The sequence below is a fragment of the Callithrix jacchus genome, chromosome 3 (genome assembly GCF_049354715.1).
Source record: "Callithrix jacchus isolate 240 chromosome 3, calJac240_pri, whole genome shotgun sequence".
Lineage (NCBI taxonomy): Eukaryota > Metazoa > Chordata > Mammalia > Primates > Cebidae > Callithrix > Callithrix jacchus.
In genome coordinates, this window is record NC_133504.1 from 97,403,840 (window position 1) to 97,667,169 (window position 263,330).

General features: G+C 38.4%; 4 protein-coding genes across 6 annotated transcripts; 3 read left to right on the top strand and 1 right to left on the bottom strand.

Moving 5' to 3' along the window:
- The first annotated feature begins 20,323 nt into the window (after positions 1–20,323).
- Positions 20,324–22,502, top strand: H2AZ1 (H2A.Z variant histone 1). The gene is made up of 5 exons (XM_008992927.3): positions 20,324–20,431; positions 20,872–20,949; positions 21,226–21,339; positions 21,673–21,802; positions 22,064–22,502. Exons 1-5 carry the CDS (start codon positions 20,429–20,431, stop codon positions 22,123–22,125), a joined length of 387 nt encoding a protein of 128 aa, XP_008991175.1. The 5' UTR covers positions 20,324–20,428; the 3' UTR covers positions 22,126–22,502.
- Positions 22,503–23,857: 1,355 nt separating this feature from the next.
- On the top strand, positions 23,858–74,824 carry DNAJB14 (DnaJ heat shock protein family (Hsp40) member B14). Of its 3 annotated transcripts, XM_078366772.1 has the most exons (9): positions 23,858–24,143; positions 31,689–31,830; positions 41,311–41,482; positions 48,883–49,028; positions 62,021–62,206; positions 64,298–64,392; positions 65,209–65,318; positions 67,202–67,374; positions 69,954–74,824. In XM_078366772.1, exons 2-9 carry the CDS (start codon positions 31,689–31,691, stop codon positions 70,076–70,078), a joined length of 1,149 nt encoding a protein of 382 aa, XP_078222898.1. In that variant the 5' UTR covers positions 23,858–24,143; the 3' UTR covers positions 70,079–74,824. The 3 variants fall into 3 exon arrangements, with proteins under 3 accessions (XP_078222898.1, XP_035149146.1, XP_035149149.1); XM_035293255.3 differs by lacking the exon at positions 31,689–31,830; XM_035293258.3 differs by lacking the exons at positions 31,689–31,830; positions 41,311–41,482.
- A 1,510-nt stretch (positions 74,825–76,334) lies between these two features.
- On the top strand, positions 76,335–90,412 carry LAMTOR3 (late endosomal/lysosomal adaptor, MAPK and MTOR activator 3). The gene is made up of 7 exons (XM_002745555.7): positions 76,335–76,419; positions 76,742–76,787; positions 79,557–79,591; positions 84,212–84,270; positions 85,988–86,121; positions 87,532–87,595; positions 89,548–90,412. Exons 2-7 carry the CDS (start codon positions 76,779–76,781, stop codon positions 89,619–89,621), a joined length of 375 nt encoding a protein of 124 aa, XP_002745601.1. The 5' UTR covers positions 76,335–76,419; positions 76,742–76,778; the 3' UTR covers positions 89,622–90,412.
- Positions 90,413–95,251: 4,839 nt separating this feature from the next.
- Positions 95,252–150,928, bottom strand: DAPP1 (dual adaptor of phosphotyrosine and 3-phosphoinositides 1). The gene is made up of 9 exons (XM_002745556.6): positions 150,740–150,928; positions 131,697–131,819; positions 126,915–127,048; positions 113,261–113,391; positions 104,064–104,111; positions 102,296–102,358; positions 101,505–101,590; positions 99,299–99,386; positions 95,252–97,589 (listed from the first exon to the last, which is right to left on the bottom strand). Exons 1-9 carry the CDS (start codon positions 150,838–150,840, stop codon positions 97,521–97,523), a joined length of 843 nt encoding a protein of 280 aa, XP_002745602.1. The 5' UTR covers positions 150,841–150,928; the 3' UTR covers positions 95,252–97,520.
- Between the last annotated feature and the right edge of the window lie 112,402 nt (positions 150,929–263,330).

Sequence of the window (263,330 nt, forward strand, 5' to 3'; positions counted from 1 at the left end):
GTGAGACCCTAATCTTTAAAAAACAAAACAAAATTTAAAAATAAAATTAAAAGATTCTAATAGAATTATTAGAAAATAGTAGTTTTATATTAGGATCATTAGTTCAGAATCATAGAGATGCAAATCTAATAATTAGAGAGACTATAAACTGACAATACTAAAGTGAGTTAAATTGGTGATCAAGATGCCAGCTTTGATCTTGATTCAGATCCTTTTGAGGTTCCTGGACTCCTGAGATATACTGTCTTAAATGTGAATTATTCTAGATTCTTAACAACTCTAAAACAGACTTTATTATTAAAAATGCTTGTGTATTTTTTATTACCAAACCTCTTTCTTCCCCAGAGTATCTCTTCCATATTCAGCAAATTTTCAGTGGCTTCCTTGCAAGTTATTTGTTCCCTATTTTGAAGATCTCCCAGTTAAGTGAAACCTAACTTCTCAGTAATATGTGCAGTTTCAATACAGGGTATCTGGAAGCTCATCAGCAAGATGTGTTTCTGCCAGAGATGAATGAAGAGGGAGAAGAATGAAGACTGGAGAGTAAAATTGGGGGAAAACCTTAAAAAAGCAAGTGAGGAAAATATAGCAGTTGGCCATAGATAAAGGCTTTTAGAAACAGTGAAGGTAGCTGTGAACTTGGGAAGAAATTTGGGGAAAGAACAGAGAGGTGTAAAAAGCATGATGTCTGAAGTTTGCCATATGATTTGCTATTTGAACTCATTCTCCTTCACTTTCTAATCTTGATGTGACTTTGATTTTCAGGTTGTAGTTTTTTCTAATACTTACCTGTCAAGGTGAAATAAATAGTGGGCCCTCTGTACCCATGGATTCCATATCCATGGATTCAACTAACAGTGGATCAAAAATATTTGGAAAACAAATTGTACTGAATGTCTTTCCTGTCATTATTTCCTAAACAAAACAGTGCAACAATTATTTACATTGTAGCAGGTATTATAAGTACTCTAGAGATTATTTGAAGTACACAGGAGTATGTGCATAGGTTATATGCAAATACTAAAACATTTAATATCAGCAACTTGAGCATCTGATGATTTTGGTATCCACCGGGGTTGCTGGGAACCAATCTCTAGAGATAACTGGAGATGACTGTACGTAACTATTAAGGTAAATTTTTTTGACCATCTACTATCTGAAATGATCTCTACTTAAAAGTTGTACATGGAAATATGTGGAGAAAAAAGAGGGTTTAAGACCAAGCCCTGGGAAAGTGCCATCTTGAAGTCAGGTAGTGAAAAGACAATAAAGAAAAGAAAGCAATAAAAAGAGAAGAGGACCAACTATATGGTATCTGGAAAGTCAAGCAACGGCATTGTTTGGAGGGTGTGGTCATGCTACTGTAAGAAGAAGGCAGAAAACTGACCCTTGGGTTGGTCAACATGGCAAGTAACACTGACAAGAACCATTTAGGAAGCCTGATGGGAATGAAAGCCAAATATAAGTGAGTTGAAGAGAGACTTGGAGGCGAAAAAAATGACAGCCACCTGCAAAGAAAAAAATCCCATGGAAAGGTGTCTGTGAAAGGGAGCAAAGAAAATGTGGCAGCTGGAAGGAGGCCTAGAGGAAGCAGAGAAACTCTTTCTTAGCTGCAGTGGGAGCAAAGCAGGAGAAGGGTACAGATGCAGGGAGGGTGAACGTGTGTCACTGGTAGGTAGAGCAGATTCTGATGGAATGAGGTAATCACTGAGATTGAAGACAGGGAGTGGGTTAGATCACTGATTCTCTCTTTTTTTTTTTTTTTTTTTTTTTTTTTTTGAGACGCAGTTTCACTCTTGTTACCCAGGCTGGAGTGCAATGGCGCGATCTCAGCTCACCGGCAACCTCCGCCTCCTGGGTTTAGGCAATTCTTCTGCCTCAGCCTCCTGAGTAGCTGGGATTACAGGCACTCGCCACCATGCACAGCTAATCTTTGTATTTTTAGTACAGACAGGGTTTCACCATATTGACCAGGATGGTCTCGATCTCTTGACCTCGTGATCCACCCTCCTCGGCCTCCCGAAGTGCTGGGATTATAGGTGTGAGCCACCGTGTCCGGCCGATCACTGATTCTTAAACATATCTGCACATTGGAGTCATCCAGCAGATTTTAAATAGTATTTATGCTCAAACCTCACCCCCAAGAGATTCAGATTTGATCCGTATGGGGGGAAAACTAGCATTCATGAGTTTCAGAAGCTCCCCACTTCCCACCTCCCCACACCATTCTCAGATCCAGGATTCTGATATGCACCAAATTTCGAGAAATGCCAGTTAAGACTCTTTGAGGATACCGAAGATATTAGGTACCAATTATTTGCATAGATTCAGACTACTACATAGGAAAAATAAAATAAAAGTCATTTCTTGCTTTCAAGGGACCCGTAAATCTGTAGGCTATTCAAAAATCTAAAATCAGTCCAGAAAATAAGAAAATAATTTAGGAGCATTAGCAATTTAAAGTATATTAAAGAAAGCAGGGTACAAACTATATTCAATGATGCAGAATAAGGAAAATAAGAGATCAATTTTGGAGATGGTGGCTAAGGGAATGTTCACTAAAGGAGAGTATTGAGCCATATTTTGAAGAAGTAAAGGGCAAAAATTGACAACTGAAGCACATTTCAGAAAAAAGAAGTAACAAAAGCTGTTTAAACAAAAGCAGATGATCAGGGAAACTATGGAGAAAACACATTGCTGAGCAACTGAAGGGTAGGAGTGGGAGTGAGAATTTTCACTCTGTACCACTTTTTTTTAGTCTTTTAAATGTTGAAACATTGACAAGTTTAGCCTTTCCAAGAATCAATCAATTAATAAATAATGGCTTTTTACATGGGAAAAGAATCATCTAGATTGTGACCATTAAAAATAGTGAAAATGAGAGTAAAGAGATATAGATGAGCCCCTTACAAAGGTATTGGAAGTACTAGCAGTATCCACAGGAATATAATCTATTTTCTCTACCATTTCACCTGAAAAGACAGAATAATAGTTTATCTAAGTAAGACCTAACATCACTGTAGTGAAATGACACTTAGCAGGCACAAAGTAAAGAACCAATATGGGCCAGCGCAATGACTCACACCTGTAATCCCGGCACTTTGGGAGGCTGAGGCAGGTGGATTACTTGAGGTCAGGAGTTCGAGATCAGCCCAACCAACATGGTGAGAACCCTGTCTCTACTAAAAATACAAAATTAGCTGGCTGTGGTACATGCCTGTAATCCTAGTTCCTTGGGAGGCTGAGGCAGGAGAATCGCTTGAACCTGAGAGGCAGAGGTTGCAGGGAGCCAAGATTGCACCACTGCACTCCAGCCTGGACAACAAAATAAAAACTCCATCTCAAAAAAAAAACCAAAAAAGAACCGAACAACAACAAGAAAAAAAACCAATGTGAAATTCTACCCTTCTAATCCTCCTACTGATAAAAAGTAGGGCCAGATCAAATGTGTTTCTTTTTGCTGTTTATTAGGGGAAATTTTTACTTTTGTTTTCAAAGTACTTCGTAGCCCTTAAGCCATTAATTGCTTTAAAGAGATATTCATGTTCTTTCATGTGGCCTCTTTTTCTAAAGAGAGGATAAAGAAAAAAGGTTATGTTTTCTTCAGTTCTCTCTTCATGACTCACAATTATGTTGTAAGAACAACTTTTCATTATTGCAGGATGTTTACGTGCCTTAAACAATTTCCAGAAAAGCTGAGTTCAAGTGCATAACAACACTGAATATTGGCTGCAAATTGAATTATAAATTACTCAGAACCCTCTATGTCACAGCTAATGGTGCCTATGGCTTCTGAGTATGGTACTTAACTTATCTATAAGTTTTTGAAGAGGTAAAATTGTATTAGGTGCTGAAATTAAAACCAACGAACTTGATATATTAAAGATATGGTATAAAACAGTAAAACTGCGGTGATTTTCTGCATCACAACATTATTCCATTGGTATCTTTCCTAATGGAAATTTTAAGTGTAGTTAACTACACCTGAAAAGACAGAATAATTGTTTTTCTAAGACCTAATATTACCGTAGTAAAATGATCCTTAGCAGGAACAAAGTCAAAAACCAAAGCGGAAGTCTGTCGTTGTTGCATAGATATGATTTTCCTACTGATAAATATGTAGAGGCATACCAAATGTACTTTTTTGCTGCTTATTAGGGGAAATTTTGTAAATTATTTTTAAGTATTTTTAAAAATCAGTGTAGATAATTTTTCACTTTTGTAAAATGAAAATAGTCATGAAATATGGTCAGCATTCATTCTTCATGCTAATAATATTTTATCTTGCTATGATGCATTCATTACAGTTGTAAAAGCACATTATTCAGCTCATGCAATCTTCACGATAGTCCTGTTATCATTACTGTTTTGTCCAAGAGAAATGGGATGCTCACATAGGTTGACTAAACCAATGTCTCTTAGCTAGGAAGTATAAATGTCAAATCCAATTTGTTCTGAATTCAGTTTTCCTCTTTTTTTCCTGCTACAGCATCTTTGTTTCTCACCTTTTGTGGTTCATGCTCAAATTCTCTGCATGTTATTTTAGTATAGCCCAAGCAAAACAAAATTTACAGTCAAAATATTTATATAGGCAGATAAACTTAGCTACTAAAGACAGCTCAGCACAACTTCAATAATAAAGTATCGTGTATGTGATGACGCCAGGGTGACTAAGAAGCCAAGCTTGGTTTGTTTTGGGGTTGGTTTTCTTTTTTAATTTAAGGGAAAAAGCTATGATATGAAAAGGTCCAAAACTGCATGACCACAAAGCAAAGTTTACCATTTTTTTACTTCCTACACAGAGACGACATTTGCAGCAATTTCATTACCAATTTTTTTCTTTTTGAACTCTCCTGAAAATTTCAAATAAGTACTTAATTTCAATAATTATCAATATTTTGCCATATTGTTGATGCCTCCTGCATTAAAAAAAATTTTTTGTTGGAGCATTTTAAAGCAAGTTTCAGAAATCACTTCATCTTACCCTTAAATATTTTAATATGCCTTCTTTAAAAGTAATAAAATAAGGGACATTTTCTTACATAAACAAATGCCATTGTTTTCTCTAACAGCATTAACAATTATTCCTTCATGTTACCTAGTTTTAAATCTGTATTCAAATTTCTCCAATTATGTAAAACTTCAAAAAATCAACCACTACCACCAACTGGAGGTTTAATGACATCAGATTCCAAACAAGTTTCACACATTTTACTGGGTTGTTCTATCTCGAAATTCTTTTTAAATATCTCTTAACTTAGAACAGTTTTCTCCTTTTCTTCTTCTCCCCTGAATTCTTTTGCCTTATTGAAAAAAAACCAGGTCAATTTTCCACATTGTGGATATGGCTAATGCTTCTTTGCACTGTCTGCTGGTGTCTTTATTTCCAGTGCCAAGAAGCTATCCCTAAAGACTTGAACAGATATGGGTTCAGTTGTTTTTGTAAGAATACTTCATAGGTGGGGTTGTGTAGTTCATTTTCATGTTGATTACATCAAGAGGCACGTGGTGTATCTGGTTGTTTTAGTTTTAACAATGCTAAGGTTGATGGGGGGCAACAGCCATATTCCTTCATTGTAAATTTCCTAGCCTTTTATCTAATGATTTTACAATAGATTGATGATCTTTAAGTGATTCATGTGAAGGTTTAAAAATTGGAATTAAAAAAAATTATTTCTTCTGCATTTATTAGCTGAGATTATTTTGTTCAGAGAAATTTTTCTCATCAGTTCAGTATAAACTGAAATGTAAGTCATAGCATACAGACAGGATAAATGATTATTTTTTTCACCTTTATCTATATCTATTTGAGACAAGGTCTCACTCTGTCACATGGTTCACTGCAGCCTCAACGCCCCTGGCTCAAGCAATCCTCCTCCCACCCCAACCTCCAGAACAGCTGGGATTACAGGTATGTGCCACTATGCCCAGCTAATTATTTTGCTTTAAGTTTTTCTTTAGAGAAGAGGTATCCCTATGTTTCCCAGGCTGATCTCTAACTGCTGGGATCAAGCAATCTTCCTGCCTTGGCCTCCCTAAGTGTTGGAATTACAGGCGTGAGCCACCTTGCCTGGCTACTCCTTCACCTTTAATTATCAGTCTTGAGATATGAGTAATGATTTGGTGCTGTGAACACTTCCAACAGCACCCAGTGAATTTTTTTTCGCTCTCCTCCTTCTCTTCTTCTACCTTTTTCTTTCTCTTCCCTTCTCTTCTCTGAATTCTCTTTTTTCTCTTCAATTTGAACTTACTGCTTTTTAAAAAAGTCAATATGTTTGACTCAAACTTGTGTTTGGCTTGTCATTGCTTTTAAGCCTTTTCCTTTAACAGCGCTAAGATACAGTATACAAGTTTTTTAAAGGAAGGAAAAGATCATATGTTCTCACTGATACTACTATTCAAATATAAGATTACAAGATCCTAACTTTTTTATTTTATATTGATATTGCTTTCTTTTTTATGTTAAACTATTGATATTTAAAATTAACATACTTAATAATTTGCTTTCTTCTATAGTATACACACATTGATTTTTAAAAGAACAATACAGATATTATTCCCTGTATTCACTATTGAATAAAGTATAAGAGTTTTTGGTAATTCTTTCTGTCCTTGTAATACATCCCATTGAAGATTGAGTAATACTATTTCCAAATTTACTTAGAATAATGCTTTTCTCTGTTAGAATATGGCATCAATTTAATATCATTAGGTTTATTTGTTTGCATTAAATACTTACAGATTGACCTTTGGTTTTTAAAATTATGAGAAAATCTAACATACCAAAGTAAAAACAGTAGGCCAGGTGTGGTAGCTCATGCCTCTAATCCCACTGATTTGGGAGGCCAAGATGGGTGGATGACCTGAGGTCAGGAGTTCAAGACCAGGCTGGCCAACACGGTGAAACTCCATCTCCTAAAAATCTAAAAATTAGCCCGGTGTGGTGGCAGCTGCTTGTAATCCCAGCTACTCTGGAGACTGAGTCAGGAGAATCACTTGAACATGGGAGGCGGAGGTTGCAGTAAGCCAAGATTACTCCGTTGCACTCCAGCCTGGGCGACAAGAGCAAGACTCCATCTCAAAAAAAAGAAAAAGAAGAAAGATGAGTTCAGATGTACTGTGAAGAAAACATGGCCAGGCATGGTGGCTCATGCCTGTAATCACAGCAATTTGGGAGGCCGAGTTGGGAGGATCACCTGAGGTCAGGAGTTCAAAACCAGCCTGGCCAACATGGTGAAACCCTGCCTTTACTAAAAATATAAAAATTAACTGGCAGGGCGTGGTAGCTCACTCTTGTAATCCTAGCACTTTGGGAGGCTAAGGTGGTGAGGTGGGTGAATCACGAGGTCGGGAATTTGACACCAGCCTGGCTAACATGGTGAAACGCTGATTCTACTAAAAATACAAAAATTAGCAGGAAGTGGTGGCTCATGCCTGCAATCCCAGCTACTCAGGAGGCTGGGAGAATCACTTGAACCTAGGAGGCGGAAGTAGGACTGAGCCGAGACCATGCCATTGTACTCCAGCCTGGGTGACAGAGTGAGACTCCGGTTCAATCAATCATTCAATCAATAAAAATTAGCCAGTCATGGCAGCAGGTGCCTGTAATCCTAGCTACTTGGGAGGCTGAGGCATGAGAACCACTTGAACACGGAAGGCAGAGGTTGCAGTGTGTTGAGATGGTGCTAACTGTACGAGAGCCTGGGTGACAGTGAGACTCTGTCTCAAGAAAAAAAAGTAAAAATGGCAAAATAAGAAAACTACTTCCATTGTCTTCTCTGCCCTTCCATTCACGGTAATAATTTTTATTAATTTTTCATTTAACCATCCACTATTGTTATTTTGTAAATATGACCAAGTATGCAACTTTTTACCATGCACATAACTTACTATATACCCTTTACTGTACCTTTATTTCTTTTACTTAATAATACATTCTGGAGATCACTCTATATTTGTGTGTAAAGATTTTCCTCACTACTTTTTAGTGCTCCATGCTACATCATTGTGTCAAGGTACCACATTTTATTCACTAAGTTCTCTATTAATAATCATATGATAGTTCTTTTCAATCACTTGCTGTTGCAAATGCCACAATAAGTAACCTTGTGAATTTTTTTTTTTTTTTTGCAAAGCACAGTCTTTTTTTTTCTTTTTGAGATGGAGTTTTTCTCTTGTTGCCCAGGCTGGAGCGTAATGGCGCAGTCTCAGCTCATTCGCCTCCCGAGTTCAAGAGATTCTCCCGTCTCAGCCTCCTGAGTAGCTGGAATTACAGGCGCCCACCACCACACCTGGCTAATTTTGTATTTTTAGTAGAAATGAGGTTTCACCATGTTGGCCAGGCTGGTCTCAAACTCCTGACGTCTGGTGATCTGCCCACCTTGGCCTCCCAAAGTTCTAGGATTACAGGCGTGAGCCACTGTGCCTGGTCATAAAGCATAGTCTTTTTAAGAGTAAAGAATGATTGAAATAAGGGTTATTTAGGAGGAATCATTTGCCAAAACTTCTTCTATTATATAGTATTAGCAAATGAGACTAGTGTCCTAATAATGAATTATTACATAGACATAAATCTCTTCAAAATGTCTTTACATTGACTGTTTTGTGACTGTAGACAAGGCATACTAGTTAGGAAAGGCTAACTGTTGTAACACAATTTAAATGTCAGTGTTCCTGATTGTCAGGTATCCTTTCATGTGGCCATTTTGTGAGTTTAACCTCTTCTATGCCATGGAGTCGCAGGTGTACAACTCTCAAATACAGAAAAAGAAGGCAGAAGAGGCACACCTACTTTTTAAAAGCCTCTATGTTGAAATGACACGTCATTTCACACTGACTTCTAGACACACTGACAAGAACCCATCACGTGGTCACCCCTCACAGGAAAAAGAAACAGGTCTGGTGAACAGCGAGCCAGTCTCAGTCATTCAAGGCTTTGATCACCTACTTCATATTCTTCAGTGTATTTTCCCCAATGTTTATATACATATTTATAATCTATATGAAAATCATGTAAGTGCAATGGTGCTTTGTCCATTCAAAGTAGCTTTTGAAAATGTTGAAGCAAATGGAGTGAGGAAGCTAATGAATGACAAGTACAATCTTAAAAATGACTGGGTCAGGTGCAGTGTCTCATGCCTGTAATCCCAGCACTTTGGGAGGCCGAGGCAGGCAGATTACCTGAGGTCAGAAGTTTGAGACCAGCCTGGCCAACATGGCGAAACCTCATCTGTACTGAAAATACAAAAATTAGCTAGGCGTGATGGTGGACACCTGTAATCCCAGCTATTCGAGAGGCTGAGGCAGGAGAATCACTTGAACCCAGGAGGCAGAGGTTGCAGTGAGCTGAGATCATGCCATTGCACTCCAGCCTGGGCAGCAAGAGCAAAATTCCATCTTAAAAAAAGAAAAGAAAAGAATACTCTATTTTCACATTAGCTATCATTCAAAACAAATTCCAGCATGTAAGAGTGACCTGGGGAGATTTGGCCACCTCTAAAATATGCAGTCTAAATTAAAATGTTGTTTGTTTCATAACTGCAGCTTCAAGCTATGCTTATAGGACAAGCAGATTGCCATAGCCAACCAAGAACAGAGCTTCAATATTTCAGATACTAGTCATCTGGAATTTTCAACATGTCATTGGAAGTTCAACTGTAGTTTGGGCCAGGCACAGTGGCTCACACCTATAAAACCAACACTTTAGGAGGCCGAGGCAGGCGGATCACTTGAGGTAAGGAGTTCGAGACCAGCCTGACCAACATGGTAAAACCCCATCTCCACAAACATAGAAAAATTAGCTGGGCGTGGTGACAAGTGCCTGTAGTCCCAGCTACTTGGGAGGCTGAGGCAAAAGAATCATTTGGACCCAGGAGGCGGAGGTTACAGTGAATTGAGATCGTGCCGCTGCACTCCAGCCTGGGCGACAAAGCAAGACTTCATCTCAAAAACAGCAACAACAACAAAAAAACTATAGTTGAACTATCCATAAAGAATGTTTATAAGCCTACTTAGAGAACACAAACTGTAGAAATGTTCAAATGTATATTTTAAAAATTCTTGAGCTTTGATACATTTTCAAATAATGCCATTATAAATCTTTTTTTTTTTTTTTTTTTTTTAAAGCAAATGTACTAGTATTTGTTCTTGACAACACTGGTTAGCAGCCATTTGGAATTTTTTGTTTTTTTCTTTTGAGATGGAGTCTTAAGCTGTCACCCAGGCTGGAGTACAATGGCACAATCTCAGCTCAGTGCAACCTCCGCCTCCTGGTTTCTAGAAATTCCCCGGCCTCAGCCCCCTGAGTAGCTGGGATTACAGGGGCGTGCCACCATGTCCAGCTAATTTTTCCATTTTTAGTAGAGATGGGGTTTTACCATGTTAATCAGTCTGGTCTTGATCTCCTGACCTTGTGATCTGCTGGCCTCGGCCTCCAAAGTGATGCTATTACAGGCATGAGCCATTGCGCCAGGCCTGGAGTTTTATATATATTCGTATGTAAAAGTATTATAAATTTTTTACATGTTTATATTTATATATCTCATATGTGTACACTATTTTTAGGCACTGTATAATTCATATTATATGAATTATAATTTCCTCGTTAATATGAGGAAGGCTTTTCTGCAAATGAGTAGTTTTACTGCATTGCAAAATCAGTGATGTGAAATGAGTACTTCTCCATTATAATACACAACAACACTTATTTACCAGACTTTCCCCTCTCTCTACACATTTTGTACAGTTCCTGAATTGTCAGCTTAGTGGGAGGAAAAAAGTGACTTGTCTTATTTTTGAGAATTAAGTTGAGTATACTGTTTTAATTTTAAAACAGGAAAAAAAACTAAACAAAGAGCCAGCATGTAAATGTTTATATCTTGTGGTAAAATATGAGAAGTGACCTGGAAACCTCTTGCCTAGAGATGTTGGACTAATCTATTAATGTAGGAAGAGATTGTCTCTATTTCCTGCTGAGAATCTGAGCAATAGAGAAGGGTTATGGAAGAAATGACTATTTCACAAACCATCAGGACACTAGGAGACAATGAACACAATATTCATCTAGGAAGAATGTTATTGATGTCTTAAAAGTTGTTCAATAATGGAGTTTACATATTTCATTAAAGACAAAGAAAATCATAGGTATGTAGGGACATGGGCACTAATTAAATCCTCCTTCCCCTTGAGAAGTGTTTCATTTAGAAGTACAGTTATAGAAACAGGTTGGAGGACCTGCATCTGCTCATTGTATGCCTGAATGTGCCCTAAATCTATATTTTCATCTTTTAAAATAAAAATAAGCTCTGCTCATGTCTAGCTTGGATGTTTTCAGGTTGAAATGAATCCTTAGAAAGTGTTCTAGAGCAGTTGATCTTCAATATCTTGTCTTAGTCATGAGTTCTTTACCTCCTGGGTGACAGCTCCAGACTCCATCTCAGAAAAAAAAAACAGTGTCTAGAAGAGTATTCAAAGGTTATCTTCTAGAAGTTTTATGGTTTCAGGTCTTAGATTTAAGTCTTTGATCCACTGAAAGTTAATTTTTTTATAAGGTGAGAGATGAGGACCCAGTTTCATTTTTCTATATGTGGCCTGCCAGTTATTCCAGCATCAATTATTGAAAGAAAAGCCTTTCGACTCTTCTCTGAGCCATTTCCATCCTATTGAGAAAACTGAGAAGTTGCATACACCTGTTTTTGGGTTTTAACAAAAGGTGTGCTGGTCACACCTAGTATATGGTTTCTGCTCTGAGGCTAAATCTGTAGAGTGGTGTGAAGTATATGTTGTATAATTTTACACTTTATTTTGTGGTGCCTTCCTTGTCTTCTTAGCAGAAAGATGGCATTTATATTCCCTTTAACACTAAGAAAACTGCATGGAATTTCGAACTTAAAGAATTTAGCCAGTGAGTTTTTCTCAGTTACCATTCTTTTGTAATATTGGGCATAAGAAACTTACATAACAACTAAGAGTTTTGGTAATATTCAATTTAGTGACAGAATCCATGGCAACATAATCATCTTTGGTAAACAGTCAAGTATTACAGATCAAAAACAGATTGATTTTCATTATGAAAAGCTAGCAATACACATGCAGAAATGTTGTGAATACCATCTTGTTAGATTTTATAACTACAGAGAGTTTTTTAGTTTAGTGTGAAATCATTATGCCCACTGTAACATCACACTTTACTTATCCAGGTCTTTTTCTTTGGCTGTCTTTTAACTTTCAATTCTATTCACTCTTTTACTTGGTATTCACATCCACGGTACCATTATCACTTTTCTTTTTTAATACTCCTTGGAACATATTTCTGAAACTGATTCCTTTCACAATTGCATTATCTTACTGCTAACATACTTAGTAGGAGATTCCACCTGGATTCCCCTCATGTCAACTTACGATCAATATTTCATAATTTGCCTGATTTACCTCTTTCTCTACCCTCTTAATTTGCATCTACCATTTTACCTTCCCTCTTCCTATGGATGATTTTTTACTTTATATCCCAGACCACCAGCCTAAAAAATCTGGCTCTTTTCTCTTATGTCCTTAGTATCAACTACCCCCCTACATCTTTCTAAATATCATACTTAGTCACAAAGTCTTAGTGCTTTTTCTTTTAAGATGTTTAACAACCTTCACTTGGTTTCAGTGTTATATAAGTTTTAGGCTGTATTAGTCTGTTTTCATGCCTCTGAAAAAGACATATTTGAGATGGGGCAATTTACAAAAGAAAGAGGTTTAATTGGACTTATAGTTTCACGTGGCTGGGGAAGCCTCACAATCATGGCAGAAGGCAAGGAGGAGCAAGTCCCATCTTACATGGATGGCAGCAGGTAAAGAGAGAATGAGCTTGTGCAGGAAAACTCCTCTTTTTAAAACCATCAGATCTCAGGCAGGTGCAGTGGCTCACGCCTGTAATCTGAGCACTTTGGGAGGCTGAGGCAGGTGGATCACCTGAGATCAGGAGTTCGAGACCAGCCTGGTCAACATTGCAAAACCCCGTCTCGAGTAAAAATACACACACATACACACAAAAGATGGGTATGGTGGTACATGCCTGTAGTTCCAGCTACTCTGGGAGGCTGAGGCAGGAGAATCCTTTGAACATAACAAAACAATAAAACCATCAGATCTCGTGCATTTTATTTATTATCATGAGAACAGCACAGGAAAGGCTTGCACCCCATGATTCAGTTACTTTCCATCTGGCCCCTCCCATAACACATGGGAATTCAAGATGAGATTTGGGTGGGGACACAGCCAAACCATATCATAGGCTTTATACCTAAGTGACATCAACTTTATCAGCCTTCCAACAAAAATTTTCTCTTTTCTGATTTGCCCTGTAACCTATATTAGATTAGTATCCTAAAAATGAGGAGCCCTGTATTCTTTCTTTCTCAGAAATATTAACTGGTTTCTCAGTCTTTCAGAGTAAAGCCTGCTGTCTTTCTCCAAGTATTTAGGAGATGGACTTACTGTAATAGGATTGGGTTTGGCCGCAAGTGACACGACCCAAAATAAAAGGGGCTCAAACAAAACAGCTGTCCATGTTCAGAGAGATCCAGGGTAGGTTTGATACTCCATAGTATCAAATACCCTTGCTCCATTTATCTTGTTATTCCCTTATATGTGGCCTATATTCCTAAATTCATTTCATGGTTCAAGATGGCTCTCCAATTCTGTCTTCAATCCAGTCAGCAAAAATGAGAAATTGGTTTGCCTTATTTAAGGAAACTTCCTGGGTGTTGCACTTACGACTGCAGTTTACACCTTTTGGTCAAAACTTATTTTCAAGAACAAATTTAGCTTTATTCTGATGAACATTAGCTGTGGTTAGAATGTTTTTGTCCCCTTCAAAAATATGTTATAATTCAGTTCACAATGCAAAAATGTTGGCAGGTATGGACATTGGGAGGAGATTGAGTCATGGGACCACCCTCATAAAAGGGCTTCATGGATACAGTTCATCCCTTTTCCACTTTCTGTGCCTTCCACAACGTAAGGATACAGTGTTCTCCATTCTAGAAGATACAGCATCAGGCATCCATCTTTGAAGGAGACAGTAGCCCTCACCAGACAGCCAAACCTGCCGGTGCTTTGATCTTAGACTTCCCAGACCTCAGAACTCTGAGAAATAAATTTCTGTTCTTTATAAACTATGCAGTCTTGGGTATTTCATCAAAGTAGCACAAACCAGACTAAAACACTACGTGTCCAGCTAAAAATTGGAAGTTTTGTGACTGAGGTTGATAGGAAAATGGATATATGATTATAAAAAGAAATCTCTTCCATACCTACCTTCTAACTGCTACTTCTTACACCAATTCACCATTCCAGTCAAATGCCCTTTTTAGTCCATTTAAAAATAAACTCTTCAAAACACTCCAGCCTGCAGTTGTCTCTGTCCTTTAAACTAGAGACACTATTGATTTGACAGTCAATCAGGTACTTGTTCTGTAACAGCCTTCTTTTTTTTTTTTTTTTGAGACAATCTCTGTCACCCAGGCTGGCATACAGTGGCACGATCTCCATTCACTGGAACCTTCACCTCCTGGCTTCAAGCAGTTCTCATGCCTCCGTCTCCCAAGTAGTTAGACTACAGGCGTGCACCACCTCAGTTAATTTTTGTATTTTTAGTAGAGACAGAGTTTTGCCATGTTGGCCAGGCTGGTCTCAAACTCCTGGCCTCAAGTTATCCACCCAAATTGGCCTCCCAAATTGATTGAATTACAGATGTAAACTGTTACGCCCAGCCCGTAACAGCCTTCTTAATGTGGTCCTAATGATTAAGGTATTGCTCGAATTTTCCTCCCTGTTTAATCTTCTTAGCTAGATTGAGGGAAGCTCCTAAGCACTATATATCCCATCTCCCAACTGCTATTGCTTGGCATATTGCCTGGAAAGTCGAATGACTTGATGGCTATGCTCCATTTTACCTAACAGGCTGACAGCACCAATCTAGAACTATCATATATTCTATTATTAGGGAATGGTTATGTATCGTGCTGTATGATGTATGGTATTGCCTTCCATCTCAGTTGCATATATACAGACAAAAGAGGACATTTCAGTAATAAAACTGTGTTAAATCTCTAAAACATTTTCCTTGGTCACTATATTAGAAACATGCAATGGGGCATTACTGTGTGTATTCACAATTTAGCTGTGGAGACATGTGTCACAAAATACTAATACAATCATCCCTCTGTATCTGTGGAGGATTGGTTCTAGGATCTGTCCCTACCCCCTACCGCCTGGATACCCAAATCCACGAATGCTCAACCCCTTCCATAAAATGGCATAGTAGTATTTGCATATAACCTATGCACATTGTATGCTTTAAATCATCTCTAGATTGCTTATAATACCTAATACAATGCCAATGCTATGTAAATAGTTGGTACACTATATGGTTTAGGGAATAACAAGAAAAATAATCTGTATATGTATAGTACAGATGTAACCATAATTTTTAAAATTTTAAAAGAGAGAGAGATAGAGAAAGTCAGGATCTTGCTTTGTCACCCAGGCTGGAATGCAGTAGCATGATCATGGCTTACTGCAGCCTTGAACTTCTAGGCTCAAGGGATCCTCCTGCCTCAGGCTCCCTAGTAGCTGGGAGTACAGGTGTGTACCACCATACCCAGTTAATTGAAAAAAAAAAAATTAGAGACAGGGCCTTGCTATGTTGCCCAGGTTGATCTTGAATTCATGGCTTCATGTGATCCTTTCACCTCAGCCTCCCAAATTGTTGAGATTACAGACATGAACTACCGCACCCTAAAAGTAGCTCATTATTATAATTTTTTTCTTTTCTTGAGACCGAGTCTCATTCTTCACCCAGACTGGAGTGCAGTGGCACGATCTCTGTTCACTGCAGCCTCTGCCTTCGAGTTCAAGTAACTCTCATGCCTCAGCCTCCCGAATAGCTGGGATTACAGGTGCACGCCACCACACCATGCTGATTTTTATATTTTTAGTAGAGACAGGGTTTCGCCATGTTGGCCAGGCTGATCTTAAACTCCTGGCCTCAAGTAATCCACCTGCCTCGGCTTCCCAAAGTGATGAGATTACATGCGTGAGCCACCTGCCTGAGAACACCCAGTTTAGGTTGTGAATATTTTTGATCTTCGGTTAGTTGAATCCACAGTTGCAGAACACAGGGATGCAGAGAAGACGATCAACTACATAGGCAAATACACTATTGTTTAGGAAAACAATTTCAATACGTGGACCCCTCTCCCTGCCCTGAAAACCATAAAGATCAATATCGATGTCAACAATAGATAATAAAATGATATGGTAAGAATCTTGATTTTTAAAATTTAAAACAGTAAATATCCAAAAATTCTGAGGACTAACACATGAAAAAAGCAAATTATTGCTATATTAAAAGGGGTATCGGGTCTCATGAACTTTGTTTTTCCTGAAATGGCAGTTGATCTGGGTTGAGTAGATTCTGCTGATCTTTGTAATCTATTCCCTGCATTTGCGAATTGTTACCTGTGTGCAATCTGTGATCATGAGAAGTGCGAAGCTGGGAAATTCGGAATTTAAATTGATGGCTTTGGTTTCATCAGCACTGAATTAAACACACTGGCTTCTCAACCTAAACAATTCAGAAAGGACTATGGCCTTAGTGTCAAAAATATTGTTACATCACTTTACATTTTCTTTCACACTTCATGAAACGCTTTCAGAAGTTTATCAAGTTGGTTTATATGGTGTTATGAATCCCTATTTAATAAATTAGGAAACTGTTTAACATACTTTAGGCCATATAGCAAGTAAGTGGCTACCCAGACTCAATCCTAATTCTTTTTTTTTTTTTTTGAGACGGAGTTTTGCTCTTGTTACCCAGGCTGGAGTGCAATAGCGTGATCTCGGCTCACCGCAACCTCCACCTCCTGGGTTCAGGCAATTCTCCTGCTTCAGCCTCCTGAGTAGCTGGGATTACAGGCACGCGCCACCATGCCCAGCTAATTTTTTTTTGTATTTTGAGTAGAGACGGGGTTTCACCATGTTGACCAGGATGGTCGCGATCTCTTGACCTCATGATCCACCCGCCTCGGCCTCCCGAAGTCAATCCTAATTTTTACTCTAGGTCAATATTTTGTATAATACCGCACTGGAACTCAGTTATTGACAGCTGTGTAAGTCCTTGAAGGGTTATATTTTGCCTAGATGCCCTAGGTTAAGGGAACCAAGATTCTAACGTGGATATCCTGATGAGAAGAATTTCGCCATTATTTATCTAGGCTAATATCCTTGGAAATAACTGCGGAATTTATTCATATTTTCTTAAAAAGTAGGTTTTTAAAGCAAGATGTAGTTGAGAAGTTTGTAATTCCCAATTGTAAGACTCTCTAATTCTCCACTTAAAAAGACAAGAACAACACTTAACATACATGCTAGTGTTTCAAAGGAGATAGTAACTAGTCATGGAAAATCTGGCTTAGGAAAGGCTATTAAGCAAAGAGTCAATAATAATGGGTTAATCTACCTCATATTAGGAATTTTTTGTTGTTTTTTTTGAGACAGGGTCTCAGTTTACCACACAGGCTGAAATTTAGTGGTGTGATCATGGTTCACTGCAACCTCAGCCTCCTGGGCTCAAGTGGTCCTCTCACCTCAGCCACCTAGTAGATGGGACCACAAGCAGGGGCCGTCATGCCTGGCTAATTTTTGTATTTTTTAGCAGAGATGGGGTTTCACTATGTTGCCCAGGCTGGTCTTGAACACCTGGGCTGAAGCAATCCTCTTGCCTTGGCATCCCCTATTTTTTATGACAAGAGAACTAATTGGGTATGCCATTAAATAAAAATAATAAGATAGCTCTTGCTAGGTAGATTATATACATGTATTACTATTAACCCAAGTACTGGAAAGATAAACCAAGAATATTAATATATTTGCATCTTATCTTTTCCAGGGGGCAGGAAAGGGAGCGGGAAATCATCACACCACTCTTCGAAAAGTGCAGTAACTAATACTGTCCTGTTCTCTGAAGGAAAACTATTGAGTTATTAAACCAATTTTGGATTTTAGTTTGGATGTTGGATGACTTGGTTGTGTAAACTTTGGGCAGATTTCAGGCTTGCTCCTTCCGCATCAAAGAAAGTATACCAGACAGCAAAAAAGATTCAGGAATAAAAGATAGTTTATTTCATCCCTCTCCAGCATCCAATGTAGAAAATACTAGCAGTTATTTACTGAGGGCTTATACATGCCAAACACATGCTACCATCTACACTGCATATCTTTTCCCTTAATCTTTCAACCATGATATATCTTCTCACAGAAAAGGAACTCGAAGTTCCTAAAGATTAGTAACTAACATGACACAGTGAGGAGGAGGCAGAACAGAATCCATCTCTACTTGCTTCTGAGTTCATCCTCCTAATCGCTATAGAGAGAGGCAACAATAAATTCCTTTCGTTGAGCTTCATAGCAGAGTTGGCAGAGTATTATCCAAACTAGAGGGTATTAATGTTGGTTTGTTATATATCACAAAGCTTTCCTGGAGTCATCGTTAAACATTATAATAGGCTTTATAGTTTAATATATCATCATTATATCACCAGTAGGAAAACTGATTGCTGGGTGCGCTGGCTCATGCCAGTAATCCCAGCACTTTGGGAGGCCGAAGTAGGTGGATCACGAGGTCCGAAGTTCGAGATCAGCCTGGCCAACATAGTGTAACTCCGTCTCTATTAAAAATACAAAAAAATCAGCCGGCCGTTGTGGCAGTGCCTGTAATCCCAGCTACTCAGGAGGCTGAGGCAGAAGATTCGCTTGAACCCAGGAGGTAGAGGTTGCAGTGAGCTGAGATCTCTTCAAAGCCCTCCAGTCCGGGCGACAGTACGAGATTCCAACTCAAAAAACAAACAAACAAAAACAAACCGATGAACTCTTGATATCGATGACATCATAAGAGTTCCTTGGTTTTAAGGGGAAGAAATAATAATCCTCAATGTCAAAATTGTCGGGAAACTCTTCTCTAGAATTTATCTCACCGAAATTGAAAGGTCCTCTAACTCGATAAAATCTTTCAAATTGAAACCCAATCTAAGGTACCTTAGATTATATGTTTCGAAATGTTCTTCACATTGAAACTATTCAATTATGTTAAAAATGTTTTACACTAAAATACTATGAGATTGAGACACTACTGTCCCCAAGCAGCTGGAGATGTACACAGGTGTTAATCTACTAGTTGGAAGGAGAGCACTGTGTGCACAGTACCATTATTTTAACCTCATCATTTGCAACTGATTGAACGGACCCTCTGTAACCGCCTGTGAATCATGTCAGTGTTACTCCATCGATATTTGCCGAATATTTGTCATGTGGCAAAATATTTGTTGTAGAAAAGTTGACACATAATAGCTTTGAGGTTTCACTAAATGAGCTTTACACACCAGGCTACAGGTACAACCCATTGATGTGTAGTCTCCAAAAATATACTTTATGCTTTAAGAATACTGCGTTGCCAGAAACTCCCTATGTGGAGATAAAAAGGGTTTTGTGAACAGCGAGGTGACTTGGCTTCACCGTTTGTTGCCACAGAACCATTCCATGGGAGATTTCGTAAGTAGTGAGGAACGGAGAGGCGGAAGACTCGGCTGAAAATAAAGTGGGAGCAGCGGGGTCGTGATCTGTCGGTGGCTGGGGACTCGTCTGGAGGGAAGAAACACGGAATCTCTACTAAGGCTGTGGAACGGTCCGGGCAAACCTCGCGCTACTCTCACTGGACGCGTTCGCGCCACCTGTCAGACGGGAGGAACTGCCAGGGATTGAGAGGGTTAGGAGGGGGTGCCTGGGGTCCCGGAAGGCGGCTGCGGGCCGCAGGTCTCCGCCCAAGAGGCGCTGGGGGTGGGGCTGGGAGTGGTGGGGGCGGCCTGCTAAATCCCGAAGAGGTTTCACTTACTCCCAGGAGCCCCACTAGGGGACTCGAGGCGCTACCGCGCGCCCCTCCCCTGAGGTCTCAGCTCTTCCTCCCATGCACGTGACCGCGGCCGGTTGGTAACTGCGCTCCCGCAGCGTAGCTCGCTCTGTTTCTTCCCTCCCGCCGCGGTGCCCTTCTTCTCCTCCGTTCCCATCCCTCCGCCCTCCCCCGCCTTGCTCTCCACGCCCCAATCGCGGCTTCAGCTTAGAAGCGCCCGCCCCTCCGCCCTTTTCTTCGCTTGCTCATTGGCTGAGGTCTCAAGGACGCGTCCCGAGGGCGGGTGGCAGCCATTGGTGGGATGAGCAATCCGAGTTCCCGGATGAGGGAACATTCTGCAGTATAAAGAGAGCGGGGAAGGCGGGAGACAGCGCAGTTTGAATCGCGGTGCGACGGAGGAGTAGGTGGTGGGATCTCGCCGTGGGTCTGATTAGCTCTTTCTCTGCCTTGCTTGCTTGAGCTTCAGCAGAATTCGAAATGGTAAACTTCGCAGAGACGCTCGATGACTCCGCGGGTTTTTGCCGGCAGGAGAAAAACCCGTTACACAGGGGGATGGGGGTGAAGTGGCGACGGTTGGGAATGCGCGGAGACAGGATTTAGAAAGAGCGGGGGGAGGTGTTTTTTCAGCTGCTAGGGGAGCAGCCTCGGATCTCGCGGCGGGCGGCGACGGTTCGTTGGGTGGCGCGCGCAGCGCCGCTGGGGGCCGGCGGGCAGGCGGAGGCGCGCGGCCGCGGCGAGCGCGCGGCGGGGGACGGGCAGGCGGGCGGGGTCGCCCCTGCGGCGCGCGGCGGGACGGAGACCCCGGCGGGGTGCGGGGACGCGCTCTCGCCGGGACGCGCCGCGGTGGGGGATGGGCGCGCCGTCTTGGTAATTCTATATTCTCCGTTCCTCCTCCGCTCGCGGGCGTGTGCGCGCCGCAGGCTGGCGGTAAGGCTGGGAAGGACTCCGGAAAGGCCAAGACAAAGGCGGTTTCCCGCTCGCAGAGAGCCGGCTTGCAGGTCAGTAGTTGTTCGTGCAGTCTGGGAGTCGTGATGTTTTCTTTGCATTTCCTTTCTTGTTTATCATCGCTCTCGCTGGGCGTTTTGTGTATGCGTGGGTGATGCGGTGTCGCGACTTGGGTTGCCCATACGATAAATATGGGGGGGAGAAATCACGTGTTTCGATGTCGGGACGCGTTGCTGCGCCAGTGCCGCTACCTTTGCGCGCGTATAATTTCCCCATCTCTAGTTCTCATATTTTTGCGTATTTATGTTGGTGTGTGCTTAAAATTTAAGTTCCCAGTGGGCCGTATTCATCGACACCTGAAATCTAGGACGACCAGTCATGGACGTGTGGGCGCGACTGCCGCTGTGTACAGCGCAGCCATCCTGGAGTACCTCACCGCAGAGGTAAATGGGTGAACGCCTATAATCCGGAGAAGGTTTTGGGGGCGGGGAGGCGGCGAGAGGGAAGGAGGAAAGTGATGCAAGAAAACTCCCAGGCCCTGAACGCAGGGGGCCTAAGAGAACACTAGAGGGAGCTGGTGTTCAACAAGGATCCTACTGAGCTTGAGTTCTCTGTTCTTGGAAATAAAATTGCGTGCCCCCTGTATATCTTTGCCAGTCAGATAGTGGGGAACGACTCCAGTTAGTAGGTCTACGTTCATGAGGGTTTTATTCTGTTCTCTGAATCTTGGCCAAAGGAAAGTTGGAAGGGAGCTGATAATAGATTCTGCCTTCTAGGTACTGGAACTGGCAGGAAATGCATCAAAAGACTTAAAGGTAAAGCGTATTACCCCTCGTCACTTGCAACTTGCTATTCGTGGAGATGAAGAGTTGGATTCTCTCATCAAGGCTACAATTGCTGGTGGTGGTATGTAACTACTAAAATTTTAAACAATTCAGAGGAAGGGATTCTTTGCTGCTTTAATTTTTTTATTTTTTGTGGAAGAGGACATTAATTTTCATTTATGCAAGTATGGTATGAAATTTGATTTATATGTATAACTCAATTTTTACTTCATACTTGAGCTTCACGTTTTTAAAGATAGCGTTCAAGTTGAACAGTTACTGGTTTCAAATACTGTGATTTAAAAAAAATCTGAAGTAGAATTAATTCCTGTCACTCTCCTAGGTGTCATTCCACATATCCACAAATCTCTGATTGGGAAGAAAGGACAACAGAAGACTGTCTAAAGGATGCCTGGATTCCTTGTTATCTCAGGACTCTAAATACTCTAACAGCTGTCCAGTGTTGTTGATTCCAGTGGACTGTATCTCTGTGAAAAACACAATTTTGCCTTTTTGTAATTCTATTTGAGCAAGTTGGAAGTTTAATTAGCTTTCCAACCAACCAAATTTCTGCATTCGAGTCTTAACCATATTTAAGTGTTACTGTGGCTTCAAAGAAGCTATTGATTCTGAAGTAGTGGGTTTTGATTGAGTTGACTGTTTTTAAAAAACTGTTTGGATTTTAATTGTGATGCAGAAGTTATAGTAACAAACATTTGGTTTTGTACAGACATTATTTCCACTCTGGTGGATAAGCTCAATAAAGGTCATATCCCAAACTAGTTGTGTTTTAAATTTGCTTGGTTTGATTGTTCATAGGAACGTGTTTTGAAAATCTCATCTAGCAGCAATAACTAAGCACATTTCGTGATGACTGAACTGTCAAATCTGTAGAGCAACAAAGTGAGATAATAACCCAAGTATGTATTTTTAAATGTTGTATTTATAAGCTACTAAAGTTTTTTAATTTAAAAGTTGGCAGGAGCTTGAATGGGATTGTTAGTTTCTTAGGCTAAGTGTGACCATTTCAGTTTGTACATTGGCTTTGCTTGCTATGTGACAGCAGCACACCAGTATGCTGTCAGCGTGGTGGACTTGGGGAGGGAGAGGATAAGTAGGCATGTCCTGTATATCCACAGAAGGAACTACGAAGTTAAACTTTGAAGATAATAGTGCTGTGTGCCAGGCCCTGCTTTGAAGTTTGAAATTGTTAAGTGCTCAGTACAGCACTGGGGATATACTATCTCTATTTTATCGAAGAGAAGCAGGGTTTCTATTTGAAAGTATCGAGTTACGGTAGTAGTTAGCAGGATTAACAATAGCTCGGCTCACAGCATTATGCAAAAATCGATAGCTTATGGTTGGGTTGAGCAAATCCTTTCGACAGTTTATCGATTTTTTTTTAGTTGAAAATTTGCATATAGCAAACATTTCCCCCCATTGTGGAGACTTAACATGACACGGTACTTCAAAGAGGTAATATTACCCAAATGGAAAAGAAAAGATGAAATCAAAAGTTTAGTTAGGGCAACACTTAAGGGGCTGATACCTACCTTGTTTTGGCTACACAGGATTAGGGCCGCTCAGCACACTCATTGCAGGCTAAAAATTAAACTTATTTAGATAGCCTGACATCTGGGTCAGAAAAAACGTGCAGCTGAAATAAGGCTGTAATACAAGCCAGATTGGGTTCAAACGACACTTGAACGTGTCCCGGAAGTGCTGACACTACTGACAGTGGTCCTCACCTTGCCGCATCCTCCCTCGCCTCGGGCCCAGAGGCGGGCCTCCAAGACCTAGGAATTTTCCTGAAAACGGGTGTCCCCCTTCCCCCATCCCGTCCTGGCTCCATCTGCTAGGGCTGCGCCCGGAGGTCAGGGCACGGCGTTTTCAACGCCCGCAGCCGGGTCCCGGGCCTGGCGGAACCCCTCCTCGCGACTGGCAGCTCGGCTGCTAGCGCCCACCTCCCAGGCAGGTCAGCTTCCAGCCTGCCCGCGCCGGGCGCGGACCACCAAGTCGGCTGGATCGCCGGGGCCCAGGAGCTCAGTCCGGGGCCAGGACGGATGAGGCTCGCGCCCTAGCGGCCCGCGGGGGGCGGGGAGGCCTCCGTGAGGAGGCGGAGCTGCTAGGCCCGCCCGTCCGCCCGGGCCGTCGCCGCCGCTACCGCGGTCCCAGGCGCTCCTCCCCGTTCTCCGCTGCACGCCCCTAGCCGGACCCGCCTCGCCTCCTCCGCGGCGGCGGCGGCTTCCGCCTCTCATTGCGCGGCCGGAGGAAACGGAAGGAGCAAGCTATGGAGGGGAACCGGGATGAGGCTGAGAAATGTGTCGAGATTGCCCGGGAGGCCCTGAACGCCGGCAACCGCGAGAAGGCCCAGCGCTTCCTGCAGAAGGCCGAGAAGCTCTACCCACTGCCCTCGGCTCGCGGTGAGACCTCAGCGTCCTTACCCTCCCTGACCAATTCCAAGACTACGGCTTAGTCCGCCTCTGCCCCCACTTCAGCCCCTCCTGGGAGCCTGCGGGGCTCCCGGCCTGCCTGGGCCAGCCTCAGCCCTAGGCCCTGGGGGAGCATCCCGACACACCCCCGCCCCGGCCCGGGGCTGGGGCTCTGGGAGAGCTGCCCAAGGCTCTTCTGCACCCACCTGCCCGCTGACTCCGCGTTCCTCGGTCTTAAATGTCCAGGTTTCATTCTCCCTGGAGGAGACTTGTCTGGTCCGTTCTTACCACAGCGAGGCTTTATTTGTATCTGTGTTGCTTGATTATGTGGCCCCATTATGTGCCTCCCCATTCTCCGTCCCGCATAAGGCCTAGGCCCCTAACGGAGTGAAAGAAACAGGGTACTCTAGTGGCTTATCTCAGGTTCCATCCTTTCTGGGATCTGTAGAAAACTGTTCCCAAAGCAAACATCGAATACCTGAGATGACATTGCTTTTCCCTGGGAGAGAGTTCCTTTAGAAGAGAAGAGCACAAGTTGGGCAAGAATGGTCAGGAGTCAGTAATGATTGCTGAATAATAGTGTCTGATTTGATAACACCATAATTATCGACAAACCTAATATCTGAGGAATATGGTACTGGACTTTCTACAGTTGAATTCAGTTTATTTATTGTCCTACTCAATAGCTGTCAAAGCAATAATAGCCAACATTTATTTAGTGCTTACAGAGTGCCAAGAGTTGTGCCTAACATTTTGCATGAATTATTTCATTTATTCCTCAGAACAATTCTGTGTAGAAGGTGTAGGATTCATTTGACCAGGTTTACCCATGTGGAAACAGACTTTTTGATGAATGAATGAATGAATGAATTCGCAAATGAATGAAAATATCTTACCCAAGGTCATACAACAATTAATGGCAAAGTCAGAATAGTGGCTGAGCTTTCAGACTCCAAAATACCTTTAACCACTACACTGTTGACTTGCCATTAGTATTTCCAGGTTAAGAAAAATGTTATCGATGGAATTAAATAATTCTAGAAAATTGTTAATGAAAATAAGGGGCCATTTGTTTTATTGACTCTTAAATTTTGTTTTCTATGTCATTGAAGCCCTGTGCTCTTTGCTTTTCTCTCTATCCTTTCCATTATATTGCTTTCGAACACTATACTCAAGAGGACAGGAAAATAAAGTGAAAGAAACGAATTTATAATTTTTTAAGTTGTGGTTTAAAAATCTGCCAAATTTACGGCCTAAACTGTTCTCCCCACCGCTCTCCACCACCCCCACCGCTCTCCACCACCCCCACCACACACACACACACACAGTTGGAGTCTTGCACTGTCTCCTGGGCTGGACTCCGCCTCCTGGGTTCAAGCGCTTTTGCCTCAGTTTCCCAGTAGTTGGGATTACAGGCGCCCATCACCACGACCAGCTGATTTTTTTTTATTTTTAGTAGAGATGGGGTTTCACTATGTTGACCAGGCTGATCTTGAACTCCTGACTTCGTGATCCGCCCGCCTTGGCCTCCCAAAGTGCTAGGTTTACAGGCGTGAGCCACCGTGCTTGGCCGGTCTTAACTATAAGTGTACAGTCCAGTAGTGAAGTATATTGACATTGTTGTGCAAGGACTCTTCAGAAATTTTTCATCTTACAGCACAACTGTGTATTAATTAAACAGCTCCCTATTGCCCCGTCTCCCAAGTCCCTGGCATCTACCATTCTACTTTGTGTTTCTGTGGATTTAACTACTTTAGATACCTCAGATAGGTAGACTCATACAGTATCTTTTTGTGACTGTCTTACTTCACTTCACTTAGCATAATGTTCTCGTTTCATTTATTATTGTAACATGTGAAGGATTCCTTTTTTAAAAAGTACTGAATAGGCTGGGTGCGGTGGCTCACACCTGGTAATCCCAGCACTTTGAGAGGCCGAGGCGGGCAGATCATTCGAGGTCAGGAGTTCGAGACCAACCTGGCCGATATAGTGAAACCCCATTTCTACTAAAAATACAAAAAAATTAGCCAGGCCTGGTGGTGCATGCCTGTAATCCCAGCTACTAGTGGACGCTGAGGCGGGAGAATAGCTTGAACCCTGGAGACTGAGGTTACAGTGAGCCAAGTTCTCGCCACTGCATTCCAGCCTGTAGCAAGATTCCGTCTCAAAAAAAATAATAATAACAATAATTTTCTATTGTGTATATACACACCAAATTTTGTTAATCTATTCATCTGTCTATGGACTGTGGACGTCTGTGTTCCTTTCACCTCTTGGCTATTCTGAATAATGCTGCTATGAACAAGGATGTGCAAAGATCCTGCTTTCAATTATTTTGGATACCCAGAAGTGGGATTGCTGGATCATATGGTGATTCTATTTTTAATTTTTGAGGAACCACAATACAATTTCTGTAGCGGCCGCACCATTTTATATTCCCATGAACCAGTACATAGTGTTTCAGTTTCTCACCATATTTGCCAACACCTATTTTCTGTTTTTTCTTTGTTTTGATAGTACCCATCCTATTGGGTGGGAGGTGATATCTTATTGTGGTTTTGATTTGCATTGTCTCTAGTGATTAGTAATGTTGAGCATCTTTTTATATGCTTATTGGCTATTTTTTTTTTTTTTTTGAGAGGGAGTTTCGCTCTTGTTACCTAGGCTGGAGTGCAATGGCGCCATCTCGGCTCACCGCAACCTCCGCCTCCTGGGTTCAGGCAATTCTCCTGCCTTAGCCTCCTGAGTAGCTGGGATTACAGGCACATGCCACCATGCCCAGCTAATTTTTTTGTATTTTTAGTAGAGACGTGGTTTCACCATGCTGACCAGGATGCTCTCAATCCCTCGATCTCGTGATCCACCCGCCTCGGCCTCCCAAAGTGCTGGGATTACAGGCTTGAGACACCGCGCCCAGCCCTTATTGGCTATTTTTATAATATCTCATTTTTGGAGAAATGTCTATTCAAGTCCTTTGCCCATTTTTAAATTAGGTTACTTGTTTTTTGGTGTTGAGTTGTAGGAGATATTAACCCCTTATCAGATATGTGATTGGCAGATATTTTCTCCTGTTTATATGTTGCCTTTTCACTTTATTGATTGTGTCATTTGATGCACTGAAGTTTTTGAGTTTGTTGTAGTGCCATTTGTCTATTTTTGCTTTTTTTTCGTACTTTTGCTGTCATATTCAAGAAATCGTTGCCAGGAGTTAATTATTTTTTAATCTTCCCCTATTGCTGAATATGATTTCATTTAGTCATTATCTAGTCCTAGAGGGACAGTTTTAACATTAAGTGAGTAGGCATTCTAGAGAAAATAACTTGGCTTTTGAAGCCTGACTCTCCACCTACTAGCTTTTAATCTTATTCTTGAGCAGGGTAGAGAACCTCTCTAGCCTTTAGCTTTTTCATCTGTAAAATGGAGACAATATACTTGATCTCATAGTCCTGTTGTGAGGATTAAATGGGTTAATACAGGTAAAGCATTTAACAGTAAGCACTCAATTAATTTTGGTATCATCTCCATTTTACAAGTGTGAAGCTCTGAGAATTCTTAAAACCCACCTATATTTACACAATCTGTAATGCTTCTGTCATGCAAAGAATTTGAATGAATTTCTTAAAAGACTCTCTATGGTACCAAAGCACAACACAGTTTCTCTTGAAGACGTGAATGGAGGAAGAATTAAGATATATAAGGGTGAAAGTTGGTAGTACAAATGTAAGGTAGTATGTGATTACCAAATAAAGTGATGGGGGGGGGTAACTGTGTAGTCCAAAAACTAAGTTCAGATGCAGACGTTGTCTCTGACTCCTTTTTAACCGGTGACAAATTACTTAACTTCTTCAGTTATATGTCAAGTGAATATGTCATCACAGGATTTATGTGAGCTGAAATAAAGTTATGTGCCAGGACTCAGAAAAGTGGATTTTATATAGAACATTCTAGAAGATGTTTATTAGTACAATTAAGAATTCAAGAGAGAGAAAGATCTAGGACATTTGTGTGAAATCCTGATAAAATATGTCATATAGAAGCTATTGGTTACAATGAGAAATTTTAGCCCTGAATTTCACTTATTCTCGACGACTACCAAATTCTTATAACTTAGAAAGTTGACTGAATGTTCCTCTGGATGTGCTTAAACTAAGAGAGGCAAAAGAAAAGATCACATTTTGATTTCCATTGTTCTTACATGGTAAGTGGAAAAACATGAGACTGAATTCCTGCTAATTTCCAGGATTTTTGACCTCTTAAAATTTTATTTTTGCCAGGTAAGAAGTCTGATATATAAGACAGTTTCAGAAATTGGCAAGAGTTTTTCTTGACAAAAAATTAGATTCCCAAAAGGATCTAGGATACTGGTTCTTTCCATGTTTATAGTTGAGGATATTATTTTACAGTTTACTTATTGCAGTGGACTTCTAAGTGAATTTAATTGTATAACTTTCAAATATTTTATGAGTTTAGGTTTGAAAGTATAGATATATATGAATAGTTACCACATAGGAAATATAAATATTTTAGAAAAATGTCTGTAAGCAGAGCTCAGGAACTCTATAGTTTCTGATAAACTGTACATTTGTTGAGTATTGATATATTCTGGATTTTCAGAGAGGGATACAGTCTCACTGTTTTAATGCTTTACACTGCAATTTTAATACTTTAGTGTTTCCTAGTAATTCGGAGATAGTTTGAAGTGTAGATTTTTTTTTTTTAGAGAAATGCATTTTATCGTTTTCAAACACTATAGTAATTTGAATCAATTGATGGCCTACAGCCATGAAAAGGCCATTCTTCATCTACGGTAATGAATGGATAAGTATGATAATCCAAATTCTATATTGAATAGTATATAATTTGCAGCATCTATCTGCCCAATAGCAATTTAAATAGTCCTTTTTCTTCCTAATTTTTGCTACATTATTTAAAAATTTATATCTAAAAGTTTTGTCTCTTTTTGTCTCACTTAAAATGGTTTAAAAAGTAGCTTTTTTAGCTGGGCATGGTGGCGCGTGCCTGTAATCCCAGCTACTCAGGAGGCTGAGGCGGGAGAATTGCTTGAACCCAGGAGGCAAAGGTTGCGGTGAGCCGAGATCGCGCCATTGCACTCCAGCCTGGGTAACAAGAGCGAAACTCCGTCTCAAAAAAATAAAAATAAAAAATAAATAAATAAAGTAGCTTTTAAAATTGTCCTTATACATCTGGAGTGTTAGCCAACATATGCTTTTTAAGATCATTTCATTTTTTTGTGTGTTTCTGACTTAATTAAAATTTAGTGACAAGTACAAATTATACATTCAGAACAATTATTTCTATAGCACCAACTGAAGTGTTACAAAATGATTTCCAAATTTCAGCCAGTAGCCAAACTATTTCAGATATTACAGTTGAAGAAATGATACTGATTTGGGGTTTCAATCTTAATTTAATGGTGATGTGACTTTGGATATATAGCTTAATCTTTCTGAGCCTCAATTTCCTCATCTATAAAATGGAGCTTGATTTATTCAACAGATTTTTACTGAATATACATATTTCTGTGCCAGACAATATTCTAGGAACTAGGGATTCAGTGGATAGTAAAACAAAGTTCTTGTTCTCATGGAGCTTACATTCTAGAGGAAATATGAAATATCTGTCTGGTATATGACATAATAATTCCATTTTTGTCATTGCCTCTTACTTTCCTGAGCCTCAGCTTTCTCATTTGTAATCTTCACAGGCTTATTTTGAGAATATTTTATTATCTTAAGTGCTATAAGCATGTCATGTATTATTTCTGTAACCAAAAAAAAACAAAACAGAACCTTGTATAGTGCCTTGGAGTTGATAATGTAATATTTGTCTCTTCTGTCATTTGTTAAAGTAATTATTTGAGTATAAGATAATTGCTTTAAATTTGGAGTAATCTTAATTTGGATTCAACTACTCATTCCATGCTTTGTTAACATTTAGTTCTTCTGCCTTGCTGACTTCATCCCTTGTATTTTCTATGTATATAGCTGTCTCTCTCTTACATTTGAAATACCTTAGGGGTCAGGAGCCATTTTAATCTTAATTATCTTTTTTATTCCCATGATGCCTAACAGTATTTTGCATATATTTGTGACATCTATGGGCCTGGATTTTCTAGAATTATAGTTGTTTATTTAATTTTACTTTCTTCAAATAAAGAGAATTTGTTAAATAAATAAATGAAAATTTTATAGCTGTAAGGGTTTCTATATTAATACATTCATAAATGAAGCTTTTCTATAGTCAGCCTAAGTTCATAGAAATATTATAGGCATTGTCTCTATAGCAAAAATTTGGAAAGTATATAAATGTCCATTAGTGGAAATTGGTTAAATTAATCGCATTCATAAACTATGCACCTAGTAAAAATGATAACATGGACCTGTGTTTATTGCTATAAAGTGATATCTATAATGTGTCAACAATGGAATGAAATTAAGCCAAAAACTTATGTAGATTATACTATTTTTTATTTAATAGTGTCTAAAAAGGTAGACAGCTAGCTAACTAGAGTAACCGAAATAGTATAGTGATTTCGGGGAGGGGGATTTAGAAGTGATTTTTACTTTGTTATGTTTTTTAATGAGCTGAACATACATGTTTGTATAATCACACAAATAAAAGGTATTTATATTTTGTGAGAAAGATAAAAAATCTATTTGTGTTTCAAATTATGTGTTCTGATATTCAATTCAGCTAATGATAGACATTATATAGAAGTAAAACAGAAACTTAAGAATGAAACTAGATCTCAGTTCCTCCTTTTTGGATTATTGACATAAATATTTTTAGTTCTATATTAACTTTTTCATTGGTTTTTAATATGGAATATACTTAATTACATGCAGATTATGTTAATACTCCCAGTAGAGCAGTATGTCTGAAAGGTAAAATGCGTAAAATAAGATTGGATAAAATCTTTCCTAAAAGTGAATTTTTCAGTTTTTAAGTACTATCCCAATTAATGTTTGTAATACTGTACATTATTGTAAAAGAGATCCCTTGTGATAGCTAAGACATTTAATAAATCAGAAAAATCCAATGTGTTCTGAATTCTCACGATAGTTAAACTGAATCATCTTCTTAGGCTTTGGTTCCAGTGATTGTTAGTCCTGACAACCTTGCTGATTCCATTTTTAAGATGATTAAACTGGATTTTGAGGCCCAGAAGTAATATAACTTGTCCACATTTTCACTTGATGCAGCCAAGGTTGTGTAGCATGAGCTCATATATGCACCCAGCTACTCTTAGGCAGAAAGCTCTAAGCATGAAATTCCAGAAAAATTTTCATTATCATAGTAACTGCCAAAAATCTGTGACAACTATATGATTCTGCTTTAGCAATATCCAAAATCTAGGTGTTAACATGGAAATGTCCAGAAGAACAATGGGCTAACATGTTTGTGCTAAGAATGAAAGGGGAAACTTACAGATAACTTCTAATTCGCATGCATCAGGTCATCGTGACCACCTTTATTTTGTTTTATTTTATTTTTTATTTCATTTTATTTTTTGAGATGGAGTCTTGTTCTGTCATCCAGACTGGAGTGCAATGGTGTGATCTCAGCTCACTGCAACCTTCGCCTCCCGGGTTCAAGCGATTCTCCTGCCTCAGCCTCCCAGGTAGCTGGGACTACAGGCGTGCATCACCACGTCCAGGTAATTTTTGTATTTTTAGTAGAGATGGGGGTCCGCCATGTTGGCCAGGCTGGTCTTGAACTCCTGACCTCAGGTGATCTACCCGCCTCAACCTCCCAAAGTGCTGGGATTAAAGGCATGAGCCACTGTGCCCAGCTGGTGGCCATTTTTGAATATTGAACATATTTAACCACTTTCATATCTGGCTCCACAATTTTTAAAAAGTAATTTTTTTCATTTATTAGCTGAAATATTTTTATATAGTGACACTTCCTCCTCTACCTGTCTTATGATTATGCAGTGGTATAGTTCATATAGGAAAATCATGATAAATACTTGATTGCTTTTATCAGTTTTAAAGAAAAGGAGCCTGTTCCTTTTCATTCTCCAAAAAGTAGCCAGTTATTCTTTTTTAGGTTTTTGGTCAGTAGGAGCCCCTTTATATTAGTACTTGAGTTCTGTGGACACATGTCCAGTATTTTTTAATAGTTCCTTTGCTCTTTGGTATAGCAGAATATTTCAGGTACATCTTGTACCTATCTTATGCTAGACCTAGAATCAATGATATTTCTCTAATAAGCCTGGTTTCTTTTAGTGGAAAATGCTGTTTCAACATCACAGTTCGGGCACTAGGGATGCTGTGGCCACTAGACTATACATTGTTTCTGGGCCTTTTCAGGGCAGACAACTTTGTGGGGTGTGTTGTGTGTTGTGCTTTTGTTTTTGTTTTGTTTTGTTTTAAGATAAAACTGCTTATAAGTTTATACTGTTACTTCCAATTCAAGGTAAACACCGTTCAGAGTTTTAACTTAAACTTTTCTAGCTTCTATTTCTATATAGCTTTTTTTCCTCAGTGGTAAGCATGGTTCTCCAAAACATAGGTAATTATAGAATATGTCATGACTTCATGCCATATCATGTACACAGTAGTTTCAAAGTAGTATTATCAGTACTACCCCACCAATATAATTATTTAAAACAGTTAAATTTACTTTGCATATACAATCAGTTCTCTGTATTTGAGGTTCCACATTTTCAGAGTCAACTAACCAAAGATTAAAAATATTTAGGAAAAAAAGCATTAAAAAAAAAACCACAATGAAAACTAATAAAAATAAAAAACAATACAGGATGATAACTATTTATATAACATTTACATTGTACTAGTTATTATAAGTAATTTAGAGATGATTTAAAGCGTATGAGAGGATATACATATATTTTATGAAAGTGACTTAAGCATACACAGATTTGGGTATCCTTGGGGTCCTGAAACCAGTCTTCTACAGATACTGAAGTATAACTGTATTTTTCTAATTCTCTCTTTCACATTTAGTTTTGTAAAATTTTGAAATAATTTCAAACTTACAGAAAAGCTGCAAGAATAATACAAACTTACACAAACGCAAAATAATACAAACTTAATACAAAGAATACTAATTTTTTTTTTTTTTTTGAGATGGAGTTTCGCTCTTGTTACCCAGGCTGGAGTAGAATGGGTTGATCTTGGCTCACTGCAACCTCTGCCTCCTGGGTTCAGGCAATTCTCCTGCCTCAGCCTCCTGAGTAGCTGGGATTACAGGCACGCGCCACCATGCCTAGCTAATTTTTTGTATTTTTAGTAGAGACGGGGTTTCACCATGTTGACCAGGATGGTCTCGATCTCTTGACCTCGTGATCCACCCACCTCGGCCTCCCAAAGTGCTGGGATTACAGGCTTGAGCTACCTCACCCGGCCCCAAGAATACTAATTTTTATATACATTTTATTTGCTTTGTTAAAATTTTTACATTTTATCATGCGCTTGCTCTCTCCCTCCCTGCTACCGTTCTTTCTCTTTCTACACACGCTCACATACACACACCCCCAACAGTTTTAAGTATTTTTCTGAAACCAATTAACAGTAGTTGTAGACATGATATGCTCTTTCTTACCCCTAAATAATTCAGCATACATTTTCTAATACAAGAGCACTCTCTTATACAACCACAGTATAACCATGAAGTTCATGAAATTAGTGCTTACACCTCATTCAAATTCTGCCAGTTTTCTCAATTATGCCTCTTGCAGCAAAACAAACAGAAAAACAAAAACACATGTCACATTTATGTGACCATCATGTTTTTTTGTCCAGATACCATCTTTTTTTTTTTTTTGACTTTGGTATTTTTGATGAGTATAGGCCAGTTTTGTTTTGTTTTGTTTTGATCTAGGCTCACTGCAACCTTCACTTCCCATGTTCAAGTGATTCTCCTGCCTCAGCCTCCCAATTAGCTGGGTAAATTACGTTGAGCGTGCGCCACAATGCCCAGCTAATTTTTTTTTTATTATTATTTTTAAGTAGAGATGGGGTTTTACCATGTTGACCAGACTGGTCTTGAACTTCTGACCTCAAGTGATCCACCTGTCTCAGCCTCCCAAAGTGCTGGGATTACAAGCATGAGCCCCTGTGTCCAGCCTAGGCCAATGATTTTACAGAATTTCCCTCAATTTGTTGTTGTTGTTTGTTTGTTTTAAATAGGTAGAGACAGGGTTTCACTATGTTCCCCAGGCTGGTTTCGAACCTCATGGCTCAAATGATCCTCCCATTTTGGCCTCCCAAAGTGCTGGGATGACAGGCATGAGCCACTGTCTAGCCCTTAATTTGGGTTTGACTGATATTTCATTATATTAGTTTTTTGGGGTAATACCATGGAAGTAATGTGCGTTCCTTTTTTTTTTTTTCTTTTTGAAATGAGTTTCACTTTGTCACCCAGGCTGGAGTGTAGTGGCATGATCTTGGCTCACTGCAACTTCCACCTCCTGGCCTCAAGTGATTCTCCTACCTCAGCCTCCTGAGTAGCTGGTACTACAGGCATATGCCACTATGCCTGGCCTGGCTAATTTTTGTATTGTTTTGTAGAGAAAAGGTTTTGCCATGTTGCCCAGGCAGGTCTGGAACTCCTGGGCTCAAGTGATCAGCCCACTTTGGCATCCCAAAGTGCTGGGATTATAGGTGTGAGCAACCACGTCCCCCTGATTTGTGTTCTTAGTGTAACATATCAGGAGGCACGTGATGTTGATTTGATCCTTACTGGTGAGGTTACTTTGATCAGTCAGTTAAGTAAGTTATTGCTGTTTTTCCCCACTGTGATGTTATTCTTTTCTTCCTTGTAATTAATGCATATTTTGTGGGGAAATACTTTGAAACTGTGTAGGTGTCCTGTTACTCAGCAAACTTTCACATCTTTGTAGTGTCCATTGATTATTCTTCCCTGAATAAAGTTCTGATAGTTGCCAAATGTGGTTTTCTAATTCCATAATTCCTTCTACATTTATTAGTTGGCATTCAGCTTCAATTATCTGTTATGGATTAATGGTTTCCTGTTTAATCTGTCATTATCATCATTTATTTCAGTGTTCAGATTTAGTTAGTGGGAGCCCCTTCAGGCTGGCTCCTGTGTCTTTTGGACATGTCCTCATTGTTCTTTGATTTTTAAAAAATTCCTAACACACAAAAAAATTCGGGCTCACATTTTACTTTCTCTGCCCTAGAAATTAGTTATTTTTCAAGAAGTCCTGATTCCTTTTACTGGACAATTGTATTTAGAAACTAGATTTAGATACTAAATAAACTCATAGCTTACGGAGGTATTGTCATTGCTTCTAGCCCTATCAGTGGACAGAGCCAGGAAATAAATGTATATATGAGTGCACGTATGTATATTTATGTATATATGTGTTTGTGGTATACACATATCTATAGTAACTTGATCGACATTAATTTTAGTATTTGTGATGCAGACACATATAGTATATTTGCACACTTCCATTTTTAGTAAAATGCCACAGAGTTTATTCTAGCCATCTCCATTTCCATATGAGATGAGAATGAGAAATGTGGCTCCCACTTATTTGCTCATTTTCCCTTTTATGTAATGAATATATTGCTTCATTACATAAAATTGAGCTTTTATGTAAAATTTTGTATATATTTTAGTACATAAAAGCTCACTGGTGCAGGCCTTCTTGAGTTCAGCCATGTTTTTAGTTGTGACTGTCTCTATTTTTTATTTTATTATTTTTTTGATACAGTCTCTGTCACCCAGGTTGGAGTGCAGTGGCATGGTCTTGGCTTATTGCAACCTCTGCCTCCTGAGTTCAAGCAGTTCTCCTGTCTCAGCCTTCAGAGTAGCTGGGACTACAGGCATGTACCACCATACCTGGCCATCTTTTGTATTTTTAGTAGAGACGGGGTTTCAACACGTTAGCCAGGCTGGTCTCGAACTCCTGACCTCAAGTGATCTGTCTACCTTAGCCTCCCAAAGTGCTACAGGCCTGAGCCGTCACACCTGGACATGACTGTCTTTTGAGTCCCAACAAGTTTCCTTGGTTCAGGATTCACAGATATTGCCAGCTCCAAATGCGAAAAGGAAGAGAAGGGAAGGGAAGACTAATAATTTTTCTATTAGAGGAGGGAAAGACAGGGGAAGCCCACCATTTAAAAAATATTCAAACCATATCTACAGTGTTAGAAAATATTGTCATTACATGCTATATGTTCTCTCTCTTATCATTTAGTCTTAGTTGTATAAATAACTATATATTTAATGCTTACTGCTACCAATCCTTATGTCAGTGTATATGTAATTATTTTGGATTCCTAAAGCCTGTTTTATAATGGATTCCCAGAAGGGCTTGTGGGAACTAAGCTCCATTAATTCTAGAATGTAGAAAACAGTTCATCTGTGTAGCCTTACTGCTTGAAGTTAGTTTGGTGGCTACAAAGTCTTTGGCATATGTTTTATTTCCTTGTGTATCTGTGTTACTCCATTGTTTTATGCAAGTACTACTGATGAACAAAGTCCAATGATAGTCTAATTTCCTCTCCCTTATAAGACATTTGCTCTTTTTGCCTAGATGTTTAGTTAATTTTACTAGAATATGTTTTGGTGTTGGTTTTTCTTGGTCAGTACTAGATCTGTGATTTGCCTTTTCATTATATAGTTTCAGATTTTTTTGTTTTCATATCACAGAAGTTTATTTGTTCTATTCTTTATTTTTCTTCAGGACTCCTATTATACATATTTGGATCTTTATTATTAATATTTTCTGTTTTCTCTTGATTTTTTTTTTTTTGTCTTTTTCACTTAAAAAAATTTTTTTTAATTCCCCTCTGGTATATTTTCTTTCTCTTAAAGCATTATTCATTCTATTTATGAGTCTTTGTTTCTTCTAGTATAGTCTTTATTAAATAGATTTTTTAATGTCTTATTTTTTGTTGAGTTTTATCAGCTAAGTTTTTAATAGATAATTTCCTTTTCTGTTTTTTTTCTTTTTTTTTTGAAACAGAGTCTCGCTCTGATGCCCAGGCTGGAGTGAAGTGGCATGATCTTGGCTCATTGCAGCCTCCACCTCCCAGGTTCAAGCAATTCTCCCACCTCAGGCTCCCAAGTAGCTGAGTAGCTGGGATTACAAGTATCTGTCATCATGCCTGGCTAAATGTTTGTATTTTTGTAGAGACGGGGTTTCACCATCTTGGTTAGGCTGGTCTTGAACTCCACCTCAGTTTCTTAAAATGGTGGATTACAGGTGTGATCCATTGCCTCTAGCCAGTAATTTCTGATGTTGTTGTAATTTTGATAGATATTTTTCTTTTATATCATGCATTAATTTTTAGTCTTTCAGCTTGAAGTAGTAAAGTGTTCATCTGTTTTGTCAGCAAGTGTTTGTGGTATGTATTCTTTGTCTTCAGAGGTTTAATTTATACTCATTCTTTTTTTCTTATAATTTTGTATTAGGTTTGACTTCTGTCATTTTCTTGTACTCATTTTTATGTGCTGTTAGACTTTCTAAATACATAGAGATCCTTCTGTTTTTATGTGATGTTTAAAAATGTCATCTTGCTAAATGAGATCTTCTCATTCCTTTAGCTTTCCCTACTTTTATCTGAAGTTTGTCTTTTCATATTTTTTTTTTTCTGTTTTCCCTATCCTCTCTTTTCTTTTTTTGTTTTTCATTTTTTCTCTTTTCATTTTTTTTTTTCTGTTTTCCCTATCGTCTTTTTTCTGTTTTCCCTATCTCTTGGGTTCTGTTTCCAGCAGCTTCTTGGTGTGGCTTTGCTCTGGAAGAGAGCTTTGATTGATTTTTTTTGAGGGCATGTAGTGACTAGAGCCTTCCATGCTCTTAAAGCTTTATTGTGGACCCTTGTATTTGGGTACTATTGTAGTAAGCAAAACTCATTCTTTTTTGTACACTTTTCCCAGTTTTGCCTGCTGTGCTACATAAAGTCCCTGTTGGTTATGTTTATTTTTATTTTTTATGTTCTTCGGTCTGGCAAATGCCCATTTATTATACTCCAATACCCCAATGGATCTTGTAGCAGTTGGTGGTTTGTCCCCACCTTCTTCTGTTTTGGGCTTTTGTGCATGAGGTTTTTCTCTGATGAGGGAATTTGGAGAGATTTAAAATTTAAGCTGCTGTCCTAACCTTTTGTCCAGAATCCCCACAAAGTTATTATATTTGAATGTTGTGAACCACTACCTACCTCCCTTAGACTATGCTGGTTTCCATTGTGATTGCAGACTAAATATAGACTATAGTTAAAAAATTGGCAGGGTGTGGGCTCATGCCTTTAATCCCAGCACTTTGGGAGGCCAAGCCAGTCAGATCACTTGAAGTCAGGAGTTCAAGACCAGCCTGGCCAATATGATGAAACCCCATCTTTACTAAAAAAAAAAAAAAAAACTACAAAAATTAGCCAGGCCTGTTAGCAGGTGCCTGTAGTGTCAGCTACTAAGGAAGGTGAGACAGGAGAATTGTTAGAACCTGGGAGATGGAGGTTGCAGTGAGCCGAGATCAAACCACTAAACTCCAGCCTGACTCAGTCTCCAAAATAAAAAAATTTCTCATTAATAACTGATAGATTGGTGCCTAATTGAATATAGATATCTTTATTATATATAAATATATTTATACATATATTTATGTTTTATACATATTTATTTTTATATAACTTATATGTATATAAACAAAACAGCTTTATTGAGACCTAATTTACCATACAGTTCACTCATTTCAATTAGTCATTCAGTGGTTTTTTAGTATTTTAACAAAATTCCACAACCATTATGGAAATCAATTTTAGAACATTCCTTACTTCAGAAGACACCCCATACTCATTAGCAGTCACTCTTCATTTCTTCCCAGTTCCACCCACCCCTGTACCCCCAGCTTTAGCAACGATTCATTTACTTTCTGTCTCTGGAGATTTGCCTATTCTGTACATTTCATGTAAATGGAACCTTATAGTATATGATCTTCTGTGACTGGATTCTTTCACTAAGCATAATGTTTTCAAGGTCCATCCATGTTGTAGCACATGTCAGTACTCTGTTTCATTTTAATTTTGAAAATACTTCATTGTCTGAATATATCATTATCCATTCATCAGTTAATAGACATTTGGTTGTCTCTACCCTTTTGCCATTATGAATAATGTTGCAATGAACATTTGTGAATCAGTCTTTGTATAGTATGTTTTCATTTCTCTTGGATGTATACTTAGAAATGGGATTGTTGAAGTCAAATGGTAACTATGTTTAATTTTTTAAAGAACTACTAGTTGATTTTTCAAAGTAGCAGCACCATTTTACAGTCTCACCAGAAACTTATTAGGGTTCCAATTTCTCCCCATCCTTCTCAACATTTACTATTGTTCACTTTTTGGATTATACCCATCCTTCTGAGTGTGATGTGATATAATAGCTAATGATGTTGAGCAACTTTTTGGTGTGTGCTTATTAACCATTTGTTTGTTTTGAAGAAATGTCTATTCAGATCCTTCACTTGTTTTTTTAACCGTGTTTATCTTTTTGTTACTGAACTGTAAGAAATCCTTATATATTCAGGATACATTTTTTTTTGAAAATTGAGTATGTTATTTGTAAATATTTTTTCCATTCTGTTATTGATAGCCTTTGAAGTACAAAAGTTTTAAATTCTGATAAAGCCCATTTTCTCTGTTTTCATTTTATCACTTTTACTTTTTTTGCTATAGTTAAGAATGTTTTTTCTAAATCAACATCACTAAGATTTACTTCTGTATTTTCTTCTAAGAGTTTTGAAGTTTAGCTCTTATGTTTAGGTTTATGGTCCATTTTGAGTTAATTTTTGTGTCCCATGTGATGTAGTCCAAATTTATTCTTTTGCATATGGATAACTAGTTGTTGACCCATAAGTTCTGATATGTAGTATTTTCATTTCTATTAAATTCTAAATATTTTGTGATTTCTATTATTTCTTTGATACATAAGCTGTCTAGATATTTTTAGTTTTGTTTTTTTTCCCCACCCATTTGTGATTTTTTAGTTACTTTTCTTTGTAATTGATTTCTCATATAACTGTATTGTGCTTATAGATTGTGGTATATATGGTACTAATGTTTTAAGATTTGAAGAGGACCACTCTATGGTCTAGCTATAATGTGGGCCTATGACCAGTTGGGTATAATGTTATACCTCTTAGATAAAGCTTATAAATTTGATGTTTAAGTAGTCTGTATCCTTAATGATTTTTAAAAAATTTACCTTACGTCAGTTACTGATTGAAATGTGTTAAAATCCACAATGATGGTGGATTTCTTTATGTCTTTGTAGTTTTGTTAAAATTTTTTTATGTTTAAACTTTTATTATGGGAAGTTTCAAGCACACATAAAAGGAGAAAAAATAGTGTAATCACTTACCTGACCCTCACCCTATCACTCACCTGTCTTGAACCATTATGAATATATGTGGTCTATCTTATTTCATACATTCTTACTACCCCTACTTTTCTGCTTTTCCTCCCCAGATTATTAAAAAACAAATCATAAGTAAAACTATTATTTTTTACACTCATTCCTCATATTTACTCTTGTATTTACCACACTATTTGCTTACCATTCCTTTTTGCATCTTAGCCTGTCTGTAAATGTTTTCCTTTTGCCTGAAATATATATATTACAGTATCCTCTAGTGAAAATCTTTTAGTGATAAATTTTCCATTTGTTTGAAAATGTGTTTATCTTGTGCACTTTCTGGAAAATCAGTGCAGAACTCAAGTTAGCAGTAGTATTTCAGTGTCTTTTGGCTCCCACTGTTGCTGTTGAGAATTAAACAGGAAGTCTAAATTTCTGTTACTTTGTGGAGGATCTCATTGGCTCCTTTAAAGACCTACCTCTGTTACTTTGGTAATCTGCAGTTTCACGTGATATGACAAATAAAATTCTGTCATAAATAATTCGGTGATTATAATCTCAAGTTATTAGCTTTAACTTTCTTAAGTTCATATCTACTTCTAGATGGTGATTAGTATTCTGTAAACAGTTAAGTACATAGGGAATGCATGCTGATTAAAAAGATCCTCTGGTGAATCCTTCTGGAGAACATAGTTCATAATTTGTCTGCTTTAAAACTTTCTTCTCAGGATCTTGTGTATGTACCTTGATGTAAACAGGCACAGTATACTTTATCTATTTACAGCACTTTTGGAAATAATTATGAAAAATGGAAGCACGGCTGGAAATATCCCTCATTGCCGAAAACCATCAGGTAGTGGTGATCAAAGCAAGCCTAATTGTACAAAGGACAGCACATCTGGTAGTGGTGAAGGTGGAAAAGGCTATACCAAAGACCAAGTAGATGGAGTTCTCAGGTAGGAATAAATATGATTTCCATCTCAATCATAATTGGTACTAATGTACTTTTTGCTGTTGTAACACCTGTAAAATGTGAAATATAATATTAGAAGAACAAACATCAAGGAATTGAACTCTGGGTGTGTCTTATGCTTCATATTCTTTATAAAACTGATCTGTAAAGTACCAACCCTATGGAATAGTCTATTTTTTAAAAGTAGCCTGAAGTTACAAAGCTTTTTCCAAATAATTTTTTTAAGAAAAATTATTGCAACTTTTTGACACAATATGTTTATATAGGGATATTGAAAGAGGACGAAGAATTGTTTCATTTTACGTACATGAAAATGGGAGAATTTCATGAAAGGAATATTGAGTATAATAGCAACATTTTCAGTTTCCTACTTATATTAGGGAAGGATTTCTTTTCTATTTATATTCTTTTTTAAGGCTATCTTTATATATATATATATATATGAAGACAGTAGCATCCTTTCTTTTTATATATTTTTTTTAACTCTGATTATTCTGTCTCTGTTTTTAGTTTTGCCTCATGATACACTTTTACTTCAAGCAGAAATGTTAGAGTAGAAAAATTATAAACTGGGTTTTGGGTATCTGGTTTTATTAACTTTATAATTAAAAGGTTTTCTGGAAATAAAATGAAACTTAGAATTTCAAACACTGGAGAAAAGTCTGTTTTGTTTCCTGTTAAAGCTTAAGGAAGCTGTATTGGTATTGTACTGATACTACTTTGCTAGGGGAACTAAGGATTAAGGATTTTGAACAGTGATTAATTCAAGAATTCTCATACAGAGTGAATTGTAACTGTGAACTAACTCAAGTGAAGAGTTGTTGAAACTAGTTAGGTTAAGTCTCTTTTCTCATTTGTCCTTTCTTGTCTGTTTCTTTTTTAATTTTATTTCTTTTTTCGCCTTTTTACTCCATTCTCAACTTTTTACTTACCATAATTTGTAATTGAAGTGTATTTTGAGATACACGTTTTATTTATGAAGGAAAGTGATCTGTTACCATATCTTAATTTTAAAATCAAATACCCATATGTTTATATTTTGCACTTGTTTCTATATATTTAAATGCTAAGGCTTGATTGTAACATTTTATTTGAGAGTGATTACAATGAGATAAAAGGATTCTCTGACTGGGTGTGGTGTCTTATGCCTATAATCTCAGCACTTTGGGAGACTGAGGTGGGCAGATCACCTGAAGTCAGGAGTTCGAGACCAGCCTGGCCAACATGGCAAAACCTTGTCTCTACTAAAAATAGAAAAAGTAGCTGGGCGTGGTGATAGGCACCAACTGTAATCCCAGCTGCTGGAGAGGCTGAGGCTGAAGAATCGCTTGAACCCAAGAGGCAGAGGTTGCAGTGAGCTGAGATCACGCCACTGCACTCTAGCCTAGACGACAGAGCAAGACACCTTCTCAAACAAACAAACAAACAGAAAAGGATTCCCTAATCATGGGAAAGCCATGGTAGAGTAGTTGATTAATATGAATGGTAGTGAAGCACTTTGAGAATATAAATAATGCTGCCAACCACTTTTATGTCAGAGGTAGCTGAATAAGTGAATAAGTGAGAGACTTACTTTTGAATTTATTTCATAAAAAACTTTTATTAATAAGCAGTGTGCTTGAAACATGTTCCTGGAAACCACATCCTAAAAAAAGTTATATTTGCTTATAGGACTTACTTTATGTTGGGAGAACATACTCTCAATGAAGGATTCAAAGAAAGTTAAATGTATTATATATGATTTTTTTAAGAATATGTGGAATTGCCTATATATTTGAAAGTTTACCAAAAAACTATGGTTGAAAGTTTTGGAAAATAAGAATCTCCTAAATCTGGTGTTATTTAAAAAAGCCTATTTCTCATTTCCTTTACCCTAGCCTTGAAAGAAACGGAAGAATAGTCCAAGGTGTGGTAGAAATAAGGAAGGAAGAGCATTGATGCCTCTTTGTTCTGGTATTGATTATATATTTGTGTGGAGTTGGGTTGGTTTTGTGTGTATGTGGGTGGTTGTGTGTGTGGTTCTCCAAAGCTCAAGGGAACTGGCTTTAGGCAAGGACACACCTTGAGAATGGAAGAATGAAAGATGTCGGTGAGTGTAGATACACTCCGTATCTGACCACATTTGGACAGGTAGAGACATAAAAGGTGGAGGGAATTTTTTTGTTTTCTCTGTCAAATTGGAGATGAGGTTGTTTTCTGAGAGTCAGAAGAAAAGAGATGAGGTTGAAAGCTTAAGAGAGTGGTAAAAGTGTGGAATATTTGCAGAGGAGAAAAGCAAAGGGAATGGAAGTATTGCTGATTTAGCTTTGAGGTCAGTCACATTTCAGACCATGAATTCTTTATGGGTTGAAGAAATAGCTTAGTAGTATACCTGTATTAGAGATTCGTCCTCTCGTCAATAATCTTATTATATCTTTTTAATTAAATAAATTGATTTTTTTTTCTTTTGGGGGCTAAATATGGTTGGAACATTCTCTAAGAGAATCCCTAAGTTTTCAAAATTATATGAGTTGCTTAGCTGAATATACCTTTTCTCTTCTATTATTCTTCATAAGAGTTGCTTTAGTGAGGGTGCAGATCACCAGCAAAGCCTTACAAGATGTATGTTTTTGTTTTTTCTTTTATCTATACACAGGGGATTTTTCTGAAGAAAGCCATGTTATCTTGTTGGTTAGCACAATTATGCAAACAAGTTGCTCAGTGACAATTTGGCTCAGTGGGGAGAAGTCTTGCAATAATACTGCATCCATTGCATAAGTAAGAGCTAGCTTACAGTAAGACTGAAGAAAAAGTATTTAACTTTGCAAACTAATATTCTGTTAAATTTGGCAATTTTTTTTTAGTTGAAGTATATTGAAAAATAATTGAGACAAAGTTGTCGTAGATCTTTTTTGAAGTTTTTAATATATTATTGAAAAACTTTAATATATCATTTAAAAACTTTATAAGACCAGTGTGAAATCATTAACTGGAGTATCATTATATTTATCAATCAGAAGCACTCTGTACAAAGGTTAAGTCAATTTAATCATGGGGATTTGAATTTAAGATTTGATTTAAACTTCAATTCTTTAAATTAGAAGAAAATCGTTTGGCTAAACTTATAAAATAAGTAATTCTTTGTCTCAGGAGTAAATGAATGTTTCATTAAACGCCAGTTAAATTTGGAGTATATTTAAATAATTAGCTATATAACACATGAAAAAAAAGAATCAAAAAATGACCATCCTCTCCCACCAACTATGCTTTTATGCACATAAGAGAAGACATAAAGTCTGGACCAGGCAGAGTTTTCCCATTGTTGAGCTCCACACAGATCCTTTTGGCCTTTATTTCCTTCCAAGATAGGTAATGGGTTACTCCTTTTAAAATTCTTTTAATTCTTCTGTGAGGCAGGAGAAGGTTTTACTCTTTTAGAAAGCAGCAAACTATGAAAAGTGTGACAAACGTGTAGCTGGTGAAAAGGAGCATGATGAACAACAATATGAATGAAAATAGATATACGAATGGTCATTTCTCATTCAGTTGTGAAAAATTAGGTGAATGGGTATATTTGAAGCCTCACTTGACATACAGTCTTAAGGCTGTACATTGGTGATGATGAGTTTATAACTGCTGGCTTCTCAAGAATTTCTCTTCTAATAGTTAAAGAAAACTTTAGTGCGGGGAAGATATTGAGGAGCTGGATACAGCTAAGAATTAGTGAAATAACTGTTTTTCCTGTCTAGCCTTTTTTTTTGGTCTGTGGCAGTTGTTAGCTTTATAACCTTATATCGAGCACTGCAAATTTTCACCTACTTTGTCTACACTATCCAGCAACCTGTGCTGCCTTTTTAAGTTGACCAGGCTTTTGTGCTCAGTAATTATAAACAAACAAAACTATATTACTTTCCCTTTTTACTCTCAAGTTCATATAACAAATGATAGATACCTTCATTATATAAGGAAAGCGAATTTTAGAGGCTTAATCTAGAACATAATTAAACATCTTACACAGTCAAACCAAGTAACCAAGTAGTAATGGCTTTAGGATTGTTCAGTGTTTAATTTACCTTTTTTTTTTGCACTCAGGTGGTGTCTGCCATATTTGTAGTTCTATACCTCGTCTCACAGTCTGTTTCACTTCTGTTAACTGGTTGTCTTCTATTCCAAATGATTTTTAGTAACAACTACATTTTCATGACAGCATTCATCACATTTGATCTGAACGTGACTTTTTAGATCCCCATCATTTCTGCTGTTAAGTTGAAAGTCATCTGTACATTCATCCAACATTTATGGTGAAAAAGACATGATCACTGCCTTCAAAGAACCTGTAATCTAGAAGAGTTGTCAGACAAGTAAAGAGGCAACTGTAGTACACTGTGGTAATTGTTGAGATAATGCTAAGTTCAGAGGATTTGGGGAGGACATCAGAGGAGCAGCAAACCTAGTCCTGAGGAATTTGGATTCTTAGGAAAAGGAAGAGCTAAGCTAGAGTCTAAAGAAGTTGTAGAAACTAGCTAAGCAAGAAGAGAGGCAGAGAAGATGTGCTGAGCACCAAAAACAATTGCAAAAATCTAAGAGGTAAAAGAGTGCTTCAGTACTGATTGTAAGAAAGGAATAGCAAGATAAAGGTCAGTTTGAAGTCTGAAGGGTATCCTTTTCTTCTGTATTCTGGTCTGAGCAAGATTTTCAAGTCAGATTAACAGGTTTGAATTCTTACTTGTGAGGCCTTCCTTTATTACCTTATTTGAAATAGGCCTACCCATCCTTTCTTTGTTTCAATTAGCTACTTTATTTTTCTTCAGATATTTATCACCATATGATGTACTTTATACTTTACTTGTATATTGCTTCTTCTTCTCCTAATTATAAATTTAATGGGATTTTTACTATTTTATTCACCACTATAGTATCTGAAATTGTGCCTAACAGAAAGTACATGGTTAGTAAATTTTTATTGAAGAAGTAAATCCTCATTCTCATCTGATACTTGGTTATGTGAATTTAGACGATTTACTTAACCACTCAAAGACTGGTTTCCTCATTGGTTAAATAGGAATAATATCTACCAAATGAGGAGTAGATGAGATATTTGTGTAAAATAATCAGCATAATAAAATTCTATAGTTCTTTATGTGGAATCTTTGTGACCAAATGCAATTTGGAATTTAGAATTCTCCATGTTTTAGAAACGTACTAATATAGTTGGCTCTCCACATCTATGGTTCTGCATCTGTGGATTCAGCCAACTGTGAATTGAAAATATTTGGTGAAAAATAACAACACAACAATAAAAAAATAATAAAAGTTAAACAACCAATATAGTGTAACGACTGTTTACATAACATTTACATTTTCTTAGGTATTATCTATAACCTAGAGATGATTTAAAGTAATAGGAAGATGTGTAAAGGTGATATGTAAATACTATACCATTTTATATCAGGGATTTGAGCATCTGCAGATTTTGGTATTCAAGGAGGGGGCATCCTGTAACTAATCTCCTGTGGATACCAAGGGATAACAGTATATTATATGTTATACATCTTAGGGTCTAGGGCAGCAGTCCGTAACAAATAGTCACATTTCTATAGCAAAACATATAGGCATTCACACTTAAATGGGATAAATGAAGACTCTATAGTAGCTTCACATCTTTTCAGGTCAGATTTTCCTAGACAAAAATCTAGAGTCCAATTCAGTTTTTTATGCAGTGAAATTAGTTATAGAATAACTTTGATTTTTCAGAGATTTGTGGATATTGGAACACTGATATGGGATGGTGGACCTGTACCTAACACAGTAGGTGTTTTATAAATATTCCCTATTTCCTTTTTTTCTATCACATAGTTTCTAAACATTTCTAGGAGAATGAGTCTCTACACAGGTGGGGATCATTCTCTTTTTTGTTTACAGATATATGTTAATGTTAAATGCCTAGAACACTGGACATAGTTGGTATTCAATAAATAGTTATTGACTAAATAAAGGAAATATCAAATAAAATTGATGTATGTTAATGGTTTTTAAGTATCTAAAGTAGAAAACTCCAATTTTAATTTCTGTAAATTTGTACAATCTTATATTACTTTCCCTTTTTACTCTCAAGTTCATATAACAAATGATAGATACCTTCATTATATAAGGAAAGCTAAGGCTCATTTTCTCTAAAAATATTTACTGAGGCCCTATTGTGTGCCAAACACTGTGGTAACTAATAGGTTTAATAGTAAAAAAATAAAAGATCTCATCTCTTTTGTTTGAAAACTTTGAGTCAGTCTTTATAGTTCTTTTGCTGTTAATGTCCACTTATACTTAGATCATTTTACCTGTCACTACCCCTGTCATTGAGCCACCCACACGTGGAACACATCTAAAATTGCAAAGTACTCTCCAAGAATTTTGAAAATGTACTGTGGCTTTTGTGAAAGTACATTACTAGGTTTTGGAAGAAAGTTGGCATCCACGTGTACTTAATGTTCTCTCTTCCATTCAGAGTATTTCTTTTCTAATCCTAATATACTTTAAAGACTCCAGGCTTAAATCTGTTAAATTTTTAAGATACAAACTATATATATATAATCTTTAGAAATGTGCTTATCACAGTGAAAAGCAGGGGTAACATTTTTTGAGTCCCATGTTATATCTTATCATGAGACGTTATCGTTTTTAGAGAGTAACACAGAAAAAGTATCTTTGGCATAACGGGGCTGGCTGGGTGCATGGTTTATGCCTGTAATCCCAGCACTTTGGGAGGCTGACATGGGGAGGATCGTTTGAGGCCAGAGGTTCGAGACTAGCCTCAGCCCCAACATAGCAAGACCCCATCTGTACCAACAAATAAATAAATAACTTAATATGACATTTAAACCACAGAATACTGCAGTTGTTTTGCAGGTACTAAACTGTTGCTTTGATAGTTGGTTAGATCTACATTATGAAAGAACAAAATTTTTTGGAATGTAATGCATGTTCATTCTTAGCTGTGACATGCTTTCGAGGAGTTTCGAAATTTCTTTATCCACTTATGAATACTAAAAAATTGTTTTATTGTCTCATTTTAGTTACAATGTATGCTCTTTTATCCACAATTATTATGGGCTTCGCTTTACTTGTAGTATATTACACTAAGGACATTTTCATGGTTTACTCTTCTCAGACTCAGGAAGAGATTGGAGGAATGGTCTATGGTCGAAAAAGAGTGAAGCAACAGTCTTGGTGGTTAGAAAAAAAGAAAAAGAGTGAAACAAACTAATCCTTAAAGGGATAAGCCATCATTAGATTTTGAGAAACAGCCCATAGATAGTTCTTTATACTATTCTAATCAATTAAAAATTAGAGATATTACATAACCATCTTCCTTGAAATTTACATTATAACACACTCTCTTGTTCACAGCATAAACAAATGTAAAAATTACTATGAAGTACTTGGAGTTACGAAAGATGCTGGTGATGAAGATTTGAAAAAAGCTTATAGAAAGCTTGCTTTGAAGTTTCATCCAGACAAAAACCATGCACCTGGAGCAACAGATGCTTTTAAAAGTAAAGTAAACCTTTTAAAGCAATTTTACTAAGCTCTCTTTAGAATTCACTTTACAGTATTTCAGAATATTAAATTCTGCTTTTGGACTGGTGCAAAAGACCAGCACAAGCAAGGATCTGCAAAATTCCTAGAGACCAGCACAAACAAGAGTCTGCAAAATCCTTTAAAACTTCAATATTAACTGGTTATACCTGGAGTCAAACAAATGCAGTTTGGCTTCACAAAAGCAACATGCCAGTTTTGATACAGTCTTCAGAAACTTTTCTAGGCACCTATGCATGTTTTCTTGTTTACCAGGAACAAGTAGGGTGATGATTACGCATGAGCATCTAGTGTACTGCCATCTGGTTCTAAATGAACTAAAAGCAAAATATTGTTTTTGTGCGTTTTTAAGGTACAAGAGACTGTCCAGAATTTGGGTATTAGTTAAAAGAAATATCTCCCTAGTGTTCTCCCCAATTTTTGCATTTTTTTATATGTAGTTTTAGCTAATGTGTTTTTTCATTTTTTGAATTAATATTTTTCCCCTTGCCTTTTATTTATTTATTTTTTCCTTCCCAATAGTCTTTTAATTTTTTTGCCAAATTAATAAATGTCAGATAAGTGATTTTGTGATTTTATATTTTGTTAAGTACAATTTATTTGTAATACTTTCTCATTCATAAATTTCTAAATTGTGATTGTTCATTCTTGTGAATTTGGCATTCATAGAGCCAGTGTATAATGTTGATGGTACTATGGTACAATTCTTAGAATAACTGGAAGTAGATACTCATTTTAAAAATCTTTAAAAAAGATAGAAGAATCAATTGGTCCTTCATGAAAATACTGTTAAGATTGTTTCCAAAACGGTTTTGTTTCTTGAAGGAAGTTACCAAGGAAAATACATTTGGGAATTAATAATATATTCCAATAAAAGCCACTACCAAAGTAGTGCTGATGAAAGTAAAATGCCAGTGTGACAGTGAGAGCCATCTCACTTTGTTTCCTTAAAGTAAAAGTGGCATGCTGAAAGTACAGGAAAAGCTTTACTTGAAAACAAAAACTTGAAATTACACTTCTGTCAGTTCATTACCTGAAGAATTTATCCAGAAAATAGTGCCATTATTTTCTTTCCCCCAAATACACACCTTTATTAAACAAAAATAAAGCTTTTATTTAAAAAAATAACACAGATAACAACACTTAGTTTAATTTCTAATTCAATGGTACAGAAAGCGGGGAAATTTCTGATGAAATTGTTAAATAGAATAAATATTTGTTTTATTTGTTTTATAGCTTGAGCCTAATATGTGTAGTCACAGAGTTACTGGAAAAAGTAACTGAAATTTTTAAATAGCTAATTTATTAGCATATATTCCTCCAAAAGCTAAAAGTAAGTTTAGCTTTATGAGTGCCACAGATTTAATTTAAAATATTTTGAGTTTTAAAAATGTTTAAAATATTTTGGCAGTGGTTTATTTGTATGTTTGTGATCTGCTAAGTGATTTCAGTGTTAATTCTTTATTAATGCTAAGAACATTAAACCATTTCTTCCACTTCTGTGTTGAAGTCATGTTAGCATCTTGTAATAACACAAAATGTACGTAACATATTTCTACAGCCTGTGTTGCATTTTGAATAGGTTAGCAGAATAGATATCATCTAAGGAAGCAAACTAGACACTCAGTGGGGTTTTACAAAGCTGGTTATACTTCCGTGTGGTACATTTCAGAGTTTAGTGGTCTGCTTTGCAAAACTAGAAACTTAATACTTACCAACATGCTGGGAGGTGATTTATATCTAGAGGAGAGGTTCACGGTATTCAATACATAAAGAGATTACCTATAAATCAGGTTTATTAGTTCCAAAGAGGATTAGAATAGGGAACTGATTGATGAGCCCATTTTTTTATTGAGTGTAAACTACATAGAAAACTCAAATTGTAATCCACATATGCTTGATGAGTAACAGTAGTTAATTAGAAAATATTAAGGTAGTATGATCCCACAGAAATGGCAGGTTTTATTCATTTAGCACACAGGATCTTCTCATTATCTTCTATATCATCTTATTATATTTTTAACCAGTCTGTTTTTGGAATACTAAGCCATTTATCTCTGAGCAAAGATAATACTGTTGTCTTTTTTATAAAAGCTAAACTATGGATTGATTGCTCTGTAATTACTAAAACACTTTTTACAGAAAGTGGAAACCACTTGCTTTTATTTTCTTCAAGAACAGAAGAAGGGGTAATTAGTGATGAAATAGAAGAGTTGTTTCAATTGTGTGTTTTGTAAAGCTTTAAAAATAAAAAAGATTGCTCTCAAGGAGAATGGACTAAATGAACTCAAAAATCCATGTAGCTATTTTGTCTTTTCAGTTAGGATTGTAAGTTTTCCAAGCAGGGAATATTTTATTTACATATAAAGTGACTTGTAAAATATATGAAAACATATTTTTGAAAAATATTTTAATGAAATGAGTCTCTTTCCTTTTTTCTGATATAGATGTCTTCAAAACGTACCCCAGCTACATTATCTTCAAAGATTCCTTGAGTATTTCAGAGACTATTTGAATAATACCTGTGTCTACTGACATACATGAATGTAGTAATGGGGCATGGATTAGTTGCTTATGTGTTTTCTTGACAAGTAATAGTGGAATGGGAACTATTGTTTGTATTATGTCTGGTAGTTCAATATAAACCTCTAGAGTATATCTCTAAGAACAAATCTGCCATTTGGACTAGTTCTTGTAGAGAAACACAGTGAGAGAATCTGAGATATCCCTCAAAGAATTTATAATTCATAAAGGGGAGATAAACCTTACACAGAACTTTTGTGATATAGTAATGCCTGACATTTAACAAACATTTTATAGTTTTTCATTCCCATTTTTTAAAATTTAATGCTTATTTTAAAAATCTCATCAAATAGTCAAGAGATCAGTGTAATCCTCATTTCACAAATAAGAAAGTTGAGACTCAGATTTACTCAGGATCTGACAAAAGACCAACTATATTTAAATACCAGAACAGACTACAGATGTCCAAAGAAATGTTAGAAAGATGAAGTCTCATTGTGAGCAGAGTAATTGGAGAAGCCTTCATAATAGTTACAATTAAGGTTAAAATTAAGAGTTTTCTCAAGAGTTTGAATGAATTCTATAGTTAGAAAGAAAGGGGATGGCAAAAGCTTGGCAGTGAGAATGGGGTGAGTGATCTAAAATTCCATGAAGACTTCCACTTTCAGGAAGATAGCACAGATATACTTTTCCCTGTTTCCCCCAATGAGTACAACTGAAAACCCCAAACATTAATATACAAAATAAAGAAAAGAAACATAGGAAGACTCTGAAAGGTGTAAAGAAGAAAGGTAGACCAACTAGGTAGCGACCTTAGGATTCAAAGAACAACATAGCAGTTAGTCACTTAGGTATTCTTTTTAACCCTGCATATATCCCAGATTAGGTGCTAGAGGAGTAGACAATCCAAAAACACCAACAGGCATAGACAGAAAAGCCCCAAGAAAACCCTGATTTATCTAGTGAAATGATCAGGAAAGGGATAGCCTAGGAAGACAGAAAAACAGTAGCCACTCTACTGCAAACTCCTACAGGAAAAATTGTGGCCCTACCCTGACCCACAGTAGCAGAGACTGAGTAGAGAGCCTAGGCTATCACCTACTCTATGCTGTAAGGAGATGCTCTAAGCTCCCTGCTGGGGTGGTAACAGAGAAGGTGAACTAGATTGCTTAGACTTTCATTTATGCTGGGTAGTAAGAAAGGCTTCCTTTACAATGTCAGTGGAGATCATGTGGACTTTTACTTCCACCTGGCAGTAAAAAGGTGTTCATTCTCCCTGCTGGGGTAGTATCAGAGGTAGCTAATGTAGAGGCAGGACTTTAATCACCAGAGGTTAACAAAGTCATTTCCTTCTAGTATCAGTGAAGTTAAATGGAGAACAGTAATGAAGCATCTCTTCTCCTCCTAGCCAGGGAGATATAAGTAGAGACCTGATATTCCCATAAGGGAACTTCCATATCTATCCAATGGGACCCCACCCCTTGAGTGTCTTCAAAGGCCAAGGGAAAAACCTGGACTTCCACTTAGAAACAATGAGATGGTATTCCTCCTTCTCTGTATTTATTGTATTCCTCTGATGAAGTGGTGTCAGAAGAATACAATAAAAACAAAATATGTAAATAAGATCCAGACTCTTATAAGATAATACCCCAAAATACGAAGTTTCAGTTGAAAATTACTTGTCAGTCTAAGAACCAGGAATATCTCAAATTGAATTTTAAAAATCAATCAATAGATGCCCACATGAAGATGACAGAGAAGTTAGAATTGCCTAGCAAAATTTTAGAACAGTCATATAAATGATCATTTAAATGTTTCAATGAGCAATTACAAATAAGCTTAAAACAAAAGAATCTCTGCAAAGCAATAGAAAGTCTGAGCAAAGATATTAAAAGTATAAAGACTAAAATACAAATTTTACAACTCAAAAATAAACATAAACTATCAATGAGTGGAATAAACAGCAGACTAGACAAATGGAGGAAATACTTGGTGAGCTAGAAAAATAGATGTTATCTAATTTGAACATAGAAAATAAGCTAAAAAGAAAAAGGACATAGCCTCAGAGACAGGTGGGACGATAATGAAAGATCTCATATTCAGGTGATGGGTATCCTAGGACAAAGGGAGAAAGAAGGCAGAGCCAAAAAAGTACTCAGAAAATTAAAGGTTGAAAACTTCCCAAATTTGGTAAAGGATAGAAGCCTATAGATTCTTGTTGAATGAACCCCAAACTGATAAGCCCAAAAAAAGCCACACCAAGACACATCATTGTCAAACATTTGAAAACTGAAGACAAAGTCTTGAAAGCAGCAAAAGAGAAATGACGCCTTATCTATAGGGAGGGAAGCAATTTAAGTGACAGCAAATTTCACATCGGAAATCATAGAGGCCAGAAAGAAGTGGCACATTTTTCAAGTGCTGAAAGAAAGAAACTGTCAACCTAGAATCCTATACTCAGCAAAAAAAAAAAAAAAATCTTTCAGGAATGAAAAGGAAATCAAGACATTTTTCAGAAAAGGAAAAATGGGAAAATTTGTCATGAGCAAATATAACCTGAAAGAATAGCTAATCGAAGTTCTTTAAACAAAAAGAAACAATAAAAGAATCTTGAAATACCAAGTACCAAGAAAAAGCACAGTACTCTGGTATTATTTGTGGTGCCCCAAAGTTCGTATATTAAAACCTAGTTGTGATGGGAGTAGGGGTGAGGCTTTTGGGAGGTGGGATTCCATCTTGTGAACACACAGTTAGAAGGAACGATTCATGAACCAAAAAGCAGGCCCTCACCAGACACAGAGTCCGCCAGTGTCTTGATCCAAGCCACAGCCTCTGCAGCTGTGAGAAATAGATTTGGTTATAAGCTATCCAGTTTATGATATTTTGTAATAGCAGTCTGAATGGACTAAGACACATAGTAAGCAAAAATATTTAATACAATATACTTTTGCTTCTCTTGAGTTTCTAAATTATGTTTGGTATTTGAAGCAAAAGTTAAAACATTGTCTGATAAGGCTTTAGATGTATATAAAGAAAATATGTAAGGTAATTATATATATATATATTTTTTTTTTTTCTGGGTCAACTTAATACCATTTCCTTTTTATTTTATTTTATTTTTTATTGCATGTTAGGTTTTGGGGTACATGTGAAGAACATGCAAGATTGTTGCGTAGGTACACACATGGCAGTGTGATTTGCTGCCTTCCTCCCCTTCACCTATATCTGGCATTTCTCCCCATGCTATATCTTCCCAACTCCCCACCCTCCGCTGTCCCTCCCCTGTTTCCCCCCTACAGACCCCAGTGTGTGATGCTCCCCTCCCTGTGTCCATGTGTTCTCACTGTTCAACACCCGCCTATGAATGAGAACATGCAGTGTTTGATTTTCTATTCTTGTGTCAGTTTGCTGAGAATGATGGTTTCCAGGTTCATCCATGTCCAGACAAAGGACATGAACTCATCGTTTTTGATGGCGGCATAATATTCCATGGTGTATATGTGCCACATTTTCCTTGTCCAGTCTATCATTGATGGGCATTTGGGTTGGTTCCAGGTCTTTGCTATTGTGAACAGTGCTGCAATGAACATTCATGTGCATGTGTCCTTATGGTAGAACGATTTATAATCCTTTGGATATCTACCCAGTAATGGGATTGCTGGGTCAAATGGAATTTCTATTTCTAGGTCCTTGAGGAATTGCCACACTGGCTTCCACAATGGTTGAACTAATTTACACTCCCACCAACAGTGTAAAAGTGTTCCTATTTCTCCACATCCTCTCCAGCATCTGTTGTGTCCAGATTTTTTAATGATTGCCATTCTAACTGGCGTGAGACAGTATCTCAATGTAGTTTTGATTTGCATTTCTCTAACGACCAGTGATGATGAGCATTTTTTCATATGTTTGTTGGCCTCATGCATGTCTTCTTTTGTAAAGTGTCTGTTCATATCCTTCGCCCACTTTTGAGTGGGCTTGTTTGTTTTTCTTCTTGTAAATCTGTTTTAGTTCTTTGTAAATTCTGGATATCAGCCCTTTGTCAGATGGGTAGACTGCAAAAATTTTTTCCCATTCTCTTGGTTGCCAGTTCACTCTAATGACTGTTTCTTTTGCCGTGCAGAAGCTGTGGAGTTTGACTAGGTCCCATTTGTCTATTTTGGCTTTTGTTGCCAATGCTTTTGGTGTTTTGGTCATGAAGTCCTTGCCTACGCCTATGTCCTGAATGGTTCTGCCTAGATTTTCATCCAGGGTGTTTACAGTGTTAGGTCTTATGTTTAAGTCTTTAATTCATCTGGAGTTAATTTTAGTGTAAGGTGTGAGGAAGGGGTCCAGTTTCTGCTTTCTGCACATAGCTAGCCAGTTTTCCCAATACCATTTATTAAACAGGAAATCCTTTCCCCATTTCTTGTTTTTGTCAGGTTTGTCAAAGATCAGATGGTTGTAGATATGTTGCGTTGCCTCTGGGGCCTCTGTTCTGTTCCATTGATCCATATCTCTGTTTTGGTACCAGTACCATGCTCTTTTGATTACTGTAGCCTTGTAGTATAGTTTGAAGTCTGGTAGCATGATGCCTCCCACTTTGTTCTTTTAGGCAATTATATTTTATATGGGGGAAGATAAAGGGAAGTTAAGGGAGGTAAGGATTCTGTACTTCGTTCAAACTAACAAACTGATGACACCAGAAGGTTATGAATTATGTATATGTTATATATATATAATACATATAAATAATGTATATACGATCCCTAGAGCAACCACTAAAAAGCTATATGAAGAGATATACTCAGAATACACTGTAGGTAAGTAAAAATGGAATTCTAAAATATGTTCAAATAATTCACAAGATGTCAGGAAAAGGAAAACAGAAATGAAAAAATAAAAAATAAAATGGCAAGCTTAAAGCCTAACTTATCAGTAATTACATTATATGTAAATGACCTGTCTATGCCAGTTAAAAGTCTTTTGGCAGAACGAATTTTAAAAACATGATTTCACTAGGTGCAGTGGTTCCTGCCTATATATTCCTAGCAGTTTGGGAGGTGAAGGTGAGAGGATCACTTGAGCCCGTGAGTTCAAGACCAACGTAGGCAACAGTGAGACCCCCATATCTACAAAAATTTAAAAATTAGCTGGACGTGGTAGCATGTGTCTGTTGGTCCAGCTACTTGGGAGGCTGAGTTGGGAGAATCACTTGAGCCTGAGAAGTTGAGGCTGCAGTGAACTGTGACTGTGTCACTGCACTCCAGCTGGGGTAACACAGTGAGATCTTGTCTCAAAAACAAAACATACTTTTGCTATATGTTATCTACAAGAAAATTATTTGATTTATAACACTACATACAGGATGAAAATAAGATTGAAAAAATATATATGCAAATATTAAAAGAAAACAGGAGTTGCTATATTAATATTAGACAAAGTAGGCTTTAGAGTAAAAAAATTACCAGAGAAGTACATTATGAACATGTACTTGATAAAAGGGTCAGTCCTTTAAGACATAAATGTATATGCACTGAAAGCTGTGCAGTATGTAAAGCAAAAACTAATAGAACTGGAAGAAGAAATAGACAAATTTACAATTATAGTTGGAGACTCTGGTACCTCTCCCTCAATAATTTATAGAACAATTAGACAGAAAATCAACAAGAATATAGAAGAACTGAACACCACCATCACCTAACAAGATCTAATCAACATTTATACAACATGCCACTCAACAACAGTGGATTGCAAATTCTTTTCAAGTGCCCACAGAACACACAGGAAGATAGACCATATCCGAAGTCATAAGATAAACCTCCACTAATTTAAAGTATTGAATCATACAAGTATGTTCACTAATCACAGTGGAATCAAAGTGGAAATCAATAACACAGAGGTAACAGGAAAATGTCCAATCACTTGGAACCTGAACACCATACTTCTAAAGTATCCATGGGTTAAAGGGGAAATATCAAAACAAATTTTAAAAAATATATTGAACTAACAAAAAATGAAAATACAACAATCAAAAATGAGAAAACCAGTTAAAGGAATGCTGAGAGGAAATTTTTTTTTAAATTTATTTATTATACTTTAAGTTTTGGGGTAGATGTGCAGATCATGCAGGTTTGTGACATAAGTATATACATGCCTTGGTGGTGGTTTGCTGCATCCCTTGCCCTGTCATCTACATTAGGTATTTCTCCTAATGCTATTCCCCCTCAATCCGCCCACCCCCTACTATTCCTCCCATAGCCCCCACCCCCCAGGCCCCAGTGTGTGATGTTCCCCTTCCTGTGTCCATGTGTTCTCATTGTTCAACACCCACTTATGAGTGAGAACATGCAGTATTTGGTTTTCTGTTCTTGTGTCAGTTTGCCAAGAATGATGATTTCTACTTTCATCCATGTCCATGCAAAGGATGTGAACTCATTCTTTTTTATGGCTGCATAGTACTCCATGGTGTATATGTGCCACATTTTCTTTATCCAGTCTATCAGTGATGGGTATTTGGGTTGGTTCCAGGTCTTTGCTATTGTGAACAGTGCCACAGTAAACATACGTGTGCATGTTTCTTTATAATACAATGATTTATAATCCTTTGGGTATATACCGAGAAATAGGATTGCTAGTTCAAATGGTATTGATATTTCTAGATCTTTGAGGAATCACCACACTGTCTTCCACAATGGTTGAACTAATTTACACTCCCACCAACAGTGTAAAAGCGTTCCTGTTTCTCCACATCCCTGAAAGGAAACTTGTAACATGACATGCGTATGTTAGAAAAGAGGAACAGTGTCAAATCAGTTATCTATGCTTCTATCTTACAAATCTAGAAAAAGAGTAGCAAAATAAACTCAAAGCAAAAAAGAAAGGAAATTGTAAGAGTAGAAATCAGTACAATTGAAAACAGTAACAATAGTGAGTATCAATGAAACAGAGCTGATTCTTTAAAAAAAATGAATAAAATTGAAAGACTGACCAAAAAAGAAGACAGAATGACCATTGTCAGAAATGGTATCAGAAACAAGGATATCACTGCAGACATCAAAAGGATAATAAGAGAATAATACTATGAACAATTCCATACACGTAAGTTTACAACTTAGATGAGATGGGCCAATTTGTTGAAAAATACAAATGATCACAACTTAGTCTGAAATAGATAATGTGAGTAGCCCTATAGAACTTGCTGTGGTTTGGGTATATTGAAATTTGATCCCCAATGTGGCAGTGTTGTGGGGGTGTAGCTTAGTGGGAAGTGTTTGTGTTATGGAGGCAGATCCCTCATGAATGTCTTGGTGCTGTTTTAACCATAGTGAGTTCTTGCTGTCTTGAGGCTAGATTAGTTCTTGCAGGAATTGATTACTTCCTAAGTGAGCAGGTTGTTACATAGCTAGGACACCCCTCAGGCTTGCCCCTCTGTGCACCTGTTTGCTTCCCCTTTGGTTTTTTTCTACCATGTGATGCAGCACAGAAGCCCTCACCAGAACTCAAGGCCATGCCCAAAAATTTCTCAGCCTACAGAACCATAAGCTAGTCTCAGGTATTCTTCTATAACAACACAAAAGGGACTAAGACAGAACTGTTCAGTAAATTAACGTTATAATTATGAAACTCCCAAGAAAGAAATCTCCATGCTCAGATACTCTTATTGAAGAAGTCTACCAAACTTTTAAAGGAAGAATTAAAACGAATTCTGTAAAATCTCTTCCATAAAATAGAAGAGGAAGAGACATTTTTCAGTTAACTTTAATAAATGTTTTACCTTATATCAAAACCAAAGACATTTACAAAAAACAAAACAAACAAAACAAAACTACAGATCAGTATTCTTTGTGGAATAAACCCAAATGTCCTTAACAAAATATCAGAACTTTGCAGTATATAAAAAGAATTATACACCCCAAACAATAGAAGTTTATTTTAAGGTAGCAAAGTCAATTCACTATTTGAATATCAACGAGTGTAATCCACCATATTAATGGACCAAATAAAAAAAATTGCATGATTATATTAATCAGTGGAATAAAAGCATTTGATACATTTCAGCACCCATTCATGATAAAAGTTGTCAGAAAAACTGCAATAGAAAGAACCTGCCTCAACTTGATAAAGGGCAACTACAGAACACCTGTAAGCCAACATTAAATGGTGAAAGACTGAATGCTTTTCCCCTATGATCAAGAATAAAGCAAGAATGTCTCTTTACCACTCATATTCAACAAAGTGCAGGAAGTAGTAACCATTGCATTAAAGAGAAAAAAAGGAAATAAAAGGCATACAGATTGGAAAAGAAGAGATAAAACTGTCCTAATATGCAAATTACATGGTTACATAGAAATCCAAGGAATCCACAGAAAAAACTTCTATAACTACTAAGTGAATCCCGTAAGATTGCAGGATACAATATAAATATACAAATGAGTAATTGCATTTATGTTTAACTAGCATGAATATTTAGACACTAAATACTACATTATCATTTATAATCATACATACAAAAAAATACTTAGGTGTAAATGTAGTAAAACTTGTGTCGGATTTATATACGGAAAGCTGTATGTAAATATATATATATTATATATAAAAAAACTATTATATATATTTCTTTAGTCAATACTGATTAAAGAAATCAGAAAATAGCTAAATAAATGGACTGAAATATATTCATGGGTTGGAAGACTCAACAGAGTAAAGATGTGAAGTTGCCTGGGCACAGTGGTTTATGCCTGTAATCTCAGCATTTTGGGAGGCCGAGGTGGGCGGATCACCTGAGGTCAGGAGTTTGAGACCAGCCTGACCAACATGGAGAAACCCCCATCTCTACTGAAAATACAGAATTAGCCAGGCATGGTGGTGCATACCTGTAATCCCAGCTACTAGGGAGGCTGAGGCAGGAGAATTGCTTGAACCTGGAAGGCTGTGAGCCAAGTGCTCCATTGCACTCCAGCCTGGGCAACAAGAGTGAAACTCCGTCTCAAAAAACACACAAGAAAAGGTCATCACAATACCAAATGCTAGTATGGATGCAGATAATAGATCACTCATACATCGTTGATGGGATATATAATGACACAGTTGGGCAGTTTCTCAAAAATCTATGCACTCCTGGGAATTTATTCCAGAGAAATGAAGATTTATGTTTACACATAATCCTGTACATGAATGTATATAGCAACTTTATTTGTAATAGCCAAAAACTAGAAACAACCTAGGTGTTATTCAGTGGTGAATGGTTAAGCAAACAGTGGTACATCCTTAACCATGGAATACTACCCACTAATAAAAAGACATGAACCGTTGGCATATATGACAACCTGGATCTCCAGAGTATTATGATTTACCAAGCCAATCCCCAAAGGTTTCATTCCATTTATATATCATATAATATGATACCATTTACATACTGTATTATTTCATTAATATAATAGTCTTGAAATGACAAAACTATTGAAATGGAGACTAGATTAATTGTCAGGGGTTGAGGAGGGAAGGAGGAGGAGTTGGATGTGGTTATGAAAGATCAACATGAGGGTGGTATTAGAAATGTTCTACATCCTGACTATGTCAATGTCAATAAGTAATTAACTATTAGAAGTGTCAGAATAAGAATCAGATAGTTCCTACTTTTAGATTCAAAGCATCACAACTTGTAAATTGCTTCAAAAAGACATTCTGGTAACCAGTGTACCATTACCTCTTGGATTTAGGACTGTGAGATGGGAAATAGAATTCTTTTTTATAAATAAATGTCATGCAAAGTAAAACCGAAAAACTGAGGATTGTCTGTATTTATTTAAAAACTAATTCAGACCTTATGTTGGATCTTGTGAATATTGCCATGAAAACATAAACACAGTCCCCTTTTTTACTGTTTTAGGGGAGGATAAACTGTTTGGAGTAATAGGATGAAAGAATAGCTCATTCAGACTCCAGGGTGCAAAAACAGATTTTTGGCATAGCCTGCATGAAGAGAGTGTACTTATTGTGCTAATTATTTAAACTTCTTGAATTTTAGGGCCCTCATTTGTAAAGTGGGGACAATAACAGACAATGTAATAAAGTATTGGGTGCAGAGCCTGGCAGTTCTTAGGTACTCAATAAATGGTAGCTACTGCTCTTATTGGTTTAAACTATTTCATGAATGGCTTAAGAGGCAGGATTTTAGGAGCTGGAACACAATGTTAAAACAGGAAAGGTGGATATTCCTTTGTTTTCAAAGCAGTAGAGACTTGTCTGGTGTCAAAAGTTGTATTGAGAAATAATATGTGTAATTGCAAACAATGTGTATCTTTAAAAGAACTTCCTACTTTTTAACAATTTTCTGGATTAGTTTCAGGTGGTCTTTTTTTTTTCAGCATGACATTAGTTTTTATGTGGGGCAGCTTTTTATAATATAATAACTTTGCTTACCAACTTTTACTCATGACTTTTTCAGAGATTGGAAATGCTTATGCTGTGTTAAGTAATCCAGAAAAGCGAAAACAGTATGACCTCACAGGCAATGAAGAACAAGCTTGTAACCACCAAAACAATGGCAGATTTAATTTCCATAGAGGTTGTGAAGCTGATATAACTCCAGAAGACTTGTTTAATATATTTTTTGGGGGTGGATTTCCTTCAGGTACTTTAATGTAATTATAGATATTATATTTTATGAAGCTACAGAGCCTTACTCCAGTTATATTATTTAGAGATATATCTACCTTTTCCCCTACATTTCTTGTAATGTTTTGATCCTGTGATGGTTTTTCATGAAAGCAGGAGAAAAATGTTAGGGTTACTACTTTTACAAAGTAAAACATTTAAATTTAAAAAAACCCATATTTTCCTAGAACATATTTTAGTTAAAAAAAATGAAGAGTACAGATATTCTGCATTTTATATAAAGCTGAAAGGGAATTAAGCAGGAAATGTAATGGCAATGTCTCAGGTAAGTATTATTATAATTATGAAGGGTTTTCTTTACTTAAACCTGGATGACTCTTTGACATTGCTTCTTTAGAGATCTTAGTAAATATTTTATCAATAACATTATAGTTTGCTAATTTGGATGTAAATAGAGGTACTCATTTCTTTTTCCATTTAAACAGTAGAAAGTCTGATTCATAGGTTATATACAAAGTGGATTTTAAAAATTACATTAAAGTAGAAATAGCTAACTTTAGACTATCAAAGTGAAATATTGTAGTGATACCACTAAATGGATAGATTTTATAGTGCCAACATAAATAGTATTAAACTCCACTTAGATTTCCAGTAAGCGGTCACTTAACATAAGGTTTTTGGAAACTGTGACTGTAAGTGAAAAAATGTTCTGAATAACAACCAATTTTACCACAGGCTAATTGATATAAACAAGAGTTAAATTGCTAAGGCATATAGTACATCACGTTTACTTGAAGTTGCAGTTTCCAAGGACCTATTAATGACATTAAGTGAGGACTTACTGTACTATGAGTTGTTAGTGCGGAAATTAATTTTTCTTGAATGTAGCTCCTCTAAGGTACTTAAAATTATAGCTTTAGTCCTGTTTACAAAATTTACTTCAGGTGCTAAGTTAAATGTCCCATTCAAAATTAGGAGAATCTTCATGAATGTAGCAATGTGATTTGACCTGGTGGCCCTTTTTGAATATTATTGAGAAAGGTTGTGGTCATTTCTTTTTCTTTTTTAATAGAGACAGGGTCTTGTTCTGTTGCCCAGACTGGAGTACACTGGGATGATCATAGCTCAGTGCAGCCTCAAAATCCTAGGCTCAACCGATCCTCCTGCCTCAGCTTCCCAAGTTGCTAGTACTACAGGCATGTACCACCATGTCCAGCTAATTTTTTAAAAACTTTTTTGGAGAGACAGGGTCTTACTATGTTGTCCAGGCTGGTCTTGAACTCCTGGCCTCAAGTGATCCTCCCACCTCAGCCTCCCAAATCCTGCGCTGGGATTACAGATGTGAGCCACCATGCCCAGCAAGGTTGTGGTCATTGATAAGATGTTTTGCAAAACATCCTTGAAGGAAAGAGGATATATGAATGCAAATTATGACTGAAAATATAATCTGTGTTTTGACATGTTAGAATACATAATTATAGAAACATTAAATCTAGTAATTTTTTGGCTGGAAATATGCTAGGAACAATCAGAAATCTTTCAGACAACAGTAAGTTTTCTACTGATAGTTCATTTGCAGTTATTTTGCTAGTTATAACATAGTCTGTCAGTGGTAGCCATTTCTGATTGGCCATTTTATAGGAAAACAACTTGTTTATCAGCAAGAGAATGTTTGAATAAATTGTGGTCCACCTATACCAAGATACATTATAGAGCTATTTTTTAAAAATGAATTTGAATACTATCTTTTGATTTTTAGAGATGTTTATGATTCATTAATAAATGCAAAAATTAAAGTTTCAAAGTAATAATCCAATATATACAAAAACAACTAATCACAACAAAAGTCCTCTATGAGTGTAGAGAAACTCTTAGTCAAGTTTTCATAAAGGAATTTCTACCTGTAAAGGAAGCAAATTGGGAAGAATCGTTACTATTTCTGTCCACCCTTCACTCCCAAGAAAAGAGGGCAATAAGTATTTACTACTGAAAATAAACATGTACTGATTTAGTAATTTTTAAAAATTAAAGAAAAATGTGAAAGAAAATATATTTTTTTCTGACCATAATTGCTATCCCTAATTTAACCTTGCTTTTATTTTTTTAGGTAGTGTACATTCTTTTTCAAATGGACGAGCTAGTTATAGCCAACAACATCAGCATCGACATAGTGGACATGAAAGAGAAGAGGAAAGAGGAGATGTACGTTTATGACTAGGAATCACAAAATGGCAAATTTCAGCTCAGGAAAAGCAACTAGAGTTGTCTAAAAAGAGGGCAGGTTATTGTAGGAAATAATGAATTTTCTCTTACCAGAGGTGTTCAGTAAAGTCTAGAAAATCCTTAGGGATATTGTAGGACTAGGAGGTGAGGTCAGCAGCGGGTGGTTGGATAGTATGACTCATTTAAATTTGTTATTCGATGATTCTAATGAAGGTAAACCTGCACTGTGCATGTTATGAAGGTAACTTGTTATATTTGGCCCTGAAGAATTTAGAATACTGAAAAACTTGAATTGGAGGTAACTTTCCCTGTTCTAATGCAATTATACCTAATTACCTATAGCAGTTTAATTACATGAAGTGGAAAGGTAAATGGAAAGAGCACTAGACTAGAAATTAAAAGGCCTGGCCCCCAGCTTTGCCACTCATCAGCTCCCATCTTCTATCCTCAAATCCAAGGTAAAAATGGTTTTACAGCCTGCAGCATATTGATAGAGTCTCTGTGTATGTCGGGGGACGGAGTTGGGAAGGAGAGAGAGAAAAGAATGAGGACTTCCTCATCTATAAAATGAAATCAAATTCTATCAGCGTTTTTCAAATCAGAATCTCCTAGTGATGTGCCTAGACAGTTATATTTTTAAGAATCACCGAAGGAGGTTGGTATGGTTAAGTGATTTGAAAGCACTGAACTAGATATCTCAAATGCCCTTTCTGCCTCAAAATGTATGACAACTGTTGGATTATTAACAATTACAGTTATATTACAATTTGTTATTCTTTGTTGATTTTTTTATAGGGAGGTTTTTCTGTGTTTATCCAGCTGATGCCCATAATTGTATTGATCCTCGTGTCATTATTAAGCCAATTGATGGTCTCTAATCCTCCTTATTCCTTATATCCCAGATCGTAAGTAGCTAAGTGAAGTTTTACAAAAATGAATTGTTATTTCTGACCTAGCTTCCTTTAAAGAGCTTGTGTTCTTATAAACTTTTAAGTGCCAGATCTATTACTGCAAGTGTACCAGATTTTAAAATTTATATCTAATATTTAAAATAGTTACTTTAAGTAATAAATGTCTTTAGTTATTAATTTATATTTCTGTTCTTCCACTGTGATAAGGACAGAAATGCTATATTTGAACTTAATAACAATTTAATGTGGTAGGTAATGTGTTGACATTAAAGATAAAAGTACCTAAAGGACAAAAATACTTTAAAGACAAAAAGAGCAACGATTGATCTTACATAGATTTATATCATTAAGGGTAAAGTGACTTTACTCTTCAGTTTGCAAAATATCGATTAAATAAAAGCAAATATTACTTTTTTGTGACGTACTTTTTTAACCATATACTTTATATATAAGAGGTCAGACCATAAGAAGAATGAACACAGCATCCATTCTAGACAACTTTAATACAGTGAACATAAAGGAAATGATCACATCATATTGGCTGTTACAGCAGCATGAACTTTATAAAAGCAGATAAAGAAAAAATAATAAAAATCCTATTGTTGACAGTGATTTTACAGTATTAAAATCACATTGGTCTAAAATAAGAATTACCTTATTTTTTCTAAATAAGTTTTTTTTTTTTTTGAGATGGAGTTACACTCTTGTTGCCCAGGCTAGGGTGCAGTGGCACGATTGTGTCTCACCGCAATCTCCGCCTCCCAGGTTTAAGCAATTCTCCTGTCTTAGCCTCTCAAGTAGCTGAAATTACAGGCATGCACCACCACACCCAGCTAGTTTTGTAGTTTTTGTAGAGATGGGTTTTCTCCGTGTTGGTCAGGCTGTTCTGGAACTCCTGACCTGAGGTGATCTGCCGGCCTCAGCCTCCCAAAGTACTCACATCTGTAGATGTGGGCCACTGCGCCCGGCCCAAATAAGATTTTTATTAACTAAATATTGGGATACCTTTATAAGAACATAGTATATTTAAAAGTGTGATTACTTTTTTGTGACATGAAATCATGGTTTTAGGCAATTTGAGAAAATGTAAATAAGTTACAGTTTGTGTATTTCTTATCCAGAATGCTTCAGACCAGAAGTGCTTTGAATTTTAGATTTTTTTCAGATTTTGTAATATTTGTATATATTTTATGAGATGTTTTGAGAATGGTACCCAAGTCTTATGAAATTTATGTTTTAGACATACCCTATACACATAACCTGAAGGTAATTTTATACAACGTTTTCAGTAACTTTGAAATAAAGTTTCATGAAACAAAGTTTGTATATGTTGAACTATCAGAAAGCAAAGGTATCACTATCTCAGCCACTCATGTGGACAACCTGTGGTTGTTTGGTATCATTCTTGACTGAATTTATATGCTACTGATAAGCAATCATTTTCTTACTCTAATTCACATATAAGTATTTAACAGCGAAGAAATAGTATGTTCAGGGGTAACTAACCAGCATAGTAGCATCACCAGAATACCTGTATCAGTTGTTAAATAATAGCAACAACAAACAACTACAGGTTTTTAGTTTCCTCCTATGATGCTGTATTTTGATCAAAAGGTTACTGTGTACTATACTCTGTTTTCACTTTGATTCATCACATGTGGTCAGCTGTGGAATTTTACACTTGTGCCATCATGTCGATGCTCAGAAAGTGTTAGATTTTGGAACATTTCAGATTTCAGATTTTCGGATTAGGGATGCTCAACCTGTATTACCAATATTAACTTTTCCATGATTTTTAATTGTTTTGTTTGCTTGGTTTATAGTAACATATTGGAATGTCCAATTTTAATTAAAATGATACTGCATCTCTTTTACAGTGGAACAGGGCAAACTATTAAAATGCAGACAGAAAACCTGGGTGTTGTTTATTATGTCAACAAGGACTTTAAAAATGAATATAAAGGAATGTTATTACAAAAGGTAGAAAAGAGTGTAGAAGAAGATTATGTGACTAATATTCGAAATAATTGCTGGAAAGAAAGACAGCAAAGTAAGTTTATCACATGTTTAACATTTTAAAACTGATTCATAGTCTTTGGAACTGATTAATGTAGGTTTCCCTATTCAAGGAATGTTCTGGAATTCCCTGGCACATAATTGGAGTGCAGTACTTAAATGAGATCATGCATTTTATATACATGTGGCCTAACACAGGAACTGACGCATAGTAAGGACTTAATAAATGGTACTTGTATACTGTTGTTATCAATAAATATGTGGTTCAATAAGTAATACCAAGTTTTATTGTATTGAAAATATCCATTGTAAGATATGTCATTCTTTTATGTACCACCAAGAAAGAAAAAAAAAATCCGGGCAGATAAACTATGTCATCAATTTTAAGATGCATCCATCCTGTTTTCAGAGTTAAGTTTGAAACTCTTTATTAACTTAGCTTTAGTACTTAGAATTTAACCTGCAATGAGTTTTGCTGATATTTCATTTTTCTTTACTTTGTGCACAGAGAGGCTCTTTGGAATACTCAATTTGCTTAGCCGTTTCCAGCCTCAGTTTTCTTAATTTAAGGAACACTTCCACCTATAAAAATTGACCATAAGAATCTGCTGAGATGTTGCATGTGAACTGAGTGTTGTGGTTCTTGTTTCTGTAACACCATTGTTATGAATAATAATTTAGATCATATAGTGCAGTGTTAGCACAATTGATTTTAGAATTAAACAGAGTAAAGTTGAATCCTAGCTCTGAAATTTTTAGCTGACGAATTGTAACCTCTATGAGTTTATTTCATGTGTAAAATGGGTGATGATGATGAAAGGAGGAAATAATAGCTATGGTTTATATTATCCCTACTGTTTCAGTCACTGTCCCAAGCACATTATAAGGATTAACTCATTTAATTCCCACAACAACCCTGTGAGGTTATTATACTAATTTTACACATGAAGAAACAAAGCAAAGAGAGATTACTAACTTGCCCAAGGTCATAGAGGTCATTTGTGACTCAAAACCAGACAATTTGTCTCTGGAATCCAGGCCCTGTGTTCCAAAATCTTCTGAGAAATAACCAACTTTATGGGTTTGTTATGAAAAATAAATCACAGAATAAAGTACTTTACATATAGTAAATGTTCAGAAAATATCAGCAGTTATTAACATCTCCCCCTTGTTAGGGAAAAGTTGATAAAATATAACTTCTAAGAGAGTTGTTAACCTCTTTTGGTTTTCTCCTCTATACAGTGGTAGTTAGAGATTGTGACTTCCTTGACTTCTAACTCTGAGTTTGCAAAATCAGTCTGTTCTGTGTAGAGAAGATTACATTAGACTATTCGTGATTTTTAGGTTTTCAGCTGGGAATGAGTTGCCATCCTCCCTAGCACCCCCTCCTTAGAGACATTTGGTAATGTCTGGAGATACTTTTGTGTGTCATGATGGGATGGAATGGCAAGGATTGCTACTGGCATCTAGTGGATTAAGGTCAGGGATGCCGCTTAACATCGTACAATGCACAGGACAGGTCCCCCACAACAAAAAATTATCCAGCCCAAGCAGTACTTTGAAAAAAATGTAAAGAATATTAAGCGAGGCAATGGAGAGTTGGATTGAAACCTAGACTCTGCCATTCGTTAGTAAGTATCAGATTTTTCCTTTGAGAAGAGTTATCTGTAAATAGATATAAGTGCATTATTTGTAAGTAAAAGGCATAGAATAATATTGATTGAGTTGTTAATCCTAGTCCTTTGATTTAATAAAGATTATTTCTGGAGATCTTTACAAATGGAACACACTCTTAACTGTGAGTATATTTTGAATGTGATCTTGGCTAATCCATATAAAACTGATGTCTTCTACTTTGGCCATTTTGTTCCAGAAAGTAACTGATTTCTTTTTTCTTTTTTTGTTACATCTTCTTTAAGTCCTCCTAGTCTTTACAAGTATTAATAAACAGTGAAATGACTGAGAGTAACAGGAAAAAACAAGGAATACTCCTTGAAGAATTTTGATTTGTAGTCTGTGTATCATTAGTAACTGTGTTGTCCACACACTGAAGGAAGCCTCAGAAGTACTTGCTGAATAGCAGTATTATGATTGTATAACAAGAATTTTTTCTGTGTTCCTTCGGTAACATTATTTTATGTATTTTTCAATGTAAGTAAACTCAGAACAAGATTTTAAATTTTTGTATTAAATACTTAAGTCTTGGGATAATCTGAAATCCTAACAGAAGACCACAGCAAAAACAACCATAAGCATATTGAAAAGCATATAATATTTTTAGGAAAAGAGGCCAAGATGATGCTTCAGAGGAATAATGTTTAAACCACTAGGGAACGGGAGTAGAGAGAATTCCAACATAAATTGACGGGATTCTATCCTTATTTCTTTTCTGGTTTTTTTTTTTTTTTTTTTTTTTTGCCTGCTAGACATCAGATAAAGTTTTTATTAAAATTGTTTTTCCTACTAAAATGGCTTTTAGGAGTTGTACCTGGATTTTTTTTAAAGTCAGTTAATCAAAATATTTCAAAGCGTTCCTATAAAGCATCATTTGAGCTTAAGCAACTAGGTGACAAAATTTTATTCAATTAGCAAAATATTTTTCTTTGTTAACAGAAACAGATATGCAGTATGCAGCAAAAGTATACCGCGATGATCGGCTCCGAAGGAAGGCAGAGGCCTTGAGCATGGACAACTGTAAAGAATTAGAGCGGCTGACCAGTCTTTATAAAGGAGGATGAACTGGAATTTTTACTTATATACCTTTTAGCATACTCTTTATTTTTTCTGTAAGTAAGTTTAGTTTCATCTTGAGAGATGAAGGAAAAGATTTGATATTGAAAACTAAACTGAATAGTTGGTTCCTGAAATCTTGGACTGCTCATGACCTACTGGCTCCTTTAAATAGTAACTGAAAACTAAAATTGAATATTTTAGTTACGCTTCTATAATTATTTTCATTTTAAAAGCTTACATGATTCCTAACTAAAATGTCTTGAGAAAGGATTATCATACCTGTAGCAATTTCCAGTTTTAGTGATTCTCCATTTTTTCCCTTGTCATGTAAATATTTATTTATGGAATGATCAGTTTGTGTACATACAAGTTACTGCTTTTTTATTTAAATTCTTTTAGTGTTTAGCTCCATGAGACACTTCAGTTTAAATTGATGGAATAAATGTTACATGACACATATACATTTTCCTTATCAAGCTGTCAAATACGTGGAGTTTAAACAATGAAACTTTTTCAAAAAGAAAAAACAAAAACTTTAACTTTGTGTAAAATCTTATAGCATTATCAGGTTAGAGGGAATTGATATTTTTAATATTGCTGTTATATTCCAAAATATATATTGAGATAAATGAACTGGTGTAGAATATCAGTTTGCTATTTAGTTTTATGAATTACTATACATATACATGCATAGAAATGAAATGCTATGCTGATAGATTTTAAAGAAAATATGAGGAAATGATTATAAATATTAAACTAAAAGGGTCTTCAACAGTAAAGTGCAGTTATGTCATTTACAATTCCAATAATTAAAAGGCCACCAAATTTTGATGTGTATGTCCTTGAGGCTGCTAAAATTTATGAAGAGGACTCATATATTCCCCCATAGAAATTTGCAGTTTCTTGGTGATCAAAATAAGCAGGATCCAAAGAAGTTCTTCTACAAATAAATAATAAGTAAAATGAATATTAAAATATAGCTTTGTGCCTTTTAACCCTATTGTCAACTCCTAAACATATAAGTAGATTACAGTATACTTATCTGATCAGAGCATGATCTGTTTGGCCACATGCAACTGTGAGCAGAAATAGAGCAGCAGGTAGAATAGTAACTTAATGCAAGTCATCCTTAAAAAATTCTGAGCTAAAATCTATGCACTATTGAGTAATTGAATTAATCCTATAGGAATAAGCCCCTTGTAAGTAAATCCATAATATGAATTAGAAAAAACAAACAGCTGGAAATTGAAGTTTTTGGTGCCTGTATACTAGGTATGAAACTATTTAATTTCTAGTCTTCTGTCTTTAACAGTTGTAATATTTTAATGATTTTGATTTATACTCAGTTAATGGAACATAAATATATCTTTGGTACTTTTTTGTGAGTGAGAGAATGCTAGCTAGGGTGGCTTTGTTCTTTGTTTAAATTATTTTTCTGAATGTAGTTAATTTATGGCATCTGTTGAATAAAACTGCTAAAATGACCTCGTAAAAATGTTATGTTGTATCCCCTTTTCCAAGTGAATCAACAGAAATGCCTGATTGAATTAGTAGGTTAAACTAAACATACTGTCATAGGAAATCTGGACAGCTTAACCAACTTGCTCTTAGATATGTTATCTTTAAAAAAAAAGCAGGGCTAAAGTGAAAATACAATTTTAAATGTTTTGTTGAGCCTGTAGAATATGTTTTTTAAAAAATAAGTTCATAGCATTTTAACTTTGAAAGTTCATATGCATCAGAAAATTTATAAAAACTTGAATAAAAAATTTCATCTATTTATTTTTCTAATTTTAATGGCAGATTTTCACTATTATGGTTGATAATTCTGTGAACTTACCTTCTTGTTGACTAATTCTTTTTCCCTTAATCTGAACTTTAAGGAATAGGTGAAGTTATTATCAAGTTAAGTGATACCATAAAGTGTATATTATAAAGTCATACATGGCTTTTGGACAGTATTACATTTCAGTTGCATTGCTACATTCCATTAAATTCCATAAAATGTTAGGGAAAATGCGTTTGATAAAATTTTCTGCAGTGAAAAATGACAGACTGAGTGCCTGACAATTTAAGCAACATATGAAGTATGCAAGTAAAGATTCAGTCCTTAATGTCACCTGTATCATGGTGTAAAAGCTCAACAAGTGTCTTAGAATTTGGAGTTAACTGTATAAAGTAAGAAAGTTTAGATTTCTTGAGTTAAAAGATTTTCATGTTTGCTGCTTTTTTACAATAAAAGTCCCAACATTTTGCCATCTTATTTTTAGCTACATGAACTTCGTAATTTCATTGGCTCATTCTAATGACCATCTAAGTCCTCAGTCTTTGAATATTGCTTTTTTAGCTCCTTTAACTGGTGTTCTAACAATTTAGCAGCAGTTATGTTTATTAATGCTTTACATTTTTACCCCTTTTTACATAAACACACACAAATACACACATGCATATACACACAAACAATATTGTCCTTCTGAGGGTTTGGGGGAAATGAAGACCTTTCTCCTCTTATTTTATTCCTTAGTTCCTAAACAGACTGGTGCTAGTCATTTAGTCATTTGTAAGTTTCAGAATGTAGTTTGATTAAATAAGTGAACTGAATTCTCAACAATGAAAAATGTCAAGTTGGATTCATCTAATAAGTTAATATATTTTGTAAACATTACAGTTGAATGCCTAAATAAGTTATTTGTTTCATAATTATTACATGCTTATTTATGATTTACAAAGATTTGGTAGAGAAAAGTACAGCCCTTAAGGCATATGTTGCCAATGCATTAAACTACTCAACTTTTGTGTCAGCTCAGGTGTTCATAGGAACAGAAATGTGGAATACCAGCTTTTTACTTTAATTATACTTTTATGTTTAATTTTTCTTCCAGTTAAATCTTTAATTATACTGAAGTAGTTACTGAGAAAAATGATTAACTTTTTGATTTCCCTTCTGTTGATCTGTAATATTTTTAAATGAAGATATTTATCATATGTGACATGCTAATGTTAATGGATTCCTATGTATTTCATTAAAAAATAAATCTCCCACCTGTGTTAAGACAGTTAAATATTTATTGATGTTGGCTTGAGGACCAAGTGGGCTATCTTGCCAGTTAAGCAAGTTTTATGTCAAAGGACCAAATGGTTAAAAGAGGAGAATCTGTACATTTGTTGAGCTTCCCCATGTGAAGCTTGGATTCAGTACTATCCTATTACTACTATCCATCTTCATATTGAGTGAAACAAACTGAAAGGGAATTTGTAATCTTTTTCTCATCTGAACAGAAAAATTAATGAAAACAATAAATCTGAATTTTAATTTTCATTCAACAGCTGAAAAACCTTGTGTGTTGACCACATTGGACTATTGCCTAGTTAAAATCCATAAAATTCTCTATAAACCAACAAAAAGAAAGTAGTCTGGCAATAATTTCCAACTTTTTAAATTGTAATTTTAAGTTACAAAGAAAAAGGATAGAATGAGGCTTTTCAAGGAATTCTTGCTCATCCCTTCAGTTATTTGGCAGGCAACACATTCCTAGAATTCAGCTTCCTTTTTGGTTTTATTACTATTAAATAGATAGTTTCATATAAATGGAAACATTTTTCCTCAAAACAATTCAAAACATACTCCTTATATTAAGGATTGTGGCACCACATTTTTTGTAAATTCCCTATGTGTAACTTTTTCCTGTTGGTATGTGATTTTTTTCATTTAATATGACTCTGCTGGTGTTGGGGCCAATAGATTTGTGAATATTCTGTGGATATGTCCATGTATAGGTGTATATATATATTTTTTTTCCAGCTAATACCTCAAACGTGATTGTTTCATATATACCACACTATGTTTGCACAGAGCAGGGCTTCCATTAGCAGTGTATATTTTTATTTCTAACTTTGAAAATCTGTCCACACAATTTCATTGGTGTGAATTCTTTCTGTTGCTCTTTTTCATATTTTAATGCAGAGATTCCTATTATAAGGCCCATGCTTCAAACATAATTGTATCTTTCTATATCCAGCCATCTGGAAGCATATAGGGGTAAGAAGTATTTCTTGAAATGTCCTTGTTTAGTAAGTTAGTAAAATTTGGGATGACCAGTTGCCAAGATGTCTCATAACTGCATAGCAGATGACACCTGGCATAGATGTGAGCAAGTCTCATTCACTTCAGCACAAGATTCTGTACATTTCAATCTGATAGTCTACTTTGCCATTTAAGTACACCATTAAAATCATAGAGATTTTCAATGACATTGGAGTATTGTAATTATTAGTTTCAAAAATAATTATTTTGAATAGGACAGTTCAACCAATGAGAAGAAAACACACATAAATGATATTTTGCAGTTTATCTGTATTAAGAAATGCTTCTTGCCAATTTCTGCTTTTGGTTTTTGGATTGCTACATAACACTCCTTCCATTTACTTTATGCGTTTTTAAAAGCTGCAGGTAATTTTTAAGGTTTGATGGAATTTTAATGGAAGCCTTGTTTTAAGTTAAATGAAACTGGTAAAGGAGAGCTTACTTTGTCTATAATGTATTCAGGATCATAAATTAGATTTAAAAATGAAATGTCTGATTTGTAAAATATTTAATGTTATATCAGACTTACATAAAATTTTCTGTGAGAACTCAAATGCATTTGATTTTTAATGAATGTTCTGCTGAATGAAATACAAATTTTTGTCTTTCAGTCTCTGTAGTTTATCTCAATATATTAATAAAAAGAAGGTCTGTTCTCACTGTAAAATGTTTGGTTTTTTTTAAATCATGTTTTATACTCTTAATATGGCCACTCTTTCATTCATTTAGCTATTTAACAAGGGTGTCAATGCTTGCTATATCCCAGGCATTGAACTGAATGCTGGGAATTAATCATTGAATAAGACAAAAACCTGAAAGAGTTTACATCTAGCAATGAAAATAAATATCAAATAAATAATTATAATTATAATAAATGCTACAAAGAAAATTACAGGGTACAATGAGAGCATTTATCTAGAAGATCTAAACTATTCAGTGAGGGTCAGGGAAGACTTCTCTGAGAGTGAGTTTAAGCTGACACTCAAAAGTGAGATTAGTAGGAGTAAGGCAGAATGTGCTAAGCTGGTAAAGTGATAAAAATCTTTATGGAAGTGAAAACAAACTTGGGTGATCATAGCATAAGGGATCCACGGTAAATGAGAGAATTAAGATAGGGGCCAGATCCCCATAGAATGATATATAAACCATGATGCTGACATTGATCTTTATTCTAAGTCAACAAAATTGATTTTCAAGGAAGGAGTTCCATGATCTGATTTGGGATTTTAGAACATCATTTTAGTTGCTATATGGAGACTGGAGGGCAAAAGAAAATGTAAGAAAGATAGGAGGTTATTGTCAAAAGAGAGATGATCATGGCTTGGACTAAGGTAGGAATATAGTTAGGTGAATAGTTTTCAAAGATACTCAGGAGGTAGAATCAACAGAACTCTCTTTGGATTTGGGACATATGGAGGCAGCAATTAAAAACCAGGCTAAAATTTTCTGAAAAATTGGCTGTGAAACGGAGTAGCGGAAAAACGGTGGTAGCTGAAAGAGAATGTGATTTCTAAAGAAGCTTTTCTTTTGAGGGTCTCGCTCTGTCACTTAAGCTGGAGTTCAGTGGGGCGATCACCACTCAGTGCAGCTTCAAACCCTGGGCTCAAGTGATCTGTTTGCCTCAGCCTCCGGAGTACCTCCTGGCCGCACATCACCTAAGGCTAATTCTTTTTTGGGGTAGAAACGGGATCCTCCCTTCCAAGCTGGTTTAGAACTCCTGGGCTCAAAGAATCGTCCTGCCTTGGACTCCCAAAGTGCTACATGAGACCTTACTAATTTTTTTAAATTCTGATGTAGAAGGGGCTTGCTGCTCAGCTCATCACACCATCCCCTCAAATTTCATCTACAAGAAAAGGTTTTAAGATAATGGACCCTGAAAAACTAATGACATTTATAAACCCTCTCCGCAAGAATGCCTTGTAACACATAGCCTTGCTTGCATTTCCTGGGGTTCTTAGAGTCCAGCGATCTCGTACAAATTCCCTACCCCACAGCTGACGTCCTTCGGCCTGTGACACAAGGCGCAGGCTCAAGACGCGGTCCGCGGTGGGCGGGGGAGGGGCGAGGCCCGTCGGGCCCAGCACGCTCGCAGCTTCCGCCCGGCTCCTCCGGAAATCCCGTATTACGGGGCGACTGCGTAGCTAGTGCTTCCTGGGGCACAGAAGAGGTCACGAATCATGTGACAGTGGCTTGAGGAGGAACCGGTCTTTAAAGCGTCCCTGAAGTGACAGTGGAGAGAACCAGGCAGCGTAGAAACCCCAGGTAACTGGCGCTGCTTTGCCCGGTTTTGAGGTCTAGTCCCGGGAGTGGCGCGGGTGGTGATTCTAAACAGAAGGGGAGGACCCTCTCTTCTTTTCTTTGGGCCTAGCTCTTTCTGGTGAAGGGGCAGGGATGGGGTGGGGTGAGGTAAGGCGTGCCGGCTGAGTACCCGTGGCGGAGTTGGGGCACTCCGACTCCCACTGAACTCGATGGGCCAAGCCGGAGTTTTGCCTGGTTCTGTCCAGGCCTGATCTCTCTCATTAAGTTGGGGGTAGAGAGGACGAGGAAGCCAAGAGGGAAGAGTCACCGGGAGTTTCTCTTCCAGGCGTGGAGATTGATCCTGCGAGAGAAGGGGGTTCATCATGGCGGATGTGAGTGACACCCCCACATAAGAGGAAGGGGAGGGTGGGGAATTTGGAGGGGAATACTGAGCGGGGAGAGGTAGAGCTTCCCAAGTAGAAATTTGTTTTGATTCTCCCATCCCCACCCACCCCAGTTTTTCTCTGGTAACTGGAGTGGGAGACTAATATGAATGAATTTGCAGGATCCTGAGTTTCTGCCTCGAATGTGGGTGGAGGACATTAAGGTGCTTGAGACAGAAAATTCTATTCTCCCTACTCCCCAGTCCAGTTGGGGCATAAGAGAGGCTCTGTATATTTACCGTTTGAAATTCTGAATGGTGGTTTGCTGCCTGTCTCATCAGTATGTGGTCAGTGGGACATGTACCCAGAATCCTTTTTTTCCCGTAAGTGGTAACAATATCTCATTAGGTTTATTGCAGCAATTTAGGATGTGATTTCTAACCCATGCCTCTTTAGAAACATGGTGAGTTCTCTCTCTCTTTCTCTCTCTCTCTCTCTCTCTCTCTCTCTCTCTCTCTCTCTCTCTCTCTCTCTCTCTGTGTGTGTGTGTGTGTGTGTGTGTGTGTGTGTGTGTGTGATGAATGAAAGCTAAAGTAAGCTGATAGTCATAACATGAAATAGAATGATCATTTGGGTTTGGAGAATATTAAGTGTTGGAGGCACAAAACAACGGACTTCTAATTAATCCATGTGAGGTCAAAATTGATACCTAAATTGCCAATGAAATTCCTGGGATGAGAGTGTAACAAGACAATATAAAATAGTCTTATGGCCAGTGCTGTGGCTTAGTCTGTAATCGCAGCACTTTGGGAGGCCGAGGTGGAAGGATTGCTTGAGGCTGCGAGTTCAAGACCTGCCTGGGCAACATAGCAAGACCCCATTCTACAAAAATAAAATTTAAAATTAGCCAGGCGCATTGATGCCCCTATAGTCCCAGCTATGCCGGAAGTGAAGTGGGAGGATTGCTTGAGCCCAGAAGTTGGAAGTTGCAGTGAGCACCAGCTTAGAAAAATAAAGTAGTCTTCTATTTCTTTAGTCTTAACTGTGTTTCGTGTTAAACACTTGACACACATTGCCATTTATCTTATATTCTGTAAGACTGGGTCAGGCATGGTGACTTACGCCTGTAATACCAGCACTTTGGGCAGATCACCTGAGGTCAGGAGTTCGAGACCAGCCTGGCCAACATGGTAAAACCCCGTCTCTACTAAAAATACAAAAACTTAGCTGGGTGTGATGGTGGGCACCTGTAATCTCAGTTACTCGGGAGGCTGAGGCAGGAAAATCGCTTGAACCCAGGAGGTGGAGGTAGCAGTGAGCCGAGACTGTGCCATTGCACTCCAGGCTAGACAACAAAAGCAAAACTCCGGCCGGGTGCGGTGGCTCAAGCCTGTAATCCCAGCACTTTGGGAGGCCGAGGCGGGTGGGTCACGAGGTCAAGAGATCGAGACCATCCTGGTCAACATGGTGAAACCCCGTCTCTACTAAAAATACAAAAATTAGCTGGGCATGGTGGCGCGTGCCTGTAACCCCAGCTACTCAGGAGGCTGAGGCAGGAGAATTGCCTGAACCCAGGAGGCGGAGGTTGCGGTGAGCTGAGACTGCGCCATTGCGCTCCAGCCTGGGTAACGAGCGAAACTCCGTCTCAAAAAAAAAAGATAAAAAGGAAAACTCCGTTGCCTCCCCCTCAAAAAGACTGTTGCCTCACATAGTCATATAGAATTTATTTTAGGTCCTTAAACAGAATATTTTAAAAGTCACATTATAATAATATGCCTTACACTTTCATTATTTGTTGAGTAGGTGAGTTCAACAAATAATGCAACAATGGAAGGCTTTTTTTCCATAGATTTCATCATATTGGCGAGGCTGGTCAAATTTGGATAGGACAGGGTCTAGAAAACAGTGTAAGGCATATTATTACAATGTGCTTTTTAATATTCTCTTTCAGGATTTTTTTTCTTTTTCTTTTTCTTTTTTTTTTTTTTTTTGAGATGGAGTCTTGCTCTGTCCCCCAGGCTGGAGTGCAGTGGCACATTCTCGGCTCACTGCAACCTCTGCCTCCTGGGTTCAAGCCATTCTCCTGCCTCAGCTTCCCAAGTAGCTGGGATTACAGGTATGTGCCACCATATCTGGCTAATTTTTGTATTTTTAGTAGAGACCAGGTTTCATTATATTGGCCAGGCTGGTCTCAAACTCCTGACCTCAGGTGATCCACTCGCCTTGGCCTCTCAAAGTGCTGGGATTACAGGCGTGAGTCGCCAAGCCCTGCCAGAAGGCCTGTTTTTATAATGTAATAGTTATGTAAGGCAACAGTCTTACAGAAGTCATATCAACTTACCCAAAACCATTAAAATGATGATGGAAAGTCTGCTTTGAACATGAAAAGATGTTCATAATGTCTTCTCAAGCGAACATAATAGCAACAGGATGTAAAATACTAGTATGAAATCATGATGTAATTTTATGGCTAAAATGTATTTGTGTTTCCCATTTCTAGGTATGCTGATATATGCATCTTCTCAATGAACTTTTAACAACACTCTTATGTTGTAGATTCTATTAGTCCTATTCAACAAATAATGAAATAGGCTTAGAGAAAAAAGGTTCGTTAACTTACTCCAAGTTGCATGATTAGTAAACATCAAAATCAGACACAGTTAAATACAAGCAAAAAATATTATGACTGATAAATTCCCTCAAATTTGGATAGGACAGGATCTAGAAAACAGTGGAAGGCATATTATTACAATGTGATTTTTTAATATTCGCTTACAGGACCTAAAGCGATTCTTGTATAAAAAGTTACCAAGGTAAGAAATTTTTAATTTGTTACTGAATAAATTCTGTATGCCATATGTTCTTTTATGAAGTATTCTGTCTTTGTATTTTCAATGTTGTGAAGTATCTCTGAGATTTCCTTTAATGTGAATATTTTTTGCCAGCATCATGTCTTCTGGAAAATTTTCATCATAACCACTTTGCTCATTTATGTCAGTAAGTTTGCCTTCACTGAGTTCTCTGGCGGTGTATCTAGGGTCTAATAGCGATCGTGTCAGCATTCCATTGGTCTTGGTCATCTATTTCTTCTATAACTATTTACTTTCTATACTTTCTATTTGAAATTCACTTCCAGCATTATTACTTTTCACTTCTTTGCTGTATTTTATTTTTGTTGGCCAGTTCCCTCTTTTGATTATCTCTTTTTAAATGTCACATACTTTATCATCTGGAGACAAGGAGGTACAAAACTACATGCTTTGTTATCTCTGCATGAACTGCATAACAGATGCACAGTGACCAGCCATCAACACACTTTGAAAGAAATGATGTGACTGGTTACTGATCACACTGTGCATCTGTTAAGTACATAATTATGTATGCAGTGATTTGTGGACTAAAGAGTTAGAAAAAATTTATACTTTATGCAGTTATTCAGGTATTATGCCATGCTAACTAAAATTTGACGTGTGCTCTTCTGCAGAGAGTGGTGTTGTTTAACTCAGCCATAGTAACTAAAATGTGCATATTGGAACTGTGCAAAATGAGAGCATTCTGTATTTTTCTGTAGTTACCTTACCATAATGAAAAGGTGCTCAAATTGGAATGGAGAGATGCCTCACTACACTGGTGGTATGATGAAATAGTTAATAGTGCATAGTTAATTCACTTAGAAGTCTTAGTGGTTTACAGTCTTCTTTGGAGTGTTAGCATCTCTTACTGAAGAAACAAAGAAACAGCAAAATTGCATTGAATGTTCTTAAGTTGTAAAGCCACCAGAAAGATACTCACTATTCACCTGGAGATCTAATAAATAAAGCAGTAATTGACTCTGATTACATGGTCTGTGATTACAAGTAACAAAAATATTTCAGACAGTGGGGATCTCATTTTAAGTATTAGGTGTACTCTGAAAATCATAATAGTGTGTGACACTGGGTATGGTGAAGCTGTCTATATAAAACAATTAGAGAATAATACAAAAAGTATTTGTTATATTACTGAGTAGTTCTAATGTTGATCAAAAATCGTTGGAAAGTAAATGCTTGTTTTTCTCTGAATTCTGATGTCTTTTATCTTTTAACAAAAGGGAAAATATCAGGTTTTTGAGATATTATCCAAGAGATAAATTCAGTTAAAGGATATTTGTTAAAAGCTTTATGAAAATCTTTCATAATGGCAGGAAAGGTATTAATACTGTTTGTCTTTTTTTTTTACAATGAAGAAAGGCAAGTTCGACTCATAATAATCATTTCTTGAAAGTACACTTGCTACATCCAAGAACAATAATAATGAAGAAATAATGTTTTGAACATTCATAAAGAATAGTAGAATATACTCTTCGATTTGTTGCTAGATGTATGGGTTTGGATGCAGGCATCCTGGCTTCAGAGCCATGGATCCATGTAACTGTTGTACCTCAGTGCCTCTCAGTAACCAAGTCAGCCAGCTATAGATACTAATGGAATGTGTGTTTTTGTGCATTTTTTGAATTCTCTGCAAAATTTCCTTCTTGGATTTGCATTTTAAAATCTGGTTGTGACCCAGAGCAGCCTCAGGCTTTAATAATCCCACTTTGTATATTTTAAAATAACCAAATATTTCATAATAGCGTATAAAACTAAATACGATGTCTTTGATTAGTAATACAGCATTTGTTATTAGAAAAAATTGTGGTTTTAGTAAGCTTAAGGTTTAGATTTCTTCAGAATATTTCATAAATTTTATTCATTTCTTCTAAAAGTATAGTATCTCTTCATGAGCCACAGTTATTTTTAATTATTAGTAAAATCTATTCATATTACTCTTTGTGCACTGTATGTAGAATTGAAAACAGCTTTTATATTTGTGACCTGATTTCTCAAAGTATATATTTGAGTGTAATTTTTCTGCTTTCTTGAATTCTTTTTTCTGTGAAATCCATCAAAAAGAAAGTCCTTTTATTTCTGCCTTCTCTTTTGGTACATTAGTTGTATTTAAAGTAATTTCCATGGAAATTAAAAAAAAAGAAGCCACCTGTGGTGGCACTAATTTTTCTAAACATTTTTGTCGTACTCTTTTACCTGTTTTTTAGTTTGTTTATTTTGAGGGTAGGTAGTACATTCATAAAGTTCAGGTTCAAGAGTACTGAGGAACACAGATGAGAAGCTGCCCATCCCTCCTCTCCAGCCACATGCAGTTCCCCCCACAGAGGTACCCACCATTACCTGCAGAGAGATTTTATGTACCTATGAGCAGACATGTATATACACATATTTATACACACAACATACACATGTGCCTGCATATTTTGGAACATAATTTATTGCTTCTTGTTCTAAACTGTATTTTTTGACTTAAGAACGTAACTTTGAGATTAACCTCTCCTGGGACATAGAGACTTCCTCTTATGGCTGCAGAATATTCCTTTGTATGTATATATCATAACTTACCTTGTCCTTCTTATTGGATGGTTGGGTTTGTAATATTTTATTATTTCAAATGATGTTGCTTTGGTAACTGCACAAAATAATTTGCATATATACAAATATCTGTAGGATATGTTTTATATAATCTGGTTTTTAACTTAGAAGACTATTTGTTTTATGTATTAATCTTTTTTTTTTTTTTTTGAGGCAGAATCTTGCTCTGTCACCCAGGCTGAAGTGCCGTGGCACAATCTTGGTTCACTGCAATCTCCACTTCCTAGGTTCAAGCAATTCTCCTGCCTTAGGAGTAGCTGGGATTACAGATGAGCACCACATGCCTGGCTAATTTTTGTATTTTTAGTAAAGACAGGGTTTCACCATGTTGGCCAGGCTGTTCTCAAACTCCTGACCTCAGGTGATCTGCTTGTCTTTACCTCCCAAAGTGCTGGGATTACAGGCCTGAGCCACAGTACCTGGCCTATTTTATGTATTAATCTTATGGATATGTTTTAATCTGTAAATATGCTTAGAATTGAATGCATAGGAAATCATGCCAATAGGAGAATAAAAATAGTATAAAAGTCATTTATAAAGTTACTTCATTCTGATTTTTAATGTAAGGAAGACAAATGATTTTGTTTGTGACATTTGCCACTCATATTTTATAACACTTCTCTGACTTAAAAGTTTTTGACAATAGGATTTTAAAAAATTTAATGTCAGTATTTGAACGTTAGGTTAATATGAATATTTCTTACCCCTTAGTTAATACATTAAAGTTAACACAAAGAATAATTCCAGGTTGCTGTAGGGACATTGAACCTATCTCTAAGTTGCAGATTATAGATACCATAAGATAGTTACTGGACTATAAATTTTGTGTTATAACGAAAGCGTTTTGCATAAATGTTGAAAGTTGAGGAGTGTCACCTTATATTTTTTAACACTGTATTTTTGTGCTCTACTGTATGTATTTCTTAACTGCTAATTTCCCAGAGATTCTCACTGATAATTTAATACTTAAACTTTAGTGATAAATTATGTCATTGTCAGTGTGCACAACTGACACCATTGGTGTTAGTTAATAAGTCATATTTTTGAATTATGTGCCAGCCCACTCTTTACATGCCTTATGTTATTAAATTTCACAATATCCAGGTAAGTACAATTCCCATTTTCATATTGTTCATCTGAGAGACTTAGAAAGGTTTCATAACTAGTTCAAGGTAGCACAAACAATAAGGAGCAGAGCCTAGACTGGAACCCAGGTCTTTCTAACTTTAGAGCTATAGCTTGACCATTCTACTTACTGCTTCTTATATAAGCACGACTGAAAGGATTTCTGCATGGCCTTCATTCTTTTTGCCCTGTTTCTTCAGCCTGGAACAGTTTTTCCACTTCTTTTGACTTAGTGCCATAACATCTCAGCTGAGATATTACTGCCTCCAGGAAAGCCTTCCCTCCTCTTTTCTAGGTTCTCATTCCCCTATGAACTTTTTAACAACACTGGCCACCAGTTTTAGTTTTACATTGGCTGTTTTCAGATTATTTGATTGATTAACACACTCACTTTTTAGATCAGAAACCATGTGAAGGCAATGATTGTGCCTACTTCTGTTTTTCATAGTATCAACGTATTAAGTGCCACAAATACTGGCCACTTGATATTTACATGAATGGAAAAGGAAAAAGGCTCTTTTTCGTCACTATAACCACTGCCGATAATCTTTCATCCTTTTGTAAACCATGGAATGATCATTCATTGGCAGTTTTAATGGCGAGTTATCTATGTCTTAGATTCTTATTAATAAACTGAATGAATTTGTAAAGATTATAAACATTTCCATAATACACATTGATTCCATTTCTAGGAGAATTTTGGCAAACATATTTTAGGAACATAGGATATCAATAAATGAGGTCCTGTGGTTTTTCAGAAAATGCATGAGAATTATCATTATGTCTTTGAGGTTCATAGTTTGAGAAAATAAAATATTTTATATTTTAACTTCTTTCTTTTTCTAGTGTTGAAGGGCTCCATGCTATTGTTGTGTCAGATAGAGATGGAGTACCTGTTATTAAAGGTAAACTGAGCATTTAAATGCAAATGTCATCTTTGCTTTTGACTAAAAATGTGTATATTTGTATCTGAGTAGTGTAGAAGGCAAACATGTAAAAATGATTTTAGTAAACTTAGGAAATGGTCTTAGTTTTGGGGGAAGTGTTTGCTTTTGTATGTCGAAGGCTGAATTTGAATCTACAATGTATTATATCTCACATGTATCATGTTAACATCTAGAGTTTAAGCGTGGATTCATCACAGACCAGTTTCCCGTTAAAAACATTTACGTTGTAGGCCGGGCGTGGTGGCTCACTCCTGTAATCCCAGCACTTTGGGAGGCTGAGGCGGGCAGATCACAAGGTCGAGGTCGAGACCATCCTGGCCAACATGGTGAAACCCCGTCTCTACTAAAAATACAAAAAAAATTAGCCAGGCATGGTGGCACACACCTGTGGTCCTAGCTACTCGGGAGGCTGAGGCAGAAGAATCTCTTGAACCCTTGCAGTGAGTCAGGATTGCACCACTGCACTCCAGCCTGGTGACAGAGCAAGACTCCATGTCAAAAAAAAAAAAAAATTTACATTGTAACATAAACCATTAGTAAATCTAAGTGATGAGAGTGAGCATGTATGCAGCTAGATATTCACACACTCTTACGTATATATATGTATACACACATACACACATTTTATCAAATTGCTAGTTGTTTTAGGATAATACCCATGTATTTGGATAATAGGTAAAAATGATGTCACAGAGAGTCAGTATGGATTCAGACATTTTTTACTATTTCTATTTTATGGTATGATGAGAATGGATGTTCCTAGTTGTATTGGGACACTAATGGTTTTATCAAAAATTAAAGATTGGATAATGTTCTGTATATTTTGTTTACAATTTATTTTCCACCTGGAGTTGTCATATATATCAGATAATTTTAGACTTCAGAAATGAAAGGAGGTATAGAAGTCAACTAATTTAGTTCCTTCATTTTATAAGTGAAGGTGGTAGAGTGCAAAGAGTACATTGAAGTCCAAAGTTGGACATGAGTCAGTAACAAAGCAGTAATAGAACCCATCCTCTCCCGACGTGTGGTCCAGTGTGCTTTCGAACTTACTATAAAAGTTGAATGACTGTTGCCAGATTACTTGCCTTCTCTTAATTCTGTAATGAGGGATTTGAACAAAATAATCTCAGATTTTCCAGCTCTAATGTTCTTCATGAAGATCTCTGTATTAAAGCCTTGAGTCCTGCACTCATTAATACAACAAACTCCGTGCAGACCTTTTAATGAGTGAGAGAAACATGAAACAGGGAGCAGCTGCAGTTTGTTAATATCTATGAAAGACTGCTGCTGTGGGTTTTACAAGAGCAGAAGTTCTGTAATTTTTTTCGTTAGTTTATTCTAGCCTAGTCCTGAGATAACCAGTTAAATGTACTTGATTAATCTATGTTTTAAGGTAGATATCAAGAAAATATAAACATTTAGTTTTCTTTAAAAAAATTATTTTTAAATTGTGAGTCAGCATTTCTTCTTACTTGTGATAAGTGAACTTTTGATTGAGCAGTTTTTTCTGATTAGTGATGAGACCCAATTAGTGATAGATATGATTTTGAATATTGTGAAACATAATCTTTGTGCTGTTTTTAAGAGACTGTTTATGTAAAAAACAAAAGTGCTGTAAAACTCTCTACCATATTCTCTGTGTAATTTTTATTTAAATCACTTATTTTTCTAGTGGCCAATGATAATGCTCCAGAGCATGCTTTGCGACCTGGTTTCTTATCCACTTTTGCCCTTGCAACAGACCAAGGGAGCAAACTTGGACTTTCAAAAAATAAAAGTATCATCTGTTACTATAACACCTACCAGGTAAGTTCATAATTATCAAATGATTTGCTGATTTTGGTTGTCATTTTTGTGCCTTTTGTACGTAAAATAGCTTGTGTTATAGTTTGCAATTTTAGTTTTGAAGAGAATGAAATTGTAAAATTTTAGCCTTCAAATTGATTGTGTTAAACTGTAGTGATTTTCTTCACATTTTATACCAGGAAATAATTACTATGGAAAAGTAATTAAGTGATTTAATACGGTACATGTCATCCTAAAAAGAGTATATCAGATCACTGTTACCTCCAGTAGATGGTGCCCTTAGCTAGACAACTGTGTTTTCTCAGATGACACACTTTTTGTTGTAGTAACAGATTAAAAAAAACTTCCCTTGAAAATTTATTAAATTTGCTCTTGCTGCTAATTCTTTCATTTGTTTGAAATATTTATATGTGATAAATGAGGCTACTATTTGTGGGAAAGAAGTTAGTTTTTGCATACCTCTTGATCTCCAGCTGCATTTTCTTAAGACTAAATTAATTCCTTGTGCTTTAGAGCAATGTTTCCTAATCAGTTCATGTTAAGTTACTCTCCCTGCCCCCACCCCCACCCCCACCCCCAAGACGGAGTCTGGCTCTGTTGCCCATGCTGGAGTACAGTGATACCATCTCAGCTCACTGCAACCCCCATCTCCCAGGTTCAAGTGATTCTCATGCCTCAGCCTCTCAGGTAGCTGGGATTACAGGCATACAGGCATGTGCCACCAGGCCTGGCTAATTTTTGTAGTTTTAGTAGAGATAGAGTTTCACCATGTTTGCCAGGCTGGTCTGGAACTTCTGGTCTCAAATGATCCACCCACCTCACCCAAAGTGCTGGGGTTACAGACATGAGCCACTGCACCAGGCACATCTTTTACAAAGTTATGTGTTTGAATGTGTATTAGGAAAAATATACCCAAACCATCTGACCTTTAATTTCATCAATAAGGATTAGATTGAAACTAAGTCGTTGTTGTTTTTTTAAGTTAGTTGATTTAAAGTTACTTTAAGTTTAATTTAAATTACAGTAATAGGAGCCAGAAAATATCATGAAGATAAAACTTCTTGAGTGACTGAGAAATACTGCATTTATCCATTTAATTAACACCCCCTTAAGTACTTACGACGTAATTGACATTCTGCTGGGCTTTAGAGATAAAAAGATGAAGCCATGGTTTCACCTGAAAAACTTTCCAGGCTAAACCGTATTAATGTCTCTAAGAGATTATCGCTAATTCTGTTTTATGGAAAATTCATTGAAATATGAAGCTCCTTTATATTTCATAATGTAATACCATGATGTTGGTCTAAAACATTGACCATTTTAAAGTTTTTGAAAGATTAAGACATTTTAATTGAGTTATACTACCTTTTCACAATGCAGCATATTATTTAGCTTTTATTTTCTTTTTAGGTGGTTCAATTTAATCGTTTACCTTTGGTGGTGAGTTTCATAGCCAGCAGCAGTGCCAATACAGGTGTGTATCATTACCTTCAATATCACTTTTAATTCTTAATTTTAAAAATTAATTTAATTACCATACCTTAATTTAAGAGGAATCATAGATTTAGGTCAAAAATCTTGAACTTGTGGCCCAGTTTCACTATCTTTTTTCTGTGTCTTGAGAAAAGTCATTTCTCTGAATCCTGGTTTCCATATCTGTATAATGGAGATAATACATGCTTTCTCCATCTTACAGTGTTATTTTCTAGTTCAAATGAGACAGTGTGTGGGTAAGTGATTTTTTTGTGAGACAGAAAGGAAAATTAAATGTTATCTTGAGTGCTAGTCTTGCTCCCATTACAGCAGTTTAAGAAAACAAAGAAAGTGAAGATAACCAACAAAATACATTAAAATGATCAAAGATAAGTTATAGACCAATCTATTAAATTAGAATTTTTAAATTTTTACCTAATGGGCAAAATGAATGTGATTGAAAATTTAAAGAGCATGAATAGGATGAACATAGTCTCATTCTTCTTGAGAACTGAAGAATTTAAGAACAAATGTTAGGAAGCTGTACTGTTCATAGAGAATAGTAAAATTCCACCGTATTTGTGTGTAAAATAATGACTATTCACTTGGTTGTAATTTTTTTTACTTCATTTTGGATAAAGTAGGATTTTTTTAAAAAGGTCTGTCTCCTTTAGATTGGATTCCTGTTGAGAATTGTCATGTATTTTTTTTGTTTGGTTTTTTTCCTCCTAAGCTTAGCAAGTTCTTCTAGCTATGTCACTGAAGCCTGTTCTTAGATACCTCATTTTTAGACGGAGAGGTTTAGATTTGATGATTTATTATATCTCTTTCATTTCAAAACATTTTAGGAATTTGTAAATTACTATATGTAAAAACACTCTCTGAATTATATAGGATAGTAATGGTGGTAACACTTTAAGTATACTTAACCTCAATTTTGATAAATCACCAGTCATCACATTACAAAGTCACCAGTTGTTATATATTATGATAATGTTCAGAACAATATTTTTGTATTTAGACCCTTTCCTTGAGAGTCCAGATGCTTTTTATATTCTATAAGACAGAGAAAGATCTTTATTTGTTTGAACATATAAAGGTACATAGGCTTTGACTCTAGTAAACTAAAAAGAAGCTAGATATGCTGATTTCTAGATGTTTATCTCCCAGGTTCATCATTGAACTCAACAGTGTGTTTCATACTCTACCATTTATTTTTAAACTGTTTTTTATTTGAAATATTTGTTAATGTCTTAGCTTTATTGAATTTATAAAAATACATTTCTGATTTCCTTTTTTCAATATAGAAGCAGCCTATTTACCTATCTTTTGATGTAATCTGTTAAAATTTGCTCAGAGACAAAAGTATGCCTTATTGAATAAAAATTATATATATTCTTTCTGAGTAAATGCAGATTTTTGAAGCAGTAAGGTATGAATTAAGATTTTCCTTTCAAAACTCCAACAAATTATAGTGGACATAATTTATTCTGTATTTCCTAATATGTAAGCATTTTTCATTATTTACTTTAGTAAGAGATGCTGAAAATAAACTTGTTAATGAATGTGGAATTTTTGACTACATTATTTAGGGTTATAGTACAGGTTGAATGTCCCTAATCCAAAAATCTGGATTCCGAAACATTCTAAAATCTGAAACTTTCTGAGCACCAATATGGCATTCAAAGAAAATGCTCACTGGAGCATTTCAGATTTGAGATGTTTGGGTTGGGGATGCTGAACTAGTAGGTATTATGCAAAAATTCAAAACACTTCTGGTACCAGGCGTTTCGGATAAGGGATATTCAACCCGTATTTTGTTTTAGTCATGGGAAATAAACTATGTTCTGACTTACTTTTGGTAACTATATTTTTTGGGCAAGAGGAAATTAAAGTTTCAGACTTTAAGGAACATTTTTCTAATATGTAATTTTCTTAATCTCTTTATTTTAGGACTAATTGTCAGCCTAGAAAAAGAACTTGCTCCATTATTTGAAGAATTGAGACAAGTTGTGGAAGTGTCTTAATCTGACAGTGGTTTCACTGTGTACCTTATCTTCATTATAACAACACAATATCAATCCAGCAGTCTTTAGACTACAATAATACTTTTATCCATGTGCTCAAGAAAGGACCCCTTTTTCCAACTTATACTAAAGAGCTAGCATAAAGATATAATTTATAGACAGATCGATTGCTATATTTTCTGGTGTAGGGTCTTTTCTTATTTAGTGAGATCTGGGGATACCATAGAAATGATTCAGTCTATCACAGCTCCCATGGAGTTAGCCGGGTCACCAAATATGGATTAGATTCTCTTCAGTGGATCAGAATCAAACTGGTACATCGATCCACTTCAGCCGTTAAGTGCTCCCTATTGTATAATATGCCCAGGCTTGCAGAATGAAGCCAACTTTTTATTGTGAATAATAGTAAGGACTTATTTTTCTTCAAATTATGTTTTATTTCTTTGCATTGAGTGTAAGGAACATAAAATGGCTTAGTAAAAGTAATAAAATCAGTACAATCACTAACTTTCCTTTGTATATATTATTTTACAGTATAGATGAATATTACTAATTGGTCTGATTATTCTCAGAGGGTGCTGCTCTTTAATGAAAACGAAAATTTTAGCTAATGGTTTTTTTCTCAAACTCTGCTTTCTGTAACCAATCAGTGTTTTAATGTTTGTGTGTTCTTATAAAATTTAAGTACAATTTGTTATTGAATTCGGTTTCCAATGTTAGCATGTGTGTAAAGATGATAGTACAGCCATTTTTTTCATATGTGAGTATAAATAAAATAGTATTTTTAAAAATACAGTTTGAGCACTATATAGGTCCTTTTTTTGTTCAGACTTTTTCCAAAAGTCTAAACATAATTTACTCTTTCAGCCACGTGAAGAAATGAGTGTTTCTTATAGGTATTGGTTTGGAGATTGTTTTATGGTAGTATAAACTGTCAAGTAGAAAAGAAACCTCAGTTTGCAGTGAGCCGAGATTGCCCCAGTGCACTCCAGCCTTGGCAAAAGAATGAGATTCCATCTCAAAAAAGAAAACAAAAAAACCTCAGGCATGAGCCTAATTTAATTTCCGTGAAAGAGGTACTACAGTGCTAGAATATGCCATTTACGTTCAGGAATGCAGTCTGTCATTCAGAGGTGTTAATTTGTTCATAGGTTCTTTGGCAGTCAATTTTTCTCTGGAACAGTTCAGTACATATGCATTGAGCAGCTGCGTGCCAGTCAGCAGAGCTATCACACTGCACAATTCTAGTTAGGAAGCACTATTCACATCACATCATATTTCTATGCTCTGGGATTGCCTTTCACATAGAATATGTGTGATTGTTATCCCTAGAATTGTGCAGTGAGGCAGTTAGCCAGGCACTGTGCTGCTTTGTTTGTTCATTTGTTTGTTTGTTAGTTTGGAGACAGAGTCTTGCTGTGTTGCCCAGGCAGGAGTGCAGTGGTGGCATGATCTTGGCTCATTGCAACCTCTGCCTCCTGGATTCAGGCTATTTTCATGCCTCATTCTCCCATGTAGCTGGAAGTATCATGCATACACCATCGGGCTTGGCAAGTTTTTGTATTTTTAGTAGACAGGGTTTCACCATGTTGGCCAGGCTGGTCTTGAACTCTTGAACTCAAATGATCCACCCACCTGCTTTGGCCTCCCAGAATGCTGGGATTACAGGTGTGAGCCACCACACCTGGCCATGTGCTGCTTTTTCTTCCTTCCATCCTTCCTCCCTCCTTCCAGTGTAAATATAAGATTGATTTGTGATACCTTCCTTTAAAGAACTTACAGTTCAGTAAAGAAAGCAGGTATAGAAAGTGCTGTGATAAAGCTATACATAGGATGGTGTCGAACCACAGACTAGTGGCACCTAAAATGGGCAAGAAAATAGCCTTTACAGATAATACAGAGGCAAGAGATATAATGCTTTCCCTCAAAGAGCTATAAATACAGCCGTGTACTATATAATGATGTTTCAGTCAATGATGGACCACGTACAAGGGTGGACAGAACAGCAGGCTATACCATATAGCCTAGGTGTGTAGTAGTAGGCTGTACCATCTGGGTTCCTTCAATAGAGTATGATGTTCACATAATGAAATCACCTAAAAATGCATGTCTCCAAATGTATCCACATTGTTAAGCAACACATGACTAGTTAATTATGAAATATTAGATGTACCCATTAAAATCCAGAATTCCCATTATCTGGATTATTATTTAATAATGTTCAGGAAATTTTTGCCAGTACAGTGGTGCATGAAACAATGTCTTAGGAATGAGATGGCCAGATTTCTATTTGCCAGTAATAATTGTGTATCTAAAAATCTTAGAAAAAGAAATGATAATAAATGGAGCTACTTAACCTTTACATGTTGAATGCTGCCATTGTTAAAATTTAGGAGGGAGTATAATAGATAAACTATCCCATAGTTATGTAGAAAAATAGGTAAAAATCACTAAGAAAATTTTTGAAAGGGTAATATAAAACTAGATTGCTAGTTTTGAAAGGTAGTACATAACTCAATGCAGAACTAGATATCAGTAGTATGTACTCACCCAGAAAGAGACTTCAGTACATAACATGTAAGGGCTTAAAACACTGTTATAAAGATGGCATCATAAGTCAATGGGAAAAGGATTATCCTATAATTAGGACAGGCATTTTCTATGCCCTGCTAATGGAAGTGTAACTTGTTATACTCTTTATTATAGCAATCGGCAGTCTCTATAAAACTTTTAAATTCACATACATAACCTTTTGCCCTGCAGTTCCACTTCTAGAAATTTATCCGACCAAACAAAGCACATAGATGTGGAAAAGTATGTATTTACAAGTATATTATTTGCAACTTGGTACTATCAAAGAATTGGAAGCAACCTAAATATCATCCTGTGCTCTAGTAGCCCATGATAATCGTGTGCTCTGGCTTCTTGAACACTACTAGTTTATACCTGCTGTTCTTGGTATAATTATTAATAGTGCTCCTTTCACTCTCAAGGTCTCACTTTAGGTAATAAATTATAGAGGATTAGTGAAACATTTCATTTGCCCATTGCAAGAGGAATGAAGTGCTTTAGGTACTGAGATGAAAAGATCTCTAAGGCAAAATAATGTTTATTGAGAAAAGCATGGTGTGAAACTGTGTGGCATGCTATAATTTATGTATAAGAAGAAAAAATATGTGTGCATTCATATTTGTATATGATAGACTGTCTCTGAAGACATACGTGGAAAAACCCAATCACATTGGTAGTCTCCAAGGGGTGGAACTAGATACCTGAGAGATAAGGATCCCAGGAGTGAGTCTTTTCATTGTAAACTTCATTGTACTTTTGAGTTTTTAACTGTTCAAAAATAATAAAATTAGAAATAAAATATTTCAGCAAACAATAAAATGGGATATTTGGGGAAGAAAGTTGTCTCTATCAGGGCTCTCCAAAGAAACAGAACCGGTTGGATAGATGTGTATTTATTTCAAGGAAATGGCTTATATGATTGTGGGGACTGGCAAGTCTAAAGTCTGTGGGACAGGCCAGAAGATTGGAAAGTCTCAGGTAGGAGCTGAGGCTGCAGTTTGGGAGCAAAAGTTTTTCCTCTTGGAAATCCTAGTTTTTCTCTTAAAGCCCTTGGTTGATTGGATGAGTCTCACCCACATTGTGGAGGATTCTCTTTTACTTAAATTTAAGGGGTTACAAATGTTTTCTCCAGAATACATCGACAGCAGTACCTGGACTCATGTTTTAATAACTAGGCAATGTGTCCTAGGCAAGTTGACACATAAAACTAACCTTCACAGTCCACTCCTACTCAGTCTGGCACCCGTATGCATTTTTTTTTTTTTTTTTTTTTTTTTTTTTTTTTTTTTTTTTTTTTTGAGACAGAGTCTTGCTCTGTCACTAAGGCTGGAGTGCTGTGGAGTTTTTTGTTTTTTCCTTCAAGCCTGGCCATTGTTGCTACTGCAAGGCAGGTTGTGGCTGCTATTGTCTACAAGGTTACACAACCCTTGCTTAAGGCCAAGGGTGCCATCTTTGTTCACAGCTGTAAATGGGACACAACGTGCAACCTCATTGTCTGTGCACTAGAGACTCTGGTGAACGTTCCTTTAGATTTGCTGAGGAGGGGCTGAGTAACAGTTATGAATGTGCTTGAATCACCTTTCCCCTATAATGATGCCCATATTCCATCAACAAAACAGGTGCTCCTCAACCATTTCTCTGTTCAGGTGAATTCTTTCTCAAGAAGGCTCTTACTTCCTTTTACCTGCAGTCAGCTAGACCTGTGCTACTCACAATGTGGTCCACAGACTGGGCTGTTGTGCACACTGTTTGGTAGCAAGATAAGTAAAGAAATGCCACTTTTAAGTGCTTAAAAACTGATTGTGACATTTGTATATTTTTGCTTGATTTTTCTAAGAATTTATTGACGTTTACAAAATCCCAGTCTGTGATAGATTATAAATTTACAAAAACGAAAGGAAGAAAATCAGATCCTTTGCCACAGATGGTTTAAGAAACTCTTGCTTGACATCATGGCCAGACAGCCTGAATTCATAGCAGATCGTAGGCTCAGCCTGGCACTCTGCTGTGTAGTCTACTTGGCTAGGAAGAGTTTGGTAGAAACATGAATTTGCTGCAGTGTATCTAAAGTAGTGGGGGGGGAGGGAAATAGAAGTGATCTTCTGCATATAGTAGTTCTCTTGCTTTTTGCCTGAAACAGGGACACAGTGTAACGCCCTGACCTTCATGCCAAGCACTCGTGAGAGGTATGGAGAGAGGAACCCACTTTCTTATATACCATGTGGTTGGGAAAAGAAGGAACCTACCTCACCAGGTGCTCTGATGTCCAGGCATTCTGGCACAGGGGGAAGGTTTCCCCCAGAAACAGTACAGATGTTCCTTGACTTATGATGGGGTTCCATCCCAATAAACGCATTTTAAGTCAAAGATATCATAAGGAGAAAATGCATTTAATACTCAAACCCATTTCGAAGTTGAACAATCCTTAATCAAACCATCATAAGTCAGGGACCATCTGTATTAGCCTTCCCTAGAAATGCTTCTGTGGGCCAGGATTTTCCCAGAGGGAATTCTGAGAATAACTGCTAATACTTATGGTATTAATGATGAATTCATACCTGTTAGCAGACAGGGTCTACTGCAGATATCCCACTCTCTTTTCTCCCATATTCCCCCGCTCTGATCTGCCATTGGCACGAAACATCCTCCCTCTGTTTGGACTTCGAGAAATCGCTGAGGAATCCTCACAGGCTCCACTTAGCAGTTAGAATCATTCCTTTGCAGGACTGCTGAGGGCAGGCAAAGCACCTAGCCTAGTACTAATCACACAGCAGGTACATCTTAGCTCACTCTTTTCATATCAAAACCCTCCAACAAACTGTTTTATCCCCTGTTGAAGCACTTGCTCCATCATATAGCTTTGTGTACTTCTCTTAAAGTAATCATCTTATTTACTGCTACATATTGTCTCACATATATATATGTTTATTGTTTTCTCCATATTCAACTAAGAACTCCTTGAGGGCTTGGGCTATTTCTTTGACTTCCAATCCTTTGTGGCTGATAGTCTAACTGAAGTGAATTCTTCATTGCCATTTATGATATTAATCAGTTGTGTATTTCTTTTACAAATATTAAAAATTTATTTTAATAGCAAAATAGTACAAGCATAGCAAAATCATGCTTTTTAATAAACAGAACCAAAGAATATAAATAAACAGGTTATGTTTTATACAAGGTAAACATAATAAAACACCGTATTACCCGCACAAAGAAACATGCTTGTTTCTAAGAAAACAAACATAAAACCATACACATCCATGAGGATTCATTTGTAACTTCTGGTTTTTTTTTTTTTTGAGATGGAGTGTCTGTCACCCAGTCTGGAGTGCAGTGGCGCAAGCTTAGTTCACTGCAACCTCCGCCTCTGGGGTTCAAGCAATTCTCCTGCCTCAGCTTTCTGAGTATCTGAGATTACAGGCATCTGCCACCATGCCCGGCTAATTTTGGTATTTTTAGTAGAGGCGGGGTTTTACCATGTTGGCCAGGCTGGTCTTGAACTCCTGACCTCAAGTGATCTGCCTGCCTCGGCCTCCCAAAGTGCTGGAATTACAGGTGTGAGGTGCTGCACCTGGCCAGTAACTTCTTACTTTGCAAACAACACAATACTTTTTCTTTCTGTTTTTATAGATGGAGTCTAGCTCTGTCACCAGGCTGGAGTTTAGTGGCACGATCTCAACTCACTGCAATCTCTCCCTCCTAAATTGAAGCGATTCTGCTGCCTCCGCCTCCCGAGTAGCTAGGATTACAGGCAAATGCTGCCATGTCCAGCTAATTTTTGTATTTTTAGTACAGACGGTGTTTCACCTTGTTGGCCAGGATGATCTTGATCTCCTGACCTCGTGATCCACCCACCTTGGCCTCCCAAAGTGTTGGGATTACAGGCATCAGTCACCACACCCAGCTGACACAATGTATTTTAATTTGACATTTGCTTTATGCCGTATAACAAACATTTAAAAATACATTAAAAATGTTGCAATATTCAAAAATGTAATGTAATTTCTGAGTCTTGGATGTTTAAATAAGAAACTTCTTTAAAAAGGTATCCCTTTGGACTGCAATAGCAGTTTATATCACAGCTTTGCACCATAATCTTTTTCCTCTCAGGCTCTTCAAGCATTTTTATCCCCTTTGAAACTTCTTTCTAAACAATAATAGTATTAAAAAAGATAATAGAAGGGGTTAGATCTACCAATGAGCTGTGGACACCAGCATCTCATTCTATTTGTCTCCCTATTCTAGTTTGAAAAAGCTTTGTAACATATTATTACATATTATTACGTATTTCATGTAGCTTTAGTGTTATTCCCCCAACTGGAAATGAAAGTTGCGCTTTAATAAGGCCGGGGTGCTTAGGGAGCAATGCAAGATTTTTCTTACATCTCTTGGGCCAACTCTATACAACTAATTCTGGGAAAGGAATTGTTATAATACATTTTCCTTGTGAAGTTTTTTTCAGTCCATTTGGAGAAATGTTGGATAAAGATAACTTAGTGCTTACAAGCGCTCTATTATTATTGCTATAATAACAATAATTATTAAACTAAAAGTTATCTACTACTTTATCACCCTTCTTTATGTTCTTTCACTCTTTAAAACATTTACCCCAAAAAGGGTGAAAATAATGTTTTAAAAATTGTGACTTCATTTACCTTTATTATACTACCTAATCACCCATAGGACATTAAGCTCTCACAGTTTCATTACTAGAAGCGAAGGATCCACCAAATTTCTGAACATTTTTTAAAAAGAGAAAATAAATACCAAAAGCATTTTCCATTTTAGTTTTGGAAATGCTTTGTTTTTTGCATAACAGAGGGAAAAAAAAAAAAAAACCTCTTTCCTGAAAATATTTGATGTTTGCTATCACAATATAAATCCTGCAGATGTCCTCTAAGCCCCCAAGTACCTGTTTCCTTCCTGGTTAATAGCACAACCTGGGTCTCAGACAAGCTGACCGTGACTCAGAGTGGGACTCTAGGCAACCAGTGTCAATTGGCTTGGGACCACAATGAGTGAAAATCAAAAACTTTCCTCTCACATTGTGTGTTCTAAGAGTGAGCAGACCTAAGAGTGGTGGATTAAGCACTTTCTGTCAGAATGGTGATTGCTTCAGTATTCTCAGGGAGTTGGCAATCATCTTGGAAGGGCAGCAGTTCTCCATGAGTCAGCAACATGGTATATGGGTCCCAATCAGCCTCTGCTTCTGATTTGTTTTTAAAGGAAAATCCTTAGTCAGTTTTCATTTGAAGCCTGCGGCAGATCACAGCATTAGGGAACATTCCACCTTGCTCCTGGGCCACAGCATTCCTTGGCAAGAAAGATCTATTTAAAGATGAATGACCGAGATCGGATTGTGCCTTCCCCTTGGTTGAGCTGTTTTCTTATTTGTGACTGTAATAAAGTACACACACATATATCCATTATTAAGTGATTTTTAATGAACCCTGGCTTCTAACAGATATTAAATAAGGCACGTTTATTAGTAAGGATATTATACAACTGTAAGTTAATTATCATGTGCCTGCCCCCAACTATAAGTTAATTATCAGGTGTCCAGAAAAAAATTTCTGTATTTTTTTCAGGGCACATATTGTAAAGCGATTGCTAAAACATGTACAAATTGAGAATTGGTCTAATACTTACAGTAATCTATAAAATGGAATACTAGTCAATGAGTCAAAAGGAAGAAATAGATTGACGATTAGTAATATGCAAAAATGTTCATAATGTTAAGTGAAGTGAGCAGATATAGAACACTAGCAAGTGATTTTTTTGTTTGTATTTTGTATATTATCAATAAAGATCCTATGAACATTATTGAAACATTTTTTAGTGGATATATGCACTCATTTCTCTTAGGCATACACCTAAGTGTGAAAATGCTGAATTACAGTGTAGGCATATGTAGAGTTTTAGGAGAAACTGCCAAGCAATTGTCAAAGTAGCTGTACACATTGTCATTCCCTCCAGCAATGTCGGAGAGTTCTAGTTCCTTCACATTCATGCTAATACTTGATATTGGCAGTCTTCATTGTATCCGTTCTGAAGGGTGTGTAGTGGTACATCATTTTCATTTTTACTTCTAGCAAATGATTAAATTTTTCTTTTATCATGTGCCTGCCCCCAACTATAAGTTATTTGTACAGAGATAAGTCTAAAGGTGTGTGTACTTGATATATTTTTCTATAATTTTGTATCTTGATTTTGTGCTACTTTGATAATTAAAAATAGAATAAGAAATTAATTCATATCTGAGCAAAGGTTTCACAAGGCAAATTATCCCTCGCTGAAAATAAATACATTGGAACAATTAAAAAATGAGTGGTATATTTATTTGAATTTCAAACTGGAAAGATAACTTAAAGCAAAAGTCTCAGTATCTAGGAAAGGATTTTCATATCATCAAAGCTTTCAAGATGGTATTTATAGGAAATATTAGTCAGCTTTAAGGAAAAGTTTTTGGCTAACAACTCACTAACTTGCAAGCATATGAAAAATATGTAGAAGACTGGCAAAGTTTTGTAAGTATTCAGTCCCTGGGAGATTAAAGAGAGTAAATAAAATAAACCAGCTTTTGTCCTTGACCTGCACACAGTGATGCTTACACTCGAAACTAAGCTAAGTTCCTCTGGCAAACTTTCTTCTCTAACAATTTAAAAGGCTTTTCAACTAGAGAAATATGTCAACTTTCCTCTGTCAGACCTTCTGGTCCTAAATGTTCCCCTCCAGACAAAACTAAACTAACTGACACATCTTAATGGAAGTCTGATAGGTTGATATTAGGCTAAGGCTCTATGGCTAAGACCCAAATACAGCTTAATTCTTTCCTTTTTACAAAAGAAAGAATGTCTCTATCTGTTCTCATGTCACAGAAGAATTAACAGAGTGTTCCACAAGCCTGAAAGTAGACATCCAGTCATCTCTTTGATTCTTGGAGCTAGTCTGATTCTTTTGATAGAAATATGTTTGAAATCATCAATGTGTTATTTCTCAAGATTAGACATCTGAAGTGTTCCTACACAACTGTCTGACATGCTCTGCTTATGTACCCCAAAACCTAAAATCCAATAAAAAATTAAAAAAAAAAAAAAAAAACTCACCAATTTCCAGCGTAATATCTTGATCCACTCATCAGCTTCTACTCCGGTCTTTGCACAGAGATAAAATGTCCTGAATGGAAATACCAAGCTAATAGGACAAAATAAAGAACCTAAGACATTGCAGATGATGAGCTGTATATATATTAGTAGAACACTCATTAGAGCATTACAAGGGAAAAAAGAATTGATAAAGGATCCAGGTAAGTAACTTGAAGAGCTTGTATATATGGACCTATTCCTGCCAGCAAACTGCAGAAATGTTAAGGAAGTTGTAGATTCATATTATTACTCCAGGTCAGATTTACATATTTGAGTAAGACTTTGAAGAAGTAAGAAACATCTTCAGGACACCCCCAGATCCTTTTGTGGTTCATGTCTTAGGCTAACTCTAATACTTATGTGCTTATTCAGCTGATCTCTCAAAGGGTTTAGAACCTGTGCTATGATTCAAAGAATAAGCAAGATAGAGAAGTTTGCTAAAAAGAACTCATTTGTATTAACGTGCTTCAATAAGGAAAACTGCCTTCTGTAGTTGTAGGTAATTTCAACTACTGGGACAGTAAAAAGAGACAATAAGACTTAATTAGTTATTTCTTCTGTCTCTGGCCAGTATCTGCTGCAGAGAATATGAACTTTTCTACTGGCACAAAATGCTTTTCCTAGATATATAGTAATTTTTCATTTGACTGTCTCTGATTACCTAGTTAAAATTATGTAAGTGATAAGGTCAGCCCTAAATTCCATATTGAACATACCTTCTGTACTTACAGTTGAGATGCAAAATACTAAAAAAATTTTTTTGTGGAAAAAAAGGCTTCAGAAGGGTTTCTGTATCTTAAAGCCTAAGCAGTATATTTTGTTGATAACAGCACTTAATGTTGAATAGGTAAGAGGTAAGTCCCTGTGCAAAGAACATAATACCTTGATGTGAGGTCTAGTGCAGGGTTGAGTGGACAGTGGTGGGGAGGGAGTGATATAATGCATTTATTCGAAAACCGGTTTCTGTAATCCTCAGTGTTTGGCACTCCCTATGTGAGACATTATTAATTGCCCATTAATACAGATAATTTTTCCTTTCTCTTGCTAACAGAACCCCAAGCAATAAATCCTAATTGGTTTAAGCCAATTATGATCAGCTGCTGGGGATGGCCATGGCAGCTGGTCTTGGCCAATGACATATAAAGGACAATCTCATAGGGAAGTTTCTGGAGAAACACTGGTTTTCCTGATAAAAGGGACAGACATGGCTGATCCTATCCCTTCATCTTTCTTTGTACTTTGTTGAAAACATGAGACCTACAGGTGTAGTAGCCACTTGAATTCTGAAGTAGCCAGCATGAGAAGAGTTCAAGAGAACTTCAGAGACCCTGGGCCTGACCTTGTCACCACAGCTGCTTGCCTCCTGATTTTTGGATATATAAGAAAAATAAAGCTCTTCTAGCTCATAGGGCATGTCTATGCACATTTTAAAAAGACATCCATTCTCAGCTGATATTGCAGAATTAACATTAATTTCCTCAGGTGCAATAATGATATTGTGGTCCTATATGTGATATTTTATTCTTATGAGACACAGACTCAAGTCTTTAAGGGTAAAGTGCCATGATGTCTGCAATTTACTTTCAATTTGTTCAGAAAAAAAAGTGGATAGGCTGGGATAAAGCAAATATGGCAAGATATATTGATAACTGCTGATGGATGGTATATAGACATATGTCTTTCAACTTATGTATGCTTGAAAAACTTTAAAATAAAAGGTAGTGGGAAATAAGACATCTCTTTCTCAAGGCTCTTCTCCCAGTTAGAACATTTTTATAATGATTATGTTAGAACAAAACATTTTTGTGCCATCTGCCAGAAATTGTCATAAGAATATAAATCACCCATCATTAGAGTCAACAAATTTAAATTAAAATTATGGGGCAGGGGGAAGCCTCAAAGAAATTAAGTGGTCTAAGATGTGAATGGCATAATCTATGTGTGTCATATTTCTGTAGTACACAACATAAGCTGAGCTGACCTGTGTTTGTTTAACCAACTTTAAATGAGGTGTTATGTCACTCAGCTGAAAGTACTCCTAGCATGTAGGCACACCCCTCAGATCTGAACTTTATAGACATTAAGATATACAGCTTTCTATTCCTTAGTCAAAATAAGTGTCTGGCAAGAAGGCATTAAAAAACATTTTCTTTATAAAATAACTTACCAAAAACAGTTTACCCTTTCTTGTGAATAATCAAATTGTACAGCTGAACATTCTGTTAGGTCTAGGATCCGAATTGGTTCTGGTGACTAAAAAAAAAAAAAAAAAAGTAACATATGTCATCATTAAAAAATAAAAAACAGACAAATCTGTTCCTGACTTGTCCCCTCACAAGTCTCGTCCCCTCACAAGTCTTCCACTATGTGCAATTGTCAAATTTCCTTTCTCTCAGAGGACTGACAATGGAAAAGCCTTACCCAGGGAAGTCTGGTTTTGGAATTAGCCTTTCATAAAACTGGCATTAAGATACTGCTTTTATCAATTTACTGATGAAGATGGATTTTAACACATGGAAGAGAAGCAGATTTTTCTCCCATTTTTAAAAACTTCTACTTTCATAGAAATTTTATATAAGAAAAGAGAGAAAAAGTACTTTTAGATTAGCTTAATGAAATGGGCAATGGGAAATGGACAAACCGTATTTTCAATAAAGGGAGAAATTGCTGCAGAGAGACAGTTAATTGTGGCAAGAGAACAATTACATTGCCCTAAACAAAAGGAATTATGTGCCCTGGGGAACTGTAGTTTAGCCAATTGAAGAGAGAAATATCTGGGATATATATCTCATCTTTGCAAAATAACCCTACTCATTTCAGGAATCAGTAATTCATATCTCCAATCATTTATTAGGTGTATCAGGTGGATATCAAAATAATTTCAGAGATTTTAAAGACATGTTTCTTTCATCTAGAGAATTTATTTTTGAAGGAAAAATATATTATTATGTTTCTCACCATCTGATCTTTGAAGTATTTCAGTTCATTCCTGTGCAGAGTAAACCATCTTGTTTTCCAGGTCTGAGAAAAACACACACACATAAACAAGAACACACGCACAATGCTTTGAATGCAGGAATGCAATATTTGAACCAGATGATTTACTTTCATTTTTAAAAGTATCTAAAAAACTAAATACTATAACCCTGAAAAAATTGTGTGTCATTTCTGAGAAAAAAATTTCAAACTATCTATAAAACTTAATTTCATGAATTAAGCTCATAATGAAGACAGATATATCATTAGTATATTTTTAAATACAAAAAGGATTAGTCTATCATAAATATTCAAGCTGATTTATAACGACCACTATAATTTCCATTTTATTAACTCTATAATAAAGACAAATATTGTTCTTTGAGTACCTAATATGGACTACATACTATTGTTGGAGGCTTTATATATTATATCCAATCCTTAAATGACAATGCCAGTGTTATTATTCTTACAAATATGCAAACTGAGGTTTAGGAACTCTGAACCATGTGATATTCTAAACCTTGCTTAAGAACTCTAAGTTATCAGTAAAAACCATCATTGCCTTCTGTTACCTTTATCTTACATACAAACAGCATCCTACTATATCCTGGGTGGCAATGTGCCAGTTAAAAGAAGTAACAGAGGATTTAAACATAAGTATGCTATGAATATGAATATTCTCTGTCCTCAGGGAGCATTCAATCTAGTAGGCACAACAAATAACTCAATTATTTAGGTTAATTCCAAGCACGCCAGTACCTGTGAGAAAAGTTAAATATTGTGAGTCTTTTTTTTTTTTTTTTTTTTTTTGACAAGAGTCTTGCTCTGTCTCCAGGCTGGAGTGCAATTGCACCATCTCAGCTCACTGCATCCTCCATCTCCTAGGTTCAAGCGATTCCCGTGCCTCAGCCTACCGAGTAGCTGGGACTGCAGGTGCATGCCACCACACCCAGCTAATTTTTTTGCATTTTAGTAAAGACGGGGTTTCACCATGTTGGCCAGGCTGGTCTGGACCTCCTGACCTTGTGGTCCGCCTGCCTCGGCCTCCCAAAGCTCTGAGATTGCAGGTGTGAACCACCACTCCTAGCTAAATACAGTGGCTCTTAAAATAAGAAGGAGCAGACACATTCCATGAAAGTCTTCTTGGCACATTGAGATGAAACAAAGGAATTCTAAAGGTAGAATCTCATAAATAGGGGACATTTGGATACTCTGCACCTGTAAAAACCTACATTGAGTTTTCCTTTGGATTTTATAACATAGTTTCAGTAGCATCAGTGATGTTTGGCCTATCTTTAAGTAAACATTTTACATGATTTTGACTTTTTCCTTGTTCTGCACATGTACCCCAAAACCTAAAACGCAATAAAAATTAACAAAATAAATAAATAAATAAATAAATAAAGTCACGCTTTGGGGGAAAAAAAAAAGAAAGAAAAAGGAAAGACATTCTAGAGTTAACTTGCTATCTTCATCCTCGATCATTTCATTAACAGGACTATATGTTTTCCTGAGTTTTAATTGCAGGCTACACCTGTGCAGGGCTTTGTCAAAGAATAGTCAAGCCATTTTCCAGAATTTTGACTAATAAGCCATAAAAATGAACTGTTGAGTCAGGTAAATATTATAAGTGGGTTAAAATGAGCAGGCGATTTGCTTCCAAGAAAAACTATCAAGATGAGAATTGAGTCTGTATGACGTGTTCTTTTTTTCTGTGGGTGGCATGAGCAAAACCATACTTCCTTACCTTGACCAGGCCTCCCTGTTTGGTGAGGTAACCTTCTTTGGTGCCCAGCTGAAAAAGAAAAGCACTGAGTGAAGCCCAGAACTGTCACAATAGGATGTCTGTCCTTCCTTTCTTGTTCTATTTTTAAATGAAGAATTTTTGCCTTTGATCTTTAAATTACCATCTAGCATTTTTCACCTAGGCACCTGAAAACCTTCCTGTGCTGTGAGAGATTGTTTTCAGACTGGATCTACTGGCATCATTCTGTAGCTACTAACTCCAGTTAGCAATTGGAAAACAGTAAACCACATCATTTCGTTTACAAAAGTCTGTGTTTGTCAAAGTGTGTCATGTGAAATCCAGCTGTTTGGATTGTCACAGGGTTATCAGCACAGAAACATGCACACATCTATGATCAGTACATTCAGGAGATTGGATTAGGAAAACTAAAAGGATGTTTTTATTTCAGGGCCTCCCAGAGTCTGTATTATGCTAATATACTTTGTAAAGTTTAAAGAAGGAACGTTAGAAACAGCATTTCCACCATTTATTTTATCGCGCAATCCTCCTCCCCAGCCCCTACACTCTCTTGAGATCCATGTTCCAAGAAACAGACTGTCAGGAGTGTAGATTTCTTTACACCTGATTTATCCAAAATGAATTTGAAATAAGAATTAGTCAATTCAAAGGTAAAAACAGTAGCACACACTTAGCTTGCACCCATGAAATATAAGGAATGGTGGGGAACTGTTTGAACAGAAATTTGCATAAGACAAGTATCCTAACATTAAGAAATTTATCATTTCATAAATTCCAGAAGAAATTCAATTCTTGGTAGAATATTTTGTCCAAATATGATGTCATGATATGTCTTAGTAAGAAAGAAAATTTACAAAAATTGGGAAGTGATTTGGTTGACACCAAGGTTCTTTCTATGGTAGTTTCCAGAATATTTTTTTCTGAGGTGAATTTTCCTGACCAAATAAAAAGAGGAACAACCATCTCTACTACATTAAAAAGAGTTAAAGCATGAAATATGCAAATACTTCTTTTAAAATTTTATGATATAAAAGGATAAACTACCCAAATGTTCATTTAATAAACATTAATCAATATTAGTAAATTTGGTATCTCATAATGAGTGTGATTTATTTTGACATTAAAGAAATTGAATCAACTGAATTGAGTTTTGGTGTTATATTATGGAATGGCAAAAAGTAATTATTTTGGGTGTTGCAGGTTAAAATCTGTAGAGGTTAAAATAACTAGGAGTAAATTGTTATATAAAATATCCTGATATAATTATTATTTTTATTATTATTATTATTTTTTGAGATGGAGTTTCACTCTTGTTACCCAGGCTGGAGTGTAATGGTGCGATCTCGGCTCACCGCAACCTCCGCCTCCTGGGTTCAGGCAATTCTCCTGCCTCAGACCCCTGAGTAGCTGGGATTACAGGCATGCACCACCATGCCCAGCTAATTTTTTGTATTTTTAGTAGAGATGGGGTTTCACCATGTTGACCAGGATGGTCTCGATCTCTTGACCTCGTGATCCACCCGCCTTGGCCTCCCAAAGTGCTGGGATTACAGGCTTGAGCCACCGCGCCCGGCCTCCTGATAGAATTATTTACTGAAATCAAGCTAGGGAATAATGCCATCTTACCTCCACTCAAACAATATACTATAAATGCAGTATTTTTCTAAGGTTTTGATAGATAAGTGGAAGGCTGCATGGGAAAGCACTGAGACTATTAATTTTATTCGGGGTCTCAAGATGTAAGAAACTAAATGAAGCTGGGCATGGTGGCTCATGCCTGTAATCCTACAATTTGGGAGGCCGAGGCTGGCAGATTGCCTGAGCTCAGAGGTTTGAGACCAGCCTGGACAACACAGTGAAACCCATCCCTACTAAAATTAGCCAGGCACGGAGGCATGTGCCTGTAGTTTCAGCTACTTGGGAAGGAGGCTGAAGCAGGAGAATCTGTTGAACCTGGGAGGTGGAAGTTGCAGTGAGCCAAGATTGTGCCACTGCACTCCAGCCTGGGCAAGAGAGTGAGACTCTGTCACAAAAAAAAAAAAAAAGAAAGAAACAAAGAAATCTATGATCTGTAACAGAAAAGATGTTTATAAGAGCCCCCAATATGGTACCATCTAAATGTTCAAAACCAAAAGACTGTCCTTCCTGCCACCCTACCTACATACTTGCCTGTCAGTCTTAAATGTAGTCAGAAGCCAACAGGTCAGGTGAAGCAAGACAGGCATCAATGTGTGTGGAGGGCTTTCAAGCACCTTAGTACAGGGTGGTGGGGCCCAAGCAGGGCGCAGGGAGCATCTGTGCAGATGATGGCGGTGACGGTGGCAGCAGCAGCTGTGTGCGAGGCATTGAGCCCTGGCAGGGTGTGGAGGGCTTCTGCCCGAAGGGGTGGAGGTGGCAGCTACAGCACAGTTTCAGAGCCAAGTCGGGCTAGGTGGGCATCTGCAGTGAGGGTAGGAGCAGCAGTGGCCTGGAACTGGGTGTTGAAGCATGAGTTGGGTGATTGGCGTGTCGGGGGTTGGGATTGGGTAGTAGAAACAACAATTAGAGATTGCTTATATTCAAGTGATCATCACATAGGTAAGTGTACTGAGGATGATAAGATCCATATTTCCTCACTGTTGGATAAGGGAAAAAACCAGAATGAACTTTGTGGTATTGGAGTTTATTGTTGTGAACTCATGGATGGATGAATGAATCAACAGATAAATACAGACATAAAAGTATGTATGTGTAGATGTGTATATACATACATATTTTCCCAGCTCTGATCACTGAGTGGATGGAAGAGTGACATCCCAATAATAATAAGCACATAGTACCTGGATGTCAATTTCTAAAGTACTATTCTGCAGAAAAGGAGCAGGGTTTCCTAGAGAAATAGCTGGTTCTAGAGCTCGGTACAAAGAAAGAACAAGGTAAGTGTCTGGATTATCCTGCTATTCAGAAAGTAAGAAAGCTCTTAAAGAATTTTGAGGCCAGGCTAGGCATGGAGGCTCACAACTGTAATCCCAGCACATTGGGAGACCGAAGCAGGAGGACTGCTTGAGCCCAGGAGTTCGAGAAAAGCCTGGTTAACGTGGTGAAACCTAGACTCAACAACAACAACAACAACAACAAAATTAGCTGGGAGTAGTAGTGCACACCTGTAGTCCCTGCTACTTCAGAGGCTGAGGAGAAAGAATCGCCTGAACTCAGGAGGTTGAGGCTTCATGCGCCATGATCTCACCACCACACTCCAGCCTGGGAGACAGAGTGACAGAGTGAGACACTGTCTCCAAAAAAAAAAGAATTTTGAGGTCATATGAACACAGATGCTACTTGAAAGGGCTCTTTCCCCTACTGGCCAAATCAGGAAAAATTTGAAGGATCGAAAAATGATAGTCATAATTACAGCCATTTGATATAATAATGACTGAAAACTTTGAAGAACAAGAGGCTTTTCCTTACAGTAAAATGACAACCAATAAACGTAAAAAGGAATAAGAATCAGAGAGTCACCATTTGGCAAGAATCATAGTAATAAGATTAAAACAGCCAAGAAACATCAGTAAATGCTAAAATTGGTGGGTAAAAATGTAATAAGTAACAGGGTATTCTTATAGTCTCAAATAACCTCTCCCCAAATATTTTTTAATAACAAAAAGAATATGGTGACTTTAGAGTGAAGAAACCTGGCAGACACCACTTAAGTAATCAAACACACTATAATGGGACAAATTGCAATTGGTTCCATCTGAGAGGATGCGGTGAGAAGCGCAAAGCATCACTTTTGTGATATTTGTACCCAACATGAAAAATCTGTATCTAATCATGATTCAGCATCATATAAACCAAAGTTGGGGAACAATTTACAAAATAACTGGTCTTTTAAGTTTCAGATGTGTCAAAGTCATGAAATTAAGAAAAAGCTGAGGAAGTGTTCCAAAGTGAAGAATATTCCAGAGACAGGATAGATAAGTGCAACTTGTGCTTGAGGACTGGATCCTTTTACTCTGAAGGACCTTATTGAGAAAACTGGTGGAGCTTGACTGAGATCAGTGGATGGAACAGTGGCACAGCCTCAATGCTAATTTTCTAGTTTGAAAGGCTCTATTTGGTCATGTAGGCAAATGCCCTTATCTTCGGGAAACACACACTGAAGTATTCAGGGCTATGGGGCATCGTGTAGGCAATTTACTCTCAAATGGCTTGGGGAAAACCAAGTGCTGTGTACTATTCTTGCAATTATTCTGTAACTTTGACATTACTTCAAATTTAAAAAAAACATGTAAAAACATAATAGTGGATTAACTGAATAAATTGATAAACCCAAATAATGGAATATTATGGAATTTGTTTAATGGTGTCTTAGAAAACTAAGTAATGGCATGAAAAAAATTTTAAATATGTTGTTAATTAAACAAGACTATTACTACTTTACAATGAAGAGCTCATTATTTTGTGTGTGTGTGTGTGTGTGTGTGTGTGTGTTTTCAAGTAAAAGACCAGAAGGATAAACAACAAAACATTAAACCTGAGAACAAAATACTGGAAAAGGGCAACATGCAAGAAAAGTTTGTAAGAAGAGGAACTATAAACGTGTCAAAGATTACAGAAGAAAGAGAGAAAGATGTTGCCGAAGCTAAGGAAACAGACTTTTTAGGAGGGAGTTGTTAAAAATGTTAAATGCCACAAAAAGGAAGTTAAGGAAACTAACATTTTAGATAGGACCTATTATGTCAGGAACTTGAACTATATTAATCTCAATCTCTACCCAGCCAACTAATTGGTATTTCACATATCACATGTCCAAAATAGAACTCCTCTTTCTCATCCCCTCAACCCACTCCTCCTGCAGTTAGCCTTCTCTGTAAATGACAGGGCTACTCTGCTGTGACTCTGTTACTCTTTCTTTCACGTATCACATTCAATCCATCAGTAAGTCTTGGCTCTTCTGCCTTCAAAACACATGCTAAAGTTGACCAGTTCTTACCCTTTCTCCACATTTTAGAGGTTAACAACCACCGTTTCTTACTGGAACTGCTGTAGTAGCCTCCTAACTGGTCTCCTTGTCTCTAACTTCCTTCCCACTCTATTTGCCACTTAGCAGTTAGAAGGATCCTTAAATATTTTTTAAAACTCAACCAAAGTGTGTTACTCAAAACACTCATAATTTCTCATCAACACTTAGAACAGAAATGTTTTACCTTTTGCTGCAAGAATGTTTTTTAAATAAGCTCAAAAGGTAAAGAATTTTCATGCTAGGTACAAAAGGTACAATTGAGATTTTGGGCAAGGTAATTCTTTACCACTCTTGAGGAATAGTTAGCCTCCATGACCCTGATCACCATTGGGAAACAATTCTCCACAGGTCGCTTGTGTACCCATATGTCTTATGAGCAAGACATTAACGGCTCTTTGTTGCAGACTGATTTTTAAAGGATGCTTGTATAACAGCAACTTTGGAATATAGAAATACTATTTCCCTTCAGAGCAAAAGGCAGACATGCCTACTGATCATTAGAAAAGATTTGGGTTCCCTCGGCACAGGGTTCCACTCCTGTAATGCAACCCATTGTGGATATCACCTGGCCCTTTCAATGTTACCCTGTGGGAATTTCAGCTCAGCACAGGGAAATAGCACAAATACCAATATCCTGGCTATTGCTCTTCCTGTGAATTACAGACTATTCTTCTTCTCTTACTCAGAAGTCTTGTGTCATCCATTAGTATCCATGAAACTGTTGCAGGCTAACTTGTCAGCTTGCAAGCATGGTAAAGTCAGACTCTTCATGGCTCTTGACATTCACTCATGATAGTAGTGCCCCAGAGCTTTGCACCAACTGAAACACTCATATTTCTAAATGCTCAGCTGGAAGTTGCTGCTTTTTGAGAACTCCATTGCTTTATGGGATCTGACCCCTCATTACCACAATAATCTCACCTTCTACAACTTTTCCTCTAGCTCACTTCATCCTGTAATTCCAATGTTCTTTCAAGCCTTTGAAGCACCTCAATTTACTTCCCACTCCAGGGCTTTTGTACTGTTTTCTCTGCCTGCAGCACTCTTTCTACATCTTGACACGAGTCTCTCCCTCCCTTCAGTGAAGTCTCTTATCTAATGGTACTTCCTCACAGAGGCCTCCCCTGCTTCTCTCTTCTCCCTTTATCCCACCTTTTCTTTTCATGATGTTAATCCTGAAATACCAGATGTCTGGTATTAGATTACTGCATTGATTATTGTCTATGATCTTCACTAGAATGTGCGCTTAGTGAGGGGAAGAGGACCTTTGTCTAAATTACTACCAAACTCCCAGTGCTTAAAACAGTTCTGAGTGTATTGGAAGCACTTTTTAAAAAAAAGTTTGTTTAATAAATGAATGAATTAAATTTAATCCTATCATGGGAACTCAATGCTATGTTGTTTATGAGACATAAGCAGCGATTTCAAAATGCAGTGACCAAAGGATGTTAAACAGTTTTACACAATCCCCTGCATTTCTGGGCAGTAGGGCATCTTTCACTTTCACTTCAAACAAGAAGTTGTTTTAATTCTCTTCCTCCACTCCTAGATCTTGAGCAAGAACTACATCCCAAAAAGAAAATGCAGAAGTCTGAAAACCCTTAGGGCTTTCAGGTTGGAGATGGAGGTACAGCATCATGTAGCCATTTGGGGTAGCAAGTGAAGGCTTAGAACTTGAATTCAATAAGGGACGAGAGCATTCTGATCAGAACAGAATTTTTACCCCAGCTATGCTGGTCCGGTCACCACTGGTACCCCAATGAGAAGTAAGGAGAAATATTTCAGATCCTCTAGAAAGCCTTTACAGTTTTTTTTTTTTTTTTTGTCCATAGTGATATACAATCAACTTCATAAGCTTGTCATTATATAGTGTGAGTTCAAGGCATTGTCAACCAATCACTCACCACTATTTTTAAAACTCCATTTTCAAAGAGATCAATCCATCTGATACCTGAAGTGAGCAAAGAAGGTAAGTAACAAGGTTTCCAGAAGGTGCTTTAAAGAGATTTATTTCTACATAAGGATACTCTTCTCCCTTTATTCTACTTTTTCTTTTCATAATGTGTTACTGTCCGGTATTATGTTACTGCATTGATTATTGTCTGTGACAACATCTCTGAGCTATTTATCTTCTGCTCACACCAATCTTACAAATTAGGTATTATCTGCATTTTGTTATGATAAATAACACACTTAGTAGGATTTGGTTTGATGGACCTTGAGTGGAGATTTTAGGGGAAGTGTAGCAGAGGAGAGTATGAAGTTAAACTAGAGTGCAAATGAAAGAAATGTTGAAGTGACTGATGATCTATATTAAGGGTGAGGATGGGTAAAGAGGAAATTATGAAGGGACTGGTCAACTGGAAAATGAGAATTGGCTGCAGAGTAGATCTGGATTTGTTCTCTCTTCTTTCCTGCCTTTGGACTATTTATCGTCTTGTCCTCCTAAATGTCTCTAGTTCTGAGGTCTGATGCCTTCTCCCCCAATTCTAACAAAGCCAAAATAACTTTCTCAGTCAATTTTCAGGATTTTTATTTCTGAGGAGGTGTAGTGCTGCAATGAAAATGTAAGATGAGACATGAGCCAGGCCAGGCTGTAAAGCTGCAAGGGCAAGAAATGATTCATGTCCTTAGATGTTTCTGGCTGGTGGGGAGGGCAGAGAGACGTGGAGGTAATTACCCTGCAGCATGGTAATTTTAGAATAAAGGCAAACAGAGGGTGCTCTGAGGCCCAGAAGAGGAGCATTGATAAAAGAAGTTAGGGGGTGTGAAGAAAGGCTTCCTGGAAGATACTGATCCCTGATGCCAGCCTTGAGGGATAAGTAGATAATAATGGTGTTGGCAGCACTTCAGATGTAGGGTGAGGAGAAGGAGCACATTGCTGAGGGAGACAGCTTCACAGCATGAGTGTGGGAGTAGCGTGGGATGAGGACAGAGAGACAAGCAGGGTCCAGGTGAGCCATGAAGACAAAGGGCATCAACAAAGGATGTAAAGCAGAGGTCATGTGGTAAGGCATCTTTTTAAGAAAGACCTCTCTGGTCAAGGGTAGAGAAAAGTACTGCAGAGACAGAAAAGTTACACTTATTTTAATATAGTTTGTAGCTGAATGTCTTCAAGTGATTATTTTTCAAGTATAATGATGACTACTAGAAGTAGTTCTTGATATTTATTTGGGTATTGTTTTCTTTATCATCTGCCCAAATCCAGGTTTCTTTTACCAGGACTATTCAGCAAACAAGGAAGAGACAAAGGGAGTAATGAAAGGAAAGGGGTGATGGAGAGGAATCTTTGCAGAGTCACATTTCACAGAACAGACATAAATGGACTCTTGGACGAACAATGAGTGCTCCAGTTGCACTGAAACTGAACAATTGTTCACATTCCAAAGAAGCACAAGTGTTTTCTGTCTATAAACTTCAGCCAGTAAAGGAAAACAAAGCCAGAAAAGATAACACCCTGAGTTTTTATAGTAAAGGCAGAGAATATTTGTCTTCCATAGATAGTTGAAATATGAAAAAAATATATTTTCTTAATATAAGAAAATTATAGAAGAACAGTAGTTTAGTCAACTATGTGAATGCAAACTTCTCCTGCCCATTCTGCTATGAAGTTGTCTGGTTAACTAAGGAAAGAGATTTAAGTTCCATTTTGTAAGTATTTAAAATCCTGTTACTACTGCATTGCTTTTGTTTGTTCATTTTGAGATAGTATCTCACTCCGCAACCCAGACTGGAGTGCACTGGTGCAATCACAGCTCACTGTAGCCTCAACTTCCTGGACTCAAGTGATCCTTGCACCTTAGCCTCCTGGGTAGCTGGGACTACAGGTGCATGCCATCGTGCCCAACTAATTTTTTAAAAAGTTTCTTATAGAGATGGGGGTTTCTACGTTGCCCAGGCTGGACTCCAACTCCTGCACTCAAGCAATTCTCTTACCTTGGCCTCCCAAAGTGTCGGGATTACAAGCATGAGCCATCACATCTGGCTGCATAGTAATATTTATGATCTACCTTGGACCAGATGAACTGGGTCATGGGCTTCAAATCTTACATTCCTTTCCAAGTTTTATGTTCCAAGCTAGAATTTTATGTGAACAAATGCACCCTTATTAGCTTTTATTGAACGTCATTGATTTTAGACGGTGAGAGAGCTTGTGGTCACATTGAAGGTCACTTACAGAAGGTGCCGTAGGCACAAGGTCATTTTCTGTTCTTCCCGTCTGCATCGCTGTGTGAACCCGGACAGATTCATAAATGGAGGGTTCTTCCACTTTTCTTGGGTAGGGGTGTTTTAGAACAATCAGAGTGCCTGAATGAAGACAAAAAGTATGTTATCGAACAGTGTTCCCAGAGGAAGTCCAAGTGCTAACTGGATGACTGCGGCTGGATTGGATAGTCATTTGTTTTTTCATGTATTCACTTGCTCATTTTCTCAACAGTTATCAAGTACCAATTAAGTGTCAAGCGCTTAAGCTGGACACTGAAATACAACGCATGACAGAGACACTCTTGGCCTCCTGGTACTCAGAACTGGTAACAGATATGGTTGTTTAAATGACAGGGTGATGAGACCAATGGCAGGGTGTGAGCAAAGCATCACCATTATCCCCAGATGCCCTGAAGAACCTTTCCATGAAAGGATTCAGGACAGCTTTTGTAAAGGTGGTGACATTTGATTTAGACCTTAAGTAGTAACTGGAAGTTTTCCAGGAAGGCTTTGTGAAAGTTATGAGAATCAGACTAAACAAATGCACTGGGGTAGAGGAGGATCTATTCCAGTGCCCTTATTTCCTACCAATTTCAGAATAAATTTGTAACAAATTCACAGATTTTTAAAAAGTGAGCATTCCCCCTACTCTCTGACACTGCCCAATTAACTAAAGCAACCAAACAAAGCCTTTGCATTTCTTAACTGAACACGACCTGACCAGGATGGTGCTCACAAGTGATTGCCTCCCCTTCCAGCTGGAGGGGGAAGCCTCTAGGCAGAAAAAGGGCTCAGCCCAGGGGGGCAGACAGTGGAGGCTGGGGAATTCTGTTCCAGGGGCTCAGAGCAGTTCCGAGTCTATGTTTATGACATTTCCCTCTTCAAATCCTTTCCTCAATCAATCAGTCAATCAGAAACTAGAAACTAACTACAAAAAAAGAGGCAACTTAAGGGGATTTTTTTTTCTTCCTTGCTATAGTTTCTTGCTTTTAACTTCACTAGGGTCTTTTCTACAGCCAGCCTAGGATAGCAGCAGACATGGAAGAGATGTAAAGAATTCAGCAATTAATTCAATGAGTATTTGCAGAGCTTTGCACTGTGCCAGGCACTTGTCTAGGTGGGAATACAACAGCAAACAAAGGCGCTTACATGCTCTTATGGAGCTTATGTTCTAAGTAGAGGAGACAGAAAAAAATATTGTGAGTGTGAGAAGTGTTATTAAAAAAATGAACAGGGCATGGTAAAAGGATAGAGAGTAAAAAAGGTGGTGTTAGGAGAGGGTGATATTTACAAGGGTGATCAGGAAGGGTGTCTGAAAAGATTTGAAAGATTCTAGAAAGCCTAGAGCCTGAATTAGAGTAAGAGAGAGAAAAAGAAAAAGAAAAATATTTCCTCTGTGGTTAAAAAGCACCCCACTGTTAATGATAAATCTACACATAACAGTCTGGGCACTGTGGCTCACAACTGTACTCCCAGCATTTTGGGAGGCAAAGGCAGGCGGATCTCAAGGTCAGTAGATCGAGACCATCCTGGGCAAAAGGGTGAAATCACATCTCTACTAAAATACAAAAAAAAAAAAAAAAAAAAATTAGCTGGGCATGGTGGTGTGCACCTATAGTCCCAGCTACTCAGGAAGCTGAGACAGGGGACTCACTTGAACCCGGGAGGTGGAGGTTGCAGTGAGCTGAGATCAGGCCACTGCACTCCAGCCTGGGTGACAGAGTGAGGCTCCATCTCAAAAGAAAAAAAAATCTAGACAAAACAAAACCCTTCTATGATACTTGAGTATATACAATGTCTGACTGTAAAACCGAACTGTGGCTTTTGATACTTGGGCACAGATAATGTGCTGCTGCAAAATGAAAAGGCTCTTGAGAAAAGCCAGAAGAGAGTGTCTGATCTTGACCTCCAAGAAGAATGAAAGCCTCTGGCCCTTCCTCTTTCTGCCTCTCACTGGTGTCACAGCATCAGGATCACAGTGAAAAATGGATTTGGCCATTATCAGAACAGTCCCATTCTTGCACACTGTCTGTGCTCTCTTTTGTCAATGTGATCTTCTCATAAGAACAGATCCAGTCATATGAGGAGAAGGGGCCGGCTACAGTTTTACAGTCAGAATGAAAGCAGCAGTACCTAAATCAAGAGCAGCCGCTGTGCAAGCTCAGGGGCTCTGTGAACACAGTGCTCACATTGCAGATGTGTGGTAAATTCGGTGCTGGCTCCTACCCCTAAGAAACACTCCCAGTGATGTGCCTCGCAGTCACTCTGGACCCACGGAAAGAACACTAGATGCACAGGCAGAGAACAGGGTTCAGTTGTCACTACTGCCATTCATTTCTTATTGACCTTAGACAACGATGGCAAGCTTCTGCTCCTTTCCACAGTAATGAGAATAATTATGCTTCCTTCAGAAGGCACCAAATAAAGAAGTGGTTGTTGGAAGATTATAAAATATTCGATATTATTATTCTTTGACAGAATATTTTGAAATCCTTAAATAAAATTTGAATGATGCATATTTGGGGACATGGACTTTGAAATCTTAAACAAAGACCTAGATGCAAGGTTCTGCTAAGAATAAAAATGGTGGCAGTCTAGTAATTACCGCCTGTGATTACTAGAGATAAGTCGGTGCCTCTTAAACACTTAGACCTTACAGAAGAGGAGAGGAGAACTGAAGCCTAGGGCTCAAAGCAGCTCCCAAATTAGATATATTTTGAAATCTTGTACTTTATCTTCAAAGTTGAAGCTAAATTTTCATTTTATTTTGTATATTTAATACCTAATATGAAAATAATGCTTTAAATGATACTCTTGAAAGATATACTTAGTTTATATGACCAGGCACACACATCACATAATAATACCTGTGTTAATTTTTTCTTTTTTTTTTTTTTAGGTGGACTCTCGCTCTGTCAACCAGGCTGGAGTGCAGTGTCATGATCTCGGCTCACTGCAACCTCCGCCTCCTGGGTTAAAGTGATTCTCTTGCCTCTGCCTCTTGAGTAGCTGGGATTACAGGTGTCTGCCACCACACCTGACTAACTTTGTGGTTTTTTTTAAATTGCATTTTAGGCTTTGGGGTACATGTGCAGAACATGCAAGATAGTTGCATAGGTACACACATGGCAGTGTGTTTTGCTGCCTTCCTCCCTTTCACCCACATTTGGCATTTCTCCCCAGGCTATCCCTCCCCAGCTCCCCCTGACCGCTGTCCCTCCCCTATTCCCCCCAGTAGACCCTAGTGTGTAGTACTCCCTTCCCTGTGTCCATGTGTTCTCATTTTTCATCACCTGCCTATGAGTAAGAATAGGCGGTATTTCATTTTATGCTGGAGAGGATGTGGAGAAATAGGAACACTTTTACACTGTTGGTGGGAGTGTAAATTAGTTCAACCATTGTGGAAGACAGTGTGGCAATTCCTCAAGGCCTTAGAAATAGAAATTCCATTTGACTCAGCAATCCCATTACTGGGTATATATCCAAAGAACTTTTGTATTTTTAGTAGAGACAGGGTTTCACCACGTTGGCCAGACTGGTCTTGAACTCCTGACCTCAGGTGATCCACCCACCTTGGCCTTCCAAAGTGCTGGGATTATAGGCATGATCTGCCGTGCCTGGCCTAATTTTTTTATTGCTATTGCAGCAAATTGCCACAAACATAACAGCTTAAAACAACTCAAATTTGTCATCTTACAGTTCTGGAAGTCAGAAATCCAAAATGGGTCTCACTAGTCTAAAACTGACAAGGCTGCTTTCCTAGTGGAGGCCCTAGGGAGGATCCATTCCTTGACATTTTTCAGCTTTGAGCAATGCCCTCATTTCTTGACTTGTGACCATTTTCCTCTGTCTTCAAAGCCAGTAACAGCCAGTCAGATCCTTCTCCTGCTGCCATCTTTCTGCTTCTCCCTCTCTGGCTCCCTTCTACGTATGAGGACCCTGGCAATTACAGTGATCTCATTTAGACAATCTAAGATAATCTTCTGACCCCAGAGTTATCAGATCAGCGCCTTAATTCCATCTGCAAACTGAAGACCCTCTTGCCATGTAACATAATATATTCACAGATCCGGGAAGAGATGGGGACGTCTTTGTTGGGGCTTTATCCTACTACCACAGTATCAGTCCCTGGAGCAGAAATAGCCATAGGGGCCAGTTGTGCTGCAGGGTAAAGATCTCTGGGCTGGGCAGAGCCACTGCCTCTCCAACGTGTGCATTTCCAACCTCCATGAGCCTCTTCACTTCACATATGGGTGAAATTTATCTTTGCATCCCTACAACCTGATAGAGTTTCTGACATAATGAAGGCAGATGAGTGAATGAATGAATGAATAAATGCTACAGTAATGCAAGATTGAGCCAGGGAAGAGCCTGGGATGAAACAGCCTCCAGGTCCACAACTCTCCAGGCTTGGGGCAAGAACTGCAGGCAGGCATGGCTCTTCAAGTCTCTACTGGGGGAACCCAAATTCTATTTTGAAAACCTCTGCTAAAGTTTAATCCAACAAAAGTAAAACAAAGGAAAACGGTATTGAGTCAACCAGGAGAGTAGAACCGACTCTAGATTGATTTTAACTAGTAACACCACAAATGAGGCTCAACTAAATTGTGAGATGAAGATGACAAAGTACTTATAAAATGGTAACTTATATTGATAAATATCTGGTGTCCTAAAAGACAGTTCTCCTTAGCTGACTATTCTTGCCCAAGGAAGAGCCAATATACAAACTTAAAGGCATGGCTGTAAGGCTTAATGATTTCCCCTTCTGCAGAGATTGTACCTCTCAGTATACAGAGATAGATTCTCCATAGCCATGTGACCTGGCCCACCAGACCTAGCCCCGCCTTTGAACATGGGACCTGGGTCACACTAATTGGATTCACTTCTTGGGGATATATGTAATTACTTCTCTAAAGAGAAGATCCACCAACTTCAGTTTCAGAACTGCATGAAGTAGACTGTAGTTTCTTGCCTTTGACATGAAACCTGGTTTCAGAACGGCTGGGTGGAGGTATACGTCTAAGATGATCAGAGCTGAACCAAGACAGGCACATCAATTGACTGAAAGCCTCAGAGTTGCCATGATTACTAAGCAGGTTCCTTGTTGTCTCTTGGTTGTTCAATTGCCATTAAATTCTGGGAGGGTATATTGTTAATATCCTTTTTTAAAAATCTGCTTTTTTCTTGTATCTTACTCCCTTAAAAAAACAAAACAAAACAACAAAAAAAAAAAACCCTAGCTAGCCTGAGTTGGTTTCTGTCATTTGCCATCAAAAGAAACTTACCTACCGTGGTTACCACAGACTCTTAATAGTTTGCACCCAAGGTCCAAGATAGTGTGCCAGCTCTGGGTGAAAGGAACTCTGGGTTACTGAGATTCAGGCCAAATGAACTCCAGGTCTCAGATGGGAGAAAAAGGCAACAGGAGGCAAAGGTAGCAGAGCAGGAAGTGGGAGGAACACCAGTAACCACAGGCCTTGGAAACTTGGCTGTAAGTTTCACTTCAGTTTCTGAACTAGTAAAGGTGACTATTGTTTCCTGCCTTTGACATGAAACCTGGTTTCAGCCATGCTTAGTGGAATTACATTTTTGAGATGATCAGAGCTGGACCAAGGCAGGCATTTCCATTTACTTCGACTGAATGATAACTTACAATTATGTGTAAGAGTTACATACATAACTGTATACAATCATATGAAATTACACTGAAGGACCTTTTATGCTGTATTCCAGCAGGAATTCGGAAAGAGAGTAAAAACAGTCTCCATTCTTAGGCATTGGTTTGGTATCTGAAATAGAGTATAGCACAGGGTTCTCAAAACTCCTAAAGAAAAACTTTTGTTTACAGTATTTATTTTATGCACTGAGGTCAATGCTTATTCATCAGATACCCCAGCTACCCTGCACGGTGTTTGAAGGCAATAATATCTGATTTATCTTTCTATATTATCAGTGGCTCACAGTGCCATTTCACTCAAAATATATTTGTTGAATTGAATTAAAATTAGATCATGCCCATCCGTGTTTCGTTACTGTTCTCAGGTTCAGAACACAAGCTCTGCAACTGGCATAATGACTTCCTCTGTCCCCTCCTTCCGATGAGAAGTAGATTTATTGGGATTGGTGGGAGAGAATAGGGATATTCAAGATCTGTTTCCTTCCTTCTTTGCCACCTGTTCTGCAGATGGTCTTTAAACCATGTTCATTTACATGTGAAGGGGCTTTAGTATTTAATTTCCAGTCTCATAGGGTGAAGTGCACTGAACTAGGAGAGGCATACCAGCTATTCAGTGTAGGAGAAAATTCTGTTCAAATATCCAAGTCAAGTCACTCTTTTTGGAGTGCTCACTTGATTCTACCACTTAAATGAGTCTACTATGGGACTGGATTAAAGTTTGAAGAGGACATCACAAACAGTTGGTAATTGCAAATTCAATTGTCCCTAAACTAACTCTTCATGATATATCAAAGAACGGACAGCTTTTGCATAAAATTTGATGGAATTAATAACCATAAAAAGCTTTATTAAATAAAAGTAGTAATTATTGAATACTTACACTATGCTAAGAATTATTCCAAATGTCTTATGTGTTCATTCAGTCTTCACAACAAGTCATTAAAGTGTGAGCTATTACCATCAAAGCAATTTTATAAGATGATGAAACGGAAGCTCAGAGAGATTATATAACTTGCGTGAGGAAACACACAGAGCTGGCAAATGGCAGAAGCTGGAGTCGAAACCTAGAATTCGCTTGTTTACTCATTATACCATAATTATTCTCAGCCTCGATGTAGTCACCATGGAAACCTCAAGGGCATGTGAAATGCTGTGGTCTATTGTGGGCAAGAGTTGACATGTATAAATCAAAGTCTGAAGAAACGGATTCTTTAGGAGGCAGCTTGAGGAAAGGAGACGTGAGTTTTTGCGTCTCCATTTCTAACCAGGCCTCAGTTTCTTCATTTATAAAGGAAAAATGAAATAGTCCCTGAGCTCCCTTTCATCTCTAACATCCTGTAAATCTAGTTAAGCATACAGGCCCAAATAAGGGGAAAAAAACATCAAGAAGCTTAGTTATCAAATGCTTGTACTGCTTCCTGTAAATGTACAATATTCATTTGAAATACTTTGTTCCTGCTGTCATTTGATCTTGCTTCTCATTTTCCCTTTCTTTCAGTTTCTCATTCAAACTTTAAATTTTACCTTACCTTATTATAATTAATGTGCTCTTTGATATCCTTGCTGTTGAGACATGACTAAGAGGAGTCTGCCTATTCGGGGAGATGCTTTCTTGTCAGCCTTTTTATGTTTTAAAATTTCCTCTAGTATAATTTCTGAAATAGCGATTTATGTAAATAAAATGGGAATAGCAATAAATACAAAGGCAGAAGTTAAAGTTGATTCACACTCTTTAGAGCAATGGTTTTACTTCACGTACCAAACACATTATTATGGACTTTAAAGAAGAGATAAAGAAGAGACTGAGGGATAGGACTAAGGCATGTATTACAGCCCTGCCATGCCCTAAAATCATTCTATTACTTTATTGTGGTGGGAATTCTTCCAAATTCATTTAGGGCCACACTGTGCCATGGCAGCAATGTATTGCAGTGTCACTGTGGGACCAGTTTCAAGAGATTGCAAGGTGCATGGAAAGCATCTATGCTTTTGGACCAAGTTAGCCTAGATTCCAATCTCAGCTCTGAATTCTTCCAAATCCACTTAAGGCCATGCTGTACCATGGCAACAACGTCTCGTTACTGTGGGACTAGTGTCAGAAGATAGCAACGTGCATGGAAAGTATCTATGCTTTAGAACGGGATTAGCCCAGATTCCAATCTCAGCCCTGATGTTTACCAGTGAAAACTGGGCAAGTAACTTAAAACCTCTGAGTTTTCATTTTCTCATCTGAAAATAGTACCATTGTATGCATTATTACACGTGGTTGAGATGAAATAAGTTGATGTAGGTGAAAACATCTAAGCAGAATGCCTGGAATTTAGCAAACACTCTAAAAATGTTGGCTTAATTCCCTTCTCATCTGCTTTTTCCTTTTTCGAACAAAACTTATCTATAAACTGAGACCATTTTTTGTTCATCATCACTGGTCATTAGAGAAATGCAAATCAAAACCACATTGAGATATCATCTCACGCCAGTTAGAATGGCAATCATTAAAAAATCTGGACACAACAGATGCTGGAGAGGATGTGGAGAAATAGGAACACTTTTACACTGTTGGTGGGAGTGTAAATTAGTTCAACCATTGTGGAAGCCAGTGTGGCAATTCTTCAAGGACCTAGAAATAGAAATTCCATTTGACTCAGCAATCCCATTACTGGGTATATATCCAAAGGATTATAAATTGTTCTATTATAAAGACACATGCACAGGTATGTTCACTGCAGCACTGTTTATAGTAACAAAGACCTGGAACCAACCCAAATGCCCATTGATGATAGACCAGACAAGGAAAATGTGGCACATAATACACCATGGAACTGGAAACCATCATTGTCAGCAAACTGACACAAGAACAGAAAATCAAACACCACATGTTCTCACTCACAGGCAGGTGTTGAACAATGAGAACACATGGACACAGGAAGGGGAGTATCACACACTGGGGTCTGTTGGGGGGGAATAGGGGAGGAACAGTGGGGTTAGGGAAGTTGGGGAGGGATAACATGGGGAGAAATGCCAGATATAGGTGATGGGGGGATGGCAGCAGCAAACCACATTGCCATGCGTGTACCTATGCAACAATCCTGCATGTTCTGCACATGTACCCCAGAACCTAAAGTGCAATAAAATATACGTATATAAACAAAAAATAATTATAATATTTCATCACTAAAAATGTTAATTGCTTTAGATCGTTAACCACTTTATCAGGTTAAGAAATTACCTAATGTTTCTCATTTTCTAAGAGTTTTTCTTTATTTGATTTGCTAGTTTAATTAATTATATTTATATATTGTCGAATGTTGAACTATTGTTGAGTTTCTGTGACAAACCTGATTTGGTCATAACATCATCATTTTTATTGATTGTTGAATGTAGTTTGCTACTGTGTGTTTAGGATTTTAAGATCTATATTAATAAATAACAATGGCTTCAAAAAAAAACTGAAAGCATTTTTTATTTTTGGCAAACATGTACTAAAGAAGTGACTCCCAGTTGTGGTTTGGCAAAATTCTAAGTTGTCACTAGTTACTTGCGGAAGAATCACCCAATTCTCAAATTAAAATGAATTTAACCTAATTATTTAAAAATGACATCTGGGTGGTATCACAAAATAATAATAGCGGTAGCAGTCATCAAAAGATTGGGAATCCCCATATCAAAACAAAAAGAGAAATGGAGATTTGACATTTACAAAAAAAACAGGATCTCTAAAACTGAGAACCAATCATTATAAAGGGCAAGCACAAACATAGAACGTGACTTGTATTATATTTTCTTCTGCCAGTTAGGTGATTCCAGTCACAACACAGTACAATAAGTTGTACATGGCAATTTCATGTTAAGAAATACTGAAACATAAACAAAAGTTAATGGTAAAAGTAATTTTTTGTTCTAATCATATTTAGACATTTAAGCATATGATAATATTAGATTAGAACAAAAAATAAAGATAAATGCCAGCTACATTTTCAAGACCATATATATGAAAATTAGCTAATTACAAGAGGATACAACAAAATTAATAAGGGACCAAGTATGTTTATACTAATAAAATTTTCTCAAATTTTCAAGTCTATTTGAGTTTAGTTCAGAGTTCATGCACAGATATGAATATGTTTTATTTGATATCTTACTATTTAGACAGCCAGCTGGGAGGGGGGGGGTCCCTGGAAAACTCCAACCAGCCCACCCTCAGGGGTGGAGCCTTAGGAAGTTCGTGCCTTTTGCCAGTGGGGAGGGGCCTGGCCCTTCTCTTCCTGTGTGGAACACAGAATTCAGACTGCTGGACGGAAGCGCTCTAGCAGGGACCCTGGCCTAGAAAGAGTCCTTGTTTTCCTGTTTTCTTCCTTTTCACTCAGTAAAACTCTACTTTACTCACCCTTCAAACCATCTGCCTAAATTTTTGTGGCTTGTGGGATGGACAGGGGCCCAATCTTTGGCTGAACTAAGGAAAAGTCCGGCAACACTATCACACATGAAAGGCAGATTCTGAATTTAATCATCACTGAGCGTACATGCACACAAAACACTCAAATTATGCTTTTGTGAACTTTGAAAGTTACAGTTGTCAGAAATTTGCTAGTTTTGGTATTGCCAAGCAAACTGCAATGCAGGCATTGTTATTAGTAGTTTTTTTTCAGGTCCTGGGTCATAGCAGGAAGCAAAGCTGACAAAAGTCCCTCTCTTAATGGAGTCTACACACTAGTGTGGAAAGGAAGGTATTTTTGAAAAACTAAGTGAATTATATTTTTCAGAAGTTAAAAGGGTTGTTGAGAAAAATAAAGCAAAAGAGTACATTGTATGACTCTATCATGCACTAGAGAAATTACTAGGTTTTAAGAATTGGAAGTGTCTTCACAGTGTTTTATGGGTAACGATAAAAAAGAAATTAGAGTGAACAGAAGCTTTAATGGAGATTAGAGAGATGAAATAAAGATTATGACAAGGGAAAGGGAAATTATCATAACAGACTCTTAAAGTTGGTAGCAGGCTTAGATCTTGCTTAGGAAATCCTTGCTTTTCAGATTAGCAAATAGAAATCCTAAAAGTGTAAAGAGTAGAGAATAGGAAAAAAAGATATCTTAAAATAGCAGTGATCTCCTTAGGTCAGCCCTTTTATCTATTTCGAGTGCAAAGATTTTCTTACGACCCAGAATCAAATATTCTGGGTTTCACTCTACTGAAGCATTATATATAACTGCAAGGCAAAAGTGTTAAGTTTTGGTTACTTGGATATCATTTCTGTCGCCCTCAAAGGTAATGCCACTCGTGCCAGTGGCTAAGTGTATTATAAGAAAGTCTCTCTTTAAAAAACATATCCTCTAGGCCCTGCAGGGTGAGGCTGGGCCTGGATGGGGTCTGGCTGACAGGAGTGGCCTGAAATATCCAATTCTAGTCCTTCTTATTTTGGTAATCTGGATTTGAGTGCCCTGGGAGGGCCTTGTTCATTTTGTGGACAAATGCTTTTCCTAGTGATGTTGATCAAACATAAACTATAAAAAGTATTTGTACTTCATCTGATGGTGAACATAAAATCATTAGCCTGAAGATGTCTTGATCACTGGGAGCTGATACTAGGAGCCCATGCTTAAATGAACAAGAAGAAAAGACCTGTTTTTAGAAGGTGGCATCTCAGTTTCCATTCACCGTTCTTTGCAGGCTGCAGTGCTGACTCTGTACCCTGGAGGACCTTCTGGGCTTCCAAGTCATCATGACTTGAGCACGTTATCTTGTTTCCCGAGGCCTAGTACTTCCACAGGGGCAAGATTTGAACACTCATCTGTCATGGGTTTTGCCTGTTTTTCCTGGCCTTGATAACTTTCCCTTCCTCTGGCTGAGATAGACAAAAGCTAGTGGACTCTAACTTAAGGGCTGGACGTCAGCAAGTCAAGTGCATATCCATGAGCACCAGGGTCTGGAAACAGGAATTCAAATAAAGGCAAATTTCTTGTTGGGTAATGAACAGAACAGAGGAGAAGCAGTGGAGAGGATAAAAATATTAGGTTCCTGAGTTATGCTGTAATAAATAAAATGGTAATTATAACATTTTATCATGACAATTATCGAGTCAAGATAATAATATAGCAAGTTTGAGTTTTAGCGAAACTACTGTAGATGTCTGGATTATGAATCCTTATAATCCCTAATGCATTCATCATAAGGCTTCTTTACTCAGAGCAGTGTATTTACAAGGAAGCTTATCAAATGCAGTATCAAAACATCTTTATTTTGAAGCATCCTTAGATGATCCTCTTGCCTGGCGATTGGATCAGTGCCAGAAAGGTTCAACCAGAAAGCACTGCAGCCATTTTGATCTTAAATGTTTTGAAATGTGCCAGTAGGCAGAATATGTATATTTTCCCTAACTTGGAGAAGGCCCAGGAAGGGGCACAGAGAATGATCAGAGAAGTTGAAAATAGAGTCTAAGAGAAGAGTTTAAAAGAAGGGAGCTGTCTTTGTTTGGAGGAAAAAGAGAAAGCAGAAAAATGACAACTCTAGTGGCTTTGAAGGTTACAAAGAGTTCTTACTGAGAGTTATCCATTTATTCATTTATTTATTTACCCGAAATTCCCTATAATGGACCAGGACCTGGCAGATATGGAAAACAAAAACTAAAGGTACACAAAACAGAGCTCTGGCTTTAAAAATCTCCTGTCCACTGTCAGTGACCAATAGCTGAACAAAATCAGATGTAGAGTTGGATACAAGTATGAAAAGAGACTGAAGTGAAGGGATTGAGGAACTGAAATGCTTGCCAAGGCCAAGGTAACAATGGAAATAAATATACCTCCACTTGCCATTTGTTCATGAGAACAACTGCTGGATAAATGGGGAAGAATTTTCAGGGTGGATTGGGAGAGTTTGTACCAGAAGAAAGAAAGAAAAAAAAGGTTATAGCTTCATTTTGTAGTTTGGATTATTCTGTTTTAGGCCTGGTGTGGTCAGTATAAAGCAGAGCAACTATTTTCTAGTTTCTGCTGTGCACCTCATCTATGCTAGACACTGTATGAGTCACATTGGGGACTATCCGCACCACATAAACAGCAGAAAAGGCAGAAGGCAATGATGGCATCTCTTCCCACCACATTGAAGGTAACAGAAAGCCCACTGGCAAGTTTACCAAGAAAACACATACGTATAAACTACAGTAACAGGCTGTGTTATTAAGTACAAGGTTCCTCTTGTGTCACAGGTTCTTGGAATTTACTTGTCTTTGATTTACTGAGATTTATTATGTAGGACAAAAATGTTGTCACAAATACAGGGATGACCTTTTACTGTATTAAAATAAAATAAATAAGTAAGATATTTAATCTTAGATAATTCAAGAGCCAAGATAGACTGTTTTTTTTTTTAAACATGAATTTTCTGGCTTAACTCTCCAACCTTTCAAACAGGAAAATTCAAACTCTTCCAGCCATAGTTAAGTCTAGCTTCAAATATTATTTAAAAAACCAAGACAATATAAACATAATTTTATAACTCAGGAGAGTACTTCCTAGTCAATATTTTCAATAATATTCAGTGATCTCTGTGAACATTTACATGGGAATTTTAGTTTTAAAAATGCTCAAAATTTACTTCTGTGGGTCTCATTCACATGTAAACTTCCTCTTCCTGAAATTATGAATAATCAAAAAGTCATTTTTACTTTGGTTTACATTTTTGTTTACATTTTACTTTTGTTCTTTTTGTTCTTTATATATATATATATATATTTTTTTTTTTTTAATGGATGGCCCATTTCAATGAAATTGTGTGCTTTTAATCAATCTATTAAGTAACACATTCTGAGAATATATCTACATTATACAGAGTACACTGTTTTCTCCTCAAGATAATGCTGAAATATAAATGACATTCTTTAATTGAAATCTGCCCTGTTTCTCCTCTATCCCAAAACAATATTTGATAAGTCAAGTGTCTGCTCACAGCTTACCCGTCTCGCTTCCAATCAAAGGCTGATTTGCAAAATGCTTGACAAAATCCTTCAAAGATGAGAATTCATTAAAGCCGAATTTAAATGAATATCCAGTATACTCAACGTGAAAATGTTTAACAGAATCTTTGGCTCTAAAAGGGAAAAAGAAGTATTTAATGTTATTTAAGAAATAAATATCATGCTGAAGGGAAATACAGTCTTAGATGTTAGCATCAATATTAACCTTTTCTAAGAGCTGAGAATTAAGCAATCATTGAAACCATTGTCAATTATTTTTCTTTTTGTTTTTTAAGAGGACCAATTACGTTTTAATACAACAGAATGTAAGACTACAAAATGCTAAAAGATTACAAATATTCATGAATTGCTGAATTCAAACAGTATAAATCAGGTAAAAATATTTCATGACAATTATTTCTTTTTTTTTTTTTTAAATTATACTTTAAGTTCTGGGGTATGTGTGCAGATGGTGCAGGTTTGCGACATAGGTATATACATGCCATGGTGGAGAAACCACTGACAATTTTAAAGAGCACCACTAGTATCTCTGTGCAGAGTGTGCTCTTTTCAACGGTTTTTTTTTTTTTTTTGAGACGGAGTTTTGCTCCATCACCCAGGTTGGAGTACAGTGTCATGATCTCGGCTCACTGCAACCTCCATCTCCTGGATTCAAGTGATTCTCCTGCCTCAGCCACCTGTGTAGCTGGGACTATAGGTGTCTGCCATGATGCCCAGCTAATTTTTGTATTTTTAGTAAAGACTGGGTTTTGCCATGTTGCCCAGGCTGGTCTTGAACTCCTGACCTCAGGTGATCTTCCTGCCTCAGCCTCCCAAAGTGCTGGGATTATAGGCATGAACCATCATGACTGGCCTCAACTTTTCACTCTAATGGAAGACAAGAGACTGTTCCTCCCTATCAATTCCTAGACTTAACCAAAAGAGTACTTGAACATTACACTGTTAAAGGGCATGAATTTAAGAAGGGCAGGGAATAGGAATGATAGAAATGGCATACAACACCTTCACCACACTCTCCTCTGTCTTGGGCTTTCCTCCCTTACTTGTTTGGCAGTCAATCAGAATTCAGCTCTGTCGCTTGATTAGTTATATGAGCCCAACCCTTTTCCTCCCATGCATGTTCCACTGCCTACTGAATAAAATATCAAATTTCCTACATTGTTATTTTCCACTTCATTTTTGGAATGAGGCAGAGTATTAATATATATATATATATCTACCTCTCCACTTTATTTGACCCCATTCTATCTCTCCAGCCTCACTTCCTGCTATTCCTCTCTGTGCAGCTACAACATTAGCATGCATCAGAATCATCTGGAGGGCTTGTGAGAACCCAGCTTGCTGCCACCTCCACCTCCACCCCTGCAGATTCAGATTTGGTAGATCAAAGGTGGGGCCTGAGACTGTGCATTCCTAGCATGTTCTTAGGTGACACACCTGCTCTGCGGACCACACCTTTAGAACTGCTGCCCTAGTCCAACTGGACCTACTGCTCTTCAAGGAATTTCAACTACTGTTTCTTTCTCCTGAAACAATCTGTCTCTTTGTCTCTGCTGGTAGAAATCCCAGCCACTCATTAAGTTTCAGTTCAAGTACCACCTCCTCTGTCAAGTACTACATAATAATTTCAGCTTAAGTTCACTGCTTTTTCTCTTCTGAGCCACTTTATATATCCACTTATCTTGCTTTCTTTTATGTTATTTATCAATCTCTACTTTGTAGTATGTTACTTGTATGTGGTCTTTTTGGCTCTGTGAGGCTACAATTCCCCAAAATAGGGTCTTTGAATCTTCTGCAACAGGGGTCCCCCACCCTGGGGCTGCGGACCAGTACCTGTTAGGAATGAGGCCACACAGCAGGTGAGCAGTGGGTGAGCAAGCATTACTGCCTGAGCTCCGCCTCCTGTCAGATCAGTGGTGGCATTAGAGCCTCAGGAGGAGGCTGAACCCTACTGTGAACTGCACATGTGGGGGATCTATGTTGCATGCTCCTCACGAGAATCTAATGCCTGATGATCTGAGGTGGAACACTTTCATTCTGAACACCCATTTTCTACAAAACCAGTCCCTCGTGCCACAAAGGTTGGGGACCACTGTTCTATAGCACTTACCAAAGTGGCTGGTGCAGAATAAATGCTTTCAAATAGTCATCATTAAAAGAATGAACAAATAAGTGAATAAAAAGTCATTCTCCTGAATTAGTCTGTGGTTTCTGTCACCTCTGTTACTAGTTTCTTTTTAAGCATTCTCAAGTGCTTGTAATGAAAATCAATAATTTATTCTTTAATTTTTATGTAGATGAAATATATATATCCATTTATAAAAAGCTTATGATCTGATTGCTCAGATGAGACATACATAGGTGAAAAGTTAATTACTTTTCATTTTTGGAAGATTCATGCCAGGTGTCCCCAGCCCTCCCCCTGCCAGCCACATAGCAAGGAAACTTGATCTGTATTTATGGCTGCTCCCCATGGTTTGCATTCCCACTGAGCTCTACCTCCATTCAATCAGTAGAGGCAGTAGATTCTCATAGGAGCAAACCCTACTGCGAACTGCACATGAGAGGCATCTAGGTTGTGTGCCTTTTATGTTAATCCAATGCCTTGTGAACTGTCACTGTCTCCCATCACCCCCAGATGGGACCATCTAGTTGCAGGAAAACAAGCTCAGGATTCCCACTGATTCTGGATGGTGGCGAGTTGTATAATTATTTCATTATACATTACAATGTAATAATAACATAAATAAAATGGACAATAAATGTAATGAACTTGAATTATCCCAAAACCATACTCTGCTGCCCCAGTTCGTGGAAAATTGTCTTCTATGAAAGTCGTTCCTGGTGTCAAAAATGTTGGGGACCTCTGATCAATGCAATAAAGGATCTACAACTTAACCATTAGATGAACTTTTAACATTTGCTATTGAGCAGAGAAAACACAATTCTTGTTGCCATTCAAACAGAATTCCATCTTGAATTAATAATTTTTTCACCTATGTTATTCAGAAAATTCACAAACAAAATATAGCAGAGTGACATGAGAAATGTTAATGAATGTGCTTTTTTATTCTCTGTGACCCCTACTTGCTCCATTAACCTCTATCTGTTTCTCACACCCACTTCAAGTAGGCCTGTAGATTTTCACTGTTCTGGGAATGGGAGCTGTGCAGGTTTTTAAGAATGGCAGCATTCTAAGATGGTCCCAAATCCCAGCCCCTGGAGTACACACATTTTATCTCAACAATTCCATCAAAAACTAGATGCTACTGGGAAGGGATTTTGCAGGTCATTAAAGTCCCAAATCAGCTAATGTTAGAAGATGGATATTATCTGGGTGGGCCTGAACTAATTACATGAGCCTATAAAACAGCGAGTTTTCTCTGGCTACTCACAGAAGAAAAAGTCAGGGAGATGTGTTCTGGTTGCCATGCAAGAAAGCAAACACCCATGTGGTAAACAGCCCTGGGGCCATGTGGCAAAGAACTGTGGGTGGCTCTAGGAGTTGAGAATGGCCCCCGGTTGACAGCTTAACGGAAAATTAGGACCCCAGTTCTACGGTAGCAAGGGAATGGGTGAAAAAGAATGAAAAGGAAAGGAGAAAATGAAGGAAGAAAACACTAAACACCAGATAAGAGCCACAATGTTCTCCAGCACTTTATTTCAGCCTGGTAGGACCCTGGACAGAGAATCCAGCCAGAAACTGTGAGATAATCACTTACGTTGCTTTAAGTCCCTATGTTTTAGCTAATTTGTTATGCAGCATAAAAAATGAAAATAGAAGCATGACCAGGAGCCGAAAGAGAGAGTGTGAATGCTGCTACTGAGTTAGTGACCAAAAGTGACCGTGTAGAGTGAGAAAGAACTGAGAGCGCCTCTGAGGCCAGATTAGCTTGAAGGACTGCACTCTGAAAGGAAGAGTGACTCTCCAGGGTATGTGAAGATGCTGTCAGAACAGTAACACAGTAACAATTTAAGCTTAATGGGTGGGTGCCTGAGGGATATTTCATGGAGTCCTCACATTCCTGCCTAATCCATGGAGAAGGACCCAAGAACCCAAGAAAACTTGCTACATGTCAGAGGAAGCCAGAGTGTCAGATCCTGAGAACCAGCTGGCTCCCCTGACTACCAGAAGCTCCATCAGCCTGTCTGATCTGGGGTGCCAGTGAGGAAGAAGGGGGTGTGTGGTGGGGAGGTAAAATCCTAAGACTGGACAATGGCTGCATTTGGCTGGATGAACCTGGTGGGGACTGGATTAACGTTCTTACCATTTGGGAGAAATGGAGCCTCAATAAGAATAGTTAGCCCACTATAGGAAAAATTTTAAAGTTGCATATTTCCTGCTTCAGATTGTGACTATGAAAGTTGTACAGTCATAAATCATTCTCAATTTATAGAGACATCAAAGAATAGTGAAAAGGGCACTGAGCCAGGTTACAGGAATTTGGATTCTGGCACTGTTTCTATTGTTGATTTTTAGGGTACTAGACATTCCATCACTTTGGGTTTCAGATTCCTCATCAGCCCGTGAAAGGTTTCTATCAAATAATACCTCATGTCTCCTCCAGCTCTAATATATTTTCTCCTGCTAATGAATGGAGCAGTAATGTTTTACACTCTCATTATTTAGAGTTTGAAATCTTTTAACCTGATGGTCCAACAGGAATCGGGAAGTTTTGCTATCTGGCAGTTTAAGTGATGATAAAGTCAGTAACTGACAGATGAGCCCTGCTGTAGTCACAGAGCCCTTAGGCACCTTACCTCACGGAGAGAGAGTACAGCCCGGTGGTCTCATTGCTGTCTCTCAGAAGGTAGCTACCGTCACATCCATTTGAGAGGAGAAGTGCTTCGGCTGCATGGCGTGTGAGGCTGCCGTGATACCACCTAGAAAGAGAGAACAGTGTTTTCACTCAGCCAAACCATGGCATGACCCCCCTGCACTGGCTTTTCCTTGCAAAGATTATCTAGCAATATTCCTCAAGATTAGCCCAGAGACCCAACTCTCAGCCCCAATATCAGGACAAGGAAATCCCTGGGTGGGGCCGAAAGGAGAGCAAGAGTTGACTAATAGTAGTGTGACATGGGTTGAATTGTGTCCTGGAAGTTCTTATGTTGAAGTGCTAACCTCCCAGTACCTCAGAATGTGACCTTGTTTGGAAACAGCATCTTTACCAAGTTGAAAGAGGTCATGGCCGGATGCGGTGGCTCATGTCTATAATCCCAGCACTTTGGGAGGCCGAGGAGGGTGGGATCACCTGAGGTCAGGAATTTGAGACCAGCCTGGCCAACACGGTGAAACCTCCATCTCCACTATAAACACAAAAATTAGTTGGGCGTGGTGGCAGGCACCTGTAATCCCAGCTACTCAGGAAGCTGAGGCAGGAGAATCACTTGAACCTGGGGTGATGGAGGTTGCAGTGAGCTGAGGTCGTGCCACTGCACTCCAGCCTGGAAACAGAGTGAAACTCCATCTCAAAAAAAAAAAAAAAAAATTAGGTCATTAGGGTGGACCCTAATTTAATATAACTGGTGTTCTCTTGTAAAAAGAGAAATTAGGAGACAGACTTGCATAGGGGGAGAACACCGCAGAAACATGACAGTCACTTGCAAGCCACGGGAAGAGGCCTGGAATAGACTTTCCCTCACGGCCCTCAGAAAGAACTGATCCTGTTGACACCTGGATTTTCGACTTTGAGGCTTCAGAACTGGTACCTCTTACTGTCTCTGTGGCCTTGAATCGATAGGAGGCAATCGATTTCTGTTAGTCAGCTGCCCGGTCTGTTATAGCAGCCCCAGCAAACTCACACAGTATTGCTTTCTATCAGAATTGTTTTTTAAAGTCCAAGTCAAAATGCTATAAGAATAGGCTTTGGCCAATTTCCTCCTCCGTTTTTTGGTCTCTTGCACCCTCTTTCAAGTGTGGTACCTTTTCATGGGGAGACCTCAGAGCTATAATACTAAAGTCTATTGTCATGAGTGAAAAGAATCTGGATGGAAGGAACCCAGATGTGTTATAGTGTGAAATAAACACCATCAAGTATTGTTTCAGCCTGAAAATTAGCTGAAGAACTAGGGAATGCCCAAGGAGATTCAAATTGATCTTTGTGTTTTAGAAAAGGTAATATGTATATAGGGTTAAAAAAAATCCAAATTGTTCAAAAGGAGACATGGCAAAACGTGTTTTCCTCATCCTTGGTCCTCAGGCTCCCTGCTCCTTTCCCAAGGACACCATGGTAATCATTTTCCAGTTCTTCCTCTTAAGGGATAGTGTACGCATCTGTCGGGATTTGAGTGTGTACCTCCACTCCTGATTCCACAAACATACAAACATTATTTATTATTTTTATTTTTTAGGCATATTGATCTGCACCATCTTTTTTTTCACAAATGACAGGTCATTCACATTCTTTTAAGTGTTGTCATGGAAACGCGCAATGTGATGATTAGGATTGTGGCCTCTGGGGTTGCTTTGCTTGGGTCCCAATTCAGGTGGTACCTCTTACTATCTGTATGGCCTTGAACACATTACTTAACCAATCTGAGTTTTGATTCCTCATGTTTAAAATAGTATGAGTAATAGGCATACCTCATAGGCCAGTTGTGAGTCCTGCACACATTAATGTGGATGATGTGCTCCATAAGCCTGGCGACTAAAGCAGCGCTTAGTAGGCGTTAATTGCTACCAGGAAGCCACTGAGATCCACAAAGCCATAACTTTCAATGTATCTTCTGTGGCATGACTTTCTTATTGCTCAGATATAATTTTTGGTATCTTTTTATTTAGATCAGGTAACAGAAAGCTAGATAACAGAGGCAGTTGCTGACTGCTAGGGTCCACAGTCAGTGAAGATGAAAGAGAGACAGGCAATTATACTAATAATGTCAGTGTGATGAAATACATGGTATTAGAGAGGTGTGTATAGTGTAAAAAGGTTTTGAGGAATAGCCCTGTTCTGGCTGTAAGGGATCTTGTTGTCACGAACCACACTGGTATCCACTGTGACATCTCTGTGGCATAAAATTTTGGCCTGAGTAATAAAGAGGAGAGTAAGTGCATCTGTGGAAGGAAATTTCTACATAGGTCTCCAAGATACGTGTTTTCTAAATCTGCATTTCCTAATGCATGTTTCTTAGCATATTTTATCTTTGGGGCAGAGATGCTTTCATCCTGTATTAAAAATATATTTGCTAGCTGAAAGCAATGGCATTAAACATTTTATAAAAATAATCACAGAGCTGTTTACCCAAAGCAGCTCCATTTGCCAGACAAGTTTAAATCTGTTCACTACAAAATGCTTTCAAAGAACAATTGGAAAATTATAAGTGAAGCAATAATAAACTTCAACTGAAGCTAAAATTCTAATTCTTTTTGATACGTGAAATTGCCACAAGTTCGTAAAAACTTAGATGTATTTTGCCAAGAATTAATTTTATAATAAACATTTTGGCATAAGGTTCAATTTGAGCCAGAGATTGCTTGTTTAAACCAACATTTGATTCACAAAATTCCAAAACATTTAAAGGATTTGGACATTCCTTTGGATTGTTTTCAATAGAATTGGAAGTATGTGTTTAAAGCATTTATAGAATTCTTCTGACATTTAATTATAGCCTGGTAACAGTTTTTACTAAGAATGTTTTAATCATTTTTAAAAATAATAACTAAATACCACAAATACATGAGAAATACTTGAGTATAATGCAAGAAGAATCACATTGTGCTGCAGTGTGGAAAATTCTTGGAGAGTGCAATTCCTTGGTGGCAGCTTTGCTTGAGTCAGTATTGCCTTTTCAGGATTTTACAGACTCCAGGGCAAGCCCAGGATAGAGCTTTCCAGGCAGCCACCTACATGCCATGATGTCAATGGTGCAATAAGGATCCTCATTCTTCAAATAGCTTTTCCACAAAAACCTAAATTTCCCCTTTTAATTGAGTTAAGCTTTCCTTTCCTGGAACATTTTGATTAGCATTTCTTCTAAGGGAATGAACATATATTCTAATGACATTGTGTATCCTTTGTAGAAATATGTCTACCTTTAATAAGGATGATTCAAGACTGTGTCCATAAAAGTTAAAAATAGAGTTAAGTTAATAGTTTTCCCACAATCAACTTTCTGCCTTCAATCATTGCTTCAGATCTGTGCAAGGCATTATGCTAGGCAGGTCAAAGGGAACAAAAATGGAAAAACTCCAGACTGGGTGGCAAGAAACCATTAATCCAGTCAGGAAGGTAAGACAAGTAGATTGCAAACTATAACCAAGAGAGAATGAAATACCCAAGGGGTGTTCTAAGAAGAAGGATCAAAATCAGGTTCCATGAATGAGCCAACATCCGTATAGCCTTGAAAGATAATGGTTTTATTTTTTAAGTGTCTATTACCCTTTATTCTGATTATAAAGTGTATGCAGTAAAAATTAAAATATATACATGTAAAGAAGCGAAAGTATAAGTGTTTTACAGAAGAGGAAAGGTGTTTCAAATAAATCATCTCGCTATTAACCAGAGAAATGCAAATTAAAACAATAATGTGATATTTTTCTTTATCCACCAGATTGGTTATAATGAAACGGTTAGATAGTATTAAGTATTGGAGAATTTGGGCAATGGCTATTATTGTCCGTTGTTGATAAGGTCTGAGTTGGAGGGGAATTTGCACATAGGGTGTGACTGAACCTGCACATATGACCAATGATTCCGCTTCTAGTTTCTGTCTAGTGAAACACCCACATACGAGCAGAAGGAAATATAAACAAGAGTGTTCACTGAAGAATTGTTAGTAAGAGTTAAAAATCTAGAGCCATCTTAAATGTTCACAAATATGGAGATGATAAAGCTGAGTGCTAAAAGGATGAGATTAGTAAAAAGTTAACCAGAAGTATTTGACAAGCTGTGAGCATATTTTTGGTTGCCAGGTAATGAGGGCAGGGAAATGGGTGCTATTTTTATTTTGTAAGAGGGTTCCAGGGATGCTTAACATCCTACCATCATACAGTTTTGAAGTTTTGAACAACCAAGAATTGTCTTGTTCATGATGTCAATTATACCCCCCCACTGAGAATCCCTGAAGATGTGTGTATATAGACACATACACCAAAGTTGATACATCCCCAAATATATTGTAAAGTTAGAGGAACTAGCTGCAAGCACCAAATGATACTACTTAGTTTTAACATGCTCCCCTATAAAAAAGCAACAACACAAATACACTTACATATTAAGATATGTAAAAACATAAAATAAGGGTTTAAAAAATATATACCAAATTCATAAGTATGATTTTCTTTGTAGAAGGAAGCAGACTTGGTTCAAAGGAGACTTTAAGGAAGGAACCAATTCAAAGGAACCAGAATTGTTGTCAACAAAGGAGACTTAAGCTCCACCAAATTTTTCTAATTTAGCTTATTCTTATAAAAAAGCTTCGATAGAAATTGAGTAACTACAAATTTAATTAGAAAAAAAGAAAAATGCTAATTTTTTCCTTAATCCAACATCCAGAGATAACCCTATTAATAATTTGCCTTATCCTTTCATTTATTCAGCTACTGTTTATTGAGTGCTTGGACTGGCCTAGGCACTTAGGTGAAGACTGAGGGTGGGGTGGGGAGAGAGAGAGAGCGAAAGAGAGAGAGAAGGAGAGAGGAAAAGAGAGTTCGGTTTCTTTCCATTAGAAGTCTGGTGGGGTTTGGAGCCGCAACTGTTCAGGGAGATATAACATGGGCGGGAAGGGCAGCAGCAAAGGTCTAAAAGTGAGAGAATGCCAGGTGTGTATGAGAATCAGAACACCACGCAGTCATGTGAGAATTCAAAGAGAATGATGAAGGACAGCAGTTGGGCATGGTGAGAGATGAAGCTGGAGGACATTGAGGCTGCATATGTGGCACTGGATACTGACAGTTCCTTGTCTGACCTTTACAGAGCCTCTTGCGGCTTAATATGCATATCCAATAGCTCATTACATAAAATCATAGTTGCACAGACCTTAAAGTTCCTATGATTAGAACTATATTCAATTATTTTTTTCCTAGATGGAATCTGGCTCTGTCACTCAGGTTTTGGAGTGCAGTGGCACCATCTTGGCTCATTGCAACCTCTGCCTCCCAGATTAAAGTGATTTTCATGCGTCAGTACCCTTAGTAGCTGTGACTACAGGCATGCGCCACCATGCCTGGGTATTTTTGTAGTTTTAGTAGAGATGGGGTTCATCATGTTGGCCAGGCTGGTCTCAAACTCCTGACCTTAGGTGATCTGTTTGGCGTGGCCTCCCAAAGTGCTGGGATAACAGGTATGAGCCATGTGCCCGGGCAGAATAATATTCAATTTTTAAAAATTTGAATATTCCAATTATTAGGGATAAGAGGCAGATTTCAATGATCTGAAGCTTATAAAATCTGGAGGTGTCCTTAAGAAAAATTATACAAAATTATAAAGTAGAAAAGAATATTTATTTAAAATGAGAAATCATGAATTACAAATTTAAAAAACTGAAAAATATCACAAACATTACAAAATTGAGAAAATAACTTATTTTTATTAATTAACTGTTGAATAGAACCTTATAATTTTTTTCTTATATTTTTACTGTCTGGCATTTGATTGTCTCTTCATATAGTAATAATTTAATAATATAATTTTCTATAGAGGGAATGGAACAATATTCAGTCTTTCATCTAGAACACTTTAAAAAAATTCCCGACAGTACAGAAAAGCTGTTTTCAGCTTCTCAATGTGACGTCGGTAATGAAGGTTTTACAGTTGTTGGTGAGGAGAGGCCATGCCTTTGTCTCTGGTAGTTTCCTCAGGTAGTCCTTCTGCTGCAACAATTTTTAACTTATTTTCTATGTGACCCCCTGGCAATTAGCAACCTCAGTTTTCTCATCCATCAAGGTGACTAGTAAGAATGCCTAGGAAAAAAACTTTTTTTTTGAAATGGAGTTTCACTCTTGTCAACCAGGCTGGAGTGCAATGGCATGATTTTGGCTCATTATAACCTCCACCTCCTGGGTTCAAGCAATTCTCCTGCCTCAGCCTCCAGAGTAACTGGAATTATAGCCATGTGCCACCACACTCAGCTAATTTTTGTATTTTTAGCAGAGACAGGGTTTCACCATATTGGCCAGGCTGGTATCGAACTCCTGACCTCAGGTGATCCACCAACCTCAGCTTCTTAAAGTGCTGGGATTACAGGTGTGAGTCACTGTGCTTGGCCAGAAAACCTTCTTACTTTCATATATTGGAACAATTTTCTTCTTTTATAAACTTTTTATACAGTTCTTTAGCTTTTACAGAAAAAAAGCTACAAAATTAGACAGTACATTATGAATATGCTAGACATTGCACAAGGTGCTAGGAATACACTTTTATGCAGCTAGGAATAGGTTCATTTTCCTGAAACTAAAAACAAAACCAAAAAAAATTCTTCCAATCTCATTTTCCCTGAGATGCAAAAAAGAGCAAGAAACTCCTATGTACATTAGAAACGATGTCATAGTCTCCATTTTCCCCAAGGTTCACACATTGTCATAATCATGTCTCAAGGCTAATAGAATCAACAGAGCAAAGACTGATCAGGCTCCAAAAGAATATTTGTGCTGGGTTTTTAAGATTATAAAAACCAGCAATTCACTTTGCAGGAAACTGTGGTATTATCCTTTCCATGATACAGTAAAAAACTAGGAAACACCTGCCCATTAAAGACTTTTCATAGCTGCCTCTTAGTAAGATACAGAAAATAAACTCAGCCACAAAGAATGCAGAGACTAGACTGAGAAAGCTGGTCCTCAGTTTAGTCTCCTTTTCTTTCATTCTGGGGCCTCTTTGAGCTAGAATCTACTGGAAAACTGCTCTAGAATAGTGGAAACTTCACAGTTTCTTATCCCTTGAGTTTTATTGTTTTAATTTACTAATCTACATTTATGCCTCATTTGTTCTGTCCTTTAAAGGAGAAACTTTTAAATTTTTTGAAGTGACTCACAGAATAAAATACATTTTACATCACTCATATATATAAACATACGTATGTCACAAACACAAAAAACAAAAAGTTATAGGATATAACACTTATCTTTCTATATGCTATTTACTTAATATTTTCTTTTCTCTTTATTTTGAATGAATATTGATGTGACCCATTAAATTCACTTTAAGCCTACTAACAGGTTTCACCTGGTGTTTGAACAACAATGCAAAGCCTTGCTACTCAAAGTATGAACCAATAGCATCAGCATCACCTGGAATCTCGTCAGAAATAAGCAACTGCAGTGTTTGAATAGTTTCTAAGCTCCAGTATTACTCATCCAATCTTTACCTATGTATTGCTAATGATAGGGAACTCAGTACTTGTACGGTATTGAGTTCCATATTTTCATGATTCATGGTCAGAACTCTTGGGCTACACTGAATTGCCATATTTTGCTGTATAGATGGCTTTCAGCAGATGGTTTCAGAGCTACTTCTTGGAGTTACAGAGATGAAACTTGTAAAAAGAGTTGAAAGCATTTAGAACGTACCTTCTTCTTCTCTTCCCATCATCTTCAACTTTTCCTTTATATATTTTTTGAGACGGAGTTTCGCTCTTGTTACCCAGGCTGGAGTGCAATGGCGCGATCTCGGCTCACTGCAACGTCCGCCTCCTGGGTTCAGGCAATTCTCCTGCCTCAGCCTCCCGAGTAGCTGGGATTACAGGCATTGCCACCATGCCCAGCTAATTTTTTTTTTTTTTTTTGTATTATTAGTAGAGACGGGGTTTCACCATGTTGACCAGGATGGTCTCGATCTCTTGAGCTCGTGATCCACCCGCCTCGGCCTCCCAAAGTGCTGGGATTACAGGCTTGAGCCACCGCGCCCGGCCCCAACTTTTCCTTTTATGACAGGCTTTCAGTTCCTTTATTATCCAGGGACCTTGTCACGCAGAGACCTCATCTCTTCTGAAAACATTTCCAACTTAAAACATCTATTTTAACATTAAGCTCTGACCTGCAAAACAAGCAGCACAGGAGCTTCCTTATAAAGCAGCCTGAGATTGCATTAGTTTCTTCACAATTGCATCATGCAGCTGATTCACACTGAATTTACTGATGATTAAAACTTCCAATTAGGTCATTTTCCTCATCTGCACTTAAAAGAGTGATGGTTTTATAATCAAGTGCAATAAGAAATTTTTTATTACTGGGAAATACCAAGTGAAAAGGGATGCTAATGAGCAGCCAACTTGGACCACACAAAACCTCAGGCCCCACCCTTAACCTGCTAAGTCTCCTGTGATTGTTATGCAGTACAGAGTTGAAGGAGCAGGCGCGGGAAGGAGTTTTGGGCCTGAAAACTTTAATTCACTTCAGTAATGTGAACAGTTTGAGTTCACAGAATTTGGCATCTGGAGAGAAGGGCACAGCAAAGAACTAAGTGACTTTTCAGCACCAATAAAATGGAAAAGAGAAGGATCTGCAGGTTAACATAGAAGAATCACCAAATAGCTGCTATCTCAGTGATATGGACAGTAAATATCATAGCATAGGAGAGGAAGCTCAAAGTGCGCTGAAATGATCAGGGAAAACTTCATGGAGGGGAAGATGATAAACTGTAGCTTGAAGAATTGAATACAGAATTCATTAGGAAGTGAGAGGCATTCCTAGAGGACAAATGACATAAGCAAAGGCATTAGCAGTGACATGTGCTTAATGTATATGGGCAACAAAATGCCTAGCTGGAGCACAAGGTCCCTGTTGGGGGGCGATGCAAAAGAACTCTGGACAAACTGGTGACACGGAAAGCAATCCAGCACTTTAAAACACATGCCACACATCCATTTAGATTGTATATTTCTTGATGACAAAGTTTCTTTGTAAGTCATGTCTACAGACAATTCACATAGTTAATGATACATTTTTCCCTGCCTGGAAATGATACATGAAATAGAACCTCTCAAGTCTGTCCCATCAGAATTATGAAGAGGACATACATTTCAACCCAAAGTGGGAACAAAAATTTCACACAATTGTGTGAAAGCAGCCAAAATGCCCTAGAGTTGAACAGCCAACCGAAGCATTCTTCTTTGGAAAATGTTCTTTTATTTCTTCAAAGTTGTTCTCATTTTTGTATGACACTGACACCCTCTAAAGTATGTAGACTAAAGATGACAAATGTATAACATATGTGCCACACCCCTTCTCTAAGGTTATACATAGTACAGCTAATTGATGTGTATTTCTTGCTGAGCCTATACTTAGCCTCACAGTCTTTCTGAACACAATGGTGAGAGAACATAAGATGAATCTATTAGTCATTCACACTCTAAAGGTTAATCTGTTCTTACCACTTGAACTATTCCATGGGATTGCTTGGCTGCTGATTTCATTCATGCATATTTGTTCATAAAGTTGGTGCTAGATAACTTTGATTTTGTGAAAGATAAAATGTTTGGCCCTCTATACTATTAGAAATCATGGGTTTAGGATAACAGACTGCCTTGTGTAACTTAAGAGCTGCCAGTGCTGCAATTTATATTAGAATTAGGCTGTAACATACCTAAGACAGACAGCGTTGCCCACACAAGCCTGTCAAGTCACATATTCACAAGTGTGGGCTTACTTTTCCATTGATAATAGCAATGGATGCTGTTCAAACAGAGAGAACCAAGTGGAGGCCATATAAAGAATTTTGAAAGTTCTTACACAGTCTCAGACAGGTGTAGTGTGATATACATGGGAGGCCAAAGAAAGATTCCCCAGAGTCTCTCCAATAGGGAGGTCTGTGATGGAACCAGCATGGCTATATTTTTAAAAATTACTCTTCTGAATGTCCATGTTTGCATGAGCTAAGAGCAAAGCTAACTGGTAAGGCCAGCTGCCCCAGGTTTTAGAAAACAGACCTGAATGATGACAGAGGCAGAGTATGTGAATATCTCATTGATCCATGAAGTAAAGGCAGGTCCCAAATTTTCTGGTAGGAGTCAAGGCTCAGCTAATGGAAATCAAAACTGAAAAGGAGGAGAGAATTCTGTAAGAGTTAGAAACCAGGATAAACCTGACCTTGAAGGAGTCTGAGAAATGAAGCAAGAAGCTCTGGAAGATGAAAACACAGAGACAGACAGAGATGGAGACTCAGAGATTCAGAGACAGAGTGGTACAAAACTCAGAGACAAGAAAGTCAAAGAGCTGCAGACAGACAGATAGAAATATAGAGACACAAAACTCAAGAGACCAAGGTAGACCCGCCAGCTCACAAAGATAGCCAGAAGCATATGGGGACAGAGACTTAGGGAACACACATGCAGACCCAAAGAGTGATCCAGGAGACAGGGCAGAGAAAACAAAGAGAGATAAAGATGCATCTTTAAAAATAAAGAGAAACCCACAGAGCCTGACCCAGCTGGACCGAGTTATCCAGGGAAGTCAGACTTGGACAGACCTGAGGGACAGAGCCACTACTTGTGGGAGGGGTAAAACTGCATCTCACTGTGCTGAGATCCTTCTCTTCAGTCCCCAGGGATGCCTTCACAGTGTAGGAATGGCTGCAAGATCAAAAGAGCACCATTGCTCCCCAGTAATTGAGGCTCAGGGAACATTTTATTTGGATTGGAAAAAACACTTCATGGATTGAACTTGAAAACACCTAGAATGACTAGGCAGGAAATGAAAATCAGAGGTTCTCTTAGGAGGGCTCATCTTCAAATAAAATCAAGCTTTATTCTGAGCTGAGTATGGTTACTCTTATAACTTATAAAGTGCTGGTTCAGGGTATTGGCTTCGAACTGTGGTTGCTATTGACAACCTACCATTGTGGGCTAGTACGGGAGTCAGAGAAGGTTACTTTCAGGAAGCTCCAGCTACAAGAACTTTAGGGTCTGTAAAAAAATACAAGGAGATTCTCGTTTCATTAGTTGTCTCATCTGTATTCCACAGTTCAGGTGATACCTCTAACCAATGTCAGTTTATTCCACCAGTGAAAACCACTGGACATAAGGGGACTGAGTGAGTCTGAATATGATGAATGCAAGTACATCATCAGTGTTGGTGCAGTGGAAAGCTCACTGGCTGAAGTCAGGAGCCTTGTGTTCTGGTCTTGGCCTTGACTCCACATGGAGCAATTCAACAAACAATTAAACATCTGCTCTTTATTAAGTGGAAAGTTCAGATGGAGAAGGCAAAGATGAATAACCCACTGTCCTGCTCATAAGGAGTTCACCATTGAAAGGAGTTTATTGTGCTCTAGCCTAAAGCAGGCGGCTGAACCTTAGTACCTCAGGAGTGACATCTGCGAAATGATTCTAAGATTATCTGGTGAATCAACCCAACACATACAATCAAACTAGTGTAAGTCAGAACTCTAGGAGCAGTAACCTGAAACCCAGGAAAATTTAGAATTTTATAGTGATAAAACAAATGGGCTGGGCGCGGTGGCTCCAGCCTGTAATCCCAGCACTTTGGGAGGCCGAGACGGGTGGATCACGAGGACAAGAGATCGAGACCATCCTGGCCAACATGGTGAAACCCCGTCTCTACCAAACATACAAAAAATTAGCTGGGCATGGTGGCGCGTGCCTGTAATCCCAGCTACTCAGGAGGCTGAGGTAGGAGAATTGCCTGAACCCAGGAGGCAGAGGTTGCAGTGACCCGAGATCGCGCCATTGCACTCCAGCCTGGGTAAAGAGTGAAACTCCGTCTCAAAAAAAAAAAAAAAAAAAAAAGCAAATGATGAGTTATAATATACTTGTAATTGTAAGAATTGAGGTTTTCAAATTTTCTTTGTACACAAAATCAATAAAACTGGTTTTGTTTTGATGTGAATCACTTATTTTGCTTAGCTCAATGAAATTACTGAATTTTACCCTTGTTCCTTCCTGACGATTCCCAGGTCAGCATTCTAGTTTCCTACTCACCAACCAGCAAACTGCCTCACTAATTAATCGTCTTGGCTCTAGCCCCATTGCCACCCATCATGCTGAACTACCACATTAATCTACCTAAAAACAAAACATTCCACATTTCTACAAACCTTTAGTGAGTCCACATTGTTCATTGACCAAAACTATTTTAGGCCTTCTGGAATCTAGATCAACCTAAATATCCACACGTTCACAGAGGGAAACAGGCTGGCCTGGAGCCGACTTTGAGACAGATCAAGAAGCAGATGATGGAAAAATATCCTACCATAAAGCAAAAGCAAAATTATACATAAAATATGACTACAATAAATCTCTCTCTCTCTCTCTCTCTCTCTCTCTCTCTCTCTGTCTCTTTGTGTGTGTGTGTGTGTGTGTGTGTGTGTGTGTGTGTACAGAGAAAAATACTTTAAAAACTGGAATCAAGATGAACAATGTTATTTTAAGTGGTAGAACATGGCTGACATTTTATTGCTTTTCTTTATATTTTGATGCTTCTCTTTATTTCTCTAATTTTTAATAATTAATATATATAACCATTATTTTTAACAATTTATTATAAATAATTTCAGATATACTGGAAAGCAGAAAAATAGCATAAATGTTATCTGCATTTAAATAATACTCATATTTTAGGCAGAATAATTTTTAACCTTCTGCCACATTTTAAATACAATGTTTAATTTGGAATATTTTAATGAACAGTTTTAAGGTAAATTACAGATATCCTGACAGTTTAACCCTAAATAATTCAACATGCATCTCTAAAAAGTTACATTCTTTTATATGAACATCATACTGTTACCAAAACAAGTGATTGCTCTTATGCTTTTTAAAGTTATAAACATTTTTTAAATAAAGAAGGTCTAACAACAGATAATGGGAGCAGATGCTAGTGGGCAGGGTCAGAGGGAGCATGACCGTGGAGAACACTGAGGTGAGCAAGGAACACCAATAAGGCCTGGCAGTGTGCACTGGGCTCCTGGTAGAGGCAGGTCTCTATCAGGGAGTAAGAGCTAGAAGTCTATGGGGTCAGAATAGGAATTTATCCTCTAGGGGAGTTGGTAGGAGCCAGAAATTAACACAGGCTTTAAAAAATGTCTAAGAGTATGGTAATGAAAGTAGAATTACAAGAGAAAAGCCAGGTGGAAGCTGCTCATAGAACGAGACTGATGGCGATAGAGACCAGAACCAGACCACCTGAACGCTGACGAACCAGATGGGTCCTGGGGATTGGGTGGATCTGAGCCCATGTGAACTTTTTCAATTCTGAATCCTTGTATATTTTGGTACCTTCATTCATTTACTCATGCCACTTTTCTCTGTAGAAAATGTCACCTTTTCTAACTTCAATTGACAAAAGTCCTATCAGTTCCAAGGCCATCTTCTCCACTTCCAATGTGGAGGAGATAGCCTTCCATGTGAGGCTGTTTTATCTAGACACTGTTACAGCCCTCAGCCCACACAACACTGCATTCTAGCTCCACATACATATGAAACCTCCCTTTCTGCAAAGCCACGCCTGCTTTTTTGTAGTCGCCTCTATGCCGCCTTGCCTGACGTCATCATTCAACAGATACATCTATGATTGAAGAGAAAGTGAATGGATGAAACAAAGTGACTCCATCCAACGTGGACAATCTGTGGGACATATTTCCACTTGTAAGTGGAAGGAAGTCGCCCTTCAGAGGAACAGAAAAACACTGCAACTGAAGAGGAAATTCACTTGAGTTAAAAAGAGATGGAACCGTACACTAGTTACATACTAATTATACAACCACAGAAGAACCACCTTCTGTTTTTAGAATCCAAGATTACAGAATTGTGCACAGAAGAGGAACAAGCTATATTGCTCTAGTTGGTGTCATACCTCTGTAAACAGGTTCAACTGAAATTTTGACTTTATGTCCCTTATCTGAATAAATTTTTCTAGTCCTGAAAATGAAATCTACACAAAATTCAATAATGCTCTGATAACTCGGATACTGGCCTAGCTTTGTGTGCAAGTGCATGCATATTATGTGAGGAACAGAAAGAATAATGTCTTTTATAGTAAACTTTGTTATAATCACAGAACTTTCTTTGCTTCTGTCAGTTCATATTAAGCACTAAGAGCATGTACTAGTATAATAAGACGAGAGAAATTTGATGAAAACCAGGAGGTTGCATTAGTGGTCAAGCATGAAAGCTGTGGAGCAAAAGCTCTTGGATTTGAAGGTACATTAGAATGGAACCTCGGGCATGTGGTTAAAACTCTTTACCTTTCTCGTCTGTAAATGGGGATGACAATTACTAACAATACCCACCTCACAGCAGTGTGTGAATTAAATAGGTTTACATGGGCAGAGGGCTTAAACTAGAGCCTGGCACATGATAAGCATCCAATAATTACTAATTGCCATTATAGAATGTCTATCTTCTACCAGTGGGCTCTATAAAACAGCACCACGCAGTGGAAAGCTCTGGGGTAAATTCCTAGGTGTGTCTGTCAGCTCCACTACTTACAAAGTCTGTGACCTAGATTGTATACCTATTGAAGTATACTAAGTATAGTAAACTTATTGAAGTCACCTTTTGTCTATGAAAGGAGTATGAAGACATTGTATTGAAAGTGTTACTGTGAAGGCTAAGTGGCATAATGCACGTGAATGGCATGGTGCTGGCACATAGTAGGTGGTCAGTCAATTAGACTATCACAGCAGGGAAACAACCTGGTTTGTGAAGTCAGCATAAATTTTGAACACAGACACTCCGAGACTGTAGGCAATCTGATTTTCCTGCTGTCGAGTCTCTTCCTATGTAAAGCTGGAATACCAGTGCCTTTTGAAGACCAGAACTAGTGTCCACAAAAAGCCCATCTTATAATAGGGACTCATTTTGTGTCTTATCATTTATTCCTTGGGTCAGCAAACCACCAACTGAGGGTCAGTTCCTGCCAGATACCTGTTTTAGTATGGCTTAGGAGCCAAGAATGGCTGTACATTGAAATGCTTTGGGGAAATAGGAGAATATTTTGTGACTCGTAAAAAAGTATATGAAATTCACATTTCAGAAAGTAAAGAAAGTTTTGTTTGAACACCATCGTGGTCATTTCTTTCTGTATTCTTTGGTAGTTTTTGCACAACGAGGGTAGATGTGAGCAGTTGAGGCAGAGATTATAAGGCCTGCGAAGCCTAAAACGTTTATTACCCAGCACTTTACAAAAAAAGCTTTGCTGCTCTGTGATCTACTCTAACCTTTTCTTACATATGAAGAGTAAGGGCCTAGAAACGAAGAATTAGTTATTAATTTATTTAAAGATTCAGAGCTTAGAATCTAGTTCTTTGGCACTGGCCAACCCAGCCAAACACTGGCACTTTCTTATACAACTTGAGATTTGAGAAAGTATATAAAAAAAGAGAATGCTTATTATGTTTCTCACTTGGAGTTATGACTGACTAGATCATTCGAATATTTAATTTTAAAGCAACCTAAAATATTTTCATTTTATTTCTTTTGTATTTATACTTACATATAGCTATGCTATTCCTACATTATCTTATAGTCACCTTTGTTAGAGCCAAAGAATTGCTGAAATTTTAAATAATTTAACTAGCTATTCTATACCAGTTTGTTACTTAGGTGATGTGTCTAGTATTTATCACTTGTTTTATTTTGCCATCTCTTCATTTTGCAAGCAGGAAACAGCCTGACCCACCTCCTGGTTCATGGTCCACCTCCTTCTCCTCCCATAATTCTCCACACCCCTCACTTCTCGCCTTCCCCATATCCCTTTTCCCCCAAGCTCTGCAAAGTTTAAGTGATGCTGAGCAACAATTTAAGATGGTTTTATTTCTCCTTTGCTTTTGGACACATTAATTTTTTTTTAGATGAAAGAAAATTAATGTTTTTAGGCTGACACTCTATAATGAGACATGGAAAAGCACTGTGTTACTGGATTTGGATATTTTAGAAAATAATCAGATGCCAGTAGGCTGAGCAAGTAGCATGCGTCCTACAAAGGGAAGTGATGGATTTGCTGCAGTTCAGGGCTCGGTGTACAGGGTTTACATATTCCAGAGCCTGAAAAAACAGAGACCCAACAATAAAGACTTCTGGTATTTCTTTAATTTAACCACTAACTTATGTGTTTATGTCTATCAAAAATATAAACAGAATGATTTATCTAAGTACTCAGTCTCTTAAAATACTTTAAAAATTAAGTCATGAAAACCAGCCACCTTTTATCTATCAATTATATTAAATCATTCTATTTTTATGGAGGTTTTTGGAAACAAATTAATCAGAAGGTTTGATAGAGATTCTATCTCACCAGTGGTTACACGTTCAAAGAAAAAGTCAGTATCATGTTAGAGTTATGCTCCGTATTCTGCAGAGGCAATGAGTCATTGTCAAGAGTTCTCAAATTGTACCTGTAAAAAGTGTATCTGTGAGGCACTGCAGGGGGAAGTACCGGCACAAGCTGGTTGTTAAATATTCAATTCAATGATGTTAAATTGTTGGCAGCTTGAAATTGTCTATAGCGGGAGTATTTATACCAGGGAACTAGGCAAATTCTAGAAATCAGGGCTTTCTTCAGCCCCCACCTCACCCCAGGTGTTTTTCCAGCACACTATTGAGTATGCTTAAATAAGTCATACACCTGAGGGTTCTTTTTGGGAGAACAGAAATATCTTAAAACTGATTGATGGCGATGGTTGTATCACTTGTAAAGTTAGTCAAAAGTATTGAATTGTACACTTCAAATGGGTAAATTTTATGATATGTAAAATATACCTCAGTAAAGTTACTAACTGAAATGCCCCTAAACCAACAAAATATCAACATTTATTAGTAATTTTAAGATTCAAGTACACACCCAGCAGACTTAAAATGAAAAATAAAGCCGCATTTACCTAATGCTTTTGGTAGATATATAGTCTATGCAATAATCGTCAACCCAGGGTCTCACTTTGTAATTACTTGGAGCGTTTGACAAGACAATGCCCACCCCCAGAGACACTGAAATCATTTGTCAAATCTGTGGTTTGGGTGTCAGAAAAAAATTTTTTTAAACTCCTTGGGTTGTTCCAGAGGACAGCCAACATCAAGAACCAGGACTGTAGAGCAATTTTCCCAGATAACTACAGGTTGCAATTGCTAAGAAATCATTCTCAGGTTTAATAAATGTTCAGGCCTTCTGAAATAGGGAAACCTGGATGTGAATGTGCCCTTTTGTCTTTTTTGCAGGGAAGTGGGTAACTTGGTTTTGTATTGAATGTCTATTCTTTGCACCTGGAGGACAGACACAGTCCTATTCCCCCCGTGGGGTTCACTTGTAGTTACTTCTTGCTATTGGCATCATGGCGGGGCATAGAAACAGCATCTAGTTCATCTTTGTCATCTAAGTGTCTTCCCACAGTACTCAACCACAGACTCTGGGTTCAAGGACTGTTTGTTTAACTAAAGGACCAGAACTGAATACATTCCTCTATCTTCTCCTTTGGGGTTTTCTATTACCGTGGGATGGGAATACAGATAGCAGAACATGCAAAGCACTGCAGCTTAATGATTCAGTAAGCCACGGAGGGCCACAGTTCAGCTTTAGTGTTTGGACTTGGTGACACCTGTGTTGGATGCTCAGCGAAGGGCCTTTTACCTCTTCTGTTTGGGGATTCAGTCTAGAGGGAAAGAGAGATTCTAGAGCTCTGGCTTCCCAATAAGAGGAGTTTTCTGTAATGGAAATTTCAGGTGTTTTAGCTGATTTGTCAAATGAAGGTAGAGTTCAATTCTGATATTTCAGTTTTATAATCTAAAGACACGAATTTTTAATAAACTTTTACAGTAATACAGCATTAAAAAGATACAATCTCTGCATCCTTAACATGGAGAGATTTCAACTCTATTTTGGTTTTTCTCTGGTTAAGGACATAGCTTGTGGCAGGCTGGACTCCAAGCTTTGCTGTGTAATTGACGTATGACTAGCAAGCAAGTTATTCAAACCTGTTTGGTGCCTGTTTTCATCCTTCATAAGATGAAGATGACAACAGTTCCTATGTCATCGGATTGTTATGAAGATTTAGAGCTATTTATCCACACAGAAGGTACAGGTTTTGCCTCTCCTCTCGCACAGGTGTCAAAGCCACCCTCCTGGGGATATTCCCAGTGCCTTAGGCAGAAGGCTCAGTTTCTCTAGGAAATCCCCTGTTCCTCTCTTGTGTAATACTTGCTTCTTTTATCAAATACCCAGATGAGTTGTCTCATCTGGGTCCCTTAAAGACAGAACTCCAATGACTCCACCTACCTATACGTACCTGTCTGAAGTAGAAATTTAATCCTCTTCCTAAATTGTTGGTATTTAAAGGCTCAAAGTTGCCCCTCTGGACATACATACAATGTGAAAGCTCACAAATGCAGCATCAGGAGAAAGGAACACATAAGCGAGACTGTTGCAGAAACTTCCTCATTCTCTGTCTTTTGAAAAAGTCCCTCTCCCTTACACAGAATGTAGGGTGTGCTTTCTGTTTATCTTACCAGTCCTGTTTATCAACGCAGTCCTTTACTGTTCCTGGGTCAGTGCTGGAGACTTTTGAACAGCACATTTATTCATAAACCAGAGCAACATCAAGGAAGCAGGCAACATCAACTCCTACATCCCGATACGCCCTGTTCTCAAAGAATGTCCAACATTTGATTTTTTTGCCCATTTTCTCAAACTACTTGTTTTCATGCCTAGAAAAATAATGCATGCTTTTCCAGTGGGATTAGACCTGAACAGGAAGCTACCTAACAGATACAAATGAATAAAGTGGAAAAAAATAGAAGGTTGAGGTGGCAGAGGGCAACGAGGCACTGAAGACAGTCATTAATCAAAGTGAGTACGCAGGAGGGAGTACCGAGTCAACGTCCACCCACCAGGCACTTTGAAAGGAGATCGGCTCCCTTACCCCAAGTCCTGGAGCAGCTCAGCTTCTCCATCGGATCTGCTCCACAGATCTGAGGGATCCTGGGTGCTCATCTTCCCTTCTAGAAGTTCTGCTCTGCCCATTCGCACCCTTTACAGAGGCAGAGAAGGAGACAAGTTGGCTGCTCCTGATACCCTCTTGCTCTGTGAGACAGCAGCCTTCCGTGGCTCTGAGTCTCCAAGGCAAGGAAGTGAAACTCGGTTTCTTACTCCTCCCACCACCACCACCACCCTGGCCTGGAGGCACTGGAAGGAGTGTGCTGTCAGTCAGGAAGTATGCAAACTTAGGTAGTTACCTCTGAGGACACCCACCCTACATCACGCAACGATCAAAGGAAATGAAGAGTTGACCACCCCACCTGGGACTGGATGACAATGCAAACCGCTTGTATGAGGCCAAACACTAGGTTCTCCGTAATGCTGGCAGCCTCTGGTTTGTAGGGAAGGATGCGTGCACTCTTTCATCCCACCTTCGTTCTGTCTTACACACCAACACAGGGAACACTGAGGAAGCTTCTATATCAGGAACACCCTTAGAGTGAAGGAAAAAAACCAGAATCAAACCACAAGTTTGACCCCTGAAATCTGGTGTTTCAGCACTTTCGTGGTATTTCTGTTTAGTTACCCCGAACTTCTAATACATCCTTGATGCTCCGAAGAGGGATGATTCAGAGACAATTATTTTTTCCTCCATGGAAGGATTAGGAGAGAAGGTAGGAAAAGTTACAAGTGGCCATTCTGTTACCCACCTAATGGGGCATATTGGAACTCCTGGAGTCTTTTTTTTTTGAGATGGAGTCTCGCTCTGTCACCCAGTCTGGAGTGCAATGGCTAAATATGGGGTCACTGCAACCTCTGCTTCCCAGGTTCAAGCAATTCTCCTGCCTCAGCCTCCCGAGTAGCTGGGATTACAGGCACCTGCCATTAGTGCTGATCCTCAATTAGCCCACCCAGCTAATTTTTGTATTTTTGTAGAGACGAGGTTTCACCATGTTGGCCAGGCTGGTCTTGAACTCGTGATCTCAGACGATCCGCCAACCTTGGCCTCCCAAAGTGGTGGGATTACAAGTGTGATCCACTGTGCCCGGCCTGAACTCCTGGAGTCTTTGAGTGCCAATTTCTTCATGGGCTTACTCACACCTGAATGGCTTTGTGCCCAGATTCATGTGTAGATTCTATCTGCTGAGAACGCTAAAGGGCAGTGACTGAATCCTTGAGAAGTAGGACAAAGTGCAGTATCAGATGAGTCAAGAACGTATGTTGCTTCCTGCCTTTTCTATGTACCTATGGGTTTGTCTCTCTCTCTCTCCCTTTCTCTCTCTCTCTCTTCCTATCTCTACTCTTTGACTCACTCAGCACTCACTAGGGTGCTCTGTAACTTGTTCTAACAGTGTAGCCCGAGGACCAGCAGCACAGCAGAGCTGTTCCTAAAGGACTAGATGATTGCAAGAGGCTGCAATGGTTCCATTCTTCATGTTCCTCCTTATTACCACTGTTCACCCAGGATCGGTGAGACCCTGAGTAACACTGGCTGCCAGTGAGAAATTCCTGAGTGTCGAGAGGCAGCCTGCAGGAGACTTACTTCTGATAAGACATGTGTAAGCACTTAAAATTCTTTTGGCTACAGTTCGTTCACAGAGGAGGACAGGGCCCACTTGAACAGAGAGGCCAGGGCAGGCCAGGGAGGTACTGAATATGCACACTGCAGCGACAGAGAACAGCCTGGGCCCTAGAGATCCTGTTCCCTTTCTAGAGCCCTACAGCCCTTTATTTGGTGTTTTAGTATATATTTAATTCTCATTTCAGCAAATTCTGGTTATTCTTTTTCTTAACTCTTTTGGAAGCGCAAGTAGCAAAATTTTCTAAATGGTCCCACTTTTTTGTCTCAATTTTCCTGCCTTTGTCCCTTTGTCATGTTGCTGTCCTGTCTGTTGCCCTCTCCTCTGATGTCATTGTTCCATTTTGTCACTTACTCCATTTTCCCCAGAATCCCTTCCTTCCCTACCACCCCACCCACCCACTAACCACACTTAGTTTTGCAGTGGTAGCAGCTGCAGGAGGCTTACTAGAGAGTTTCGACAAAATGCTGGACATTCATAAAAATATTTGGTAACACATGATTTACATTAGACTGTTCAGATGATAGAATTCTTAAGTATTTGGTTATTTATTTTTTAGAGATGCCGAGGCTGGTCTCGAACTCCTGGGTTCAAGCAATGCTCCTATCTAGGCCTCTCAAAATGCTGAGATTACAGGTGTGAGCCACTGCAGCCTCTCTAATGTTTTAGCGACTTTTGCTTCCAAGCAAGTACAAGGTATGTTTTTAAAAATCACATAATTTACTTATTATGTCAAGAAACTCTTTTTAATGGTGCTGGTTCACAGCACTGAATTTTTTCCACATGCGGATTAGAGGTTTCTTCTCAGTGGTAATTTTAAATAGAGTTCTGCTGGATGCCTTAGACCCTCAGTCACGTCTGTTGTGTCCAAATCCCAACTTCAGACAGAGTCTTGAAAATCCAACGCAAAACAAGGAGTGAGTTTAATCCAGCAAGGGGTCAGGGTTAAGGGGGAGGTTGCGGAAATATGTCCCCAACTCCACATTGTATCCTCAGCTCCAGCGTTCTATGGGGCTACTAGATCTGGCTCTTCTTGCCCAATGCAAATACTTCTAATGACCTGTCCTTATTCCAGGGCTCCCGTCTGACTGAGGCTTTCTTAGAACTTGGAACAACGTTCTTTCTACCCAATTCCTCCTTTCTTTTTCTCCCTCCACAGATGTCAGCTTATCCTGGATTGAATCATGGCCTAAATTTCCCCTAAATTTCCTGTCCATCTGGAACCTTAGAATGTAACCCTAGAATGTAACCGTAGAAAGAACATTGTTCTAAGTTCTAAGAAAGTCTCAGTCAGACCCATGGGGAGCCCCAGAGCAAGGACTGGTCATTAGAAGCATTTGCATTGGGCAAGAAGAGCTGATCTAGTAGCCACAACATGGCTGTGAGCAGCCAGGGAGAGCCTTGGCGTGAGTGTTGGCAGCAGAACTAGAAGGCACCATCTTCAGGCACACTGAAGACATCTGCCAGAAAAAAACCAGCAGAAATCTTCCCAACCACACTTAAGACATCTGCTAGAAACAAACCAAGCAGAAATCTTCCCAACCTTCCTCTTTTCTTCTTCTTTATTTCTCTTCTCTATTGTTTTCCCACCTTTCACTTTCAACACTCCATCTTAAACTCCATTCTCACCCTCCTTTCTCTAATGTGAAGTGGTTGTTCTATTTGCCAGTTCAGACACTTGGTTTAATTCCTTGAGATCACTTCAAGTATGAGAAGGTTCTACAGAAGTAGCGCTGCTGTGTGGTTCATCAGATACGTTTCAGGAAAGATGAAGAACAAAGAGTCCCCTGAGGTAGAGGGGAATCCTTGTCCTGCACCCACGTGTCCTAGGGATCTCCTTGTAGAAAAAGTTCCATTCTCCTAGGATTTCCTGTCCCCCATCTACCGTATGTCTGAAGTAGTGCACAAGAGCCACAGAAATGGATCAAGCTTACAGCTTCTGTGGACTTATCTCAGTTTCTACCAATATTCCAGCTACTCTTTCATTTAAATACTGATAACAACTGTCATCACGGTAAAACAAATAGATGTTTAACGTTCTCCTCACTCTCTTCCATCAGACCTCCCCTCCTCCTTCCCCTCCCTGAGCTTGGCTCACTGTGGGCTCAGGCTTTACCATTGCTTTTTGCTCTTCCTGAGTCTCTCTTCCTCCAGATCTCACTGTGGTGCTCTCACTTCTGTCGGGGGTTTTGTTCTAAGGTCACCTTCTCAGAAAGAGCTTCCTTATCCACCATATCTAAAATGCCTCAAGCCTATCATTTCTATTTCCTTCCCCTGCCATATTGTTTTTCAAAGCTCTTAATATTGGTAGAAAATAATTTCATACTGGTTCATAAATAGTCATTGTCCTGTGGTGGTTGTAGAAGTCCTGAGCCCCTGAATGTCCCTCAGTCATCTTAGCCATTTCTATCCCTCCCGGGACGTCGATTGCTGTGTAACTGAAAGGGGCCTTTAGAATCCTGCTCTGGAACCAAGGTCAGCATCACGTCAGTTCTTATCCTTCAGTGCCTGTGGCAAGCTAGTTGTATATTTAGCAGATATATTGAGGTATAATTTATATAACATAATGTTCATTTCCTTTAGGTGTATAATAATTTTGATTAAATTTGCCGAGTCATGCAACCATCATGGCAATACAATTTTAGAATGCTTTCTATCACCCCCCGAAGATCGCATCTATAACAGTCTAAATACCAGTTGTTTTTAGCTCTACCTGAAATTATATAGAATATTTGCTTACTTGTGGCAAATTCACTCGGTGGATGGATAGATAGATAGATGGATAGATAGATGATAGATAGATCTCACATTCCACATGCTGCCCTGCAATGTGACCTTGCTGCTCCCTGTCGAGAAGTGGTACCTAACTCCCCTCCTTGAATCTGTGAATCTGGCCTGGTCTCTGTAATTCACTTGTGACTAACAGAATGTGATGGAGGTGACATAGGGTCACTCTGAGGTTAGGTCAGAAGACTCCTGGCAGTTTCTCTCATGGTCTCTTGGAATGCCCACACTCCAGATGTTACTTTCAGGGTTTCTCCTTAGGAACCTAGCTGTTATACCTCAAAACCCAAGACATGCAGAATGCCTCATGTGTGTGCTTCGGTCAACAGTCCCAGATAAGCCCTGCCTGAATCATCCTAGTCCAGGTGCCAGACTTGATCGAAGAAGCCTCCAGATGATTCCAGCCTCCAGCCATTCAAATCACTCTCTCCTAGTGGATTGCATCTCGCCAGCTGAGGCCCCAGACATAAAAGAGGAGAGACAAACCATGCCCTGTTTGAATTTTTGGATCTAAAGAATACATGCACTTAATAAGATATTTGCTATTTAATGCCACAAAGTTTGGGATGGCTTGTTAGCCAGTGATATGGTTTGGCTTCGTGTCCCCACCCAAATCTCATCTTATAGCTCCCATAATTCCCACGAGTTGTGGAGGGGCCTGGTGTGAGATGGTTGAATCACAGATGGGTCTTTCCCATGTTGTTCTCATAATAGCGAATAGGTCGCACAAGATCTGATGGTTTTAAAAATGGGAGTTTTCCTGCACAAGCTCTCTTTTTGCCTGCTGCCATCCACATAAGACTTGCTCCTCCTTGCCTTCCGACATGATTGTGAGGCCTCCCCAGCCATGTGGAACTGTAAGTCAAATAAACCTCTTTCTTTTGTAAATTTCCCAGTCTCAGGTACATCTTTAAGAGCAATGTGAAAATGGATGAATACAGCTAGCAATAGATAACTGAAACACTAGCCTATCACCTGGATCTCTGTCTAGAATGTGAGCTCTTAGAGGCAGGGACTTCCAGAGTCTTAATAATCTTATATATTTGATAGTTACTTTTATGTGTCAACAGGTTGCCCAGATAGTTGGTCAGATGTTATTTGGGGTGTTTCTGTAAAAGTGTTTTTGAGTAACTTAACATTTAAATAGTAGGCTCTGAGTAAAGCAGATTGCTCTCTATAATGTGGTGGACCTTATCCAATCAGTTGAAAATTTGAACAGAACCAAGAGACCAAACTCTCCTGAGCAACGTAATTTTCAAACAGACTGAATCTGCTCTTCATCTGCAGCCTCAACTCTTCCTGATACTATAGCAGACAGCTTTTGGACTTGAACTAGGTCTCTGGCCTATCAGCCCAACCTGTAGATCTTGAACTTGGAAGCCTCCATGATTATGCTAAGGCATTCCTTATTTTACACACACACACACACACACACACACTCTCTCTCTCTCTCACACACATACACTCTCACACACATATACACAATCTCACACATTCTCACACACACTCTCACACACTCACACACACATTCTCACACACACTGTCTCACACACACTCACACACACTCACATTCTCACACACTCTCACACTCACACACATTCTCACACACTGTCACACTCACACACACACACTCCACATATATACATCCCATTGGTTTTGTTTCTCTGGAGAACCTTCACTGATACAGTATTCATAGCCCCTAAAATGGTGGTTCTCAACTGGGTCCTCATTTTTGAGGTGGGTTTCATTGTTGGCTGTCATAACTTGGGGAGCCTACTGGCAGTGTGCAGTGTGCAGTGATGCTGAATATCTTAGTGTGCAGTAGAGCCCTTAACAATAAAGAATTATCTGGGTAAAAGCGTCAGAAGGGCTACCCGGTCTACCTCAAGCACATTTCTTTTTCTCACTTTAAGAGCATCCTAAAAATCATGATACAGTAAATCCACTGAAGGTAACTATGCAAAGTCACCTATCTAACAAGAGAGCTAAAGTGAAATAAAAAGCCAGCCCTTCCCAGAAATCACTGGGGAGGATCTCAGGGAGAAAGGGCTAAGACCTTACCTTTTCTACGAGCGACCTGAGGTCAAGTGAGCACAAGTCAAGGAACATTAATGGGATATTGAGGTCACTCTTCATTTGTGTCTACCATATGCCCTGTGCCCATGCCCATCGCTGGCCTGACTTGGATAATCAGTTCTACATGGTTACAGGAAGCCAGGCTGATTGGTTCACTGGTGACATTTCCCAGCAGACAGTGTTGAAACAACTAAAGCTTTGCCCACAAAGAAGAAATACAGCCACTCAATGGTTCTAAAAGAACAGCTCCCCCTGTTGGTGCAGGCTATATTCATCTTTTCAAATGAAAAAAATAAATAAATAACATATTTGACTAGATCACAATTTAGAAATATTTAGGGGACTCCTGAAGGTCTAGAGAGAGAAAGCTGTGACCAGTAACAGCAAACTTAACCAGGATCCATAACATATAAAAATATGTTTCTTTAGATTATGAGTGCTCACAATCACTTTTATTTGTATATTATGAACATTATGTTATTGAGGTGAGCAGGTACATTATTCTTGTTATTCTTGTTATTTTTTAATAGATAAGAAAATTGGAGCTCAGAAATGTTAAGAAAATGGATAGAAATTAGTAGCACCAGGAAGAGAATTTATGTACATCAGTCAGTGTCTAGTTAAGAGAAGAGAAGCCACTGTAGACATTTAGCTGCCACTGCTGGTCTGTGAGACCAGAAGGACATAACTCTGTTGATGGGGCTGAAAACTGGCACTGAGGCCTCTGGAGCAGGCAGCTGCCCACCATTGCTGTGGGCTGCTCCCACTGCTGAAAGCAGAGCCCAAGGAAGAAAAAAAAAGATTTCTACCCTTCTCCCTGTTAGCAAATTCTTTCTGATAGAGAGCTGGCAAGGGAATTAGTGAAATGTAGTTTGTGGGCTTCCAGCCCCCTATGATACCAAGGGAGGAGAGGAGATCAGAAGTGGGGCTGAGAGCCAGTGGATGAATAACTAGCACAAAACATTTACTGGAGGCTTTTTTTTGCTCTGCCTCATTCTCTCCTGTTCATCAGGGTATGCTAAATTGCTACTTCAGACAAACCCAAAATTTAACACTTCAACACAGAAGAAGTGAAGTTCTTACTCACATGACTGTGAATAATGTGGGTCACTATCCCCATCCCAACCCTAAGGGTCCTGGGTCACTCTCGACCCCATCCCTGGGGGTTTAGGGTAACTCTCCCCACCCCATCCCTAGGGGTCCTGGGTCACTCTCTCCACCCCATCCCTGGGGATCCAGGGTCACTCTCCCCACCCCATCCCCAGGAATCCTAGGTCACTCTCCCAACCCCAACCCACAGACTGGGTAGCTTACATGCAACAGAAATTTATTTCTCACATTTCTGGAGGCTGGGAAGTCCAAGATTAAGGCACCAGCAGATGTGGGATCCGGTGAGGCCTCATTCATGGTTCATAGATGCTGGCTGTCTTCTAGCTGTGTCTTCACATGGTGGGAAGAGCTGGAAGCTGCCTGGGACCTCTTTTACAAAACACTAATCCCATTAATGACGATTATGATCTTACGATTTAATAACCCCCCAAGGCTCCACCTTCAAATACCATCACATTGGGGATTAGGTTTTACACAGGAATTTTGTGGGACACAAATGTTCAGTTTATGGTAAGGAGTGAGGAATGACTTGCCTCTGCTGGAAGGATCTGTCACTGACATTGGTTAGAATTGCTGGTTTCTGGTGATAATAAGAAGCAGACTGACTTCTCATTTGCTGTATCATTGTTTCTTTATTTTTTATTTTTTTGAGACAGGGTCTGAGTCTGTCACCTAGGCTGGAGTGCAGCGGCATCATCTCAGCTCACTACCATGTCTGCCTCCCGGGCTCAAACTGTTCTCCCACATCAGCCTCCTGAATAGCTGCGACTACAAGCATGTGCCACTACACCAGGCTTATTTTTGTATTTTTGATAGAGACAGGGTTTTGCCATTTTTTCCCAGGCTTGTCTCGAACTCCTGGGCTGAAGCAATCCTCCTGCCTCAGCCTCCCAAAATGTTAACAGGTGTGAGCCACTATGCACAGCCTGTTTCTTTATTCTTATTGACTGTAATAGGGATTAAAGTTCTCCCATGCACCTCCACACCTTTGTGTGTCACTGGTAAAAAGATTCTTATATTAGGAGGAAAGTTACTCTAAGTCACTTTTGATTTCCCTTTTAACTTTGAAATAATGTGACTTTTTTGAAACAAATACTCAGGATTGCTGAAGCTAGCCTGCACAGGTGCATAATATATATTAGGCTTTCTGCTGAACTGGGGATGATTTGTATTTAACCAAACACCTCTTAACACAGCAAATCAACATGCCTTCAGATAGAGCAGTGTTTATACATTATTCCAAGAATGTTAAGAAAGCACATGTTTAAGTGTGGTTTAAGAAGAGTGCTGTTTTGTGTGTCTCCTAATTTCCCAGAACTTCACTGTGGCTTTCTTAACAGGTAATGCAAACAGATGAAGTGGTATTATGCTCCCTTCTGGAAAGCCTTTACTTCAGCACTTACTTCACCATTTTTAGACACTGTGTCTTAAAAATATGTGAACATGTGCATTTGCAGGTTAGCGTGGCAGATGCTGTTTGCGCTGGTGAAGCAATGCACCATCTGCATGGAAAGGTCATGCTTGATTGTGTCAGCACTGATTTCTGAGTAATGAAAGCCCAGTCAAAAATGAAACGTCAAACACACCAGCTTTTGCATTTAAGTCTGCAAAAGTAGCTGCTAACTCAACCAAATGAAATTAAATGAGGTGACACACTTTTGGATCCTGTGTGCCTTATCCAAACACTTTTGGTCGTCTTGGTTCAACTTCATCTGAAAAGATTGCTCTATTAACTAATGGGAGCTAATGGCAAACAACAAAGATTATTCGACTAACTGGCCAGCTGAATCTCCCAGATTTTTAGCTTCCAGGAAGCACCAGGGTCAATCCAGCTTTTGAAAATGGGTAAAACTTGAAATCACTCGTGATAATGCGCATGAAATGGAGCAGCTCAGCCAAAATGTCGGAACGTTTGGTCTACCTTGGGGTAGGACTTAAGAAATGAGTAAGAGGGATCTCAGAGCTTTTCATGGAGAGTGTCTTAGAGGGAACCTACCTCAGTTCCCCTGTGGAACAGGTTGGGCAAATGGGGTTGGAAACAATTCGACACTTGCCTGAGATTTCACCCCTCCTTACAGGCGATCTGGCACTTCTGACTGAGCCCAATTCTTTCCTTACTGAGTCCAGCAAAACAGCTAACTTTAGTGCTTTCTTTTAAATCACAAAATGTTTTCCAGGCCAGCATTGAATTAATAGAAAACTTGAATCTCAGATATATGTTGTTTGTCTATCTGAAGCCTGCGTAAACAAACTCCGCGGGAGTAAAAACTGCCTTACAGGTCTTCATATGACTTACTTTGAAACCCTATCAAAATAATTATTTCTTAAAATAGCCCTGGAAGCAATGAAAATTGACATTCTAGAAAAAATAATGTCAACTATTCCCCCTCCCTCACCCCCACTCCCATCCACACCCCAGGTATTTAATTTGTGGATTCGCCGTGCGGCCTTGTGCTTAACTACACCTCCTCCCCTCCGCTTCCACAGGCAGGACCTCTGTGATGAGGATATGCTACCACTAGGTGGCAGTAATACCACGTTGGTGGGCGGGCCGGGAGCTGTTTTCTCTCAAGTCAAGATTAGACCAATGCTTTTTTTCCTTCCTATGAAAGTATAGCTCTTCATCAAAGTAGCAGAATTCAAGTGACACTACCCAGCACTACATTTATAGAAGATACCTTAAACGCCGGACTATTAAACTATTAAATGAGTCAGGTATAATTTATTCCTTGTCTCACCAAGTTTTAAATTGTTCAATTCTTCATACTGCTCTCTTTTCCCTTTAAAGCTTTCAGACCTTTGCTGAAAGAATTCAAATGAGTAGGAAGTGATTGAAATCTAAAAATTTAATTTCATACCTAAAAATGATTTTCATTCCTGTAATCGCAATATATTTTAAGCACTTACTTTTTCCTCAGCTCATTTGGTAAATATAAATCTTCAATGCCTTTCAATTTTCATTTAAAATAAGGAATGTGGTGACTCTATAAAACTGCTGACCTAGAGCCCTGTCACAGTAACAGTGACTGGAAATAGTGAAAATTCTTCAGGGTTCTCAGTGTTACAGTGAAGGCAGGTTGGGCACAGCTCCCCGATTACAGGGACAATGCCTTAGCCAAGCAATAGCTAGATTTTGTTACTGTTCCTGACTGGCCCGTGGGTCTGAGGTTCCTCTATTAATCATATAAATATAGGTCTTTGGTATTTTAAATATTTTAAGGGTTGTAAAGAGACATTTCTCTTAGCATGTAAATGGTTTTGTTTTGCCTATCTGAAGGAGATATTACAGAGAAGACTTTTTTTTTTGAGATGGGGGGGGTCTCGCTGTGTTGTCCAGGCTAGTCTTGAACTTCTGGCTTCAAGTGATCCTCCTGCCTTAGTCTCTCAAAGTGCTGGGATTACAGCATCAGTCATTGTGCCCAGACACAAAGGTGAATTTTATCTAGAAGATAGGTGGGGGATGGAAGCAGGAGGAAGAACAGAATTGTGAGGAACTATGAGCGGTTTAGAAAAAAATGTGAAGAGAGCAGGAAAACTAAAAAGGAGGGTACTGACAGGATGGTGGGGTAGGTGACCGAATCAGTAATATGCCCTAAGCAAAAAGGGTGAACCTGGCCCTGAAGGGGGTCACATCAGAGCAAAAAATGAAGGCTTCAGAAGAGCCTGGAGGCAGCAAGAGTGGAGGTGACATACTGGAAGCTGAAAGCCAAGGGCTCCAGCAAGACCTCCCCCAGGGCAGGCTGTGCACCACCTGCCTCAAAATCCCCACAGCACAGGGCCCTGGAGTCTGCACCTTGGACAGTTGCCCCGGGTAATTCTGACAACCAGCAATGGTTGAAGATCATCAGAGTCTGTGGAAGAGCCTGCAGAACAAAAGTGGTGTGGTGATGGGTCTGTGGGCTCCTAGGGCAATGATGAGCGTTGTAAGCCTGTGCCAAGAACACATGGCACCTCATGACCTCACCAGCTATCCAGGTTTGTGTCAGTCAACACCCGTCACAAAAGAAGGCTGTCATTCTTTTCAGGCTTAGAGGTATCAACTAAGGAACCTCAAGCTCTTTTGTCTCAGCATCTCTGGGTTGCAACTCAGCTGAGATTCAGCATGCTGGCATCAGGAGTTGGTGGTTCCCTGTGGAGATTCTCCAAGTGCTCTCAATAGACAAGGCCTTCTTAGGGGAATTGGTTGCTCGATGACTCTGATGATCCAGAGGTCCCATGGAGAGGGACTGAACTCGACCTAGGCTTAGGCTTCAGACATATACAAACCAGTCTGACAGACAAGGGCAGATGGAAAAGGGATGGAGCTGGACTTCTGGGAGTAAAAAAGAGAGTCCCTGGGAGGAAGAATCCTTATAGGCGAGGATTCATGGTCTCAGAGCCAGGAGCAGGCAGGTCTTGGTGGTTTGTTCTTGGCTTTAACTCAACCTAATCTTGCCTACTCTCTAGCAAGACTTTGTGGAAGGAAAAGGCATGGTGACGCTCAGTAGTGGTATTGCTTCCTAAGTGATCCAGGTCACCTCAGCATGTTGGATTGAGGGGATCCAAGTCCCCTAACCCTTTCCTTTAATTAATGAAAAGAATAAATCCTCCAGGCTTCCATATCTCACTTGCTGTGGTCAATCCAGTGATCTGACAATCCAGTGAAATTTCCATGAATTCTGGGGTTTCACAATATCATGGCTTCTGTTCCTCTAACTTCTGGCTTCCACTGACATCTCAGCCACTGAGACCGTCAGCCAGCACGCCTTCTGAGGCTGTTCTCTTCTCTCTGCACCATCTGACCAAACGCTCTAGACACGCTGCCTCTAAGTGCAGCTGTCTGGCCAAACAGTCAAGGATAGTGGACTGGACTAAAGTTTTGCTTCGGGAAATGGAGGAAAGTTTGCATTATAACACAGCTTAGTTAAAAACTTAACATTAAATAGCAGAAATAGCCAAGCATGGTGGCTTATGCCTGTAATCCTAGCACTTCTGCTTGAGGCCAGGAGTCTGAGACCAGCCTGAGAAAAATAGCAAGATCCTGTCTCTAGAAAAAGCTTTAAAAGATTAGCCAGGTATGATGGCACATGCCTATAGTTCCCGCTACACAGAGGCTGAGGCAGTAGTATCATGTTAGCCCAGGAGTTTGAGGCTTCAGTGAGCTATGTTTACGCTATTGCACTCCAGCCTGAGTGACAGAGTGAGATCCTGTGTCTAAAAACTCTAAAAATAAATGGCAGACTCTGAGCTGAATTTCTTTAATTCCGCCAAAGAACACTCCTTGGTGACCAGCTTTGCCTTCTGGCCACTACTTCCCATCATCTGCACCTTTACTTCTCTCAAGTTTCCCACTCCTTGGCCTCCTGTCCTGTGTAGAGATGGTTATTTGAAGACAAATGCTGTCTCCTGAAAGGGAGGTGAGCACTGGAGACCATTAAGCAGATGGCAGAGAACTCTAGGTGGCATTGGTTTACCATGCAGCTGCCCTGGGTCCTGAAGGCCGGGGATGTGTCCCCTTACTTTCTGGGTGGTGGGAGACTGTGACGCAGCAGCATTAAAGCTTCAGAGACCTGAGGCAGAGGCTGCCCCAAGAACAGAGCAATAGCTAGAGCAGCAGGCGAACAGAGCTGCAGGCAGAGGCCTACTGTGTATGAGAGACTCCCCTCCTTTTTTTTTCCTGGAGACTTTTAGACAGACACAAGAATGGGAAGGACTGAGACCTGGCCACCAGCAGGTGGAGGGTATTGATCCAGCAACTATAGGAACAAATAATGACTTTGCCTAGGACTGACAAGTTGATAGGCCTTGGGGAGCATTCAAGTAAATCTACGAAGATATAGAATAGGATGCAGTTTCTTTTCTTTTCTCTTTCCTTTTTTCTTTTCTTTCGGAGATAGGGTCTCAGTGCAGTGGAACATTCACAGCTCACTGTAGCCTCAACCTCCCAGGCTCAAGCATCCTCCCACCTCAGCGTCTCGATTAGCTGGGACTACAGGTGCACACCACCGTAACTGGATAATTTGTTTGATTTTTATTTTTTATAGAGACAAGGTATTATTATGTTGCCCAAGCTGGTCTCAAACTGCTGGATTCAAGCAATCCTCCTGCCTCAGTCTCCCAAAGTGCTGTAAATGCAGGTATGAGCCACTGAACCTGGCCGGCTAGAGTTTCTTGTGTTCTCACATCCTCTTTCAATATACAGAAAATATACCTCATATTCCCAACACACAAACTAATAAATAAATAAATCCACTCTAAGCTGTGGCCTGCGCTTCTTAAACTTTAACGTGCATATGCAACATCTGCGAATGTTGTTAAAACAGATTCTGATTCAATAGGTCTGAGGTGGGGCCTGGGAGTCGTCTCTGACAAAAACACCCAGGTGATGTTGAATCTGCTTGCACCAGTCTGAGAAGCACTGGTGTGAGAGCACCCTTGATGTGCTCCTTGCCCTCCCCCCACCCCTATATTTGCAAACAATGAAAAAAATAGGCACTGAGGCACAAAAGGTAATTCTTAATCTAAAAGGATGACAGTTTATGGTAGATTCTAGGCTCTACAGTGAAGCGGGTGGTGAGATGGGAGAGAACAAGCAATCCTGAGTCTCCTTCATGGCTCTCTTAATGAGAAAATTCATTTGATCTTCATTTGACTAGTCCAGTAACAAAAGGTGCAAATAAATTCCTCTACTGCAAAGCTTTTCCTTCTGAGGGCCTTCATGGTTTGCTGTCTCCTGATTGCAGTTCCCTGACCCGTCCGTAACAGTCTTCTTAAAAGGTGGCTCAGTATGATGCTAGCGGGGATTTTTAGATTCCAAACTTGACATTTTAACTATAGAATGAAAGACTTGGACCATTTTCAGAGAACAAGAGAGGAGGATTATTTTGAGTGTCCCTAAATCAACTTGGAGAGACAGCTAACTTCTAACAGTGCTGCGCTCACCTTGCTTTAATCAGATCTCCTCCTAAGTACTCAATAAAATGTAGTAACGTACTGGGGTGAGCCTTTGTTCCAGGGTTATTTGAGCATTAGCTCTGGCAGCTGCACCGAGCCGCAAGTGACATGTATGATCAATTCTTGCCAACACAAGGGCCACCCATCCAGCTCTTCCTTTATACAGACCTTTGCAGAACAGCTCCCCAAAAGGTTATAATTAGAATTGTAAAAGCACATAAACAAAATACAAGTCACATGATCCTGCCTGCCCAGCTTCAGGAAATTTGGAAGTGTCAGAGAAAAATCTTTGTTTAAAAGTTTTTAGGACAAAAATACAAAGGAATAGAATTGGATTGAAATAAAAAGGTCAAACAAAAATAGGGCAAACTAGGGGCAAAAGAAAACCCAACCTATTTGTGTATTGAGTATTATGTTTAAAGGTAGGAATTTAGCTGGAGAGAGTGAACTGAAGCCTGGGAAACTCTCTGGGCCTGCCCTGCGTTCTCTTACCTCCTTTAACTTGTGACTGAGAAAGCTTATTTGAGGACTTCGATGAGTGGGAAAACTCAGCATGTCGGGGGTGTCTTTGGAGAAATCCCTTAGTAGTAGATGGTTGTGTGTAAGTCTGACAGTTCATTGACTAAGAGCTCACTGAACACTAGACCGCTGCTAGATTTGGGAAGCAGGTGGAGTTCAGGTACTCCACGTCAAAATACACCACTCTGGGATAGTGATTGTTTTCAGTTAAAGGCGTTTGAAAAACAGCAGATACCAGACGGGCACTCTGATCTCTGATCTTCCTTTCTCTTCCTGAAAGCAGGAAATAAAACTCTCTTGTGAAAGGTACCTTCCTTTTTCCAAGAAAAAGAAAGATATTCTTATCACCAGAGATGAGGTGTTGGGGCCAAGAGAAATCTGTGCAAACGAGCATTGTTAAAGAAACCCTTACCTTCCCTGATGCTTCTCCGCAGTGAGCTGCCCCAGCTCAAGCCCCTTTGTTTTGCCACAATTCCTCAATTTGCTGATCTTTGTCAAGCCTAGTAGATAAACCTTTGGTTCTAACTGCTTCTTTGGGTCTTTAGTTTTTTTGGTAAAGGCTTCCTTATATATGTAAAAAAATGATTGTCTCTTTTTAATCTGTTTTATGTCAGTTCCTGCCAGAGATGCTGGAAACTTGGAGGAAAATTTTCCCTTCCCTACCCAGGGGATGAGAGAGGTCCACATATGGCTTCTGCTTTGAGGAAAGGAAAAATGCACGTGAAAATATGGAACACCGTTTATAGTGAACACAGAAACACAGAGCCAGTTCATTGTAGCTGGGCTCCCGTGGTGGAATGCCACCTAATTCACTCACCTTCTTGTGAAGAACACACATTTGACTTTAAATTGGAAGTCAAATAAACAAAAACTGGGGTACTTTTGAAATGCCAACTAAGAATAGAGGCTTTCCTCTGTTTCTGATCATTGTTATTTTCTATGAGTTATACCAAGAAATCACTGTCATTTATAAGATGAATGCTAGCCTGTAACTAATATCCTATTCTAAATTATGTTTTACCTAAAGGTCTTAGATTAGGTAATTGCAGTTACCTAAATGTTCAAGATGATTATTTAGATGCTAAAATTCCTTACAGGTATACTGAGAGGGGCTCCTGCACCAGGACCTTAATTCATCCCTTTGGACCATTCACTCATCTGGTAATCCCAGCTTCTTATGAGGAGGGCTCAGTATCATTATTTCTGAGGTAGGGACAAATAACCTGAGACTTGTGCACAGAAGTGGCAGTGAGGAGGGAAACTCTGATTCAAACTTGGGTCTCTCTGGCTCATGGCCTTTGCTCACTCCCACCTGCTTGCCCACCCATGCTTCCCCTAAGGAGGTCAGGGGCTCCCCAGGGATTGGAGAAGGTCCTTGCTGGCCCACATGCTGGAATCACTTGCCTCTGCCTGGAACTGGTGTCTCCAGACTTCAAGAAGGAAACACAGTGAGTTGAAAGAAACACAGTAGCCTCATCTGTCATCCCTGGGGGAATGAGGGATCACAGAACCTCAAGTACATTTCTCAGGTTTTAATAAAACAAAGCAAATACTGTAAAAGAAAATCAAATAGGTGTCTGTAAGAAATTTATAAAAAGAAGAAAGAAAATTTATTTTTTAAGCCAAAAATAAAATTCTAATCCCCCAACCAACTGATGAACCTTCTCCTCTGCCAAGGCCATTCCAAAGTTAACTTGAAAAACTAGTTCAGGCCACATGGGAAGTGAGGGTAGGGACATGCCTCATTATACCCTCCTCCTGTTGGAATTCAGGCACAGCTGACCAGCATTAACATTAAAACAGAGACCTTAGGATTGATAGAACAGACTCTTCAAGTCTGACAATAAACATTTACAATCTGTTCTCTCTGAAGCCTGTTACCTGGGAGCTTCATCTGGATAAGGTCCTTGTTCTCTACAATTCCTTATCTTAACCCAGACATTCCTTTCTATTGATTCCAGGTTTTTAGAAAATAAATTTTTCAACCAATTGCCAAACAGATTATAAGTTGGAAGCCCCCTCCTCCCGTGTTGTTCCAGACAGAGCCAACGTACATCTGACTTGTATTGATTGAGGCTTTATCTCCCTAAAATGTATAAAATGAAACTGTAGCCAAACCACCTTATCACATGTCCTCAGGATCTCCTGGAGCTGTGTCAGAGGTCATTAGTCACTCATATTTGGCTCAGAGTAAATTTCTTCAAATATTTTACAGGGTTTGACTCTTTTCATCCACAGTTTCCAAAAGCACTTCCCGGCAACACATGGAATGTACCTCTGATTTCCTAAGAATAACTACCTCTTCCTCCTCCTCACCACTACTTCTTTTCATCCTGAATTTTAAAATGACAATACAATCAACACTTGCAGTTAGACTCATTAAAGGTTTATTTTTAGGAGAGTTTTAGAAGAACTATGTGACCCACCTGTGTCAATTAAAGATCCTAGAGTGCTGTTGTGTGAGCCCCGGGAACTGGCCCCCTGAGTGTTGGCTGTTTTCCAGATGGGGTGCTATATTTAGCCTCACTAAAAGTTGTCCCCTGTAATTGAGCTCATAGCCACATTTTCATTTCCTGAGGTTTTATGTGGGGTGACACATTTCTTGAGGGGCCCTACCTTCTGAACCTGGCTCTGTCATTGCTCTGCCAAAGATTTTCAGAGGGCAAGTCATTCAATCCCTGGGACTCACACTGACCATCTATAAGAATGGAATGATTCATGGACAATTGCCATGAAAAATAGCTAATTACTGGAAATGATGGTGAAAATCTCAATACTATATATGTCTTTCAGCCTCAGGAGAAGGGGAGCAACATGTGCAGATGGTATTTTTCCACCGAGTGTGGGACTTGGAGGAGCTGTCAGATTTAGACAAGGTTCAGCAGAAGAGGCCATGGTTTGGAAATGAGCCAGACAGGGCCTGGGGCAGAGAGCACTTAATTGGAGACAGTGTCCAAGGCTCTGAGAAAGGGTCTGTACTTTCCACTCCTCTCTATGCCACTCTGACCCTGCCTCATGGGTATACTCATAAGAAAGTATAATTACCTAAAATCATTCAAATTAGTGATTAGAAGGTGAATATTGGATTTTTTCAAAGAATGCTTTGTTGGATTCCCCTTTTTTGGAAAATTTGTATCTTCCAGTAATTTGGTTTTGGGACAAGACACACTGGTCAGTCTTAGTCTTGTTAAAAATATCACTTTTGTTACCTATTTGCTAATTCATATTGTAAAAGAAAGAACTATAAAAATGGATGTCAGCCTTGTAGAAACTACCTAAAAGTCAAAGAAGGTAGTGAAGTTTCTAAGGGCATTTATTTTCCTTTTCAGATGACATTTTCATCTTCCTCAAACTATGAGATGATGAAATAACACAGGAATCAAGAACTCTTCTTTAGATAAAAGTTCACCTCCAAAACTGCAAACTTATGCGAGTTTTCTGCCTTAAGTAGGGGTAAGGATCAAACACAAACACACGTGCTTACACAAGCTCACAACTGCTCAGGAATCCTAGGCTATGACTACCCCTTTGCAGGTAAGGAGTATCATTGTAACATGTCAAGTGGTTCAACATACTGCCAAAGTGTAACTGTGAAACTATGAAAATTCCACATCTGGGATATCAAATCTGCTCTATATTTTTGTTTTTGTCATTCAAAGATGGTTTATAAAAGTGTTTTAGAAGCTATAAAAGCTGTTACCTAATTTGTTTAAGGCGATTAGATGCTAGGCAAGATCACTTAGAGGTATTAATTCCTAAGATCAGAATCTTTAAAAATTTTCAACTCACAAATATGTCAATGATTATTCTGGAAATACATGAGGGCATTAGCTTTACTTTAAAAGGGATGTAAAAACTCTTTATCACATTTTCCATTTAGCTGTTTGCTTCCAGTTACTCTTGGGTAAACTGCTTGGTCAGAGAGCTGGCTGTGCCTCTGCTCTAGAGGCGGGTCTTACAGGCTGCCCACTGCAGAGGTGTGCCACCTGTATGGATCTCTCCAAGGTTACAGGTGAAGCCTCTCCTCCTTAGAATCCTTGGGAAAGGGATATTTTTAAGATTGGATATAGGTAAGGCATAACTCATTATAATACATAAAAGGCAACTGCTGATATAAATAAGGACCTCAGTAGTTGAAATTAAAATAAGTGAACTTCATCTCATGATGAGGTATGCCTGGTCTCCCTCTAACAAGGCAAGAGATTGTGCACATTATTGCTGTGTTACAAGACTTCGCATAACATTTGCCTCAATACCCTGTTGAAGTTTTCTAGAAAAAAATTTTGATCTCTGAGAATATTTTCTATTGTCCTGTCTCCAGTTTGGATGATTCACCGGAAGTGGAATAGTCTTAGGTCTCTCCAGTGGTTAATTTTCTAAACAAACAACCCCAAACTAAATGTTTGCAAGTCCCTGAAACACAGTCATAATTTCTGTCAAGGGCCAAGTAAACATCAGGTGAGTATTTCTGATTATTATTGGGTGGTCTCTGCATTAATGACCATCTTGCAGTTTAAGATCCAATGTGTCCTCCAGTGTTTTTTTTTCTAGGAATTGTTTCTACTTGTTTCCTCTTCCTCACCTGAAAGTATCTCTAACCTCCCAGTTACTGGGTCAGAAGTCAGATTCTTTACTGCTCTTAATCTACATTAGTAGATTAAGTTAATAGTTAACTCTGGTCTGGGCTGATTCAGACGGTCTGCAAGTGTAAATTTCTTTATTTGTGAATGGACATAGGGTGCAAATCTATTCCACAGGGTGGGATGCAAATAAAAAGTGTTGTGGAGCACGGCATGTAAACACCAACTCAGACCAGAAAGTTGGAACCATCCTCTGCTCCTCTCTGCACCTTGGCTCACAGAGTGCATCTGCCATCTGCCTCTTTTTAGTTGTTCCTGCTGTTTCTGAATGAGGTCAGGCCTCTATCATCTTACTCTAGGAATATGGTATCTGGCCTTTCAAAGAAGTCCCCAGTTCATCATTCACATTCTTGATAGCAAACTAATGCTCACATATGATTATTCTACAGTTTCCTGCTCAAAACTTCCAATAGCTCCTTATTATTTATATATAGAAAAAAATACATTTCCATAGTTTGGCTTTCAATTTCCTTATCATCTAGCTTCAAACTACATTTTAAAAAGTCTTTTTTCATTATATCCTCTCCATCCTTTCCAGGTGCATAAGGCTTCTCCTTGTTTTCCAAATACATCATGCATTTGTATATTCTTTTTTTTTTTAGATGGAATGTTGCTCTGTCATCCAGTCTGGAGGGCAGTGGCATGATCTTGACTCACTGCAACTTCTGCTTCTCTGGTTCAAGCAATTTTCTTGCCTCAGCCTCCTGAGTAGCTGTGACTACAGGTGTGCACCACCACGTCTGGCTAATTTTTTAAATTTTTAGTAGAGATGGGGTTTTGCCATGTTGGCCAGGCTGGTCTTGAACTCCTGACCTCAAGTGATCCACCTGCCTTGGTTTCCAAAAAGGCTGGTATTACAGGTGTGAGCCACTGTGCCTGGCCAGTATATTCTTGTACCTCCATTTATTTACTGTCTTCTATTGTCTTAGAATGTTTCTCTTCCCAGCCAATCCAGAATATTGCCAAAAGACACCCGTGAAGAATCATCCTAGGAACCTCTCAAAGTGAATCCTTTCAGCTCATGTCTCCCTTAGCATGTTCTGTATCTCTTACAGCCTCAGACTTATTCTGCCCTATGCAGCTTGTATTACTTGTATGCAGCCACCAGAGAAGATTTAATGCTTTTTGAGGGCATCGATTGCCTCATTCATCTTTGTGTTCCTTCTTTCCTCAAACACTTGGCAGAGAGCCTTTCCCAGAGTGAGTGCTCACTAGACATGTTTTGACAAATTGAAAAGGTAATTGCAAATAAATAGTAAGTTGTATCTTTGCTTAACTTACTAAGCATTAAGTTGGAGATAAGAGAGACCCAACAATGTACCAAAAGTTGCTAGAACCGGGAACAAATGACCTGGAGTCACTTTTGACAGGTTCTGAGCTCAACAGTGTTGTGCCATTACAGCTTTATGATCCTTTTGAGACAACATGTCAGGCTCAGATGTAGGCATTGATTGTGTCAGTTGATTAAGTACAGGTGTCCTCAAAAGCCATCTGTAAGGAAGGCGCTCTTGGGCTTGCTGCACGCTCACTAATCCTGAGGGCTGCCGAGGAGCGCAATGCCACTTTAGTTTAATTTGACTAGCAGCAGCTTTGTTTAGACACCTGCTCTTCTTCAGTAACCAAAGGTAACTGATATCTGTGTGCTTGTACGTGCCCAGACAGGCTTCCAGTCAACTAAAATTATCCTTCTTGAGGGATCTATTTGAATCTGACATTTGTTCATTTATTTTCTTCAGAATATAGTAGAGAAACCGAGAGATTGCTCATTACTATTTCAGGGGTGGACTTCCACATATTCTCTCACATTTCAGGCTTTAGGTACTTTTATATCCCCTGAGGGCCAGAGAGCCATGCGTTTTGGAGAAAAGGAGAAAAAGGCTGAAGGCTGAAGAATTTTGTCCTCCAAATAGAATTCCTCAGGAAAATGTCTGGGCTTTTGCTTTTGCTGTTCTTATTGACTTCAGCATTCTCCCTTCCACCTTATCCTTCCTAATCGTATTCACCCTTTAATTTAACATAAGACCCTACGCTCTTTGTGCAAGGTCTTGCTGATTCATGCAGATCACATTATCTGTCCTTTCTCTGAGCTGCTCTACACTGCTTATCAGTTTCACTCAAATTGCATTTTTTCTTTTTTTTTGCCTCTCACTGTTAATTTGATTTTCATGCCAAGAAGGCAATTATTTTTAGGGCTAGGTAATGCATGTCCTTTGCTACCCATTATGGCATCACTTGGTAAATACTTCTTGGTTGATTGGAAGCCGCTGAAATCAAGTCAAAGAATATAATGTAATTGAAGCTTCAACAGCAGTCTCATGATGCCCCTGATTCCTAGAAATCATTTGGAAACTAAAACGAAGACTGAATTGTTGTTATAAAACATATTTGGTTAAAGACTGAACATATTACCACACAAATCTTGCACTAATGAAAGCTTTAATAATTTGTGGGCAGTTACTAACCAAGCATGAATAATAATCATAGAGGCTCAGTGGAAGGGACTTTAAGGATGGCCCAGTTTTTAATCTCGTTAGTAACATGGTGAGAAACAGTCAGAGAAGTCCTCCAAAAAAGACAAGATTAGTTCAGGAGCTTACTGGGGACATATTGAAACAGAGTAGGTTGGAATCAAGATGATACGTCTACAAGTCTGCAAAAGCCACAGCGTTACTGGACTTGGGACTCCACCTAAAGAAGCTACGGCTGCAGTGACCAAAGACTTAGATTACAACACCAAAGTTTCTTTGAATTCCTGCAAAGTCTTCCCAAGAAGGTGGGATACAAATACAAATAAGCCCAGACTGCAATGACTACAATAAATACCCAACTCTTCAACACCCAGACACCAACAAACATCCACAAGCATCCAGACCATCCAGGAAAACATGACCTCACCAAACAAACTAAATAAGGCACCAGGGACCAATCCTAGAGAGACAGAGACATGTGATCCTTCAGACAGATAATTCAAAATAACTGTTTTGAGGAAGCTCAGTAAAATCCAAGAAAACACACAGAGAAAAAATTCAGAATCCTATAAGATAAATTTAACAAAGATATTGAAATTAAAAGAAACAACTAGAAATTCTGGAGCTGAAAAGTACAATTGACATAGTGAAGAATAAATCAGTCTTTTAATGGCAGAATTGATTAAACAGAAGAAAAATTACTGAGCTTGAAGACAAACTATTTGAAAATACACAGAATAGATAAAAGAATTTCATACCTTCAGATAATTTCTTATTGCTCATTAATGTGAAGTTAAAGTGTAGAGTTTCTGTTAGTTTTCTCTTTCCTTGTTGGTTTGCTTATGTTAAGTTGTCATCAGTTTAAAACAAAGAGTTTAAAGGTATTATTTGCAAGTCTCATGATAACCTCAAATCAAAAAACATACAACAGATACACAAAAAGTAAAAAGCAAGAAATTAAAGCATATTACCAGAGAAAATCACCTTCACTCAAAGGAATACAAGAAGCAAGAGAAGACCTCAAAACAACCAGAAACAAATAACAAAATAGTAGGAGTAGTCTTTACTTATCAATAATAACATAGAATGCAAAGGGACTAATTCTCCACTCAAAAGACATAGAGTAACTGAATAGGTTTTTTTTTTAAAAAAAAGACTCAGTGTTTTGTTACCTATGAGAAACATATTTCACCTTTAAAGACACAGACAAATAATAAAAGGATGGCATAAGATATTCCATGCAAATGGAAACCAAAAAACAGCAGGAGCAGGAGTAGCTTTACTTACATGAGACAAAATTGATTTCAAGACAAAAACTATAACAACAGACAAAGAAGGTCATTATATAATGGTAAAGAGGCCAATCATTAGAATGTTATAACAATTGTAAATATATATGCACACAACAACAGAGCACCCAGATATATAAAGCAAATATTATTAGAGCTAAAGAGAGAGATATACTCCAATAAAATAACACCAAAGACTTCAAAACCACATGTTTAGCTTTGGACAGATCATTTAGACAGAAAACCAATAAAGAAACATTAGACTTAATCTGCGCTATAGGCCAAATGGGCCTAATAGATATTTCCAGAACATTGCATCCAATGGCTGCAGAATGCATTCTTCTCCTCAACATGTGGATCATTCTCTAGGAGAGCATATGTTAGGTCATAAAACAAGTCTTAAATTTTTTCCCCAAAATTGAAATAATATCAAGTATTTCTCTGACCACAATGGAATAAAAATAGGAATCAACAACAAGAGAAATTTTGGAAATTATACAAACCCATAGAAATTAAACAATATGCTCCTGAATAACTTAGGGATTATTGAAGTTATTATTAATGAAGAAATTAAGAAGAAAACTGAAAAATTTCTTGAAACAAATGAAAATGGAAACCCAACATACCCAAACCTATAGGATGCAGAAAAAGTAATACTAAGAGGAAAGTTTATAGCAAGAAGCACCTACCAAAAAAAGCAGAAAAACTTCAAATAAACAATCTAATGATGCATCTCAAAGAATTAGAAAAGCAAGAGCAAACCAAACTCAAAATTTGTAGATGAAAGAAATAATAAAGATCAGAGAATAAATAAATAAAATTAAAAGAACAATAAAAAAATCAATGAAAAAATTGTTTCTTTAAAGATAAACAAATTGGCAAACCTTTAGCCTGACTATGTATGACAAAGAGGGAGAGTTCCAAATAAATAAAGTCAGAAAGAAAAAAGGAAACATTACAACTTATACTGCAGAAATTAAGAGGATCATTAGAGACTGCTATGAACAACTATTTGCCAATCAATTAGAAAATCTAGAGGAAATGGATGAATTCCCAGACATACACAACCTAGCAAGATTTAACCGTGAAGAAATCCCAGACCTGTATAGACCAGTAAAAACTAATGAGAATGAAGCCATAATAAAAAGATTCCCAGCAAAGAGAAGCCCAGGACCTAATGGCTTCACCGCTGAATTATACCAAACATTTAAATAAAAACTAATATCAATCCTACTCAAACTATTTAAAAAAATAGAGTAGGAAGGAATCCATCCAGACTAATTCTACAAGACCAGTATTACCCTGATACTAAAAGCAGACCAAGACATGTCAAAAAAAGAATACTACAGGCCAATATCCCTGATGAACATTGATGCAAAAATCCTTAACAAAATACTAGCTAACCAAATTCAACACATTAAAAAATCATTCATGTTGATGAAGTGGTATTTACCCTTACCCCAGGGATGCAAGAATGCTTCAACATAAGCAAATCAATGTCATACATCATATCAACAAAATGAAGGACAAAAACCATATGATGATTTCAATTGACGTTAAAAAGTATTTGATAAAATTCAACATCCCTTCATAATCATAATAAAAACCCTCAAAAAACTGGGGATAGAAGAAACATACCTCAGCATAATAAAACATACCTCAACATAATAAAAGCCAACAACAACTCAGCCTCCCTTCCCCAGCTAGTATCATACTGAATGGGGAAAATCTAAAAGCCTTTCTTCTAGGATCTGGAACATGACAAGAATGCCCACTTTTGCCACTGTTTTTCAACATAGTACTCAAAGTCCTACCTAGAGCAATCAGACAAGAGAAAGAAAGAAAATGTATCCAAATAGAAAAGGAAGGAGTCAAATTATCATGGTTTGCAGACGAAATGACCTTATATTTGGAAAAACCTAAATACTCCACCAAAAACAATTAGAACTAATAAATTTAGTAACGTTGCAGGATACAAAATCAACATACAAAATTCAGTAGCATTTCTGTATGCCAACTGCAGAGACAGTTCTAGGCCCTTGTCAACTGGGAGACTGCACCAAAGGATTCTACGTTATCAACTTTATCAACTAGTCCTTATCTTCCATCTGTTTTCTTACAGATTTTCTTTCTCACAATTTCCTGCACTAGAAACTCAAAATCTTTTTTCTTTGTCTTCTCATGGCTCTACAATTTATTGTTCTCATTGAGATATTATATAAGCCCAAGTTCCAGCTTACCTTTGAGTTACTGTCTCTGAGTGCTGCCACATGTCTGTGTGATGAACATGCTAATAAACTTCTGTTTGTTTTTCTCGTTAGTCTAATTCACAGGGCCTCAGCAAATGAACCTAAGATGGGTAGAGGAAAAATTAGTTTCCTCCTCTACATATATATGTGTTTGTTTATATGTGGGAATGTTTATCTAAGACAGAAACTTGAGGATGGAATGACTAGATTGAGGGTATGAGTTTACAATTTTGGCAGCTACTACAAAATTACTATTTAAGATAGCCTTTTAAATGTACATTTCTTCCAAGAGTTTCTAAAATGATATAATTTCATTTTTTAATTTTTTGTCAATCTGATAAATAAAAAATTAATTTCTCATTTTTATAATTTACATTCCCTCATTACTATTCAGATTATGCATCTTTTCTATAGTTAACATCTATTAACCTTTTTTTCCTAATTTTTTAATTACATGTCTATATTTTCACCTGTTGTTCATGTTGGGTTGATTGTACATTTTGGTTACAAAACTTTGGCTCAATAAATGGGTCACAAATATTGTCTACACTCTGATGGGGTTCAGGACATGTTACCTCAAAATTGGTGTGTTGGCATTTGGAAAAACAGTAGTAACAGTAGGGTCTCTCTGGCCTTTCCCCATTCTTATCCTCTGAAGCAGGCCATAAAACCTAGGAAGGATTTTGTGACCGTTCCCTGAAGCAGCCATAAGACTCTCAGGTAAGAAATTCCTTCCCTATACCTGGAGGAAGGAGCAACTTTATCTCTGACTTGCTAAGTTCCCCACAGTTTATTTTCATCAGATTGTACTCTTTGTCCAATCCTATTTCTCCACAACTATCCACTTCATCAAACCTAACATAAAAATATATATAATTAACTGTTTGTTCGGTCCTCTACTTCTTATGAAGGCTCCCATGTCACATGAAACTTGTATTAAATAAGTTTGTATGCTTTTCTCCTGTTAATCTCTCTTTGTTTTAGGATCTTTAGCCATGAACCTAGCGGTGGATAAAGAAAACGTTTTTTCTTTTTTGCACCTCTGTCACCTTTTTATATGTTTTGGTAATAAGCTTTGTGATATAGGCAAAAATGTATATGCATATTTTAGCTGACGTTTTTCATCATTTAAATGACTTTGAGGTTTATTTCTTGATTGGCAAACTTCTCCACTCCAAATAATGAAAATACTTTTCTATGTTTCTATGCTTCCACTTCCTTCACTCTTCACTTCCCTCCTCACAGTGTCTCCCATGGTTAAGTCCACCTAGAATTTTAGTTCTGTGGCATCACCCTGACTCATCTTCCTCTCGTACCTCACTTCCAATCTATTGGCAAATCTTGCTATCCTGATCTTCACATGGATTTAGAATCCTACTTATCACCGTCTTCACCGTAACTGCCCTGGTCCAAGTTCCACCATTTCTTACATAGGTGGTTATGGTGATCTCTTCTTGAGTCTCCTGCTTCCATCCTGTCCTCTGTTGTGGACTGCATTATGTCCACCCCAAAAATGTGTATGTTGAAGTCCTAACCCCCAAATACCAAAGAAGGTGGCCATATTGGGGACAGGTTCTTACAGCAGTGATTAAGTTAAAACGAGGTCCTTTGAGTGGAGCCTAATCCAATATGACTGGCACACTTAGGAGAAGAGATTTGGACACAGATATGCAATGCATGCAGCAGCCCATCTGAAAAAGAAATTAGGAAAATAATCTAATTTAGAGTAGATACAAATAAAAATAAATACCTAGGAATTAACTTACCAAAGAAGTGAAAAATCTCTACAATAAAAACTGTAAAACATTTATGCAAGAAATTGAAGAGGACACAAAAAATGAAAAGATATGGAAGCATAGAAAGTTACTTCTCTGGCTTAGTGGGAGAGTAAAGACACAATGTTTTTTAAAATTTAATTACCAGGAGTACTTATTAGTACAAATTAGATGAATTTAATCTACTAATCTATTTCAGGTAGATTAAATAGTTAAAGGGGAAAAGAACCTATATAACTGTTAGCTAGAAAACAGGAAAGATGATTATGAAAACCCAGAAGGGAGACAGTCATCTGCAAGCCAAGGAAAGAGGCCTGGAACGGATTCTTCCATCATGGAACTCAGAATGCACAGTCCCTGCCTATGTCTTGTTCTGAAAGTCCAAGAACGTTCAACCTCCAGAACTGTGAGGAAATGAATTCCTGTTGCTGAAGCCACCCAGTCTGTGGTACCCTGTGAAGGCGGACTAAGCAAATGAATGTACCCTTCACCACCCTATGTGCAACACAGCAGCCTGAGTAACCTGGTTAAAACCTAGGTCAACTTATACCTCTTCTGTGTTCAATATTCTCCAATTGCTAAGAGCCCAGCTGCTTTCATAGACCTACTGTGATCTGCCACCCCTACCCCACCCCATCTCCACCATTTCCTCTCGCAGCTCTTGCCTCACCTGCTCTGCTCCAGCCAGTGTACACTAGCTGTTTGGTGTCCCTCATCCTGCCTTGGGGTATTTGCCTGGGCTGAGCCATCTGACTTGGACGTTCTTCCCGCAGATACTCACTGGGCTGTCTCCGCTCACTTCCTTCAGACACTGTCAGGAACAACCTTTGCAGTGAGGCCTTCCCTGGCAATTTTGCCTAAGATTATAATTCTCCAACAGCCCACTTTCTGGCCTCCTTGGCTGCTTTCTTAGTCTCCTTAGGCCATATTATTATCTATACTTATTAGTGGAACCTAAAAAAAATGAAAACAAATGAACTCACAGAGATAGAGAGTAGAATAATGGCTGTCAGTGGCTGGGAAGTGTAGTGGGAGAGTAGGGGATGTGGGGATGGCTAATGGGTACAAAAATATAGTTAGAAAGAATACGTAAGATCTAGTATTTGATAGTACAGCAGGGTGACTACAGTCGACAGGTTAGAAGCAATTTGGAGTTGGTTATGTCCGATCTCTTTCACTGTCTCAGTTATAATTTTGCACAGGTGGTTTCACCACACCTGGCTAATTTTTTACATTTTTGTAAGAGATGGGGTCTCCCTGTGATGCCCAGGCTGGTTTCCAACTTCTGGGTTCAAGTGATCCTTCCTCCTTGACCTCCCAAAATGCTGGGATTATAGGCATAAGCCATAGCTCCTAGCCTCTGCATATTTTTAAACTCAAATTTTCTAATTCTTCTTTATCAAGTTTAAACTATGCTTTGACAACCAAAATCAATGATTGAGGCATAAGGCTCAGTCATCGAAGTTTATTGAGCCAGCTTGAGGGTATGCCCAGGAAAAATGAGAGTCACAGAGGCATCTGTGGCTATTTCTTCCAAAAAGCTTCTTAGGTACTTTTATGTATTTCCTTAAAAAGAGGGTGCGGAGAGTGAGGCAGCAGTGAGATGAATGGTTACATACTTGTGAGACTTTAGGTAGTGCCTAGCAAATTGTACATTTTACATAAGATAGAGTGAAAGTTTGAAGAAAAGGGGAGTACATGAAGCAGATGTCTCAGGGACGGGGAAGGAATGATTAATCTCACCTTTGTTCTATACCTGGGAAGAGAAGGGGAAGGAATGATTAATCTCACCTTTGTTCTATACCTGGGAAGAGAAGCTAGTAATTGATATTATCAATGGGAAGTCTTTTGAAAGGGCTGGTTTCTGTTTAACTCTCAGGGAAGAAAGCCTAATGGCCAGTTAGCCAGGGAGTGGGTTTAATGAGGCGTATTCGATCTCCCATCCTGTCATGCCAGGAACTCAGCAGCTTCCAAGGTTTCTCTGGGGTCCCCTTGGCTAGAAGTTTCTTGCAGTCAGTTGGGGGCTTAGAATTTTATTTCTCATGTTCAACATTTGGATATTACAGTATTTATTATTTATGTTTAGCATGCTATTAAAGCTTATAGTTTACATATTGTCTGGAATTTCTTTTTCATGTAGAAAACATGAGTCTATAGTTTTACTGGAATGGCAGATATTGTACAGTTGCCACAGCAAGACGCTGAGAACTTCCATTGTTAATTCAGTAGGGATAAAACCAGGGGAGCCTGAGCACAGTGGCTCATGCCTGTAATCCCAGCACTTTGGGAAGTGGAGGTAGGAGGACTGCTTGAGGCCAGGAGTTTAAGACCAGCATGGGCAAAAAAGTGAAATCCTGTCTCTAAAGAAGACTGAAGTAAGTTAAATAAGCCAGGCAAAAAATACAAAAATTAGCTGGGCATGGTAGTGAGTACCTGTAGTCCCAGCTACTCAGGAGGCTGAGGTGGGTGGATCACTTGAGACCAGGAGTTTGAGGCTGCAGTGAGCCAAGACTGTGCCACTGTACTCTAGCCTGGGAGACAGAGCTGGACCCTATCTCTAAAACAAAACAAAATGTCAGGAGTATAGTTGTCACCATGCAAATTCTATTAAGTAAGGATGCATTTATGGAATGTTTGAATTTTATTGCTGAAAGAAACCTTGCAAATAAGTATGAGGGCAATTTTGGATTAACCAAGATATAGATTTGTTTTTGACTTATTTGATTTATATTAGATTTAGTTCACCAGGGAAAAGGCCGATATATTAAATCTAATATATTATGATATAGAGCCATTGACAGTTATGAAGAAGAAAGAATTCTTATCTTTTTCATATTGACAAGGGATTTGAAATAATATTATATCATAGTTAAATACTGTGTGATAAGTTTACAGCATCAGTAAAAATAGCATAATTGCTTGACAGGTTCTTCCTGCCCACTGTGCAGATCAAAAACTGTTAACTGAGAGCTCAGTTCACTAAGACATGGTATTTCAATAAAGAAAGAGTTGAATTAATATAAGGGCAGTCACGCAGCAGACAGAGTTATCACTGAAATCAGTCTCCCTGAAGGCTCAAAGGTTAGGGTTTTTCAATGATAATTTGGCAGGCAGTAGAGTAGGGAATGGGGAATGTTGATTGGTGGGGGATGAAATTATATGGGTGTGGAAAAAGGTCTCTTTGTGAAGAGTTCACCTCTGGGTGGGGGCCACAGGACTAGTTGAGTCATGAGTTGCCAGTCTGCGTGAACAGTTGCAGTTCAGGGTTGTCAGAAATGTGGAAGTCTGAAAAAAATTTTGAAAGACCAATCTTAGGTTCTACAGAAGTGATATTATCTACAGGAGCAGTGGAGGAAATTATAGATCTTGTGATCTGTGGAACAACTGTTGGTTATCATTTCACTGCACATACATTTTAGCAAAATTCATGCCCCTCTCATAATCCTAACCTTGTGGGCTTTTATTAGTTTTACAAAGGCAATTTAGTTTTGGAAGAAATATTATCATACTTGCCTTACTAAACTATAAACGAAATTCCTCCCAAAGTTAGCTTAGTCTCTATCCAGGAATGACAAAGGACAGGTGGGAGGTTAGAACAAAGATGGAGCCAACTATGTCAGATTTCCCTTAATTGTGCAAGCAAAATTTTACATTGCAGTGCAAATTTGTGGAAAGGGAATGATAAAATTAATATTTTACTGATAGCGGCAGAGGCAGACAAATTCCTGGACAGACAGGGGCGCGTATGGGTGAAACCCAACCTTCAAGCCCAAGAGAGCTGAAAGCCCAAAAACCGAGCTGCCAGTTCCTGGTAGAGTCCACACTGGGGCGCGAACGTCCTCGATACCTATTAGCCTATCAAATGGTGCTTTTTCCAGGCACGCCCACGGACCAATTAGCACACACACCCCCATTCTGAAACCATAAAAACTCCGGGCTGAGCTGCACATGGGGCTACCCACTTTTGGGGACCCACACACACAGAAGGCTACCTGCTCTTGGGTCCTCTCTGCTGAGAGCTTTCCTTCTGCGGCTCAATAAAATTCTCCACCTTGCTCACTTTCTGGTGTCTACATACCTCACTCCTCTTGGACGTGGGATAAGAGCCCGCAACCCGCTGAACGGCATATGAGAAAGGAGTTGTTACACTGTAACCCTCCTTCCTGCTTTCCTAGCAATGGGGAAGAAAAATCCTCTGGGTGCCACATACCCCTTCTGGCCAAGCTGCGGGTGGTGGGACCGAATGAGCTGTGATGTGCCCGCGTTCCCCGAAGCTGCGGGTGGAGAGAATGAACATGAACTGCAACCTTCCTAGGGGCTCAGACCTCAGGACTCCTCAAGCAAAAGCCGCAACTTGGGGCTCTGCTGGTTGCTGGCGTCTCCTAGTTTCCCCTCGTCCAGGCACTGGTGCCCGAGGCAGAAGCCGGTCGCAGCACACCTGGACCAGCGTAGAGCCAGGTGGGTGTGGGATCTGGGCCAGCAGCACCAGCTGAGCACATCCTGGGTAGAGGTGCCACCAACCACAGAGATTTCTGGCTGGTGAAGCAGCACCAAAAGTATCCCGTGTCATTAACAAGGCTTTTTATCTAGGAAGAAGGAAGGGTTCTAGTTGATGTAGGATATTTCATTATACATTAATTCACTTTTTCACTTAAGAAACATTTACTGAGCACGAGTTACGTGTTAGGCACTGAAGATTAAAAAATGAATTAAATAGTCAAAAATCCTTGCTCTTAGTGGAATTTACATTCTAGAAGGCTGAGCGACAATATCAAAACATAAATAAACTATACCCTATATTAGATAATATATGTTCATGGATTGAAGGAATCTATTTTGTTAAAACATCCATCTATTTAAAGCAATCTACAGATTCAATGCAATCTCTATCAAATTGCCTGTGACATTCTTCACAGAAATAGAAGAAACAATCCTAAAATGTATATGAGACCACAATCTTTTGTGAGACCAAAGCTATCCTGGGCATAAAGAATAAATGGGAGGGATCGCAGTGCCTAACACCAAATTATACTACAGAGTTATAGCTACTAAAACAGCATGGTACTGGCATGTAGCATGGTATTGTCCTTTAATGGCTTATTCTGAGGCATAGGAGGGTCAGGATTACATGTGTGAGATCTTAAGAGATCTGGTTCAGACACCAATTCTCTTGACTAAACTTTTTGATTTCTCTGCAAAGAACAGGTATTACCAGTGTAATAAAAGGTAGTACTAAAAGTTAGAAATACACCATTTCTTTAAAAACTGATGTAAAAAAATTAGGAAAAGAAAGTTTATGAAATAATGGGAAAAGAAGAAAATAGGTAAAATGAACAAACACAGCATGGGGATGTTTGCAGCAGAGTCCCAAGAGTGAAGAACTGAGTTAACTGCCATCCATGAAAGATTAAAAAGTGTAAGTTAAAAGTCCAACTTTTTGGCTTGTCTTGAAACATCCCAAGATCTGGAACACAGGACTGGTGTTCCTATGTGGAACTCATACACTAGGGCTTCACAGCCCCTGAGTTCCCAGCCAATCTCAACTGCTTTTGGATGCTTGGTTTCCTAACCTTTATATTGATGCGTGGATGCAGACTCACAATTAAGGACTCCCTATGGACCTCCTTGTCAGAGGAGTATTTTAAATGCATAAATTAAAATATAGAGAATTACAAAGGAAATCAACTATGTGGTGTTTCAGTTCTGCCCTTGTGTCCCTGAAGTGTTGAGGCCTGGGATCAGTTGCCATTTCCATTGAGCTCAGTCACTCTTGTTTTTGTTTTTCAATTTTTATTTTTAAGTTCCAGGGTACAAGTGCAGGATGTGCAGGTTTGTTACATAGGTAAATGAGTGCCATGGTGGTTTGCTGCACCTATCAACCCATCACCTAGGTTTTAAGCCCAACATGCATTAGATACTTTTCCTAATGCTCTCCCTCCCTGCAAACCCCACTGAAAGGCCCCAGTGGTGTTGTTCCCCACCCTGTATCCATGTTTTCTCATTGTTCAGCTCCCAGTTATAAGTGAGAACACGTGGTGTTTGACTTCCTGTTCCTGTGTTAGTTTGCTGCAGATTATTGCTTCCAGCTCCATGCAAACCTGTAAAAGACATGGTTTCATTCCTTTTTATGGCTGCATAGTATTCCATGGTGTACATGTATCACATTTTCTTTATCCAGTCTATCATTGATGGTTATTTGGGTTGATTCCATGTCTTTGCTATTGTGAGTAGTGCTGCAATGAATATACATGTTCATGTATCTTTATAATAGAATTATTTATATTCTTTTGCATATATACCCAGTAATGGGATTTCTGGGTCAAATTGTATTTCTGGTTCTAGATCTTTGAGAATCACCACACCATCTTCCACAGTGGTTGAACTAATTTACATTCCCACCAACAGCGTACAAGCTTCCCGATTTCTCCACAACCTCACCAACATCTGTTGTTTTGTTTACTTTTTAATAATTGCTATTCTGACAGGCAATTCAGATACTATTCAGTATCTCATCGTGGTTTTGATTTGCATTTCTCTAATAATTAATGATGAGCTTTCATTCATTTTTGTTGGCTGCATGAATGTCTTCTTTGGAGAAATTTCTGTACATGTCCCTTGCCCACTTTTTAATGGGGTCGTTTGTTTCTTTGGTTGTAAATTTTTTTCAGTTTATTGGAGATCCTGGATATTAGACCTTTGTCAAATGAATAGATTGCAAAAATTTTATCCTAATCTTTAGGTGGCCTGTTCACTCTAATGATAGTCTCTTTTTCTGTGCAGAGCTCTTTAGTTTAATTAGGTCCCATTTGTCAAAATTTTCTTTTGTTGCAATTGCTTTTGGCAATTTAGTCATGAAATCTCTGCCCCTGCATATGTCCTCAGTGGTATTGCCTAGATTTTCTTCTAGGGCTTTTAGAGTTTTGGATTTTACATTTAAGTCTTTAGTTCATGTTGAGTTAATATTTGTATAAGGTGTAAGGAAGGCATCCACTTTCAATTTTCTGCATGTGGCTAGCCCATTCTCTCAGCACCATTTATTAAATAGGGAATCCTTTTCCCATGGCTTGTCTTTGTCAGGTTTGTCAAAGACCAGATGGTTGTAGATCTGAGGTCTCATTTCTTGGTCTTCTGTTATGTTCCATTGATTTTATGTGTCTATTTTTTGTATCAGTACCATTCTGTTTTTGTTACTGTAGCCTTGTAGTATAGTTTTTAGTTTGGTAGCATGATGCCTCCAGCTTTGGTCTTTGTGTTTAGGATTGTCTTACATATACAACCTCTTCTTTGGTTCCATATGAATTTTAAAATAGTTTCTTCTAATTCTGTGAAGAATGCCAGTGGTAGTTTAATGGGAATAGAATTGAATATATAAATTACTTTGGGCAGTGTGGCCATTTTCACAATACTGATTCTTCCTATCGAGGAGCATGAAATGTTTTTCCATTTGTTTGTGTCCTTTCTGATTTCCTTGAGCAGTGATTTGTAGTTCTCCTTGAAGAGGTCCTTTACTTCCCTTATTACTTATATTCCTAGGCATTTTATTCTCTTCATAGCAATTGTGAATGGGAGTTCATTCATGATTTTGCCTTTTGAGTTTTCAGCATTTTTGTGTTGATTCTTTCTCATCTTCATGGGTTTATCTACCGTTGATCTTTGAGGCTACTGACCTTTGGATGGGGTTTTTGTGAGGTCTTTTTCATTGATGTTGTTTCTTTTTGTTGGTTTTTCTTTTAGGAGTCAGGCCTATCTTCCACAGGGCTGCTGGGGTTCTACTCCAGACCCCATTTGCCTGGGTCTCTCTTATCCCTGGAAGTGTCACCAGTGGAAGCTGAAGAACAGAAACGATGGCAGCCTGCTCCTTACTGTGGGAGCTCTGTCCCTGAGAGGGCTCTGTCCCTGAGAGGCACTGACCTGATGCTGGCCAGAATGCTCCTGTATGAGGAGTCTGGAGACTTCTATTGGGAGATCTCATCTAGGCAAGAGGTGTGCAATCAGGGACCCACTTAAATAAGCAGTCTGGCTACCCCTTGATAGAGCAAATATGCTGCACTGGGGGTCATTCTTCTCATCCTGGCTGCCCTGACCCTCCGGAGCCAGCAGGCAGAAAAGACTAAGACTGCTGATCCATGATACTGCAGCCACCATTCATCCTAGGTTCTCCTCTCAAGAATATCAGAGTTTTGTCCATTACCCCCCAGCTGGAGATGCTGAAATTCCCTCAGGGAGGCCCAACCTCGTATCGAGGAGTGGATTGGGTCCTGCTTAAAGAAACAGTCTGGCCATTAACTGTCCCAGCTCTGGTGCTGAGCTGGGGTGAATTACTCCCAGTCCAAACTGCCCAGTCTCCCTGGCACTGGTGGCAGGGGAAAACAGCAGACTGGAGCCGCAGTGATGGCGGCTGCCCCTCCCAACCCTGGAACTTGGTCTTCTTAGGCAGTCTCTAGTCTGCTGTGCTGGCCAGTGGGGATTCCAAGCTAGTGGGTTTCCATGGGAACAAGGCTACTTGATTGCCTGGCTTCAGCTCCCTTCCCACAGGAGTGGATGGATCTCCTGCCTCACTGGAGTTCCTGGAGCCCGAGTATGCAAAAACTCCCATGTTTCAGGGCCTGCTCAAGTGGCCGCACACCTGAGTAGCCCCCATGAGTCTGCACGGCTCTGTCCTTGGGACCCAAGGCAAAGCATGAGCTCATGAGGGGACCCCCTGATAAATGGGTTGCAAGGATCTGTGGGAAAAGCGTGGTTTTCAGGGAAGGGTAGCACAATTCCTCACCACCTCCCTTGGCTGGAGAGAGGGAGCTCCTTTGGCCCCATGCAGCTCCCACACGGGCCCTTACTCTATCCTGCTTTTTCTCACTCTCCATGGGTCATGCCAACCACCTAGTTAGTCTCAATGAGAGAACCTTCATACCTCAACTGAAGATGCAGAATTCATTCACTATTTTCGTCCTTCTTGGTAGGAGCCGCAGTGTGGAGTTGCTTCTGTTCAGCCTTCTTGGCTGCTCCAACCCATCACTGTGTCACTGTGTTTTTGATACATGGCTTGTCTCCCTCCCTTTTGTTACCCTCCAGGGCCCTGTAGGCATTTCAATGTATCCCAATTTAGAGAAATTCATGAAGGCAAAGATTAAAGAGCACAAGAACAACAGATTCTCCAACAGAAGTTGGAGCCAAGATCCCTGTGTGGTATAGAGTAAAGCAAATAGTCTTTGAAGTCAGATAAACCAGCTTTACTATATGATTTTATAAAATTTATTTAACCTCCTTAAGCCTCAGTTTCCTCATTTGTAATACCAGCTCATATGATTGTTCTAAGAATCAACTAAAATCATGCATAAACACAAATGGTGGATCAAAGAATGCCATCAGTAAAAGGCAGATATAATTATTCTCCAAGGTCTCATTTCTCAACTGCAAAATAGGGATGGTACCACCTGTTTCACAGCTCTATTGCAAAGGTTAAATGAGACATTTGAAAAAGTACTTTCTGCTTTCTGGATTAAGAGCCAATCAATATTATATTGGTTTCCTTTTTTCCCCAAAATTAATATAAAAGAAAAATTTATTTTGTTGTATAATATTTGTCTTGATTATAATAGAACAGGATTTAATTATGTTGCAGAAAGCATTCAAGTGAAACTAGAAATAACACAAAAGTGACTGGAAACCAAATACTTAGAATCAGCTTAAATGTTCTTCCAAAAAAGAGTAACCACCAACAGAATCCACAGCACTTAGTGTCTAGAGTAGAGATTATGAAAGATGTTGTACTTTTTTTTTTGAGACAAAGTCTCACTCTGTCACCTAGCTTGGAGTGCAGTGGTGTGATCTCGACTCACTGCTGCAACCTCCGCCTCCCGGGTTCAAGTGATTCTACTGCCTCAGCCTTCTGAGTAGCTGGGACTGCAGGTGTGTGTGACCACACATGGCTGATTTTTGTATTTTTCTTAGTAGAGACGAGGTTTTACTATATTGGCCAGACTGATCTCGAACTCCTGACCTCGTGATCCACTCACATCAGCCTCCCAAAGTGCTGGGATTACAGGCATGAGCTATCTAGCCCAGCTGATGCTATATTTTCTAGTCTAATTTTGCTTTGCTAATAAAAGAAATTAGTTTCCAAAAAATGTCAATTTAAGCAGAGGGGATGAGAGATGAAAACAGTTATCACAATTTTTAAAAATGTTGGAACAGGAAGATATAAAAATACAAGAGTATAAATATAGCAAAATACGTAAGAGGATGAATTCAGTAGTTTCAATTCCAGCTTCACCTCTTAGTAGCTGTGTGGCCTTAGGCAAGTTACTTATCCTCGGTGCCACACTTCGTTTTCTCTCCTCTATGCCTCATTTCCATCTTTAAAATGGCTACAATGATAGTAGCTATCTCACTGGATTATTATGTATGGCAAATGAGTTAGTTGAATATACCTAAAGTGTGTTTAAAACAGTGCCTGAAACATCATAAATGCTTTGTATAAGCTATTATTATTGTAAGATGCAAGATCGATAGAGAGAATTCTGATTCTCTTTTCTAAATATCAGAGACTGGTAGTATGTGTTATAAACATGTGAAAATACCCTCAAGTAAAGTGTCAATGGTGACTCTGATAGAGAGGACTTTAAAAACAAACATTGCCCATGCTCCCAACCACAGAACCAGAAGAAATAGTAAAAATCAAAGAGCAAGTCAAAGGTAACTGGAGACACAATGCAGCTGATAAAAGAAGGAAGTCATCCTGAAAGAGTAACCACTTAGAGAAAATTTCAGTGACTTTTTTCCTGCTTAAGATACAGGGTAGGCTGGGCATGGTGACTCACAACTGTAATCCTAATCCCAGCACTTGGGAGGCTGAGGTGGGTAAATCATGAGGTCAAGAGATCAAGACTATCCTGGTCAACATGGTGAAACCCCATCTCTACTAAAAATACAAAAATTAGCTGGCATAGTGGTGCACACCTCTAGTCCCAGCTACTCAGGAGGCTGAGGCAGGAGAATCGCTTGAACCCAAGAGGCAGTGGTTACAGTGAGCTGAGATTGTACCACTGCACTCCAGCCTGGCAACAGAGTGAGACTCTGTCTCAAAAAAAAAAAAAAACCACACACACACACATGGTAGTGTTAGGGGAGGAACATTGAAAGGGAGATTATGGATAAGAGAGTTATAGTATTTTGAGTTCATTTAAAAATTATGTGAATAATGTATGTTTATCATGTGGAAATTTAAAAATATATGTGAGATAAAATAAACAACAACAGCAACCTATGATCCTACTGTGGTCGGCAAAATGATGGCCAACACAGGTGTCCACATCTTAATCCTGGAGCCTGTGAATATGGTAGGTTATGTGGCAAAGGGGAATTAAAGTTGCAGATGGAATTAAGGTTGCTAATCAGCTGCCTTAAGGTAGGAAAATGATCCTCTTGAACTAGGTGGGCCCAGTGTAATCACAAGCCTCCTTAAAAATGAAAGAGGAAGTCAGAAGACAGAACAGAGAGATGGCTGCATCAGAAAGTTGGGCTGGCTTTGAAGTCAGAGGAAGGGGACATGAGACTCCAGAAAGAAATACAGCCCTGCTGACGTCCAGCTTTTAACCCAGTGAAACTCATTTTGGACTTCCTAACTGTATTAGTCAATTTTTCATTGCCATGAGGAAATACTACATGAGGGTCAGTATATAAAGAAAAGAGGTTTATGTTGGGATCATATTTCTGCAGACTGCACAAGAAGCATAATGACAGCATCTGCTCCTAGTGGGCCTCAGGAAGCTTTTCCTCATGCTGGAAAACAAAGGAGAAGCAGGCATTGCATGGTGAGAGAAGGAGCCAGGGAGATGTCAGGCTTTTCTCCATAACCACCTCTCTCATGAGCCAATAGAGTGAGAACTCTCACTACTGTGGGAAAAGTGTCAAGACATTCTTGAGGGATTAACCCCATGACCCAAACACCTTTCACTAGGCCCCACATCCAACATTGGAGGTCACATTTCAACATGAGATTTGGAGAGGACAAATTCCATTCCATATCACTAATGACAGAATTGTAAGATAACATATTGGTGCTGTTCGAAGCCACTATATTAGTGGTAATTTGTCACAACAACTATGAGTGTATTAGTCCTTTTTCACACTGCTATAAAGAAATACCTGAGAGTGAGTAATTTATAAAGGAAAGAGGTTTAATTGGCTCACGGTTCCATATAGCTTGGGAGGCCTTAGGAGACTTACAATCATGGCAGAAGGCGAAGGGGAAGCAAGCACCCTTTTCACAAAGCAGAGAGAAAAGAGCAAAGGAGAAACTTCTAAATACTTAAAAACCATCAGACTTTGTGAGAACTCACTCACTATCATGAGAACAGCATGAGTGAAACCGTCCCCATCATTCAATCACCTCCCTTCCTTGACATGTGGTAATTACAAATGGAGATAAGATTTGGGTAGGGACACAGAGCCAAACCATATCAATGGGAAACAAATACACCTACTATTCAGGAGAAACAATTAGTATATGTAAACATTTATATATATATATATATATACACACACACAGGCACACACACATGTGTATATATAGTGTGTGTGTATATGTTTTTTTGTATGATCAGATTTTTTGAAAGCAGAATTCGTTAAGGGACTGCTTTGGAAGCAGGAAAAGTAGAGAGGGAAGGGAAATAATGCAAGTTAGGGTTCAGTTACCAGTCAAATAATGAAGCGGCAGTGTCAAAATAGTTGATGTCTGCATTGGACTGAATCAGTCGCGGCACACATAGAAAAATGCTGTGAATGGTACCCAGAAGACCTGCAATAGGGCTCATTAGGGTGACTCAGACTTCAGAAACCAATTTGCCGGAATTAGTTGCTAAAACGTTGAGTCACTCATGACAATATGCCAGTTGGCAAAATGAGTGCCACTTTTAAGTTGAATACAGCTGAGGTTAAAGGTGCAAAAATTATCTTATGTGGCAGCATGCTTTCTCCCTCCAGTTCACTGTCATTGCTCACCTGCCAGACCATTCACCATTTCCACGTATGGGTCTGGGTGCAGTGATGTTTTAAGCACACCAGAGCTCTCCCTTGCTTTGCTTTAATCCCTTTTCAAGGCTGTCAGTTCACATGATGTCAATCTGGGCCCTATGTAGGAGTCCATCTATGAAGTTAACCTGACTAGTATATATAATGACTTCTTCTTAAGGTCTCTTCCATTTTCTCTCCCTAAGGCTGAATCCTTCTTTCTAGAACTGCACCATTTCATGCCACCTTCTGACAGATTCACACAATAATAACAGCATCTCTTGGAATCCTAGATTTATTTCTCCTAAAAGGCAATGAGCTTTTAGGTTCCTTTTTACACATGTCATGCTCCCATGGGATGCTGAGAATCTTGGGTACAGATATGATCAGCCCAATGATGCACAGACAGTGACAGTCGTTTCATTTAAGCAAAAGGAAATTAGACTTCAGAAGCTGCTGATGTGTTAAACACTGTTCCAAGAGTTTCCAAGACGAACTTGATGCAAAGCTGTGAAGAACAGCGGAGGCCATGGCATGGATGCTGCAGAGATTCCAGACAGCAGTGGGGAAATGACAGATGTGCCAAAGGAGGGATGTGGAAAGGCACTTATGATGTTTAGGACTATAGAAGAAACTTGAACAGACAAATATAATCTCCTCCTTAAGATCACCCATGATATGATGTGCCTGAAGACGCCAATGATAGCGTCTTGTATCCTACTGCCAGCTGGTTGGGAAATTAACCAAGTGACTAGCAGAGAGAGATAAGGATCTCAGGATATATATTTAAGACATGATCTTGTGAAGGTGATTGGAAGGTGCTGCCAGTGCTTAGTTATAAGTAGCTGATATCCTTCTGGCAGCAGATTTTTAAAAATACAGCAAAGAAGCAGTATAATAACAGCTCACTGTTGAGTGCTTACCATCTGCCAGACACTACATACATGATTTTATGTATTGTTATTATTACTATTTGTTTTGGGAGACAGAGTCTTGCTCTGTCGCCCAGGCTGGAGTGTAGTGGCACAATTTCAGCTCACTGCAAGCTCTGCCTCCTGGTTTCAAGGGATTCTCATGCCTCAGCCTCCCAAGTAGCTGGGATTACAAATACGCATCACCACACCTGGCTATTTTTGTATTCTTCGTAGAGATAGGGTTTCACCATGTTGGTTTGGCTGGTCTTGAATTCCTGACCTCAAGTGATCTGCTCACTTTGCCCTCCCAAAGTTCTGGGATTACAGACATGAGTTACTGCACCCGGCCCACATGATTTTATTTAATATACCTTATTTTAGCAGCCCTCTGAGGGACGTTGTCGTAAACAGAATTCTAAGATGGCCTCCTTGGTCTCTGCCCCATAACAATAGGTCCTGCATTATCTCCTCCCCAAGAGTGCAGGTGGAACCTGTGACTTGCTTCAAACCAACAGAATATGTCAAAGATGATGGATGACACTCCATTAATTAGGTTACATCATGTGGCAAAATTCATGTGACTACATTAACCTTATTTAAGATGTGTGTTCAGACACCTGGAACTGGAGACTTTTCTTGTGACCTTGAAGAAGTGACTGTGTCACAAAAAGCCAGGTGGCAAGGAACTTCACAAAACCTCTTGAACCTGAGGGCAGCCTCCAGACAACAGGAAGAAGCTGGTATCCGCAGTCTTGCAGCTGCAAGGAAATGAATTCATCTAACAAACTAAGGGTGCTTGGAAGCATATTCTTCCCTAGACTCCTGACCCACAGAAACTGTGAGATAATAAGTATGTGTTGTTTAAGCTACTAAGTTTGTGGTAATTTGTTATGCATGAATAAGAAAGGAATAGATGTATTGTCCTCACTCTATACGTGAGGAAAATAAACTCTAGAATTAGATAACTTGTTCCAGGTTACATGCTGGAGAGTGGTGAGGCAGGTGCTCAAATGCAGTCTGTTTCCTGCATTGCTGTGTGATCAACCCCTGTGCCCTACTGCCTCCCTACAGCTTGGGCCCAAGAGATAAAGGGGTGTCAGTGCATTTAAGACGTAAGAGTGGAGGGTACTTTAGAGAATCTTGGTATGCCATTCAGAGGGGATAAAGTTGTGAAAGAAAAACAAATAAGCCAAAGGGACCTCAAACTTACTAAGCCAAAGAGAAAATTCAAGCTGGGAAATGCGTCTGGCAAATCTGACTCCCATTTTCTTCCTAAGTAAGATAGCTACAAAGATTAAAAGCTACACACCTTCACCGTAATTTGCCCAGAAGAAAATTCCTTGTGGGCCCAAAGCTCTTTACCCTAAAACAGTTCTGTTGAACTTTACCCTAGAAATAGAAATTGATAACTTATCTTCATAGGTATGGGACAAAGGACAGAACTCAAAGTTATCCTGCTGCTCAGCTGAGACAAATGCATATCTGATTGCTTCTTTTGCTCTATGTTTATGTTATTTTATTTAAAATTACAGATTCACTGAGCTAAATGAAGGCATAAGTGACTATTTCTCTACCGCTTTTTTCCATACGTACGTTGTGTATTCAGTGACAGGCTGATCAAAGACTCAACAGAATGCAATTACCTGTCTCTGGTCTACCCACCCCTTTGTAACTTTTTTTCCTCTCTCCCCATGACTGACCCTTTTCCTTTAAATATTGAGGTCCCGAGATCCTATTTGGAAAAAGAATGCACTACAGTTTTCCTGTAGTTCTTTGTTCTTTCCAAGGCATGTCCTTAACTTTGGCAAATAATCCTAAAATGATTGAGACTTGCCTAGGTCATTTTCTTTGATTTACAAAGAGAATAGAAGAAATTGATAAATAAAAATTAAAATGTGGACAAAATATCTTGGGGTGAGAAGGGACTGAAATAGGAAAAGCCCTTAGAAAACAGGATAAAATTGGTGACATGGTTCCTGGTGCTGGGTTTGGATGAATGGCAGGGACAGAGGGGATCTTATTTTAACTTTGAAGGAGAGTACAATTAGTGGCTCAGGTATCCATGTTCAGGCCACCAGGGGTTGAAACTTAAGGCCAGAGATGACAACAGTAAGCAAGTTCTTCCAGTTTTAAAAAAAGGTATGGGGAGGCTGTGTGTATTAGTCACTTTTCACATTGCTATGAAAAACTACCTGAGAATGGGTCATTTGTAAAGAAAAGAGATTTACCTGACTGACAGCTCCCTGTGGCTGGAGAGGGCAGTGTGGCAATTCCTCAAGAATCTAGAACCAGAAATACCATTTGACCCAGCAATCCCATTACTGGGTATATAGTCAAAGGATTATAAATCATTCTACTCTAAAGACACATGAACACATATGTTTATTGCAGCATTATTCGCAATAGCAAAAACTTGGAACTAACCCAAATGCCTATCAATGATAGACTGGATAAGGAAAATGTGGCACATATACAACATGGAATACTATGCAGCCATAAAAAAGAATGAGTTCATGTCCTTCGCAGGGACATGAATGAAGCTGGAAGCCATCATTCTCAGCAAATTAACATGAGAACAGAAAAGCAAACACTGCATATTCTCATTCGTGAGAGATGAACAATGAGAACACATGGACACAGGAAGGGAACATCACACACCAGGGCCTGTCAGGAATTGGGAGGCAAGGGGAGGGAGAGCATTAGTACAAATACCTAATGCATTCGGGCTTAAAACCTAGATGATGGGGTGATAGGTGCAGCAAACCACCATGGCACGTATATACCTATGTAACAAATCTACATGTTCTGCATATGTATCCCAGAGCTTAAAGTAAAATAAAATAAAATAAAGCAACATACAAATGTAAGCAATTTTTTTCTTTATAATCCCAGCAGTGAGGAAAATTGATCACTAATGCAAGCATCCCGTTGGCGAGAGGAAGAACAAAAGCTAGGCAAGCCTTCAGACATGGAGTTCTTTTCCTTACCAAAATACATAAACAAAGGAATAAAATGTTCAGGAGACGAACTGCTCTGTAGAAGTCAGATGAGTAAAATAAGGTGCCGGTTGTTAACATAGTGTGTACATTATGTTTTTGAATCTTAACTTTCCTAGTATTTCCTGTATCAACTTTTATACTTTAGTGCTTAGTTCTTTCTCAGATGTACTTAATAGCTACTCAAGAGTTAATCACATGAGGCTCTTAAAACAGTTCCTGGCACACAGTAAGCAACTCCATACGTATTTGATAAATAAGTGCATGATTCTAAACATTCACCTCAAGTCTGAATTTCATCTTCCATATGGTTTTCTTTATCATACTTAAAATCAATAAGCTTTATAACATGAAGTGAAACAAATGATTCAGAAAAAGAGTGGGAGTGGGTGTACTATGTGGGTTGGTACATTTATTAAAAAAGAGTTAAGTGACTCACCTTATAAATTTATTCTATTCTTCACACTCTTCTTCCCCCACTTCATGTGATCTATAAATATATCTAAACACTGGGAATTTTACCCTAACACTTTTAAAGACCTCAGCAGAAAGCTTGAATTTCTCTATAAAAATAACCCTTTCCTTTTCATTTGTGACTAATCACTTCCCCCAGTCATCCTTAAAAAAAAGAAAAGAGTGTTTAAAATTCATGTTTTTATGTTCAATTTATTGCTCTGAAAATACGGGAGATCTATCAAGGAATGTAGAGTCTAGTTTTCAATATTGCTTTGTCAGCAGATGGATCAGGACTGAATTTATGCTTCTTCAATTCCAGATCTCTGATAGACCATACTGAAATTCCTTCTGGGGAACTGTGGGAAATTTTCCACTTCCCAGTTGGTGCCACCTGAACTTCATTTAGAACTCTGTGATATGTGCCTGCTGCTTTGTGTTTCTTTCTCTGCCCAAATGTGGAAGACCAGATGGCATGGAGGGGGAGGACACAGAGGTGGGACTGCAAGTGCCTGCACCTGTTGGAATTGGCAGGTCCTGCACTTTCTTCCCTGCCCCTCACTCCTTATGTCCATCTCTTCAGCTCTTGGGGCTGAAGGTTCTGCATTCTTCTTTCCTAGCTTGTTTCTGGCCCCATTTCTTACATGTTGTCTACTAATAGGAGGGATGCATGAATGAAAAGTGATGAGGAGCGGGTGGGAGCCAAGGGCTGGGTTGGATCCAGGCATATAGAGTGCTGTAAAGAGGGTACAATCTGACCTGGAATAGGTGTTATACCTCTGTGAGCCATCATGGCGACTCTACATTAGAGAGCTAATTTTTCAACCCAAATCACTGTGGGAGAGAGGGTACACAATACTTCACATTTAAAAATAAAATTTGTCTTTAAAAATATCTATTTTATTTTATTGTTTTTGAGGCAGAGCCTTCTTCTTTTGCCCAGGCTGGAGTGCAGTGGTGTGATCACAGGTCACGGCAGCCTTCACCTTCCAGACTCAAGCAATCATCCTGCCTCAGCTTCCTGAGTAGCTGGGACCACAGGCGTGCACCATCACATCCAGCTAATTTTTTAATTGTTTGTAGAGATGGGTCTCGCTGTGTTGCTCAGGCTGATCTCAAACTCCTGAGCTCAAGTGATCCTCCTACATTAGCCTTCCAAAGTGCTGAAATTACAAGCATCAGTCACCATGCCTGACCCTAGACAGATGGGATAAAGGAATTTTTAAATTTATTTCAGGGCTAATAACAACAATTTAAAAACTACTAAAAACTATACTTTGTTCAATAGTGAAAGGAAGTTGTTGTGAGATTTGGTTTGGATGGGCACATATCCAGTTCACTTTCTGGCACGTCGATGACTAATTCTTCTTTTTAAAATCAAAGACAGGAGGGTCTATATCCCAAGACTTGGATTCTAGCCTGAGCAGCTTGTTAGATGTTATTTAAACTCTTTGGACCTCAGGTTTTCTCATTTGTAAAATAAAAGATTTAGTTTAAATGAGGGATCGGCAACCTTTTTCCTTAAAAGAAAAGCCGGTAAATATTTTAGGCCCTGTGGTTTATACAGTCCATGTCACAACTCAGCTCTGCTGTTGTGGGGTGAAAGCAGAGGTGGACAATAAGAAAACAAGTGGTATACGTGGATTGACACATCACACCGTACACCATAGATATGCACAATTATTGTATGTCAAAAATAAAACTTCAAAAAACACATTTTAAAAATTCAAAAATTCAGTCACTTAAATGACTGACAAAAATGATGAATCATGGCCGGGCACGGTGGCTCAAGCCTGTAATCCCAGCACTTTGGGAGGCCAGGGCGGGTGGATCACGAGGTCAAGAGATCGAGACCATCCTGGTCAACATGGTGAAACCCCATCTCTACTAAAAATACAAAAAATTAGCTGGGCATGGTGGCGCATGCCTGTAATCCCAGCTACTCAGGAGGCTGAGGCAGGAGAATTGCCTGAACCCAGGAGGCGGAGGTTGCGGTGAGCCAAGATCACGCCATTGCACTCCAGCCTGGGTAACAAGAGTGAAACTCCGTCTCAAAAAAAAAAAAATTCAAATTAAAAAAAATAATGAATCATTAGGCCAGACATGGTGCTTCACGCCTGTGATCCCAGCACTTTGGGAGGCTGAGGCGAGCGGATTGCTTGAGCTCTGGAGTTTGAGACCAGCCTGGCCAACATGGTAAAATACCATCTAAAACTAAAAAAATTAGACCAGCATGGTGTCGTGCATCTGTAATCCCAGCTACTCAGGAGGCTGAGGTGAGAGAACCACTTGAACCCTGGAGATGGAGGTTGCAGAGAGCTGAGATTTCACCACTGCACTCCAGCCTTGGGAATAGTGAGATTTTGGCTAAAAAAAAAAAGATAGTCATTTAAAAAATTCAAATGGCTGACAAACGTGAAAAAAAAAAGAAAGCAAATGAACACAGCTGTGTCCTGATACAATTTAATTCACAAAAGCTGATGCGGGGCCGGATTTGGTGTGCAGGAGGTAGTTTTGTGTCCACTCTGGAGAGGTCTAGATCACTCATTTTTCATTGTTTTCCACAGAGATTTCTGGGGCTGCCTTAGGAAGAAAAAGGACTAGGGAGCCCAAGTACGTGGGATTGTGCAGCTCTTACCTCTATTGCAATCAAAGCAGTTCTTTTTCATATTTTGGACTTCCAAGATCTTCTTAAAGGTTTTTCTTTTGAAAAGCATGTAAAGAAAACATATTGAAAATTGTATGCTTCTAATCAGTGTCAGCCACTCGTGCTTTTGACAGCCTGCTCCCTCTAGTCACACAAACCAGAAACATGAGACTTAACTCTTTCCTCTCCACTGAGAACCAGTCCTTGGCTCTGACAGGTTTTATCTCATGATCATATGTTCTAATCTGTTCCCTCCTCTGCATTAGTACCTTCCTCCTGATGTAGCCCTCCATCTCTCATCTGGGTGGTTCCCATATGAGAGAAAAGGAGAGAGAGAAACTCATGACAGGAATAAACTGGTCTTTGCCACATTCTCAATCTAAAGAATGATGTGTCAAAAATGCAGCACTGAGCCGGAAACTCGCCTGATTAACATCCTTCCTTAGTTTTTTAGTCTATGCAAGATAAAGCTCACGTTTCTTAACCTGGAATCAATACAAAAGTTGTCCATGACCAGCTCCACTGGTTAGAACCACATGAAATAGCCATTTCTCTAGGTCAAATGACTGACTGTAATAATGGTTTATGGTTAACCTAAAACTTCTCTCGTATCACCTCCTACCATTCCCTAACTCATAATTTATGGGGTAGAGAGAGGTAAAATTCCTTTTCTGGAACTGAGATCCTCATCTTTACTGATCTCATTAGTTTCTACATGTCTTTCTCATCTTAGTTCTGGTGGACATTTCCTTCAGATCTGCAAACTGCTTCCTGGGAAAATGTTCCCTTTCTGTATTCCCAAAGTAACCACTGCAAAAGACAGCCACAGTACTTAGGCATTGCATTGAAATTGTCAAATGATCTGTTTGCGTCCCAGCCATCTGCCCAGACTGTCAGGAATTTGGAAGCATCTTTGCCTTCCCTCTGCCTGGCACAGTGGATTTAGCCTATTGAACTACACTTAGAATGGATCAAAACTATCAAGGTGTACCTCAATTCTTGGCAAATAACTATTACTAATAAACTGATTTTGAATTTTACAGTCATGTTTGAGTTTCAGATCTCTTTGGCGGATTTGAGACTGGCCAGTGTTTTTATGTGCTGATAAATGTGGTTTGAAGCATGAAGCATTAATTAAATGAAGAGTTAGCTTTGAGAATTGAAGCATAAATTAAGCCAAAGGCTTGTACTATTAGCCATGAGATTTGTATCAGAATAAATGAATTGAGTAAAGGATTTCTGGAGTTGTACTCTAGGAGAAAAACATTTTTATAATATGAATAATGCAAACTTTCATTTTCAAGTTCTCTGAATGTGCAAAATTGCTTTTCTTCATTACATACAGATCTGCATAGACGAAGATGTGATATTTCAGCCCTCCTCCCCCACAAAAACCATACTGAGATTATAGGCAAATAGTAATTTTAGTTTAGATAAAAAATAATTCTCAGTCATAATTATAGCAACCCAGCTGTGAAACTATATATGGCGTGGGAACAGACATATATATTGGGCTGTCGGGGTGGGGGATGAGCAAACTTTTACTCATGCAAGGATGGAATGTTCCCAGCTTTATCTGCCTGGTGGAGAGGTAGACAACAAACAAGCCAGAAAGCAACGTCAGCTAATGGGTCACATAGTTGTGTGGGGCTCCTGGAGTAAAGACCCCAAAGAGGGAGGCAGCAATTCATCAGCACATTCATCGTGGGGGCCGGGGCCTGCCATGCTGCATGCTGCAAACAGGTGAGGGCTCTACATATTCAAAGAACTGCAGTGAAACAGCAAAAAATAGCAAGCTCATATGGGAGGTAAATATTGAGCACCTCTCCTAGATACTGTGCCAACTGGAAGACTCTCACAAAGAAAGCCTCACTGTGGCATCCTCCCCTGTCCTTTAAATGCCACTCACAGCTGTTAAGCCATCTTGTTTGCCAATATGTGTTAGGAGCCTCGTCCTCATTGCAGGACTAGGCATATGGTAATTAGTAAAGGTTTTTTAATAGTCAAAACTCTCTCACAGGGAGAGGGAAAACTGAAGACCAAGGAAGAGGACACAAAACCTGTGCAGAAGCTACATGAGAATTACCAAGGTTGCAACATATCCTGTGCTCAGAAGAGGCTCTATGTCCTGGATATTGAAGCGACGTGTGTGGAGGATGTGTACAGGATTTCATGGCTATCATAATCAGTGTAAAATCTAAATATAGTGAATACCATGTTTTTCTCCTCTACTTCCTCCCCCTCCTTCCCTCTCGCCTCAGAGTTGTATGGCTCATCAGAGAAAGCAAGGTGACTTTTCTAAATGCAGTTGTGTGGAAGCTTATTTTACTGCCACACCTGGTGCCATGTCCATATGGAACACACACGTATTTCCATTTTCCTTTTATCTTCACTTTGAGTACTTTAAGTGTCTGGGTTACTCTGCATTTTCCTTTTTGGCTCTCAGCCATCATCCTCATAATGATCTCTAATGGCTTTCTCGGGGCCTTGACCAGAGATTCTTTTTTTGCGCCCCCGCCCCCCACCGCAACCCACGCCTGCCACCCCGTGCTATTTCAAACCAGAGTATTTTTTCTAAGGTTTTTAAAAATATACTCTCTGCTTCTTGTAATGATGGTGATGATAGTGTGTATTGTTTAGCCATCATTTACTGAGCGTTATTACATGCACACACTGCTATGAGGAATTCAGATATGTTATTTACTCTAATTCACTCATTATTTGATTTTTATTCTCTGTGTAACTCATTAAGTTAGGTATTTCCATCTTCATTTTTAGATAAAGAACCCCATGGTGAGAGGGAAGCTTGATTAATACTGTCAGTAATTAACAAAGCTAGAATTTAATCTGTGTTCTGTTTGACCTCAAAGCTCAGGCCTTCTACTTGATAACTTTCATTGCAGGTGGTTGCACCTGGTTCTCCATCCTCACCTGTTTTTGTTCCTCTAAGGTGGCTTCGTTTACTTTTCTTTCAATATATCCTATACTGACTGGTACTTTTGTGTGATTGTTTTCAAATTTGCCTTTCTGTTCTAACTCATAATCAGAGCCCACCACTACCTAGCATTCTCAAAAAATGTTTTGGAGTATTTTCCCCAAACCTTTATAAAAAGACAAACTGTCTGGCCATTATTCCCAAGCCCTTCCTAATCTAGTTCTTTTCTATAATTCAGAGGGCCCTCATAATTTGTCCTATTCTCTAATTACAAACTCTTTCTGCTTAATTTTATCCTTTTCTAATATAATGTGCTAGCAAAATTTGGCCGGGTGTGGTGGCTCACACCTGTAATCTCAGCACTTTGGGAGACCGAGGCGGGTGGATCACTTGAGATCAGGAGTTTGAGTCCAGCCTGACCAACATGGAGAAACCCCATCTCTACTACAGATACAAAAAATTAGCCGGGTGCGGTGGCGCATGCCTGTAGTCCCAGCTACTCGGGAGCCTGAGGCAGGAGAATTGCTTGAACCCGGGAGGCAGAAGTTGCAGTGAGCCGAGATAGTGCCATTGCATACCAGCCTGGGCAATGAGAGTGACATTCTGTCTCAATAATAGTAATAATAATAATAATGTGCTAGCAAAATTCAAATACAGGTAGTATGTTTTTGAACTTTCTTGAACTGATCTCCCCTGTGTCTTCCAAGGACATGTGTTTAATTATTGACAAATTTACTGAAAAGGTTTCAGACTGTTGCAACAGAAAATATCAAGATAAAGTTAATATTCCTTCTGGCATCCAAAATAGAATTTTGCAATGATGGTTTTCAAAGTTGGGCATTTTGAAAGAATAAAATTTGAAAGTTCCTTTATCTTCTCTTTCAGCATATGAAGAGCAAGGCCTTGTGTACTGGTTCATAAAGATTTATTTAAGAAAATTCCTGATCTGATAGAAGGAAGAATGGACTATGGAAGAAGGAAGACTTCAGATAGCGATGGGGGAAGAATCTCCAGAGTAAGCCTACCTGCTTAAGTGTTCTAGGGAAGGCTGGAAGGCTCCAAGAGAAGCCAGACATACGACCATCTTCAACAAGATTCAGAGAAACAATATAGAGGTACCAGCAGGAGTGAGCTAAAATGGTAAAACCTCAGTTTACACAAAGCAATGATGGAATACAGGTTTGCCCAGATGCTAATTTAGGAAAGCACTGTGGCTCTTAGAGCATCTTGGTCGGTAATGTCTGGGGCTGGGGAGAAGAGGTGTCTGACAATGAAGAGCAAGATCAAAGTCCACGTGGTCAGATATAGTGGAATTCTCTCATAAAAGTAGGATAGGTTCATTGCAACTCAGTATTCACCCATCCCAGGGACCACTGAGACCAGCCACTCTGCAGCAGAGCCTGGCAAGAGGGAGAAGACACTGCATGGATCCACATCATCCACCATTCCACCAACCGTGGGGTTGCATGAGCCAGAATTATTTCCCATATATAGAAGGTCATCCTGAAAGAATTGAGGAGTAGAAATACATTGGAGCGACTAAGAAATTCCAAGTATAAAAACAGCTCAGGCTTCTTATAGAATACAGAACCACAGAAAATATTCACAAAAACGAAGAAAATACTCATAATCACATACATCTTGCAATAGACCCTGTCAGATCCTTTCAACATCATTCCCTCATCTCTCTCTCTCACTTGCTCTCTCTCATGCAGGCACTTCTTTTCTGTGGCTCGGCCTCTTACCACTCATTTGAACTTAAGTATATTCATCATTTGTACAATGAAGGTAATAATAATACTGTCATGTGCTGCAGAAGGATGTTTTGATCAATAACAGACTGCATATACAATGGTGGTCCCATAAGATTATAACGGAGCTGGAAAATTCCTGTTGCCTAGTGACATGGTAGCCATGGTAAGGTGATAGCACAATGCGTTACTCATGTGTTTCTGATGCTGGGTGTCAACAAAACTGCACAAACTCTTTCACAGTACATATAATTATATACACAATAGAATACTTGATATGGATAATAAATGACTGTGACTATGTTATTTATGTATTTACTATAGTTTGTAACATTATTTTAGAGTATACTTAATTCTTCTAGTTACTAAAATAAAAGTTAACTGCAAAACAGCCCCAGGCAGGTAATTCAGGAGATATCCAGAAGAAAGCACTGTTATCATAGGAGATGACAGCTCTGTGTATATTATTGCTCCCGAAGACCTTCCAGTGGAACAGAATGTAGAGATGGAAGACAGTGATGCTGATGATCCTGACTCTGTGTAGACCTAGGCTAACATGCGTGTTTATGTCTTAGTTTTTAACAGTAAAGTTTAAAAAGTATAAAAATAAAAACAGAAAAATGCTTATAGAATATACAAATAAATAATATTTTTGTACAGCTGTACAATGTGTTTCTGTTTTAAGCTAAGTGTTTGTTATAAAGGAGTCAAAAAGTTAAAAAAATTATAATGTTTATAAAATAAAAAAGTTCAAGCAAGCTAAGGTTTATTTCATGTTGAATACAATTTAAAAAATAAACCTACTGTATTCTAAGGGCACAGTGTTCATAAAGTCTGCAGTAGCTTATAGTAATGTCCTAGGCCTTTATATTCACTCACCACTCACTCAATGACTCTCTGATTCAGAGCAGCTTCCAGTTCTGTAAGCTCCATTCATGTTAAGTGCCTTATACAAGAGTAGTTTTTAAAAAATCCTTTATACCATATTTTTACTGTAATTTTTAATGGTTAGATCATGAATACTTAACACTGTGTTACAATTGCCCACTGTATTCAATATAATAACATGCCTTTCAGGTGTATAGCCTAGCAGCAAAAACAGGCTATACCATATAGTAGTAGGCTATACTTCTAGGTTTGTGTAAGTACATCCTGTTTGCACAATAAATAAATCACCTAATGAAGCATTTCTCAGAATGTATTCCCATTGTTAAGCAATGCATACTGTACCTACCTCATAGAACTGTTTCAGAATTAAATAAGGTGCATATAAAATTTTTAGCAGTACAGTTGTCCCTTGATGGCCATGAGAGATTGGTCCCAGGACCCCTCTTCAGATGTCAAAATCCAAGGATGCCCAAATCCCTGATATAAGATAGCATAGTATTTACATATACCTTACACATATACACTAAATCATCTCTATGTTACTTTATAATACCTAATACAATGTAAATGCTATGTAAATAGTTGTTATACTGTATAGTATCAAGAATAATGGCAGGGGAGAATCTGAACATGTTCAGTACAGATGCAATCATTCGTATTTATTCCAAAATATTTTTGAACTGTAGTTGGTTGGATACACATATGTGGAACCCATGGGTATGGAGGTCCAACTGTGTATTTAGCACATAGTAAATATTCAACGCATTGTAACTGTTTAGTTTTAAAAAGTGGAGTATACACATATTTTTAAGGTAAATTTGTGAACATCTTTCTATGTCACTAGATGCATTTTTCTATAACATTAAAGAGTTGAATAGTACTTGAGCACGTGACTGTGTCATAATTGAACCAAATTCTGTTGCTGGGCATTTAGGTTCTTCAAATTTGTACTGTTACAAATAGTTATGATACAAATATTTTTATAAATACATATTTGGAATAAATCATTGAGTGCTTCTTTATATTGACTATCCATAAGTGCAATTTATTGGTCACAGGACAGGTACATTTAAAAACCTTGAATAAATATTTTCAGATTGCTCTCCAGTAAGGCTGAACTCAAAATTGAGATACCTTTTAATAAAGTCAACAAAACGTGTCTGACCTCATATTCTTCATCATCCTTGACAATGTAATAATGACTCACCACAAGATTAAGTTCTCCTGTGAATCAAAGAAACCCCACCTAGAACAAGAGGTCTGACATGTGGCGTTTTCAGGCAGTGAAACCTGAGAGAAGCAGAGAAGGAGGTTCTCAGTTTACCTGCCTGTCTTTTTGACTGTCTCAACTCTCATGATTTTCTTACTGAGGCAACCTGCCTTTTCTTCGAAAAAGTATTTTGTAAAGGCTCTTGAGAGAGACCCGCATTTTAATTGGCCGGCCTTCTACACCATTATGTTAGGTCTCTAACTGAAAATGACATTAAAAAACAAAAACCTATTACCCTGAAAACCCCTCCGGTCTTGAGATTAGTTCTCACCCCCGCATGGCTTATCAGGGCTATGACTTCCTTAGGGATTACTCACAGGAGCAAGAGCAGTCTGCTATGAGTGAGGAAAGACTGAAAGTCACTAGTCTACAGAACTTAATTTAGAAACAACCTGCAAAAGATAGCTAGCAACTAATGAAGGTTAACTGAGCTCTCCCTGGGGATGGTTCTCCTGGCTTAGCTGTAACTGTGTAGAGCCTTTTTTATTTTTTGCATCTGTTATACCCAGGAGGCCAGAGAGGGAAAGGGGAACAACATGAGTCGAATAGAGTCAGCTCTTCTGCCATATCCCTGCTGCCCTATTAGGAAGGGAGTGAAGTCCAGTCTTAGAAACTAACACACACTTCTTCAGACAGACATGTATGGTTGTTTTCTCAGTTACCACAGCATGCTACAGTAATTACCAGATTCAGTTGTTTTAGGTGTCTCATGTTAAGCCTACATGCAGAACATGTGAGCTATAAAATAATGATGGTCATTTAGTCAGATATTTTAAAGAGATTCTTAGATTTCTTTTGTGGTGTTAGGAATGGCTTGAAAGTATTAACAGTCTTAGGTGAATTAATTCAACAAATTCTTGATAAACATCTATGTGAGCAAAGTGCACTTAGGCAACACAAGTATGTTTCTCTCAAAAGAGCTCAGAGTCTGGAATAAGAGACAAAATGTAAATAAATAACTAGAATACAAGTTAGAGAATGATAGTTGCCACAAGAGGCACATAGAGTAAGTGTTATAGGATTTTAAAAGAGAGACAGATGCTATCCAGCAGGGCAAAATCAAGGAGAGTGTGTTAAAGGAAGAGGCACTCCAAATAGGTATGGACCTACTGAGATAAAAGCAAAGGCCTGCTGGTGGGATAGTTCTTAAAACTGTGAGCTCTTCTTTTTGATTAACATATGGGATGTGTGAAAGGTTTGGGGGATGGTGGGAAAATGCAGTTAGGAAGGTATAGAAGCCAAAATGTGAATATACAGAATGTCAGCATTGTCAGGATCTTCAATCTGAGATAGCTTATTTCAGATTCTTTATTTGATGTCTGAGGAAAGTTAGGCTCAGAGAGGTGAGGTGACCTGCCTGAGGTCAGACAGCTGGTAAAGATGCAGAATAAAAATAATCAGTGGAATGACAGCTTTTCAAATGTCTCAAGTTACAGTTAAATTTAACGTAAGATAAAACTAAAAAAAAATCTTTGTGATATACAAAATATGACTAAATTCACTATTATGTGAAGCAATAATGGAAAATATTTATGAAACATTTTCAACATATGTCCATCAGTGTGCTAAGTGTTTAAAAACAATACTCTCACTTACTCTTCCCATTAACTCATGGAGTAGTTAGCATTATTATTTCCATTTCACTCATGAAGACACTGAAGCTGGAAGGAGTTAAATAAATGGCTCAAAGTCACACAGCTAGTGAGTGGCAAAGCCTGAATTTGAATTCATTCCCTGACCACAAGCTGTTCAGTGTTAAGCTCTTCTGTCTCCCACAACATACCATGTATTATGAAAAGTTTATCACTATGTCCAGGTGATTTTTTTTTTTTTGAGACGGAGTTTCGCTCTTGTTACCCAGGTTGGAGTGCAATGGCGCAATCTCGGCTCACCGCAACCTCCGCCTCCTGGGCTCAGGCAATTCTCCTGCCTCAGCCTCCCGAGTAGCTGGGATTACAGGCATGCGCCACCATGCCCAGCTAATTTTTTGTATTTTTAGTAGAGACGGGGTTTCACCATGTTGACCTGGATGGTCTCAATCTCTTGACCTTGTGATCCACCTGTCTCGGCCTCCCAAAGTGCTGTGATTACAGGCGTGAGCCACCGCGCCCGGCCCCAGGTGATTTTTTAATACCTTGAAATCTAAGTATCTATAATAGAATTCATTCTTAAAGTCAGTCAGTCATTGCTTAGCCCTTGAGGTCAATAATTGAGTTCAATTCCTTCATCAATTTACTTAGTAAATGTTTATGCAAAAAAAACAGACAAAAATCTGTCTTCATGGAATTTACGTTTGAGGTGGGTAGTTTCAAAACTATGGATAAATGATACTGTGTTTGCGCTGCTATAACAATATACCTGAGACTGGATAATTTGTAAAAAGCAGAAATTTATTTTCTCACAGGTCTGGGAGCTAGGGAGTCCCAGATCAAGGCACTGGTAGATTTGGTGTTTGGTGAGGGCTCTTCTCTGCTTCTAAGATGACACCTCTTTGAGTTGTCCTCACATGGTGGAAGGGGACAAAAAGGGATGAATGCTGTGTCCTCACATAGAGGAAAAAATGACAGGTTTAGGCAGATTTCTGAAGCTTCTTTTGTAAGGGCATTAATCCCATCCTCGATGAGGAGCCCTTATAACTTAATCACTTCCTCAAAGGCTGCGTCTCTTAATACTACCACAAGGAGGACTAAGTTTCAACGTGAATTTTGGAGGAACACAAACATTTAGACCACACCAGATACTAAAAATAAGCTTGTCGATAAGATCATTGAAAACATTTTTGGAGTATAATTTACTGGTCGTATAACACATATACAGAAAAAGTGCATAAATCATCAGTGTGTATTTTGATAAATCTTCACAGTGCAAATGGCTCCATGAACCCAGCACCTGGATTAGGAAATAAACCCTAGCCAAGACTCCAAAAGTCTCATTTCACCCCCCTTTCCAGTAATAACCATTCCCCAAAAGTAACCGCTCTCTTGACTTCTCAAATCTCAGATTAGTTTTGCTTGTTTTCAACTTTATGAAAACAGAATTGTAGGATGTGAATTTTCTATGGTTTGAATGTGTCCCCAAAAGTTCATGTGTTGAGAACTTAATTTCCATTGTAACAGTACTAAGAGATGGGGCCTTTAGGAGGTGATTAGGTCATGAGGGCGTCCCATGATGCATGAATTAATGCCAGTATTTTGGAAGTGGGTCAGTGGGTCAGTTATCAAGGGAAAGGGCTTCTAATAAAAGGTTAAGTTCAGCTCCCATTTCCTTTCTGTCTTTGCACTCACTTGCCATGTGATGCCTTCCACCATGGGATAACCCTCACCAGATGCTGGTGCTATGTTCTCAGACTTCCCAGCTTCAAAAATGGTGAGCCAAATAAACTGTTCTTCATAATTTACCCAGTCTATGGTACTCTGTTATAGCAGCAGAAAATAGACTAAGGAAGAACTCCTGGGTGTATGGTTTCTTCCACTTAAATTATGTTCACTATTTTTTCTTGCTGTATAGTAGACCAGTCCGTGAAATTCACAATTTATTTATCCATTCTGCTACTGAAGGACATTTTGAGAAGCTTCTAGGTTTTGGGGCATATGTACACATATCTCTTTGGAATATACCCAGGAGTGAAATAGCTGGGTCCGAGGATATTTTTGTGAGGCAGAGGTTCACCTTTAGTAGGCATTGCCAGTTTTTCAAGGTGATTGTGTCGATTTACACTTCCACCAGTAGTTCTCAACAATCGCTGATACTTGGTACGGTCTGTTACACTTAAGCCATATGATAAGCATGTAGTGCATTTCATTGTAGTTTTAATTTGCATTTTCCTGATGATTGGTGAAACTATATATCTTTTCATGTTTATTAACCATTTGCATGTTGTCTGAAATGAGGTGCCAGTTTAAATATTTGCTCAATTAAAATAATAGATATTTTTAAGTTACACTACAGAATTACAAGTCACTTTAAAACCTTGTTCATTAGACACAAAGATTTTTTTGTTGATTTATCTAGGACACACATTCTCAACAAAAATATAAAGAGAAGGCTAGAGAACACAATCAAGTTGGTCCCAAGTAAAGTTCTTTTTTAAGCATAATTTGCCTTTGATATTCTTTTTTCTTATCTATTGGATTTTCTCCCTTCCAACTTCTCTGTGCTGTCACAGCCTCACCAACAACTCTTCTCATCAGACCCCTCTTATTCTGTATCCTGGAGATGGGAGGGTGAGGCAGGAGTTGAATTTAAAAGTACCCCAGCTACTACATTGTTTATGTAAGCACATTTATCAGGTTCTAATGCGCAAAGGCTTAGAGCCAAATTTGAGAGCAAGGACAAATTGAAGTTTAACTAAATTGGAAATGAGAAAAATCTGGTTTGGAGCAGGAATGGACTTAACCCTAAGTGAAGATAAGGAAGAGAAATGGGAAGGGAGAGGGACAATTAAGAATCAAGTAATCCCAGCACTTTGAGAGGGAAAGGCAGAAGAATCACTTGAGCACAGGAGTTCTAGATCAGCCAGAGCAACACAGTGAGAGCCCATTTCTACAAAATTAGCCAGATGTGGTGGCACATGCCTGTAGTCTCAACTACTCAGGAAGCAGAGGTGGGAGAATCACTGAGCCTAGGATGTTGAGGCTTCAGTGAGCCATGATTGTGCCACTGCACCCCAGCCTGGGTGACAGAGAGAGACTCATATCAAAAAACAAGAAAAAGAAGGAAGAAGAGGGAAGAAGGAAGAAGGAAAAAGAAGGATAAGAAGAAGAACAACAAGAATTCTAATGGAGGGGTCTAAATAATTTTTAAATTTTACTTTTAATTTTGCATTTCTAAAAAAAGTACATTTCATAAATCAAAACAATATTGAGAAATATAGCATAATGTCTTAGTGCAAATTTTGTCCCTATCCACCCCATTCCACCCCTCTCCCCAACATAGATCGTTTCTTTTTTAGTTTTGTGGTACCTTTCCAGTGTTTCTTTATGCAAACACAAATAAAAATGAATTCATATTATTTTTTCACCTTCAAAAATATTTTAACAGTGATGTCTAATATTCAGTTTAAGTTATTTGAGCTGTAAAGAAAATCCTCAACATCTAGTAAAATCTGCTTTACATAACCATCCTGTATGAAATGTGTATGTGTGGTTGTGTGGGTGTCAAAGAAAGGGACTGAGTTCTACATCTGGGCTGACATTATGTGGAATATGTGGAATAGTAGCATGTGTGGGATAAAGAGATTATCTATACACTGAATTAATTCAGTAAAAGCAAAAAAAGCTAGAGGTGAGTGTGGGAACATAAACCCCCCAGGAACTGATAAAAATCTTGAGAAGAGTGTTAGAGTTTTTACAAAATGTGTATCTGTGGTTGGAGCCAATCTTGTTTAGTCCCCAAGAGAATGGTGTGGCCTCAGTTGATATCTGAATTATACATTATTGCCTTCAAATAATTCAAAATAATTCCTAATTATTAACTGATTGATATGACTTGGCTGTATCACCACCCAAACCTCATCTTGAATTGTAGCTTCCAAAATTCCCATGTGTTGTGGGAGGACCCAGTGGGAGATAAGTGAATCATGGGAGTGGTTTCCCTCATGCTTCTCCTTTGGTTGTGAAGAAGTCTCACGTGATCAGATGGTTTTTTAAGGGGTTTCAGCTTTCACTTGGCTCTCATTCTCATTCTATGTTTTCCTGCTGCCATTTCAGATGTACCTTCTACCTTCTGCCATGATTGTGAGGCCTCCCCAGCCACATGGAACAGTGAGTCCATTGAAATTCTTTTCCTTTATAAATTACCCAGTCCCCATAACTTGATCAAGACAATTGCAGGTGGGCAATAAATAAATAAAAATTACCCAGTCTCGAGCATGTCTTTATCAGCAGTATGAAAATGGACTAATATACTGATATGTTGGGAGTTGGTGATAAAGCATCATTGTCAAGTTGAGAAGCTTAGATATTTTCTAAAGCATCATTGTCAAGTTGAGAAGCTCAGATATTTTCTAAAGGCAAATGGAAAGTCACTGAAGGTTGTTGAACATAGGAATGATATAAACAGAACTGTATTTCTAGAAGTTTAATGTGGCAGCAGAAAAATGAACAATTCCTGGATTTGGGAATATCCATTTAAAAACAGAGTAGTTATCTATTGCTGCATAACACATTACTTAAAATTTAGCAGTTTAAAACAACAAACATTCATTATCTCACAGTTTCTGTAGGTCAGAAATCTGGGGGTAGTTATTGGCAGAATTCAGCTCTTCAAGGGCTATTAGACTGGCAGCCTGAGTTCCTCAATGACCACCATTCACCAGCGCCTGCCTCACTTCCTCCCTGTAGCCTTTCCATAGGGCAGCTCATAACGTGGCAGCTGACTTCCATCAGGCAAGCGAGAGAGCAAGAGAGGGGTAGCAAGATGGAAACCAGAGTCTTTTTGTTACCTAATCTTGGAAGCAATATATCATCATATGTGCCATATTTGAAGCAAGTTGCCAAGCCTGGTTTACACTTACGGAGAGCTGATTCCACAAGGTGTAAGTATGGGATCACTGGAGGTCATTTTATTGGTTCTTTCAACCTAGCAAGCTGGAGATAGTGAGGAATTGCAGTAGGTGGTTCCTGTTGGCAAGGAGCTAGGGGAATGGCAAGAAAATGAGGACAGAACTAGAATTGCCAGGACTGGCAAACAGATTGGATGGGGAGGATGACTGGAAGAAAGGAGTCAAGCCTGGCTGATTGGGATGATTGCTGAAGGAGTCACAGAAGGAAGAGACACATGAAGAGAAGCAGATTTGGGAGAAATGTCAAGTAATGAGAAGAGGTTTTAGCAGACTTAGCATTAAAGAGTCAGGAGAGAAAGGAATGAGAGTCCTTTTGCTTCATTAACTTGTGGCAGCTGGTGTAAAATCAAGAGCATGCAGACTGGAGTCAGACCTGGGTTCAGATAGCGACTCCTCCATTTCTTACAAGTCCTGCCCCTCTCGACAAACTATACTGAGGCTCAGTACTCTCTCGTTAATGTGGAAGCCAATTCCTACCTCTCTTAGTTGTTTTCAAGATTACATGAGATAACCTACTTAAAATTCCTACTACAGAGTAGGTGCTCAATAGATGAAACTATCTGATACGGTTCTCCTACATATTTTCAAAAGCAAGTATGAAGATACCCTTTCTTAGTGTCTCCTTACAACTATTGAATAGTCCCACTTGAATCATGTTACTATGATTATTTCAACAGCTGACATAATATTAACTTCTGTGTTTTTGTACAGCTCAAAATCATCATATATGTACAATATGTTAATGTATTGTGTTATTGAAATATCCCTCCAAATGAGGTACCTAAACATTTAGACTTGGAAGCCACTAGCTTATGTTTCATTAGGGTATTGCTTTCTCTCTGTGTGTGTTTCTCTCTCTCTCTGAATCCTACTCAAATCTTTAGCTTGAATTTTATTTTTAATAGTCTCTCCTGCCATCCTTGTTTTCCCTGTCATAACTTTATTTTATGAGCCATGTAAAATTTCGGGCTCTAGCTTCCTCATTCATAAAAATGGGAGAGTATTAACCTGTCTTATATTCTTATAGAGATAATAGCTGAGAATTATAGGGGTAGAAGTTGCCATCCTTGTTTTCCCTGTAGCAACTTAGCGGTCAGGGCCTTGTCATTATGTCTACCTAAGTGCCCAGTACAGAGTGTGCACTGTGAGAAGTTGGTATTGTGGATGCACAGGTACAATGACAGGCGGGTGGATAAATGAGGCCTCATCAGTGGCCATCAGGCACACCACCCTCCAAGGGCTGCAGGCAAGAACCCTGTAACATGTATGACAGTCATCTTTGCCACCATTTGGTCAATATTTCCAATATTGCACCTAACTTTCTTCCATGTTAACATTTTCAAGTAATTCTTCCATGTTTAAGAGGTTCAGGAAGGCCAGAGACTAACAATGACATATGTGAAAGATTATTTGAGATAAAAATGGATGTTGAGATCATTTTCTTCTTTGTTGTACCATGAATCTATAGCATTGCAAAAATCCACAAGGCTATACGTGCAATGTTAGAATTACACATGTAAATTTCACTAAACACCTTTTCAAGCACCATTGGTATTCCTTTGCAGTTAATAATTGCTAACATTAGCTGAGTACTCAAACTGTGCCAGGTCCTGTATTTTATACTTATTAACTTGTTTAATATTTGCCATAAACCATTCAGGTGGGTATTATGACCCCCTTTTACAGCTGAAAAAACTGAGGCATAAATTGTTGGCCTTCTTGGAGATTGTGAGAAGTGACAGAGTGGCGTATTGATAGATAGGCAGCCTGGCTGCAGAGCCCATACTTCTATCTATCCCTATGCTAAATTTTAAGTTCCAAATAAGTGTTTTCAAAGTGTGATCTGCCAACCTTTTGGCCTCAGAATCCGCTGCAAGTCTTATTAAAATACCTATATCTGAGCTCCACTCCTGACCTACTGAATCAGAGAGTCTGTAGGTGGTCCCTAGAAATCAGAGTTTTAGCAAGAATTTCAGTATTATTCTAACGCACACTAAAGTTTAAGAACCACTGCATGAAATACTGCACGATCTCAAATTGGCCAAGAGTCAAGAATCATGAGATACCAGGTCCTGCCTATTTTCTCCCATTGCAAGGACCATTGATGAGTCCCTCTTGAAAGTTGAGCCCATGAAGATCTCTGATTTAATTGAAGTAACAGCATCCAGTGTAACTATCTCAGGTCCTCTCTAACCTTAGGTTCTAGGGTTCATAAGTATGTTTCTGCATGTTCCTGAGACACTAATTTCTAACATCATTAATTCCCTTTATTTATCTTGTGTGGTCTTGGGCAGCTTCTAAAGATCTGTTCTCCTGTCAAGAAGCTCAGGGCTGTGCATGTATTTTATGAGCCATGTAAAAATGTGCATGAAAAAAATGTCTGTCCAGAGTCTGCACATTTAGCTTCGAAACTATCTGTCCTACAGCTCTCCACTTCTACATTATTCTCTTAACACTCTTGTTTGGGGATGCAGCCACTGGCTCATTTTTTTCTGATCATATATCATCCTGTATCACAGGGTCCCTCCCTGTTACACTCCCATTCCTCTCTGCCCCATCAATCTCATACAGGTGACCATTTCTGAACTAAACAATCATAACAGACATCCTATCTTAGATATTGACTGAGCCAGCCCACCTCCCACCAGATGTCTGTCCCAGCCTTGCAGTTCCTGTCTGGTAAATGCCCAAGAATCCCTGTGCCTGTAGGGCTGGGCTTGCCTTTCTTTCCCGTCAGCTTGCTCTCCTTTCCAGGTTTGTGGTCCTGCCCCTAAACCCCATCTGCAATTCTGCCACTGGATTTGCACTCCATTTTCACTTCTTGATTTCCTCAATGTGCATGCTTAGCTCCAGACACATGTTTTTTTAGTTGCTATGGGAGGACTCTTTCTTTCTTGATTCAGAGTTACTCTTGCTCCATGTGTTATCTCTTGGTTTGGAACACATCCAGTCTCCTCGTCTTTCACTTGGTAACTCCTTCTTAAACTTTGTCTCCAACGTCTCTTCCTTCTTTAGCCCCTCTCAATATTTGGCCAAATGTTCCTCCTGTGACATCTGAACTATTCTGTAGTTCTGCAATCCCAGAGCTTGCTGCATGATAGTGTAGTGAGCTCTTTTTTACTTCTACGTAGTCCCTTCTAGGTTTTAAGCTTCCTAATGACAGGGTGTCCATCTTCCCCTTAGATCCTTAGCAGTCAGTGCACAGCTATTGTTCAATAAATATGTACTACGTAAGTGAACAGTGAATAATGTTTTTCCAAATGCTGGCTAAGACCAATATGAACCAAAATACCTCTTGCTCTGACCTGAATCAATGCTATATTCTGATGCCTGATTCATACCCTTACAACACTTTGCTTGGCTCTCTATATTCCAGCAGTGGCATTTGTTGCTATACCTTTCAGATACTGCATCTGATCAGTGGGACTTCCCCAAAGGAGAATCAATTGGTTTCCTTGCCATAAGATGGGTCTGATTCCACACCTGCTCCTTTGAAATATACCCTTTTCTATTCTGCTTTGCACTCTGTAGACAGGATGTAGACAGCCTCAAAGATGGCTCCCAATGGTTTATACTTCCTAGTATTCTTGCCTCTGTGTACATGCAATTATATCCTGGAGTGCAAATGGAGTGCAAATTCAATTGATCCGTAATCAACAGGAAGTTGCAGAAATGATGGAATATGACTCCCAAGGTTAGGTCATAAAATATGTTGTGGCTTACACTGTGCTCTCTCTTGGATTTCTGTCTTTGGAGGCAGCCAGCTGCCATGTCATGAAGATTCCCAAGCCACCCTTGGAAGGAACTGTGGCTTCTTTCCAAGAGCCAGCTTCAATTTGTAAACATGTGAATGAGACATTCTGGAAGCAGATCTTTTAGCATTGCTCATACTTTTAGATGACTGTGAGGGAATGTGTTCTTTTTCTGGGTTCATGAGGGGGCGTAGTTTTAAGGGCAAGAATTTCCCAGTGCCATGCCCGCCTCCCATCTCTCTCCATCCGGGAGATTTAACGGTTTATGTTTGAATTTTGCAGGTGCGGGAAAAAATTAAAAGTTAATTACCCCAATGGAAGTTTAAAGGAACTCCTTTTGTTGGCCAGAGAAACTTGGGAAGGTGGGAATTTCCCCCAGGACAAATTCCCCTGCTTCTTTACCCACACCGGATTTCCAGCTCTCTGGAATCCCCTCCCACATGGTGGGAGCTCCCTTTCCCGTCTGGATTTCCCCTTTGGAATCCTCTTCCACAGTCTTTGTGGAAGTCTTTCTCTTCTTCTCCTTTTCCTTCTCTTTTCTCTACCTAAATAAAATCACCTTTCTGTAACACTTCTTGGGTCCAATACTTACTTTTATGAGCATACAGCACACCTGCAGTGGTCCCATCGCTTATTCTTTAAGAGATTGGAGGCCACGAACCCACAGCGTTCTCTTGGGGGAGCTGTGCCTCACCAGCACCCAAGAAAAAACCTGGTTACAACTGCAGCCCTGGCAGGCATCTTGACTGCAACTTTGTGAGAGATCTTCAGCCAGAACCAACCAGCCAAGGGACTCGTGAATTCCTGATCAATAGAAATTGTGAGACAATAAATATTTATTGTTGTTATAAGTTGCTAGGTTTGGAAATTTGTTTCACAACAATATATAACTAATGAAATGTCTTATCAATCTCATTTCAACATTTCATCATTGAGGCCACTCAGCCAACCATGAAAGCAGTCTTAACAGGCTGATAGAAATTCACTAAGACATATGAAAACTTGACCAAGAAGTTTACACACACATACACCCCAAAAGGTGTTCCCCTCACTCCCCATAGTTCCTACCTGAAACAAATTGTTGGCCCATTTAAGCATAATACATAGAACAACATAAAATTTGGCTCCAAAGTAACAAAATAAAACATAACATGTGTGGCTTCAAATGCAATACTAATTCTACATCTCCAGAAAATCCACTAGTCAACCTGGAAAAAGAGAGTTGTAAGAGGACCTAACATTGGTACATTAATAAAGGGGTATCCCTATCAGGATAGATATTAGAATTTTTTAACCTAGAATATAAAGATTGAAAGGAAATAGAATTTAAGTCCTCAATATTCTGTAGGATTTGGACAAGTTAAAGAGGAATTGTTCCTCTGATGTCAGTGTGAATGCTTACAACTCTAACAATATGGTCTTTGTGGATGTCTTGTCTACATTTGGATTATTTTAAAAAATGAACCACACCATGGAATAAGCATAATTAAAAAATCATATAGAAATGGCAAGTTGGAAATAGAAACAAATGCATATGTTATAAAAATTGTAGGCTTCAAGGAAGATGACATAAGAAGGTCATCCCATCCTCTTATTGGTTAGCACTTAGTCTTAATGTCTCAGACTGATACCAGCTGAGACATTAGTCTCATAGTCTCGCAGTATCCTCAACCAAATCATCCCTTTTACCAGTGCTCTCTCTTTTGCTCTTCCCCCTTCCCAATTCATTTTCCACAAGGCAGCTGGCATGTTTACTTAAAACCAGGAACAAAGTGAGCTCTCCTTTGCTTAGGTCTTCAGTCCCTTCTCATTGCCTTTCCTCTGAAACAGATGCCTTCCTACGATCTGTCAGATCCTGCAGTCCTGGATCTAACTTCATCACCCTGCCTCCTTCCTCTTCCAGCCTCTTGACCAACCACTTCCTATCTCTGGCTTTGGCAGTGGGAGTGCCTCCTGTGGCTGACTCATTCTCCTCCTTCAGGTTGCAGTTTCACTCCCACCTTCCAGAGAGGCCTTCACAGAGGATCCCATTGAAAGCGTGCTACACAAGTTGTGTTATTTGATTACATGGCTGATTTCCTTTGCACCATTTATCATTATCTGAAATTACATATTTTCTCTTACTTGCTAATTATCCGTTTATAACACCAGTCTGTGGTTCCTAGAGGCTTGCAAGGGTGGAGGGAGGGGGGTGGAGAAAAGTGGGCTAATGGATACACAGTTACAGCTAGATCAGACAAATAAGTTCTAGTGTTCTAACAGTACTGTAGGATGACTACAGTTAATAATAATTCATTGTGTATTTTCAAATAGCTAGAAGAGAGGATTTTGAATCTTACCAACATAAAGAAACAATAATTGTTTGAGGGACTGGATACCCTAATTACTCTGATTCCATCACTACACATTGCACACATGTATCAAAATATTATCCTGTACCCCATAAATATATAGTTATTAGATGTCAATTATAATAACAAAATCTGTAAACTTCAAATGTCATATTCACCCTTTTGCTCCCCAAACCAAGTCCTTGACATTTATAATAATTATTATGACTACTTTTATAATATTTGATACATTATCATTAAAGTAATGAATAAGACAAAATAGACAACTAAACTGCTAGATATTTCCCGGCAGATTCCCATAACCAACACCATTTACTACCTCTTCCCTTACTCTTTTCCTTCCTCCTCTGGCCCTCATCCAACCCCTTCTCTCTCTGCCTCAGTTTCTCTATGTCTTGGAATACCTAAAGCTTTAGTTTTACACTTCACTGCTCACAGGTAATTCTACTGTGCTCTTAGCTCCTGGCGGAAAGACTGTACGACTTTATTAATAACTGCTGCTTCTCCAAGGGCCTTAGTTTCTCTTTCAGAAAAATGAACATGTGTTTTCTGTTTAGTGAAGTCTTTTGACTGACATACTTAGTTCAATGGTGTTTTTCTGTTGTGGAGTATTATTAGTCTGTGACAGAAAGTGCTGAGGGAGTGAAGGAAAGTGCCGTGGTTCGCAGCACTATTAATAGCAGTTTGGGGAACTGAGACCTACAGGAGTAAGACCTTAGTTCAGCCTGAGAACCTGACATCTGTGTTGGCCAGAAATATGAGCTTTCTGGTAGCATTGCCTGCAAACATTTGCTGAATATTTTTCTTTTCACTTGACCAAAGGGCAAGTTAATATGAACTGAATTAAATTAGAATAAAATAAGTGATAATCTTTTATTTGTTAAATTGCTTGTGTGTTAGATTTTTCATAAATTTACATTTTATTACTGCATTCATGAAATTTATTGCATGCTTTTTTATTCAGATAAAGAAAGAATTCTTTTGATTTTCATTTTTATTCATATTTTCCCATATACACATGTTGCTGGGATAATAATGTTTTGCATAATGATGAAATACTAGAATAAAAGTCAAGGTCTGAGAGAATGCCTATTGTGGCAGCTTTAAAATTGGGAACCAAGAGATAAATATAAATATAAGATTGAAAAAAACAAATAAAAGTTTATTTTCCCCAGGGTTAGAAAAAAGTATACCTTAGGTTTATTTAGCAGCCTTTATTTACAACAGGGCTTCTTAATCAATTATCAATAATCAAAACTGACTACATATGCACAATTACATATCCACAATGCTGAAGTCTAGTGATCTGAAAAGCAAAACTTTTTGTATGCTTTTGTGACAAACTGATTTGGCAAAAAAACTAACCTGAACCAATGCAAGGCTGTTAATAATTTTTATCCAACTGGAGGTGAATAGCCATCATTTTACAGAAGAAATATTCATGTGCTTAATTTGGGCTTGTTTCCCCGGCACCCACTGGAAATATTATTTAAAAAGAGCTTTTGCAATTTATTACCTTTGAAATAATATGAAAAGCATGAATTCAGTAGCATGTGACATGCGATCCCAAGGTTTTCAAATAGGGGATTGAGGACCTATGTCACAAAATCATAAATAAATATTTGATTTGGAAAGTACCTAAAATATAATATATTCCAACCTTTTCATTTTATGAATGAGGACTCAGTCCAGAAAAGTGCAGTGACCTGCCAAAGGTCTTACTACTCGGTCAGCAGCAAAGATTGAAATAGACTTCAGTCCCCAGGTGCTCAAGTTCCGGGCTCCTTCTACTCAGAGCCCTTTAATGAGCTCTTCCTCAGTGGCTGGGATTTCTAAACAAGTGAAGTGGACATGACTGTGTCCTTCATCAAGGCTTACTGTTTTGGTGTGGAAATACATGCAAAATTGGACATAGATCTACTTTAGAAGAAACAATGTCCCTCTCTTCTCTTCCCAAATCTATTCCTATAACATTATTTCACTAATCAGCACAGCTTAAAAGCTATAAATGCTTAAAAGGCAAAGTCCTTCATCTTACCCTTCAGTTTAACTTCACTGTTTAACAAGTTTCTATTAAAAACACTTCATTAGTTCTCCAGGAATTTATAGCCATCTCCTATGTGTCCATTATGGTGGAGAGACTAAATCAGTGATTTTCAACTATGGGCAAGTTTGCCCTTCAGGGAATATTTGGCAATGACTAGAGACATATTTGGTTCTCACAACTTGGTATGTTCTACTGCTATTTAGTGGGCAGAGGCCAGGGGTGCTACTAAACACTTTAGAGTGCAAAAAACAACCGCTGACCCAAAAGGTAAATAGTGCCAAGATCAAGAAATTCAAAGACAAAATATATATTGTTATCCTTTTCTTCAGACAGTATATAATCTAACTGGAAAATAGCAACCTAACATTCATGAAATTAGGAAGCATAATTAAGTACTAAGTTCGGTGGTCTCAAGATTTAGAGTCAGAAGACCAAAGTTCAAGCCCCACCCTAATACTTCCTTTGTGACCTTTGGAAAATTATTTAAACATCTGGGGCCTCCATTTTCTTATCTTTAAAGTAGGACTATTGATAACCAACTAAGTTATTTCACGGGGTTGCTGTGGGTATCAAATGACATGGTATTTGTGAAAATACTTTTGTGTAAACATAAAGCAGTAGTACCACTATTTTTATAACACTGCCTTTTATCAAACATAGGCAGACATCTTTCACATTTACCAACCTAGCACTGAACTTGTAGAAGTGTCTACCCTGATCTCAGTGAACAACACTGTCAGAGGTGTGTGAACCATCTTAAAGAGGAGCTGGGTAAACTGAGGCTGAAACCTAGTGGGCTGCATGCCCAGATGGTTAAGCCATTCTAACTCACAGGATGAGACAGGAGGTCAGCACAAAATACAGGTCATAAAGACCTTGCTGATAAAACAGGTTGCAATAAAGGAGTCAGCCAAAACCCACCAAAACCAGAGTGACCTCTGGTCATCCTCACTGCTACACTCCCACCAGCTCTGTGACAATTACAAATGCCATGGTAACATCAGGAAGTTACCGTATATGGTATAAAAAGGGGAGGCATGAATAATCCCACCCTTGTTTAGCATATCATTAAGAAGTAACTATAAAAATGGGCAACAAGCAGCCCTCAGCACAGCTCTGTCTATGGAGTAACCATTCTTTTATCCCTTTATTTTCTAAATAAATTTGCTTTCACTTTGCACTGTGGACTTGTCCTGAACTCCTTCTTGTGCGAGAGCCAAGAACCCTCTCTTGGGGTCTGGATTGGGGCTGCTTTTCTCTAACACCACCACCATCCATTTGTAATCCAAGCTGGGAACTCAATATCATCATTGATCCTCTTCTTTCTCTCCCCAGTTTGTCACTGAGTCTTAAGGAGTCAATTTTTTTTTCTTCTTAAAAGAGATTAAATTCAGAAATAGAAATCTACATTAACCTTCCATGCAGGCACTTACTGAGTCTAATGTTGAATCACGGGCTAATACACAACACTCTATGCTGGACTGTCTTTCTCTCCTTCTACCTTGCCCTCCTTCCCCTTGAAATTTCTTCCCTTATCATTCAGGAGGAAATATATCCCTGGAGGCTCAGTAGAAAGTCCACTGTTTCCTGATACCTCACCACCTTTGTTTTTGAATTTAGACTCAAAGCCAAGTAGATAGCTGTTTTCAGAGTGAGAATCAGGATGTGAACAAAGACATGTGAGATCCTCAACTGGGGTCTAGCAAAGGAGAGCAGATGGTTTTTACTTTGCCAAAATTCCCTCTGGTTCCTTAAATTCTCAAACATGAGTCTTTGAGGATGTCTGGTACATCTTTCTGGACTCTATAATATCTTCATTGTTTATAGTGTACAAATCTTTTTATATGGTTTAACATGAATATAAATAAATGGAGTAAAGTTATTGATTTATATTTTCTTTCCCTTGATGCTTTGATCTCTACGGTAGTATAAAACCTCAGCATGCAGAAGTTCTTAAATGAAATGTCCTTCAAAAATTCCTAGTGTCGCCTAATGGCATATAAATCATTACAATGCAATCATTGACTTTTCCCAATAAGACATGCATTTTTCCTATTACACAGGACCACACATGTTCTGATTTAATCCTAGCCATAAAGTAAAAGGGAGCAATCTTGCCTGCTGCAGTAGTTGTCTCAGCCATCATGCCCATCTTTGCATAAAGTCAGACTGGAAACTTCATTCTAACATGAATACTAGGTTACCTTTCTATTCCCAGGCCATGCATCTCTTTGACTAGCTTTCTCCATGTATGAACACCAAAAAGAATTGGTGATTGAGGAGCAGGGAAATAAAAACACCCTAGATACATCTCACTTTACAAATTATTGGAAAATCTGGGCTCTAAACTCTAATACAATATAAGTTAGATTATCCTATTGAATCTTTATATAGTTTCCTAGGGCCTCAGATCTCATATTTACTAGTTTTAGTGATGTTAATGCTTATGGGTTTGCATGGACAGAACTGTCTGCTGGGTTTATATGGAGGCTAACTGTAAAACACATGTCAGACTGAGACTGCCCCTTTAACAATTCCAATAGGCTTTCCAGGAAAAACCTCTTTCCAACCCAGAAAAAGCCCATCCTCTATTTTGTCTTTCATTGAGCTCCATCTAATGGCAATTGCATGCTTTTCAACAAGAAAGGAAATTCATGGCTTCCAGACAAAGGGTAAACTCTCTCAAGAGTGTCAAGGGAGCCGAGTTTGGGCTTTCTCAGAGGCGGTAGTAAGCATTGGGGTTTATCATTTGCTGCATCAGGATTTTACTGATTGGATTGATTTCAGCGCAGGACACAGAGAAAATCAATGCAAAAGAAAGCATATGCTTTTACTTAATCATACGTAAAGAAATGAACCACTGATGCATAGCTCCAAGACACATTTGTCAGAGCCATCCAGCTGTTCTAAATGCCAAGTCAGATAAGGAAATAGCTGGCTTGAGACAGAAGACTCCAGGGAGCCTCTAGAACAGCCCTTTACTGAATTGTTTTGTAATATTGAGATGACGTAGAAATGTACAGAAAATGCACACGGCAGTGGGTATGCATTTCAAGAGGAAAACAGTAAGAGCAAAGCTATATGCCTCATTGGTTACTATATTGCTCATAGGAGTGGAGAGACCTGCAGAAGCTGTTCCAAGGCTGCATTCAGTAGCTGCTGAATGCACACTCTGCTGAGTCACTGGCCTTGGCAAGTCGTGTTGGCTGGGACCTGGTAGGCAGGTGATAGACAGAGAAAAAAAACTGCTCTTTAAACTTAGCTGCTCTTTAAGCTAAGTTAGTTCATTTTATAAGACTCACTTTTAATTTTAGTTCATCTCTTCTACTTCTTATGTTTGAGCCATTCAAACAATATTATAAATATATTTACTTCTAAATGTCTTGAGTAATTCCAAATAATCAGTCTCCAGGAAGGAGATTTTGGCTCTTTCTTCCCTCCCACCTTCTTTCCCTCCAAATATATAGGTACATGCATACACACACAGATGTACATACACACACTTACAACTGCCTGCCTAGGGAGAATTTGTGGCTTCTCTTCATAAATGCTGGTTTGGAGAAATTAAAGAATTCAATACTAGACATGGAATGGTACAGAAAAAATGAGCAAGACCCATCCTAGGCACTCAGTCCCGTGTCTGTGCCTAAAGGCCTCTGCTGTGCACAGCACTGTCCTTGTGTTCAGCGTGAACTCAGGCTACCATTCAAGGTGGGCTCCTCCGGGAAGCACTGCCAGCTCCCACCTCAGGCCTTTACACCAACTTGCCTAATTGGAAAGATTTTCTATCCTCTGAGTGAGCCAATAAATATTTCCGCTGAAAAGCTGTGAAAGGTGGGAATGATACATCCGGAAGCAGCTGTTTGAGTTCCAAAACACCCATCAGGCCAGCTGGAGGTCCCTTTATTATCTCTTTGTTATTGAGACGAAGTTGCTCCTTATAGAGGAAACTGGCTCCTCAAAGGCATTGCATTTCAAGTGTCTTACTATATTTACCCATGTCCAGTAGGAATGACTTTGCTCTTCCAGTCAAAGGTGAATGATGATCACAACACCTTGAACATAAAACATGACCTAAAGCCTCGGTTGACAGTAAAAGAGAGACCAAAAAAATGCAGTCCTATATCTCCATTTCAATTAATTTAAGATCATCCTCCCAGCTCCAGAAACCAGATACTTATTTAATATCTCTGCTACTGTTTTGTATTTTGCCCCTAATTTGTTTGTTAACAAGGAAATTCTTGTCCTGGATAGTTTTCTCCTAGAAGTCAGTAGAATAGCAATTTCTGTAAGGAAATCAGGATTTAAAGAGAGAGAAAAAGTCTCTGTGCCCTTCTCTACTGATCTTGTTGCCTCCCTTGGAAGTGCCAGATTGTTGCTCAGGAGGAGTTTCATAGCATCGCAGGAACTGATCCTTCACTTATAACCTTACTTCTTTATCCCTTCACAGAACGCAAGCTTCAAAAAGATTCATTAACATGCAAACTCCCTTGTAACCAACACCCACACTGTGTCTCAGACCTAATGATAATAATGCAGGCCCATAATATTCTTCCTTCCCTGAAACAGGGGAAGGTGTATTTCCTCAATTCTTCTCATTCATCCACCCACTGGGAAGATCTCAGATTGGCCTAGAAATAAAAGGCTCAGGATGTGAGACAACAACATTTAAGCCCTGCCATTCTTCTGCTACCACAATTCAACAGTGCTTAGGATTGTCTGTGCCATCAGCCTCAAATAACAGAGCTGTCCCAAGAATGGCTTACATTCATGAGGGTTATTTCCCAGAAACTCACAGTTTATATTTTATAGTCGGCACCAGCTATCACCCACCCAACTCTGAGAGGGTCTAGGAAGTTGAGATTTTCTAGTCAGGCACACTGTCACTGTGAAAAATATGAATAAGAAAGTTGGGGGAAGGGGACTGAATTTGGGGTAAGCAAATAGAACTAACAACTACTACAATTCCAGCGTTTGTTGTGCTTGGCAAATGGTAAGTTACACACATGTTTTAAATGAGGCCCTAAAATGTCAAGACAAAGCGTGATCCAAGTTGGAACACTTATCCTGAAATGATTAGTCCTTTTGGGATGTTATATGCAACTGAGAAAGCATACCCAAAAAAGTCTCATGGGAATGGAGATAAGCATAAAAAGCAAATAACGATTTGGTTCTATTTCTTCTTTGCCTCACTCTATGAAACAGAGAAAGAGAGAGAGAAAATTCATAATAAGGTCTTTGATACGATTCTAGTCATTCTTATAATAGAATTATAGCTCTCAAAGTTACAAGGACCTTGACATTAGCACTTTCCTCAATAATGTTTATGAATTCCAAGGACAATGGTCTTCACCATATCTCAGATCTGATACCATGTCTATAACTTCACAGAAAGCATCCCAGAAAAGAACATGACTCATTATTATTGTGTTGGGATAGACTTTATTATTTAGCACCTTAATCACGGATGAGTTTTCATTTAACAGAGGTGTCCAGTGACTTTGACTTCAATGCAACTTTGACGATTCACTTCAACAAGAATTATGATGCATCAGCTGAATTCCCAGGACTGTGCTTGGCCCTGAGAATATAGAGAGGAATTATACACTGCTTCTCTTCTTAAGCAGTTTATAATCCAGTGGTGAGAGATTGCTGATACGGTGAGTGCTATCACAGTGGGTAAGCATGATGCTGTAAGATGCTGACAGAACGAAACCCATTTGGAAAAGTACTCTTCAGTGTTATTAGAAAGATCTGAGGTGGGCCTTGCATACAGTTGGACTTTATCAAGTAGAAGGAGGTGGTTGAAAATTGTACCTTTTGCATTTAATTCATATTAAAATCATTACATTAACACTAGGCAATAAAGAAATGCCAAGTATAAAAGCAGCCTGTGTTTGGGAGAGTAAAAGTTTGAATTTGAATTAAAATCAGACCTTTAAAGATGGTTACTAAACCTCTTTAAGACATAGTCATTAGACACATCACTGCCACAATCCTAAGGAATGTGAAAAGGATTTTGCAGGCTGATAAAACTTTCTAAAGACTAAAGATATAAACTCGCTTTTTCCTTGACCTTTGATGGAGAAAGCTGAGAGTCACAGGCAACCTTCCCATAAATTGCAATTGTGAGTTGGGAATTGTCATTTGGCTCCTTGGAGAGCAAAACATTACCGAAACTAGAGATTCACAGATTATAGTCTTCCTACATGACTTCAAAATACTTAAAAGGATATTTAAAAATTAAGTCAAGGATCTAGCCATGTTCTTCAGTAATGCAAAATACCCAGATGTTTATAGAATTCACATTTGGAAAGTTGGAAAGCATTGTGACCAAAATCTTCACACTGAAGCTTTGCCCCTGCTAGGAGAGAGCAGCTGTTTCTGTGACAGTCTGAGAAAGACATGCCCCCTCCGACCTCCACTCTAATCTCTTTTCCCTGACTAACATCAGGGGAGCAGAGATAATCTAGCTCAGAAGTCACATGGAGGTTGATGTTACAGGAGACGAAATATCCAAACTGTAGTCAATCAAAGCATGTGATATGGTTGTAGATGACTGACCCAATTGGAGCTTAAGATGGGAGCACAGATGAGATGTCTTGGCACTCTGTGTACAATAGTTAGATATTTTATTCCCTCCTAGATACTCTGTGTTGCTGTTTGGTTTTTAAACCCCAGACAGCTAGGCTGTTTCGAGTTGTGTTTTTTCATTTTTCAAAGCTCTGATGTGTGTTCCACATAGAGGTATCCAAATTTAGCACGTCTTTGGCTTGAGAGAGTATGCTTACTATGTTTTATAGTGTGTTTACTGTGGTGTTACTTTAATTTAGTTGTGGGTTGCAACAGATCATGGCACAATTGCCTGTTTCATTGTGTGTGTGTGAGTTTCTCTTGCACTATTTTTTGCCTCTTCATGGGAAATTTATACACAAGCCAGGCTGATGATGGGTGCTCTAGTGAGTGTAGCTCACAGTCTCTCCTCTGGGAATGTAGGAAATGGAACAACCTCAGTCTCTCTCAAAACCAGCTAGGCATTTATCAGACAATTAAGATGAAAGGACGTTTCAGTATAATAAATCAAAGTTGCAGCTTTGACTTTTTGACTGAAAACATTGAAATGTTTCCTACCCTTCCTTAACTGGGTGTTTTATCAAAAAATAGGCATGACAGAATAAGGACAACAGCCTCTCTTGGTCCTCTCCAGCAGTTCCCCGGGTGAAAGTCCCCTCCTGTGTGGCCGTTAATGAACTGGAGCTCCTTAGCACCTAAAGATTCCTAACTGTACCCAGGGGTCAGAGAATATGTGAGGGAACTGAGGGTGACAGATGGGGAAGCCAGAATCCTTCTCGGCAACAACCATTTCTTCTAAGAGGCATGTTTCCTGTTTGGCTGGCTCAGAGAACATTCTATTTTTTTCATGTAATGTGTAGACAGCTTTCTGCAACACCTATTTTCTTATTTATTGAAATTAGGAATCAGATGTATATGAAAAATAGAAATCTTCCAAATAGGTAATTTTAAGATTTATAGACCTCAAAAATAATGTAATATCAGTCACTTAAAAAACCCATTAATTCGGGGATATCCAAATATTGCTTAATACAGAGGAGATCTCTTAAACAGAAACATATATATATTTTTTGAGATAGAGTCTCCTTCTCTTGCCCAGGCTGGAGTGCAGTGGCACAATCTTGGCTCCCTGTAACCTCTACTTCCTGGATTCAAGTGATTCTCCTGCCTCAGCCTCCCAAGTAGCTGGGACTACAGGCGTGCACCACCATGCCTTGCTAATTTTTGTATTTTTAGTAGAGGCAGGGTTTCACCATGTTGAACAGACTGGTCTTGAACTCCTGACCTCAGGTGATCTGTCTGCCTCAGCCTCCCAAAGTGCTGGGATTACAGGCGTGAGCCATCACCCCAGCTTTAAACAGAAACAGTTTGCATAATATTTCCTTGTTTTTATATGAAAATTAGATACAGATCAAACATTAATCAGCTGATTAGCAGATTGTACTATGTTGCTACTCTAGCCCAAGTTAATTGTTTATTTAAAGTAAGATGCTATTATCTTTATGACGTATGTTAGTTTTCTAGGGATGCCATAACAAAGTACCACTGACTGAGTAATTTAAATAAGAAAACTTTATTTTCTCATAATTCTGGAGGCTGGAAGTCTGACATTGAGCTGCCTGCAGAGTTGATTTCTTCTGAAATCTCTTTTTCTGACTACATTGTAGATGGCCATCTTACCCCTGTGGCTTCAAACAATGTTTTCTTATAAGAACATGAGACATATTGGATTAGGGCCCACCCTAATGACCTCATTTTAATTTAATTACCCCTTAAAGATCCCATCTCCAAACACAGTCAATTCTGAGGTTCAGACTTCAACATATGAGTTAGGAGGTTGGTATGGTTTGGCTGTGTCCCCACTCAAATCTCATTTTGAATTGTAGCTCCCACAATTCCCAAGTGTCATGGAAGGGACCTGGTGGGAGGTAATTGAATCATGGAGGTGGATCTTTCCTGTGCTATTCTCATGATAGCAAGTGAGTCTCAGGAGATCTGATGGTTTTATAAGGGGAGTTTCCCTGACCTGCCCAAGTTCTCTTCTCTTGTCTGCCACCATGTGAGACGTGACTTTTACCTTTTGCCATGATTATGAGGCCTCCCCATCCATGTGTAACTGCGAGTCCATTAAACTTCTTTCTTTTGTAAATTACCCAGTCTTGGGTATGTCTTTATCAGCAGTGTGAAAATGGACTAACATAGAGGTACATAACTTAGTTTCAAACAGGAGGTATTAGCAAGCAAAATAAATTTGCAAATACATAAATTTTTCTAAGTTTACTACATTTCAGGCAATGGAATAATTGTTTTACATATGTTATTTCATATTCTTCTTACAATGACTTGAAAAGCTATATTATTAGAATCTACATTTTACAAATGAGAAAACTTGGGCTAAAAAGTTTATGAATGTTCTCAAATCTATAGAGAATGAATTCTCAAAACCATGTCTATACATTGTTTCCAGAGAGTGCAAAAATTACTATTATGCTCCTGCAGGAGTGAAGGGAACTTTCCTTCTATTCTGATGGTTTGATAATTTGCACCTCTAGAATAAACTGACAGTAGACAGAGTAACAGGAGAAAAAGCATACAAATTTATTACGTGCAAATGCCCAGGAGCTTCACAAAATAGAAGACTCTAAGAAGGGCCAGACGGTTGAAATGGTTGAAGTTTAAATAGCATTTTTCTTTTATGAGACAGGGTCTTGCTCTGAGATCCAGGCTGAAGTGTAGTGGTATGATAATAGTTCTCACTGCTGTCTCAAACTCCTGGGCTCCAGCAATCCTCCTGCCTCAGCCTCCTGAGTAGCTGGGACTACAGGTGCATTCCACCATGCCAGGATATAAATGGCATTTTGAGCTACAGAAAGAAATAGAGGCTTAGGACTTCTTCATGTGAGGTGTCAACACAGGCTGTGAGAGGGTGAGGGGAGGAAATGTATGGTGAGCAAAGATGTTTTGTTATGTAGGTAGTCTCTCAGGTGACAGTTCTCAGAAGAATAGATGGCATGAGTGACCCATAGTCTTCTTTCCTATGAGTTAATCTTCCCCGTTTGATGAACTGTTGGTGTGGGAGCACATGATAATTACCTTCTTTTGGGAGAAACTTCCCTTAGTCAAATAAGCAAACTTCAGAGAAAGGCCCTCCCTGCACTTAGAGATTCTCCTCCAAGAGATGAGAGATGAGAGATAGGAGGGCAGAAGAGGATTAGAGACCTAGGCTCTTCTTTAGTTCAAAATACTCAGCATGCCAACGCACTGTACTTTGGGCTGTTGTTTTCTGAGCCCCAACACTCCTTTGCAATTTACCCAAGGTTACATAGATGATTGGCATCCAGAGCAGGCCTCCTGATTCCTTGTGCAGCGCTGATATGCAGAGGATATTAAACAAATCTATTTTAAAAATGTAGTTTTTATTGAAGCAGAAAATTTTCCCTAATCCGTTCATGGGTGGCAACTGGAGTGTGAGCACCGGAACTAGCTGGTTGCTTCAGTACTGGAAGGAGCAAACTCCACTCACTCAAACCCTCTGTGCTCAAACCCTTGCAGAAAGGAGCATGCAGGTGAGCAAGTGCAGGAGCCTAGATAAGGTCACCGGCAGGAATGAACTCGGCATAGGCCCCATGGCAGAATCTAGTGGGGGAGCCGGCAACCCCTGAAGTCCCAGAAGAGTGTTACAGTCAATGTCCTTTTAGCCTTGCCACCTGTGGACAGCTTAAGTTTTAACGGCTCAGTGGAGGGTCAGTGTGACAGCCTTTTGCATGCACACCTGAGTTCTCATCCAATGTTCAGGAGGGATAAGGTCACATGAACAAATTTGAAGAATGGTAAATGCAGGGCATCTTATTGCCAATGAAAGTGGCACTCAGCAGGAAGGGGAGATGAAAAAGGGATAAACCAGGATGGCTGTCCCCAGCAGGACTCCTCTCTGAAGTTAAGCCATCAAGATGCCCCTCTAACATCAAGCCGCTTCTCTCCAACCATAGTCTCTGACATCCATTGCTTCTCCTCTCTTCTGCCAGTGTAGCCTGTGGTTTTTATGGACACAGTATGTGGGGCAGGGCAGGCTATGGGTCGTTTTGGAAAAGGCAACATTCGAGCAGGAAAACAGGAATGTATATTCTCCCTTTGGGCTGCGGTTCCAAGGTCAAAGGTGATGCCCTTGCCAGGGACCTGCCCTCTTCTGCCCCAAATTTCCTTGCCTCCTGTCCCTATCATTACTACTCTGCTTATTAAAAACAAGGACTTTACTTTTTCCTTCGGTTAGTTAGACTTTTTAATTTTTCTAGGAAGAGAGAATATTGAACAGGATGAGATCTTAAAAACCATCAGTGCTTTGCTTGTTAACCCAGTTAATCATGGCTATGAGAAGGATATATACTGGCAGGATAACCAACCATCCCAATTTGCCTGGAACTGCTGACTTCCCTGGGATATGAAAGTTTCTATAGTACTAGTTTAGAAACAGAAATGGTTTTAGAAGCAGAAAAGAAACAGTCTTAGTGACCAGAGAGCCAGGTTTGTGAATAACCAGGTGACCGATTTGAATATAAACAAATTTGTTTGAGAGAGACAATGTCTAGACTATATATAAAAATATAAGTTTGATCTACGACTTGTAGCAACCTGCCCAGGAAACCAGCTCCTTGTCTGCAATGAGCAACACAAGAAGCCAACCTGCTGTAGGTCAGACCTGCAGGAAGCCAGATTGCTATCTCTAGTGATAATCCAGGATAAGGAGTGGCTGCTATAGAAATAGGCCCCAAAGAGCCAGGACTTGATTCATAATTGACAGCATCCCTATTTTTTTTGTCTCCACCTCCAACTTAGGACCAAACAGAGAAAGCTGAATATAAACCCCTAACTAAACACATAGGACAACCTGACTCTGGTTAGCTCACCTATAGGTATTGAGTTCAGAAAATGAGCCCAGGAAAAAATATTTTTTCAAAAGCTAAGGACTGAGACAGAGACCCCAGCAAACTTGTGGCAATCAAGAAGAGCTTGCCCTTTCCATTCTGTGCCACTTACCACTCTGTGCAAGCTATGGCCCTGTTTTGAGATTTCTATCATAAGTTAAATCCATTCTTATATCTTTTCTGGGTCTTGCTGTAGGTTTGAGAAGCAGAATAATATTGAGGGCCACTGCTATGTGCACAAAGCTGCAGCTTATGCAAGTGCTCTATTTATCATTGCTCAGTGATGGCAGAGGTAATCACTGATAACCTCCATGGGTTTAAAATTTCTCACCAGCTGCCAAATGGCCATAATAAAATATAATTCACATATCTGCAGAGGACAATTCCAGGCTGGATGAGGTTTACAATCCTTAGCTGCCTTGATTCTCTCCCACCTTTCTGCTTTGCTCTACCACTTTCTTTCCAGCATCCTGGGCTAGAACGGCCCCTGTCATCTGCACACCACATCCTCATTCACCCACTGCACCTCTCATCCCAGCCACGCCGCCACCAAGGTAGGAAAATTACTCTTACTTCACCTGAGCAGGTTAGTCTTTGACTTTAGCACAGAATTGGATGGCACAGAAAACACAGCTTTCTCCACCTTACCTGACTAAATCTCGCCTCACCTGACTAAACCTAATCTCATGTATCTTAGCTAGAAAGCCTTACTCCACCTTAGTTCCTTCTTGTTCACACCCTGTCTGTGTTTACTAGATTCAATTAAATAGATGTGGATTCGTGCTGCTAAAATTATGGTACCACTCTTATCCAGAATTGATTCTGAATATTATTTCCAGGTCTGGATCCCAAGGTCAGAGTCCCAGGGTGCTCAGTCACTGTGTCCTCAGTTCTGCTGCACTCACTGTCCCTCAGGAAGAAAGCCATTTCTCAATGTGTTCTCAAGCTTTCTGTCTTGAGCCATCACCATTTCACTGACTTCATTCATGATGGACTCTATGACATTGGGGCCCAAAATATTTAGCCTTATGCTTCATCCATTTCACTCCAGCTTGTGTAATTTACTTGATACATGTTTACTATTTAGTGAGATACGAAGATTTATTTCACTCTCAAAAAAGCTCAGCTTCCTCATCTTCTATTCCAAATTGGTATCTGGGCCAAATCTTATCATTATTTTTCTGTATTTGATGACAGATTCTATCTATTCTAATTTCAAATCTCTATCCATTACTTCTGACTATGAGAAACAGAATGTCTGTCTTTTCATTTTGAAATTATCCACACCTATATGGGTTTCCTGAGTTCCTATTTTCTCTGTAAAAGATGGCTTTAACTCTTAGCTCATTTTCAGATCCAGGAGACTCTCAATGAATAACTAAACTTATGTCAGCAGCTCTACTCATTGACCCCGGTTCTGCTAGGTGACTCATCCCTGAGGAAACTAGTCATTTTCTAGTATCCTATGCCCCCACCATTTGGCAAAAGCAAAACTATTTTCCACCGACTATAAGCACAGTAGAGACTGTTTCCATCCAGGGAAAAGAAGAGCTAATAACTGACAAATTCAAAGTATCAATTACTCCCTAAGATGAATACCAGAAAGAGCCCATAGTCTCTATTCTGAAAGTGGTATTCTTGTTTCACAAGATGCACTAGTATGTCTCAATGAGATGTTTTTAAAATAATGTACTAAGTGTAAACTGCAGCTCAAAGAAGGTAAACAATTGAAATCATACCATGATTCAGGAAAAGTAAGAAGTTATTTTAGAATAGACCTAATCTTTTTTTTTTTTTTAAATGGAAACTTGTTCTGTCATTCAGGCTGGACGAAGTGAAGTGGTGCAATCTCAGCTCATTGCAACCTCTGCCTCCCAGGTTCAAGCAATTCTGAATTGAATCTTGCCTCAGCCTCCTGAGTAGCTGGGATTACAGGTGTGCGCCACTATGTGCAGCTAATTTTTGCATTTTTAGTAGAGATGGGGTTTCACCATATTGGCCAGGCTGGTTACGAACTCCTGATCCCAAGTGATCTGTTCTCCTTGGCATCCTAAAGTGCTGGATTACAGGGATGAGCCACCATGCCCAACCTAGACCTATTCTTTACATTAGATTTTTGGCACACAATGTTGGTATCATTCAAACATTAAACTTCACTAAGTGTATGGAAATTTAACTCACTCACAAGCATTCTGTAAACTTGTAAGATTTATGTATTTTTTTAGAGAAACATTTATTTCTATAGGTTCTTATGTTTTTGCAATTATTTTAATTGAAGTGCATTCTGTATTTGCTACATTATTTTGTTAAGAAAAGTTTTGAGAATCTCTATTCTGATGAATCAACATAGCCAGTTAGCTTGTCAGAAATGAATCTGTGTTCATCACTGTCATCTCTGACAAGTATTCGTGTCAAAAGGCAGCCATGAGAATTTGTGCAGGCATAATATTCATCAGGAGAAATATTAATCAGAGAAAATGTATAACATGCTAATGATGAGTGTAAGCCTCCTATTGAAAAACCACATGAGCCGTTCTCTGATTTCTGCTTCAGTATATTATAGCTTCTTGGTTATACAAGCAGGGTAATCCTTTAGTTCTATCAGAAATATAATTGCCTATCTTGGTTTAACACTTGAATTTTCTTCTCAGGAAATGTTACGGTGTGAAGCAAACTAGATCCAAAGATGCAACTCTACATCGTGTCTGAGCTTCAGCAGAACAGTAGTCAACAGGATGGGCTGAAGCTCAGACTTTAAGTTCTCTCTTCTCTTTTCTTCTTCAAACTAGAGTACTTTACAACCTGCACTTTACAATTTTAAAAAGTATATTTTATAATAAAGAAATATACCTTCATAAATGGTAATGGGACAACTGTTTTCCATCTTACAAATTATTATTAGTATTATTGGATCCCTACTACCTACCACAAACAAAAAGCAGTTCTAATTAGACTAAAGATTTACAGAAGGAAGACGAAAATATACACGTTTACAAGAAAATATGTTAGAATATCTTTAAAAATTGGAAGAGGGAAGAATTTTTTAGACAAATGTAATCCAAGCTATGAAGGAAAAGATTAATTAATTCAACTACATTAAATGTAAAGACACTTTCTTTTTCCCTGCCTTCTTTCTGTCCTTCCATAATAATGCTGCCCAAAAACTAGAGAGACCAGGGGCCTGAGCAAGGAAGGCACATCTTGCAGAGGCAGCAGCATCTCACAGGGGTGTCAGGTGCTTTGATGAGAAAGGAGCACACAGTTTGGTAGCAGCCTGGCAAAGTCAGTAGATTGCTTTCACATGAGGACTGACCAAATATGTAAGCAGATTGAGAATAATGGGAGCCAGAGTTCACAAAATTGGAGAAAAATGTTACAATTATAGAAAACAGGGGAAGCTAATATAAACCCCAAAGTTTTCAATACACAGATGCCATAAAAATATATATATTCATATATATGTAAGTGTGCATGTGTGGGTTGCTCTCTGCTTGCATGGTGTATTGCTCATTTGGAAAATATTGCTGCACTGAGATATGCAGATCTTCCAAAGTTGACACTTATTATTGTATAATATCAAATAAACACATTCTTAACAAAGCCACTAATCTAATCAGAAAAGTCTTTACCTATTGGGAAACTGTTTCTTTACTGTGCAGACACAAGATTTCTGAATTCTAAATTTGCTTAAAAGCTTAAAATGGAATTTTGTCATTGGCCATAAAGACTGCCTGGTACACAATAAAACAAAGGTTATTATATTCAATAAAGAGAAAGAAAAAAGGCATTAAGCTTTTCAAAACACTGTACTCTTATACTCTAAACATATCTTAAATTTATTTGTCAATTGATTTTAATGCAGGTATACTGTAGACCATCTTCTATCCTTAGCAATGCCTGATGTGCTTGAGCCCATAAACTCTCTTACTCAAATTCTCTAGAGAGTATACCTCCCAGCCCTTGCTAGATTGGAGCAGAGGTAGTCACTTAGCTATGAGGTGGAAGGCAGAGGCTACCTGGGAATCTCCATGCTCTTTATACATACTTTTTATCATTTCTCACCATATTTCTTACCCTCAACTTCCATAGTAACTGGTTCATCCAATGCTTGGGACTCTCCTTGGCACTGATAGATGAAATGGCTTACTATTTTTGAGCATCTTCCTTTGCATCTTAGATGCTTACATTTCAGCTTTGTTTTCTCTGTCTAGCCAACATCTCATCTTCTGAAAGTTTATTGACATACCTCATTTCCTGTAATCTATTCTCTTATTAAATTGTGGTTTTAGAATATTTTAATTGTTTTATTGTTGTTTTAATAGGACTTGGGGGAGGAAATAAATATTTGTGCTTAATCTGGCATTTTCAAGGCTCCTGTATTAATAATGTAATTTTAGATTTGTCTTTCTCACCTCTTCAAACAACACCATTCAAGCTTAGAGGATTCATGTCTTAGATTGCTTTCATAATGTAAAGAATGTCACGCATCTTTCTTCAATAGTGAAATTGTGACACTTCTTAGTGGAACAGGCTGCACATCACATATCCAAAATCTGAAATGTTCCAAAATCTGAAACTTTTTGAGTGCTAACATGATGCTCCAAGGAAATGCTCATTGGAGCATTTTGAGTTTTAGATTTTCTGATTTTGGGTGTACAAATATTGCAGTCTGAAAAAAACCAAAATCTGAAACATTTCTGATTCTAAGCATTTTGGGTAAGAGATACTGAATCTGTAGAAGGCAGTAGAAATGAGGAATGCTAACAGTCATTTTTGTGTGTGCTAATTTTCCCTGTGGATTAAAACTCTTTTCTGGGTGTGAATTGTCTGTTCAAATCTTTTGCCCACTTTTAAATTGGATTGCCTTTTCTTTTTTAGTATTCCTATTCTTAGTACAAGTTCTTTGTTAGCTATGTGTATATTAATATTTTTCCCTTATATGGTTTGCCTTTTCATTTTGTTAAGAGGGTCTTAATGAATGAAAATTTTAAAATTTAATAAAATCAAATTTATTTATTTTTCTTATATAATTAGTGCTTTTTGTCTCACCTCTAAGAAATCTTTGTCTCCCAAGGTTCCAAAGATGTTCTCTTACGTTTTTCCTAGAAGTTTTACAATTTTTGCTTTTACATTTAGGTATGTGATCCATCTTGAATTGATTTTTATGTATAATGTGAGGTTGAAGTTGAGGTTTATTTTTTACTGCATATTTATTCTAGATTTTCCAGCTCCATTTGTTTAAACAATTTTTCTTCACCTATTTATTGCCTTGAAATGTTTGCAGAAAATCAACTGACTCTGTATATAATGGTTTATTTCAACTCTCAAATCTTTCCCACCCATTTTTGGCTATGCTAATGATAATTCTAAATTATTTTAATTACTGTAGCTTTATCATAAATCTTGAAATAGAATGTCAGTCCTCCTAGCTTTTGTAGAATCATATTGTCAATTTCTACAAAAATGCTTCAGTGTTTTGATTGGGACTGGGTTTAACCTATAGACCAATTTCATAAGAATAGACATGTTAACATTATTGTATCTGTTGATCCATGAACATTCTATATATCTCCATTCATTTAGATATTTAAAATTTATTTCAGGAATATTTATAGTTTTAAGTGTAGAGATTTTACATATCTTTCATTAAATTTATTCTGAAATATTTTATATATTTGTTGCTATAATTTAAAAATATTTTCTAATTGTTTTCTGCCAGTACATAAAATATAAAGTTAATTTTTTAATAAGTTGATCTTATTTCTATGACCTTTACAAATTCACTCACCAGTTCTAGTACTATAGTTTTTAAAATAGATTTTGAGCCAGGTGTAGTGGCTCACTTCTGTAATCCCAGCACTTTGGGAGGCCAAGGCAGGCAGATCACTTGAGGTCAGGAGTTTGAGACCAGCCTGGCCAACATGGTGAATCCCGTCTCTAATAAAAATACAAAAATTAGCCGGGTGTGGTGGCATGTGCCTGTAATCCCAGCTACTTGGGAGGCAGAGGCAGGAGAATCACTTGAACCTGGGAGGTGGAGGTTGCAGTGAGCTGAGATCCCACCACCAAACTCCAGCCTGGGTGGCAGAGCAAGACTCCATCTCAAAAAAATAAAAATAAAAATAGATTTTGTTGTGATTTCTAGATTAATAATTACATCATCTGAAGATAAATATGGTTTTCATTTTTTTTTCCAATTTATATATTATTTTATTTCCTTTCCTTGCCTTATTGGCGGGTTTCTCAACCTCACCACTATTAACATTTTGAGCCTGTCCTGTGCATCATAGAATGTTTAACAGCATCCCTGGTCTCTACCTATTAGTTAACAGTAACATCTCCTTTTTTCCCAGCGTTGTGAAAACCAAAAATGTCTCCTGGCATTGAGAAATATCTCTTGCAGGGCAAAATCAGCCTTCTAAGTACCACTGCCTTTTTGCATAGGCTGGGACCTCCAATGACATGTTCAAGAGAAGTGGTAAAAATGGACATTCTTGTGTTGTTTTTAATCTTAGAAGGAAAATATTCAGACTTTTGCCATAAAGTAAAATGTTGGCTGTGGGTGTTCTTGTTATGTATGCCTTTATCAAATTGAGAAAGATTAATTATATTTCTGGTTTACTGAGTTTTGTTTGTTCTTTTGTTTTTTGGTCATAAATGGATATTGGATATTTTGCAATGTTTTTACTGTGTGTATGGAGATGAACATATGATTTTTCTCCTGTATTTTGTTACTATTGTGAATTGCATTCATTGATTTTTTAAATGTTAAACTAAACTTACATTTTAATTGTCCAGAGTGTATTATACTTTTTACATATTGCTGAATTTCAGTTGAAAATACATTTGGGATTTTCACACCAATATTCTTGAGAAATATTGGTCTGTAATTTTCTTTGTTTGCAGTATTTTTGTCAAGTTTTGGAACTGGGGTATGGTATTCTCAAAAAGTGAGTATTCTCAAAAAGAAGCTGTCAAATTTGTAATAGAATTTTCTGTTTCTTGAAAAAACGTGTGTGATATTGGTATTGTTGTTTCCTTAAAGATTTAAGAGAACTCATTGGTGAGCCCATTAAGTCATAATTTTTTTATGCATGGGAGGATTTCTTATTAGCAATTTAATTCCTTTACTAAATGAAGAGTTGTTCAGATTATCAATTTCTACTTGTGTTGATTTTGGTAGTAGTTGGTTTTTGAGAGGACTTTGACTTTTTCATCTAATTTGTCCAATTATTAAACTAGTTCTTGATTGGATCTGTCTCATACTAAGTTTGGTATGTAATATTCATGATATGAACATGTATTTATATTTATACACACAATTAAAATTAATTAAACCAAACTAGGAAATAATCTTGGCTTTTGAGCCTTAGTAAAGATGGTTAGTAAATAATATGAACAAGGAAACAAAATAAGTATTGATTATTCTGGCTAATATTTTTGTCTGTGGAAATAAGATATATTTTATACAAACTCCAAAGTGTGATTGATTAAAGGTAGTATAACATCAGTTTCATATGAGTAATTATTTGGTTTCTTTTGTTTTTCATTTGTTTTTTATTATAGCCATTTAAAAATATATTTTAAGATCTGGTATACATGTGCAGAATGTGCAGTTTAGTTACATAGGTATATATGTGCCATGGTGGTTTGTTGCACCCATCAACTTGTCATCTGCATTAGGTATTTCTCCTAATGCTATCCCTCCCCTTGCCCCGTACTCACATACAGGCCCCGGTGTATGATGTTCTCCTCCTTGTCGCCATATGTTCACATTGTTCAGCTCCCACTTATGAGTGAGAACATGTGGTGTTTGGTTTTCTGTTACTGTGTTAGTTTGCTGAGAATGATTGTTTTCAGCTTTATCCATGTTCCTGCAAAGAACATGAACTCATTCTTTTCTACAACTGCATAATATTCCATGGTGTATATGTGCCACATTTTCTTTATTCAGTCTAACATTGATGGGCATTTGTGTTGGTTCCAAGTCTTTGCTGTTGTGAATAGTGCTGCAATAAACATACGTGTGCATGTGTCTTTATAGTAGAATGATTTACAGTCTTTTGGCTATATACTCAGTAATGGGATTGCTGGGCAAAATGATATTTCAAGTTCTAGATTCTTGAAGAATCACCACACTGTCCTCCACAATGGTTGAATTAATTTACACTCCCACCAACAATGTAAAAACATTCCTATTTCTACACATCGTCTCCAGCATTTCTTTCCTGAATTTTTAATGATCGCCATTCTGACTGGCATGAGATGATGATATCTCAATGTGGTTTTGATTTGCATTTCTCTAATGACCAGTGATAATGACATTTTTTGCAAATGTTTGTTGGCCACATAAATGTCTTCTTTTGAAAAGTGTCTGTTCACTTCCTTCACCCACTTTTTGATGTGGTTGTTTGTTTTTTTTCCTTGTAAATTTGTTTAAGTTCAGGGGCATGAACATTTCTGTCTTGCTGGTGTTCCAAGTGCCATTGGTGTATGAAAAAAAAACTTCTGCAGCTAGCTCAGTGTCTGCCCAAATGGATGCCCAGTTTTGTGCTTGAAACTCATGACCCTTGTGGTGTAGGCACCCGAGGGAATCTCCTGGTCTGTGGGTTGCAAAGACCAATGGAAAAGCACAGTATCTGGGCTGGTAGCTCCATGCCTCACATCCCCTTTGGCTAAGGGAGGGAGTTCCCCAACCCTTTGTGCTTCCTAGGTGAGACAGCACCCCACCCTGCTTCTGCTGCACCCACTGTCTAACCAGTCCCAGTGAGTTAAACTGGGTACCTCAGTTGTAAATGCAGAAGTCATCCACCTTCTGCATCAGTCTCTCTGGGAGCTGCAGACCAGAACTGTTTCTATTCAGCCATCTTGCCCAAGCCTGTTATACCCATCCTATTGAATGTCTCATGTAAATTATTAAGACAAAGTGTTACATGCATTCGGAGTACACTAAATAGCTTCCAGACAGAGGAAGCTAGTGAAGTCTTCAGGAGGTGGAGGCTGTGAGGCAGCCAGAAATGGATGGCAGAAAACAAAACAGCATAAATTTGGGGAAGCAATGAAGAGATATGGAGGCAAATAGATATGAGGAATAGTTAAGAAACAGTAATGTGGCCCGTTTGATGAAATCAAGCCTGCTCAAGAACAGTGGTTGTGGTTACATAAGAATTAGTGTCTTGGGGAAAGTTTCTGAAGGTTCAGGAATGTCAAAATTCCAAGTTTAGATTTTTTTTTAAGCCTATGGTTTTTAATATTCTCCTCTCTCTTTTTTCCTCTTCATTCCTTTTCTGTCTTTTTATGAATTTTTTTCAAATATCAAAGCACAGCCCTTTCTTCGGATTAAATATTACATGGCTGACTAGTATTGAAAATAGGTGAAATCAAAGGTGCTTCATCAAAATGTGTGCTGCGGGGAGGAAACATGGAAATTGCCACCTACTCCTCCCCTTGAGATGGTTCCTGAGGGGTCCTCCTAGGGCTTTTTAAAATCTAGATTAACACTACAATCTAAGTAATCGGGAATCAAATAATTTTTCAGCTAAGAATGTGAATCTTTTCCAAGTAAACCTTGAGAACATTATTTTGCCTCTCTTGGGCTCATTTTCTCCCTTGTAACTTGAAGATAATAATATTTTCCAGAGACCTTGTAACAGTGAGAAACAAAGTACTTGGCATAGTGCCTGGTCTATAAGTGTTCAAATAAATGTAATTGCAAAGTTAATGATTATGACTATGATAACAGAAACAGAAGGCACTGTCAGATTACAAGTTTCAAATTCCTCATCTTATTACCAGATCTTCATTGGGATTGAATTCCTGGCTGATTCCAACACCAGGGTCAGAAGAACCCAGAAACTCAATAGCCCTCATGAAGAGTTACCACCTCTCTACCTGTATACCTCTGGCAATTCCCTGATCTTTAGAAAATGAATCTCTGAGGTTTTTCTGAGTCTGAACAAGAACTGAGCTTGACTGATCCTCTGAGGTGGCACTGTTTGCCCTGGCATGCCTCCACTCAGAAGTGCTACTCTGGTATGAACCTGGTACACCAAAGATAAAACAAGGAACTCTCTCTTCTTCACACCCAGCATGGCATAACCCTAAGTATTTTTTACTCCAGAGAAATCACTGCTGTCTCAGTAAAGTAGCTGGTTACATTCTTTTCCCTTTAGACTCCCCATGCATCATTTTATGAATAAAATACATGTGACTCATGTCATAACTATGATATATTTTTTGTGAATAGTCATTTTTCTGGAAAGGTAAATTCATTTAGTTTATTTATTCATTGATGCAACAAACAAGTATTGAGTGGTCAATGTGAATGAAGCACTGGCTTCAGTAGACACTAAAAATACACTGACAAACCAGCCTGCAAATTAAACATCACAAAAATGCTAGTGATATGTTTCTATTTGTGTGTGTGTGTGTGTGTGTGTGTGTAGATAGACAGATAGATGTACACACACTCGAAAGACATTTAATATGGAAAGTCAAAGTCAACTTCTAAATGTGTTTGTGTCTTTCCAGGCTGACTTATGTGGCATTGCCAACACCATCTGCTCTAGAGCAGAGACTACTTAATAGGCAAAAGCAGCTGCCAGCTTAGGCTCAATGTACTCTTTTAGTTCCCTCCAGGATGACCTGGTGTGACCACCCTTTCTAGGTAAAGAGGATTCTAGCTCCATTTGACAATAAATCCTCAACCCGATCAAAGAGAGATCATGTAAACCTGGCTGACTTTAAGTCACAGGATGGTGGGAATTTTATGACTTAGTACTACCAAGCAAAGGTCAGTGTGTCGATCACTCAGAAGAGTGAATCTAGGTAACTTTTGCTGGGGATTTGATTGTTATCAATGTTTCCATACAACTGATGTGAGGAATTATAATATTTCTAAAGTACTAGCATGTATTATTTTTTCCCTGACATTTTGAGACATAGTAAAATGTGGTGACTAATCCCTAGAAAGTGGGTGCAGGGAGGGGTGAAGCTGGAGGTCCTCTGGGAAAGAAAGGAGAATGAAATTTGAGGTCAATATTTTCTATGCTTGCAAAATAATGACTTGAAATATAAATTAATGCTGCTATAGGAAAAAACCTTAAAAATCTCTTTCTTAAAGACATGATATTATAAGATGAGAGTTGTAGTTGCCTCAGATACTTTATAGGGATTTGGCCTGAAATGAGAGTATCCCAATGCCAGCTGCTCTACAGTAGGCAACTTTTGGCAAATTGCTTAATAATGACAGCAAATATTACAGGTTATTGTAAGAAATTTCAAATATGTAAAATGCCTAAACATATAACAGACTCATTTATAATATTGGCATCCATTTCCTATTTTCTCTTCATTTAAAAATAATATAATTGAAATTATCTGTATATAACATTTAGTCTACTGTGTTTTGACATTGCATAGTATTTTATTAAAATATTAATGTTAACAATTATTTTATTGTTAAAATGGTCATACTTCCTAAAGCAATCTACAGAGTCAATGCTATTCCTACCAAACTACCAATATTATTTTTCACAGATTAGAAAAGACTATTCCAAAATTCATATGGAACTAAAAAAAATCCTGAATGGGCATCCCTAAGCAAAAGGAACAAAGCTGGAAGAATCACATTACCTGACTTGAAACTATAAGCCCATAGCAATCAAAACAACATGGTACAGGTACAAAAACAGACACAAAGACCAATGGAAGGTAACAAAGAACCCAAAAATAAAGTTGCACACCTACAGCCATCTAATCTTCAACAAAGTCTACAAAAATAAGCAATGGAGAAAGGACCGTCTACTCAGTAAGTGATACTGGGATAGCTGGCTAGTCACTGGCAGAAGAAAACTGGACCTCTAGTTTTCACCATGTACAAAAATTAATTCAAGACAGAATACAAATATAAATGTAAGGTCTCAAACTATTGAAGTTCTAGAAGAAAACCTAGGCAATAGCATTCTGGACATTGGCCTTGGAAAAGACTTTATGACTAAGTCCCCCAATTGCAATAAAAGCAAAATTTGACAAGTGGAACCTAACTAAACTCAAGGACTTCTGAACAGCAAAAGAAGTTATTAACAGAGTAAACAGGCAACCTACAGAATAGGAGAAAATATTCACAATCTATGCATGTGATAAAAGTCTAATATAAAGAATCTATAAGGATTCAAATAATTCAACAAGTAAAAAACAAACAAACAAAAAACATTAAAAAGTGAGAAAGAACATGTACCAGACACTTCTTAAAAGAAGACATACAAGCAACAAACAAACATATTTTAAAAATGCTCAATATCACTAATCATTAAAGAAATGCATAGCAAAATCCCATTGAGATACCATCTCACATAAATCAGAATAGCTATTATGAAAAAATTTAAAAAATAATGGATTCTAGTGAGGCTGTGGGGAAAAGGAGTGCCTATTCACTGTTTTTGGGAATGTAAATTAGTTTGGCCAATGCAGAAAGCAGTTCAGATATTTCTCAAAGAAGTTAAAACATAACTATCATTCAACCCAGCAATCCCATGACTGGGTATAGATCCAAAAGAAAATAAATGTGCATGGAAACATCTTCACAAGAGCATGAGCCACAGTTCCTGGCCCTAAAATCAGTATCTTGAAGTGATATCTACACTCTCATGTTCATTGTAGTATTATTTACAATATCCAAGATATGAAATAAACTTGTATCCATCAAAGGATGAATGAATAAAGAAAATATGGCATGTATACACAATGAAATATTATTGAGAACTAAAAGGAAGAAATTCTGTCAACTGCAACAATATGGACGAACTTAAAGAACATTATGATAGATGAAACAGGCTAGGCACATCAAGACAAACACTGCATGATCTCATGTGTAGAATCTAAAAACATCAAATTCATAGAAGTAGAAAGTACAATGGTGGTTGCCAGGGGTAGGGAGAAGTAGGAGAAATGGGGAGATGTTGCTCAAAGGGTACAAAGCTTTAGTTATGTGGGATGAATAAGCTCTGGAGATCCAATGTATAGCATGGTGGTAATAGTTAGTAATACTGTATTGCATACCTTAAATTTGTGGAGAGAGTAGATTTTAAATATTCTCAGCACCAGAAAAAAAAAAGCTGATTATGTGAGGTCATGGATATGTTAAGTAACTTGATTGTGGTAATAAATTCACCATATATATATATATATAATCACAATGTTGTATACTTTAATATATGCAATTTCTATCTGGCAATTGTACCTTAATAAGGCTGGGAAAGGAGGGAAGCAGATCTCCAAAAATGAGACACATACAATAAGTTGAACAACAGTACATAAAATGTAATTTCAATTGTGTTATCAAAAAGAAAAGATATTTTAATATTTATGGAATATATCTGGACTGCGAAAATGGCTGCCGTAGGGAAGAGGTGTGAGGAGATCAGCAGAGTGATAAGATACAGGAGACGTTTGCTTTTCAGAAGTTTTGAATACTTTGTTTGCTTTCCCATATGGAATTCTCCAGGTGACAAGATGCCATTTAGGAGGCTCATGCCTTGTACATAATTTAAAACATTAAGCTCTTTATTTGTTTACAAAAGGTTGTATTTTGATTATAGGTCACAAAGACTCCTAACAAAATTAATTGGTCTTTCACGAAATTGTTTTCTATGCTATTCATTTTTCAGAATGGCTACACCTTCCACTAAAGAATATAGCGAATCTTTTAAGCAATATATTTCCCTTGTTTGATCAATGCCCACCTAATTGGCACTTTTTTTATTGACCCCGAGCAATACTGATTTTGTAGTAAACAGTTACAATCGTTCTAGGCAAGGAATGCTTTGTATGGTAGACATATGCTACTGCCCAAAATGAGACAAATCATTCAGTGGCTAACCACAGTTGAAAGCAGAATCAATAAATCTTTATACCATTGTGCTTGCCAAGCAGATCTCTGTTGCACTACAAATATACTGACTAGTTAGAGAGAGCCTCCAGGTCACATCATTCACTCCACACCCTGACTATCTTTCTTCTTCTCGTCCAACTTTTTTTTTCCATGACCATACTGCAGTCTCTGCTGAAACTTAAGAAAGACTAAAAATCAGGGACAGCTGTTGTAGTTGGAAACAACCATGTTTTCTGTGTTATAGTGGCCATTGAGCCTGACAGCTGCACATAGGCAAGGCCAGTCAAGATTCACTTCAATAGAAATGTCTTCTCTGTTTGGAAGAAAAAAATGCAGTCAGAATCTTAGATTATAAGCTCATACTGTGGGCTGGTTCATTTTTGCAGAGGAATATTTTTTCATTTGAAAAAAAATATATATATATGTATATACCCACACATATAAACTTAAATGAAAGCAGTTGCAGTTAAAAATATATGTATATATATTTAAATATTTTATTTTAAACTATAGAAGTTTATTTATTTTCTAATGTCTAATGTGGAGCCAGTGATGATTTTGGAGTGAACATGGTGTTTGGAATTCTGTTGTTGCCTCTTTTATGTGAATGTCACGTTTGTATTTTGTGAAACTTCTTAATGTATTATGCATTATAGATTTCTTTAAAGTGGAATTAATACTCCAAGATAGTTATAAAACAATCAGAGAGTAGCTTCCATCTAGATTTTTACAATCTTTCCCCAAAGAATTACCTCATTCATACGTAATTCCTCAGCAACACTTTTAGTGATTAGTTTTCTGATACCAATACTTCTCAGCATTCATAGAAAAAAATGTATTAGTCCATTTTCATGCTGCTGATAAAGGCATACCTGAGACTGAGAAGAAAAAGAGGTTTAATTGGATTTACAGTTCCACATGGCTGGGTAGGCCTCAGAATCTTGTTGGGAAGCAAAAGGCAGTTCTTACCAGGTGGCAGCAAGAGAAAATGAGGAAGAAGTAAAAGCAGGTTTTTTTGTTGTTTTTTTTTTTTTTTTTGCATAAACCCATTGTGATATCTGATTTACTTTCCCTGGGTCCATCCCACAACACGTGGAAATTTTAGGAAATACAATTCGAGTTGAGATTGGGGTGGGGACACAGCCAAACCATGTCATTCCACCCCGGCCCCTCAAAATCTCACATCCTCACACTTCAAAACTAATCATGACTTCCCAACAGTCCCCAAGGTCTTAACTTTTAACTCAAAAGTCCACAGTCCAAAGTTTCATCTGAGACAAGGTAAGTCCCTTCTGTCTATGAGCCAGTAAAATCAAAAGCAAGCTAGTTACTTCCTAGACACAATGGGAGTATAGGTATTGGGTAAATACAGCCATTGCAAATAGGAGAAATTGGCCAAAACAAAGGGGATACAGGGCCCATGCAAGTCCAAAATACAGCAGGGCAGTCAAAATTTAAAGCTCCAAAATGATCTTTGACCCCAGGTCACACATCCAGGTCACTCTGATGCAAGAGGTGGATTCTCATGGTCTTGGGCAGCTCTGTCCCTGTGGCTTTGCAGAGTACAGTCTCCCTCCTGGCTGCGTCCATGGGCTGACATTGAGTGTCTGAGGCTTCTCCAGGTGCACGGTGCAAGCTGTTGGTGGATATACTATTCTGGGTTCTGGAAGATTGTGGCCCTTTTCTCATGGCTGCACTAGGCAGTACCCCTGTAGGTACTCTGTGTGGAGTCTCTGACCCCACATTTCCCTTCCACACTGCCCTAGCAGAGGTTCTCCACGAGGGCCCTGCCCCTGCGGCAAACTTTTGCCTGTCCATTCAGGCATTTCCATACATTTTCTGAAATTTAAGCAGGAAGTTCCCAACCCTCATTTCTTGACTTCTGTGTACTGCAGGCTCAACACCAAGTAGAAGCTGCCAAGAGTTGGGGCTTCCACCATCTGAAGCCATAGCCCAAGCTGTACTTTGTCCCTTTTCAGTCACAACTGGAGCGGCTGGGACACAGGGCACCAAGTCCCTAGGCTGTACACAGTACGAGGACCCTGGGCCTGACCCATGAAACAACAACTTTTTTCTCCTGGGCCTCCAGACCTGTGATCAGAAGAGCTGCTGCTAAGGTCTCTGACATGACCTTGAGACATTCTCCCCACCACCCTCCTTGGGTATTAATATTAGATTAGGCTCCTTGCTACTTATTCAAATTTCTGCAGTCAGCTTGAATTTCTCCTCAAAAACATGGGTTTTTCTTTTCTGCTGCATCATTCGGTGCAAATTTTCTGAACTTTTATGTTCTGTTTCCCTTCTAAAACTGAATGCTTTTAACAGTACTCAAGTCACGTCTTGAATGCTTTTCTGCTTAGAAATGTCTTCCACCAGATACCCTAAATCATGTCTCAGATTCAAAGTTCCACAAATCTCTAGGGCAGGGACAAAATGCTGCCAGTCTCTTTGCTAAAACACAACCAGAGTCACCTTTGCTCTAGTTCCCAACAAGTTCCTCATCTCGATCTGAGACCACTTCAGCCTGGACCTTATTGTTCATATGACTATTAACGTTTTTCTCAAAGCCATTCAACAAATCTCTAGGAGGCTCCAAACTTTCCCACATTTTCTTGTCTTCTTCGGAGCCCTCCAAACTGTTCTAACCTCTGCAGTCTCTTCCACATTTTTGGGTACCTTCTCAGCAATGCCCCACTCTATGGGTATCAGTTTACTGTATTAGTCCATTTTCATGCTGCTGATAAAGACATACCTAATACTGGGAAGAAAAAGAACTTTAATTGGACTTGCAGTCCCACATGGCTGGGGAGGCCTTAGAATCATGGCAGGAGGTGAAAGGCACTTCTTACATGGCAGCAGCAAGACAAAATGAGGAAGAAGCAAAAGCAGAAACCCCTGAAAACCCCATCAGATCTTGCGACACTTATTCACTATCACGGGAATAGCATGGAAAAGACCAGCCCCTGTGATTCAATTACCACCTCCTGGATCCCTCCCACAACACATGGGAATTTGGGAGATACAATTCAAGTTGAGATTTGGGTGGGGGCACAGCCAAACCATATCAAAAAAAGTAGTCTCTTTTCACTCTATTTCACTGGCTTATATAATATATAATTAAATTAATATAATCAAAATAACAAGTACAACTGACATTTACTGGCTTGAAGACAAAGTCCAACTCATCCTTGGACAGTAAGTGGCTCTCCTGGCAGGAGCAGAGGGGGCAGGTATCTGTGGAAACAGACACCCCATCAGCCACTGAGTGCATCTATCAGCACATCTTACTTAACTCTGGGAGAAGGTGATGTATGTATTGGTTCAAGGAACATCTGCTGTTTATTAATTTCTTTCAGAAAGGTTCAATGCATTTTAAACAGCATGACCCTTTCTTCAGATGAAATCTTACACAGGAAAACAGAATATTTGTCAAGAGAGGAGCTGTTCCAGGGGGGTTATATTCATCATCTCTAAACCTCCCTAGTGGTCTTAGAGAAACATCTAGAACTGTACCAGCTATGTGAAGTTCAGTATGACAAACGATGACAGAGTCCAGTCCTTTTGTGGTAAAATGATAAACTGGAATCTAAAGATCTTGTGACCGGAACTCAGTTTTTCTGCTTCCTGGGCTTACACTTTTTCTCTGCTACATTTTTTTATCTTTTATTTCCCATGTGACTTACAGCTGCCTCTCAAGGGGTCTTTTTGACATCTTATTGTCTCTGAGTGGCAGCCCTGACATTTGGCCTAGAGGTTAGGAAGGAAAACAGTAGCTTGGCTCAGCATGGCCTTACTCTATATGGTTTACTGAACTTGCCACTAGTGACTGACCCCTGTGAATCAGGTATGTGGTGGACCAGCCATAAATTTATTTCTTTCGGAACTTTTCTTTAAGGCTGTTACTTTTCAGTAGTCTGTGGGCCTAAGAAATATTTTTATTGCCTTCAAATTGGTCCCAGGGGAGGTTATATCCAAGCTTGGCTTGGTCAGTAAAAGGGATAGAAGGGTAAAAGGAAATTCTAGGCAGAGGGAACATCAAATACAGAGGTCTTAACTTGACTTGAGCAAGCATGGTAATACAGAAGCAAGAGTCAGAATCGCGGAGGGTTTGATAACTGTGCTAAGGAGTTTAGATTTTATTCTGAAGGCATTGGAAAGTTATCAAAGTTAGAAGCAAGCAGGGGAATGGTATCATCACATTGTGATTTAGATGGGTCACCCTGTCAACAGTAGAAAATGAATGGGGACAAGGAGAGATTGAGGCAGGGACACCAGATAGGAGGCTGTTACAGTAACTCAGGGGAAAGATGATAGAGACCTGAACTAAGGCAGCGATAATTCAAATAGAGGAGGAGATAGATTCCTAGGCACTAAGCATGCCTGTACTTAGGACACTTTCCAATGTGAACTGACTAGAAAGCTAGATTAAAGTGGCCAAAACAATTTTCGAAGGCAGGAAAGAGAGTGTAGATTTCACATGTAATCAGGCTTCAGATTCAGTTTTAGGGAATATTGTAGAGTTTCTAGTTTTCCTATTGGGGCTGCCGTGAATGGCCAGATAAGCTGTGCACTATCACAACTTTAAAATATGCTATGATTATGGACCAGAATGTGTTTGAAGCCTCTTTGAGTTGTGCAGTGCTTCAACTCTTCTTCCTATGGTTGTGCAAACAAAAATTTCCAAAGATAGTTTACACAGCTTCTTGAAAAATGTCATGTGAGGTATATAAGTCCTAGGATCTAATGTAAGACTGAAACAGTTATTGCTCTACAAAGGTGCTGAGAGAGGTAAGAGAGGAATTCAGACGGCAACAGGCTCTCAGGCAGCTGGGGAAGGACCCACAAGAAGGTCACATTAAGCCCTTTGTATCAAAACAGACTGAGGAGGAACTTCCATCAATATGACATAGCTTGGAAACCAGTCCCAGCCGGGACACCCCACTATGGTGCCAAATTCAGGGGCTCAGGATATGGACTGCAGAGGAATGCAGAAGAGTCTCTAGATTGCTAAACTCCTCCCCAGCATCTGCTCCCAAAACTAAGAGTCCTTTTCTTTCCATTCTCTGTTTGGGAAAGGCTGAGATTTATTCAACTTCCTTTGCTTTACTGTAGCCAATAAAGTTTGTAAGTCTTCTGAAGTAGGCCCTTTGTTCACAAGTGATGGTGTTTCTGAAATATATGAAGAAGTAAATAAATATGTGTACTTGCCCATTACCATACACAGTAGATCTATTTCTGATAAGTTGTAGATATACCACATACAAACCAAACTTTATATTTAAATAGTTTTTATTGTGGTGACGTTCTAAAACCGCATAGCAATTATTTAAACACTTATTTCGCTTTTTAACACAAGGTGGAAGTCTGTAAGAGAGAAAAATTACAGATGAAAGTACACACACTGTGTGCTGGTTATAATGTCAGTGCTTAACACATGTATGTACCTGACACATAGTAGACACTTGAATGTTCACTGACTTCACAAATAAATGAGTCTGTTCGACAAGAGCTTCTACACAAGTTATGTCACCACTAATAAGTCTGCGAAGTAGGTGTTGCTATCTCTGTTTTACATCAAAGAAAACAGAAGCTCAAAAATGTTAACTGACAAATCCTCAATTCAGAACTAATGAATAATGTGGCTGGAACATTAATTGAGATCTTTCAATTCTTTCCACTCTTTGGCAGCTATTTGTAAAAGCCTTGTTCTGAATAATTCCGATTTTGAGAAAGCTACTGAAGAATCTTCTTATAAAAAAGAAAACCGTGCCCTCATTTATATTTTGTAAGTAAAAAAAAAAAGTGTCAGGGGGAATTTTTCTATAGTGGGATTCCCAACTTATAAACGGATAAAACCCTAGTTTCCATTCATTTTGAAGATGGAATAATTGAATACATGAAGAATATACAAATAGTTGATAGACACAGAAAGAGAAAAGGAAAAAGGGCAAAACACAAAAAAATCCACAAAATGTTGACTTCTTAACTTCCCTATATTGTCCTGCCTATTGTTATTACCTCTTTCATTTTTAGCTAGTGTTACATAACACTTATTCCTTTTTTTTTTTTCTATCTGCTTTCAGATTGAAAGATTTGTTTTCCAAAATTGTTACTCTAATTTGTTGGGTTGACTTGATAAACTGTTAAAATAGAAATTGGCCAGAGAAGAACAAACAAGATTCAAAAAATAAAATAAAAATAACAGGTGTTGAAAATGAAGGATGGAAAGGGTCGTGATTCACTGCAACTCTGAGGTTTCCTCGACACACAATCTAACGCAGTTGACCCTAATGCTGGGGGAAGCTGGTGTCATAGTGTCACCTCTCCAATATACCACAAAGAGTAGACTCTGCCCATTTGTGGTTATTCAGATTCCCACATCTCTCCCACCTGCATGGGGACCTCTTGGGCTAAAGTCAGCTCAAATCATCACATCCTCCCTTGGTGATCCCCATGGCTTCCACTGGAGATCATGTTCCTTGGTTCCTGTCCTAAACCAGCACTGGGCTTTGCACACTTGATGTGCTTTTCTCTCCTATCTTTTTTTAGGTGAGGGTAAACAGAAGTCCAAGGATCAGGTGCTGGCTACAGAACAGAGAGATCTGACAGAAAGGGTTTTCATCAGGATCAAAGATGAACACAAACCAAAAATAAGGATGGCACCTTCACTGTCAGGGTCCTTTCGGACAATAGAACAAGATACACATTTAAAATCAGCAAACACCACTCAGGAGAATTTGTAGCAAGCAATGCACTATCTTAATTTGATTCTCCCAATCCTTATTTGACTGGGAAAGTGTCACCTCATGGACAGAGGGCAGTGGATCTCTGCAACCTGGCCTCAGATGACATTTTCCAAAAACTGCAGAAACCTCAATCTTGTCTTTGGTTAAACTTTTTTCATTCAACCTGCTCTAATTCAGAGATCTTTTTCTTCAGACTTTTTCTAAATCATTGAGTAGGAATTGATTAAATATCAGATTTTAAAATAAAAAATAAATTTACCGTGGTTTTAGTTGATAAAGGAAGGTCTAATAAAATATAAATAAATACATGCATGCATGAAATTTTGGTGGAGGTGGCGATGTACTCCCCAGCAAGTAAACTGCAAATTCACAATGGTGTTTGCTGAAGTGCACTATTTTTAGAGAAGGCACGTCTAATAGAGCTTGGCTTTGAGAGCTGTTTGATCCAGCCTTTCATCGCTATGAGTTGGTGAGGAGTTTGGCAAGTCCTGAGCAGGGAAAAATCACCACCAGGGCTTCCACTGCACAAACCTCCACTCTTGTGACCAAACATAGCCTTGCTGCTTCAGGAAGGTTTGCATAAAAAGGGACTGATTTTCATTTGATTCTGCGAATAGACTGCCTGAGCTAGCCTGGTGGAAAGGAAGAGAATAAAAATGAGAAAAAAATTCTTTGGCAGTTCTGGCCAGCTTCCAAATGCTTCAAGCTGCCAGCACAACTGGCTTAATCTCCTTCTTTAGAGCTGAAGACATGCTTAATTTTCAAGGCCAGAAACTCAAGACTTAATGAGTGATGATCTAAAATTCTGAATCTCTTTCTGGTAAGAAACAAAAACAAAAAAGGAAAAAGCAAGCTATTTTCTTAGACTTCTGCATTTAATTTTTTTTTAATTGCAGGAATGGTGGTCATTCTTCTTTAAAAACATTTCTAAAATTATAAAAATGCACAACATCTATAAGAGAGAATCCTCTTGCATGTGTTGTTATTATATAATTGTGTTAAAACTATTTAAGATGAGAAAATGCCTCTCTTTGAAATAAAATTTGTTGAACTTAATCTAAAATAATTATTACTTCTTTGCAGACCATTTATCATGGGCAGGCATTAATTTCAGTTTAGTTACAAAGATAAAGATCAATAAAACATATTCCCTGTACTCAGGGATCCCACAATCTAGCAGGGGAAACACAAATTTATAAATATATAAAGATATGTCTTCTAATTCTCACTCAGTGTGAAGACCATTATGTGAAAAATACAAGCAAGATGTAAAGATAAGATAATGTAGCAACAAATTCAGCCTAGGTAGACAGAAGTTGGTTAAGGCTTCACATGGATATTAATGTTTGAGCTGGGCTTTAAGGAAATATTATCTAAATTTCCTGGTCAAGGTAGTGAGACCAGGACTAAGTGAGGACATATAAAGTAGTTGCTAATGGTAAGGCCCGCTCTGTTTAGACAAGGGAGCTGGGCTACACACAAGATTGCACGGCTCCTACCACCTGGTCAAAGCTCCACCAGACTTCACCAGAACTGGAGCACTAGGCTTCTGACAGGGCCTCTTGCTTCACCTGTCACCCTTCTGTTGAGGACTTTTCTCCCCAGAGTGTTAAGACTCTTTAATATATAAATCATTTATTTCTTAAACACATATTTGTAGAGCACGTACTATATGTTGGGCACTCTACTAGATACTTGGAATACACCAATAAACAAAACAGAAAACTGCCCTTGTTGAAATAATTCCTTAGCAGTGAGATAGCTGCACCATGCAAAAATGTAATAGATAAGTATAAACTAAAATTTATAGTATATTAGAAAGTAGTATTTTTTTAAAAAATGTGAAACTGGATCAGAAAGAGTAGAGTTGGGAGGAGGTTAAAATTTTAAATAGAGTGGTCAAGGTAGACTGCACTGAGGCACTGGCTTTTAAGCACAGACCTGGAGGAGTTAGCCATGTGAGTAATTGGGGAAGAGAGAACAGCCAATACAGATGACAAAAGTGTTTTCAAAAACAGCAAGAGGTCATTGTGGCTGAAACAGGGAGAAAGGGAGAAAGAAATAAAGCCATCTCATGAAGGATCAGGGTATTATAAGATATCTGGCTTTACTTGGTGGGAAATTGTTTTTGAGCAGAGAAATGACATGCTCTGATTTATATGTTAAAAGGAAACAAACTGGTTGACTTGAGAATAGGCTATAGGAGAAAATGTTGACATGGAGCATGCTTGAGAGACTGCATCAGTAACCAGGAAAGAGAAGGAGGAGGCTGAGAACAGGAGAGTAAGCAGAGGAAGTCAGGTGAAGCACTGACAGTCTGGATATATTGTGAACGCAGAGCCGTAGGATTTGCTGATGAATTGGCTGTGAGGTGAGAATGGAAGGAGTCGGTGATGTTACCAAGGATTTTGGCCTGAGCTTCTGGAGGAATGGAGTTGCCATCCACTGAAATGGAAAAGGCTGCAGGTAAAACAGGCTTAAGGATAAGACAAGGAGATTAATTTGGGGCATATTAAGTTTAGACACCCCAGCAGAGACAGAAACCTGGCTTTATGGGAGAGGTGAGAATGGGTATACTCAGTTGAAAAATCACTGGTGTACAAATTGTACTGAGAGTCATGAGCCTGAGTGAAATCAAAAAGTGAGTATGTATACAGAAAGAAGAAAAGAAGATCATGTGCAGTTTTGATTTTCTGTTCCTGTGTTAGTTTACTGGGAATAATGGCTTCCAGCTCCATCCATGTCCCTGAAAAGCACACAATCTTATTCTTTTTTATGTCTGCATAGTATTCCAGTGTTCAGTTACCACAATTTCTTTATCTAGTCAACCAGTGATTAGCATTTAAGTTGATTCCATGTCTTTGTTACTGTGAATAGTTCTACAGTGAACATAACATGTGTATATTACTTTATAATTGAATAAATTATATTCCTGTGGTATATACCTGGTAATAGGATTGCCAGGTCAAATGGTATTTCTGCCTGTAGATCTTTGAGAAATTACCACACTGTCTTCTACAATAGTTGAACTAATTTACACTCTCACCCAACAGTGTATAAGCATTCCTTTTTCTCCACAACCTCACCAGCATCTGTTGTTTTTGACTTTTTAAATAATAGCCATTCTGATTGTCGTGAAAAGATATCTTATTGTGGTTTTGATTTGCATTTTTCTAGTGAGCAGTGATGTTGAGCTTTTTTCATATGTTTTTTGGTCAAATGCATGTCTTCTTTTGAGAAGTGTCTGTTCATGTTCTTTGCCCATTTTTAAGGGTGTTTTCTTTTCTTGTAAATTTGCTTAAGTTCCTTGTAGTCTCTGGATATTAGACCTTTGTCAGATGGATAGATTGCAAAAATTTTCTCCCATTCTGTAGGTTGTCTGTTTATTCTGATGATAGTTTCTTAGATTAGATCCCATTTGTCAATTTTTGCTTTTGTTGCAATTGCTTTGGTATTTTTGTCATAATCTTTTCCTGTTCCTAGGTGCTGAATGCCTAGATTTTCTTCTAGAGTTTCCAGAGTTTTGGGTTTTATATTTAAGTCTTTAATCCATCTTGAGTTTATTTTTGTATTTGGTGTAAGGAAAGGGTACAGTTTCAATTTTCTGCATATGGCTAGTCAGTTATCCCAGCAACATTTATTAAGTAGGGAATTATTTCCACATTGCTTATTCTCATCAGGTTTATTGACTATCAGATTATTGTAGATGTAAGGTCTTATTTCTAAGTTCTCTAATAATTTTTTGATTTTCATTTCTCTAATAATCAGTGATGATGAGCATTTTTCATATGTTTGTTGGCCTCATATATGTCTTCATTTGAAAAGTGTCTGTTCCTGTCCTTCTCCCACTTTTGGATGGGTTTATTTGCTTTTTTTTCTTGTAAATCTGTTTTAGTTCTTTGTAGATTCTGGATATTAGTCCTATGTCAGATGGGTAGATTGCAAAAATTTATTCCCATTCTGTTGGTTGCTGGTTCACTCTAATGATTGTTTCTTTTGCTGTACAGAAGCTCTGGAGTTTAATTAGGTCCCATTTGTCTAATTTGGCTTCCATTGCCAATGCTTTTGGTGTTTTAGTTGTGAAGTCCTTGCCTATGCCCTGAATGATTTTGCCTAGGTTTTCTTCCAGGGTTTTTATGGTGTTAGGTCTTATGTTTAAGTCTTTAATCCATCTGGAGTTAGTTTTAGTGTAAAGTGTCAGGAAGGGGTCCAGTTTCTCCTTTCTGCATGTGGCTAGCCAGTTTTCCCAACAGCATTTATTAAACAGGGAATCCTTTCCTCATTGCTTGTTTTTGTCAGGTTTGTCAAAGATCGGATGGTTGTAGATTTGTGGCATTGCCTCCAAAGCCTCTGTTCTGTTCCATTGGTTTATATCTCTGTTTTGGTACCAGTACCATGCTCTTTTGATTACTGTAGCCTTGTAGTATAGTTTGAAATCAGGTAGTGTGCTGTCTCTGGCTTTGTTCTTTTTGTTTAGGATTGTCTTGGCTATGTGGGTCCTCTTTTGGTTCCATATGAAGTTTAAGATGTTTTTTTCCAGTTCTGTGAAGGTCATTGGTAGCTTGATGGGGATAGCATTGAATCTATAAATTACTTTGGGCAGTATGGCCATTTTCACAATATTGATTCCTCCTAACCATGAGCATGGAAAGTTTCTCCATTTGTTTGTGTCCTCTCTTACTTCCTTGAGCAGTGGTTTGTAGTTCTCCTTGAAGAGCTCCTTTTCAACCTTTGTTAGCTGTATTCCTAGGTATTTTATTCTCTTTGTAGCAATTGTGAATGTGAGCTCGCTCATGATTTGGCTCTCTGTTAGTTTGTTATTGATGTCTAGAAATGCTTGTGATTTCTTCACATTGATTTTTTATCCTAAGACTTTGCTGAAGTTGCTTATCAGTTTAAGGAGACTTTGGGCTGAGATGATAGGGTCTTCTAAATATACAATCATGTCGTCTGCAAATAGAGACAATTTGACTTTCTCTTTTCCTAATTGAATACACTTTTTTTTTTTCTTGCCTAATTACTCTGGCTAGAACTTCCAATAGTATATTGAATAGGAGTGGTGACAGAGGGCATCCTTGTCTACTGCCGGATTTCAAAGGGAATGCTTCCAGTTTTTGCCCATTTATTATGATATTGGCTGTAGGTTTGTTGTAAATAGCTTTTATTATTTTGAGATACATTCCATTGATACCTAGTTTATTGAGAGTTTTTAGCATAAAGCACTGTTGAATTTTGTTGAAGGCCTTCTCTGCATCTATTGAGATAATCATGTGGTTTTTGTCTTTGGTTCTGTTTATGTGGTGGATTATGTTTATAGACTTGCGTATGTTGAACCAGCCTTGCGTCCCTGGAATGAAGCCTACTTGATCATGATGGATAAGCTTTTTGATGTTCTGTTGCAATTAGTTTGCCAGTATTTTATGGAAGATTTTTGCATCTATGTTCGTCATGGATATTGGCCTGAAGTTTTCTTTTTTCGTTGAGTCTCTGCCAGGTTTTGATATCAGGATGATGTTGGTCTCATAAAATGATTTTTGTATTGTTTGGAATAGTTTCAGAAGGAGTGGTACCAGCTCTTCTTTGTATGTCTGGTAGAATTCAGCTGTGAACCCGTCTGGACCTAGATTTTTTTGGTTGGTAGGCTAATAATTGCTGCCTCAACTTCAGCCCTTGTTATTGGTCTGTTCGAGGTTTCAACTTCTTCCTGGTTTAGGCTTGGGAGGGTGCAAGTGTCCAGGAATTTATCAATTTCTTCCAGGTTTACTGGTTTATGTGCATAGAGTTGTTTGCAATAATCACCGATGGTAGTTTGTATTTCTGTGGAATCTGTGTTATCCCCTTTATCACTTTTTATTGCATCTATTTGATTATTCTACCTTTTCTTTTTTATTAATCTGGCTAGCAGTCTGTCTATATTGTTGATCTTTTCGATAAATCAGCTCCTGGATTTACTGATTTTTTTTGAAGGGTTTTTGTGTCTCTATCTCCTTCATTTCTGCTCTGATCTTAGTTATTTCTTGTCTTCTGCTAGCTTTTGAGTTTTTTTTTAAATCTTGCTCCTCTAGCTCTTTCAATTTTGAAGATAGGGTATTGATTTTAGATCTTTCCACACTTCTCATGTGGGCATTTATTGCTATAAATTTCTCTCTAGACCCTGCTTTAAATGTGTCCCAGAGATTCTGGTACATTTTGTCTTTGTTCTGGTTGGTTTCAAATAACATCTTTATTTCTGACTTCATTTCATTGTTTATCCAGTTGACACTCAGGAGTCAGTTGTTCAGTTTCCATGAAGTTGTGCAGTTCTGAGTTTGTTTCTTAATCCTGAGTTCTAATTTGATTGCACTGTGGTCTGAGAGACTGTTATGATTTCTCTTCTTTTGTATTTGCTGAGGAGTGATTTACTCCCAATTATGTGGTCAATTTTAGAGTAGGTGCCATGCGGTGCTGAGAAGAATATATCTGGATTGGGGTGGATTGGGGTGGAGATTTCCGTGGATGTCTGTTAGGTCCACTTGGTTCAGATCTGAGTTCAAGTCCTGAATATCCTTGTTAATTTTCTGTCTCATTGATCTGTCTAATATTGACACTGGAGTCTTAAAGTCTCCCACTATTATTGTGTGGGAGTCTAAGTCACCTTGTAGGTCTTTAATAACTTGCTTTATGTACTGGGTGCTACTGTATTGGGTGCATATATATTTAGGATCATTAGTTCTTCTTGAGGCATTGATCCTTTTATCATTATGTAATGCCCTTCTTTGTCTTTTTTGATCTTTGTTGGTTTAGAGTCCATTTTATCAGAGACTAGGATGGAAACTCCTGCTGTTTTTTTTTTCTCTCCATTTGCTTGATAAATCTTCCTCCATACCTTTATTCTTAGCCTATATGTGTCCTTGATCATGAGATGGGTTTCCTGAATACAGCACACCAATAAGTTTTGACATTTTATCCAATTTGCCAGTCTGCTTCTTTTGATTGGAGCATTTAGTCCATTTACATTTAATGCTAATATTATTATGTGTGAATTTGATTCTGCCATTTTGATGCTAGCTGGTTGTTTTACATGTTAGTTGACACATTTTCTTCATTGTGTCGATGATCTTTACCATTTGGTACATGTTTGGAGTGGTGGGTACTGGTTGTTCCTTTCTATGTTTAGTACTTCTTTCAGGAGTTCTTCTAAGGCAGGCCTGGTGGTGATAAAATATCTCAGCAGTTGCTTGTCCATCAAGGATTTCCTTTCTCCTTTGCTTACAAAGCTTAGTTTGGCTGGATATGAAATTTAGTTGAAAGGTCTTTTCTTTAAGGATGTTGAATTTTGGCCCCAATCCCTTCTGGCTTGTAGGGTTTCTATGGAGAGATTTGCTGTGAGTCTGATGGGCCTCCCTTTGTGGATAACCTGACCTTTCTCTCTTGCTGCCCTCAGCATTTTTTCCTTTATTTCAACCCTGGTGAATCTGACATTTATATGCCTTGGGGTTGCTTTTCTTGAGGAATATCTTTGTGGTGTTCTCTGCATCTCCTGGACTTGAATGGTGGCCTGCCTTGCTAGGTTGGGGAAGTTCTCCTGGATAATATCCTGAAGAGTGTTTTCCAGCTTGGGTTCATTCTCTCTGTCACATTCAGGTACACCTATCAAATGTAGATTAGGTCTTTTCACATAATCCCATATTTCTTGGGGGCTTTGTTCATTTCTTTTTACTCTTTTTCCTCTATTCTTGCCTTCTCATTTTATTTCATTGAGTTGATCTTCAATCTCTGATATCCTTTCTTCTGCTTGGTCGATTCAGCTATTGGAACTTGTGTATGCTTCGTGAAGTTCTCGTGCTGTGTTTTTCAGCTCCATCAATTTGTTTATATTCTTCTCTAAGCTGTTTATTCTAGTTAGCGTCTCATCTAACCTTTTTTCTAGGTTCTTAGTTTCTTTGCATTGGGTTAGCACATGTTCTTTAACTCTGAGAAGTTTGTTATTACTCACCTTCTGAAGCCTATTCTGTCAATTTATCAGATTCATTCTCCATCCATCTTTGATGCCTAGCTGGTGAGAAGTTGTGATCCTCTGGAGGAGGAGAGGTGTGCTGGTTTTTGGTGTTTTCATTCTTTTTGTGCTGGTTTCTTCCCATCTTAGTGGCTTTATCTACCTGTGGTCTTAGTAGCTGGTGACTTTTGGATGGGGTCTCTGAGTGGATGTCCTTTTTGTTGATCATGAAGTTATTTCTTTCTGTTTCTTAGTTTTCCTTCTAACAGTCAGGCCCCTCTGCTGCAGGACTGCTGGAGGTCCTCTCAAGACCCTGCTTACTTGGGGATCACCCACGGGGGCTGCAGAACAGTAAGGGTTGCTGCCAGTTTCTTCTTTTGTTATCTTTGTCCTAGAAGGGTACCTGCCAGATGTTGGCCTGAGCTCTTCTTTATTAGGTGTCTCTTTGGGTATACTTGGTTTGGGGAGCTGCTTGAGGAGACAGTCTGTCCCTTATAGGATCTCAAGTGCTGTGCTGGGAGCTCCATTGTTCCATGCAGAGCTGCTGGGTAGGTACCTTCAACTCTGCTGCATAACTCATAACTGCCTCTTTTCCCAGGTGCTCTGTTCTAGGAAGGCTGGCTTTATTTATACGTTCCTGTCATGCTGCCTTTTTTCATAGATACCCTGTCCTGCATGGAGTAGTATAGTCACAGTCTGTCAGCAGAGGCATTGCTGAGGTATCACAAACTCTGGCCAGCTGCTGTGTGAACTGCCTTGGTATTGGCGGACTGCCTCGACAGTGGGGGATGCCCTTCCCCCTACTGAGCTGGACTGTCCTGGGTCCAGCTGGGCTTGCTTGGAAACTCTCAATCCAGAGTGTTTCAGATTGCTTGTTTTGTGGGGGTGGTACCTGCCAAGCCAGATCACTTGGCTCCCTGTGTCAGCCCCTTCCCTTTCAGTTGAATGGGCGGCTCTGTCTCCCAAGTGTTCCAGGCGCCAGTGGAAGCAGCTGCTCAAACTTGTGTGAGTTTCTGTGCACCGGCCCAGCACCACCAGAAACCGCCGCGCTGAAAACTCATGGCATTTTTTGGCCGAGGAATCTCCTGGTCTATGAACTGCACTCTGGTGCTGTTCCTATTCAGTCATCTTGGACCCTCCCCCTAACCCTGACCTTTTAAAGACTATGTATTCAGCAAGCAATTTAGACCACAGAGACTCTTACATGATATATAGGCTGATCAACAGACATGGAAGAATTCTGTTGGTCTGACTTAGTGAAGTGCTGGCTATAGCACTACTCTTGATTTGCCTCATCAACTCTTGAGCTTAATTATAAACTAAAATTATTACTTCAGAATTTATTAATTCTGAATTTGCATCATTTAATAACAGCTTATTAAATATTTTTATCTTTGCTTTAATTTTAAAAGAGTTTTACTAAGCAAATTTATAATGTAAACAGGATGAATAAATTTTTGCTAACTTTTGAAAATTAAGTGTTTCTGAGGAGTTTGTATACAACTATTTGTAAATAACATGTTAATAACACCCATAGATTATGCTGCTTTGATGCATTAATTATATATATTTTTTACCTATTCAGTAAAGGAGATTTTTTTCCGAAATAATCTTGCTAGCTTCTCTCCAGTTATCCAAAAGTAACTAGACTGTTTAATTATTGATTTAATAATGTAGATAAAATAGCATTTGCTGAGTTTGTATTGTTTAGTCATTACAGAGTTAATAAAGATGTATTACATACTCACTATGTGCTAGGCCCTTTTTTTGGGCACTGAAGACAGTATCGGTGAACAAAAGAGAAAAAAGGAAAAAAAAAAAGAAAAAAGAAAATCTTTGCCCTTGTCAAGCTTGTATTGACCTAGATGTTAGAATTAAAACAGTAAATAAGTTAGACATGATTCCTGCCTATATACAGATTTGATTCTGGTGGGAAAGATGGGCAAAAAACCAGGTAAATAATTTTATAAAGAGATTTCAATAATGAGGGAATGTACAGGGTGATGGGAAAAGACATGGTCATTCTCACTCCCACTTTGGATACAGTGATGAGGAAAGATCCCATGAAGAAATGATTAAGCTAAAACGTGAAGGAGCCAGACATTTAGAACCAAGGGAAAGGGGGAAGAGTTTTTCAGGCAGGTTGACAGCCCTAGGCAGAGAAGAGTTTCTGGATGAGGAACCTAGAGGAATTGCCTATGACTGGAACTTGGTGTGCAGCCCTGGAGGTTCAGGTGGGAACCATATCATCTGTGTTCCTGTAGCCTGAAGTAAGGGGATTGAGCTTTATCCTAAATGAAATGGAAAGGGGTTTAAACAGTGAGTAGCAACCAATTTCTATTTGTAAAAAAATATTTCTGGTTGCTGGAGAATGGATTGGAGAGGGGAATGGAGGAAGCATGGAAGGCAGCTTGGAGCCAGGTAAGAATGGTGAGGGCTTGGACCATGGTGGTGACTCTGAAGATGGAGAGCAGGGAATAGTGTGAGAACATTATTTAAAAATGGAATGAGGATTAGCAGAGTAAAAGGGAAGAACCAGGTCTAAATTGATGATGTGCCATATGTTAAAATGGAAAAGACCAGAGTAGAAATAAGGTTTGCTGAAGGGAAGGTTGACATGAACAATGACGAGTTCACTTTTTGATGTGCTAACTTCTGTGATGCCCATCAGACATCCACATGAAAATGTCATGTAGCCCATGAGATATGTGAGTTAGAATTGAACACACTGTTTAGGCAAAGGCATAAAAGTTAGTAATCATCAGTAAACACAAAATGTTTAAAATGAAGGGCCAGGATGAGATCAACAGAGAAAAGAATATAGATGATCAGGGGTCAGTTAGTCAGCAATTCTTTATTGTGTTTTCCTTATGTGAGAAGCGCATTGCCTAGTCATTGTTGGCAAACAAAAATGTATAAGACAATATCTTTATCCTCAAGAGACTTACATTCAAGGTGAAAGGAAAAACACATGCAAATGAAAGCAAAATTCAATAAAAGAAGTATCAGCATCCGTCCAGAGAGTAATTTACTATGTGCATCAAGAAAAGAGTCATTTTGTGTTGGTGATGGTAGACTGGGGAACCCTAGATGGGGGGCTGGTCTAGGATTCAGGGGGATTGTAAAACTTACAAACCTGGGTGGTTTGTATACCTGTGCATGTTTTTTAAAAAAAGAGTGAATTGTGAAATTCTCAAAGGGTTTGTGAATTAAAAAAAAGGATTAGAAGCATTGCCGTGGGAAATAAATTTAGTCTCAATCTTAAAAGGATTGGTTAAATTATAGAAGGTACAGAGAAGGAGGATGGATATTTCAGGAAATGGGTAGAGTGCAAAGAAATTTCCTGAGATAAAAAGACATTTAAGTCATCTGTGGGAATGGTTTTAGACATTGTGTTTGGGACAGAGGATTTATATAAAGCAGAGAATAAA

What these genes read in the sequence shown, in the direction of transcription:
- H2AZ1 (XM_008992927.3), top strand. An exon ending in CGCAGAGAGCCGGCTTGCAG is followed by an intron (nt 20,950 to 21,225) that starts GTCAGTAGTTGT and finishes TTAAAATTTAAG; the next exon opens with TTCCCAGTGGGCCGTATTCA. An exon ending in GGCTACAATTGCTGGTGGTG is followed by an intron (nt 21,803 to 22,063) that starts GTATGTAACTAC and finishes TCACTCTCCTAG; the next exon opens with GTGTCATTCCACATATCCAC.
- DNAJB14 (XM_078366772.1), top strand. Translation starts at nt 31,689, where the DNA reads ATGGAGTCTTGTTCTGTCATCCAGACTGGAGTGCAATGGTGTGATCTC. An exon ending in AGCAACAGATGCTTTTAAAA is followed by an intron (nt 49,029 to 62,020) that starts GTAAAGTAAACC and finishes TGACTTTTTCAG; the next exon opens with AGATTGGAAATGCTTATGCT. An exon ending in GAGAAGAGGAAAGAGGAGAT is followed by an intron (nt 64,393 to 65,208) that starts GTACGTTTATGA and finishes ATTTTTTTATAG; the next exon opens with GGAGGTTTTTCTGTGTTTAT.
- LAMTOR3 (XM_002745555.7), top strand. An exon ending in TTGTATAAAAAGTTACCAAG is followed by an intron (nt 79,592 to 84,211) that starts GTAAGAAATTTT and finishes TTCTTTTTCTAG; the next exon opens with TGTTGAAGGGCTCCATGCTA. An exon ending in CAGCAGCAGTGCCAATACAG is followed by an intron (nt 87,596 to 89,547) that starts GTGTGTATCATT and finishes TCTTTATTTTAG; the next exon opens with GACTAATTGTCAGCCTAGAA.
- DAPP1 (XM_002745556.6), bottom strand. Translation starts at nt 150,840, where the DNA reads ATGGGCAGAGCAGAACTTCTAGAAGGGAAGATGAGCACCCAGGATCCC. An exon ending in TTTGATTGGAAGCGAGACGG is followed by an intron (nt 113,392 to 126,914) that starts GTAAGCTGTGAG and finishes GTCTTCATTCAG; the next exon opens with GCACTCTGATTGTTCTAAAA. An exon ending in AGATATTACGCTGGAAATTG is followed by an intron (nt 97,590 to 99,298) that starts GTGAGTTTTTTT and finishes ACTTTATTACAG; the next exon opens with TCACAAATAAGAAAACAGCT.